Consider the following 288,358-nt stretch of genomic DNA (forward strand, 5'->3'; position numbering starts at 1 on the left):
TTCTCATATTGGAGATTTTTTTTATCTCAAAACCCTTGTTGATCAAGTCTGATTTAATGTCATCAAAGCTGGTGTTCGCCGGAAGGCCTCTGATGACGAATTTTAGAGATCTCTCACTGTCTAGTTGGTATGTGTGGTATTCCAGATTCTTTTCATTTAAATACTTAGTAGCCGTTCTATGATCTTTTTCAGAAAAGACATTTAATAATATATTTCTCGATGTTGGTTTGGCTACCGGAGGAAATTCGCACATCCCCCTAATTCTTTTGAAGTCATTAATCCAGTTTTCACCCCATTTGGTGATAACTATTTGGGGAATACCCGATTTCTTTCTTCTGTGGTTCACTTGCGTGAAGTAATCATTGTTGTGGTCACTGTCATGCTCTGATTCGTCAGAAAGTTCCCCATCCTCTTTAGCTACATCCGCAGGAACACCAGTATCCGTAGGGGGTCTTTGAGGACCAGGTTTGTTAATGAGCGCAGCCTTGGTAGCAAGCTGTGTTCTATCTTTGTCAAGCTGATGGGTCGCAGACACAATCTGTTTTTTGGAAGACTTAACCTGAGAGAGCTGGGTTGAGCTTGTCAGTTTATTCTTATTGTCATCTTTTTTAGAATTTTTAAGTTCCATCTGTCCTTTCCTCTCTGCTGCTTTTAGCTCAGCTGTAGAAAGTCCACTAGTACCAGGGACCGCAGCATCATGAGTAGGGATCTTTTTCTTTTTATTCTTCCCTTTTTTCTTTTTATTTGCTTTGAATGTCGCATTATCACCAACAAGGTCAGCGTTTACATCTTCACTGTTCATAAAATCAATAACAGATTCATTATCTAGATTTTTATCACAATAATTATTTTTCGCTTTCTTCCTAGATTTCTTATTTTTTCTAGTTATACTCGTTTTATTTTTTAACACACTATTTTGCATCTCCGATAAGGAGTCAGATTTATACTCAACATCACTTATGATATTATTGACATTAGCATCAGAATTTTTTGGAGTGCCCATCATGTCATCATCGTTCTCTGTAGCATTCATGGGATCAGAAGTACTCAAAGGAGCATAAACATTAGAAATTCTAATACCATAGGTTAAACAGTCCAAACCACAATCACTGCTCAGGGAATCAGAAGCATTAAGGTCATTAGATACATTGAGAACGTCCATGACAGAGTGGTCACCCCTTTTCACAGTAGCTAACCTGTCATTAGCGCACGTATTCTCGCTCAAGAAACAGTTTGAAGTAGCAGACTCATTTGGGGCTTTGCTATAGCCACTAATTCCCGAGTCAGCTGACAGTTGTGTACTATCAACACGAGTTTTCCCCTCCAAAATAACGTTACATTCAGTCTGGGAGTTAGAAACAATGTGAGAAAAAGTTTTATGAATTTTAGCATGATCAGCACCTCCAACGTTAGGAACGCAGTGCTTTAGAGCATTAGTGTGCGCAGTATCACGTTTATCATGTGCACAAGCATTACATTTCAACAAATATTTATTAGAAAGCACAGAATCATTAACAACATCAGTTTTATCGCGCAAAGTGATACCACCATTGAGAATAATTTCATTGGTTTGAGCATTACACTCTGAGAGACAATCAGTAGAGCAACCATACATATCAGTACCATTAGTAGTAAAGACACAATTTACATCCAAAATTTTTTTGTCATTCAGAGTGACACTATTATTAGGAACATCATCTAAAGTTCGAGCATCACACATTAAATTATAATCATTTGTGCCACTATATTTGTCAGAATTATCACCATTCGGAACACTATTTTCATCAAAAAATGTTGTGACATTTAAGGTGTTACCATCACTAATTACACCTTCTGATATATGAGCATTACACACTACATGACAATCCTTAGCATCACTATTTTTATCGGTGTCATTAACAGAAGAATTATCATGTTTATCCAAAGATTTAGTATCCTCCACAGAGGTACAACCGTTGGTAAATACTGAGGTTTGAGCATGACATACCAAATGGCAACCATTAGTATCACTATTTGAATTTGGTACAAAGGAAACACTATTTTCATCTAAAAAATTTTGACCTTCCTTAACACATTTTGCTTTATGTGTAGGCCTAACTTTTTTACTAATTACTGGCACTTTACCATCTGTTTCAAAGCGAAAGCTTTTTTTGAAAGCACTAGCCAGTTTATGTATACAATCAAAACCATCCAAATTGTTAAAAAATCTAACAGCTTCAATTACTAGTTTACGGCATATATCTCCATTCGATGGCTCTACCAGATACTCGACATACACTGAAATTACATCTAATAACTCTCTAATCACTTCACAGTCATCAACAAAACCATCATTGCCTGCATCATATTGAGCTCGAATCCAGGGAAAGAAACTTCCCGCAAAGGTTTCGAGATCTCTCCCTTTGTCATCGTGAGCATTTTCCGCAAGCCTTCGAAGCCCCAAAATTTGGGCCCTGTCAACGGGATTTCTATAGATACAGCAGAGTGGCATGACGCAGTCGAAAAAGTCTAGAACTTACCCCTGACGAGCCACATCTATGGTCAGGGCCAGGTTTTTACCCTGGGCAAGACCGTACGACCAAAACAAACCACGGGAAAAAGTTTCGGAAACTTGGAAAACAACCGATGTCCGTTGAAATATCAAGACCGTTGATCCGTATCGATACTCAAAAACTCGCAACTCTTAGGCGAAATCACACGTCATTATACTGACGATTCGAAATTACACTATTTCAGAGAGCAAAAACCGTTGCGACTAGTCGATCCGGAAGATTCAAAATTAACCTGAATTTTTTTTTTTTTTTTTTTTTTTTTTTTTTTTGACAAGCCAACGAGGTGGCTGAGAAAAAGTTGCCCATAGCAAATATGGATGTCATATATTTCAAAAATACAGCAACCCAATTAAAAGTGGTCGGCTGAAGTTGGTTTTCTGTGGTTCCCAACTTTGAGGCGCAAATGCAAGCCGATCTCCCCGTTAAAAAGTCTCGCCACAGGGAGCAACAGTCCTACAAACAGTACAAATATTCAGTCACTACACATCACTCACTTCACTTCTGAGATATAGATGGCAGCATTGAAAAATCATACACAACACTAGATACGCACTCAGACTGTTAGGTACACGCACTTACACTTCCGGTGCATCTCACTAGGTAGTAAATTGCCTATGGCAATAGACCTGAGTTGTGCTTGGTTTGGAAAAAAAAAACAATTAAAAACACAATCACAAAACTATAAACAATACATGCACGTGATAAAATATTATACAATGCCCATAAAGAATACTTATGGTTGTCTTATTCTAAGAATGGATAGCTTCTCGATTTACCCCAACACATTTATCGTATTTGTTTTTAAACTTGTCAATTGTGTTACAATTTAGTACCTCCGGGGGTAAGCTATTCCATTTATTAACAACCCTATTAGAGAAAAATTCACTTAGCTGACAATGTAGCTGACGACGAAGGAAAAACTTACTCCCTTAATCTGGTTTTTCCTAAACGATAACAAAGGTAACCAGTTTCGAAGATATGCCACTGATACTTCAACTGTACACAATGTAAATTCATTGCCCAAAACGAAAAGGGGTTAAAAGAGCCCAAATAAAACGAACTAGTACAGAAGGTAGACGTAATTACTTGTATATTTAACAGCCCTTGTACTAATATTAGTACTTATTGCACTACCAAAAAAAAACGGATATTGAAATTTTATATCGAAAATACGTTTTAAAAACACACACACACACACACACACACACACACACACACACACACACACACACACACACACACATATATATATATATACAGTGTGTTTCCCCTTTTAATATATATGCATTCTCGAATATATACACACCGAGATCAGCCATGGATTCAGTTTTCATCCAAGCTGTCCGCTTTGCTCAGAATGAATGGCTTGGAAAATCCTATACGGACTCGAAACTTTGCGATGAGTAAGCGCTTTTTTCCAACCTCACAAAATTTTTTGAATAAATATCGAAGAGTTTTCCGAAGCCTTCGTGTTTCAGCCTCGAATAAAACGTCAACGATTTGACGCGATATATTCCTCGGGGGGAAAAAATAGAAGAATCCCGTCAAGTTTTGGTTTTTTTATGAACGTCATTTCTGAAGAATTATTATCAGTCCCGGTGTCAAACGAAAAGTAACGAGATTATAATTCAATTAATTATAAACATCATGGCTTGGGACTCGAAACACTTTCATTCCAGGGTAGCCCTTGTACCAGACGCGGGGCCCGTTGAGAGAATAATTGTGGTCCGGGTGTGTCTCAACAATTTCGAAGCACTAAAAATATTGAAATAAAAGAAATGTAGAGAAATATCCATTGAAAAAATTGTGCATAATTAAATGTAAATGAACTCAAAAGTTGATGAAAATTCAGCACTGAAGGTAATTTTAAATTAATAAAAATTTTAGACACACTTGATAATAATTGAAAGAGGGATAGTGATAGTGATAGTGATAGGAACCGAGAGACACCCAGGCTCTGTCACACTCAGTGATATAAGCACATTGTCCCTGGGGACTCGGGTGCCTCCGGAGAAACCTAACCATTTATTGATCTTGAAAAAGATATATTACATACATGGGCAGGTGCCATTACGCTACTCGCCAGTAAACAAGTATAAAATTTGTAATCGAAAAATGGTTGAATTGAGATGAAAAATTCAGAATTCAGAAACAAATACAGAATCGATGAAAATTCAAAATTAACGGAAGAATAAAAATACAGAATCGATGAAAACAGAATTAACGGAACAATCAAATACAAAATCGATGAAAATTCAAAATTAACGGAACAAACAAATACAGAATTGATGAAAATTCAGAATAAACGAAATAAAAAATATTCTAGACCTGATGAGAATTAAAACCAATGAGAGAAATAGTTCTAGAATCGATGGAAATTTAGAACTTCACGGAAGGAAAAAAAATTCACAGTTTATGGAAGAAAGAATATTGAAGAAAATTCAGAATTAATTACTGCAAAAAAAAAAAAATTCAGATTTGTGGAAAGCCTCCAATAATCTACCGTGAATGTGGGGCCCTCACACCCCTAAAGGTTGCTCTGATGCATTCAATATATGCTATTTATTTGATATTGCTTACGAATGTTGTAACAAATGAAATCATTCTGGACCCGAAAATCTCTAGAGAACCGTGAAAAATCCGAAACGAATCACCTACAGTGGAGGAAACTCACTGGCATCGTTTATATCGACGACAACTGTTCCTCTCATCTGTCTCGTAGAAGTAGTCTTCTACCTCAAACCATCAGTTGTTGGTGTCTCTAATGGATTTCTCCTTAAGAGCCACTGACATTCCGGACGTTGCCAGACACAACAGAAGGATGACGACGAAGCGAAAAAAAGGGGGTGGAAAATAAGATAAAAGCACCAAGAAAAAACGTGACCAGCAATACGTATTTGTTTTCGGACATCAAGAACCATCCTTTACTAGTTTCCTCGCCCGTTTCTTTCTTATTGGCATCAACGATGCAATCCAGATCGCCATAAAAGAAGGAAATTCGTCATATATGATATACGAGATGAGAATTCGGATCTATAATAGATAAATATTTTCTCTTTCAAATCAATTGTGATCAACAATTTTTAAATTTTGTCTTTTGAACGATTGGTAGTGATCAGTGATATTAGTTGTTTACAATTACATATATGGCCCTACACAATTTTGTTCAAAAATAATTGATTTTGTTGTGTTCTTGTTTTTCACGCCATCTATCAAAAATCTATGGAACTAGTTACTGTGAAATGTTACTGAAATCCCTCTCATATTTGTTTTTTTATTCGCTTTATGCCGGTGACTATTTCTTGATATGAGTCCGGAGAGATAAAAATCTGCCGCGAAAACTTATCTAGATGTGTTGAATTTAAATAGTGGATGCCTCAATAATGAAAGTTATCCTTTCTACCAGGTGCAAGTATTATATACACACAAGTATATTGAAAATCTATTGAAGACAAGATTCTTATACGCACGCACTGATGCACTCTTTCATCCCGTCCTTGTGTTTTTTATTCTCATTAGTACATAGCCTGGCACGTATCACATGGCATGTACGTACTGCTCTTAACTAAAAGTCCCCTACCCCAAGCTCTCTCCTTGGCTTCCAGAATTTTCTCTGGCACGACCGCGCCATCCTGGACAACGAGCTAAATTCGCTAAGTGACAGAGCCTACTTCACCAAACACCAACTCTGGCAATACCGCTATATCGCAATTTACTATCCATAAATCAGATGGGTTGAAAATGAAGGTGCTATCTATCGATGGTCACATCCAGCTCGTTAGGGAAAATATCTTTTCTACTTTCCGGCAACCTTTACGGTGGAAGACGAGCATCTAACTACCACTCGGGCAGCGACAGAGCCTAGTCGTGCTTGGTCTGTTCTGTTCTGTACTTAACCATGTATGTACAGGGTGCTTAGCTAAATTATGCACCGTAAATTACTGGCGAACCGTAAATCTTAGAGACATAATTCAAATTAGGAAAAAGTATCCAAATAACGAGTAGATCTCAGATAAGTCATTCATATTGCAAGGGGCTGTATAGATATCAAAATAAAAAAAAATAACATTTTATACGGACACAATATGCTTACAAACCTAGTTGGAAAGTTACCACCTTCTCTCTCTTCAGGCCAACAAAGAAAATTCCTCGTTTCTAAGTGCAATATTTGCTGAGGTATTTGAATTCGAAAATCGGAGAAAAACTAGAAAAAACGGCAAATTTATTGCTGTCACCTCATTCAATGCCTCACTTGTGCTGTACTTTCTCAACTTTCGTCCAGTTATTTCAATTCAAATATCTCAGTGAATATTGCACTTAGAAACGCGGAACTTTTTTAACTCTTTTTTTTGTTGGCCTTGGAGAGACAGGGCAACTACTACTCTCTAATTAGGGGGGGGGGGGAGTTCAGCACAGGGTGTCCGTACAAAAGTTCATTTTTTATATTTTAATATCTATACAACTCTTTGCAATATGAATGACTTATATGTGGCCTACACGTGTTATCTGGATACTTTTTTTACAATTTGAGCTATGCTTCTAAGATGTACAGTTTGCCAATACTTTGCGGTATATGCAATTAGCTATGCATCCTATACAAACCCGGAAGAAACACTGTAATATATGTTTTACCCATTGTACTGGGTGCACCCGTAACTCTACCACTGAAATTAGAGTGCTAGCGTGATAGCACACGTCAAGACTAAATAAATAAATAAACTACTCTTATTGAGACGATGCGTGCATCACCAACATCTCTCCAGAAGTTGCCAAAAATGGTCACCTTGCTACTTCACAGGAAATTTTCATACATAGTGTGACATGGGAAAGACAATTTTTTCCTTCCACTCACAGAGAGAAAAAAACTCTCATAAGAATAGACTACTTTAGGCCCCTTTATTCTTTCTCTTTTGGAGGTATTGGCTTGAATTCCATAACATGTCACTTACAACCCTAGTTTCCTTGGAAAAATTGAATGTCTTGACATGCAGTATCGGCCCTCTTATTTTAGGGACGGTCTTCTATGACACCATGGTTTTATACAGATTTTTTTTTTTTTAACTAATTTGAAAAATGAAAGGAGGAAGATAGCTAGTGAGAGAAAAAAAGATTATTATTCGGAACACTTTTATCTTAGTACTGTTTGCGGAATGTAATAGACTGTTCCGATCCTCTTTTACTTTTCCCAGAAAAGTGAGAGTTACATTTCAATCAGACGGCGTTGCACTCCGACAGCAGTCTCCAACTTACAATGTATTACACCAAATTTGATGACAGATGATTCTCTCATTACAGACTAAATAATAACAAGGCAAAACGTCTTTGGAGAAATATAGGAATTAAATGAAATTTCAGGATATTCACTGCTATTGCAATCGATTCCAACAGATGACAAAAAAAAAAAAAAAAAAAAAACCATAGAGGATTGTGTCGAAACTTTTTGTACCGACGAATTACACGTGTTCAAGAAAGAAACAGAAATACAGGAATCTCTTGAAGCATCGCATATTTATAGGGGGGGGGGGGAAAGAAACCACAGGAAAGCCAATGTCTTCTCATTATTACCGGAAAGTATTGTTCATTGATTCCCAAGAAACAGCCAAGAATCGACCATTTGTACGTTTAATGTATTGCGTCTTCCCCCTCCCCCCTTCCACACACACACACACTAATGAGACCGGAATAGCTAGCGACAAAGCAACGGGATTACCCAAAGATTCGATACGATAATTATCTAATTTACTCTTCTAAAAGGAACAATCCAATTCCTCTGTAGCCACGAAATAAGAACGAAAATTACAGCATTAAATGCGTATAACTAGATTTTCATGTAAATTTAATTGATTCAAAGATGTTTAAATAAATAAAAATAGAGTATTTTCATTTCATTATTTCTCTTTTTTTAGTTGAAAATACTTATACCGATATGTATAATTTCCCTTTATAACTATTTTGAACTAAAAAAAAAAAATGAGGAAATATTCTAAATGAAATAATAATTAGCATCTTGAAAACTCAAAGAGATTATCATTATCACATAAAAGAAATCTCTTTGTTCTTAAACATTGAAGTAGAATTCAATATCAAAGACAATAAAAAAAATGCAAGTGTATGTATTTAATTCATTTATATCTCATAATATATTGTAATAATCCATCATTATTATTATTATTTTTATGCTTTTTGGCCCCAGGGGATTCGCATATCTAGAACAAAAGATTCTCGTTTTTTCTTTTGGAAATTGAAAGAAAAAAATAATAATAAAATTGAATATTTTGTTGGTTTAATTTTTATATTAGTTGGATGCAATTTTTTGTCAGAAATTTTCAGTTTAATATTAAGTTTGATTTCGTTTTTTTAAATACCTAAATAGGATGTGTATTTGAGGAAAATAGAGTTAATGAGTAATGTGTATGATTTTGAGTGTCTTCACATTTCACTTCAGGGTATATTTTCCTTCCATTTGTGTTTGGATTTCGGTTCCTTTCTAGTGTGTCTAAATTTCTTATAAGTTTATTTTCGGATAAATAATTTATCTGTTAATTTTTATTGAACTTTTTGCCATCTTCATTTACTATTTTTTCAAGACTGCTGCTTTGTGTGTGTGGTGTGTTTTTATTTCAATCCCTTTTAAGTGTTTCTAGATTTTTGGTACTATACTGACTGTTTTTTCAAAGTCTTTCAGTATTTAATGTATCAATCGGGAATTTTTTTTCAAGAACAGTCAAGTTTTTGATTTTGTTTCTCCTGCATTGAACTCCTTTATTTCTTCTGTTTGTTATTATCTTATACTTTTCTGAGCATTTTTCCTTTACTTAAGTTTATTATTTTTCTTTCTGTTGAATTGGTTTGTGTTCTCTACTATCTCATTTCGTTTCTTTCTCTTCTGTTTTGTTATTTTTTCTCTTTCGTCAGGATAATTTTTAGCCTCTCTGCCAGCTTCTATTTTCCTCTAATGAAATATTATTAGTGTCTTATTATTTTTAAAACCTTAAAGCTCTGTGTGGAAGTGACAGAGCTATTTACAAACATATCTCTGCCTAGACGAGGATTCCAACCCAGACATACGTAGCTGAATTCTAGCACGCTAAAAAACTTTTGTTTGTTCATTTTTTCTCTTTACCATTCATTTCTAAAAGTTCTTTGCTTTTATATTTTTACCTTTAATTCTGTTTTTTTCTTGCATTCCTATCTTGCTCCTCTCTTATGCCCTCATTCACCTTTATTTCATTTGTTCGTTTTCTGTCTCCCTCTCTTTCTGTTCTGCTTAATGTGATTATTTTCTCGTTTGTCTCACTGTTTTCTGTTCTCCTTCATTCACCCCCCTTTTTTTTCTTGGATTTTCTCATGAGATTTTCTTCACTTTCTGTTTTGCTTCATTCGATTCATTTTCTTTTGCCCCACTGCTTTTCTGTTCTGATTTGTTCGATTCATTTTCTTCTGTCTTACTGTTTTTCTGCTCTGCTTCAATCGACCAATCTTCTGCTTCATTCCCTATATTTGTTCCTATTATATCTATTTTCTGTTCTATCTAACTCTCTTTCCGTTCTGCTCCGATCGATTACTTTCTTCTTTTTTCTTTTTTTTACCCTTTGCCCTTGTTTTTGTTGTGCTTCATTTTATTATTATTCTCTCTATTCTGCTTCTTTCTATTATTTGTTCTGTCCTTTTTTATCATCTTTTCCCCTCCTCTGTTAACCTTACTGTCCCACTCTTTTTTCTGTTTGGATCAATTCGATTATTCTCCTTGCTATTTCTCAGGTTACCGTTCTGATTCTCAATTTATTAATCTTGTTTTCTGGCTCACTTTTTCTTTCCATTTCTATTTCATTATTCCCTCCTCGGCCACACTGTGTTTTTTTTTTTTGGTATTTTGTTCTTTTCTCTTTTGCCTTTTTCTATAGTTTACACTTCTGCCATCTCCTTTTTGCACTGTTTTATTTATTATTTACTCTATTCCAGTTTCTTTTCTATACGAAAAGTGCTTTCAACATTTCTCACGTTACTGTTCTGATTCGTTCGATTATTTTTACTCTTCTGCCTGACTTTTCTTTTGCTTCATTTAACTATTCTCTCCCTCTCCGCATTCATGTTTCAAACATTCCAATTTATTTATGTCATCCAACCGCTCTCGCTTCCTTCCTATTTATTCCCGTGTTATTTATTATATTTTTTGCTTACAGTATGATCAATTGCTACCACTGACTCTCTAAAATTAGAGTGATTCGAATATCGATCAATAAAAGTGCAATTTCCTCGTAACTGTTCATATTATCAATTAATATGACGTAACTACGTAAGGAAAAATATAACTGCCTGTATTTTATAACCATAGCCATCAAGCATCAACATTCCTGCGAGTTGAAAACTATAATAAAATTCACATGTCCTTTAAGACAATAATTTATATTTCATGCAAAATCCAGGATGCGTATAACAAAATTTCTCGTACTCACCTAATTAGTAATATTTATCAAATTTGTAAAAGTAATTTTTATCAAAAACTAAACTCAACCGAACAACAGCCAAATTTTTAGGATATCTTTTAATGAGACTATAGAAGAGAGATTTATGCAATAGGAATATAGTTCAACTTTTGACCACCAGGTGAAAAAGTGAAACGAAACGTTTAACGACATGAAGGCACGCTTATCCGCAGCAGAAACCAGACTACTTCACCAAACACCAACTCTGGCCATATCGCTATATTGCAATTTACTGCCATTAGTGAGTTTGGTTGGAAGTGAAGGTGCTGTCTACCGGTGGTCGCCTCGAGTTCGTTTGGGGAAATATCTTATCTATATCCGCCCTTGGATTCGAACCCGGTACCCTGACAACAAACTTCACGATGGTAGACGAGCCACCATGCCACTCGGGCACTGTGGCGGCCCAGTGGCGGAAGATGCTCCTTGACTGCAAGATAAGTGGGACGATCCAAAGGCTACAGATCTGCCCACAAGGTAACACCTCGGATCAAGACAATTAACAGCAACTGATCCAGAGAGGTCATTATGTTCGTAACGGGTCATCGGAGAGGGATTTACACGATAGAAAAAAAGTTCGATTTTTGACCATCAGGTGCAAAAATGGTGCTTTGTTTGCATTTTCAATTAAATACGTCCACCAGAAAGGACGCTACATTGGTCTATGTACATGGAATTATCTTGCGGGTAGATCTGTAGCTTCTTTGACGTTCCGCCAATTGAGGACCATCTCCCGCCAGTCTGTATTTTACACTGCCTTCGTATCATTGAGCTTTTAGTTTCATTTTTCCACCTAGCAGTAGAAAATTGAACTTTTTTTTAATTGCATAAATCTCTCTCCCAGGGCCTCATTAAGATATCCTGAAAATTTGACGGATGATAAAAAAAAGTCCAATTTTCGACTGCTAGCTGAAGAAAAACTACTCACAGAATACGAGAACTCCAATTATAAACACACTGCATATTGATCAAATGGTTCTTCTAATTTATTCTTCGCTTCTCATCTAGTCATTTATTAACGGAGTTATTTTTTCAAAGTACTTCGATAAAAAAAAAAAGTTAAAATAAACGAAGTGTTGGCTTACAAGAAGGATTAAATAAGGGATAAAAAAACCTCGGACTATTTTTCATTATTGTTCTGTCGCTCTCCGGGATAATTTCCCGGATTCCAGAGACGACTGTGGCCTTAAGATAAGACATTGCAAAGTAACCAGGTAAACAGCCAATAAGATTGCTTTTTTTTCTTCTCCTTCTTGATTCTGTCTTTACAATTTTTTTTTTGTTCAACAACCTGTATCATGGTTTCCATTAGCAGTTAGTAAGTGACTGCGGAAGAGTTTTAAGAGACTTCAAGAAGCGTTAAAAAAGGAAAAAATAATAATAATCTGTTGACATTAGTTCCCGCGATATTTCTAAGTTGAAAAGTATCGATCTTCCGGTGAGGGATAGGGTTTAAGGATCCCCGCCATTACCTATATTGATTATACGGTCTGAGGGGGGGGGAATCCTCACATTGAATATATTAGATATAATGGAATCGCCAATAAATGTTTTGCATAATCTTCCGTTGTGATAAGTTTTTCCATTGTTAAGTGACGATTCTTGCCTCGGGTCAAAAATCAACATAATTTTTATGGAATCGCCCGTACATAAACAATTTTTAAGTTTTATTCATTCTTAAATGGAAGCTTTCATAAAATTGCTATCTAACAAAATATCTAATTTAACCTTTTATCGCTATAAATATATAAATAATATCGTAATCCTTTGTGAGGCTAAGAGTTATAGTCGCGGTATATTGTGCTGTAGGTACGGCGCTAATCTCACGAGGAATTATCACGATCTGGAGATATTTCTCTTTTTTAATGCACTATAGATAGTAATATGTAATATATAGGGTGAACGTAACTTATTCTGCTAAACGAAAGATAGACGAGCCCATGTAGAACATCAAACACCTTACTGACTTTGACCGTTTCCTGACCGTTACACACACACACACACACACACACACACACACACACACACACACACACACACACACACACAATATATTATTGTTTTCACCCTTTCGGGACACTTTCTATCAAAACATGATTGTGTGTGTAGTTCATTCCAGTACCATTCTAAGTAAAAGTAACAAGAAAGGTAATCGGATACTTTAGGAATTTTTCCTGAATTTTCTCTTAAAATCTCTATGCAACTTGGAGAAAAATTCTTAATAACTAAGACGAAATATTACCAGGCAGAAGATTCAATATAAGGCTGATAATTTTGAATAATCAACGAATTTAACAATTTCAGAATCAACAAAAATTCTGGTTAATACCTTTTGATCGCTCAGTTCAGGAAACGTTTTACGAGAATTTTCCAAGCAAATCGCAATGTTTTGGTACCGTAATGTTCAAGAATATCTCTTGTATCTTGTCTTAGAATGCCATAGTCTGTTTATATCAAGAAAAGAACTAAAAACCAAAACCGTAACGATTTTTTTACGATAAATAAGAGTTATAAACTTACTTTGGGGGAATGAAGCTCGCAAGAGGTGGATAATAGAGAAGTTAAACGAAACGCATGGAGAAATTGGATCGAACCAGCACTAGCACAAAACGGTTATATAAGAATCAATGTCGTCGGATTGATTTTCGGGGGCATCGATACAATCTTTGGTTGGTCCAGCGTGATAAATCACCTCGCCGTGACCATTTTTCTCGGGGCCATTGATGGGATAAATATTGGCCGCTCGCGAGGAAATCGATATCGGGGATCAGTCCCGATATGTCCCGCTGCCGCTGCTTCCGATTTATTTGATTATCGGTCATGGCCACGTGCTCCGAGGAAATATTTTTGGCGCCTATATATCCACCAAAAGTAACTGGAGTCAGCCCTCGGGTTTACGAACTTAATTCGTTCCCGTTCGTAAACCGAATTGTGCGCATACTAAAATAGTTTTTCCTATAGGAATTAATGTGAAATGAATTAATCCGTTCATGAAAACGATGCCAGAGCAAATTTTTGTTTCGTGATATGAATCATATACAGGGTGTCATGTAGGTGCTAATGCGGCCTTTGTCTCATCAACAGTCTGTCATAGAGGTATAGAACCAAGTTAGAAAATGTTCAAAAGGCGTTAAAAAATAACTTTTACAAGTTTTGAGAGTGTAAACACGGTGTGTAACAAAATAAAAAAAAATCTAAATATGTATACTGTCCCCCTGCCTTCTATCTTCCAATTAGAAAGTTAGAGAGAAAGGAAATTAGAGGACAAGATGACCATATAAAAATTTAGATTTCTTATTTTGTGACGCAATGTATTTTGACTGTCAGACCTTGTATAGGATAATTTTTGAACGATTTTTGAGCATTTTTTTAAATTGTAATCATACCTCTACGACGGAAGGTTGATGAGATAAAAGCCGCATCAGCACTTATGGACAACCTGTATAATCTAAGCTTCTAAGTCCTCAACGTCTCCATTTGCAACACTATCTGACCACAAAATATTCTCCAAGCTTAGTAAATAAGAACTATGCAATGTAAGATGATGAAATAAAATAATGTTTTTAGAAATTATACTGACTGCTAGTTTTATGTCAGATATTATTGCGAAATATTTTTGAAAGAAATCTTTTTCTTCAGAGCTTCATGAAGTCTGAAATGGCTTGCTGATCCACGTTCTGGACAAGAGCAGCCGTATTTGGCATCGAAAAAAAATTTTGCTCTGATAAAATGCAACTCGTCAACCAAATTCTGTCCAAAAAAAATTGCAATCTCAAACTTCTGAACATGCCTTCTTCGGGATTTGGCCGTTTTGCGTGTTCGCAATCCAAGATTAGTTTTACAAATCGAATCATTTTTTGTTATTCGTAAGCCGAATTGTTCGCAAACTGAGACGTTCGTACACCGAGATTTTACTGTAACTCCTCTTACACAGTAGACCCTTTCGATATTCGACAAAACAGGACCAAAACTTTTTTTTCGCAAATGGAGAATGTTCGCTAATGGTACGATAAACACTTGAGCCTCGTTCATACGACTGTTGGGTTCGGTCGTAATTGGTTCCTAAACATTTTAATGTCAAAATTTATATGTTATGCATAATCACCAATCGTCTCTATATAAAGAAAGTTTGATTTAATTCTCCTACAATTACTCGTACATATCAGTTTTACCTGCGATTAGTATGATTCTCAAATAAAGTTGGAAAATCTGATAAATATGGAAATTTTATAAATTTCTTCTCTTCAAAACCAATTTAAACTATTAAACCAATTACGGTAAAACCTGTCTTTTATGACACCAATGGGACGAGAATAAATTCATCCGTAAAAGGGGAGGGGGTTGTGACCGTTAATCATGGGTTTGAAATGCATACTTTTTAATACAATGGGAAATTATTATTTGACCGTAAAAGGGAGAAGTGACAGCATCTAAGGGAATGACCGTTAACAGGGGTTTCACTGTGATTATTTTTACCCGTACATGATACATGCGATGCAAATATTTTGCAATAAAAATTAATATAAGTGTGAAGAAGATAAAAACATTCATAACCACATTTTCGGTGTTGTAGTGTTGGCTTTCTTCACGCATATCAACAAACAAAACCAACATCACCATCCTGGACCATAGTTATGTTCAAGTACTTAAAGTCTTAATTATTAAGACTTTAAGTACTTGTGTTAAAGCAATTATTACTCTAACACAACTATGGCGCAGGATGGTGTAATTAGCAACTGATCTCACCGATTTAACATATTTATTAAGGGGCTGTCCAAGTATTACGTCAGCAGATTTTTAACCATTTTTGACACCCCACCCCGCTCAAAATTTCGCCAGCTCTGCCCCCCCCTCCTAACGCATATTGGGACAGGATGCGTACGCGGGGGGGGGGGGGTTGTATGGGGGTGAGGTTCGTGCCCCTCACCCCAGACGATCAATTTTTTTTATGCAAAAAATATTTAAACAAAAGTAAAATTTTCGCACGAAAATACCTTTATATGTTATTATAATGAATTTCTGTTAATTTCAATGTTATTTGAAGGCTGTGATAAATAGGCAGTGAACTCCAAATTTATCATTAATAAATCCATCGCGACCCACCCTCTAAGCCATATATGCTAAACCCACGTCCCACGGACCAAATAATGCCTTCGTAGTTTTCTGCTGTGGCCCGTCACCTGAAACCTTATTTTGTAAAAATGAATTAAGCGGTACATTTACAAATCACTTAAATGATCCGCCGCACAATTTCAGAGCATTTAAGTGGCCCGTGGCGCATTCGCAGATCACTTAAGTGACCCAGTTCCAGAACACTTAAACGGTCCTGGCACATTTAGAGATCCTTTAAGTGGAAAAGTTTTAGAGCAGTTAAAGGACCCTCCCCAGTTCAGCAGCTCTACATCACTCAAGTTACCGCGACACATTCCCAGATTCCTTAAGTGAACCGCGGCATAATTACGGATGACTTTAGTAAAGCGTGGCACAGCTCCAGAGCACTTGAGCAGCCCGGACACATTTTTAGATCACTTAAAAGTTCCGTGAACATTTAGAAATCACTATAGTGGCTCCATAGAGGATTTATCAATAGGGGTAATATTAGTTCAGGTGGCTACAAAGGAAAGGTTTTTCTCGTTTTCTCTCATCAAAGATACCGTTAAGAATATTTCGTATTTTTATAAAGGGTGGTTGATGATGTATGCATCATTCAAACCTCCCCCCCACCCCCGTCATCAAAAGTCAGCAAATCGGGAACCATAATCGATGTTGACGTATTACCTGAATGGCCCCTAATGAGAGTTTGGGATTAAACGCAATCATAGTTGAATATGATGAATTCTCGGTTTTAACGAAAAAATTAAAATTATTGGGGAAAAAATATTGAGTTTCCCGGTCCGCTGTCGAGAGTGCCCGTAACTGGGAGCGAGAAACATTAAAGCCTTATTCCACGGGACCGAGGATCAGAAAATTGTTCGTAAGGAGAAGTTCCACAGTAACTCACTATATTTTAGTGCGAGGGTTCTTAACCTATGGGTCACGACCCAAACTTGGGTCGGAAAGGCTTCCAAGACGGGTCGCTCTCAAACCCACTAACAACTCTTGAGCTATAGATCAATGACTCAAACTTGATTCGCATTAAAAATGTTAAGAACTCCTGTTTTAGTGTGTGTGTGTGTGTGTGTGTGACCGGGAATTCCCCAATTCCTTTTTCTTTTACTGTTTCTAGAGGAAAAGGAAATACTATGTTTACTCAAAGACGGGATTTTTAGGATTTTTTAAGCCTTTTTCTTTTTAGTTCTTCACCATTTATTTTTCCCGAATCTCGTCAATTAAAAGGCAATTATTTTTTCGGCTCATCAAGCACGGGTTGTTACTGCGGCCATTTGTCAAGATTAGACGGCAGAAATGGAAATAAATTTTCACGGAGGGAAATTAATAACTTCCCCCCCCCCCAACACGATTTGTCAATGGGGAACGATCAAATGTCGGCACTAATGCTAATTAATCAGTCGTTTGACAACCGTAGTTAGTCCTTGGAAGTTTATTTCCAGCTAATCTCGTTGAGAGATGTATAGTTAGTTCCTTATAAGAAATTAATTCAATTCGTAACACCGCGTCCGAAATCCATCAATTTCAATTCAACTTTGGATTTGATTGTTTAGAAAATTGGGAATTTAAAATTGAGGCAGTTGAATTAAAAAGGATTTACTATTTAGTAAATAGCTAAGCATTGCTTAATGCGAGTCAATATCTTAATCAGTAAGAAGTCTGACAACACATGTGGCTTCATGTATTACGTCAGCAGAGTTTTAGCCGTTTTTGACCCCCCACGTCAGCAAAAATCAGCAAAGTTTTGACCCCCCCCCCTGTCAGCTTTGCCTCCGCCCCCCTAATGAATATTTGGGATCAGAGACGTACCCAGGAAGGGGCACAGACCACCTATGCCCTCCACCCCAGATAATCAAAAATTTATTTTTTTAAGCAAAAAAATATTAAAAATATATTTATGAGGAGAAAATAATATCGCTATAAATAATAATATACTAATATAAGGTCGCTGCACACTACTTTGGCGACCACGTCATGCCAGAGTAGTGTTTAGCGAGCTTAAGACTCATCACGCGTCATCATTCATTGAAGTGACTTGGTGAAGAATATACTCCGCCATGTAAAACTTCCGTTACGCAGTGAAATCTCGCTATAACGATAGTCGATATAATGATGAATTCCTCTGCAGCGTTACTTGATTTAACGGAAAGTTCCTCTACAACGTTACTCGATGTAACGATTACCTCTACAACGTTACTCGATATAACGATTACCTCTACAACGTTACTCGATATAACGATTACCTCTACAACGATATTATCTCAAATCTTATTTAGAATTCCTTTAGTCGCATGTTAAACTCCTCTTGATACAACGATAGCCTTTACTACAATAAATCCCTCTATAACGATATTTTTTTAAAGATATTTTTTGAAACCGTTACATCAATTTTTCTTAAATCTCGATCGGGGGAAAAAATCACTTTGAATATATTTTTGAACTCGTCTCCTGTTTTTGCTCTATCGAGGCTGTCTGATTACATCAGCGTTTTGCACCACCTGATCACCGAAAATTAGGGATGGGAGTCGATAAAAATTTTTTAAATTTTCTAATGGATTATAATAAAATATTGTTATATCAAGGTTTCACTGCGGTTATTAATGACTAGGTTTTGGGTTTCTAAGATTTGAATAAGAAATAATTTCCTCAATGGCTGATACAAATTATATACAGTAGACATTACTAAATTAGAATTTTGGATGATTCGAACTTTTACGAACTTCTTTTGAGTTTTCCATCTAGTTTAATGTTGAAATTTCTTGTTTAATTCGAATTTTTTAGATAATTCGAAGTATGAGTAAAAAAATCATGATTTTTGTATGAGCAAATTTCGTTAAGAAAAATTCTACAAGAAGAAAGACTCCGTTTTCCTCGATCAATTTGTTGAACAACAAATTTTTGAAGACTTTTAAAAGTTTCAAAATAATTCGTTTCCTCTTTTTTTTTTCTTGATAATATAATTTCCATTTCAACATTGTTCTGTCAATCATTAAATTGTAATTTGTATTCATTTTACGGATACATATTACGTTGAAAATTCGATTTTCTTTGCAGAGACTAATATAACCAAAAGTTCATTTGTATTTCTATACGATCTACTTATTTCACGTTTAAAAACGTGAAACGACTGATTTCACAGATTCAATAACAGATGGCGCTACCAGTAATACTATTATATTCTGAATTTCGCTTTTCCTTAATGCGATAACAGACGGCCTTTAATTGTGTAAATTATAACTTTTCGCCACTCTCTCAACAGAAGAAAAAAATGAATTTTACTTTACTAAAAAAAAAAGAAAAAGTACAACCCCCCCCCCCCAAAACAATGGAAAACATAAGACAGAATTTTGGAATCACTTTATTTCAATAATTTCTTTGTACAATCGATACAAGACTTAATTTTCTACAAAACGAAGGGGAAAAACACGACACTTTGGGGGGAATTAATGCGATATTCCGGAAATTCTGCGAGTGAAAAACTCACACAAACATTTTCGAAAAATAGGTATCACCAAAAAGGTGACGCCACACTACGTCCACAAGAAAAAAAATTAAATCTCTCTCTATTTATATATTTTATATATATATATTTATTTGTTACATTTCCGTCTCATATCGGACCACAAATTCACTTTTAGTTTCTTAATTTTTTGGTATCAAGTTCGAGTAAATCGGGAAAAGGGTTAAATCACTCCAGAATTTCCGGAATACGACAAACGAAAAAAGCTCACAAGAAGATACAAATATTTACACAAATTTTTAACGGCTCAAATACTGATTTCTTCATCAAAACACTCGACCAGGCACAACAACACACAAACACAATTTCCGATGACTAATTCGAATTGCCATTTGTCGTCGAATTCATCACCGATTGACTCGATATCTGTATATATACAGTCTAGAGAATGTCTTCGAAGTCAAGAGACCGCTAAATGCTATCTTGTGCCTGCTTTTGGATGTAAATTCTCTCGATAGAAAATTGAGAACGACTTGAGTCGGTCATCCTACGAGATCGGTCATCTAAGAATATATAATCGCGATTTTCAATTCATATAATGGTGAATACGAATTCACATCTCTCTCGGTGATCCGATCGATGAGTTATTCGACTTACATTTGCATATATGGTAAGGGAAAAAAAAACGATGCTGATGAAGTGTTGTTATATACGATCAATTGAAATAACGATATTAATGCATATTATTATTATTTATCAAATGGTGGCTATTGTCTACAAAAATACTAAAATTGTGCAAATATCCTGAAATGTGTGTGTGTTCAAATTTAAAAAGAAGTGCTCTCACGTTTGGGTCTTATACAATAATTATGTAGTAGCCAATGCCAATATGAACCATTAAGATATCCGACTACGTTCAAAACGTCATTTTGATAGTATCAATTTCTACTTTTATGAAAGTCCTATTTGTTTCATAATTCCAAAGTAGGCCTTGTTTTGTTTATGTGACGTTAGAACTGAAGTTATGTCTACTTTAGTGTTGTAATGTAGTGAGTAATTTCCGTGAATGAAAACGCATTTTATACGAAGATTGCAATTTTATGAAATATTATTTGAGTTTCAAACATGATTTCTGAAAATCTATAGATTTTATTATTACAAAAAGTTTAATACGATATTTTGCTATATATTTTCGAGGTTATGAACCAAAATCTAAGGTCTATCACGCGTATTCGTATAATTACATTTTTTTATAGACGATATGTAGAATGGAATTTTTTAAAAAATTCACACATACATTAACAGATTTGAGTGTAGCTTATGAGCATATCATACAATCCTTTAAATATTGGTTCATAATCTGCATCATCGCTAGCTGAATATACAGTGAAAATAAAATAAACTTCCGTTCGTAGAATTTTTTGCAATGTGTTTTGAATATCACGTGAATTTTTCTTAAAATTTGACATAAAAATGCCTTTTTTTCACGGAAAATGACACAGGTAATCAAACATTTATTATTGTTTTCAACATTTTGAAACACTTTCTATCGAAAATTTATTAGTAATGTTCACTCCAGCATCATTTTAAAGAAACGTGCTCTCGAACGTAGCTAGATAACTCTACGTATACTTCCATACGTCAAGTGTCAATCATATGCTACTGTTAATTCGTTTTAATAGATTCGGCATATTAACGATCAACCATATCTCTGTCAAGAGATACTCTAGACCAGTGGTTCGCAACCCCGGCGTTGATGGAACCCGGCTCTCGGGCATAGATGTCAACTAACCAATTCCCTGGACAGATCGTAAGAATCTCTTGAGAATATGTGATGATCACATTATCCTTAGAGGAAAGAAAAAACAGGGGCCTGTTTGAATTTATTCCACTGACATTTGGACGCAATATTACGTCCTTGACTGTAAAGTGGTTAATGGCTATTTTGAGCTTGTCAAACAAGGCAGTTCTCTGTGTTATTTGTAAGACCATGTGATACAAAATATATACAGTTTTGCGTTTAATATCACTGTTTCTTTGTTTCATATTTCTCCGATGACACTGGCACAATTTTTTTCCGTGAATGATTGATTATCCGAAAAATTAGTTATCTGAAAACCAACAGTCCTCAATTGTTAAGGATAATCGATGCTCTACTTTCCTTACATTTATATTTATGGTAAAAATAAAGTAATAACCTATTAGAGTAAATACCGTTTGAATTACGGTTTTTTAAGAGATTTCATTTTAATTTCCGCACTCTTTAATATATGTGTTATTCATCCATAATTCATTTCAAATTAAACTACAATTGAGACGGGCGAATACTTAAATTTTTTTCAGGAAATTTTCCGATGAAATATGCTACCAATTGATCATATCAACACTTCATTCAGACGTCGTTCTTCTTCCTTGAAATTTTTAGTTTATGATAAAATATAAGCGCTTCTTTTCTTTTTTTTTACCTCGGCCCGATTCATACAAATTCTCCGTTGACAATTCATCACACAATGCACTGGAATATTCCAGAGCCTGATCAAAAAAATAAACGGCCGCTCTAATTCAAATACAATTCCCGGACCCGGAAAATGGCATTTCCAGTACGGATAAAAGTGTTTATTGCATCATTATATTCTGACGTTCAATGTGACTCTTCAGAAAGAGCCGGAAAAACAAAAAACGGAAGATGTCACAAGTAATAAGTGATGTTAGGGTGTTTATACTGATTTTGTGAATCTTTTTCAAGAAGGATACGGTTGTATATGTATTTTCAGTACATGAAAAAATTCGAACATATAACTAGAGTTAATGGAGGTGAATAATAACCTCGGCATCCTATGAAATTAGCTGCATTGAGGGCGTTTGGCGAGATACGTTGTTAAGACAATAACTCAATTTAAACCTCTAATAATGTAAAAGATGGAGGAAAAAAGTGCAGAAAATTATTCTTTGGCCACTTTTCTTGTCGTAATCATAAATAATTTTCATTTCAGTTTTGGAATTCTTTCGTGAAATCGCGCCAATAGGTGCGCTGTATCACGCGTTCGAACCGAACGAACGAGTTCCGGTGGCCAGTACATGCTTCAATACTGGTCACTCCGTTGATGAAGACAATAATAGCTACTATTATTATTCAAAGATTTTTTTTTTATATTTTTTTTATCACAGTTCGGTCACGGGAGTCATTTTCAATGACTGCTGCGCGGCCTGAAGGATGGTGCTCTCTTCTTCCGCGCTGGTCTTTTGATACTGAGGTTCCTTGCGGCCGTGGCCCCACCTGGTTTTTAAGACACCGGCTACTTTGTCCCTGTACCTGAATCCCAACATGACGATCGCAGCCGCGGCGACGGCTGCCGCCACGACGACGCCGATGATGATTTGGCGGCGGGCGTCCAGGTCGTAGCAGTTCAAGTCGTCGGAAGATAGCGAAACGAGGACCTGGCCCTTCAGGGCCTTCGGTCCCGCGCAGGTCACCTGGGTGACGTCACTGGGTCCATCGACGTTGGTATAGTTTTTGGAGGTCAGGAGCTTCCAGAGCCATAGCATGCTGCAGTTGCACACGAAGGGATTGTCGCGCAGGTCCAGGTAGTGCAGTTCGTCCCAAGGCAGGAGCCCGTACCGCAGCGTCTGGAAAGCGTTGCCGCGCAAACTGATCTGTTTGACGTTGGGGAGATTGTCGAAGGCACCGTCTTCGATGTGCCTCAGGACCTTGTTGTGGTTGATGACGATCTTCTTGAGGTTGGTGTTGTCGGCGAACGCGTCTTTCTCGACGCGCTCGAGGAAAGGCGACCCGTTGATCTCGATCGTGTGGAGGTACTTAAGCCTCTGGAAAGAATTCGACTTGATGAAACGGAATTTGTTCTGGCCGATGTGCAATTCCTCGAGACGTATCACGTCGAAGAATTCCTTGGAAGGTATTTCTCGCAGCTCGTTGTCGTGAATCTTCAAGACCAGCAGCGAGCTGAGCCACTTGAACGCCCCATACTGAACGGACTGTATCGTGCAGCCGTCCAGCGACAGTTCGCCCAAACTGTTGAGCGACGAAAAGGCGTTTTCTGGAATGTCCACGAAAGGATTGAGTCCTATGTCTAACTTGAACAGATTAGACAGATGCTGGAATGCATTGCTAGGAATGGTTTTGAGTTTGTTGTCCCGGAAAAGAAGAGTCTTAAGGTTCTTCAGACCGTAGAACGCGTCATCTTCGACGTTCGACACGCCGTTCTGAGACAAGTCGAGCAGCTCCAAGTTTTCCAGGGCCGAGAAGACACCCGGTGCTATGACACTCAAGAAGTTCTCGTTCAACTGCAGAACTTTCAGGTTGATGAGGCCGGCGAAAGTGTTGTTGTGCAGCATCGATATCATATTACGGTTCAGCTGCAGAACGCGCAGTTTATTCAGGACGACGAAGCTCTCGTTTCCGAGCGAGACGAGTTGGTTGTGCGACACGTCCAGGAACTCCAGGTTCTGGTAGACGTTCAGAGAGGAAACGATCGCTTTTATGTGGTTGTTGCCCAGATGCAGTTCTAATAACCCGGGGTTGAGTGTGATCGGGACGACGTCCAGGTTTCCGGCGTCGCATATGACACGGAGGGTGACGTCGTTACACTCACAACGAATCGGGCAAAAAGCCGTCGACCTGCTCCATAGACAAACGAAGTAGAACAGAAGCACTACGATGCCGGGGGATCCACGAAGCTTCTGCATGGTTCTCGGATCCTATAAGAATAATAAAAAGTAAGAACAATTAGATATAAGTACATGTTCGTATCAAAAAAGAAGAAATAAACACTACACACAAGCGGAGTTCATGAATTATTCGAATTAAGTAGTAAATTATTATTCGAGAGAAATTTTGTGCTATATACCGCTCCGAGATATTCCTTGAGCATATTCGTGTTAAAACAGAAATACCTAGAGTAGATTGAATGCTTCCCTTAAATATCAAAGTACTTTTTCACTTTTGGTTTGAAAAAGTTGGAACATTTTGACTATGGATTTTATTCATGATTGGGGGTCATCCAGTAGACAAGTTTATAACATATATCACTAGTGAATCTTCACCAAGGCCAGTTGCACTTGCATATCGTCCATTCGGTTCATTTACATTTTAATGGCTCTTTTTGTTTAGCACAATGTTTCGATACGAGTAGCGTCGGGTAACATCATCAGATATCGTGGAACCACTAAAGCATCTTGCGAAGCTTCATGGGGGCATCACCAAATCATTTTGATGGAAATTTCGTTTTCCATCTCCAAGCAGAGTGTTTGGATTGTTAACCATTACAATTAGAAAGCGTAGACCAATGTTTCCGGTGATGAATTTCAAGTGAGCAAATTTCGCGGATCAGCATGAATGGGAGAAATAATTTGAAAACAGGCGAGAAAAAAAAAATAATAGGAGGAAACTTTCACCTCCAAGTGGCGCGAGAAACACCACTGAGCTGCGATTCCTGCTGCTACCTGTTAGTTAAAAATAAAACTACGTTTTTTCGTCGGATGAAATTGTCTTTTACTTTTCCACCAGTTTACAGCAAAAAATTAACAATATGTGGTATAATACTATGTATTGTTTATTTTTATGCAACACACTAGCCTAAATTTTATGCGCAAAAATATCGGTTGCTATGTTTTATATTTGCTGCAAAACCAATTTTTCGTTAGAATCGGAATTTCGACTAGTACCACTTACGCAGCATAAAAATAAATATATAATATCATATCCCATGTTATGTAGTTTCATCCAGTACACCAGTTTAAAATTACAACCAACTTCGATTGGAATAATTACAGTAAATATTTTTGATTTTATTTGATAGGTGGCAGCAGGAATCCTACCACAATCGCTTCTATATTTTGAGCATCATTTTAGCAGATTTTGCTGATTGTTAGCATTATTATGTCATCCACATTTTTTACTAAGGACTCCTTTGGCTTACTTGATCTGAAGTATGTCAGAAAGATAACTTGGGTTGCTTTAAACATTGACGAATAAATTCTAATTCTATTCGATATTTCATTCGCATACTTTTGTGGAGAAGAAAAATCTGCATAGATGTTGCTCAAAATAATGACAAGTAAAGGATGTATGCGCCGTTATACAGTGTTGTCTGCGGCAGTGTTTGGTTCTGAACCTGGGCCACATGACCCCGTGGTCCTGGAATATTCTCAGGGGGCGGTTGGAAATTAGATGAAAATCTGAGTCATGAAGAGTGGTGAAAGAGATGTGAAGAAATATATAAAGCTGTCAAGTGAAATGTGTTGGGATAAAATGTGACTATTTTCTAAATCCAACTGAGCTGTCCATAGAACCAGGGCCATCTTAGCTTATGTGGGTACGGCTCGGGGCCTCATATACATACAGGGACTACATGACGAGATCTGGTATGATGAGTTTATAGTGTATGTATGTAAATATGTAAGCTGGTTACTTGCAGGTAAGAATGGGTTCCTAGAACATCACTTTGCCAGGAGACCCATGATATTGAGACAATCAAGCCCACAAGAAGGAAGCTCACTGATCTCTAGCCCAGGGTAGGCGCGGACCCTGGGTGATGTGTCGGGAGGTGCAATTTATTGTGTAGGTTCGTCAGATAGTGTTGTATTTCACACAGATCGACTTTTATTTTTCTCATTTAATTCTACTCTTGGGAGGAATGATCACCCCCTCCCCCCGTTTTCGGACCCGCGTCTGCCCATGGCATGATTTTATTTATGAAAAGTGTTCATTATAAATTTCCATTTGACTGAATGCAGTTTAATAAATACAGGGTGAGCAAAAAGTCCGTAAAAACTTTAAATTGATAAAAACCGGAGAAATAACCGAAATAAAAAACGGTTTGCAGGGTTAGCATCGCTAGGTCACAGGAATTTTTTTGATAACACATTGTACGCGAGTCGCAAGTCCAGCAACAGGAGAGAGCGCAGCAGTCCCACGTGGTGAACTGGTTGTGTATTAGGAGCGCAAGTTCTTATAACCGTGCATTTGCATATTTCCACAGATGTCGCTCGTATCAGCGCCACCTATCGGCAGTTTTTTGGTTATTTTTTTTCCTGTCAAAAACATTTCCGTGGCCTAGCGATGCTAACCCTGCAAACCATTTTTTATTTCGGTTATTTTTATGGTTTTTATCAATTTTTAAATTTCTACGGTCTTTTCACACACCCTGTGGAAAGGGTCTCGGTCTTGGATGAGTGTAGAGGGACCCTGTATAAGACGGGAGCCAAGAAAAGACAATATAGTAAAAAAGGGTGGCATAGGCTGAAAAACGCTGGAAAACACTGGTCAACGGCATCTCGATAAACGAATCGAGGGCTTAATTTTTTTTCCATAGTGGACTTTCACATTTTCTGATGTCAATATCATTGCCCATCAATGTTTTTCTCACTTGAATTATAACAGAATTGATGCAACTTCACGAGTATGGCTGAATTTGAAATCGAAAAGGTCGTTTCTACTAAGAATTGTACAGTATATTGTAATAAATTTGATATTTTCGATTTGCCTACGCGCTAGTCTTTAGGGTGCAAAAACACAATTACACCATACAATTTCTAAGGCATTAGCCATCGCGTGCACGGAGTAAAACAAAAACGGGAACTTCATAAAGATATATTTAGTCTCCATCCAAGGTGTTTTATGGCTAAAGAAAACGGGCCGAAATACATATAAGTGAAATAAATATAAATTTTAGATAAACATATTAATTCTCAGGGTTTTTTCCTTACTCTCGCCATAAAACATTTTTATAACTCTCCCGAAACTCCACTAGATATATTACAACGTACAACGATGTTTCTTTGGTGACGACGACGGTGAAAAACTTGGCGCTTTTAGTTCTCAACCGATTCTTAGTTCCCGGGAGACAAACATAAAAAGTTACGTAGATAAAATAAAAACTTGGAGAGAGATGAGGATAAGAAATATGGACATGGCAATGTTGTAGAGATAGTTTTTATCGTCTATGTTATATGCGGAGATGGAATAACAGTTGGCGGAATTTTTTAGAGATTCACGTATGCGTTTGCAGGCGGAACATCAAGATTTCGTGTCAGAATTACTTCAGCTGCTATATTCTTTCATAATAGTTCAATGTTAGATCATAAAAGAATTGATGAATAATAATGCTAGATGGCACATAGAAAAAAATGAAAACGTGTTGGATCCACGAATATACTGGTCGTATTTTTCACCTACTTTCTGCAGTTAAGAATTAATATAGAGGAAAAATAGTCAACTCTTCTCTTAGAACAAACACGATTTATAAAACAGGGATATGCATTAATTAAGAAATTACCAGTAATTGCGGTTACTAATTTATTGAATTTTAACCCTGAATTATGTACGATGGTTAGATAATAAGTAAATATTTACAAAAAGCTATTAATCAAAGGCATAGGCGTGTAATTTGTAAATAATTGTATTTTTATACAAAATACAGGGTGAGAGAAAGGTCCTGAACACATTTTGAAAATTAATGACAAATCAACCAAATGACATAAAGAGACGCGGTTTGCACTGAAATACAAACAAAGTAAACATCATTATAACGAACTTTGTTTCTAACGGCCAGCTAAAAAAATTGTAAAAATTTTAGAATGTTTATCTGACGAATTTAAAACTGGTATTTAAGTATCCAAGAAAAAGTATTAACTAGTGTAAAAAGAATTTCCAAGCAAGCGATCGGTGTTTTGTTTTGCATAAGCATGGATACGCTGTATGACTCATACCACTCGCCAGCCAGAAAAAGTTGAGATTAATACAGTGTATACGTACATATTTTTTCAATTCAACCTATGTTGAAGGCTGATCTTTATTCCATAAAAAAATTCTACACCACTTACAGCTAACTACTGTACTTTATTGATGTACACCATGTAGCATTAAACGCTTATAGGAATTATTAGTTATAAATCGGACTTTCATTATAACGGACAACCTTCAGCGCCCCCCCCCCCTCCCCAAAAGTTCGTTACAACGAGGTTTTGTACTTATCATGGTCTGGAGGGTTTTTTTTTTTTTTTAAAGTGATCTGCAAATGTGTTACAAGTTCTTAAATGTGCCACTTGGTTCATTTTTACAAAATGAGGTTTGATGTCGCTGGTCACGTCATATGACTCTGAGGGTCATGGGTTGAGCATGTATATGTTACGGTAAAGGCCCGAAGAGTGGTAAAACCTAGATTTTACCAAGTCGAATTGGTAAAAGCCCGAAATACGCTGGAAAAAGTATACATTTCGGGCTTTTACCAAGCCCTTTGGTAATTTTAGTAACTTTCATGAAAATTAGTAAAAATGCGAATTTTCTAATTTTCTTAAGTTTGAAAGCTTTTCATTTATCAATCACAACGATCCTGATGCTAATTGAGATCATAATTAATTAACTAATTAGTCATTCAAATTAGTGAAAATTACTAAAAAATTGCGAATTTACTAATATACTACAGAATATGGTAACTAAAATAATTCACGAATAAACACATGGCAATATCGAAATGGGAATTTACTGCAGGAAAAATTTAAAAAAAGGCATTTTTACACAAAAAGAAAATAATAATTGAAAATAGGTAAAAAGAACGCATTTATGACATTTTCCCTGAACTTCGGGCTCTATTCATGATAAAGCATTTCTCTCAACTAAACATCGAAAAATATTTTGATTTCCTTCATCATTGATTACACAATTTGAAGCACATTCATAAAAAAAATAATAATAAAATAAATGAAATAAAAATTAAGAATGTGTCTGAACCCAGGGCATATGGGCACGGAAGAAGGGGGGTTTAGCCGTGAAAATTCTTGACAAAAGAGGTTACGTTTCAAGAAACGGGAACCACCACTTTGTAAGACGACTTTGAGATGTTGTTAATTTGAGAGAGGGATAAACACCAGCGTTTCCTCTACCTTTCTGAATCCAAGGACCGGCAAAATATCTTTAATAATTCGACGGACCTCTAACTTACAGCATTAGTGGCGTGACCCATGCGTCCCGTATTTTACGGGGCATTCCTGCGCTTTTGTCCGTTTCGATTTTGTACAATTGTCCCGTTGTTTTTCAACGAAGTTTATTCGAATTTTAAATCGTTACTTAAAATTGTGCATTAAGATAACTTTCACATATAAATTGGACTATGATAATTATGACTAAAAATATAAATACTCATCTGATATCTTATTTATTCTGTCAATGTGCAACATTTTTTTCCGTGAACTACATTTCAATTGCTGAGAGTCCCAGTGCAGTCCTTCACTATTCCACTGATTCATAATTTCAGCGATTTCAGTGTGATTTGGGGCCGTTCAAGTATTACGTAAGCAAATTTTTAGCCATTTTTGACCCCCCCCCCTTGTCAGCAAAAGTCAGCAAAACGATGAACCCCCCTCCCCCCTTGTCATCAAAAGTCAGCAAATGCGGAAACTCCAACCCCCCCCCCCCCATCGATGATGACGTAATACTTGAACGACCCCTTTGCTGCAGTCCTTTGTTTCCCGACTCTTCGGCAATTTCAGCATACTTGTCATAAATATAATTTTTTGTTTACAATTCGCTTCATATTTAATATTGCGGTTTCCAGTATTTTCTTCTATTAGATATGATTATCTTAGGTATGAAGGTCTGATTGTCATTTAAACCCATAAGAATACACTGATACATTCGACGCCACTTATTAGAATCACGTATAATGAAATAATTAGGGTATTGTTATCACTTTTGCAAAGAACGGAACTGACCAATATCATACATAAGATGGGAAAGAATTTGTTTATAGTTATCGGGACTTCGGTTTATGTTAATTTTAATTCATCCAAAGTTGTTTTTTGACCATTCTGAACGTTTTTTGATTTCTGTAAGTTATCGTTATCAAGGTGTAAAACGATATGTAGGAGGCTACAAGGAATTCTCCCCCCCCCCTCCCTTTGTTGACGTTTCCGTACTTAATGTCATAATCAGTCCGCAGTATTTGCTGCGATCGATGTACGTGTGGATTTGCTTTTGCAATGATCTTAGTGAAGGCAAATCAACGATGAAAAAAAAGCCCTTTCCTTCAGTTCTTGTTCAGTTTCCATCAGTGTTCGAGTGGCATGGTGGTAAGATGCTCGACTACCACTCTGAAGGTTTCTGTAACGGTCCTAGCCTCGAACCCGAAGAGAGGATATAGGTAAGATATTTTCCCTAACGAGCTTCAGGCGACCACCATTAGACAGCGCCTTCATTTTCAACCCATCTCATTAATGGCAGTACATTGCAATATGGTGATATGGCCGAAGGTGAATTGTTTGGTGAAGTAGTTTCCATCAGTTGATCAGATTCGAATTTCTTTTTCAGAGAGACTTTCTCAAAAGAATGAATGTATAGAACAAACCGTACATTCTAAAAAGTATCGTGATATAGGCTTACATTAGGCAGTTCCATTCTAACGCCTCACAATGGCTGAATAACAAAAATGCAGAGTTTTAGCTCAAAAGAAGAAAAAAAAGACCTTTTTTAGAATAGAATAAAAAAAAATGAAGCAAACATGTTGCAATTAATTATGTGGAAAAGCCAGAGTTGCCCGTATTACCAATACCCGCTTACACGTTCCGTTTGACAAAACGGGGTATATGGTCACCTTACTTGCAAACAGGAATTGATTCGGATGCAGTTATCGTTGAGTTATTGATATCAGGAATCCCAAGTTCTTATGTGATCACATCAAGTGGCGTGGACTGTGTCTCTCAATAAAAAACATTTTTCATTTAGTTAGAACTGAAATGATCATGTCCGCCTGCGGACCACCTGTATCATCGTACGGACAAACACTGCCGTACATTATTAGTCACGAGAGGAGCATGGATTAAATTCAATTCCTGTGCTTTGATTTCTGTTCTTAGAAAGTGAGTTACCAACTCAAAAAAAGGAGAGGCCACAATGGAAACCACCGACGACAACAGGCTTTCGCGGCCACCTGTAAAGGAAAAAAAAAATCATTTTTTCCTACTTCTTTTCTGTGACAGCACAATAGAGGGAACCCCCTTTTTTCCGCTTTCGGTCGTCAAGCCCATCTGCTGTTGAAATATTTTTCGCATAAGCCTCTCTTACCGAAAAACATCCAATTTTTCTCCACTTTCCGTGAAAGTAGACACTTTAAGGTAAGAAAAAAAAAATAAAATAGGAATTGTGAACGGCAAAAAAGTACGTGGTAGCAAAAAAAAAACTAGAGCAAACACACAGTTATTCGATATACCGAAGGATTTTTTTTCTTCTTCTTTTTTACTACATGATGTCGCTATTAAAAACGCACTTGATGGGTGGTGTAAACGCCACAGGCGTTCTCGTTGCCCTTGAGTCTTAAATGCAAGCGATATGACAGCACGGGGGCTTATTTTTATACTTTATTCCTCTGAAGGGTTTCGGTTTTCTGATGCGTCATCGTTTTATACGAGTTGAGTGAGTTGTTTTTTTTTGTTTTTTTGAAAATCCTTCAGCTACCGACACAAAAACGGCTTATCAGATGTCATCACTGCATCATCACGAAAGGAATACATTTTCGGCGTAGCACAAATATTTGGCTGAGCAATTGAACAAAACAGTTCTTTTTTCCCATAACACACGTTCACAGAAGTGTTTGAAACAAGATGCAAGCAATGCCAAATTTCCTCGGCATGAATTATAATAATTTCGCCCGTCATAATTTTTTCTAAGATTAGCAAATCATCATTTGCTTCAAATTGTTGGACCATCAAAACCACAATTAAAAAATAAGCTACCCCAGCTTTGGCACATTGTATCCTACTAAAAAAAAACAAAAAGAGTACCGTAACTTTGGCTCTCTTGGGGTGTTTTGTCCCAAAACGTTTTCACTTTCCGACAAAATGATTGCGGCCTAAAAGCTGATTGCTTCTGGCTCGCGCATAGTAACCTGTGATACCGCTAGACCGTAGCACTAGTTAAGCAGAATGAGTCTACCTTCAATAGAGTTCTAATATTCACCGCAAGGTTGCAGCAGTGCCGTTTTCATAATCTTGTTAAATACATGTGTTTTGTTGTCAAACTTTCGTCCATGCAAGGAATCCATTACGTGTTTTAATTGAGGTAAGCACGAAATTTTAAACCCAATATTACAATATTATTCTGATTGAGAATATATAAAATCATTTTTTTTAACTATCAAGGTTCTTTCAGTAAAATGCATTGCTCAAAAAATATTAATGGGAAATCTAAAGGCATGGGTTACTTTGTCCCAAAAAAAAGTGGGACAAAGTATCGGGAAATGTTTGTGCCAACACCGGAAACTGATTGGGAAAAACTGATTGGGGGAAAACTGACTGCAAAACCGACTGCAAAACCTTAAGGAAAATGCGGGATTGGAATCAACTCCACCAAAAACTGTGGAATACGCAATCTCTAAAGTACACTTCAGAAGAAGGAAATGTCATAGTAGTTGCTTGTGGAAGAAAAAATATTTTCCAGAACTAGGTCCATGAGTGTAACAAAAACTGGCACTGCTGTGGAGTGCATGGAGCCTACAAAAAGGCTCGGATGTGACCAACAGGAAAAACATACTTCTTTTTTTACAAATGGTCTAATAGCTCACAAGTGAATGAGAATTTGTTTTTCAATAATTTCAAAATTATTGAAAAGCGGACTTTTCCCTGTGAATATGGCACATCCAAGAATTGAACGTTGTTTTTGAACTTATAAAAGACTGATAAAAAGATTGTACTTAGGTACTGTACCTATTGTAGTACTTCTAATAACACTGATGTTGTTTCGTCTCTTTTCTATTTATTGATTTGCAATCATTTAGTTGTTTGTACAAATAAGTAGTAGCGTAAACTAAGAATAAATAAAGTGAATTTTTTTATTGATAAGTGAGAGTGCTTTTTCTTCAAAACCAGTGGACTCCATTGCTTCAAGCATGTTTTACAGTGCTTCAAAATAGGAATATTAGTTATGGGACAAGGTTACCCTAACTTAAGGGCAACTTTGGCCCAAAATTAATAAATTTCATGGAAAACATTAAATAAAGTAGGTTTGTTATATTACAGCTTTTTAGAAAAAGGTTTTGGTAATTTAAAATTACTTAATTACTTTTATAGTTCACTATTTTTTCATTGTTATATCCCAGCATAAGATTAAGAATTTTTTTTTATAAAAATGGGCCAAAGCAACCCGTGTTTACGGAAGTCAAAAAAGAGTTCTTGTTCGAGAGTGTAGTTTGTTCAATACCCCCAATGACAAAACTTAACCCTTTAAGCGGCTTTTAAAATATCATCGACCTGCATTATAACTGCCTCAGTGAAAATCAAGGAGAATATTTTACAGGTTTTGTGCAGGTGATAGTGATTCTATTATCCCTACTACTTCAAAAGTGATATAAAAAAACAACAACACCGAGTAAGAGAAATACTCCGGGCCTTTTCTATTATTTATATTGCTTGCATATTCTTATCCTGTCCCGAAGGGAAGCAAAAAAAAAAAAATCACCTCTCACCATCTATTACCAAAATTTTAAGGAAAGTGACTCCGCCCACTTCCTGATGGAGTCATTCTCTGACAGGTAAGAAGGGGTGGAAAAACATGTTCGTATAAAAAAATTGCTTTACAGAGATCTCAGCTCTGCCCAAATAAGAGCTCTGCAAAATAACTCCTGATTGCCAAGATACAAGGCGTTAAATTATGCGAGATATCTCGTCATTGTAGCTGTGAGGGTTAAGACACCTCCTGATGATGCCGACCATTAGTGCTTGGGAAACGTTGAGAGAGAAAAAAAAATCAACTTGTAAAATATAATAACCTTTCTTTCCTGTAAACTTTCTATTTACCACGGCCGCGGATACCTTCTTCAATCATTGTTATATTCGTTGCAGCCAAAATCAACAACGAACTGGCCGGCCCAGTTGACCCGGCCAATGTCCAAATTTTGGACTTTGGTCAGCCTCTATCTATCGATCCTTATGATTCTGGGCCATCGCCATGTTGGCGTATTCTTTTTTTTTTTTGCGTTATGGTTATTTATAATTATGGCTAGCTACGGCAGCCTTAACGATCAGAGGATTTGGAATACCGACATCTTATGGATCGATATATAGGGAAGTTTCAGGGATGAATATACAGGGGCCGGCAAAAGCCCGAAATTTAGATATTGGCCGGGTCAAGTGGGCCGGTTAGTTCGTGAACTGGCCGATTTCGGGCTTTGGCAGTATCATATTAATACTTAAAATTTGCTCTGCCAAAACCATCATTGCTCGGCTTTTTTTTATACATATTCTTGAATATTTAAAAATAAAAAATCCAACACAGAGGTCATCGTTAGCTTGGCTCAAGCAACAATGAATGGGGAAACATAAAAAATAGATAACAATAGATTCTGAAAATGAATGTTCTGTGTTATGTGACCAATGTAATTCTGATTTGAACCAGAATAGCTGTAATTAATAATGAATTTTCTAACGCCAAAAAAAATTGAAACTTGGTGATATATCTTCAAGGGAAAAACTTCTCAAAGAAAAAAAAATTGGCAGCAAAAGCTATTCTTAAAAAACAAAGAAATCACAAATTAAAAAGGTTAAAAAAAATCCCGGAAATACTCTCGCATCCCCCCATTCATGAGAAGAATAATGTGCTGTCGTAAACGGAGCGTAGGGTAGATCAATGTGTTTGCCGATTCTGCCGTCAAGAGCCTTTTGAAATATTACACCCCTGCATGGACAGTGAGCAACTACTACTAGCACTATCACTACTACGACTACTCCGCGCGCATCAACTGTAAGGAGCCAACGCAAACTAGAATGAATGAATGAATTAGCAGCGACAGGCTCTCAACAAACCCCAAACCGTAATTTACACACTTGGCATTAATCAAGAGCCCTCGACTCACTCACTCAACGTGAGCTTCCGGTTTCTCAGAGTTTTCACACTTCAATGAAAGGGTTAAACACAACACCAAAAATTTAACTCGACTCTGTAAGAAGTTCCTAGGGTGAAAGCCCTATGAATTATTATCCTGAGTTGAGAGGGCCACTCACTGGCCATGGAGATATCTTCCGGAGCCAGTGACATACATATTATTTCCATACGGCTCATTTCATACGAATAATTTACCAATAAGAGTGTGTTGATAGAAGGAAGGAAGCATTCGTGAATGTAATCTCTGCTAAACAGAATTTATGAATTATTTTACGAGCTGGGTTCACGCAAAGCTACTTCGAGCAAAGTCTGGAAGGCTGTGGCTCAAGCCCTCTAGTCAGTAGCGTAAGCAGAAGCAGGATTGTCTCAAGGGAAGGGGTCTCGTTTTACTGAGAGAAAAAAAAACACATTTTAATCTCGGCTCAGGCCCCCAAAGCAGAATGTTTTGCATTGTTCTGCAACGAGCCCTCAGCTGACTAGAAATTTTCTGCGGTAAAAATTCTCATTATAGTGTTCTCTAAACTTTTCTTAAAAAGCTTTCCGAGATTGTTCTGCACTGATTGATCTGCGGTGGCTGTTCGAACTTCAACCCTCCCACTTGCGTATGCCAGTTCAGACAGCATTATGGAAACAGTATGCTATATAATGATTATTACAAAACTGGGTGTCTAAATATATATGGTAGGTAGAAATGCATTGATTATTGAAATTTTAGTGTTTTAGTGAGGAGCAGTAAAAATTTTCGAACTGTAAAGAACATCTATATCAGTCGCCGAAATTCGACGCTGCAATCCAATCTGAAGTAAAAAATTGCAACACCTTCTATATTATGCAGGGTGAATCCGACCTTATTATGCGAAACGAAATGGGGTGGGGTGATAGACCAGCCCAACTGGATCATGAAACACCCCACCAACCCTGTTCTGTCTCAAAGCATTTTCGAGTTAAGGTGGATAATTGATTATGAAAAAAAAACGTCAAGTATAAAAAAACCAGGGTTTGTTTGTAAAATTTCTGAATGACCTGTAAACAAATCAAGCACACATTTGGAAAGAGCGGAAAAAATACTATAAGAGAGGTGACACTTAATTCCATCGTAATATCTGGTCTTAATGGCGAGCTACAACCTCTAAAAGATTGGCAAAGTTCAAAATCGAAAAATTTTAATCGCCAATTCTGCAAACACCTTTCTAGCTACAATCAGTCAAATTTGCAAAAAACTTGTCCATTCCACCAGCTTCCGAAAGAGCTTATTATAAACTATATAGATCACATCGCTGAAATCAGCGCTTGTCGAATTAGATATTCGACTAAAATTCGGAATTGTGTGGCGGTTACAGATTTTGGCGACGATTTTATTTTGCACAAAAAAATCCTATAAGGTGATACTACCTCTATCTACAGGATATACGTAGTATTCAATAGTGAGCTACAAGCGCCACTAAATACGGATCAAGAGGTTTTATGTGAAAAATCGAATTATCGCCAAAACCTACAAAAATTGCTTCGACGAACGCATATTTCAGTGATGTATTGCAAACAAAAGATTAAATTTCTTCTGAACTAGATGACAAATTTGGTTTATTCTAGGATCTTTCGAAAGTGGGGCGAATAAAGCTGGCTTGTCGGACAAGTTTTTTGGCAAATTTGGCCGATTGTAGGGTTTGTGGAATTGGCAATTAAAAATTTTGGTGACAATTCGATTTTGGACTTCTCTGATCTTTCGGCGTCTGTAGCTTGCCATTAGATCCACATATTTCAATAAAATTTGAGTGACCTTATAGGATTTTTTTTTTGCGCATCCAATTATGTGTTTAGTTTGCGTGTAGGTCTCGCACACTTCGAGGTGCGAATGAAAGCCGATCTCCCCATTAAAAAGTCTCACTATAGAGAGCAACAGGCCTACAACAGTAATATCATTACACTTCACTCATTGGTCGAAAAATAGGAAGCAGATGGCAGCACTATAACATGCATTACACAGAAACAAGCTTCACATTAGGTTCACAACACGGACACGCACATTCCAACATACACGAATTCGTTGGAAGTTCCGCAGAGGAATATGAATGAGATGCATGTATTGTTTAGGTAGTAGTGTAGGTGTCTCAGAAACTTCCCAAATCCGGGATTTTTCAGACTTCACACATTTTTTTCCCCATAATCGATTATCCACTATAACTCGAAAAGTGTTCGAGATAGGACAGGGTTGGGTTGTTTAATGATTCACTTGGCTCGTCTATCACTCCCCCCCCCCCTCGTTTGGTAGAATAAATAGGTCGGATTCACCCTGTATATTTGTTGCGATCCATGCCCGAAATCAAGCGTAACATATACATTATTTCCAGCAACCACGCATCGTTGTCAAAAGAAAGAATCGCTGATACATGACAATGCCTCAATCTGAATTACACACATGCATGGCGCGGAGAACTCGGTAGAACTGAGTTTCGAATTGAACCGGCAGGGAGCTGAGCAATGTCGCAATATGTAGCATCATATACATACAGTACAGTGGATACTACTGTAATATCATACATACAGTTACAGTAGGAAAAGAGGGAATCTCGCACCACTCCTTCATCGATAAAACTTACAATTAGCTTAGAAGTTCAGTTCGAAATTCCTTGGATCTTCAATAAACACACTGCGGATTGGATCACTAACCATTTTTCCTAACCCACCGGAGACTGAAGGTTCAGGTATTATATTTGCATGCTCGAAATTACAGGACAGTGTGGCACCATAGCTCTTAGGCTTAAAACTATCAAGTGATAAATAAATTCGTCACTCAGAGTACACATTCAAAGATATCCTGAATTTCTTAGAGAGTAATATATATATATATATATATATATAGAATTTTGTTTGCCTATATTATCTGCATCATTTTTCTTGAGAGGTTGGAAGAACGGTTTTTCAAAGAAAATTAAATAAAATTGATATATGAAACACGTTTAAAAAAAAAAAAAAACAAATCGTGTGTAGATGAAAGAGGAAGAATCGACGCATTATCATCCAAACAGTATATCCGATAGCACCCTTCCATTCCTGAAGATTTCATTACTCGTAATAAACGTAATGATTAGGAATTTGTGCATGTGTATTATAAGCCACAGCGGATTAAAGAATGACGCATTTCCCTCAAAGTAACGACATACGTTTTTGCAGACTATACGCAAGGTATTACAGAACATATTCGATAAATTCAATAATGCTCTGAAACGATCGAGTTATGTTAATAAGTTATTATCGGTCCCACGAAAAAAAAACATACATTGGTGACATGAAAAATACATCGCTGAAGGCTCGTTAAATCGGAATACCAAATTTGGTTTTAGATTAAAAACATTATTTTGTTTACTTCAACATATGAATATATATCAGAGGACCTACTCCTAGAATATTCCAGGAAAATCATAATTGGAGTCCTTCGCTAATTCAAATGCTGGTAAAAATTCAAGGACTAAGAAAGAAAGAGAGAAAAATTACTAATTAGCAAGAGCCATTTTTTTTTCTTTCCTGTTTTTAGAATTAAAAACAATTCTTCTTGTGAAACCTTATATTCTCAGCTGATTTTTCTTTTTACCTTCAGCTGCTAAATTTGTTTTTACGAAAATTGATCTTCTCTCTAAAAAGAAAGAAAAAGGTGAGCCTGAAGAGAGGACGCTAATAAATGAAACTCTAATAGTGACTTATTAGAATATTGCTATTAGGACTAACATGACCTAACATTTAAATAAAAACCTCGTTTGTCGTTTCGATTGAGCAAAAAAAAAGCAGTTGAAAAATCCGAGTAATAATTATCTCATGACTGCGTTCATGTAAGAATAAGTAAATTAGTTTGAGCCAAATAATTAAGCTAAGCACTATTGTAACCGTATATCTATTGCAACTCTGCCAATTAAATGCAGTAGTTCGATGAAGCCATGGTTGGGTTTCAGGGAATGGAGGGGGGGGGGGAATGATGACAATTTATGAGTCATCTCTAAGATGGCGAAAATTTTAGAGAAGATATATGGCTGGAAGTACATCTTTGCCTCGGGAGAGTAGTTACCAGCTATCTCTATAAGACTTACTGGATATAATTCACACATACAATTAATTATTTGTGATTCATATAGATATCGTGTGTTTTGAAACATCCACTGGTTACACAGGTTGGACGAGAAGTCCTGGGCATATTTTAAAAATCAATACCAAATCTACCAATTGACATAAAAAGGTGAGGTTCGCACTGAAGTAGCCTACTTATCGCGGCCCAGTTTTAATTTTTATGAATTGAAAAAAGTTAAAATTTCACTCACAGATGGCACTGTGGAACGAAAAACATGACTATACGAAAAACTATAACACATAAAATGCATAAAAAAAGTGAATAATTAATGTTCATGCTAAATTTGCGTTACATAAAAATATCACAAAAAAATTTGCGTAATGAACACCACCCGTTTCAGTCCTAGCAACATCTAAACGAAAAGTAAGGTTGATCATGTTGAAATGACACACATAGTGATTTTTCTAAAGTGAATAGTGGAATAATAACTGAATAATGCCATATAAATGATGCACTACTAAAGTGTCTGTGCTGCCGACTGGGCTTGCTCTTGCGCCAAATTTTGGCGTGAACTCATCTTGTACTGATTAAATATCTCTGATTGGTGTCTCTGGATTGTGTGAAATATTATAATGTTTGGGGAAGGGGGTTGAGTAGCATAACATCAGCTACTTACCCCTCCCTTTCATAGATTTTTACCCTTTATTCTTTCGACTGTGTTACTTTGTGTTTTACCTCAATGAGCACTCATTTGCAAAGATCTGTAAACAATCCTCTCCTGGCTCGTCATTCCCTACACATACATACACAACTCACATACATGCACAAACTTGTCTTTCCCCTTCACACACCATCCTTGGTGATCTGTAAGTCAGACAGCCTACGAAGGCTAGGCGAAGGAGACGGAACGTTCAATTCTGGTCTGGAACAGTAAAGCAATGTATTCAAGAAACAATGTCTCATTGAAACTAATATTCAACATACTTTGAATGTAGAGGTGCGACTTTTTCGCTGTCTCTTCGAGGGATATTTTACTTCAATGCTTTCCTCTCGGTCTCATGACTTCGATAACACACATTTGACCTGATCCAATACTGGCTGCGGAGGTGATTCCGACATTTTTTGCATATTTCGTCAATACTGAATCCTAAAAAAAGACAGAGAAGAAATAATTAAATAATCGCTCTACAAACTATAAAAATAATATCAAGCACATCAATATCGTTTTACGAAAAATGTAAGAAATGTATAAAAATTCTACGGTTGATTTTGAATGAGGAAAAAACTTTTTTTCCATGTTCTCTGAATGGTTTTAGGGGTATATTAATGCTGCTGATTTTAAAACTGGCGTTGGTTTTGCCGAATTGGCTCTAGTTTTTTTAGAGAATGCATACTTTCAACAATGTGATTTGTATGCAGCGTATGGTATTATACTACTGAAAAATTTAATCTTCACTTTCATCTCAAAAACTAGAGCCAATTTGACAAAATTAATGCCAGAATCAGCATCCCAAAATTACTGAAATACCTTTGCCAATGATTTACTGTATTTATTTGTAACGCAAAATTTCAGTGTGACTTGTATGCTGCTTATTTATTTATTTATTTATACAATAATGTTGGCCGAGGCCTAAACATGAGAATGAGGTTGATGATGACAGAAAAAAAGTATTATGGTATTATCATTGAAATTTAATTTTCATTTTGTCTGAAAACCTAGAGACAATTCAACAAAGCCAATGCCAGATGCGAAATCAGAGCCTTAAAATCATCTTAAAATCACTGAAATATCTTTGAGAACAAAATCAGCATTGAGTAGTGATATCAGCAAAAAATAAGACTTTTGCTGTGTTGGGTCGAATGTCCTAAGACAGAGAAATTAGGGGAAAAAAAATTAAATTTTCAAGCGGCTCTCAAAATAAAAAAATCGTCAATTAGTAAAATTTGCGGCTTCGGAAAATTTTTTTTATTTTAAACATTTCTGAATCCAAATTCGCTGAGAAACCGGTGATTTAAATTCTTAATTGTTACTACTTTCAGTTTTTTTCGAAGCCCTCAATTTTTTTTATTCAGCAAAAAAGGGATAAAAATCGGGAACATCAATTTCCATTGGATTGTTACTGTGTTAATGTATTTCGTTATAATAATTACAGATTTGATTAATTAACAATTTCTGGATTAGGGACTGAAGTTTACTCGTCTATAAAAAATAAAGGCACACATGCAACTGGACCCAGATATAACAAACTCCTGTTCAACGAATTTTTTTGGAAGTTCCTGTAAGCGTTTGTACTATATATATCCCGATTTAACGAATAAAAATGTCGGTCAAACTGCACTTATAGGCATAATATTGAAATAAAAATAATTCTATTTCCAGTCATGTTCTCATTACCACGAAAGGCTTAGATATTATCACGCGAACTTGATGCACTCAACGGTAGGTATCAAACATCTGGCAATAACCATTTTCGCGTATTTCTAATAATCATTTCTTCAACCGTGAAACATGTCTCGTTCCAAGTCTTCCAACACGTCAACGGGGATCACAAGGCGAAAAACATCGTAAAGATATAACGGCAAATTTCAGCATCGTTTCTCGAATTCCTAGGAAAATCCGCCCCCCCCCCCTAATTCGGCGAAATTCATTGCATAAATCTTGTACCTCGACACCAAAGCGAATTAATTAATACCCAACGATGCATCGCCGATTGTGTCCATTTCCCCTCCTCCTTCATATACATACGCAACAAGGAGGGAGAAAGAGAGAGTCCCATACACAGAGATAAACTAACTCTCTCTCTCTCTCATCAAACACACGCAAACAGCCCAAGGGCCAGAGCAGTAGCAGCAGCAGCAGATGGAAGACATACCAGGGACAGTGCGAGAGAAGATAGATGCACGCGTAACAGAAACAGGGCATCCAACATCGCACAGGAACGTGATTCCGGGACATATAACGGTAACACATCAACGTCGAGAACCATTAATTCGTTAATTGAATTATATTGCCAATAACCTCCTAGTGGTCTCGGCGTGCTCCTGGTAATGAGGAATGCGCGTCGCCCGTTCTCCTTGATCAATGACGAGCGAGTCTTGGGATCGGGTTCGCTGGTACAGAGACAGAGACTCGTGCACCTGTGGGAGAGAAATAGCAAATGGGTAGCGCGGGTAACAACACTGTTCCGGAATCGGCTATTTCATTTATCAGTGCCGTGCTCTGAGAGCAACGTGGCCATTTCATTCCGCCTCTTCCCGTCCATCTCCCTCACTTTGGTTACGCAAGACATACAAAACATTCTGTGTCTCCTACTGGGTTCGCGTCATTGGTCCTCACGGCATCTCTGGTAATGCTATAATCTGTTAGGAAACTGGGTTGTTTTCACGCGAAAACTAGAGAATGGTCGAAAAGCCTCAGGAAAAGGAGATCACGGGAGTAAATACAGTGTCATTGTTGCATCTGATTGGCTAATGTTCTGGATGATGTCACTGCTGGTTTTTTTTTCTTTACATTATACAGTAATACTCCGACTAACACTACCCTGAGTTACGCAATTTTCTGTGAAAAATGTAAGGTTCTTATATTCAAGCACAATCATGGGATTGCTGCTTAAACAGTGGGGCATTACATTGAGAGATAATCAAATAAGAATTGTTTTATTTATTACAACACTATATAGAGGGTGTCCCGTAAGTGCTAATGCGGCCTTTATCTCATAAACTGTTTGTCGTGCAGGTATGGTTTTAATTTAAAAAAATGCTCAAAATGTGTTCAAAAATTATGTTGTACCAGTTTTCAGAGTGAAAATACAGCGTGTAACAAAATAAAAAATTCAAATTTTTATACTGTTTCCCCCGTCTTCTAACTTCCAGTTAGAAAGTTGTTGCCCTGTCTCTCCTGAGGCCAACAAAAAAAATTCCACATTTTCAAAGGGCAATATTTACTGAGATATTTGAATTTAAAAAACGGAAACCTGAATTCCTGGAGCACTTGAATAATGCGGAACTCACACAGGGTTACTTCAGCAAGAATCAACAACCTGCGACATGCCCAAAGTTTCCATAAAACTGATTGAGAGTTCTTTTCCCACATCGGCATACCCAAAGGATTGTGAAACCCCCCCCCCCCCGCGCCCTCCAGAATTCAGCAGCCCTGATTTCTCCCTCTAGGGTTTTTTGAAGGACAGAGTGTACAAAACCAAACCTCACACATTACAAGATTTGAACAACAAAGTTTCTGCTGCGATCAGTTGCATCACCGAAGGTAGCAGGGCATGCAACGAGTCTACGAGGAAATAAAACATAGAGTGGCCACGTGCCTTCAAGAAAAAACAGCGCCCACTTTGAACAACTGCTCTGATCACAACTAATGACACTCAAACGCGCAATTCAGGGTCAGTTATATATCAAATACATAATTATAAGTACGGTATCTTTTGTAAAAAACCTCATTTTGTGAGGCCGGTTCTATATGAATCGCAAAATCAATTCCCGAACAACACAGAGAAGTATAGAACGATTCCGTGTATTAAATACAATAGATTGCAACGTGCTTGTGAAAACCACTTTGCTTGTAACAATAGAATTTTCTGTGATATTATCCGAATCATCACAAATTCAATGTGTTGTGGTAGCTCATAATAATAATTCTGATATTTATTCTCTCACTGCATCAATTTCCCCATTCGCAAACGGCAGAAATATCCACACAAAGACAAATTCCTGGCGCACTTCTCCACGCACGATAAAGCTGGGCAATCGCATTCCTCGGATGGCTACCGTAGCATTCCGGAACCGAACTTAACAAACGAGAGCTCATTCTTTTATGGCTCGTGACATTTCCATGAAAGTGTGCAAACAAAAACGAGAGAAAAATATATGTGATAGCACACACGTACACACTTACACTATGCTATTCTTTTATATCACAACGTACATTCCCACTTTTCTTTTTATCAGTGTCAGCAGCTGACGTCAGACCCGTGTTTATTCCCATTTCTGCCCCTTTCAAAGACTGGGGAATGACTCAGCAAATATTTTATAGACACGGGAGACTCGGATTAAGCCTGGATATCGGAGTTGTCTCAAATAGCGTAGCGATAATCTAGATGATGGCATATAAATCGGAGTCAATATTTATACGAGTATAATAAGATCTGATGATGAGACAAAATATCGTGCTACTGAAGATATAATTCGTGATATTTCTTTGTTTATTTTAACCCATAAAAATCGTTTTAGACGCCCGTTCAAAGTCTAGCTGGATACTACTGATAAGGTATTTAGATCAGCCGACTCAGCGGAATCAAGCCACAATAGCCTATTGAGAAAATTCTATTGATAATCGAGAGAAGAAGTAGTTGAAAAAATAAAAGAAAAATGGTGCAATGCTGCGGTATGCGACGGGAATCCCTTAAGCCGATTTTCAAAGAACATTAAATAGCCTTCCAGAGAGATTTCCTTTGAAAGAGACGATTTCGATAGATGTTCATGGTGAGACGATCAATATGTGCTTTATATTTCAGAAGATGTATGCTCAGATAAACAAATACACCCAAACTCGGTTATAACGACATAGAAGATTTTGGGAACTTTTGTCGTTATAACCGAGGTTGACGTTTTCAAGAGATTTTTTGACGGGAAATATTTGTCAGATTGTAATCAAAAACCAGCAGGAAATTGCAATTTTATTGTAGTTTGAGGGAACATATTCGATCGATCAAGAAAATACGGGACACACTCTAATTCTCCCCTAAACTATCACCACAATTATCGGCAAAATTATCAATTATTCCATATAAATAACTCTTGGTGAGAAACTCAGAGCTACAGCAAGTCTGCAGTCATTTAAAACGTAATTCACGGGGAAAAAAAAGTCATGGCAAATATGTCAGATTAGTGTTTTTATTTGTATTCATATTGATTAGAAATAACTAATAAATTATACAAATTATTTTCACCACTGATTTTAGTGAAGCTGATTAAAATAAGCTTTGTTTCAAAAGACAGGGCATTTTATAAACGAAAAGGTCAGGATGGACAAAATTGCTAAATGTTCCGTATGCGTGTCATAGTATCACCCTAATTATGATAAATAATGCAAAATTTCGCCGCAAAACGTGTCGTTACATCCTAATTCATCGTATTTTCATTGACGTTGATAGCAATGTGCCTTAACATTATTATCTATGGGAATCAGCTGGAAACACCAATTCTTCAACGGGTCGTTATAACCCAGTCCAACTGTAATAGAACTTCAAAAAAATTCTATGGAATTATCCGAAGACCAAAGAGTTGTATTAAATTATTTCGTGTGAGATGACATGTAAATTTTAATCCGAAGAAATCAATGGGTTTTTTTTTTCGAACCATGGGCATGAGCATAAAGAATAATCCTTGGGCTATAACGAAAGGTTTTATAAAAGCAGTGGAGTCTCAACGAGCGGGCCCAACTAGGCACAGCCCGCGGGAATCAACGGCGGGGTGGGGGGGGGGGGCTCGTGCTAATGAGATCAGGTTACAATTTTCGAGTCGTTATGTAATTTGGTAGGCAGGTAAGACTACTTCTAGCCAGGTGGGGGGGGGGGCGGCAGGAAACTCACTAATTCAGGGCCTATGAAGATCCCAAGACTGCCATGTGTCAAAACCTTGTGACGTAAGTCGCTATGCAACTCTAATTATTCAAAAAAGCATGAATGCTTTAAAAATATCATACGAAATAGTAGGAAAATCTAAAAATACTACTTGGATGAGAAATAAACCAACTTATTATTTTTACATCGTCATATTCTATTTTTTCGTAAAGGGCATCATGGCTTTCATCTTATTGGTAAAGGGAGTTCCTGACGTCCCATATATTCGCAATAAATATGCGGGACGCAAAAGTTAAGAACCCGTCTTATAGGATTGGATCATGACTTGTGAATAAAAGTGGCGTTCTTTATATTACCTCGTTGAAATTGAAGAAGCAGAAGGCATTTCTACAACAATAGGGATGGTCCGAGACAAGACAAGGTTTTTCCGAAATTCCATGCATTGACGCACTAAGCGTCCGTCCCAGCCTACAGTAGCTTCTTCGAGCGCCTTTCCCTACCTCATTACATTTCTCGAACTTGAAGCATCTCGTTGACTTACGTGTATCTGTCACGCATTCCCTTGAATAAGTCTTTCTAACCCTATATTCCAAAATGATTCCGATTTGCGTTTTTGCACCTTATTTCTCCTAGATTTTGTACTTTACAGTATTTTCTGAAACGACCCGTACGTGCGGCATACCTTCAGCTTTTTCCTACCAACCCCCCAAAGACAAAATGGTATACTCCTTGTCTGTAACACCCACCATAAACATGGCCATAATAAACGCAGACAATATACAGTTGATAAAAGTAAAAGCCAGGCGTGTAACTCCCTGGAGGGCACGTTTCACTGCAGATAATAAAAGGTTATTTCAAACAGATAACACCAAGGGTGGTAAATAAATTTAAGGGAAGAAGTTGGAACGCAAGATAAAAATAAATAAATAACACACACACACATAAGAAAATAAGGCATCGAGGCAAGCAGATGGTCTCTCTCGAGGGCAAAAGCTCTGGTAGCTTCTTAATACTCGTATCTTTCGCTGTGTATATGTTCTGCTTCTCTATTGCGTTCACACCAAGAAAATTTCCAAAGAATTCTCTCTCCCCCTCTATCACTATTGTGCTTCATAAATGGACTTCCAAGACGGTTCTCCTACTAGGGGGCATGTTGGCAAAACTTTGGGTGCCGGGATGAATGGCTTCACACACCGAAGATGATGCTCTCTCTTTCCGACGAGAAAAGAATGAGAAACATATCTTCACACATGAAGAACTGGGTCACCTCCAAGAAACTTGTCATCAACGAGAAAAGGGAAGATGGGGAGGGGGCATGAGAACATAAAACGCCCATTGCTACCAGTACAGTATTTCCATTGTTGAGAACTTGCCTTCAGGGGTGATTCTTCCGCACAACAAGTTATTAAGATTTTTTTGAGTACCATTAAAGATAAAATTCAAAAATCCTTGATTGAAGAAGACATGACTTTTCTCCAACTTTTTTTAAATGATTTCTTGAGAGGAGAAAAAAGACTTGATAGTAGATGTGAATTTTTCCATTAATACAAATACAACGCCACAACAGGCAAATTGCCCAACGAGGTGGCTGACTTAAGAACATAATGGATCCCCGAGCAATTTTTTGGAAGCCCTACCTACTACTGCTACACCCCCCCCCCCCCCGCGGAACCCCCAACGAATCGGTACATGCGGAAATGTGAGTGCACGTGTAGTGAAACCTGACGTGAAGTTTTTTGTTTCTCTGTAGTGCTTGTTATGTGTAGTGCTGCCATCTGCCACCAGTTTTTCTAACTATGAGTGAAGTGTTATGATTGCATGATTTATCGTTGTAGGACTGTTGCTCTCTGTGGCGAGACTTTTTTAACGGGGAGATCGGCTCGCATTTGCGCCTTGAAGTTGGGAACCACAGAAAACCAACTTCAGCCGACCACCACTGTGGGGTTCGAACCCAGATCCTCGCATCGCGAGTCCGTCACTATAACCATTCGACCACCACAGCGGCAAACGATTAACAATTCTTAACGATTAACTTATTGAACGATAAATTCCTGAATTAAATTTCAAAATTTTTAGTCACTTCAATACTGTCACAACCATGAAAGGGTGGGGGGGGGAGACAGCATAACTTAGTCACCATATGCAATCCTGGGCCATTTACGTTTAACCTTGCTGCACTGTTTGCATTTTCCATACACCCGACTCGTTTGTTTTCACTTTAATATTTGTTTATTGTTGAAAAAAAATTCAAAGACCTTCAAACCTTTGGAACAATTCTACACAAATCCAATATTTTCTAATTTAGTTATTAAAATTTTACTTTTAATTAATACGCTAATTAATTACAATTATGGAGATAACTCTCTCTTAGTGTAGGTATTAAAAACGCTCTGTGTACTACTACTAGACCATACATGCACCTCGTCGACATTCCTCTGCTGAACTTCTGACGAACTGGTACATGTTGTGAACCTAATGTGAAGTTTGCTACTGTGCAATGCTTATCATGTGTAGTGCTCTGCAAACTACCATTAATTTTTCTAACTATGAGTGGAGTGCAGTGATTGAATAATTGTACCGTTGTAGGCCCGCTGCTCTCTGTGTATGTGGCGAAACTTTTTTAAAGGGGAGGTCTCGGCTCGCATTCGCGCCTCGAAGTTTGCGAGTCCGTCACTGTGACCACTCGACAACGACAGCGGCACCGGTATACGTCTGCTTATACTACAAAAAGAAGAACGGTTTTCAACACACAAACGTTATACAGAAAGAAATCTGTATAACGTCAACCAGTTTTAACGTCACTTCGCTTATAACGTCAGTTTTTTGAAGATCAGTTGTTTCTGATAAATATCTCCTTATCTGGAAATAACAAAATGGCGTTTTAATGATGCTTTTTTTCTGAAGCGAATGTAAGTGGTTTGGGGGGGGGGGGAAGAGGATTAACAGTGAGGCAACCCTGTGATCCGACAGTTTAACCCTGTTTTTCTTTAATTTTCACAATATAAGTTTACTAGAAATCTATAAGACATGGAGCTTACTAGAAGTCCTGTCCAAAAACCGTGTTGCTAAATGTGTGGACAGCGATCACAATCTAAATTAAAAACTTTGTAATGAAAGGAAATCAGAAAAATTTCTATTTTATCATGAATATTTTTATACAGCGTTTTATCATAAATTGCGCTAATATTACCATATTTTAACGTGCACAAGGAACCCCTGTTTTGTCAAAAATAGGAGGATTTCTCATACATGGATAGTAGTGATTTCCAACGTGGGCGTTAACACCCCCCCCCCCCCGGGGGCGATGGAATGTTCCAGGGGACGGTAAAAGCTACGGGTAGGAAACATAGGATTCTGTGGGTTAGATTGCGATGGGTGAAAACAAATTCTGAATAAGGGGGCGACGGAACAAAAAAAGATGGGAAACCATGATGTATAATATTATACATGTATATCAGTTTCCCAATCTTTTTTGTCCCATCGGCTCCTTCTTGAGAATTTTTTTTCCTCCATCGCCCCCAACGCAATCTAATCCATAAAATCCTATGTTATACCCGTAACTTCTACCGCCCCCTTGGAACATTCCATCGCCCACGGCGAGGATCACTGATGTATATTAACAACTTTTTTCCCCTCCAAATTTGAAGATAAAAAAAAATCAGTGATTTTTCTGATACAAGTTAAAATAACGCACGTCATACATTCCATCTACATTTCATTTATTTAAAAACGAGTTCGTATTCAATCATAAACTCCGATTATATTCTACCAAAAATTAGCTCATTAACAATCGTAAATTTCGTTTGCATTCAATCATAATTCTGCAACGAAAAAAATTCAGTTTATAAACCCACCCTTTCCCTCACAATAAATTCGATTTATATTTTATCCTAAAATTCAATTTTATATTTTTGAATTTTTATTAAATATCTATTGATATAAATTACATTTATATCTCATAAGTTACATTTATACGTGTATTTCCTGGTATATATATAAATTCGATTTATATATATTTTCCATCTAAAAATACATTTATATTTCCGTGTATCTAAAGTTCGACTTATATATTAATCAAAAATGCGATTTTATTCAATCATGAATTCTCTTTATATTTCATCACAGCAAGCGGCAAAAATTCCCACCATACTTTCAACCGAAAATTCACGCATAAAATTCGTTTATAAACTATTCAACCAGAAAAAACTTTCATATAAAACATTATTTCTAATGTATTTCTATCGTAAATACCGTTTTAATATAATCAGCACGTATGCGCGTAAGTTTTGCCAAGCACAGTAAAAGGTAGAACACAATTTATACGATTACATACGGAGTAGAAATCATGTTAAGTGATATTATCATGAGAATGATATACAGTATATAAGTATGTTAAGGTAAATGTGAAAAATCGGTTATATTATAGATACATAATAACCGGTAATTATGCATACTTACCAATCATCTTGCGGGTGATTAGGCACAATAAAAAAATGTTGGTAAATTTGATAACTACTTGAAATTTATAGCCTTTATCTGTGATTATGCATAATATTTTAATTGGCGAATTGGATGAATATGAAAAAAAATTCTCAATGAGTCTAGCATGTGTAATGAATGTAGTCGGATCCCGATATAATGATAACAAATTTCACGACCATACCCTAATATAATGCAATACATGTATAAATTATCATGTATAGAAGGAATGGCCAACAAGCGGCGCAGTATGGCCATGGTATCCGGAGCGACCCGCGAAGCACATCGGGTCTTCAGGTATCGGCGTCGATGTCAGAGGGCAGTCTTGAGAGCATCATGTCACCCCCTCCTCGTCCGAAGTGAGTTTTCTGAGGCCCACCTCACTGGAAATGCTTTCCTACAAATTAACATGCTTAGTCTCGAAAACTTCAATCACATCTATTTTTGTGAGCCTCGCTTCCTCCAACCCGTGCCCGGATGGGCCCCAGACTGGCCTATGTCCAACGTGTATGTAGGTAAGATAAACTTCTACCGATGTATGCTATACATATACGCAAATCTCAACATTGCGATAATAGAATTTATGGCTCAGACAAAAACAATTTAAAACTCTACAAATTTTTACAGAAATAAGAGAACATCCGTGAATATTTCGCTGGACCGGAGCAAATGCTTATGCCCCGTTAAAACGGGGGATTATGGTCTACGCGTTAAAATTCATGGAGTGCATGTGGATCTAAAGTAGTCTTGATTGTGCCACGTCTTGAAAAAAAGTTGTCCACTCCTCATGTATATCGTATAATACGATTTATCATGCTTACCAACGATGCGACGCTTCGGTACTATGCATAATCGCCGGTAAAAGTGATAAATTTGTCAAACTTACCAAAATCTGCATGGCGATTATGCCCAATAACCGGCTACTATGCATATAATAACCGTATTATCACATTTACCGTAGCATATATATTACGTAAATAAATGATTCCAAACATCCGGAACAATCCACAATCAAGGAACTGATAGTCGAAATCATGAACATCCAAAACCCAAAATAATTATCATCGTTTGATTCGAAAACTAAATTATCTGATTGAAAATCAGGGGGAAGAATATAAAAACTAAATAACAAACTTTTATGGGTGAAAAAAATAATACCTCAGCATCCATTGCCTAATTAATTAGCTTCAATTATAATGAAAACTTCTCACTTGCTATTCATTAACGGCAATCTCTGCATCATCCTAATTAACAGACTTGTTTTTTTTTTGTTTTGGTTGTTTTTATTTCCTTTGTTTCCGATGGTGGAGTCATAAAAATAATGGAAGCTCGATGCGATTTCCGTTAAGTTCCAGAAACTTGGATAAAAATTTGTGTGGGATGAAAGAGAGCGAAAACATCTCAAACAAATTGAAAAAGACAAACTAAACAACTCTCAATTTTTTTTTAACAGCAATTAATTCATTGAATGCATTTTTTCCCCCCCAATCCAGTTTTTTTCCACTTTTTTTTTTGAATCATTATATAAATCCGTTTTTTCCCCCCTGAGAAAACGGTATGTACGTACTGTGTGACTAGACATTAATTAATGAAATCCATGTATAATTAATGCAGTTGTTAGAACGCCCACTCTGAAAAAGAAAAATTGATGCTTTAATCAGACCTGGTGAACTTTGACCACGTGGAATAATCAGCTCCAGGAAATACAAATGGATTCTTGACAAAAAAAAATATCCTTGACAATTCTATTCAGAAAATGTTCTGTTTTTCTGAATTAATGATTAACAAAATCCTTCCATTTGAAATGAAAAATTTTAACGTTTCTTCAATTTCGAAGGTAGTGATATTTACGTACTTCTAATTGAATCAATAGTTCTTAGCGGTTTCTGAATAGTTATATATTTTTTAAAGGTTTTATGATCTTTAAGAGATTTCTAGGTAGTAATGATTTTAACAGTGTTTGAAGTTGCACTGACTTTTAATAGCGTTCCAAAAGTGGCACTGATCTTTAGTACAGTCGAACCTTGCTAATTCGAGGTCCAGAGCTCCTGGAAAAATGTTCGAATTTTCTAAAATTCCTATTATCCAATTAATCTATCCTGGATCTGTGAAATTACTAAAATTTGCAACTTAATTATCGATTTTTATAGAAGATAATTATTGCCAATTATTAAAATTTTATCATCAGTTACGGAACTGCTTCGTAAGTTTTAATCACTTGTAATTACAATATAATTTATCTTAGCTGCTAGATTATTCCCCAGTTCTGGAATCGGCATCGGCATCGCTGCAGAATTTCTTGACAGTGTTCAAAGCCTGATTTACGGTAAGCAGTTTATAATCGTTGGCTAGGGAATTGTTTCCCGAATTTTTTTATGATCATCATTTTTATGTTATCAAAGAAATATGCTTTCATTTATGTATTACAATCTGCACTTTCCATACTCTTATTGACGACAAAAAGATACATATTTTGGATGTTACACCTTGATATATAGGTTTAAAATCACAATCGTTATTTAGAGGTACACATTCCCGATACACTCCAGCTGAACAAAGTTAAAATACACATTAAATTATCATGAGTAGAGAAAAACCACAATTTTCAAATTATTCTCATTTTTTTAGTCCTTATCTAAATTTTTTTTTTGTTTAACAACGTGATCGGGAAATGCAAAGCCTGATTTCTAAAAACCAAAACTGGCTTCCCCAAACTAAATTTGCTCATTTTCAAATATCATGATTTCTTTTCCCCCAACTTCTATCAAAAAAATTCGAATTGAACAAGAAATTTTAACATTAAATTAGGTAGAAAAATGAAAGAGGAGTTTGTAAAAAAGTTCCAATTATCCAAAATTCGAATTAACCAAGCTCTACTGTAGTTCCCGAACGGCAATGCTTTCTAAAACCGCTTGTCCTCGTTGTTCAGCTTTTTAACAATGGTTTTTGAACGTTTTCAGACAAAACTGGTTTATAGTATTTCTCCAGTAAGATATGATATTTATTCAAATAACAATGCTTTTCCTTTTCTACATATTCCTAGGCAAACGAAAGTTTTTAACAGGCGCCATATTTGTGTACGAGCTAACGCGCATGATTTAAAAAAATTTCCTGGCAACGATGGGTTTTCTAACAGTGTTAGCGACAACAATGGGTTAATTAGGTTTTTGATGCAACAATAGTTTTCGGATGCTTTCCCCTTCAACAATGGTTTTCTGACGGTTCTTTTTTTTCCGCTGCAACAATACTTTGAACCTTTTCCACAAGGCAACGAAGGTTCTTATACGCTTTTGCCGGAACACACACATGCCGGAACGTCATGTGTCAATTGTCTGTCATAAACTTGTTTGTTGTACGTAGTATGTATCTGTCTTCCATACATATAATATAACACACATATAATATAACATAGGGCCATATGTAATGGTACAATCAGCATTCGTATATACATATTTGCCGTGGAAATGTCCTCGGGTAATATTTAGGAGTAAAACTGGGAAATGCGTAAATTTTCATGTTATGTAAGTATTATGCTGAAGGTTTGCCTACTCTACATCTGCCGGACCTCTTAGACAAGACTCTTAGCAGGCCCTCGTGTATTGATTGATTCTTATGGTAAATTTACAGTACAAAAATTTAAGAACATATATTATCAATCCCCTGATAGCTCACACGCTACAGGTTGATAAGCTCCCTCTCCTACTAATGGAGGAGACATTAATTTGGTACAATACACACTATGTATTCGGAGTGTGCCATCTATCTATACATAAAGTACTAAAGTATTACCAATTTCTTACAGAACGGAACGGACCAAGCACGACCAGTCTCTGTCGCTTACGCGGTATAAGCTCATTGCCCTGGAGGGGCGCGGTCGCACCGTAGAAAATTCTGAGTTACAAGGAGGAAAAAAAATAAATAAATTGGGTCCCTATCATGCGATCAAAAGGACCTCTAGTCATGTATGTGCATTTATATACATTTACAAAAAACATCTGCGAAGTCAGACATACAACGAAGAGAATCAGATTACATAATGAGTTAGGCCCATTTCTGGGTACCTAGAGGACCTTTTAAGTAACATGTACTAGTATAAAAGATGGAATGCTCGAGTGGCGTGGTGGTAAGATGCTCGTTTACTACCGTGAAGGTTGCGGTCCAAGGTTCGAACCCGAGGGATGATATAAATAAGATATTTTTCCCTAACGAACTTGAGGCAGACAGCGCCTTCATTTCCAATCCATCTCAGTAATGGCAGTAAATAGCGATATGGCCGGTTAGTGTTTGTGGTGAAGTAGCTTGAAATATAGCACAAATGTGTGCGAGGTTGTACAAAACAAATAAGTAAATTTGAACATTTCCAGGTCTTTTTATATGCATATTTGTTCAACGCTCGAGTAAAATCCGTTGAACTAAACAATGCATTTAGTGCAACAGACACTTATCAAATAAAGCTATCACATCACTGACAGGCTGGAGGTGACCTCCTTGAGAAAAACTGAATTGGTCATAAAACCCAAGGTCACTATACTTGTAATTTTTTTCCACATTCAATGAATAGCTATATACAAGACTTATGTTTCTGGTTTCCCTCAAAAAAGGGGAAAGGAAAAGTCACTCATAAAACGAACTAATGAATTCAAAGAGATTTTAGTGCTCATCCGAAGGGGAAAAAAATAATGAGGCAATTCCGAAATCTCATTGTAGCTAAGAATCTGTAAGAAATAAATAGCAAAAAAAAAAGAAAAGAAAAGATACTACATATACTCGTTGTATGAATGTATGTTACACTGCACATTTACAGATCAAAACAACAAAAGAAAAAGAATGGGGGAATTATACAGATTCGCGATTCCCTGGAGAGCAATGGTCGGGAAATGTTACGCCATTACGTATGACACCAGTAATATGTTTGTTTTGGAAGTTGTTTTTTCCGGCTCCCTTTATCCCTAAAGTAGGAAATCTTCGATATAGCCCACAAATGTGTATTACGCGACTTGTTTTGGCAAAACGCCCTCATTTTTGAAGCTTCAAATAAAAGCAGACCACGAGAAATATAAAATCTGAACTTTTCTTTTTTGACGAAATTGTACTTTGTATTATTTTTTTTCTTACCCACAAAATGAATGATCAATGATACGGGACCAGCATATTATTCCGGTAACACCAACCGATGTGGTTACTATGCATTTCTTTTGGAGATAGGGGGGAATACCATGTTGAAGCGTTACATCCGTTGAACGAGTAGCACAAAAACGATATGACTACCGACAATCGCTAAACTAAATATAATTATATAATAATATAAGAAGCTTTTGAAAGATACTTGCATAAGAAGCTTTTGAAAGATACTTGCATAAGAAGCTTTTGAAAGATACTTGCATAAGAAGCTTTTGAAAGATACTTGCATAAGAAGCTTTTGAAAGATACTTGCATAAGAAGCTTTTGAAAGATACTTGCATAAGAAGCTTTTGAAAGATACTTGCATAAGAAGCTTTTGAAAGATACTTGCATAAGAAGCTTTTGAAAGATACTTGCATAAGAAGCTTTTGAAAGATACTTGCATAAGAAGCTTTTGAAAGATACTTGCATAAGAAGCTTTTGAAAGATACTTGCATAAGAAGCTTTTGAAAGATACTTGCATAAGAAGCTTTTGAAAGATACTTGCATAAGAAGCTTTTGAAAGATACTTGCATAAGAAGCTTTTGAAAGATACTTGCATAAGAAGCTTTGCCCCCAGGTACGGGTTTATTGCTCAAAGAGAAGTTATCCAGGCACCTTCCGACCTGGAGTTCTATTAAAGACGTTCCAAAGCAAGTTGCAAGTTTCGTTCATGGCGTACAAGTTTTTTCATGACTTATCAACACACCATACTGGTTTTTTGATATCTAATCGAAAGAACCTTTTATGACTTATAAGTACCTTTCAGGATCGTTCTATGAAAGTATTTTCCATGATTTTTCTATGCAAGAATTTTCCATGATTTTTTTATGCAAGTATTTTCCCTGATTTTTCTATGCAAGAATTTTCCATGATTTTTTTATGCAAGTATTTTCCCTGATTTTTCTATGCAAGAATTTTCCATGATTTTTTTATGCAAGTATTTTCCCTGATTTTTCTATGCAAGAATTTTCCATGATTTTTTTATGCAAGTATTTTCCCTGATTTTTCTATGCAAACATTTTACATGCTTTTTCTATGCAAGTATCTTTGATGACCTGAAAGTTTTTTTCAAAACATACAAGTTGCATTCAAGACCAACAAGATGCTTTTGAGACCTACAAGTTGCTTTCAAGACCTATACGAGTACCTTTCAAGACCTATGCGAGTACCTTTCAAGACCTATGCGAGTACCTTTAGAGACCTATGCGAGTACCTTTCAAGACCTATGCGAGTACCTTTCAAGACCTATGCGAGTACCTTTCAAGACCTATGCGAGTACCTTTCAAGACCTATGCGAGTACCTTTAGAGACCTATGCGAGTACCTTTCAAGACCTATGCGAGTACCTTTCAAGACCTATGCGAGTACCTTTCAAGACCTATGCGAGTACCTTTCAAGACATATGCGAGTACCTTTCAAGATCTGCAAGTTGCTTTCAAGATCTGCAAGTTGCTTTCAAGACCTTTTTATGCTAGTATCTTTCAAAAGCTTCTTATGCAAGTATCTTTCAAAAGCTTCTTATGCAAGTATCTTTCAAAAACTTCTTATGCAAGTATCTTTCAAAAGCTTCTTATGCAAGTATCTTTTAAGACGTTTCTACGCGAGTATCTTTCAAAAGCTTCTTATGCAAGTATCTTTTAAGACGTTTCTACGCGAGTATCTTTCAAGACCTTTTTGTACGACAGTAACTTTCAAGACCTTTTTGTACGACAGTAACTTTCAAGACCTTTTTGTACGACAGTAACTTTCAAGACCTTTTTGTACGACAGTAATTTTCAAGATATTTCAATGCGATTATCTTTCAAGACATCTCTATACGGGTACATTTCAAGACATTTCTATACGGGTATCTTTCAAGAACTTCCTGTGAAAGTATCTCTCAAGACCTTTCTGTGCGAGTAGCTTTCATGGCCTTCAAGATTCTTTCAAAGCCTTTCTATTCAAGATTCTTTCAAGACTTTTCTATGCAAGTTTCTTTCACGACTTTTCTATTTAAGTTCCCTGAATTTTAACGTACTTGCCTTGGAGATATCCTATCGCATGTTTCTTTCATCATCTTTCTAAGCTAGTAACTTTTAAGACCTCACACCCACTTGAAAATAATGCGCAAATAACTTGAAAAAATATATATATACAACCTTGCATATCTCTTTTTCCCAAACTTAAATCATGGGCCTTAAAGTTGACTTACTATTTAATAATTTAAAATGTCTCTTAATCATCTGCCTACATTGCTATCCTCAAACACATCGAACTAAAGCAATCAAGTGAAAATTTTTTTCACAGAAGATATCTTAGATATTGATGGAAATGAAATTATGGGTGTAAGTGGAAAATACACAACAATTCAATGGTAGGAAAGAACGTAATAAAAGCAGAAAAGTCAGCATTGAATGAATGTCTGTAGTGAAACGGCACGGACACGAAATAAAATTGAAGAAACGAACTTCCTTCAGATCTGAAGAATAGAAGTAATAGTACACGAAGTACATTCAACAAGACCATTTCCTCGGATGGGAACACCGGGAGCAAATAATTGAAGATCCCGAAATCTCGAAGCACATGTTCCATTAAAACGACCCATACACGGTGCCTTGTAAAGCCTTTAAGGCTGGACATCCTTTCCACGAGGATAAGGAAAAAGCCAAAATAATAAAAATAATAATAACAAAAAAAAATCTTGACTTCTCCCCAGAGGATAAAGTCAGTTATTTTTTTCCCCTCCATCTTATTCTCGATCTTTTGGGAGATCAACTCAAAATGGACTCTTGGGATGACCCGAAAGAAAAATGAAGGCCGCGTTTCTCGAAATGTTGCCAGTAGCCGTTGGGGGGGAAAACAAGTACTCCATTGAATCAAGTCTTCAAACTAAAGGGCGGAACGTAGTTACGGACCTGACAAGAATGAGGACGATGGGATATATATGAAAGGAGTATTAAAGAACAGGTATTTATGGAGGGGGGGGGTTAACAATACTGGTAAGGGCATGTGACGCCATTGAAAAATTCTGGTTTGTTAGCAGTTTCTCTCACCTTACATCTAAGGTAAGAAATACACCTTTTGAGAAGTGCGGGCCACATAAGTGCTTAAGAAATCAGTCACGGGAAGCAAGAATGATTTACGGTCGTCAAGCTTTCAAATAAAAAACGGGATTATTACATTTTTTAGGACTAGTCCCTATTACTGCAATGTAGTGACCAGCAGGAGCCGCGTGGCTGAAATTGGTATTCGGTGGCTTTTCAAATTCAAGGTTTCCGATCTCTCAGTCTCTCCGTAGACAGCAGACTACAACACGATACTGAAGGAACATAAAAATTCAAGAGAATTAACCACCTTTAATTCAAGGTATGGAAGTCAGGTGATAGCACCAGAAAGAACACGAAAAAAGCACAATTCTGACAACATAAATAAGTTGAGACCACACATACACTCAGAGCGCACATTCATGAACGAATTCATTAGAAATTAAGTAGAGAAATGAGAATACGAGGTGCGTGTACGGTTAAGCACAGTAGTAGTAGAAACCACAGTAGTCGCTGTGCGGTCGTGTGGGCATCGTGAGTCTCATCGTGAGGATCCAGGTTCCAACCCAGTTGGCGACAAGGTGGTGTTCGGCTTAAGTAGGATTTCTACGGTTTTCCAACTTGTAGGATCGGATTCGAACCAGTCAACCATTCAGAAAAGTCTCTCCGTACAATACAGGCAGGACTTTAACACAATACTCACATGATACGAAATTGAGGCACTTGCCATTTTCACTTCAAAATAAGGAAAAAATATGGCAGCACCAGCTAAACACGAAATGAGCATAACTCTGGCAACATAAATGCGCCAGGGCTATGCCTTTGCACACTCACACACACACACCCAACACGTTCGTGAATGTATCAGTTCGTTACAAATTTTCAAGAGGAATGTTCACGACGTGCATCTATGGTTAAGTAGCAGTGCAATCCGCGGCAAAACGTATTATTGAACATAAGGTAACATTCAAAGTGAAGCCTACTGCTGGGCAGATTGGTGTTTCTAAAATCAGTTTATAATACAGTAGAACCTCCCACAATGAACACTCGCCGTTGAATTATTTTACAATATATATATATATATATATATATATATATATATATATATATATATATATATATATATATATATATATATATAAGGCATTTTAACATTAAAATGTATAGAAAGCAATAGCGACCAGGTAAAACGTCGTATAAATGTGAAAGTCGTATAAACAAGGCCCACGGTATAGCGTACCTCTCATTAACGGACACTCCGTTAGCGGCCAAATTTTTGGTCCCATGAGTGTCTGTTATCGAAAGGTTCTACTGTAGATGGATTTGTAATCTTCAGTTATATATATGTAGTTTTACGAGAATAGCAAAAAATTGGAAAACTCTTTTAGAACAATTCATCAGTTGGAAAATCCCAACCGGTTAAAATATTATTTTTTAAACATAGTTTCTCATTCAGTAGGTTTGGGGTCACAGGGTCCATCAGGTGCTCCACGAGCCATGGAAAAGCTGCAACAACCAAATTGGACTTCGGAACACCTCTAGGAAAAAGTGAATTTTGTTGTGGGGAGAAACGGAAGATATAGTTCTCTGTGGTTGTTTGTTACGCCGAGTCGTTACTACAATGCCCTTTGTCTAACCCTGCCTTGGTTCTATAAGCCAATTTTGTAACTTGTCAAAATAGCTTGGTCAAAATGTCAAAGAAAGAAACAAAAAAAAACTGAGCAAAATGTATTTTTCCGGAAAGTTTACGCCACTGTCCACTTGGATGCTCACTGTTCTACCCTCTACCGACACGGAATATAAAGTACGCGGAAACTGCAACAAATCACCAAAGTCCAACACACCCCTGGATAGGAGGAAAGGAAGCCGTACGGTACCGAATACAAAAGATTCAGACACAGTAATATATTAGCTACGGAATTTATTGCATCTCTTCTTGTACAGAAATATGAGACAGTTCGATTCTTATTTTCTGGATCAAAGCACTTCCCGATATACTTCGAGATCGAGAAACAAAGTAGAGTTCTAGGGAAAGATGGCGAAGAAAGCGAGCTAAAGAGCACAAATAGAAAAGAAAAAAAAAAAAAAAAAACAAGCAAAAAATCGATACTTGGTACTACCTATGAGAAAGACGGACAGACAGAAATCCAAAGCCGGATAGAAAATATATATAAAAAAAGTCTAGAAATGCATTATAGACCTACGAAGAATCCGGAACGGAACTGGTCCGGATGAAAAGAGAAGAAAGTTACGGGAAAATAAGGAAATTCTAGAGAACGTTACGTTGTGAATACGAAACACTTTTACTTATCTTTTTTTTAAAGGGGAGTTGCACAAGGGAGGAAAAAAACCTATATAGTGTAGTGTGTGTGTATATAAGGGTCAGAAAAACCCTTTAAAATTTCTGTCCCGTTGAATTTCTTTCCCTCTTCCATTTCCTGCGAGCTCATTTCCGCAAATAAATATCTCAACTTAAGTCCTGAAATCTGTTTATATAAAAAAATATCTTAGTTTTCCAACTAGTTGAAGGGGGGGGGGGGGGATTTTTGCGATTGAAGACAATTTTCGAGACGCAATTTTTGAAAATCAATTTCGGCTGGTTTTATTGATGCTGATTTTATTTACAATTTTATCTTTCGTAATGAAAATATTTGTGAACGACCTGTTTTTTAAGGGAGGCATAAATCCTTATACGTACCTTTATCCTGGAATAACTCGCAAACCGTTAATCTTAGAAGTACACTTTCAATTGGGAAATGTATCTAAATAACGTGTATACCCCGGATACGTCATTCATATTGTAAGGGAATTTTATTTTGATTATAATTATCAAATGAAAAGAATTAAAAAAATTATTTGGTTATTCTGTCCTAAAAAACCCAATAAGACAGAAAAAGTTTTTGTCCATCTCTCCCGAGCAAAAAAAAAATCCCATGTTTTAAAGTGCAATATTCCCTGAGATATTTGAATACGAAGATCGCTGATAATAAAGGAAAAGAACAGCGTATGAAGCGTAGAATGAGCTTGTCCGCTAGAGAGTTTATGCAGTTCTTTCCTTTATTTTCAGCGATTTTTAAATTCAAATATCTCTGTGAATATCGTCACTTGAAAACATGGATTTTTTTTTTTGCTGGCCGCAAGTCACGGGGCAACAACTTTTTTCTCAATGGTTTTTTTAGGACAAGTTGACCAAATAAAAAGTTTTTTCTATTTCAATAACTATACACCCCCTTGCAGTATGAATGACGTATCTGAGGAATACACGTTATTTGGATATTTTTTTTGGAAGTGTGTGTTTTTTTGGAATCAACGGTTCGTGGGTTATTCCAGGATAAAGGGACTTTCCTTTGTGCCCTGTAAAATTTTCTGCATTCATTATATTTAGCTTTGCGTGTTTGTTGAACAGCTCTTGCCGACTTAAGACAGACCTACTATACTATGGGAGCAAAGAACAAATTATCACCAATAAACATCTAGCATAGTTATGATAATAAGCAGCATTTCTAGGGTATTTTTTCTTCCCTTTAAACTAAACAAGGCTCAATGGTACTGAACCGCGTCGGAGTTGATTGATTAAAAGAAGAAAAACGATTTATACAATAATCTGCGACACTATCATCAAGTCAGCCAAGTTTGCGGTGGAACACTTTTGGTATGAAATTCAATAGGAAGTAACATGTAAGAATAAGATTCCGACCGGTGTTTGGTATTGTGGGGTGGTCCTTTGACCGTTGTGTCCTTAAGTTACCGAATTGGAGTCTCCTCAATTTGAAGAGCGCAACCCACAAAACTATAACAATAAACCCGACCCGGCCGTTAAACATTTAAATTAATCTGAAATAACTGAACTTCGGAAATAATAGATCAAAACATCTAACGTATATAAAACATTTATTACATATTTATCACAATTACAGAATTAAAGCCTTAAAATATTCTATGTACTATGGACTACTTGCACAGGGAGTACGAGTTGCATCGACCTTCATTAAAGGGGATACACTATGTCACAGTTCCCAAACTTTTTGTTCCATCGCCCCTTCTTGATTTATTTTTTCATTCTCATCGCCCCCCCCCCCACAGAAGTCAACCCATAGGATCCTATACTAAATTCAAAGCTTCTATCGCCCCCTGGACTTTTGCATCGCCCCCGGGGCGGTATGGCCCACTTTGGGAAACACTGCACTTTATATCAAAAAGGTTGGGAAACACTGTTCTACAATGTCGCCGAGTTCCTCGAGATCAAACATAATTTCCATGGGCTTTTTTTTTTCCAGTACTAGTTATTTCTATTTATTTTTATTTCTGCTTTTCCTTTTTTGCAGCCACCTTGTTGGGCAATTTGCCTGTTGTAATTCCTAGTCTGGAGAATTAAAATCTCAAACTTACAATTGCACGATGGATTGAAACATTTTAAATATTCATATTTGCATCAGGGAATGCGGAAATATCACTTTCGGCATCCACCAATTCGATAGACTTTCCTCATAGGAATGTGTGGCTTAGTATAGAAAGTCGCACCTAATGAGGCGGGTTTGTGCTTTGGAGACTTCTTTCAATTTTCTGTATTCAAGTAATGAATCTTTCCATTTCAACAATGATGAACTCACAATGCTATTAGATCTGAGCACGGCACAAAAATTCTCTAACGACTACATCTTATTAGGTAATTAACATGAAAATTAAATCATTTACAATCTCGACTTCCAAAATATAGAAGGCAGATTACAGCAACAGCGAGAGTAGAGCGGAAAAAAACACAATTCTCACAACATAAATACGTTAAGGCACGTACACACACACACAGCAGTTCTCCTGCATGTACCGAATCATTTCACAGAGTAATGTGTACGAGGTGCATGTATGGTTAAGTAGTAGTAACAGGTAAATTTTAAGGTTTTTTACAAATATCACTAAGGTTCATTCAATATTCATGAAAATATTTCTGTTCGTAAGTCGGCAGAGAGGTAAAATTCAGTTGTTTTTTCCGTAGTGGAAATGTTTTAATCGCCCTGTATCGTTGGCATCTTCATATGCATCATCTCATGCATCTTTTCTTTTTTTTTTGTCACCTTGTTGAGAAATTTACCTGTTGGACCTTTAAATTTGTATACAGGGGGGTGGGCAAAAAGTCCGTTAAAACTTTAAAAATGAATAAAAACTGGAAAAAATAACCGAAATAATAAACGGTTTGCAGGGTTAGCATCGCTAGGTCACGGGAATGTTTTTAAGACAGGAAAAAAAATAGCTGATAGGTGGCGCTGGTACGAGCGACTCCAGTGGAAATATGCAAATGAGACGGTTGCAAGAACTTGCGCTCCTTATCCACAATCAGTTCACCGTTGTAAACCGTGTATGTGAACCTGCTGCACTCTTCCGTTGCTGGATTTGTGATTCACCTGCAATGTGCACGTCAGCCCCACCTATCGGCTGTTTCTTGAGTTTTTTTCCCCTGTCTTAAAAAACCCCCGTGATCTAGCGATGCTAACCCTGCAAACCGTTTTTTATTTCGATTATTTTTCCGGTTCTAAGGAATTTTTGATTTTCTACTCACTTTTTGCCCACCCTGTATGTATAATGGTATGGTTATCATTGAGAAGGGATTTTTGAAAACAAAATTTTCTTCTTTCAACTTGTTCAAATATTTATGAAGAAATACTTTTTCTCTTATAAAACATCGCTGCGCATTTTTTCCCCCTTGACCATCATAGAGACGTTTAATATTTTTCATAAAAGTTGACAGGAACGTTTATCATTGCCGGTGTAATGATGAACGCTCTCTTATATCACACACTACAACGTCAAACCCTTTTCCCTCGCCTCTAACTAAATCGCCCCCTGGAGACGGAAGCGGTGGCCTATTCTGTCTCGTCTCCGGAGACGAGCAATCCGTCTTAACACGGAAGAACAAGACAGGCTCAAGACAGAGCCATCATCAGGTACCGGTGATGGACGAAGCTAACGGTCTTTCCGAAACTAAATTATTCAATAGCATACTTCGGGAAAAGGCTCTTTCTTCTCTATTGGTTCTTCTATTGTTCCCAGTGCCAAGTCAGCACTACTCATTGTTGTCGCAACGAGTTCGGTTGAAGTTTTGTGATTACCTGACCATTTATACAGGGTCCTGTAAGTGCTAATGGCAGGTCTTTATCTCATCAATCGTCTTTCGCAGAAGTATGATTTCAATTTAAAAAAAAAATGCTCAAAAAAGCGTTCAAAAATTATCCTGTACCAGTTTTGAGAGTGAAAATAAATGTGTGTAACAAAATAGAGTAATTAATTTTTATACGGTCCCCCTGCGATCTAGCTTCCAACATAGATTAGAAATTCGTTACCGCCGTTTTTCGTGCTGCCATTTTCTTCCATATTTACACATTATAAATGAATTATAATGTGTTGTTAGTATCATGTTGCAAGTTAACCTGTTCTCTGAAGACAGACTTTTTCGAACGTTCAATGGATACCGACAGATCTTCCCCATCCGTCGATTCGGCATCTCTTCAACAACTTTTCTATCGTATATTTACTCACTTTAAAAGCAGAAGAGTGATTTCCCGAACAAAATACAGCTTCGCACGAACTTTTTCCCACGGATGAAATAAATCTACAGAAACAAGAACACAGAGCATACAAAATCAATTCAATGTTTATTCTGTTTGCGAAAGAGAAGCAATTCGGCTATTTCCCCCGGTCTCGCATCCGTTCAACCGTGTTCGAATCTAGAATAGAGTTCCCAGCAAAATTCGAGTCAACATCAAAGGCCAGACACAGAACCAAACTTCACCGGGAGCTCCTGTGCACACCCACCCGTGTTTATTCCCGGAACAAAACACAGGAAACTCTTCTTCCTATGGAAGGAAGTAAGAATTCTCCGGGTAGCTTTCAAGCACAGAATAGTAAGCAGATAACGCGCAGTCCAAACAACTAGAAAAGGTTTTCGGCGGTACCGGCTGCCTGCCCGCCGCATTAGAGTTCATTAAGGCTACCGTTTGATGCAAATGTCCCCAGAGTTTGAGAGCAGGTTGGAGAGAAAGCGAGAGAGAGATAGAGAGAGTTTTGTAGAAAGATCTGGTGGGATCCGAACGAAACAAGTCTCACAACTGCCGGATTATCACATTCTATTAGCCTTCGGTTTATTCCAGTTACGCCTCGTTGGTCAAACTAAATTTATTTTGGGATTGAAATTAGGCGAGCAAGTATAGCAGACATAGAGGAAAGAGGTCTCCCAGCATATATTTGTGGTACGAGGAAACGAGAAAAGAGTTTCTACGGCTAATACGGGATGAAATGCATTAATTGAGTTGGAAAGAGAGACACAGACCTGCATGCACAACGTGAACGCTTCGGGTAATTCCAGTTCATTTTGGCATTAGTTGGAATTGTTATGATGACTGGTGGACCATTCTCCGTAGACATTTTTGATAGTTTTGTTTCAAAACTTGCGGTAGTCTTCGAATACAGTGAAACCTCGCTATAACAATACTCGATAAAACGATAAATCCCTCTACAGCGATATATTTGTATTTTTAAAAATCGTATTTGGAATTGTCTATAGAAACTCATTGATATACAACGATGCATCTTTCTATAACATACATGCTCAATCGATGATTCGCGGGCCAAATGTGGTTCTCGTAGTCATCTTATGTGGCCCTCGACCTCAAACTTAATTTTGTAAAATTGAACTAAGCAGAGCATAATCAGATTCCTTAAGTAACCCCGCGGCACATTCTTGCCTCACTTAAGTGACCCACGGCACATTTTCAGATCATCTAATTGACCCGCAACACATTTCCAGACCATTTAAGTGACCCGCGGCACATTCACAGGTCACTTATGAGGCCCGCGACACGTTTTCAAACCAATGAAGTGGCCCACACTCTTCAAAAGGTTAAGCACCCTTTCTTGTTCTATGCAATACATTTTTTGCGGAGATTTCGAAACTGCTGCAACGATATATTTTTTTATACTACGATCAAAATCATCATCTATATATTTAAAACTCCAGTTTTTTTCCCTTCGAAGGTGTTTAATAGCATCGGAATTTTACTCAATAGTGTCAGTCGGGCTAATCGGGAACGATTTTTGGTTAGTTCGAACATAACATGAATAGAAACATGGAATTTTTTTCGATGGCATCACGAGAGACTTTGTAATTGGATTCTTGAGCACGCGGGTACAGTATGAAAATTTTTATTTTTTATTTTGGGACACACTGTATTTCCACTCTCAAAACTGCTACAGGGGAATTTTTGAACGCCTGTCGAACATTTTATAAATTGGAATCATACCTCTACGACGGACGGTTGATGAAAGATAAAGGCCTGGCTAGCACTTACCGGACACCCTGTATGGAATTTTTAAAAAAAATTATATATAATTGGTAATAACAATAAAAAAATGTTGTTTTCGAAATTCTTATTGATTTTATGCTCTGCGGAGAACGGTTTTTTTACTGTTACTTCGCTACTAGACGTAATTCGGTGGCCGCTCAATATTCATTGACTTATTTATCTTTTGAGTACGTGGAAAAGCTTATTCAGGCGCTTTTCAACGATAGATGTGTGTGTGTGTGTGTGTGCGAAAGTTATTGCGGATCAAAGTTATTTCAGCGATGTCGACATGTCTTATCTAAATTTGAACAGATAAGCTTTTTACGATGATGTTTGGGTCACGCACTGACTACCACGATTGATGGTTTCGGAAATGAGTTCATATTATAACATGAAATCGAAGGGCGGGGGGCCCATGGAGAAATTCTAAATGGTATATTTTCTAAAAAGAAAAGCCAAATCCGTACTAGAAGAAACCGATAAGCCATCAAATTCCGTCAGTCCATTGTAATGTAGACATTTTTCAAACACTGGATCAACCACGAAAAAATAGTTCATGACTTAAAAGTTTAAATTATAGTCCATGAGAAAAATAAATAAAATCTAATAGCAATGATAACAATAAACGACTGTCTTATTCTTCGTAATTCTAAATTTAAACTCCCGCTTTTAACTATATTGAAAGGATCTTTGGCATCTAAGAGTATTTACTATATATAATATAGTATACTACTATATTAGGATTATTATACAGAGCTAGTTTAATATAATTAACTACCTCTTTACAAGAAAAACATTGGTTATACGTAGCGATATGTATAAATGCTGATTTTTATAAAAGAAAAATTCGTCTCTTCCATTACAGGACTAAAACCCATTCACTCTCGTATGTCGGACGAGTGCACTACCATTACGCTATAAAAGCAGATAACATATGTCATCCTGGAGAGTATGCAGGGTGTCCTGTAAGGCCTAATGCAGCCTTTATTTCATCAACGGTTCGTGCCGTAGACAAATGGTTCCAACTTAAAAATACTCAAATTATATTCAAAAATCAAACTGTATCAGTTCCTAGAGTGAAAATATAGTGAGTCATAAAATGAAGAAAATTTATACGGCCCCTCTGCTATCTACCTTACAATTGAAAAGTTGTTTTATTGTCTCTGTCTTGGGACCACAAAATTAAATACTAAGTACATAAAATAACATAAATGCGTGAAAGAAGCGTTGTCCGATAGTTTATGTCGTCATTTCAAAATGTTTGATTTCAATTACCTCAGCGAATATTTCACTCAAGAACCTGGGATTTTTTTGTTAGTCTCAGTTAGTCTGTTTGAGGGACAGGACAACAACTTTCTAATTGGAAGTTAGAGGACGAGAAGACCGTTTAAAAATTTGTATTTGTTATTTTTTAACACGTATTTTTACTCTGCGAACCCGTACGGGGTGATTTTTGAACACATTTGGTGTATTTTTCAAACTGGAACCGTGCCTCTACGACGAACAATTGAAGAGATAAACCCCGCATAAGGACTTACAGGACAACCAGTATATGCTGAACGACACCGTGTGACGGACAGTGACAGCAAACAACTAAATTCGTAAATCACTTCCAGGTCACTAAATGGTCGCATATGTTTTCTGCATATCTTGTATCAACAAGCGTGTGGGGGGGGGGGGACATCTTTCTCTATGGTTAGCGACCTTGATGTCATTTACGAGCCATTAGCGTATTGCCGTCACTGTTCATTGCACGGGACCGTTTACTATATATATATATATATATATATATATATATATATATGCTCCAAGGAAGAAATATTCCAATATTCCATATGCTTCTGTGATGTAGTGGTAGTTCACTCTTCCACCATCCGATAAGGTGTAGGTTCGAGTCCATCTATATTCACAGAGAAAAATAGTTATCAATTATTAAAATTTCATCATTCAGTCATGAATCTGTTTCCCAAAATTCAATAATTTTGACAGTAATTATAATAATTGATCTTAGCTGCTATATTACTTCACTGTCCTGGAATCAGCATCACTGCATAATTTCTTGATCATGCTCAAAGCCTGTTTCACGGATACAGTTCATGATCATCCGTTAGGAAACTGTTTCCGAAACTTTGCTTATCATTCTTATGATATCACGGAAATATACTTTTATGAACATATTCCAATCTGAACTTTCCGATGCTTCCCATACTCATAATGATGACAAAAATGGTCAAATTTTGAATGTTACACCTTGATTTGTAGGTTGAGCAACATAATCGGTATCGAGTGGTACACATTCTCGATGCCCTCCAGTTAAAATGGGCATTAACTTATCAAAAAAAAAAGGCGTAGAAAAAAACTGAATTTCAAACTTTTATTATTCAACAAATTGATCGAAAAAAGCAAAAATGTAGCTTCTCGTAGAATTTTACCAAACAAATTTTCTCATACAGAAATCATGATTTTTTTCACCCAACTTCGAATTCAGTGGTGTTTGGTGAGAACACGATGTCTCCAAGAAATGGTTTTTTGATCTAAAAGTAAGTCTTGCTAATTATAACTAATTAGAAGTGAGATAAATGCAGAAATACGTGTGTACAGCTTAAAAACATGCTAATAAATGATATTTTCATCTGTATTTGTGTGTGTGCTTTAGTGCTTTATTTTTGATTTAAATGACAATGAAAATACTTATATCTCAAAAATGTGATTTTGGAGTTATCACGTTCTGACCAAACACCACAGAATCATCCAAGAAATTCGAAAAAAGTTCTAATTAAACAATGATTACACACATTTTAACACTGAATCAGACAGAAAACTCAAGGGGAGTTTGTAAAAGTTTGAATTATCCGAAATTCGAATTAACTAAGTTCTACTATACATCAAAAACCATTATTTAAGTAATAAGTGAGCCACTTTCAATAACCTTCCAAAAACCTTCTTCGTGTCTGTTTTCACGCTTAAACTTGATTTTCATACCAAAAAAAAAAAAAAAGAAGATAAATAAATAAGTAAACTTGAAGCTTTATTGAATATGTACCGTGTGAATATCACCTCCTGCTCACAAAAACGCAGGATTTTTCCCCCCACAATTCTTTCTGGGCCAACTTCTTAAGGTATTCGAGCTTAAAGTACAGATTCATACCGATATATGTCCTTTTTTTTTCTTCTTCTCCTTTCTATCCCTGTCGAGGAAAACGCCGATGAAGGAAATACCGTGAAAAACCATTAACTTCTGACCAAGCTTCAGGTTTTTAGAATTTCAAATCCTTAAAGAGTTACTCCGAGAGAGAGAGAGAGAAAAAGAAATATAGAAAGAAAAGGAAGGAGTAGGAAAATGGGAGTTGCAGGCTTCGAAAGAAATCCAGCAGACGAATGAAATTGAATTTTCTCGCGATAACGAATTCAGGGCGTGTGAAGACGACATTTTTTTCACTTTTTTTTTTTTTGCTATTTCCTATCCACCTTCTTGGGAATTTCTATCGAGAAAACTATATCGGGTGGGTCGCCTACTTTATTACAAGATCTATATATCCCGCCAGCATCGCGAGCACGACATACGATCTTTTCCTAAACTCGTGTCCCAAGGATTACACACGTCAATATATCTTCGTAAAAGCTGAGCCCCCACCAGACTCTATAGGATCGAGTATTAGCAAAATCCCGCGTCTGGCTTGGCTCACTATGGATAGAAATATATACATACATATACAGATAGCTCTCTGTGGCGTGGGTTGAATGTAGTTTAGCGTACGGATACCGTCGTGGAAAATAGAGAAAAACTGGATACATAAATGTATTATTTAGATCGGAATTTCAATACTCACTCAATACAAAGCAATATATGGGTCAGAGAGACCCATGGGTATAAAAGATAGGCAAATGCCACATCGGGTTTATTTCAGCACTTAACTTGGTATTTATACTTGACATTTACAACATTCTCTCATATTTCGGTAGTTTATTTACATTTTAGACAAGAGAGCACTGATACTCTGAAAAAAAGTTTTTTTCGTCAGTTGAATTTTCATTTATTATTATTTTTGGGTGTTTCTCATTCCATTTTTCGTCAATTTTATGGGGACAACAGATTTCTAATTTGTCTCTGTTTTGCTAGAGCACGAGTTGCATTCTCAAAGCAAAAGCGTTAAGATTAAACATTACTCTAGCTTGATGTTGTAGTCAAGAAATATCTACACAATATCTAGGATCTACCGAATGCCAGGCGAAAGACATTTTCACATGTTTTACAACATTGATCAGAAAATAAGCATGTTGAAAACATGAGCTTTTCAATCTCTAAACTGAAAATAATTTTCAGTTCACTGAAAATTATTTTCAGTAAACTGAGACACTAAGAAAAACTCAGACACTTTAAATGTCTTGGGTTTACTAGAGCTAAATATAAATATGCCACGGGTCACTTAGATGATCTGGGAAATATGCCACGGGTTACTTGAATGATCTGGGGAATATATCACGGGTGACATAATGGAATGTTCCGTGGGCACTACCGTAATTGACAATTTACTACCGAATGAGTTGTGCCGGAAGTGCGTGCAGGTACACCAAATGAGTATCTAATGTTGTGCATAAATTATTTTCAGTGTTGCCATCTATTTTACAAACAATGAATGAAATTGTACCGTTGTAGATCTGTTGCTCTCTGTGGCGAGACTGTTTTACAGGAAGATCGAATGACATTCGCGCTTAGACATTAGAAACCTAAGAAAACCAATTTCAGCCGATCATCAAATGTGCCGCCAGAGGGGAAGGGAGTTCGAACCCGGGTCCTTGCGATGCGAGTCCGTCACTATGACCACACGAACACACAGCAATCTGCCGCGGGCTACTTGAGTGATCTGGGAATTGTGCCGTGGATCACTCGAAAGATCTGTGAATATGCCGCTGGCCACTCAAGTGATCTGTAAATGTGGCGCTTCATTTTAACAAAATTAAGTTTGATGTCGCAGGCCACATCGGACTACCCTGCGGTTCATTTTGCCCGTGGGTCATGGGTTGAACATGTGTTTTCCAGAGGTTTTAGCCACAAACAACACCAAAACAAGTTATATATCACATATTACGTGTAATAAAAAAAAAAATTTTTTCTAAAAAAGAGGGGACGAGAGAGCATCTTCTCGCTCTCGAATTTTTCCCTTCATCCCTTTTTTCCCCCCTCACAAACCAATACTACACATGGAAGCAACAGAATTTCCAGAAAATCCTTACTGTCATAACAAAGACGATACGGATTCCCTATCACATAACAACACGAATACAGACAGAACAATAATAATAATAGTAAAAAGAGAGAAAATCCTTGGAAACGTGAGGGAAAAAATAGGAAAGGGATTTTTTCGAACGTGTTTTTTCTTCAGCTTCTGTGCGGTTACACGAATCTAGTAAAAAAAAAAAGAGGGCAATAGCCCTTGAAATATACGCCACGGAGACACCCTTGTAGCACCCCCGTTCCCTATACACCTGGGTGCATAGTACATCCCCATCTTTGTCCCTCTCTTCAAGTGATACACAGGAGAGAAAAGAGGCTATTGTGCCGGGAATTCACTACTGGTCCAAACAACCCCTGGGAAATCACAGTGGGTTCTCTTCTTTTTCTTGTGGTAGTTCAAATACGGGAGGCCAAAGATATATATATATATTTTTGTGTTGAGAGAGGAAGTGGGTCTATATCCTCTTGAGAAGAGATAGTCACTGGATTGTCTCTAACTGTCTGCACTTTCCGAAGTACAGTATTACGTACCTGCCACGTTATTTCTAGGAGACAACATTTAATTCACTGTGGAAAAACCACTGGGGACTTCCCTCAAAGGTTATGGTTAAGTGTTAAAAACTCCGGAGACCGCTTACGTAAATACCCAGAAAATTATTTAACTCTTCGCAGTAATTTGTCAAGTTGACTCGAATTGTTTTCCATTATTAAATAATGGAATGTTTGGAAATGGTGAACCAGGCTAACGGGGAAAACATTAAAAAAAAAGAAGAAAAAAAACCACGTCTTTGGACTGGAAAGGGGTTGACAGCGCCAACTGTTGTACATGAAAACATCAATAGCTTAAGAAAATCATTTGAATATCTGCGAAAATATTACTGTGAGCTGATTAACCCATGCTTAAAATGCTATTATGGAAACAGATGGCCCCTGTTGATGGTGTTGATGAAATTACGCGAATTTCATGAACGATGATCATGAAATTATGTAGTGTATTCACAATGAATTTCTGTTATTTTTTAATAAGCTACTTTGAGTGAGTAATTCTAATTAAGCTTTGTGTAGGTACACTCGGGTCCGCTATATCGGATAAACGGATACTCCGATCAAATGGATAAAATCTTCTCACCCCCCGCGCTTAATATGAAAATTTCACGATTTTTCTCCGCTTAATTGAACAACACTACGCTTCACACGTCAACTGCTCATACACATCGATCACTATGTGTATCATGTTTTTATTGAATGAAATATTTGAAATTAATGGAAAATATATGCTACAAAGTTGGGATTAAAAAAAAAAGGAAAACATTTTGAGAGAGTAGGTACTGGCCTATACTAAACGATCAACCTTGTCTGGCGCATGGGAATTATCAAGTTCAGAGTTCTCATGTTTTTGCAGACATTGCTGGAATGCCCACACTGCAAGTCCCCAACTTTGTATTCTTCCTCTACCGTACTCGTTGAGACAGCCCTCGCTTGGACTAATAACACTTTTTCCTCAAATTTAAGCTACGATAGCTTTGCGAATTTATTATTCATAAATGCACTACCTTCACTATAGGTAATACAGTATAACTATTTTCACTGTTTCGAGGTCTACTCGTTAGAGTATTACACGGAAAAAGCTAACGGGCCTCCAGCGCTAGGGTCCGGATATGAACTTTTATTATTGTCAATTTTACATTATAAATTTACTATAGTGACCTCGTGAAAAATCCTGGCCTGCAAAGACAACCCTGAGGACCAGTTCAATAATGAAATCACAGGCAGATGAACCAAGATGGATAATTTATTCTCACGAACTCGAAATCTCGAAACTTTTCCCGGTTCAAGAAGTCTTCGAGACCATTAGTAATGGCTTTGCTTATGGCAAACGAAGAAAATAAAGATACGAGAGGAATTTCTCCTCATGACTGTTTTCACAGGAGAGAGTAGAAAGGCTTCCTGGAAGTCATGGACCATCCCCCAGCCCCCTCTCTTCTAACATCCAGAAACGCATTTTTGATATTTCTGTAGCACACTAAAACTTTTTCTCCATCAGGTTCCCCCAGTCATGACACGGTTCCTCTTCCCCTACACATTTACACTAACGCCGTGTAAGAGTAGAGGTGGCAGCGTAGGGCGTCCAAAGTCCTTATTTTTCTCTTAAAAAGGCTCAAATGACTTTGCAGACACTTTTCCAAGTGAGAGGAGAACTGCCCGCCCGTCTCTCCCTTCCACCGATTCTCACGAGCGCTCTCTCATAAACTGCACCATTCCTTCGCACCACCACCAATCTGTTCCTCTGATTCCCTTTTCCCACCAACATAAAGACTTTCAGCGCCGGAAACTCACAGATGATGGATTGATGTTTTGACGGAATTTTTCCACGGAAAACGAATTTCACTTTTAGGCACCTCTCGCTCTCTTTATTTCTTTTACCTCCTTTTTTTTTTTCCTTGCTTTCTGGAAACGATTACTCTGTGAGACAGACGGACCATCCAGGCTTCGCTCGACATTGCTAACGGATGGATAGACAACACGGTTGGACACCGAGAAAACTCACTCTCGCTGCATAACTTCAAATTAACACCCGTGGAAAATGATTATCGTCACATTAACGTGAAACTGTAACCGCATTAAGAGTAAAGCTTCAGAAAATTTTTCCTAATCATATCTAACCAGTTTCTCTGATTAAGTAATAAATGGAAATACAAATTTTTAAGTCAAGAATATTAATCATTCAGGTTCTCTTCAGTATATTAAGTAGGTATTCCATAAATTCGTAAACATTTTAAAAATTCACCAAAGTGGAGAAAATAGTATATTTGAATGTGGTTTTGGCTAAAACTTTATTCGCGAGAAGAGAGATATTTTTTGGTCCAAAAAAGAATTAGTTCAAATTTTTCTCAATAGAAGGTCTACCGCACGGGGTGATTGGACCTGAACCTTTCTTCAATCTTTTTGTGTACGAAACTTCTGTAAATCTTGAACAGGCCATTCGTGGCTGAGGTGAAACAACTTCCCAACAGTGCTTCATCCACCAATGTCGGCATAACAATGAAACCTTAGGTAAGCACCAATAACAGGAAAGTTCAGAAAGAAGCTGTAAATTTTTAACCATGTATTTTATAGCATTTGTATATTTCCAGTGATTTTCTTCCATGCAGTGTCCTCTATCGACAAAAAAATTTAACTGTTTTAATTTTTTAAATAAAAAAATATCCCCCTTCGGGAGAATGACTTTTTCGCGAACCCATTCAAATGTACCAAAGCTCCTTTTTTGTGCGTGTTATTGTGAAAATGTACAAGCATGAAAACAAGAAAATACATTTCAATTTATGTTTAAAAAATCAAGTTTATTTTAAAAAAAACTAATGATTCCAAATAGATAAAAATACTTAAAGAATGAACCGTTTAATTAAAAACATTCTTTTTTTTTTTTCAAAATTTCTCATATCTGAAGCCACCCAGAATGATAAAAATGATTTTTACACGTGATCATGTGTTTTGAAAAGTTAGGTGAGAGCTGGGAGGGTGAGATCAGTTATACCAAAGAAATAGTGCAAATAATTTGCGAGCTACTTTTTGTTAGATTTGTTTAAAACTGAGCTGATCAAACCAGAAAATTTCTTAAACTTCTTTCTACCTCTATATTGCGTTTGAAGACCTTTTGTTTTGGCTCTTTCGCAGCTTTCCTCTTGAAGACTCTTATCTGGAATAAACTCAGACCTTTTTTGATAAGGGAGGTTCTTGGTACTGAATGCTTCAGATTCTTAAATTGCGGTTAACAAATAATAATAATAATCTGAATTAATACGTAATAAATTCAGATTATTCAATACAATACAATACAAATACAATGCCACAACAGGCAAATTGCCCAACGAGGTGGCTGACTTAAGAACATCATGGATCCCCGAGCCATTTTTTGGAGGCCCTACCTACTACTGCTACACCACACATGCACCCCCCCCCCCCCCGCGGAACCCCCAACGAATCGGTACATGCGGGAAAGTGCGTGTACGTGTAGTGAAACCTGACGTGAAGTTTTTTGTTTCTCTGTAATGCTTGTTATGTGTAGGACTGCCATCTGCCACCAGTTTTTCTAACTATGAGTGAAGTGTTATGATTGAATGATTTATCGTTGTAGGACTGTTGCTCTCTGTGGCGAGACTTTTTAACGGGGAGATCGGCTCGCATTTGCGCCTTGAAGTTGGGAACCACAGAAAACCAACTTCAGCCGACCAACACTGTGGGGTTCGAACCCGGATCCTCGCATCGCGAGTCCGTCACTATAACCACTCGACCACCACAGCGGCGAGTAATTCTCAGAGTAATAAGTACCACCTGATAAGTTGACGATTCCTGCCTGAATCGTTGTATCCATTTCTTCGGATTGGAAACGTTTGTCGGATAAGGACCCTTCCCGTGAACAAGATGACGTGGTTTGTGCCAGGTTTGGACCATATGAGAAGTGGAAAAAATTGCTCCAGGGCATTTCATCAGAGCTTGTGTTTTACTAAAAGCGTATAACTTCCATTTGTCGTCAAACAACAAAACTTTGCAGGCAGCATCTAACGACGAAGTTTCGTAGATCTTCGCCAATTTTCCAAATTTCCATTGTGCAGCATTATGAGAAGATAGTCCCAGGCAAACAACCCGCATCTGATTGAATTTGATTTGCCAGGCGTTTCGTTTATATCTGCGGTGCACATCTCGAGTAGTGACGGGTGCGAAAGCAATTTCATCGACTTTCATGAAGTATTTTATCGGGTAGATGTAGTTCCGATCTTATGGACATTGCAAATGATCACAGACTAGCACACTATGGGCTCACCACAACTTAGAATAACCTCCGCCGATATGGAGGAAACGCCCGGAAGTCAAATTTCATTGAACTTCACAGGCTCCTTAACCAAGAATTATTCAATCATCATGACACCAGCAGTGAAAAAATTTATTCTTTTATAAATACTCAGCATTGTTTATATTGTTGCCGATTTTGTCATAAATTCTCACGGGAAAACACCTAAAAGGGTTTTTCACCAGCATGCATTTCCAAACAGAGGAACAATTCAGTAGTATTCATATGCAGAGGCATATCCTATCACATAAGGATACAAAAACTTGTCTCATTCTAAAACAAATGGTTCGACATCAATGGCAATTATGCAGAAAAGTAGCCGAATTGAAATGTGGCAATGAAAAAGTATCTGTTTGGAATGTTGATTAGATATTTTATTATGAAATATTCCTCAATTTGAAAACATAACTGGCTAACATAGGTTCTCTTCGTATCTCCTCGCAACAAAATAATACCAATTGTGTACATACCTACTCATAAAGATAAGCTTCAGACTGTCAATATCGATATCACTGAGCATATCAGTTTTCCTCATTTTCTTGACCGGATACGGTCAGATTGTCGACGGGACAACGAGATTCGCTCATTATCGATCTACTACAAGAACAATAAAGCACACAGCACCAGAAAGCTAAGCTCCATCCCAAACTATACACAGATAAATACCAGTCTATCAGCGCCTACATATATAAACACACGTTATGACTTGCAATTCCAATGCAAACATAACGATTGGCAGACTCATTACACAGAAAGGTAGGAGAAGAAAAGCAATGGCGATACGGAATGGTTCGGGGTGGGAGCCGAGACGACGAGTGCCACCAATAAAAAGCTGTGATTGGAAATACGGGGCTTAGTCAAGGATGATCCATGGAAGAAGAAAGAATGAATAATAACAAAAAAAAAGCTATATATATATATATATATATATTCTTGGAACCCAAGGAGGGTAAATAATATCCCAAAACCCCAAAGCAAATAATCCTAGAGCTCAACTCCGGCTATGAAGTCTTTCATCAAATCGATAACACGGTCCAGAAACGCAATCACTGCAAATAGCCACCCTTCATACGGCCGACTACAGCTACGGAACGAACGGTCAGTGCATTTAGGCTCCGGAAACTGACCGGCAGGAGGGTGTACCGAAGAAGAAGAGAAAAACCAAAAGAAAAATTCCCACATCCAACAATAGGCAGAAATGATTGAAGGGGCAAAAAAAAAAGCGGGTGGGGGGGGGATGGATTAATCCTTGAAGGTGAAGAGAAGGAGAAGAAAAGGGAAAAAATATATAGGATTATTGCTTTATATGGCCAATGGGTTATAATACTACTGTACTTTTCCCCCACAACTTCTCGTGTCCGAGGAAAAATGCCGGTTAAGGAGAAATTGTGCAACTATAACAATCCGAGTGACCTAACGATGTATTTACTATAGTGCTCGTCGAGAGAGAGAGAGAGAAAAGAAACAGAGCAAAAATAATATAAAGAAAAGATGGATTGTTCTTCTGGTTCCATTGTGTCCTTTGGGAATCGTTGCTGACCACAGGTACACATGAGCACCGAATAAATATTTTTCTTCTCTTCTGTATGAGTAATGAAAATAAAGAAGAATGTACTGTCACATCAATACATGCCTTCTCATAGTTTTTTTTTTTTTTTCGTGATCGGCGTTCCAATATACTTCTTTGATACTAATGAGTGATGATACCGTCACCGAAACAGGGACTGAAGTCATCCTAATGATAGATATGCTTGCAGAAATTAATGTTGGTAGTACAAGTTTGCATCTGATGGTTATGGTATGAGTTTAGGCTTCTACATGAGAGAGAATAGCTCTTTCTTTCGTAGAATGAAAACGTTTGAGGAAAATATGACAAGCAAATGAATATTTTCAAAGAAATTCTAATATATAGGAAGTGCAGAGATTATGAAATAGTCGGGTAATATGGAATATCGGATATCCTCCGTCTTTATCTAGGTATAGCTGCCAACTGTAAGAGTGATAAATTTATATTTAATCGCCATAGACTTGAACTAGATTTCTTCATTTTTAACTCCCAATTCTATATTAATTCCTTCTCCCAACCAGATTACGGCCCGTCTCTCTGCCTCAATGAAGAGATAAGCAAATGGTCAAAGACGATTTGGGCTATGCTGGAAAATGCACGTGTATGTGCTGTGAATACAACATGAAGTTTGTTTCTGTGTAATGCTTGCTGTAGTGCTACCATCTGCTATCAGTTTTTCTATCAGTGAAGTGCAATGGTTATTATTTGCACCGCTGTAGGCCTGTTGTTATCTGTGGCAAGATTTTTTAAAGGGGAGATCGGCTTACATTAGCGCCATCACTGTGACACTGATGGGATTCCAACACAGGTACTTGTGGGACCGTCACTATGACCACTCGACCACTACAGCGACTATTCCGTATTACCCGTTAAATATCTGTTTTTTAATAAATATGTTTTTTTCTTACACATGATATTCATCTGTAAATACCATACATTTATCAATGTGCTGAAAAAAAATCCAAACTGTATAAAAATACAAATTTCACGTTTCAAACACTTCTTTCAAATTAAAATAGTAATAATGAAAAATACCCCCACTTCCTACACCTTTTTCAATTGGAACATGGATAAGAAGATAAAAACCTATTAGATAATTTATTTTAGGGTCTAAGTTCGATTCCACGTACTGTATTGTCAGGAAAAGTAATCTTAAATACAGCAAAAATAATAATTAAAAAAAAAATTGTTCTTCTGGTTCCTTTAGGAAGCTGGGCTGGAAGAGATCTCGGCAACGGAATAAGTTCAGTGGCAAAGTTCTGATGTTCATTCATTCATTGGTTCCTTTAGAAATCATAGCTGACCACAGATACATATGTGGACAGAATAATGATGAGTAAATACCTTTTTAGTAGCAAAACTACGTAACTAGATACTTATTCTCAGTTCGAAATCTTCAAACACAATGTAAATATAAATAACATTTTTTTGTTTTAGGAAACGAAATGCTGAATTTTTGAATTTAATATTTTCCTCCACCTATTTGCACAAAACATTTGACGCAGGCATTGCAAAAAAATTTCCATGTTAAAGAATATATTTGTATAACTTGATAATTCAATGAACCAATTCCACTAAATGCGGATACAGTGTTATACTTTCAGTCCCCAGGGGTAAGAAAGATCCGACTATTAATACCGCAAAAGCAAAATTGTATGGAAAAATGTGAAATAAATGCAATATTTTATTTCTGACATGCTTAGAATAAATTATTTACCTTTAAAATCTTCACAGATGGAAATACATAGTGGAGTGTGGGTGTTCAAAGTTAAAAAAAAAAATAGAGCTCAAAATCATATCTGCGAGCTATATCAATAAATTTCAGTGACATAAAATATTCAAATTTTCAAAAAGGATGATTAGTTAGAAAAAAGGTAATTTAGATCGACAACACGGTCAAGAATTTTTGTCCACCGTTTGGCAAGAATCGTGGAATTTTGTGAACAATTCACACAAATAAGGTATTAATTTTTTTTAAATTCACATACCGTATTTACATTTAATTCTTTTTAAAAAAATTTAACATTGTTATACGTAATAAATCAAACATTATATCGCTTTTTTTTAATAGTAATATCTATAATGCCCAGCGCTGCCCGGGTTTTCTTCAATTGCTGGGAGGATTGAAAGTAACAAACCATTATAAAGGGATAAACTATAATATATACTGGCAGCATTAAAGAAGTGACAAACCATAGCAAAGGCATATACTGTACATGTCTGAAACGCATTGCTAGGGAAACACGGTATCCAAAGTAAGCATTCCGAAAGTGATTGTTAAGGCTCAGGAACCATTGTTTCCCGACAGTTTTTCGCCAATTTTGAGCATTTGCCCTGCTCTGACGAACTTTTTAAGGTAGCCTATCGTTCAATCTTGTTTGGTACATATACAAACTGGCGACGATTGATTCAAAAGTGTAGATTTGTGTAGAGAACACACACACAGGAAATCAATTTTACTTATACATATCTCTACTGATATTTCCACTGATTTTCACAGAAACTGTGACTATACATTTCGTGGACGGAAATAGTTTTTCATCGAGTTAGTAACCCGGGTCCTGGACACATTTCAAAAATTTAAAAAAAAGCAATCGACATAAAAAGGTGCGGGTCCCACTAAAGTTTCCACTCATCATGGCCTAGAGTTTTTTGATGAATCAAAAAAAAAATCCCAAAACGCTCTCTCACAGATAGCACCGTATCACGAAAAACTCGACACATTACATAAAATGTACAACACAAACAGTACGTAATTAATGTTTATAACGATTTGCGCCTTTTTTTTACATGAAACTAACACACATTTCAATAAGAGCGCCGTTTGTAGCTCGGAGTACACCTGAACGGTTAAAAGGATGCTAATGTTGCGTTACAGTTGCAACGCAAGTCGTGATGAATATTAATTATGCACTGTCTGTGTTACACATAGGTTGACATTTTAGTAGTGAAAACTATTTATTTCCTAGAGATATATATATATAGCATACATACAGGGCTCTACGTTTTACAGTTTGTAAGTCACTAGGCAGCGACGAGAAGAATTAAATTTGTTTTTGCAAAACTAGCAAAACCGGAATTTTGCTAGTTTTGTAAAAATAAAATAAGAATATAAAACTCAGGGAAATGAATATGTCCTCAGATTTAATTGCAACTTTTCCTTAAAAAAAATCTGGGATTTTTTTTTTTTTTTTTTGCGCTTTTTTCCCCCCATATCGATCTATCTTATTCGGTCATAGATTGATTTCATGGTTCTCATCATGCAACTTCCTCATTTTGGATCCTTTTATCCTTCGTTTGATGATAAAGGTCGAAAAGGACAATCACTGCAGTTATAATTTTCCCTGTAGGGAATATTCATTACAAATTGTTCATCTTTTCCTTGAACCCGCCAACAGCGGTAGAGGAGAAATGGAGAAAGTCGATTGGCACACACTAAATATATGATTCAGTTACATAACTGTAATTCTTCTTTTGCTTCTTCCTTCTTTAAAACTGCCTAGCTGATTATCGATGGTTTCTACAGCTGACCTTTTTATGACTAAATATTTATAATTGTAATAAGTTCGTGGAATTCCATAAATTTTTGTGTATATAAGCTCTTTTTTTTCTCTTTTTTCTCTGAGGGTAGAAATTTGAAGGAAGAATAGAGATTTTTCGTGAGATATGGAAATTTTTATTAAGGATGAAAGTTTGAAATTTGCCAATGAGGATGTTAATTGTAGATTAAATTGGTTATTTTGGAATAGGAGTATTTCACAGAGGACACAAATTCGTGATCGGGGATAGAAATACTTCACAAAGGATAGAAATTTGAGATCGCTAGTAGAAACATTTTAGAAGATAGGAATTTGTGTGATCGGGGATAGAAATATTCTACGAAGAATATAGAAATGTTTTAATTTCTATAGGAGGGAAGAGATATACACGTAGCATGCCGTTGAGGATGGGGATTCCCTATTAATACAAATACAACGCCACAACAGGCAAAATGCACATAACAAATATGGATGTGATATATTTAAAAATACAGCAACTCAATCAAAAATGCAATTACAAACAATATATTAAAAGGAAAAAGAATGAAAATTTGTTAGAAATAAAAATATGTTTGTAATAGAAATTTTTTGTGCTTTGTGATAGAAATGTTGTCACTAGAAATGTTTTGCGATTTCGACACAGAAATTTTGTGAGTAGAAATTGTGATGCACTACTGTAAAGAAAAGATTCAATGCCGTGTACAGCACTACGAACATTACAGAAATATAAAAACATTTTTAATTTTTGATCGTCTTTGTTGTGGTGGGGAGGCCTGTGTCCTTCCGTGCGTATGACTCTGGTCCCAAATATGTTCACGTATGCAATTCGGATGGTGCTGCTACCAATCTTTCAATTAGGAAATTAATAACTTTCAGATTGAGTGAATATATTGAAGAGACTAGAGATCTGCTCTCTCTGGACTTTTCCGGAAAATAAGACTAGCTCACATTTAGGCCTTGAAGTTGGAAAATCGATCATTTCAAATCACCGTCAAACACACGCTCTATCTTTGGCTCGAATTCTATAGGGTAGGAAATACCGACAACGGACCAGGATCACAAGCAGTTCCAACTGTTAACTCCTCAGTAACAAGCAGTTAACTCCTCTGCGGGGATCTCAGTACGTGGTACGTCAGAGGCGGTGAAATTTTTTACCTCCTGTGATTATATTTTAAAATAATTACAGTAAAAATGTTATTGTATAGAGAGAGAGAGAGAGAGAGAAAGAGTAGACATTTTACTATAACATAACATTTTTATTTTTACGATTTTAAAATTAAAATTGAAAAATATATAAATAATTTTCATCAGAGCTGCACAAGTTCAAATTATTATTATTTAATTAAATTATCGTGAATAGGGCCTTGGCATTCAACTTTCTGAACCAGCTTGAACGGGTCAATCCTTTTGATAATCCAAGGCAGAGGAGAAAGCCAATGGCCAACAAAAGCCCATCATTCTCTACATTTTCATATAACATTGATTTTTTTCCGTCAAATTGTTGTAACGTTGAGATTTAAGTGCAAAAATTATAAGGTGAATGATAATCTTAAAGCATCCAAAACAATATGCGCTAAACCAGTTAATGGAGCTCATCTGATAAAATCTCATCTAAACTGGGTCTAATATCTTTGATTTGTCAAAGTCTCTGATTTGTTTTGTCTATAAGTCAAAATCTAACAGGAGGTCGATTTCAAGAAAAAAGATGATCCTGATTATTATTTAAAATGATATTCAATGCAAAATCTCAAATCATTTATTTTTTATTCCGGACTGCGAAGAGCTACCGAATAACTCATGTAGCCCACAATGGGTTACAGTCAATGAAGTGACCTAATTTATCATTTTAGAACATGAATACTCAACCCATGACCCACAAATTCGAATCTGATTTTTTAAAGAAGAAATAAGTCTCATTGTTCACAATATTATTGTTTGGTTAAATGGTGCTTGTCCACTTTGAAATTTTTTTTGCTGTGGAAACCAGTTCCAGATCACTTTAGCGAACTTGCACAGTTCCAGATCACGTAAGTGAAGGCGTGAGTGGCACTAGATGCTCGTCTACAGCCATGAAGTCTTTCTTTCTTTCTAGCACAACTCCGGTCCTATCACCATGGGCAAGTTACTGTCGATTGAGTAGTGTCGGAAGTGAGTATATATGTGTGTGGGTACCTAACAGTCTCAGTGTGTATCTAGTGTTGTGTGTGAATTTTTAGTGATGCCATCTATATTTCAAAATGTGAGTGAAGCGTAATAATTGAACATTTATACCGTTATAGACCCGTTGCTCTCTGTGGCGAGACTTCATAACGGGGAGGTCAGCTTGCATTACCGCTTCGAACTTGGAAACCACAGAAAAATAACTTCAGCCGACAACCAATGTGGCGCCGGTGGGGTCACCACGAGGGCTACAGTCAAGTTCGCCGGTTCGATTCTGGGGAAGGACATAGATAAGTTCTTCCCATATTGGACCTGTGGCGACCACCGATAGATGCCACCTCAGTAAGCTCTCGCCCCGGAAATCCCCTCTGCCAATCACGATGACAAAAGTGTAATATGACTTTCTCTAGAGAGAAAGATTTCTGACCCAACTCGATCGACAGTAAATTGCTGTGTAGTGATATGACCGGAGTTGGCGTGTGCACTCCACACGTTTACTAACAGAAGAGGTGGCACGAAAAGATTGAGCATCTTTGTTGAAGAGAAGAACATCAAAATATTAACTAAAATCAATTTTATTCATAATGAAAATGATGCTTCATTTTTTTAAATTTTATTTCTGGAACAATAAATTTCAGGCGGAAATAATAACCATATAATATAAAAACTCTAGCATCTAATAACGCCAACACACGAATCACATACATAGCGCCAGCTGAACGGTCATTAAAACGTGTTACCCCGAATCCGGGCTCCTGACAGAATTCCGAAAGCAGTTTATTCAATGAAGTCACAAGGGATCGATTACCCGACCGATTGAAAGCTTCGATTTATCGGTTTCTTCACCACCTGGAACACACACACACGTACGCACTCTAACGCCGTTCTTTTGTTTTACTCTTCGATTTATTTACCCTATTGGGAGAAAATGTTTACACTGGATGATAGCTCTTCACGGATTCTCTTCCTACATTTTTTTATATATTTTCCCTCTCTCTCTCTCTCTCAGCTCGGGCTTAGTGCTGATGGATTGCGGAGCTTTATACTCATAGCTCCGGAGCTAAAATTGATGATCGGTAAAGAGGATGGTAACGCGAAGCTCAAACTTACCCGAACCTCCACGCAAATCTATAGAGCTCTCCATAAGAACAACGAAAATTTCAGATACGGCGGAGACGAGGTGGCAGTGAAAAGCCTGCGATGAATTTGATAAATACATATTGGAAGAACAACCGAAGAATCGAGGCGGAGCGGCAATTTATCCTCTGGTTTTAGGAGAATAAACCCCGTCCCGATAAAGTCCCTCCGAACGATGAATTTTCGTTTCAATCTCGCTCTATAAACACGGTTTGACACGATCCCAAATTGCTTTGGTGTTTGGAATAGAACTAGAATGACACACATCTCCAATGGAAGGATCGAATCGGGTTAGAGATTACGTGTTTGGGTCTGCGCTGTTACGGACCCCCCAACCCTTCCTCTTCCAGAAAGTTTCGATTTGTTGCTCGCTTTTCGAACAAGAAAAATTCGAATGTATAACCCCAAGCTAACCTACTGAAGAATTGGTTACGGAGCGTAAACGGAATTCGCACAAAGGGAACGGCGGGCGAATCAACGTCGAAATGATCAAGTGCATGTAATTTGTCTGTTTTGGGAAAGCTGTCTTTATTAGTTTCATCGGCTTCCATGGTTTTCTTATTTTTCCGCCCTAAACCCATTTAACAGGAATGGCATTTCGCATAATAACGATACACAATGAATTTATGTTGAAGCGATATAATGATATCATCTACTTTGCAAATTGCTGCCCATGAATAACCGTATTTTCAATGACAATGTCAAATCTTAGCATGGTATAATTGTGTTTTGCTGTGACGATATCTCTACATTAAACATTTTCGCCGCACTGACAAAATACACCACAATGGTATGAAAATTTCATCATTACACTAAATTTGAAATTCAGATATGGCAACTTTTAATTTCTTGCAAAAACAGTTTTTTTGACTCTCATTTTTTCAACCGCAATACATGTCACGAAGCCCTGCATTTGTGCAGAATTTTGTATTTCTAGTTTCATCGTAAAAGTTAGTGCTCTCTATTATTTAAATAATATAGAGATTAGCGCTCTCTAAATTATTTTTGTTCGTCGTTTAGCCTATGGCTAAAAATAATAACAAAAATAATTCGATGTAGGCCTACTAGAGACAGCTTGGACAATACACGGCCCTAAGTCAAGGTTTCTTTTTTTATACTTCTTAACTGGTTACTTATTTTCTATAAACTCCAAATGTTTTATTCAATAAAAGTATTACGTAAATAATTATTAATATGTATTTACAGTTGTCGTGTGAATTCTATTGTTCTATTAAGCGGAGAAAAGATTTCGGAACTATCATATTAGGCGGAGAAATTTAACGTTGTCTCCATGAAAGATTACCGATTATTTTATCCGTATAAGCGGATAATATCGGTTTATGCGTTACACGATTAAGCGTGCCAAACTTTATCTAATGAACAAACCACTACCAAGTCCGCGAAATAAACTAGAAAAAAAAAAAAAAAAAACACACGTGTTTCTTTTTGGATAGACGAACTGAAAGGCAATGAAATAATAATAACAAAGTTTGCAAAGGTAATTTCATTTGCATTCGGGGAAGCATCTTCTATAAACTAAATTAAGGAATAATTTTTCTTTTTGCAACTAAAAAGAAATCCAAGTTTTATGACATGAATTTTGATGAAAACCGCATAATAGATAAAAATTTGTTTAAATTTCATGAAGTTTTACAGAGTCTAGTGACTTGATTCACTATCCTATTCACTATAGGAATTTTAACTCCTATGGGAGGGTACTGTGAATTAAAAAATAAATAAACATTTTTAAGCTGTTTAAAAATTGTAATACGCATTTTGTGCAAAAAATCATATCGAATAAAAAGAATTAATTAATTGCTACGATTTTTTTGCTGTTATTTATTGCAGATTAATTCATGTTATTCGTTTGCATGAAGAGAAAATTACATGATTCTGAATAGTCGATCCTCGTTCAAACGACCGTTCATTTTAGCGCCCCTTCCATCATAGCAACCGGTATAACAGGTCCCAAATATATTCCTATTACCACCATGTCGTATTTTATCCAATATAACGACTAATAAAAATCATTCGATCCATTACAACGACCAAACACAACACTCAGCGCCCGTTTTGTTTCAAGAGACGAAAAAAAAAAAGTATCTGTCGTTGAGTGTGTTTGACCTTCACTTCTGGTGCTTGGCGAAGAAAGGGTATAAAGCATAGATGAAGCGTTGTAACTTCTACAGAAAACCCGATGGTTAATAAGCGCCATCACTGGAAACCCTGCTTACCATATTCTGTCTTATTTTCCCAAATAATAACTCCCTCGTGTTCCGTTTTCTGTGGAACGAAGGGAGGTCGTTATAGCGAGCGTCGTCAGAAGACAAATCACTTTTGAAAGAATTCCTGTAATTCTTTCATTCATTTATTTATGCACGTGCAAAAATCACATTCAAATCGAGTAAAATCCAGTAAAGTAAAATAAATAAAAATCAAAACATCTACTCACGGAAGTCTCTGCTACTTCATAACATTCAGACAAAATCCTTGGGAACACATCCGAGACTATAAAGAATAAAAACAATTAAATGAGCGATCGATGTCATTAGAGTAAGCATCACAACTTCCATATCGTATTCGTCGAGAATAATTAGAATTCACAAAGGCAGAAAAAATTTCACCGTAATTTGGAATATTTTATCTCAAGCATCATTTACATGGACGGATACACGAAATACTGCTTACTACATGATAATAAAAGAAATAACTTAAACTTGGTTTCTACCGAAATGAAGCTTGTCACAATTAAATGCTCATAGCACCTCATCTTGCGATAAAATGGTAATTCGAGGATAAATTTGAATATTTGTATGTTATAAAGTACCATATTTTCATCACTTCGTCATAATGTAGATATAGTAGCGTGAAACGTTGGAGAATATATAATATATCGTATCGGTTAGACGACATGGAAAAATAACTGATTCTGAAATGGAAAATCTTTATTTCTTCCTGAGGTTTTTTTTTCGCGATTAAAATATACGTTCAAAAAGGAACATGAATAACGATAGAGAGAAAGTACGGATACGAGTCGAATAACTTATTTCATTCAAAGATTATCTCATCTACCGCCCAATATTTCTAGGATAAGCGTCTTTCGCGTAGACAGAAAGTGTCGGGCAATATAGTTGCAAAATGAAAGATGCTACAATTATTTTGTGCTTTTTTCGTCGCTATTTCTTTGGCTAGACCATATTAAATGTTTCTAGACACTCTTCCCAGACACATAATTCTATAGTCTCGTGTGACAAAAGTCTTCACCAAGTACCAGTTCCCTGGGAATTCTTATTTCATTTTGATAGTTCAGTTCAGTTTCTTACTAGGGACGTCCTAAACTGTTGGAGGGCCCGTCACCTCAAATATTTTTTGGGTGCCCCTTGTGCCAATATATTGAAACAAACAAAATTCCAGCTGAGGAAAGGACACGAAAAAGGGCAAAAAAGACTTAATTACAAGATTTTATACAAAGGCACACTAAAACAAAAAAGACATTAAAAATTCATAATTACTCAAAATTTAGAATTATTATAGGCATTAAAATTTAGAATTAGTATAACCATTAAAATTTAGAATTAGTATAACCATTAAAATTTAGAATTAGTATAACCATTAAAATTTAGAATTAGTATAACCATTAAAATTTAGAATTAGTATAACCATTAAAATTTAGAATTAGTATAACCATTAAAATTTAGAATTAGTATAACCATTAAAATTTAGAATTAATGAAAGAAATTATTTGAAAATGAATGAAAGAAATATTTTCAGAATTTACGAAAATTTAAAATATTAATGAAAATAAATTAATTTTATTTCATTTCAAAAAAAACAAGAAGGCATCCAGAATTATTCGAAATTGGTTAAAATTTTAAAATCAATTCAAAAAATAATTTCAGAATCAATTCAAAAAATAATTTCAGAATCAATTCAAAAAATAATTTCAGAATCAATTCAAAAAATAATTTCAGAATCAATTCAAAAAATAATTTCAGAATCAATGAAAGAGACAATTTCAGAATCAATGAAAGAGACAATTTCAGAATCAATGAAAGAGACAATTTCAGAATCAATGAAAGAGACAATTTCAGAATCAATGAAAGAGACAATTTCAGAATCAATGAAAGAGACAATTTCAGAATCAATGAAAGAGACAATTTCAGAATCAATGAAAGAGACAATTTCAGAATCAATGAAAGAGACAATTTCAGAATCAATTGAAGAAATAATTTCGGAATAAATGAAAAAAGAAATCAATTTTACAATGAATGCACGAAATAATTTCACAATGAAATATTGGCAGAAGAAATGCAAGAAATAACTCAAGGAAATTTAGAAACTCGGGATAATAAAAATTCCAAAATTCAAAGTCAACAATGGTATCTATCGTAATTTGCAACTCCTTTTTTTTTTTCAGAGTGCGTATCCCGCTGGCCTACGGACGTTGGGACTTGACTGTCTCTTTCATTAAAATGTATTTTTATAATTTGATTATATATCCCTCCCCCCTCTGTATAACTTATATTCTCAACTGAAATGAATTTATTTGCTAAAAAAAAAAGAAGCACAAAATACTTCAAAATATTCAGAATTGGCTCTAAATGAAAGCTAGTTGGTATCCGCTGATATACTATCATTGATATTAAAAATGTAAATACATTGAATATGGTGTGTACTCTCCCTCTTTCTCTCCCTCCCCCTTGATGTTTTTATAATGTTTTGACCTGCAGTGGTAAAAGCAGTCGTGTCTGGAATCTTCCGCCACGATAATTCGCAGATGGGCATTGACGAACGAGATATCACGTTCCTTAAAACGAAGAAAAAAGGAAAGAAAAAATGACCATCGCTCTTCCGGCAACAAAGTAAAGAAAACATGACTTTTTTTTCCTCTCTCCTAAGTACCCACACACATGCAAAAGAGAATGAAACTCTTCAAAATCCATCTTTGTGTTTCTCTGGCTATTTACAGCTTGATGCCAGAGACAAGTAGTAGTAGTGGCTGCACATTAGGGGAATGATATCTACCACGTTGCCTTTACCACTCACCACTGTTATCACTGTTTTGAGCGCATAAACTAAAAGGTCGGTTGCCAAGAAAATAGCGGAAACACTTCACATCTCTCAACCGAAGCAAATTTACTCTTTGAATGGTTCGCGCTTCATAAAACAACGAGGCTTCTCTTTCTACGAAAAAAAAACCAAGAACGCATCAAACTTTGAAGAAAAGAGAGAGAGAGAGACAAAAAAAAATGCTTCAAATAGTAAAAAACGCTGACAATATCAAGATTTTTTTTAAATCTCTTTAAGAAAAGAGGAAAAGGGAGGTGATACTGCTTCTTTTCGCGGTTTGAATTCCCATGAAACCTCACCCTTACAATTGGAAGAAACGATATGTTCTGAAACACACCTTATAGCAAAAAACGATTTTTAAATAACTCCATATTAACCAGTGCTTTAATTTTCGCTGTTATAACACTTCAATGCAAGGTGTGCCCATGTTCAACATTTTTTTTTTTGGGGGGGGGAGGGTGATCTGGTAATGTGCCGGTTTAAAAAAAATCAGCTTTGAGGTCACGGGCCGCATCAAGTGACTCCAGAGCCACATTTGGCCCACGACTAATGGGCTGAGCAAGAATGGTGTTAATGCATCGTGTAGCTGATAAGGTGCAATCAATCTTTAATCAATGATTCCACTCAATTGATATCAGCAAAAATGAAAAATAAAAAATTACCACCTTCTTCCGTTTCTTTTCCGTAGAAACTAACGATAAAACTCGATTACTAAATTTGGCAAAATAAAAGTCGCATACTCTCATACTTTGTTAGCTCCCATTAGTACGAATTACAGCAATAATTCGTTGCGAGAAAAGTTTTAGGAGGTTATCTCAAGACTTATTGCTCGCCAATTCAGCATCGTTGCTTCACAAAGATGCTTAATGGATTAGGGAAAGAAATGTATTACACTGTTATATCTTTAATAAGGTTTGTAGGCTCTCGCGATTCAACTGAAGTGTTAGGTGAACCGAGTGTTTGAGTTATGCCTAGTTCTTTAATAACTGCTTTTCAGAGTTCGAGTTCGATGCATCCCGGTATTGTCATCGCCATCTAAAGAGAAAACTTTAATTGGTCGATAAATATGGGCATTAACCATGCGGGGAGATTCAGCTTATTCACTGTTTCTCAAATTGTGCATCGCAGCTCATAGGGGCGTCGTGGAGATATTGATATGTGTGCCTATTTGTGCTTTGAAGTGCTTCTTCTCATGGGAAAATATCTACCAAACCAATCTTTGGAACCGCAGATAAAACACGAATTGAGCAAGAGAGCCGTGGGTGAAAAAAGTTTGAGAAACACTGTTAGCTGCTAACATAATTTTGTTGACTCTTAGTATTGCTCGCCGATAGCATTTAAAATCCAATCTCTCGTTTAAAAAAAAAACCACACATACACGCGTGCTACAGAGAGCAATTAGATCGCCAACATTTTAAAAATTCAGGAATGATACAAACAGCAAATAACATGCCAAGTTGTGATATTCTGAATTCGGGAGACCGGTACGGCAGTACGGCTTCATAGTGTACTAGCTATAATACCCGGCGCTGCCCAGGTTTTCTTGAATTGTTGGGAGGATTGAAAAAAATTACAAGCTATTATAAAGGATAAAACTATTATTCATAAAACTACTTCACCAAACACCAACTCTGCCCATATCGCTATATTGTAATTTACTGCCGTTATTGAGTTGGGTTGAAAATGAAGGTGCCATCTATCGGTGTATACATAATACTGGCATCATTAAAGAAGTGACAATACATTGTAAATGCATATGCATGTCTGAACCGCATTGCTAGGGAACCAAAATAAACATTCCGAAAGTGATTGTTGATGAGCAGGAACCATAGCTGGCCGACAGTTTTCTACCCTATTCTGGCATTTTCCCTACTCTGACAAACTTTTAAAGTAGCCTATCTTTAATCCTAGGCCTGTTTGGGTTATAATGAACTCCAAGGGACCAGAGAAATCACTTAGCTATGACGGCGTTAAAACGGGATTCGACTGCATATGCAAAATTTGGAGACAATAAAATTGTAGATTTGTATAGAGAACACGCACACATAAAACCAATTTTATATATATATATATAGATAACAACCATTCCTCAGAAATAAACTTCACATTAGGTTAACTGTACACACGCATGCCTGAATTCGTTTCGGAGGCTGAAGGAGGAAATAGAAAAAGTTTGTTGCTAGACGCTTGTATAGACCTCTAGGCCAATAATATTGCATATCAATCATTTTTGCCGTACCAAAGTCATTTTCTGCAATTGTTGGCAATTAGACCGGGACCTACGATTTAATGCCGATTTCGGACGGCAGATTTGTTTCTATACTCACCGAGAAGTTGAAGCGCTAACCTCTCGATGTGGGACTCCATGTTGTAGCAGTCTTTTACCGTCGTCACGTCGCCGACGATATTGCATAAATAAATAAATATGCTTCAGTATTGAAATGCAGAGAGTTTTCTTGTTTTTGTTTCTGAATGTTCGACACCATGTTTTTGACGGAAATAATAATGGGAAGCTAACTCTGCAACATAATTATGAAGCGGGATGTGTTCGGTCCTTGAATATTCAACTATAACATAGTATATACTATATCACTTTTTTTTTTCTTTTTGACCACTCATAATACTAAAACAACACTGCACTCATAACATTAAACAAAAAAGTACCGGTATTGCACAGTGTTTCATACCGGAAAAAGAAATCACTCTGGCATTCCAGAATCAGCAAAGTCGACTACCTCATCGATCAGCTGTACGAACAAAAAAAAAAAAAAGTTTCACTAAAATTTAGAAAATACTTGAAGCAGGATCAACAATTTCCTCAACAGGAAAAAGAACCCCCCCGCGGAATAATTTTACATTGAGAATAAAATTCTCATATATTATTTATATCTAAAAATATCTAACTTCAGCAATTCTAAAGAAACCCTCGGTTTCCGACGAGACCTGTACACGAAGTTTGACACAACGGGTTTTTTACGAAACGAGAATAAAGCAACGATTATTACAATAGCCTATCATTATAAAAAAAAACGACTAAAAACAAAGAAGCGCGACCATGAGCAGCAGACAGAAATATACATAAACAGAGGATACCGAGAAGAAGAAAATCCATTTTATTCCAAGCTTCCTCATTAAAAATTTAATATGCCATTAAAGCGCGCGTCTTATCATACTAAGAAAGAGAGAAAAGCAGCTCCTGCCCTGGAGAAAGAGAGAGAATCAGTCAGCGACGGAAATAACTCGCAGAAGAATTATTATTAAGTGCTTTAAACGACATCTTTTCAAGGACATCCGGAGAAAGACACACTCACATACTGAAATGGAAATGCTGGAGAATCGTTTCAGAAGAGAGAGAGAGAGAATAGTTTAAAAACAGTAAAAAATGACAAACGAAATGAAATTCCGCCCACACGGAGATGGTTGTTAATGGGTCGGAAAGTGTGGACCGTTTCAAGATAAAAGGAACAGATTCGCTCTCTCTTTCTCTCAAATCACGGACAATCGAAGTTTCGTGGTTTCGATGCCACTCCTCAGCATCAGGAGGACTGAGGAAATACCCCTTGATGAGGACAGTCTTGGGAACATTCTAACTGTATAATATGTGAATGATACAATGTGAATGAATATTTAATTTGGTATAAAGTGAGACACTTCGGGTCATTAATGTGATAAGACGTGGAAAAATATCTCTGCGACTGACTTCATGAAAGAGGGGTGTATTCCACAATGTAAATTACAATGTTAGTAGTTTTCAAAAGTATCTATAGGTTTGGTTTTTCAATGATCCTCATATTGTTGAATTCATTAACAGCGAAGAGCCACTGTGCGAAAGCGTTTTCTAACACTTTATTTAACTATGGAAATTAAAATTTGTGTAACAGTAATTCGACGTGATGTAGTTCTATCTAATGATACTCTAGAAGCGTTTTAATAGAGCAATGGGGAGAATTTCCGAAGCCCCGATAAAAACCAAAAATCCCTACAAAGCTTTTCATGTGGAATCACCGTTTGTAAAAGAGTTTTACCAGCAAATAATGTTTCGCCAAACACAACGTAGGCGAATACAAAGAGGGAGTCATACGGGATTTCCCCCCCCCCTAATTTTATAGTCAAAAATTATATTATTGTCAAAGGTGGAATTTGGGTTGGACATTCAACCCCCTCCCATGTTCACAATGCATACTCTCCGTGATTCGCCCCCTCCCCCGTTCGAGAAGCCTGTATCCGCCTTAGACCCTAAGTCATACTAATATTAGAAAGGAAATGAGAATAGAAATGGTTCTTTCACTCTCTCCATCGTGCATAAAAATTTAAGAGATTTTTCATAAAATACACACCCACACACACCAACTAACGGTGAGCATCTTAACTAAATGTTTCACTCTTAGATTTTCTTTCCCCTATTCCATGGGCGGATATACGGGGGGGGGGGTGTGGGGCGCCCCAGCGTCAAAGGTGGAGTCGACTGATCTAATGTATATACATATACATGAATTGACATCATCATCATCATCATCGTGCCCCCAGACTTCCAAGTCTATCACCGTCTATGTCCTATTCCATTAAGGCCGGGATTACACTATAAAAGTGTGATAAAAGATCTTTTACAAATTTTTTAAACCGATAAGTGCATCGGCTACATTCGAGCGAATGTAATCAATAAGCTTATTGGTTGTTGTTTTTTTTTTCAAGTTTTGTAAAAAGATCTTTTATCAAACTTTTATAGTGTAATACTGACTTACGACATCCCAATAGTATCATAACTTTCAGAAGAATCGCAGATCATTCAGATTATTCCAACTCATCGTTCGTTATCACTTTTGTTAACCACTACACACACATACTTTGTAGTTAATTCTGAAGTTATCTACATTTATAAAACTAACCCAAGACCCGCGGGTAGAATGTGGGGCTACAATACGCTGATGTGGCCCGCGCACAAATATAACCTGATTATCAACTGACTAAAAATGCGAGCTGGGAACGATTAGCATGAAACCTGAAACACGATCTATTGTAAGAATCCAACGATGTTACTGTTAACACTAGTTTTATTTACTCTTTCTTGTGATTTCAGTTAAGCAGTAAATATTGCAATTGGGACCTTCCTGGGAACAAAAACGGGTTTTTGCTGAATAGTAAATATCCAAGTCTATCGGAAAATGACGACACTGGGATTTTGATTAAACTATCATTATATGCTCTTTGAAAGTTTACAAAAAATCAAAAATACCAACTATTTCGTTTCATTATCACCTATAACCCGTTATACCAAGCTATCAAAGTAGCCCATGGCTACAGACGGAAAACACAATTGTTTATTTTAAGTCAATATCCAATGAAAAGTTATCAATTCTCGGAATTATGCCGCACAACTGAAAATGTTGAAGTACCCCTGGTTTAATAGAAAATATATTAATTTACCGACGATCTTTGAGACATTGGGAATGAAAACACCCTGTTTAAAAAACAGTTAACCATCAAAAATTTCGTACATCACAGAAACGAGAACTGAAAATCTAGATGTTTCAACCGAAAAATAAAACGGATTCTTTGATCGGATGAAGTCATTCGTGTTTAATACAAACCAGTAAGATTCCAACATTTCGACGTAAGCAATATTCAGAGAAATTTTTCAAGATTATAAAGTTAGTGACTTTTTGGAGTCACTCCGGGTAAACATTAAAAAAAAATTAATAAGACAATGAAAAATGCTGCGGCCTAAAGTTTATAGTTTAATTTTTGCCCCCAACAAAAGCTTATTCGTTAAGAGCTATAAAGCCCATTATTTAACAAACTGGCTTACGAAAAATCCTCCGGGGAAAAAAAAGCGGCTAACTGAACAAAAGGCCAAAAAAATGTATTTTATTTTTTTTTTCAGAAGAGAATCGAGGGAAGGTATTTAGTGAAAATTCAAATCTCTCAAAAAAAAACTCTTATCCAATCCGGGAGCATTGCCAGTCACACTCTCTACGGAACTTGCAGTGGTTTTAATGAGCAATTAATTCCTCTCTACAATCTTAATGACCGACGGTTCTGGAACCCCGCGGGAGGTTACCTCGAGTTTTCGACCCTGAAGATGACAGCTTCCGCACACGCTAATGAGCGGGAGTTGCGCGCACACACACACCATCCCCAGCGATTTCCTTGAACACAAAGAAATCGCTCCAAAAGAACAGAAAAGAATACACACACACTCACGCACACAATAGGGACGGTGTCCCAAAAGTTTAAATTGAACTTTCGAAAATAAAATTTAAAAAAAAACTCTCTCTTTTTTTGTTATCATTCTAAGATTTATCTTAAACTATGAGGAAAAGCTTTAATACCCGAAGATGGATTTCGTAATAATTGGAAAGCGATTTGTTCATTTCTTTTTTTCCATCTTTCTTTTTCTTTCGTCCAGTCTTCTTTCATCTTGGACACGGTTCGATATCTGGATTATTCTAGCATGAAAATGGGATCACAATTAAGAAGCTGGAATGCCTCCAGGACGCCGGGAGAAAAGAAATATTTATTTCCCCGAGATCGGTCCCTCGACGTAGAAAAAAAAAAAAAAAAAGCGCCACAATGCACCTTGCATTCGTTATTTCTTACATAAGCATCAATAGATTTCGATTCATTATTAAGAAAGTGAATACAAATGAGGTAGATGATGAATCCGCGTTGTTTTGGAAAATTTTTATTACGCAGTGCATATAGAATGGATTTCGCTTGAATCGCTATTGGTCGTTCCACTGAATCCATTCCTCAAAAAAAAAAAGACCGAGTGGTTCTAAGAATTATAACTATTCAGAGCCCTCAGCAGAAAGAACCAGTGCCTTTAAGTGTGCCAAACTTGGCATGTATTTCAGATCAAGGAGAAAAACATTTTTCCTGAGACCTATAGGGAGACATGGCAATGCGTATGCATACATTTATTCCATACCCATTTGCATATGCAGTGAAACCGACACTGTGCGGTCGTGTGAGCATTGTGCTGGACTCCCATCGCAAACATCCAGGTTCGAGCCCTCGTTGACGACACAGTGTTGGTCTCGGCTAAAGTAAGTTTTATTGCGGTTTTCCAACTTAGACAAACGAATGAGACCCGATCCCCAATGAAAAAGTCCTTCTGCAGGGAAAACTGGAAAGCCCACAACACATGATACTTACACAACGTGAAATTCAAGCATTTACCATATTTACTTCCAAATATGTAACACAGACGGCAGCACCAGCAAGAACACGAAACATGCGCAACTCTGACAACACAAATATGTTAGGGCCGTTCATATAAATACACTCACACAATACGTTCATGCGTGTACTGATTCATTAGAAATTCAGTAGAAGAATGTGCACGAGATGAATGTACGGTTGAATGATATATACAGACAGACATGTCTGCATATAACACTGCATTTCTCAAAGGGATGGATACTCAATATAAATCTCTCTAAAACGATATATTTTCACATCGTGTTTCGAATTGCCTAGGGTCTAATGTTAAACTCCTCTCGATATATATAAGGATATCTTTTACTACGATAAATATCTAACGATATATTTTGATGAGAATTAGCAACTTCCACAATGATATTTTTTATAATTCACTCAATGTCACCTTTAATATATATATTTTTTAAATTCCTCATCAATGTTTATTCTTCCCAAGGTGTTTATAACAGCATCGTTGCGTTGCATTATATATACCCCTCCGAAACTGTTAATGAAGTTGCCGTGAAGCTACTTTCTGTTTGTACACGCAGAGTTATGCGGGAAAGTATTTCTCAGGGTGAAAAATGTGCATGCCGTCGAAATATTTTAACTGAAAACAAAACGAATAGTATGGGAATCATTCTATATTCACGTTTAAAGCCAGTACTGCAAAATAGCGAAGTTTTATATTGAAACCATACAAAAATGTTAACTCCACACACCATTTATTCGCATCCTACTCGCATTGTATCAGACCCTCATAGTCTGAAATATACGTATTTCCTAATTTATCAGGAAATTATTACATATTTATAAATCATTTTCGTCTCGAATTACCGTATCACGTAATTTATTGCAATATGACAGTTAAAAACAATCATCAGCTTTTGCTCTGATATATTTTTGTATTTATTGTATTCTTCCCCCCCCCCCCCTCTTGTCCATTTCTGTAATTCACCAATTCTTGCCTGTTGAGACGTATGAGCGAATAATAACTAAATAAATGTTTTCAGTAATTTTTCGTCCTGGTTCTCATTGTAAAAGACTCTCAATATACATTCTTTAAATAGAAGAGAGTCCTATTCACTAGTTATTCAAAAATATCCTTGTAATTAAACTTAAGGGGAGACTTTGAGTGGCATTAACCATCATTCATATTTTTGAGAATTTCGATTATTAATTATATAGCTACTTTCTGAAACGGTCAATAGTAAACACGAATTACGAATCTAAATTTTGCATTCAAAAGTTTCGTATACTTTCGGCAACTTTGTTTTCGCATCGTGCAAGACCCATAAATATTGCAAAAAAAAATTTTTTTTTCCCTTTCCGAAAACTTCCGTACGACACACTTTGAATTTATTACGTCTTTCTCCACCCCACATTCTTTAGCGCATTCTGATTTCTGAGAAACGACTCTTAGATATATATATGTTAGCCCATTTGGAATGCAGACAGAGTTTACAGAAGAAGACGTAATCAATCAGAGCAAAGAACCCTTTAAATTCACAATTCATTGCCGCGACAACATCAATAACGCACTTCACTCGCCACAGTACAATGGAAATATTTGAATAAGGAGATAAATTTGAACGAAAGGAAAGAGAAAGATGGAAACACACACACATCCTCACGCACATGCATTGTGTGTGTATCTAAAGGAAGTTCGCTTTGAATTTGTTACTTTAAGATCGTTTTTCGTTATTTGTTTCGGAAAGAATATTTCAACACCATCTATGTTTTTCATTATATTTTGAGGCGAAATCGAGGGAAATGTGTTTTTTTTTTCAAGTACAGTGAAACCTCCCAACAAAACAACAACTTACGGGACTGAGAAAGAGTGGCTGTTATTAGGAGAAATTTAAGAACCCTCTCATGTAGTTACTGAATATTTGCTTACTTCTAAACCTCTTTCAAAGGTTATTTCTCCTGATGCATAGATAAACAATCACTCCCAAGCTACGATTTATATTCTATGCAAACTGAAAAATAATAAAGGAAACGAATTCTATCACAATAATCAATAGGGAAAAATGCAGACATACTTTTTCATAAAAGTTGAGGTTCAACATACTCGAATTTCATGACAGAGAAAAGAAACAAAAATCCTATGGAAAAATACTAGGATACGCATCCTTTTATCCGAAGGAGTTACATATCATTGGACGTTAGAAGCGATGCTCATTTTGTCTTTCTCTCTGCAATCGGCCGGGACTGCAATTCAATGCATTTCCCGAACTTGAAAGGCATTTCATCCAGTTTAGATCAGATGTGATGCCGAGCTTCGTTGGCCAAGCTAGAGAATACCTTTTTGAATGGCCTCAGATTAACATTCACTTTTTTTATCTTGGCGCTAATATTAACGTGAAAATAATTGGGGGAAAATCCAATCTAATTAGAGTCTGTGGATGATAAGCTTATTGGCCGTTGGCTTTTTCCCACCCTCCCCATTGGTTTATCGAAAAGATTAAACTGCTCATAGCAATATAGCTTTTAATAATGGAGAGTTTGTAATCCTGATCCTTGGTCGGTATTTCCGACAAGTCGTAATGTTTGAAATTATTATTATAGAGTTTACCCGTATTCACATTCATAAACTGTCACTTATTCACTCAAATTACCTTACTTTAAACAAACCTGTCGGATGCACAGATGGCGACCACGATTACTCATCATTAGTCACTAACAGGAAGAAAATTTTTCTTGGATATTCATTTGGCATACATTAAATTCAGTTTAAAACAGCAAATAAAAACGACGTGTTTTTTTTTTTTTCGTTTTCATTAAGCATCCATTAAGCATCATTAACAAATTATTTTGTTGTTAAAACGTGATTTTGACATGCCATTACAAGATAATTAACACGCTTTTTTAACTGATCCACATTCACGAGAAACAATCTCTCCCACAACCAATCAAGTCATATATATTGTACAGGCCGAAAAGCAGCAGCACCGTAGCAGCCGCCGACTGTTTTAAGAGCGATAAATGACTCGGACCATCATTCAAGTTCGAACTGGTGACATGGTAAAGAATACACGGACCACGGAAGCATGTCGAAATAACAAGTAGCCTCGATCAATCAGTATACATTATCCCATTCACAGGCGAATGCTGGTTAATTAGCAGATCGCTGGTTGTAGATAAGGTATAACGAAAAGGAAGGCCAGGGGAGAATGGCGAACTAGACCGAGAAAACTATCACTTCCCAAGTACAACAAAAGACTGGTGGTGGAATCGATTCTGTGTATTCATCCATTCCTCCCTTGAAATGTTACAAACTAGCCTGCGCTTCATTACCGACTGTATAAAACCTCGCTTAATTTAACTAATCAGCTGCAATGTTGATTGATTTTATGTCGGACAGGCGATAGGATACAGCGGTCCCACAAGAGGCAAGAAGATGTAAATAACTGCTAACAGCGGACGCGATCATTCACTGGAGTTTTCCCGAGTTTCAACTCGGAGGTATTATTCGCTTGTTCGCATAAACCGAACAAAAAAAGAGAGAGAGAAAAAAGGTGTCTTTGAAACATTAATCCGTTCTCACCAAACATAAAAGAACCATTTCTCAAGAGCCGAAAAATGGGGAAGAACATCCATCCCCTATTTCTAACAGTGGAATACTTTTGCCACCATTTGTTTCGATTTTGTAGGAATTAATCGTGATTTGTGAGCGCAAACTTTCACTACCGACTTCTTCAGATTTTTGTGGTTATATATTTTGCTTTTTATACACATCACTGACCATACCAAAAGAGATAAAACAGCTTTGAATGATGTTCAATCAAGTTTAAAAATATATATATAAAATGTGAAGAGCAAAGTTAAGAAAATGATTATTTATACTTTCAGTCAGAAGGAACGGAACTGTCACACACGCAAGAAAAGTCTTGAAGTATCTCTTAAATGCACATACACACAAAGGATTAATAAATTATGAAGAGGACAAAAGGTGAGGGGGGGGGGGCAGCCAAAATGGTTTGATAACAATTATTCATCCAAATCCAACTTGTCACAGGGTGATGGGGGAAATTTTTCAAACCATAAATTCATGCACATTGTCATGTTTTTCCCCCTGAACATGCAATAGGCTGCTCAACTTATTGTTTTCGCAACCTCCCAATTTTCTATATAGTTTAGTTCTAGCTCTCGCGCCCCTCCTCCCCTTCAAACTGGATATCAATTTGCTGTTGAATTTTAGATAACTGATACCTACTATAAATTTTGGATTACCTATATCAGTTATGTACGTTAAATCAAGTGTCACCCTAATCTATGTGAGTTACTTTTGATATTTAATATGCATTTGCATTTTACATATACATTTCACACATCAATATAATTATTATTTTCTTATTTTTAATTCAATAATCACCATTTTCATTAGTCTTTTTTTTTCTTTATTACTCTTTTCATCTAACTAAGACAGTTTGGCGAGGCAAAATGTATTATCAACGCTACTTGTAAGACACCGGTGTATTGTGATGTACGTTGCCTCTGAAAGATAAAGAATTTAAGATGCGCCTCCACCTCCAATGGAACGCCTTGTAATTACCAAAGAATGTGAGGCGGGAATGCATCTGATCCATACTTGTCTCTGCTTCGAACCTTATGCTATATCACGTCGCCTCGCCCAAGGGATGGCGCCCCACAGGTCGAGAATAACTAGCATGTATATGCATATAGAAACGTCCTCTCCACTTGTCGATACAAGATTCATCGAAAGACTGGTTATTTGTGGAGATGAAGATTACAAGGAAGAAAATTCATCACTGCCCCCCACGGGGACTCGAACCCCGGTCTCTACCATCTAAGCTATGGAAGCAGATAGAATATTTCAACCTTGGAGCGTATATATATGTTGAAAGGCACCGTACATGGACGGCGTCAACAATCAACTAATAGCTCAACAATCAACTAATGAATGACAAAGGCCAACCAGATGGCCATATGCATATAGAAAGCGGGAGACCGGGGTTCGAGCGGGGGCAGTGATGAATTTTCTTCCTTGTAATCTTCATCTCCACAAATAACCAGTCTTTCGATGAATCTTGTATAGCATGTATATATTGCTGGAAGAGTTATTTATGTTTGAATTATACTCAGAACAGTAATCACATTGTAAGAAATTCATTGTTCAATGTTCGAACAGCAATTGTTCATTTTTGAATTGTTAGAAAAGCAATTTTACAATTTCGAATTATTAGAAGAGCAATTGTCAATTGATACATTATTAATAAAAACCAATTTTTAATTTACATTTTTTAAGGAAATTAATTGTTGGTTTGCAATTGTTGAGTAATAAATGATCGATATGTATGTTGTTGAAAAAACAATAATTGCTTAATGCAGGGTTTGACTAATTGGAAAGAAAAAAAAAACATAAATACATAACATATACGTCGATTTTTTTTTCGAACCCCTGATTCGGGAGGGACTACGGCAAGATTTTCGGTAGCTTATTCCCACAGATTTTGTAATAAATTTATAGTAAAGAAAATTTAAAAAAAAAATATTTTTTTTGTTTTTATAAATCCGCGAGTCTTTCAGGCTAGAACGCTAAGGGTCCTTGTGTGGGATACAGCCATGTGTGGAACACTGATTCAGCTGATAAAAACAATTACGAAAAAAAAAATCTGGAAGACAATGACATTTTGTTCGAAAACAAAACTTTCCATAAAGAAGCGGATCACAGACCTTGCGTGACGTAATGAAAATTTGGCGCAGTCACTGACTACCCCAGTGATAAGTCGACACGTTCATCTTGAGTAATGATTCCACTGTGGTACTTTACTTCTTTTAAAAACTATGACCCCGAACAATCTCCCGTTTTCACACTCTCCCGTGCCACCAGAAATTACAATTACTTTTCCAAATTAGCCCGAGAATTTCAAGGTGGCGATCTCGCATTAGCGGTCATTAATTTTGTGCGCATCCTGCGTGTGATTTCAGTGGACTTCCCTTTTTTTCTTCTTTCCATGCAGTATGTCTCCAGCAATGCGTCATCAAATCGCTAAGTTCAGGAAAATAAAATGCGATGAGAAAAAAACACACATTAATGGAAAAAAGAAAGGGTTTTAATTTTTTTTTTCAATTTACGCCGTTTTATTATTCAAAAAAATAGCAGTATAATGTACTTTTTCCAAATTTTTTCAGCCTCACGCAAGTGCGTCTTCAATTATTAAAGCTGAAAGCATAAAAACAGATTATTTAAATTTCCAGGAAGTCAGAGAAAGCTAAATAAAAGACTGACGGGGAAAAAATAAATTATATTATATATTATTTTTGCCTTTTTTTCTTTATCTCCGTCGGATATCTTTGTTTCCTGGAATGTAGAAAGCTGCGTAACGTTATACTATATGGAAATTCATGGTGACGTTTCCCTCAGAGGAATTAGCCGAATTAATTAATTGATCCGTAGTGAATAAATTAATTTATTGTGAAATCTCATATGACAAGATATCCTGAGCTCGATTCTGAGAAAGATGAAAATGTGGTCTCTTTAACAGGATGTGAGAGTGGCGTTAAGAAATAAACCATGGTGACTGTGAAAAACTATCGATGAAAATCTATAAAATTAAATACCATGCTTTCCATTTTGATTGATCAAGAGAGAGAGAGAAAACATTAATAACCAAAATATATTTCGCGTTTATTTACATCATTGTACCTCGTTTTATTAGTACTTTTTCTTATTAGCTTAGGTTTGATACTGTCGTGAGCACGACTCAGAAAAAACTGCAGAAAATTTAATAAAGTGCCAAACAAACGTATATACATATATACAGCGTGTCCCGTGAGTACAAATTTGGACTTTATCTCAACAAACGTTTATCGCAGAGGTATGGTTATAATTTAAAAAAATGCTCAAAATGTGTTTGGAAATCACTCTGTACCAGTTTCGGGTTGCCCCCCTCCCCCCACGCCCTTTAATTTCCAATTGGAAATTTGTTACTTCCAAGGCAGGCCTAGAAAAAAAATTTCATGTTTCTTTCTGCAATAGTAACCGAGACATTTGAATTCAAAATCATAAAAAATTCTGGGAAATTCTCCTATTTATACTTTTTTTGCAGATTTTTGAATTTTTGAATCTCAGCAAATATTGTACTTAGAAACGTGAAGCTTTTTTTCCGCGTTATTAGAGACAGGACCACAACATTGTAATTAGGTTTTTAGGACAGGGTGATCAAATCAAAAAGTTTTTTTTTTATTGTGTGAGACAAAGTATTTTAACTCTGGGGACTGATACCGAGTGATTTCTGAATGCATTTTGACCATTTTTTAAATTGAAATCATGCCTCTACGAGGAACGGTTGATGAGAGACAAAGGCCACATTAGGACTGACAGGATACCCTCTATATTGTTGTGACGGCTGGAAAATCTAAATGATGAACAATTCACTAAACCTTTTTCCTAAATTTTGGAAAACGTTATACAAATTAACTTTTTCTGTTTAGTTTTTTTAGTAAAAAGGTCAAGAACCCCTATTCTAAAACAATGTTTTCTATAAATAACTTATAATCAATGTTTTCAACAATAGTTTGTGTATAGCTATTTCTGAAAATATTTTAAAGCCAAATTGTGTGTCCACAATTATCTATCTTCTTCAACAATGCGTTCAACAGCGATCCGTCAACAATGCTTCGGACAATTTATCAGGAGTCGACAGTTTTCTGTCAATACTGTCAAACCTGTGTATTTTCTCGACAATGATCCAAAAAAGTTTTTCCGATAATAATTTGAGAGCAATAGTTTTGGAATGTTTTCAATGGAATGTTTTGTTGAACAATGACTTTCAAACAAACAACAACGATCTGTTAAAAATGATTTTCAGAAATTCAACAGAAATTCGTCAACAATGTTTTTCGGAAAATCACAAACGATCTATCAACAATGTTTCCCAAAAATTAAACAACTGTCTGTTAACAATTTGTTTTCGAAAATTTGACAATGATTTTTAAAAAACGCTTTTCAACGATTTATCAACAATGTTTTCAACGATTTATCAACAATGTCTTCAACGATTTATCAACAATGTTTTCGATGATGGTGTGTCAACAAAGTTTCCTACCAATTATTTGCCAGAAATGTTTTTCGACAATGTTTCAAAAATTCAACAGGAATATCTTCAACAAATTCTACAAACCAATTCTATTTCAGATGATTTTTTCAAACAACGCTGTATTAACTGTTAACTGCTAACTATAGTATTCAAAAAATTCTTGCAAAGCATATTCAAACCTTTTTCCTTATTTCAACACGCTTTTAATTACTTATTCATTTTTCTGAATAAATGATTAATGTTTGCATAAAATCCTAAAATATAACAATAACATGAACAATAATAAATGTACTTCTTTCTCCATTGGTAAATTCGAATTCGTGCCACACAGGGAGGGCTTGAGAAATGCATCGGAAAAAAAATTGTAGATGTATGATAGATGAGAGGTGAAATATGTTTAATTACACAGACATAATTCAACCAACAACCAACTCAAAAGTACTCAGAAATTCATAGCGTAGTCAGTAGAAGTCAAACTGGTGATTAATGAAGACAGTACTCGATCAATCGGGCGCCTGCTCTTGAACACATACACATCATAAGAATTTCCCATCGAGTTTTATGTGTGTGTGCATGTATATGCATACCTGATAGGTACCGCGACGTGGCTCTTTGAGAATTCTAAAAGAGGTAAAAATTCTAAGTCATTATCAGGAATGTGTTCATTAGCATCGTGCCTCTTCCAACTTTAATTTGCCAAACTGTTTAATTAGTTGAAAATGTATATCTTTCTCTCGGGCACCCCCTTTCCCCCTGCCTTTGTCGTCCTTCCCAGCACTGAAACAGAGGAAAGACCTCATTTGCGTTTCGTGGAAACTATTTTCAAAAGTTCGCCGAATGATTTTACTCGAACACAGAGTTTTCCCAAAACTGGGGCTGAATTTTTGCGAAACGAAATCATTTCAAAGCGACGACACTTGAATGAGTTGGGGCGGACGATGAAACTTCAGACATCACGTTTCCATCGATGGGTTAGTTCTCTTCCTCGAAGAATACGAATCTCCTTTCTTTTATTCGAAATTGTGCTAATTTCGACGGTATGTTCGGAAATACTTATATTTCACTAATTATGTAGGGGCTGTGATATACTTGTAATAAACTGTCACATCCACACACACACACACAATACACCTTATTAATTTGTATGACGGGAGATGGCTTTCTCACAAATAGATGAGTCATCAGCAACGAAAACAAATGACTCTTATGTTGATTAAAGCTCTGAAAAACGAAACATATCTATTTTTTTTTCCTTTTCTCTAAAGTGAATAGCGAAGGCTCTTTTGATTATGTGCATTGTAAAGTTATCTGTGAAGGCATGTGTATCGTTATTATCGATATGCAGCAGGGTACATACATTTAAACTATACAAAAAATACGCATGCGGAGTGTCTCAAGAATGTCCGAAAGCAAAAAAAAAAAAAATTTTGCAGAGTTGGTTTCACAGGGTTCCCAACAAAACCTACCTCCTGATTTCTCTGAACAAAAAACTCCTGAAGAAAGAAATATTAATTCTTAGAGTTTCATTTTTTTACTTTCACAGAAAAGTTTCTCTTAAAATATTTGATCGCAAGACGTCACTCTCCATTATATGCACGAAGGCCCCCAACAACTGGCTGTCGCGAAGATGAATTTTGGAAAGAGAGAAAATTCAACTGCCCTTGCGGGGAATCGGAATCCTTTCACTCTCCGTACACACTTTCCGGAGAGTGTGTGAGAGTCCGACTTTCATAAGTCGCCATCTGGTTGCAGCGTCAGAAGTTGTGAGCTTGGCCTGCGTTAGGTCCGGCCGTCTATGTACGGCCCCTTTCAGTGCACCCGAGCTCCAAAGAAAGATCGAGGGAATCGTTGCCTGTGTAGTCTAGGGGTCTAGGGCAAGCACCCGGAGAGTGAAAGGACGTGGGTTCCATTCCCCACGGGAACCCCAAAGGCAGTTTAATTTTCACTCTTTCCAAAATTCATCTTCGCGACAGCCAGTTGTTGGAGTTTTCATTTGATCATTTCTCTGACCTTTCCAAATATTTTACACCTTCCCTGACTATTTTTTTACCATTTTTCAGTTCTCCGATCATTTTTTCTGACTTTCCAACTCGCTGAGACCATGTTTCAAATTCGAAGTTCACATGTTCACTTCATATCTAACCAATCGTAAACAAAGAGATAAAATTAAAAACACTCTAAGTGACTATATCACTATACAGAGAGGAGTCCCCCCAGGGATCAAATTTAGCCCCCTTACTTTTTATAATATTCATAAACGACTTATGTAAACTAAATATTCATGGTACTATGATTAATTACGCCGATGATTCCGTTCTTTTATATTCTTCCAACGATCTTAATACACTAACAACTAAAATAAATCAAGACCTGTGCTTAATCAGAAAGTGGTTCCTAGCCAATGACCCTAAATCTTTCAAAGACTAAAGTCATTCATTTCAACTTAATTTACTCTGAATGAACCTCGACTGCTCCTGCCAAACAATTCAGCAGGTACAAAATATCAAATGTCTAGGACTTAATATTAGTAGCAATCTAAAATGGAAACTTCATGCACTAGAAATAGCGAAAAAACTACGTTTTATTGTATATAAATTCTATTATCTGAAACAAAAGGTAACGGCAGAATTTCTGAGAGAAATTTACTATGCTTGGTTTTATTCAATTGTCAATTATGGTATCATCATCTGGGGTGGCGATTACAAGACAAATCTACAGCCTATTTGTTCTATTCAAAACAAATGTTTCAAAACTATTTACAGTGCTCGTTCTCAAATCTCAATTTATAGAAATTTAAATCTACTCCCCATAAGACATAACGCCATCTACCGAATCATACTCTACATATATCGTAATAAATCAATATGCACTCAAAGAGAGTCCATATCACTGAGAAGACCAAACGAAATTTATTGCATACCCTAATTTAGAAAAGAAATATTTCGCAAACATTTTTACTACCTTGCTCCTAAACTATTTAATGCTTTACCGTTGGTGATGCAGAATATATCTAGATTTGCATCATTTAAAAAATCACTTTTTGAATTTCTAATAACAATAGACGATATAGATGTATATTTTCAATTATAGAAGCGAATTATATTATTATCCATACACCTGTAGTTGCCTCATATCAATTGTTATTATATCAAAGGCTACTGTTATGTGAACATGTATTTCAGCATAATTATTACAAAAATTTAGTTAAAAATTCATTTCATTATTTAACTGTATTTTTTTTATTATAAGTTTTGTGTTATTTTTTGTTTCTTTCGTCTTTACCTTTAATTAGTTGCTCTGTACAGGCTCAGGCCTCTAGACAACAAACATTGAGATTTGACTGTTTCATGTATTATTTAACTTTGGAAACAAATAAAATATTTATTGATTTGGAAAAAAAAAAATAAAAGTGAAATATGAAAAAGATAAGAGTTGAAAAAATATATTCGCTTGATAGTAATTCTCTTGTAAAATTATAATTTTGGGGGAAATATAATAATCAAAATATTTCCACATTTCCTCAAACCACACCAGATCTTACTAGACTATTCTCAATCAAGAATTACAGAACTCGTAATTGTAACTATGATCCTATTTATCGATTCTACAAAATAATGTCATTGCTAATGTATTGTTCCTTAAAAATTTTATAAGTCATCAATTTAATATATAACATTTCATGTTTTAATTAAAATATTTCTGATATTTTCTGTTTCTTTATTGTCCATTTTTATTCGTTTATTTTATTCATTTTCTTTTTAACACCAATTTAATTCGTTTCGTTTTTTAGCCCATTGTGTTTTCCCCCGCCCGAACACTGAATTAATTATTTCTATACTTGAAATGGTTGATGGTGAATGTATATTATATATAAAGGATCGTTTTCTTCGTGTGTGTCAGTTACTTTTTGCTGTTTTGTCATAACTTTTCTCCAATTTTTGAATTGAAATATCTCTTAGCGAATAATACACTTAGAAACATGGAATCTTTTTTTGTTGGCCTAAGCAAAGCAGACACAGGGCTACAACGTTCTTATTGAAGCTAGTGGACAAAGGGATCGTAAAAAAATTGTTTTTTATTTTATGACACACTGTATTTTCACACTCAAAACTGGAACAGGGTAATTTTTTAACGCCTTTTTTGAGCATTTTTTTTAAATTGGAACCATACACCTACGACGAACGATTGATGGGATAAAGACCGTCTCCTCGCTATTGCTGGTTGCATAATCGCTTTCAGGGCAAACGTGACATTGAGAGAGATTGAACTTTTTTTTTTTATTCTTTCAAAATCACTCAACAGTCAACACATTTGTTTAGAGAGAGATTCGTCATCTTATCTCGAGACAAGGAGATATCATTCAACACAGCCGGACGCATGGGGGAAAATGCAAGTGATGGCAAAATCGATCTCCAAGAAGTTGGTATTCAAAACCAAATTCAGTTTAATTTATGACTATAAGCGAATGTTATTGAACAAACAAAAATCGCGTGCAGATTCATTTCCTTGGCATTCTTTCAATGATACTACAGTCGATTCCGCTTATTAACATCACGGATAATGTTATCACTTTTTCACGGACTAATATCATAGCATGGAAAAAAATTCGTTCATAGCTATCGGGACTTCGCATAATGCCATCAATTTTTTTTCAGTATATTTTTTCACATTATGAAGCTAAGGTTCAACAAAATTACCTTTTTTCCTGTAAGTTATCGTTATCAAGCTAATACAACTAAACCACACATGTACTTTGTCCATATTCTTCTGCGGAAGTTCTAACGAATTTGTAGATGTTGGAATGTACGTGTGGTGTTTCCGTGTAATGTTTGTTATGTGTAGTGCTGCCATCTGACATCGATTTTTCTAACTATGAGTGAAGTTTAATGATTTAATAATTGTACCGTTGTTGGCCTGTTGTGCTCTGTGGCGAGACTTCTTTAACGGGTAGATCAGATCGCATTTGCACCTTGAAGTTGGGAACCATCGTTATCAGGCTGCAAAATTAAGTAGGAGGATAAAACAGTGTTTCTTAACCACCGGGTCGTAGCCGTGTGGCAGGCACTGGCCTTAGTTCAACCAGGCCATGAGTAATTTATCTTCCATTTTTCTCCATTCATTTCCCATTAGTCATGTTTATATCCGGGCCTCTCTTCCACTCAAAAAATAATTCAACCAGGCCATGAGATTCTAATGGTTGAGAACCACTAGGCTAGAAGGCGTTCTCCCCCCCCCCCTCTTTTTTGACAAACATGCCTGTACTTAATGTCGTAATCACTCTGTGTTATTCGCCCATATCTACGTACGTGTGGAGCTGCTTTTGAATCACTAGCTGTAGCGAAGGCAAATATATGAAGGGAAAAAAGCCCTTTTCTTCAGTTCTTGATCAGTTTCTTTCAGTTGACTAGATTTAAATTTCTTTTTTCGAGAGAATTTCTCAAGGGATCTATGAAATGCACTGTGTGCATTAAAAAATATCGCAATTCCTGATATACATTAGACAGTTCCATTCTAACGCTTCACAATGGCTGAATAACAAAAATGCAGTATTTCTGCTCAAAGGTAAAAAAAAAGTCCCGTTTTAGAATAAGATAGAAAAAAATGGAACGGTTGAACATTTTGCAACCAATTGTGTGGGAAAGGAAAGCGGAGTTGTCGCGCTCCTCCAAACAGGATGTATGGTCACCGTACTTGCAAACGGGACTTTTTTCAGATATTCATAGCATTTGGTTATTGTTATCAGAAACCCCGGGTCCCGATGTGATCACATTGAGTGGCGTGGACTGTATTTCGAATACAACTTCTATCATAAATGCACATGAAATTGTGATAATTCCAGGATGACACGAAATTTTAAATCTCAAGCTTTTTCAATACAATATCATAGACTGGATTTAAGAAAATCAGTCAATGAATCTTTATAAACTCTAGAAGGAGACCATTTGACCATTTTCCCATGAAAATATAATTGTTTTTTCCTCTAGACTCTCTCTCTCTCTCTCTCTCTCTCTGCTCATTTTTTTCTAACTATTATCGTGTTATAGTTATTTATTTTCTGGCAAAACCATCTGTGTGAAACCTTAGCGGTAATCCATAACCGTTTGATTTATGTGTAATGTTCATTCAATAACTTCGTTAGGGATTTTTCTATATCGAATTTTCCCTTTTCCTTTCTACCAATATAAGAAGAAAATTCGAGTACGTTTTTCTCCTCCCCACATCACACTGAAGCAAAGTTATAGCTTAGTCTAGGAACGGTGAATTTTTTTGTTTAATATTGTCTAAAGGTAGAGGGAGATTGTGGATATACAAAAGGAGCTCCTGCTGGTGTTGGAGAAATGAAAAAAAGAGGGAGGGGGGGGGCGTGCTCCCTCGCCAACGAAGATTTGGCAGTAAGGAAAGTTACGTAATAGCCATAGGAAGGATGATTCCAGATGGTAAAGTTATTCCAGATTCCGAATCGGTCATTGCAAATCCATTTGGGGGAATCTCGCAGAGTTTCGGGTTTCCACAGCCTGGGAAGGGAATGCTCGATCGGCACGTTGGTGGTTGGAACTTAATCTTCATTGAATGAGAGAGGAAAAACGTCCAAACGAGAATCGATCATATCAATCCAAGTATCTTCTATTGAAAGATATTTGAAGATGATGGAAAGATGATGCAGCCACTAATAGTTTCGGTAGTGTTCGTCTAAGCACCTGCACAAGTAAATGCACGAGACTTGAATAAATACGCTGTTAGGTTCCATAATAATTTCTCAGCAACAATAATTTCCGGTACAGCCAACTTCCGACAGACCAGAGACATCATACGGCGGATCAGTAAGTGTTTCAATAACGGTGTTCCGTGGTGGTCTAGCGAATCTTTTCCACTAATTATTCAGAGAAAATTAAGTTGAACCATTCATTTAAAGGAACGAAATTTTTCATGAGATAAACATTTTATAATGGTTTGATATTGTATAACGTAAATTAATAACCCTTAATGTGTAGCTTAGTATATATACGAGGTGCATAGGCGTCAAGGGCGCATGTTATTTTACTGGCGAACAGTTGATCCCAGAAGTATACTTCCAGTTAGAAAAGGTATCCAAATAAGGTGTAGTACTCAGATATTGCATTCATGTTCAAAGGGTTGTATATTTATTTAAATAAATTAAAAAATTAACTTTTTATATACGGGCACCCTGTGCTCAAAAACCCAATTAAAAAGTTGTTGTCCTATTCATCCTGAGGCAAACAAAAAATTTCACGAGCCTAAGTGCAATATTCGCTAAGATATCCGAATTAAAAAGAACTGCTCCGGAACTGTATCGCGGGTCACTCAATGATCTGTAAATATGTCCCGAGTCACTCGAGTGATCTGGAAATGTGCCGCGGGTCACTTGGGTGATGTGGAACTGCACTGCAGGTCACTTGAATGATCTGTAAATGTGCCACTTAGCTCATTTTTACAAAATTAGTATCGAGGTCACGGACCACATCAGGTGACTTGGCGACATTTCGATCCGCGGGCCATGGGCTGAGCTTATACAGGGTGTCCCATCAAGACCACCCAAACTATGCACAGAGAGAGATTCCTCGCTTCGAACACATAAAAAAAACCTGTACGACCCATAGTTTTCGAGAAAAATGTGAAAGAAAAGTATGACGTCATATCCGGGGCAAGGAAAAAAAACTTTATTGGAAACATGAACACATCGGTATTTGCATATGTTTATTTAGGAAGATGTTCAAAATATCCACCGCGCATATCGAGGCAAGCATGCGCACGCCGTGGAAAAGTTTTTTGTTTCCTTGCACCGGATATGACGTCATACTTTTCTTTCACATTTTTCTCGAAAACTATGGGTCGAACAGGTACATTTCTTTGGGCATTTTTTATGCATTCCAAGCGAGGAATCTGGCTGTCCGGAGTTTGAGTGGTGGTCTTGATGGGACACCCTGTATATGGGCTAAAACAATCCTAACGTATAACAATGCTGGTAATCAGCAATTCATACCAATCACCATCAAAAATTTCACAACCAGAAAAATTCTCAAACCGAACACAATACGATGAAAAATATCAGCAGTGGTGTCACATCTATTTATTACGCATTATTAATTCCATTTATTTATTTTTTCGTACGCATGTGCATGGTCTACGTAAAGATTCATTGTCACTTTGAAGGAACTCTTTTCTTATTTGTTTTCCCGATTTTTTTTTCATTTATATATCTTTTTTTTTCATAAATACTTAATGACGCTAGAAAAGTTGAACTATTACTTTAGCTAAGTAAAGGCTTTTCAAAAAAGAGGAGAAGAAGGAAAAAAAATGGCTGATATCGCAAAATAAGAAGTCGTTCCACCGTATAGCAGAGATTATAATTTATTTCACCTTTTTTAAAACTTCATAATTTTTTTTTCTATTTTTTTCTATCCAGTGACAGCTAAAGTTCATGGAGGATATAATAGAAGGGGGAAAAAAATCAAGGGAAAGGAAAATCTCTTTTCTTTGCGGTCTTCAATTCAAATTAAGGTTGATTCTAGAAATAGGAATAAAAAGAAGGAAAGGGTATGTTTTTTAAAGAGTCAAATTCTTAAAAAGTATTTTTTTTTTAAATGCGGTCTTATTAAAAATCGAAAGGATTGGGGGAAAAAATGAGGGAATATGTAAAGGACTTTTTCTTTCGCCTTTCCCTATATTAAGAAGCAAATAAATCAAAGGGAGATTAAATTTTTTTTTTTGTCTTGCATGTAGGCGGGAAAAGGATAAAGAAATAGAATGTGGAATACATATTATGTGCGTCATTTATTTGTATTGATCTGCATATAAACGTTCCGTAGATCACTTTCAATTATGCATTCTTATAAGGTGACTAGCTGATACCCGGTAACGTTGCCCGCCCCGTAAAAAAATGTATATGCCTATATGTATAGCTTATTAATTATTTCTTAATCAAAAAATGTCTTCATCAAGTAAGAAAAAATTACTTTTATTTTTAAATATTTGAATCAAAAACTTCGGGCAATTGCTTGTGGATACACAATATTTTATGTTTGTCCATCTGGTGTGTAGATGCACAAATTTTTGGGATTACGAACATGTGAACAGGCGACGTAAAGCTGTCCGTGTGAAAAACAGAGCTCAAGTAGGTTGATACCTGCCACTGCTAACGACTTGCCTTGCGCTTTGTTGATTGTTATGGCAAAAGCTGAACGAATCGGGAACTGTAATCGCTTGAAAGTGAATGGCATTTCTTCAGTGATAATTGGGATACAGGGAATGAAGACTTCTAATTTGGCACAAATACAGTTAGAATCGTTGCTTCAATGACGCAATTGTGCAATTTCCTCACGCAGAGTCTCGGTGTCTCCAAACGTCTTAAAAGCATTATAAGTGCTCCGACTTTGAGGATCAAGTTGTGTGGTGGCACACCCGGAATATCCAAAGAGTTCAGAAATTCTGCAGGATACAGAACTGTCTGTGACAGTGTCAACCGATTTGTAAGATGTGGAGTCTCCCGGAATAATTTTTAGGATTTTTTCGTTGATCTTGTTCACACTGTTATTTTTCGGTGCCAGCATCGCTCTCTCACAAAGCCACTCATGGTTTCGCTGATTTTGTTGAATGTTTGAGAAGACTTTGTCTGTAAGTTCTTGAACTGGATTTAACAACTGTCAAAATCTATTTGGGAACGTAATCAGTCTAGTGCTTGGGTCTCCGGGAATTCTGCCATTGCCAAGTTTGACCAACTGATGTAAAAATGATAGCAGTGCTGCGTCATTTTGCAGTTGAACTCGCATGCTGGTGGATAATGATAATTTTTTAACTTCGTACCAGAGTGTTGATGATTTGAAGCAAGCATTGAGTTCATCATCTGGCGTTGAACATTTTGATTCCGTTTTGTCGTCGTAGTTGTTGTTCTCTGTTGTTACTGACGTCATATGTTCAGCTTGTGCGGCGAATATTATTCAAACGCCTTTAAGCATTTTTTAAATTGAAACTATACCTCTACGATGGGCTGTTGATGAGATAAAGGCCTCATTAGCACTTACAGGACACCCTGTATATAGGCTAGCAAAAAATCTTGGCAAGCAAAAATATCTGGCGCTTCCCAGGTTTTCTTGAATTACTGAGAGAATTGGAAAAGTGACAAACCATTATAAAGGAATAAACTGTTATAATGGCGGCATTAAAGGTGTGGCAAACCATTGTAAAGGCATATACACGTCTGAAACGCATAGTTGGGAACCACGGCAGCCAAAGTAAACGTTCCGAAAGTGATTGTTAAGACCCCAAAACCATTGTTGCCCGACAGTTTTTCACCCATTTCGGACATTTGCCCAGCTCTGGCGAACTTTTAAAGTAGCCTACGGTTCAATCTTGCGTACCTTGCCCGGTATGCAAGAGGGCATGGGTTCGAATCCCGATGGAGACAAGACGACTTTTCTTTCCGAGTTCACCTCAACATAATATCCGGAAAACAACTGTCTCCTTGATACAGCACTGTGTTGTCTCAAAAGGATACCCAAACATGGCCGTCCGAATAACCAACGCATGTGCAGACAGAAAAGAATTACAATAGAAAATCAATAGATTTTGTTTTTTGTTTTTTTTATTCTCCGGGAGAGATAATCCCCAATTTTTCCTTTTTTCTCGAATCTATGCTCCATTATTCTTCTTACATCACCGATCCAACTCAAAGGAATCATGATCAAAATTTTCCCCCAAAAAAAAATCCATCACTTTTGAATTGATTCTTAAAGTAGGTCACAACATGTCGAACATGATTTTTTTTTGTTATTCCGTCCATCCAATCTGTTTTCGAAACTTTTTTTTTTTTCAAAACCTTTTCATAAGTTATAAAACAGAATAAAACCGAGAGAGAGAGAAAAATCTTCGTTCTAGATTAAAACTCCTTTTTTTTTTTTCTCCTTCGCGTTCTCCATCATCATCTTCTCCATGTCCTACAATAAAATAAGAATAAAGAACGAAAAAGATGTCACGCGCTTGCCGCCACCAATTTAATACCCTTGTTCGTTTTTATATCTATATACTAAAAAAAAGAAAAAAGTCCAAAATATGGCGATGTCGTTGAAGGCAACATAGAAATGGAGGGCGGGGGGGGGCGGATTTAAAGTATACCCGGGGCCCCGTATCGCGCAAGACGACGCTAATGTCCAATTAATCACCGATGTAGGTGATGTACGCGCAGGATGAAACGTCTTCCACCTCGGAATAAATTGTCCATCACTAAATATGAACGAAGGAAGGAGGTGGTGGTAAGGTCCTAGTCATTACCTGATGTATCAAACTAGCTTTTTCCCTACCACGGGAGCGATCGGGGGAACGAGATGGGAGAGAACCGGGCAGAATAAAGATGATGGAGATTCTTACTCGGCAAAAGGCCATTTGCCCGTGTGACAAATTGACGGTTAACATCTACCAGGGCTTAAGTGCTGTTTCTGTCTCGGGAATATCGCTCTTTTCATAATGCCTATAAAACTGCTTAAGACGATTTGAAAATAAAAAAAAAACGGAAAAGTTGCCACGACCATTATGAATATTCCGTCGAGAGAAAGAGGGATGATGTGTTTTAGCGCTTATAAGTTAAACGACCGGATTTGGTTTGTAAAATTAGGTGCGTAATAGAAGTAATGAATAAGCAGGAGCTGATTCTACGACTCGAAGTCGCTTATTAGAAAATTTTCCGAGGGATTTCTGAGGCGAAGTTTTATAATGCGTTCATTTAAATGCTAATGACTGTGTGCAAGAGTTTTCAGAGAGTCGTTTCTCGTTTCCCCCCCCCCTCCCACTAATCAATCATGTTCGCGTGCGTCTTTTAATATGTCCCTTAGAGTATTAATTTCCCGAGTTAATGAATTGATTAACGCAATTTTAAAGTTTTCCCACAGGTGAGAATGCCACCGCGAGTTTGTAAAGATTCTTTTCAAGTTTGTGACATCGGAAGAAATTGTTTAGAAATATGTGTAGAGAAAAAAAAAACCTGATACACACACCCACATCTTGTATCACAAAAAAAACACTCTAAATGGCCGGCATAAAGAAACTCATTGGCATAGCATCATGGCATGATCAAATTATTTATGGTTGTAGAATTAATAAATTTCTGTGGTTAAAAACCAAAGTAAAAACACATTGGAAATCAATACATGTGAGTAGTGGTGTTTTGGTTCGTTCTAGCTGCGCCGCACCAAAAATTGTCCCATAAAGTCGTAAGTAGTTTGAAAATTTATAAAATTAGAGGATAATCTTGTATTCCGACGTGGTTTGTGCAAAAGTAAAAATTCATACGAAAATAGATATTTTTTTTTACGTCAAAGAAATTTCGTTCAAATTTTCGTCAATAGAAAGAGCTGCATGAAAGAAAATCAGGAAAGATTGGATCTGAAACTTTCTTCAATATTGCCCATGTCTCAGGCGTTTGTAAAGTTTCAGCCGTTGATTCGTGGCTGAATTAAAACAACTTCACCAATAGTGCTTCATCCACCAATGTCAGCATCTCACAAACTATGAAAAAACTAACTACTGAAAAAACTATGTAAGCGTCAGTAACAGGAAAACTCATATAAATGAGTTGTTAATTGTACACCTTGCGTTTCATATGACTTGCTTATTCCCAGTAATTATAGCTTTCGCGCAGTGCTCTGGGGCCGTTAAAGTATTACGTCATCATCGATGGGGGAGGAGGGTTTCCGATTTACTGACTTTTGATGACAAGGGGGGTTTGGATAATGCTTACGTCAGCAACCACCCTTTATGAAAATATGAGTTAGGATTCAGAGATTTAGGAAACAGAGCTGATGACGAATTTTGCTAACATGGGGGGGGGGGAAGGGGTCAAAAATGGCTAAAAATTTGCTTACGTAATACTTGAACGGCCCCCTCTCCATCGACAAAAATTTGCACTAATTTTTTTTTCACTACCTGAAAAAAAAAAATCTCCCCTTCGGGAAAATGACTGCAAAAACAGCATTATGTGTGTTTGTGTCAAAGACTTCCAAATCCACGCCAAAAAAAAAATCAGAGAGAAGTTACTATTCCTGTTCAGAATTTAATCTTTCACTCTAATATTCAGAATCGATAAGACATGAAAACAAATAATAAAGAATAGTCTTCCTCCCATCTTAATTTTATGACTTACAAATAAGGCATCAAGTGAACATTTTGTAAAAAGCCCCATTCATTCGGAATAATAATCAGCTCTATTTGCACAATCTCTCTGCAGGTGATATACTCTGAATGCAATTTATGCAATTTAAAATTTCTAGTTATGCCAAGTACGATGTTTCTACAAAAACATTACGATTAAAATGTTTTCAAGCTTTCATTTGGCTGTTATATCTGATGTACCTCGGCAGCGCTTTGGTCTTCTTGCATAGGGAACGCTTGTCGACCATACCCCAGTCCTACGATGATTCCTGAAATACCTTCACACTTTTGTCAAACGCGACGTATTGCCTCTTATAATTAAATATTGCCAGGTAATTAGAAAAATGTGCTGAACAAACGAAACAAACTTATTATTTTTTACAAATATGTATTAATTATACTTTAAATAGTATAACATTGTTTTGAGCGGTAATTGAAAAAAATTTGTTTTAACACAAGCTTCATTCGGAAACTAAATATTGCGCATCTTGTGGTGAGATATTTATAATTAAATGTGAAAAACATCGTTATTAAAACATTATTTGATATTATTTCACAACCGATGAGGTGAAATAACAACCATTAATTATGTGTGCTTTAACAAAACAATAGTTAGTGAACATTCTTTCAGTTTTTTCCAGTTTTTTCTAGTGTCCCGGAAGAAATCCGACCCTGCTACAAATACGCATGCACAGTGTCATAAGTTTGCCTAAAGCGCTTATATAGAAAGGAGGGTGCCTTGGCATCGTCCTCCATCTTTGAACGAAAAACTTGTTTTTCCTACACCAAGTGACGTCAGGCGCAGTGATTGACTATAACGATAAAACTGACGTCACACCTAAGCTCAAAGACGACGGGTCAGTCAGCCTAGGGTTTCAAGGAGCCCTGAATTTACCCTTTCAAATTGGTCGGAACAATGTGCGTCAGTTTCCATTATATGGAATTGATTATCGAATTTTTTTTTTCAGATTTGACAAGATTTTATGGCAACAATGACTTTTGTACTTGGTGTTTCATTAAACTGAAACTTTTCATAATATAACGTGACCTTGAAACAAAAAAGGCTTTCGTGGCAATCGTGTAAATTAGAATTAAGCTTAAAAGTTTTCGGGGTTTTTTGGCCGATGTGAAGTATATTTTCGGTCTTTCGACGTTTCGTTCGCACGAGTGGCGAACTTTTTCAAGAAATCTACGTGACGGCGGGAAAAAGGCTACTACTTACGCCTTCTCCCTGCTTGAGTCGCACTGCCTCGTCGGGTCATTTCAAATGATGAGGTTGAAACACAAGCATTATTCAGAGCCCTTAGGAACAACTTCGGCTAATGGGGAAAACAGACTCGATTCGGGCTCTGTCCCTTCCGGGATGTAAGCCTTTTGGGGAAAACAGGCCGGCTCAACGGACCAATCCCGAAGAGGCAGTGCGACTCAAGCAGGGAGAAAGCGTAAGCAGTAGCCTTTTGCCCGCCATTACGTAGATTTCTTGAAAAAGTTCGCCACTCGTGCGAACGAATCGTCGAAAGACGGAAAATGTACTTCACATCGGCCAAAAAACCCGAAAACTTTTAAGCTTAATTCTAATTTAACGCGACTTTGATTTAAAAATAGAACGTTTTTAAGACGTCCTCTTACTCCAGAAAACCGCCCCAAGAGAGGAGGGTGGGAAAATACACTAGAAACAACACTTTGATACGAACAAAACCGGGCCTTTGAGGAGGTGGCTTATTTTATAGGTTTACATTGTTTCTCTGGAGATATGGAAAGGAAACACATTCTCTCGCTTTGTATCTCCATTATACGTCCACCCCATACCTAGTTAAAATTAGCATTAAAAATTAACGAAGACACAGAGAGTTTGGAGATAGAGAGATAATCACAAGCCCACGAGACCCAAATCGCTCCAAACGCGATATCCACCTATGACTCATAAATTTAAACATAGCCATTAACTCGTTCCATATACGTTGTTGCCATTATCACAGAGATGAATGACCACCAATCAAAAATAACGAAGTTTGCCGCCCCCCCCCCAAACTCCAAAGTACACAGCGGCCCATGCACCTTTAATTACACCGCTCACCTCGTCATTTATCGGTCATGAACGCGCGTTTGTTGGGTGTGAACGCACACCCACGACGATAAACTATCCGCATCCACACAACGAGTCAACAACTAAACTAACCGAACCCACATGCTCTCCTATGCAGTGTATTTAAGATGGACAAGTGGACACACCTTCACCCTGATGGAACAGCCAGTTCCAAATGACAAAGATGGCCGTTTTTAATCTTCAAAAATGAAACATTCAATGACGCCGGAAAAGAAGATGTCTATCTTGTGAAATGCTATGATAATCAGTGGGTGTGAATGAGTTCAAAGAATCGAGTACCCAAGGAAGTTTTAACTGTTTTTGAGTATATAGAGGGGTGCTGCTGATTTCAAAACTGGTGTTACTTTTGCCGAATTGGCTCTAATTTTTGAGATAATGCATGCTCTCAATAGAGTTGGTCCGATTAATAGCATATCAACGATTCCAGCATATAATATCAAATTAAACAGGGAATCAGATTATGTGGGTGAGCAATTCAATTGTCATCCCACGAAGTTAGAAGAGTTTATATATTGAAAAATTATGAAGGACCAATATTAATAAAGCTACTTGAATAAACCAGACATAAAAAAAAAATGAAAAATATACTTAATTACAATGATCATATAAAATCACAATACCCACGACTTTTACTTTTCATCAGGAAAGTTAGCGCCTTCTATTGGCTTAACAGAGTACAAGAATGAAATAATTAAACGTACGTATTGAAGACAACTTGAATACTTGAAGCACATTACCTACTCCCAAATGTATTTATCTTAACCTAGTAACATATTGTCCTTTAATTACAAACGTCCCAGTCAGTAAAATCATTATGTGTATAGTGGTTGGTGTGTATTAACAGTTAACACGTGAAGCGTAATAATTTCTGGAGTGAGGAAGGTTTGAATTCGTCATACAGAGAGTGCCCCCTGGAATCGACTGACGGCTTTTCAAAATGAGGTAGCACAAGAAAACAGTGACAGATATTAAAGTAATTCTTGCTGAATATAAATGTGTGAAGTCAAGGAATTTCAGCTATATGGTCATTCATGTTGCAAGGGGATGGATGTTTTTTTTTATAGATATTATAAAATACAAAAAAATAACTTTTCATTCAGACACCCTGGCCCTAAAACACAATCGAAAAATTGTTGTCCTGCCTCTCCTGATTAGGGTGACCAGATGAAGTGCCGGCAAAATCGGGACAAATCCTGGAAATGGCTGTTAAAAACCGGGAGATATTCACACACACATTGATAATTTCCTGGAACATTCTCGAAACTTTTATTCGGTGGGAAAGTGTAGAATTTGAAATTAACAATGCATCACAAAAATATCACCACACTACTTCTACACTTAGGCGAGAAATCGAGTAAAACATAAGGTTGGAAGCCATGGTTGTCGGACGTCCCAGTATATTGTGACGTGTGTTGCGCTGTGGTGACATCTTGAAGTATTTCAAGAATGATGAGAATTCAAGCATCCACCATCTTCACATCAAAACAAGAAAGAAAGATGGCAGCACTACCAAGAAAACGAAAAATTAGCATAAATCTTATCAACATAAACATATTACAGGCCGCACATGAACTAATAACACACATTCTGACATATACCGGATCATTAGAAATTCCACAGAGGAATGCGAACGAGGTGCATGTACTGTTACGTAGTATTTCAGGAATGAATTTGCAGCTGCAATATTTGAGGGTAACACTCAATTTCTTATTAGAAATATAAAGGATTTGCGCGAAAATTAATCCAGATGAACATGTACATTGCATTGAAAGTAAATAAGGAGATAAGGTTCGAATGTATTGTCGGGTTTCGCTTATACTATATCCATATTTCTCTACGCCATCGTCCCGATGAAAAAAAAAGATACATCAAAGAATTTATCATATGACATTTCAGCACCGAAATTTTTCAAATTATATTCTAGCAACTCCTCATTCGGAAAATAAAACTATAAATTGGTGGGTTTTTTATCGAACCACAAAGGTCACTTCATAAGTCCAACCAGCGAATCTTCAGTTATAGGAATACATATCATATAAATGATATTTCTCACACCATATACATTCCACAAGTTCGGGGACAAACGGCTGCCAACGCATAAAGCGAGAAAGGACAGCAGAGAGCAACAGGACACACTCATCAGGGAGTCCGCATACGCCGCTGCATACTGATTGCAAAGGGGTATAAGGTAAAAATACAAAAACAAAGCGAGAAAAAAACCTCGAAAATTCCCCTAAGAAATAGACAGATAAAAAAAAAAAGAAGCCAAGAAAGAACAAATTATCCTTGGCAGCAGCGAAAAAGAAAAACACACAAGAAAGAAAGAAAAACGTTGCACGTGAACGAAAAAAAAACTTCAACGTGGGCGGACCAGCATCAGCAGGATTTCGCACGCGCCCGCATACAAATGCACTACGAGGGCTGGTTAGTTGTGGAAAGTAAATGCAAAATGAGACGTCAGAAGCACTGGCGTACAAAAAAAGAACAGCGCTTCGTTGGTGTGTTTCTCCCATATAGCAGATGGTGTACAAGGACACCCACTTTCTGAATTTTTTTATAATTAGGTATTTTTTCTTAAATGAAAAACGGAGGACACCCACCCACTAGTTGATGCTCTACCTGCCTGGAGCTGTTTGTTCACTTATCATACAAGAACCTCATAAACCAGAACAACCTCAGAGGAAAACGGCCATAAAGGAGGAAAAATATTGTCAAATAAACAAATAATGTACGTAACTTGCTGTTGATTTCATGACGCGATCCGCCGCACTTTTGTTCGCTTCGTACTTGACCCCTTTCAGGTCAAATGTCGGGGTTATGGTTGATCCCGCTTATAACGTTTTTTTTCTTCAAGAAACCGCAACCGAAAGCATTATAAGCGGGAAATGTCTATAGAAATTATTAGACATTTTTTCATCGACCTCAGCTTTTTTATGTAGTTGTTTTTTTCAAATAAATTAACAAACATTACGAAATACATAGAGATTTAATAGGAAGAAATTATTTATGTATTTATTATTATGTAATTATTATGTATTTGTTATTCCATTAAATATTTACGTGTATTATACGAGATATAGTTTGTTGGAAAAGAACAAGAAATAGAAGAATATAATTTTACATTTTGATTGATATACATACAATGCGTTTTTTCTTCATCAAAAAAACTCACCACATATGATATTGTTTGTGTTTTTCTTTCCTTTTGTCAAAGTTAAGCTGTAACAGACAAGTTTGCGTAAAATCTGCATAACATCACATGGCACATTTTCTTGTCCTTCCATAAAATGTCGAAAAGTTTGCAGTACTTTACACTAGAGCGCTACAAATTTAAGAATTTTAATTTTTTCCTCTGAACTTGGAGCTTTTCCATTTTAACTTTTAACTTTCTCTGAGACCTTTTGACTTTGAACTATGCTCGGTAAAATCTAACGCTATTGCTGTTTTATTTCCCGAAATTTCAAAGCATCATTTTTGGCCATTCTGGGAAGAATTAAATTCCGGGAAGTAGTCGGGAAATCAGCTTTTTTATTAATCTGAAAAGCCGCTTTCAAATGATACATGTTGCTAGCATCTGAAAATCTGTCAAGTTGTTTATGTTCTGTGTTCATGTCACTCTTTTGCTGCTTCATTTTTGTTTCGATAGATTCAGCAGTGGATGAGAAAAACCACCGCTTTATTCCTTTGTTTTAAGTACACGTCGCCTCACAAAACTATAAAAAGATAAATTTTTTGGAAGAAGTCATTTTTTGGAATCGATCTAGTGCGGCAAATTTGAATAAGACCGCACAAATGTAGAAAAAGTAACCCCCTTTTGAGAACTTTTTTCTAGTTCTTATCTGTTCTTCTTCTTCACACGCTCAATTGTGACTGCGCAGCTATACCTGCACAGTTGGTCTGAACAGGTATAACTGAGCGTGTCTAGGGACCATCAGTTGACCTGCACAAGCGATCTGAAGGGAGTGGTTTTTTCAGCCGGTATAACTACACAGTTATACCTGCGTGTGTAGGAGCCATCAGGTATATAACTGTGCAGTTTTTTCCCCTTTCATACTGATAACGAAGTTGAACAATGGTAACTGAGAAATTTGTTTTTCGGAGACCGATTTGCCTCGTGGAAGAAATTTTTTTTCTAATGGTGAAATTTTTCACGATATTTAGTCTTCCTATTCAGAGATATAACTTTGATCACCCTGGAGTATGTGGCCAGTGGTAAGGACAGTGTAAGCATACTATTGTTCGACAAAGTGAGGGAAAAAATGTTGAAATTATTATTGTGTCTTAACCCTTGCAAAAAAGAAAGAAACACACTTTTCAGTCTATCCTTCATGCGCAAGAAATAACTGGCACCAAAGAACCATAAAAGAAAAGCTCTGCACCTAATTTTCACAAAATGGTTAGCACACAAATAACCACCATTTTTTTTTTCACCTATGGAAAAAGGCGAAAAATTACACTGATTTCATGGGGGGGGGGGGGAAACCCCTCGTGAATTTGCCAAACTTTGTAAGGCGAATAGTAAATGCACGCGTTGTTTAGGGAAAATTTAACATTACAAATGTAGGAAAAAATTCACGAAAGTTAGTCGTATTAAGCGGAATCGACTGCATTCGTATGCATCAAATGAAAAGATTGTTTTAAACAGGGGCTCGTGGTCTTTTGTGTTCCCCGTACTCTTTATGCCGATATCACGAATGCCGGGGATCCATATTTTCCAATGACACGAAGACCCACGTACCCCTTCACAGAGTAATTAATATTCAGCAAAAAATAATTAAAAAACAATAAATTAATATACATTTCTAAATAACTTAATTGTTTTACTCCCCACCCCAGCTCTCGAACACCTCTGTAACTTCTTCAAGAACGTAATACCTGGTCAAGAATCACTGACATTGAAGCGAAAAACACCGATTGTTGATCAGTACTGAGGACATAAAACAGGGATGCACCAGATCCGGTGCGAGGACCACTTGTGGCCCACGAAGGGTTTTTATACAGCCCACGAAAGATGTTCTACAAAAAAAAAATGTACAGGGTATATTTTTTTATATGTATCGAATATCGTGCACACATCACGATAGGTACACCTGTTTGTGACGGTGACTACAAATGATACAAATGACTACTACTACTCAACCCTAAATGCACCTCATAAACATTCTTCTGCAGAATTTATTACGAATCAGCTGATGCCAGAATGTGTGTGTTGAGTTGTACGTGTGCCTTTTTTTTTCAGAGTTATGAGTGTTTAACATTTTATTCGGCTGCCATCTGTCTTCCATATTGTGAACTAAAAATGGAAAATTCCGAAAATTACGTGCTATGTAAGTATCGCGTCGAAGGTAGTCTTGCTCTCTGTGGAGTCACATCAAAAAACTGCTGGTAATCCGCTTGTATATATGGAATTTGTGATGGTGATGGGACACTTCTCTAACAGAACTTATGTATAGACTATGGCAATGTGTATGATGTAGAATATACTACCTTTTTATAATCCCGAGCACCGTTTCCTCCCATCGTTATGATATATATAACTTCAAGGGTTCCCTGGAAGGACATGAATGATATTTAAAAAAAATTCCTTGAGGCATAAAGATTACTTGAACGGTTACTCAGAATATGGGTGCCATTTCAAAGACTCGTGGATATGGTTTCCAAGAACACGGATATAAAAATTCTGAATAATGGTGTCAGTGACAAACTCACAAACACAAAATCGAGCACTGTTGGATGCTTCAGTGAGAACCTAACTAGCTAACCGAGCGCACTCATTAGATCACATCTCACAAGAGATTGCTAACCTAGTCCAATGGTAATAGTGAGTCAGAAAATTTGCTTCCAAATAACTCTACTCGGGGTAGAAACACAGGCTTCACCGCTGCCAGTCAAAGTATCTCCATCCACCTAGCACCAGATCGCAGCAGAGAACAGGCCAAGTTTGACCGAGACCAGGGTCCCCCCAATACTCTTTCAAACAGAATACTTCAGTGAGCACCACTTTGCTTGAGAGCCACAGGTTAAATATGCCTTTCAAATACGAGAACAGGAATACACGAAACAGCACATTCAACGAAGTTACATACAAATGACATCCGACAACGAAGTTGCAATCCAATTCCGAAGCCGTAATACGACGCTCTAGAAAAAGAAAATAGTTATTGAAAAATACACTGGTCCGCATATTATTTCCTAATCAATCCTCCGTGTAAATATTAACGAAATGAGTTGCTTGGAATGGGCAAGTGGCTAAATACGTGCCAGTCGAAAACTCTCACAGGATCCGAAACTCAAAGTGATCGCGTACGATTGGGTCTCCGGGAAGTCGAGCATCAAATTGCTATACGTAGAAAGGCAGGGCCATCATCTCACACGTCTGTACTATTAGTGCAGTCGTTAGCTCGGCGATGAGCTGCACAACTTTAACGGCACTTCGCTGAGAGTTAACAGCCAAAATTTAGTGTCTGGAGAGAGCGAAACGGGGGTTTTCGAACAGAGGCGAAGGCGGCTATTTAATTCCTTAATCAACGGAAATATCCTCCGGTTAATGGGGCACCTCCTACATCGTGGAAAATGCCTTCCGGAAATTCCGGCGAGAACATTTTCCCGTGTACCGCCACCGCCGCCTTTTACACAGGGGCCCTATTTGCCCCCTGGCGACCGAAACAACGTGTTTGTTCTTCCCGAAATTCCTTCGCATTTAAGTTCTGACTTGCCATAAACAAGTTCTAATCAAGCGTTACGGGAAACGTTACAACAAAACTCCTTCGTGCTGAAGCAGATGTCGCAAAAGACCATCTTATTATAGGAACAACCAAGCTTCTCTGTCGGAAAGCGGGAGGGTGAGCGAATAGCGTACATACAATTGGTATTAAAAGTACAAGGAATGAATGCGTCGAATCGTCGGGATTTACTTGGGAGTATAATTCTGTGTGAAGACGTCCACGATAAATGACGCAAAACAAACTTGTCGTGGCATCGTCCAAGAATAATGAGGTTGTATTCTTAGGACTTTAATCCAATCCAATGTCTGCGAACTATAAATCTTTGAAAACAATTAGAAAATTATACAAGAACTTGATCGGAGTAGAGCAGACACTTCAAGCAAGAAAGTTGATGGCCTCATCTTGGCAAGCAGAGTATATTACACTTGCTGGCGCACGAAAGTCGGGCGGGGGGGGGGCATATAAAGGTTCAACGCCACCAACCCTCTCTCTCGCCAGGGCTGAGATTTTTGTCTCACTTAGTGAAACTGGGCAAGAAAAGTTGTTGCATGTGGCCACGCGCGGGTATTTTGGTGCGAAAACTCAAGAACTCCCCCAATCAACATTCCAGAATCAATGGTACGGCACGACACAGGCAATGTCTCAAAATTTAACAAGTTTGTCATCTCCATCGATCTTCATCGGTAACCAAGCACCGCTGCTTGATAGCTCCATGAAGATAAGTTGAAGTTGATTATCTTCATCTAGGTCGACTGAACTGGACGACCAGCAAATTTTTCATGAAGAAATCATATTTATGTGCATCTTCATCGACATCTTAATCACCTAGACGACCAACTCACATTTGATGAAAGACTGACTCATCTTAATATATCCTAATCGAAGTCTCGCTGAACTGGAAGAATCAGCCTAATTCTTATGGAGGGAATTGGTCTTTATTCATCTTCACCGAGGTCTAACTGAACTGGATAACCAGACTGTTTCCTATAAGGTTTTGACACCTAGCCGATGCGAAGATGAATTCAGGAAAGAAAATTTAACTGCCGGATGAGCGCCCTAGACTAATAGACCACAAAGCCCAATAGACTACAAAGCTATCGAATCATCTCTCCTTATAGCTCGTGTGCGCTGAACGGGGCCGTACATGGACAGCAGACCTGACTCAGGCCAAAGCTCACAATATCTGACACTGCGACCAGATGGCGGCTTATCCGAAGATGACGTCACTCTCCGCTACTACAACGAAGTTGTCGACAGTTGGCTGATGCGAAGATAACTCCGGGAAAGAAACAATATCTTCGTTTTCACTGAAGTGAAACGAAGTGAAAGTGAACCTGTTAGTGAGCCTGCTTCCTATGAAAGACTGATCTGCACATCTTCATCGGGTTCCAACTGAACTGGATGACCAGCCTACTTATAAAGAACTAATCTTCATTTATCTTCGTCGAGGTCTAAGCGGGGCGACCAGCCAGCTTCTTATGAAGGATTCATCTTAATATGTCTTCACCGAGGTCTAACTGAACTGGATGATCAACCTGCTTCTTATGAAGGACTGATCTTCATACTTCTTTATCAATGACCGCTGCTTGCTAGGTCCTCGATGAAGATGATCATGTTCATGGAGGTCTAACTAAAACTGGACGACATGCCCTCTTTCCTTGCGAAGGACCTACCTTCACTTATTTCCCCGAACGCATAATGCCATGCTGATGTAATGAATACGTAACATCGATCATATATTATCAATGAAAATCATAAAATTTAGCTTTTGAAAAGTACGAGAGTATATTTTCTGCAGCCATCGTCGATATTTTTTTTAAATTTAATCGTAAATATTACAATAAAAATTGTCATGTTCAAATGCATAAAATAATTAATTTCCTTTACTGGTCCGAATGATTAAACCATAAAATATTTGCAGTTTGTTTGTGTTTCCAGCGATTCCAAAGGCCCAATAGATGGTTATTAAGCACAGCATCTGTTCCTCCATGAAGGTCATTTGTCAGGATCGAACAATCGAGATCAGATCGAAAAAGAATAAGTAAAGGGTCAAACAGAATAAAATAAAAAACGATCATCGAGGGAAATCGATTCAGGATGCCACAGCATCACCATTTAATGGCTCCCTTGACGTCAACTGAGGAATTCTATTATTAATCTATCTTCCCTCCCTTTAAAGCCTGGTATAAAAGACGGTCGAAGGACGGTGTCAAAAGGAACGTTGGCCCTCCTTTTTCCCCTTGAAAGCTCCATCCAATTTCTCACATTTTCCAGGATAACAACGGACGGCCCATTTTCTGACTCACGCAGCTGCCCCCGCAATTCTTCGACGGGGGTGCTCCTGGTGAACAATGCCGCCACGAAACTAGAGCGAACACACACACACTCTACGTCCCACTAAAACCCTGGAACTACATTCCTTCCTACCCCGTTAACCCCACACGAAAAAGGAGCGGTACTGGAAGAATCCAGCATTTCTCTCTCTCTCTCTCTCTCTCTCTCTCTTAGGAGATCTCGGCTAAGCTTCAGTTAAGAGAGGACTCCCATCATCAAAACTGGAAATGGGCGTCCACCACAAAGTTATGGTGCACGACAATGCCAGGATGAAAGAAGGGGTTGGTATTCGGTAAATAATGGATTTATCGTCGAAGTCCGGATAAATTGTGATTCCTGGAGAGTTTACCAGGTTTCCAAAGGTTTCACGAGGCATACGAGTTCCTATCGATTTTTCTTTCAGTAAAAGATGAGGTTCTGAGCAATTTTGGCAGTGCCAGGTTTTAACTGCTTTTACTATATTAAAATTACCAATTTGTGATAACCCGATGAAGATTTCTGAAGTGTATAGTCTAGCTTTTATTGCAATCAGTGTATTTTCAATGCTTTACAGAGCTATACGATAAGACTGACAGAAAAATTTCATCTTTGGCATTTTTTTAAATAAACAAATCACAAAAGCACTGACACACACCTACAAATGCAAACATGCGCATATGTACAAACATAAAAACGCATAAATACAAACACTTTGTGACCCCAAAGGACTTGGTAAGTCTCTCCAGCAGATATAAAGGAGGTTATAATCCCATATGGTTCAGGCAACAGCTTTTATAAAGATTAGGCATGTTATATTGTATTTTTATTTGTATATTTACGATTACGGTATACATTAAAATATTAGATTACTCAATATGAGAGTCATACGGTTATATAATTAAATTACTTATTATGAAGATCGGTACATTACGCGCCAATAATTTGATGTCATTATTATTCTTTTTTTTTTAATAAAAATTATACTTCTTGCTCTAATTCATAGCAATATTCATGAAGCCCATGGATGTCTATAGGATGCTTCAACGGCATTCGATGGTATGGCCTATTGGTACTAATAGGAATGTTTTATAAAAGCGTGATTTAAAGAAAATCTAATACTGATTGATCACATATGATTATAACAATTCCTAAATGTACAATCCGAAAAAAGTTTTTGAAACATGTCGAAGGAAAACTATACGGATCGATATTGAGTGCGTGATGTGCTTGTGAAACACAAGAAAAAATAATAGTTTTCCATTGTTCACAAAAAAAAAAAAAAAAATTCCGTGTGAGAGTCTATCTCACACGGAATATAGACTCGGATGTTTTATCGAATCCACTACAGCGGCAAAACATAGCAGCATCTCACTTTCATTTGTTTTGCTCCTTTCAAAATCATCTGTACGGAAAACCGTTCTCTAAAGTTTCTATCAAAAAAGTCACATAGACTTTTTCACCTCCAAACCAGCTAAATTCTATAAAGACGAAATTTTATGGCCGAAATCTGAATTTGTAAGATGAAAAATTGGATTGGACTGTCTACGTATTACAAAAAAAAACATACATTTGAGTGATGCTCTATAGGGCAGGATTTTTAATGGTCCTCCAAAACTGTCAGAAGGGGGCGGGGAGGAGTTATCATATATTAATTATTTAGTAAATTAAGTAAGGCATTAAAAAAATTTAATAACTATTTACAATGCATGGATTCTGTCCACTGTTTATTATGGAATTTGTGTATGGGTGAGATATGACTGTAATATCCAATTACTAAATAATACAATAACAAAAAGTTTAAATATAATCACGCCTAATACTCATCATCCATTAAATATCCAAATAAATGACTATATATCAAATGTCCGTAAAACTTATGTTCATAGAATATTATTCTTTCTATTCAGTGATACAGATTGGTTTAAAATAAGACAAATTCAAAGAAATATCAGAAATAACGGAACCCAATTTCAAATGATTCTTCCTCGTAAAACAATAATAAAAAAAAAACAGTTCATCTATTTAGGACCAAAAATTTACAATACCTTGGATTCACACATAAAAAATAAAAAATGCTTAAAAAATTTAAAAGTGTGATTAAAACATATGAGGAAAATACGAATATCATAAATATTATATAAAGTTTTTAAGCGAAACCAAGAATTAACACATACTTAAAAAACTGTGGGGGCAAACCAATATGTGTATGCACGTGTGCATGTGTTCACACATACGTGTATATATAAAACCATGTTTCCACGAGAAAAATTTTGGTGTTATTTTCATGGATCTGCCCTGAACTGACATAGGTCCTTTGGGAGATCATACCCTTGTGTTTTAGTTTGTGCGTAGTTTATGTGCTGTGTTATTTCTGTTATGTCGTTGTATGTAATTTATTTATACAAATAAAGGCCTTTATTTATACAAATAAAGGCCTTAAAAAAAAAAAGTTGCTCGTCTGGCCACCGAGATGGGATCTCACCGGCATTTCCACTTGAGTATAAGTTAACGCTGAAAATGCATAACAATTATTCTCATCTGGTAGAAATACAATTGTTCTAACTTGTTTCCTATGGACCCACATATTCGTACTTACTCTAATCTGTTTTGTCAAGTTAACAGTTTAACTTCTTTTTATTGATAACGTGATTCTTAAGTATTTCCAAGGAATCCGTATGATCCGTCCAGGGAATGTGTAAGTCGACATCCATGCCCGAATCGGGATTCGAACCCAGACCTGCACAGTCGGAGGCTAGTTCTTAACCACTCGACTACCACGCGACTTACCTATTTGGGATCTAACACACCATGGATTTCTCAATAAGAGAGGCCAACAGGGGCTCCGGCACTAGGGCCCAATATAAATTTAATTATTTTATATAACTTCATTTTCCTTTCACGCTATAGAGGCCTGGTAGAAATTCTGGCGTGGAGAGGGGGTTCTCTACCAAAACTATCGGCTTGGCGATCAAATCCCCTTTTAGTTTTTGTAAATCTATTCGATACTAAAACTATTCCCATCTGTCGGGAAAACAAAACAAAAGTACAGGTTCCGAGAGATAATTTCAGAAAATTTCCGAACCTCTGTTTACCAACGGAAGCAGAGACATTTTCATTCAACAAAAGGAATTCACAAGACATAAGAAACTCTCTCCTCAACCTTCAAAATGCACACTCTAAACAACGTTCACATTTTCTAAAACGGAAACATGACATCATCCATCGCGTACCAAATTATGTATTCTCCATTCATGCCCCAATGACAACATAACCATATAATCTCTCTAATTAGTGACTGAATCCATGCGCACTAACAAACTTGCAACGAAGGAACTTTCTTCAATTCCCAACCCAATGAATGACAAGCAAAAATAAGTCTCCATTTTAGTTCCCATTTAATATATAAATGGGAGAAGACGCCACTGGAAAATTCTTCTCTAGGACTCACCCCTCTCAAACTAACACTAACTCTGGAACACATTCCGATACTCTTTGGAAAAACGTTAAGACTGGGAAACGAGGAAGAAGACGATGGAGCACTAATTTAGTAGAAAATAATAATAATAAGGGGGAGAAAAAAAAAAGAGGGAAGTAAATCAAGAATATAATTTAATTATTTACGTCTTCCTCATACGGAATTCGTCTCTTCTCTATTCTTTTCCTATTTAATCGCCCAAAAGCTGCAACGGTCGGAGGAATGGATGGATGTTGGTTTGACGTGAATGGAGTTGAAAAGACGCCACATTAACTCAATGACTACAGAAAAGTGCTCATTAATTGCACTGGAGGTGGGGGGGGGGGAAGCGGGAAGAATGGACTGCTGATGCACGAGTGACAGTTCACCACCACCGCTACCGTGTTTCGAAAAAAATAAAACGTGCAGTTATTATAATGCACGCTTCTTCTCCGGAGAACAGACGCGGCCGAATCTTCACGTAAACGTGAGAAAGGCAGAATGGAAAGAAAAAAAAAAGAAACATAATCACTGATATTTATGTTTAATTATCTATGAATGGGTTTTTACTTGCAAAGCTAATTAGGTCGTAAGAGAGTATGATTCATTTTAAGTGTGTTTCTTCCTCCCGAACATTTTACGCCCTTGTGAAATATGTAAAGGTTATAATTACGTCCAAGATTGACAGTCAGACCATTATGCATCGCAACGAAACCTCGCTACAACGATATTCAATATAACGGTAAATCTCAAGCAGCCTGGAATTTAATCTTTTTTTTTTTTTTGACTGCAGCGCAACGGAAAAAAAATCAAAAAAGATGCGTTGACTTTACACATTTAGGGTGGATTCACATCTACACACACTCACCGTGTCGTGTCAAACACGGCAACCATTCTTTAACATAAAAAAATGTCTGTCTACGCCTGCGCAGCCATGATACGATAGACACGAATACGTTCATTGGTTTTATGTTAAAGTATGTTTGCCGTGTCTGACACGACACGGCCAGTGTCTGTAGATGTGAATCCACCCTAAATGTGTGGGGGCACCTACAAAGTGTGTTGCCACAAATCATGCGGAATTACCTTTAATCAAATTTTAAACTCCTCTGGGCTCAACGATATTTTTTCTATAACACATCCTTCTATAACAATTGAAGGAAACTGCTATATAGCAATACTCTGTGGACCAGAAGGGATAATGATTGTCATTATATACAGAAGGAACATTATCATCACGTATCGTGCTCCAGTTGGCATCTTTTCTGAGGTTCTGCTTGAGCATTTCCTGACTTTCCCTCACCACAGCTCAAAAATTTCTCTGATTTTTCCTGATCCAAACTCATAAAATTTCCCTGACTTTCACAGACCTCAAAAACTCAAAAAATTTCCTTGTGATCAAACTTTAAAACATTTCCCGGACCAAAACTTTAACAACTACATGACTTTCCGGACCAAAGCTCAAAAAAAAAATCCCTCATTTTCCTGAATATCCCTAACAAAAACACCGGAAGAAAGAAATGTAATTCAAAATCTTGACCTTTTCCAAATTTCGAATTTTTGTTTTTCAAAAGTTTTTGTTTTTTCTCCTTTACGGAATTTTTCTCTAAATTTTATTGAATATTTGAAAATTTCTTTGACTTTTCCCAAATATTCCACATATGCCAATGTCTAAAAAACTGTTCCTGTGAATGCTCAAATTATTCCGCCATATTACAGTTGTTTCTCTGCAATCTTCAAGACAATAAGGTATCGATGTGTTTGATTTATAAGGACACAATACGGATTCACATGCTAATGTTCCCATGTTCTGCCGAACTTTTTTTCCTGACTTTATATACCTGAATCTGCCAACGAATTTTTTTTTTAATGAAGCTTTATTACGTTTACTGGTATGAGTAATCCTGATAAGCTTAATCCGATTATTATATTCCTCCTTCTTAGGAGTATTTTTATCCCCGAATGTCATGGTTGCTATGAAAGATTGCACACCAACGACCCAGTATCAATATCGCTGGATGGGGTTTCAGGAGATTAAGTATCGTCACGATTACTCATTTTCTTTTTTTTTTACTCTTTCGGAAAAATGGTAACTCTTTTTTTTCTAGTTTTTAGATATGCTATCCCATAATCGAATAGAAAAGATATGCAAAAATTTAATTTGGTCCAAATTATTTCTCTTTCTCTTAAGGTGAACCATCTGATATCATCCATCAGTACTAGGGAAATCGGTCATTGATCACGTGACTCCTCCATCGCGAGGCCCGCGGAGTTACGAAATGAAATTGAATAAAAATTGGAAAATCGAGGGAGAGAAAAATTGAATTTTGCATACATTGTTGGTACACCAACCCCGTAAAATGATTATCCGTATTTTTCTTTGAATATCTCTGACGTGATTACAATTGTTAATTTGAAATATGATTCATGCCAAGTGCAAAGCATAAACTGCTCTGGATGGCATCAAATAATTTGAAAAAAAAGAACAGAAATGAAGGAAGATATAACATTATTTTCAACCCTAGAAGTGCAATGTATCAGACTATACAAAACTAGCTCTTTTTTTTCTTTTTTTTTTTTGCAGAACATTACTCTTATGAATTGTAAGTGGAAATGGTAACACTTTTTTCTACTTAAGTTCGATTTTATCTATCATACTCAGGGTCGCGGTGATTCATTTCCAGCATAAACCATCTTGTATGCATACCGAGTAGATAGACATTCATATCATCATATCTAAGAGCAAAAAGTTTCCAGACTTTTTATTTTGTGGACGTGTTCGAGGTGCCATTTGTTAATTATAGATGGTGGATACTAAATACAGTAGGAACTATGAAATAATATGAAGCGTTGCACACTCTACGCACCCAAATTCATTTTATGGATTGCATTGTTTTGTCGAAATTAGAAAAAAAACTGATTTTGTACTTTGAAATGTATATGACATTATGAATTGACAAAAAAACAAAAACAAATTATAATAGATTTGGGGCGTCCTAAAGCAATTTGCTTTGGGAAAATACCCCTGTTGTGCCTTTTACACTGCCCCTGTTACCTCCTGGTGAATTCTCCTGTCGGCTACCCGAGTCCGAATCGAGTAAAATTTTTCCTTTACTCATTGAAAATACAGTGGAAACCCCTCTTAACGGACACCACTGCGGTCAACCCTCTTTACGGCTACATAATAATTCTCCCTTGTATAATAAAAGTATTCATTTAAAACCCCTGATTAAGTCATCCCTCTTTTACGGTCGAATTTTTCTATCCCACCGGTGTCCGCAAAAAGGGGTTTTTAGTGTATTTCATCAAGAAATCCCAATCATCGCTCGAAAATTTCCATCCATATCTATATTTGTATTTTAAAATTTTATAGTTCACGGGTCAATTTTTCAGGTTCAAAACTGCAGGAAATATGGGAAACCTATCTGAAAGTGCTGGGGAGAATTTTCCAGAAACACCGATCCACAAGCAAAAAGATAAAAAGCAAATGGTATTGATGATTGAGTCAAGTCGGAGAGGTTCCACCCCCTCCAGAACCAACATTGACTTTAGTACTGTTCCTTCATATACAGTATGTGGACTTATATAGCAACAGAAAGAGAATGATTGGGATTTTTGTGTACATCCAAATTCGTATAAAAACAAATACAAAAATAATTTTTGAAAAAGAAAACATATTTTTCATAAAGTAGAGTAAAATTGCAGAGAGAAAAATCCCACCGATCGGGAGGCCAAACTGTCGCTGGCTATTTTGACGAATTTTTTTTTTTCCTATTCCAAAATTGAACATTTCTTCCTGATTTGACGCAATGGGGAAGGTAGGCCACCAGCTTGTGGCACCACTGAAGAAGGCCATTTAACCTATAATCATTGGATATACTGCTAAAAAGGGTAAAGATATCGCATGCGTCGGCCTGCTGTATCCAATGGCTATAAGTGAAAATGCCTTCTTCAGTGACGTCACAAGCTTCGTGCAGAAGCCTTTCTCTATAGGTGGAGGCTTTTCTCCATAGGAATGAGTTCAATTCACACTATGCATGCGACATCATTTTCCGGAGAGAGAATAAAACAGTACTTTTCTGGATGAATTTGAAATGGGTATAAATTTCTCCCAAATATAGTGGGGATTTTTCGCAATCACTGTCGAAATTCGGGAGACTTACGGATGTAATGTACATTGAGTGATACCCAAGCGATTATATATACGACGGGGTTCCGCTATTCCCTACCTATAATTCACAGAATTATAAGTCAAATATCATAATGAAGAAAAAAGGAAGATATTGAATTATTAATTTTTTGAAACAGAAATCATCCATTTACCGACATAACGTTTGAGCAAGTCATTCATGAACAGAAAAAGAGTTTTTCGAGACACGTCTGTCTACAGAAAAGTCTGTCACTTACCGCAAGTAATCCACCCATCTTTTCCAATCTAAATTAGTGAAGTTGCATCTGGGACATATCCAGTTTCCTAGGATCTGCAATAAAACAAATCGAACCTTTAGTATCCGAGAGTCAGCTTTGAGTGAGTGAAATTTTTATGGATCACTCAAACTGATGACAATATCGAACGATTGTTTGCGAGATCCTACTTTTATGCGAGTTTCATTTGGTGTCACTTACTTTCTGCAAATAAACATTTTCTTATTTATTGCGATAGCACTTGTAAACGGTTTCATAATAAATATTTATACGGATAGAAAGCGAAGCGTCCAATAAGAAAGGAGGTTCAATTTAATCAGATACGAAATTTATTTTACTAGTTTTTTTTATTTTTTCGTCCGCCATAAAGTTAGGGTCGATATGGCTGACTGAAAAATGCTGAAGTTAAGTCGTTCCCGATAGGCGACACCACAACGCAAATGGAAACGAATCTCAAATGCCGAGGTCTTCGAAAGGAACAGAATGGAATGAGGAATACCCTATTTTTTTCTTCCCTCACAAGTACTGGCAGCCATTTTCAAAATAAATATTGAAGACCCTTCCCTACCGATCAAGAGAAAGAGCAGCCACGGTGGCCGCCTATCGAACTCGTACATGGTCGATTGTAGAAGCAATATTCATTTCCCTTCGCTGAAGTGGCCCCAAGAGGCTGAAAGAAGAACATAACAAGTCCAAGAAAGAGTCGGCTAATTCGATTTGGAATGAGAAGAACTTCAACAATTCTTGTAAACCGATGAGAAAGACATGATAAGGAAACATTCGGGATTCAGAAAATGCGCGTAGGAGTATGAAGGGTTTTCTGGCTGGGGGAAAAAAAATAGATATCGAACATTAGACTTAAGAACTCTCCAAGGAATTAACGGGGGGAGAAAGTGAAATCCATTTGAATAGCAACTCGTATGAAACTCGACTGAAATTGAAAGCTGAATGTTCTGCTGAATATATTTTTTTTCCTACCCTTAGAAATCCATCGAAAAGTTCTGACCGAAGTATTCACTCACTTTCTAGGCTTATCAATATCTAAAATTCATATCGGGTCTTGTCTAAAATGAATGACAACATGCGAAAAGTTTTCAAAATCTCTAAGAAAACCTCCATCGAATAACCGACACTACGGCAGAACTCTTCTTGTGTACAGTGAAAATGTAACATAAGCCAGTGATGAGAGAAGTTTTTTGGAAGCGAGCTAAAAAAAAAAACAAGAAAAAAATTTTAGCGGGCTGGGCGTATTCGGACATCGATTAGTGATTGATTTTTATGATTAGAAATGAAGTGGCGGAATGTGTTGTACACATCGAATACTACAGCGGGGTTTCATTGCAAACAAGATACAACAGATCTTTTACAACTGTAAAAAAATACAAGTAAGTATATCTTAATAACTGGACGCATATTTATTGCATGCATATGTATTTCAATTTTTTTGCATATGCAATAGTTTTTCAATAAATTTCTATTTAAATTCTCACACTTATATTTTCAATAACAAAAAAAATAAAATAAAATAAAAAAATAGCCTCTTGAATGAATTTTTTTTGGTAGTACTAAAATTGAAAATTTCTGTACTAGTATTGCAAAATCTGCGGCTAGAGCTGGATACAGCCTCTAAGCGGGCAATAGTTTGTCCATCACTAACATTAAGTCATGCTTTTATATGTACAAGGAAGATATTTCAACGCACTGGTTCCCGTGAAAAACTTCGATAATTATGAGACTATTCAACGCAACTAAAATAACATAGATACAGTAAAACCCTCGTTTATACGTCTCTCAGGTATACGACTTTAATATTTATACGACGTTTGGTTTCGGTCGCAATTGGTTCCTACACATTTTGATGTTAAATTATTTCATTTTTTCGGCACAAAACTTCAATTATTCTACGTTTTACTTCGACTCAAATGCCAATTCTTCGACGAAGCGTCATTATATCCGTCATTTATATCAAATGCGCGTAATTATTGTAGACAGTAAAAAAAGCGTTGTGCTGAAACAGTTCTTGTTGCATAACTGTCACGGCGAAAAACATAAATTTTAAGGTGATTCTTTAAGCACTTAAAAATAGTCATTGAGCTGGCTGATAACCATTTATAGTGGACACTGAAGTGCTTTTATTTATTGTTGTTGCTGAGAATACGCAGATGCGGCGAGCCCCAAAGAAACGGGGTTGGGGGAATTCGCTCTTGCGAAAATACGTATTTTTTTCCCCTTCAACTTCGAATTATCCAGAACATTCGAGAAAAATACGAATTTAACAAGACATTTCAACATTCAATTGGACAGAAAACTCAAGAGCAGTTCGTAAAAGTTCTAATTATCCAAATTCCACATTAACCACGTTCAAATTGATCAATTTCCACTGTATTTGCGAATTTAGATCAAAACTTTTTTTAAATTCAAATTCGAATTAAAAAATTTATCACGAGCATGTTCCTAATGTTTTCTTAACTTGTACAAACACTCAAATCAAAATGTAATTTTTTTGGGGTTTTTTTTTTCATCAATGGGTAAAGGGAAAATTAATAATGCAAGAAAGTACGAAAGAAATATAACAAGTTATTCCGTTTATGAACTTATACTAGAATATGGATTAAGAATCCTCGTTGTTGAGCGGATTGAATCTGCCGTTAGCTCCGCGGATCAGACATTAATAATCAGAGAGAACATTTTCACGTACTGACTGAATGATATTACGTTCGGATATGTAAAAAGGAGTCGTTACATAACGTGATGATGAAACCTAACACGTAATACCCGAGCTGTTCGGTGATTCCCTCACGTAATTCCTTCCATCATGGCTGTCTGGGGGGTATGAGTAGTAGCCACATTCTGGAAATTCTTTTCACACTCTCTCTCTCTCTCTCTCTCTCCGAAAAATAGAAAACAAGAGAAAGCATGGGGAAACAAACATGAGAACGCATGCAAAAGCCAATAAACACGTCTACTCTCGCATTACGATAGCAAAATATAAATCGTAGGAATATCTCCCTCGTGTATCACTAATTCCTTTCCGCTCGCGTGGCAGTGGCGTACGTGATTCCGATGCTATGGAGTCTGTGCCAACTCTTTACGCCATCTCTCTCTTTGCCTGAGATACTTAACCCTTTCCTTTTCTCCACCTCCTCCTAACGGAACAACGATGTTTACAGCACACGCTAACAGGTCAAGGCTCCCGAAAACAGAAGTCGGCTATAAAGTTGCTGGAAAGAACCACGCGCTGACATCTTTATTATGATGCGGATTCCCGGCTGCGCCGATGAAGGAAAGAGCGTGCGAATTTGAATCACACCCCAAGATAAAACCTCTGACTGGGAATCAAATATAGAATCATTCGCAAGCTTTTATCACCTTTTAAAACAAGAGATAAGTAAGACGCGTGCGGGTAACACATGTCGAGACAGATATTCGAGATTGTTCTCATTGATATACCTAAAACTCTATCGCGATTCTCCTATTTCTGAAACATGCGCCAGGAAATCACGATATTTTATAGGGGTTCTTCAATTGATGATTTTAATTCTTTACATCGCTATGTTTTCCGTATAAATTTTCCCTGTATAATGTCGTTGATATTATACAGGGTGAACGGTTGAGTCCCGCATTTTACTCGCGAACCGTTTGTGCTAGAGGCATACTTCCAGCTATAAAAATTATCTGAATACCGTGTAGACTTCAAATACGGCATTCCATATTTCACAAGGAGTAGTATAGTTATTAAAATATAAAAACTAAGTTCTTACGGACACCCTGCCATCAAAAACACAATTAGAAAGTTATTGCTCGTTCTCTTTTGAGGCAAACAAGAAAATTCCACGTTTCTAAGTGCAATATTCGTCGCCGCCGTTTTTGCTCTTCTTCCCCAACTTTCTTCCGATTTTTGAAATCATATTTCTCAGCGAATATTGCACTTAGAAAAGTGGAATGTATTTTGTTGGTCTCAAGAGAGACAGGGCAACAACTTTCTAATTTGGTTTTTGAAAACAGGGTCTCCATATAATAAAAAATATTTTTATTTTAATACAACCCCTCGTAATATAAATGTCGTATCTAAGTTCTACACGCTATTCGATACTTTTTCTAATTGAAACTATGCCTCTATTATCAACGGTTCGCGAGTGAAATGCGGTCAAGGGACTTGCCGTTCTTCCTGCATAAAGCGGGAGGTGCAACAACTTCTTACTACGAAAGATGTTCCGGTAAAAAAGTATCAGCAGGAAAAATTTGACCCGATTTCTTGATAAAAATACGGGAAATCGAGATTCATATGGGACGTCACCAATTTCATCCCAACAGTTTTTCGATAGCAATAAAGTTGCCAATTACAGCCTGAAGTGGCCTGTCAGAGAATGTTCCTTCCAAAAAATTCATCAGTTCTATATTTTGGGTAAGGTACTTCATTAAATTTTTTAGAGCTCCAAAAATATCAAAGAAATCATAGAGAAGCTGTCGAGCATCAATGGCTTCTCGGCTTCAAAAATGACTTTCGAGAACTTGTTTCTCAACAATTCGGAAGTATTGTGTTTACTTATCTCTTTATTATAATCTGTGACTTCTTTGATGCAACAAGCATATATAAAGCACCGGCAACGTTGGGTGTTTCTGCTTAAAGTTACACAATTTTTTTCGGCACGGGGTAAATCAATGAGAGAATTTTTCCTTTGTTGTTTGGAAAATAACAATATCCCATAGAAGTCAAATACGAGAATGAAATATTGAGAAAGTAATTTTTATGGGGTTTTTTTCCAGCCGCCTCGTTGGTTTAGAGCCTGCTGTCTTCGTTTTTGTATCTGTATACACAAAAATATTGAATTTTTCAAGTTAAAATATTAATAATAAACTTCGTTATATGACATGAATGTCGCTCTCCACTTGTTAATACAAGATATACGGAAGACTGGATGTTGTGAAGATATTTATTATTTGAGATGTTAATTTTTTTAAGGAAGGAAAAAACTCATCTCTGCCTCTACCGGGAATCGAACCCGGGCCCGTCCGGCAATCGAAGGGCCCGGGTTCGATTCCCGGTAGAGGCAGAGATGAGTTTTTTCCTTCCTTAAAAAATTAACATCTCAAATAATAAATATCTTCACAACATCCAGTCTTCCGTATATCTTGTATAAACTTCGTTGTTTCAAAGAAAGTTATCCTTATATGATGCAGTTCGCGTGTTAAGCTGTTGGTAATTCATTTCAAAATCAACATAAGCTATTTCGTTCGCAAATATATCCCATGAACCACTAAGAAAAATTTCGAGTTTGCTCCCCCTAAACAGACGTACTCCGGAACTAAATATTCATGTACGTAAATTTCTGATTGCACACAAAACCGAAGCGCCACGTATGAAGACAATACACAGAATTTGTTTACTATGGTTCAAGCGCAACGGTCCCAAATTAGTGTAATCACATAACAAACACTAATTTGGTTCTAAAAAAAAATAGCGCCAGTCAATTAAGAATGACTAATTTATCCTGTATTTTAGATGGTATTGAAATCGTTACATATTCTCTCCCTAATTTTTTGGAAAAGTACTGGTTTTAGACGGGAAAAGTAGCTGGGAGAGAGAGAGAGAGCAAGACTGAGATAATCAAAGAAGGTATGTTGACAAGGATTTAATTAAATCTCATGCAATGCTTTGTTGGATCATTTAATCATTGGAAATTACGAAAAGCAAATCATAACACATATACAGATAGAGTAATAAAATTAAAGTTCACCCACACTTGGTATGAAGCGAAACGAGCAGAAAATTAATATAATTATTTTTAACTATTTCAGCTGTCTTATATTGAGGTGAAACGTGTCGTATCTACAGATTGTAAATGCTTGTACCCAGGAGCGTACGCAGGATTGATCTTCGGAGGGGACACAAAAGGCTTGGGGAAGGGAAGGGGAAGCACTTGAAAGCGAGAAATTTCGAGTTACCACCCTTCAAAAAATCGTTTAAATTAAAAGAAATTGGTTAATATAGCATAAAAAGTGTAGATTCTTTCGATATTTAAATTTTTTCTATGAAATATTAATTTTTTCCCCTAATTTTTAGTCGGCTTGGGGAGGGGCACGGGTTCCCTGGGCACCCTCTTGCGTAATCCTCCGCTTGTAACCCGCGTTACAGAAGTTAAGCACAAGATGCAAATTCGAAAGTATGGAGAAACTGTTCACGATTCGATCGTCCTCAAATGAAACTCGGATAGAAAAGTGATAGACAGAAATTAAAGAAATTGACAAATTGAAGAAAACTTTAGGTGGCATTCAATTTTCATAGAAGTCAAACATATTTTGTTTTCAAGTAGAGAAAATTTTTAAAAAATCTATTTTCTGTGATCTCTTTCCATGTTAGTAGTTATGCTTCACCGATCCGTTAGAACTTCCGCAAAAAAAAAAAAAAAATTAAGTAGCAGATATGCTTATGTAAATTCAGGAAATTTTAGGCACCAACACCAATACTTTGGTCACCATTCTGTCTCCTTGGATTTGTCAAGCCCGGGTAATGGTAAATGCAAGTATACAAATATTAAGTTATGTATCCGATGGTGATATACTACACAAAAATTTCGTAAATCCCGCATCATATGAAAACATCTGATAATGTTGCTTTAAAAAAATTATTTTAGAGAGCCTCTTGAAATAGGATTGGTTTTGTTGGATTGGCCTTGGAATGAAGAGAAGAAAACATTGGGAAGTGTTTCCACACTGTGCCGTGTTGAAGGGATGTTGAAAGCAGGCATTCCGTCAAGGATTGCTGTTTTCTTTGTTTGCAAGTTTCCCTATTATCCCAGAGGTTTAACGTTTCCGATAGCACAGTGTTTCTCAAAGTATGCGTCGCGGCTCCCAGGATCATCAATTTTTGTCATGAGCATCTCAACGAGCTTTGTAACTATTCATTTGCACATTATCTACCGAACTATTCTGGGAATACGCAAATAAATCATGAGAAGAGCAAGGCAGCAGCCAGTCACAAAAGTTTGAGAAACTGCCATAACCCATAAAGTGTGTCATAACGTGCCAAACGCAATTATAGCGAGTAGCAATCGTGGCACATTCAAAATGTCTCAGCAAAGAGAAACTCAATATATATATATATATATATATATATATCAGTAGAGGAGACAAAAGTTACATATCGAAGTATTGAAATACTTGATAGATCCCAATATTATTCCACCAGCAAGACCTAAAGGCAGACATTATGATTTTGGTCTTGCTGGTGAGACTGTATTAATAGGTGCATTTTGTGGTAGGACAAAGGCATACGTATTGAGTCCTTGAGCCATTTGTGAGTTCCTGTGTCGCCGCAATAGGCCTAAATCATCATTTGCTGATCAATAATTGTCAACAAAATGAAGTATCACTGATGTATGAGTGAAATAAAAGTAGAAAAATTTCTCGTTTGCGATAGATTGCGTACTTTCAAGCCTTTAAAAATATAAAAAATTTTCAAAACCGCATTGAAAATCAATGATCCACATGAATATGTATATTTGTGTCTGCTGTCCGAAGCTCTCTAAAAGTGCAAACTACAATATTCAACGGTTTGAATCACTTTTTAAAATCGTCTCCTAAAGGGTTATTCAAATAGTAAGTAAGTATAGCTTTGAACGATAATCATAAAAACTCATACTTGGAAGAAGATTATAAAGATTTTAATCAATTCGCATCACAAACGATTTAACATCGATGATGGAAGGGAAGGATAAGTTTTTCTCCATTGAACTTTACAAAAGAAAACCACTCATTATAAAACTTTCCGCAAAATCGTTTACTTCTAAATAATGATGGGTGTGGCGTTATTTTCCTCTCTCTCTCTCTCTCTCATCCGTCACATTAACTTAACGATCTCTTCCACATCAAGCATCAAGTCGATAATTTGAAAGGAGGAGAGAAAGGTAGGCTTAAAAGAGCCAAAAGCGTGCGCGAAACAACATTGATAACATAAGCGTTCGTTCCCTCATAGAGAAGATGAAAACCTATAATTACAACATTTCGATCAAACACAGGTGTCTTCGATGATGTTAACGAGAAAAGAAAGTTTCAAACGTAGAAGGGAAGATAAAGAAGAATTCATAATTAATAAATTTGATTTTAGAATGTACATACACAATGATAACAGAATTCTCCTCATCACTCTACAAGCCTGAGTTGCTTGAATGATGAAAGCGGAATCGTTCCTACAAGCAGTAGAAATGCACACCAGCTAGTACAGTACCACTTCCCACGTTGTTATTTGTCACGACACGTCACGTGACAAGCAGTCATCTTTCTTACGATCCGTGATCCACCAAAAACACGCGTGCTGTGTACGATTACGGTACCGTACAATATTAACCGTACGATGCCATAAAACCTAACGCTATATCCAATATTCTCCTCCCTCCTATAAAACAAAGAAAGATGATCACCTTTGAGAAAAATGATGAGTTTTGAATGCACCTAAATAATCTTAGATATCGGTTTATAAAACAAAATGAACCAGGAATCATATTAAAATATGTCTACGGAAAGCTCGTTTATTGTAAAATATATATATATATATATTAAGGTAAATGTATTATGTATAATAACCGATTATCAGTTATTATATGTAAATCGGTTATTATGCATACTTACCAATCGTCTTGGTAAGTTCTATAAATTTACCGCTTTTACAGGAAAATGTGCAATGCATGACAGGAAAAAGCGTCGTTGGTAAATTCGATAAATACTTGAAATTTATTGCCTTTATCTGTGATTATGCATAATACCCTAGTGTGATTGGTAAATTTGATGAATATGAAAAAATTCGAAATGAGCGATGAAGCGCGCGAGTGGCGCAGTAATAAGATGCTCGTCTTCCACTATGAAGGTTACCGTCAAGGTCCACAGATTCGAATACGGGCGTAGAATGTCAGAAACAAGTTCTTTACCTACCGATCCCGGGGTGAACGCTAATAGTTGGCGCCTTCATTTCCCACTCAACTCCACTGGTTGGAAGTTGCCGTATGACGATATATGATCGGAGTTGTTGTGCGGTAAAGTATTATGCGTGGTGAATATAGTCGGACCCCTCGGTATAATGATACAATACATGTTTGAATTATCATGTATATAATATAGTATAATTTATCATGTTTACCAACGGCGCGACGCTTGAATGTAATTCATAATCACCAGATTAATTTAGGGAAATTTATCAAATTTACCAACGACGTTTGGGTACTATGCATAATCACCGGTGAAAAGGTAAACTCAGGGAAATTTATAAAAACCAAAATGCTCAGCGGTTATGCATAATAACTGGTTATTATGTAGAATAGCCGGATTTATTACATTTATCGCAACACATATACAGAAAATCCCCTAAACTTTGTATAGTTCAAAAATTCATAAAATTTCATGAAATTTGATGATTTGAATGCGGTTTGCGGAAAAAGTTACTCTCACATAGAGAGATTTTTTTTTTGGCACAGAAAAAAAATTGGCTCGATTTTTTGTCGATAGAGGGTGATGAGGCCTTTGTCAGGAGTGAGTGGATATGGACATTTTTTTTTCCGTATCATTCTAGTGAAAATCTTCGAAGTTATTATCATTCTGGGTCAAGATGACCAGTAAATTGATGAAAAACTGTCATTTTCACTCCACTCTCATCGTCCCGGGCATGATGACTGGGAGACTCTCAAAAATAGAAGAACTTCGCCAGCAACGACGATAATGATCCTGACGAATATGCTGAGGTCGATCGACTATATGGGGAAATCCGTACATACTTTGCCGGATGAGCCGACCGAGACCATCATGAAAAACTCAAGCTCACTCAGGTACTGTGATGACGAGCATATGGAGTATCAGGATCTGACGAGTAAGCACAGCATCCAGAAAGCTGGCAATGAGATATTCGAGAATTTTTTTATACGACTCCTGTGACATCATCAAAAAGCGGAGCAATCCCAAATCAAAAAAGAAAAAGGCAAAGACCCAGAACATGAAACAGCAAATATCGGCTTTAACTTCTGGGAACAAGCCAATAGAGACACAGCAGATTCTCGATTCCGAAAAAAATGTGAGACCACCTCCCATCCACATCCAAAGTAAAGGGAAATGGAGACCCCCCCCCCCCCACTAATCTAAGGAACTGAACAAAGTTGCTCAAGTGTTTACAAAGAAAAATTGGTGAAGAACAAGGTGATCGTTCTCCCAGCCAATATAACTGATCGCATCGCGATCTCTAAGTACTGCCAGGACCAAGGCATTGGATTTCACTCATACCTGCTTCAAAGCGAGAGACTTGAAACATGTGTCATCAAGGGATTGGATCCCAGCTTTTCTACCCAAGATTTGATTCTTTCTTTGCAAGATCAAGGTTTCCAGGTTCTCACGGCCAATCAAATGCATAGACGAAACGACGGAGCCAAGCTGACTTTCTGGTGGATTGATATGCCAAGGTCCCCTAACTCTGGCAGGATCCTACTTCTAAAAGAACTTGACCACCTGAGCGTCAGGGTGGAAAATTCCGGAATAATCGGCAAAGATTCATCCAATGCTTCCGTTGTATGGCCTGGGGTTATCACAGCGCAGGTTGCCGAGAGCCTGAGCATTGCGTAAAGTGCATCAAAGAACATGGAAGTCGAGATTGTCCAAACGTGCCGAGAGAGGATCCCCCTGAGTGCGTGAACTGTAAAAAGTTCCACACTGCCAATTACATAAACTGCTCCTTCTGTACCTACTGTAGGTCTAATCAGAAGGCGGAAAGTAGAAGTTCAAGAGAACATGGCCTTGGCCATGAAAAAACTACCGGTCACTCCTAGGGCTATATTGAGCGAGCCTCTAGACCACAATCAGCTCGAGTCTCATCGGTGGTTAAAGCTACTCCTGAAAAAGATGGAAGCCAGGCAGATCCTGTAAACAAGCTTGTCGTAACCATCGAGAAATCTCTCCACAAAATCTTCTCGATGAGGCATTTCCAAGATCCAGAAGAGGTTGCACAGATACTGATTGAAAACATTAATGCACACGTTGACTCTCTCCAGCGAACCGTGTCATTAATTATGATGAAGTCAACTTTACCACCAAAGGGGTCTTTTTCTGCGGACAGTAACTACTCCAGTAGTTGCTTTGGAGTAAGAAATTCTGCTAAACATCATTAATCTACATATTTTTGAATTAAGACTTCCTCGACCAATAGGGAAGAAGTTCCGGTTCCAGCCAATGGTGCTTAGTGTTGTGACGCCACGTCGAACATTGTACGGTTTCGGCCGCGAAAAGCAAATTTCAACGGTAAAGTCTTTTTAAATGACATTGGCCCAGCTTGGCCTCTGAAAATTACTTAAAAATTCATTGTTTTTGTGGGTGGCCAATTTCAAGTAAAAATTTCCTACTAGAGCCTTTACTCCCCCGCTTGGACAATTCTCAAACAAGCACAATCTTGTCTTTTTCTTCACACGCCCTTCGTAGCAGTTGGTAAGTCGTCAGACAGCCCCAGAAGGCTAGGAAACGACAAAAGATTTTAATTAGGTAGGTGGGTAGGTATGGGGCACCCTGTATGTAACTAAAAAGGATAATGAAATTTCAAAGGATATTCACGCACGTGTGGATTTCTTCCTATCAATTTTTCCCTGACGGAAAATAATTTTTATAAATTTATATACAAAATCAGAATTTGTTTTTTTTTTCTCTGGTTTTCTTCTTGAATGAATAATATTAATTTACAGGCAACTAGCTATCCGGGTATATTTCAACATGCAAGCAGAGTCTTTCTAAATAAATTCATCTATTCATTTTCTGTATTCACTCCAACGATTTCTTCATTTCATAGAAATTATTCGAACCCTATTCAAATCAAGGTATTTTCAGCTTCATTAGCCAGTGCCCAAAAAATAATTAGTCTATAAAAAGTTAAAAGAACAAGGTATAACCTTCAAAACTCGTTGATTAATTTATCTATAAAAATGTGTAGTACATAGACTCGCACATCGATTTCCTCTTGAAAATTCTCAAGTGCTACAGCATCTGGTTATTCAGTATTTATGCATGTACGTATTTATTAGAAAACAAGCACTTTTTTTCCCTCTTTTTCTTCCCTCCTATCCACAAAACCTCAACCTAATTAGGTTCTCCTCTTTGAAGTTTCTTCCATAATATAAATCAATTCTGTATTTATTAACAAAATTAACTAACGAATCCATCGTATATTTTGGGATCCAATTAATTTAGTTTCCTAAGCGATAAAATTGATTCAAATGTTACTATCCTTTACGTGACTTGAATAATAATGATTTTCTTAGCTCTGAGAGAGAGAGAAAATAAATATTCGAACTATTTAATTGTTGATGTTTAAAAGGTTTTGTTTCATTCCGTGATGATAATCTCTCTTCCTGTTTAACTTTTTACCCCTTCACGTCAAAAATTCCGTATTCCAGTATATTCCGCTGTTTACGGATAACTTATTGTTGAGACGACATGGTTACGAATAATGTTCGCTCATCGTTAACCAGAGACGCAAAAACAGCTATTGTTACTAGGGGCTGGGAATCGATAAAAATTCTTAACTGGTTAATCAAAACATTTTAATCGATTAATCGAATTTTATTCGAATGTTTTCTAACACTTGTGATAACAAATTTATTGCGTAGCTTTTTTTTAATTAATTGATGCTACGAAAAATATATTCTACTCAATTTCATTCGCCTATTCGTTAGATTTAAACAAGTGTAGGAATTTCAGGTTACAAAATTAAGGCTGCCCACTTCAAGCAATTTGATATGCTGAACATAATTGCCTAAACCTGTGATTTCTTCATTTGGATCTTGTTGGTTTTTGAAGAAAAAACGGTCATTTTTGGTTATTATTCACTGATTTCGAAACTACTTTCGATACTGTTTTGCTTGTTTTCCTAGAAACTCCTCTGGAATAGTACGAGAGTACTGTGAGATGAGCTGATGTTTCCAAGAATTCGAAAAACTACTGTTCATAGTGGGGGACAGTAAAATTTTGGTAGTCTTTTTTTAAAACTCCTTTCACAGCTACACCTACACTCCCATCAAACTCAATTTAAAAGTGAAATCATCGGTTTTCATTGAATCTAATATGATCAAAATATTGATTCAAATATTTTTAAACATGGTCACTTATCCAAAATGTTTAGTATAAAACAGGATTTTTATGACATCTAATCGGTTTTTAAAAAAAAATCAAGTTAATTCACAAATTTTTAAAGAAATTTTCCATCGAATTGGTCGAGTCGATTAACTCAACTAGAATTTTTAACTGCGATTAACAATTGATCGATTAATCGATTAATTGGACCAGCCCTAGTTATTATATTTCATTTGCATGGCAAAATGTGCATCGCTAAGAAGCTATTCTGGTAGAGAGTAGGCCTACTTTGTGTTTTAAAAAAAATTTCACTGTTACAGCTATGCCTGATTCTTTTCTTCTAATTTTGTATTTTTGTAAGAAATGAAATTAATAAATTTTAAATTGAAAAAAACAAACCCCATTATAATAATTATATTTCATTTTGAAAGAACATGCTAACCTATTGACACGAGATTTTTAGTACAGTGGAAACCCCACTATAACGAACTCCAAGAGACCGGAAAAAGCACTTCGGTATGACGAAAAATTTCTTTATAAAGGAATTCCAAGTTTTTTGCATTGTTCCTGCGTAAATATATCTGGGGGGGACTAAAAAAGCGTTCGTTGAAACGAGATTTTTGCTATATCGGCATTCGTTAAAACATGATTGGGCTGTATTTTATTTACAAATGAATGAAATATATATTGACGTCTTTTTATATACAAAATTTGACTTCAAAAGGTCATCACCCCATTAAAATAAAATACTTATAATACATTTTAAAAAAATTCACACAAAGCAATATCACAGCAGGAAACATAATTAAATATTTCAACGTTTCCCAAAACAAACATTGGAATGACACCATACATATTTTTCATACGCATATTTCGCAATAAATTCATCAATAACTGTATCACGAAAAAAATCGAAATTCTAATACGAGCTCGCAACATTGACGTATCAGATCCTGATCGAGAGGGAGTCCGCCAGTACCTGGCGAGTAAATATCAGAAAGTAAGGAAGTCAACAGTCATGCTCACAAGCAGCTGCTGGAGCATCACGTGATCATCTGAATCATGGTGAATAAGATAAAAAAAAGAAAATGGCAGGAGAAAAAAAAAAAAGAGGATAAAAAACAAATATTCAAACGCACACACTCCTTGAAACCGACAGCATCGCGTCAGTTTGCATTAGGCAAGAGCAAACAATCCGTGCCGTCGCCCCGTCAGCAAGCAGTGTGTATGTATGCAATGCAAGGAAAAAGTCAACGTGATTCTGTTTCTTCCTCCCATGTGTCACCCACTTATTATTATACACGTACAACGAACAAATTGGCAGAGAAGCCAAAAAAAAAAATGTATTACACAACCTTTTCTCTCTTTGTCTTCAGACTTCGAAAGACTAGAAATTGATCAAATTACATCAGTGAAATCAGATCGGATTTTTATGAACGGAAATTCTTATTCAACTACGAAAAATAAAAACCTTCCAGTATTACAGTGTGGTAATATTACTCTTTAAGAGGGGAAAGAATACATTAAGGTGGCATAACTATGTGTGTGATGTAGCATGCATTCTACATCAGTTATGCCAGAATATCAGAATATTCTTTAAAATGTTTAGTACATGTATGATTTCCTCTATGATACGAATGGTGTTGGAATCGTATAATTCAATTTAAATAAAGTTGACTCAGGTAACGAATATACAAACTTGAAAAAAATTCAGTTTTGTAAATTGATAATAATTTATATTTTTGTTTGCAAAAAGAAATATTTTCGATACAAATGAGCTAAAGATCCACAAAAATGTGTGAGCGTGAAGCAAAACGTGCGAAAAAAAGTAGAGGAGTGTGTACTCATTTGTTAGGGTCATTTTGATCATTTGATAATTTTTGTCGCACCACGGTCATTTTCGGCACACGAGGGCTAATTTTTTTTTAGACCGGGACCTACAATTTATAGTCGATTCCGAACAGCAGGATTGTTTCTTATATTCATTGAGAGATTGGTGCGCTAACCCCTCGATGGGGGACTTCCTGTGGTAGCAATTTTTTCGGCGGTCATGTCGCTATTTCTGTTGTACCCCTTTGTCGGAAAGTTTTCGGACAAGGACGACCCGGGTATCGAACTCGAGACACCTCTAAACATCCTTTTGGTACTTCAGGCTAGTATGTTATCGACCTGGCCTACCGTGCCCTGTTAGGGTCGCTGTACTTTGACTGTATTTTTCTCTTTCATAGACTGTTTTTTCAATATTATTTCTTTATTTCATATACATATATATTTATTTATATTTTTTTTGTCCTAATTTTTTTACTCTTTTTTATTCCAGCCACCTTGTTGGGATATCTGATTATTGTGTGGCTTCAGATTTTGTATTTATACAAAAGCTCTTTGATTTCGGGCAAAACCGACAGAGATTGTCTCGTGAGACTGTTTAGCTTTGAGATGCGAGTTAGAATTGTAATTTAATTTAACACAATGTTTGAACGATTGCAGTGGACGTTTTTGGTGTATCTGACATCCCAAGATCAAAATTCTCAAAAATAAAAAAAAATACATTTGGTCCATTTTTAAGCTCAATTCTAGAGAACTTAGTCCCGCCCGAGTGGTGCAGTGGTAAGATGCTTGTCTTAAACCGTGAAGACTACCTTCTGGTTCGAACCGGTGCAAGAACGTAGAAAATTCTTTACCGAGTCTTGGGCGACAATCGGCAGATGATGCCTTCATTTCCCACCCAATTCCAATGGTAGCGAATTCCCGTACGGCGATATGACCGAAGTTAGTGAGCGGTAAATTTTCAGTAGTTCATTTGGTCCCTCGTGAATATGGAACCATAGGCTCATATTCCACCAACACAAGCAAATTTGAAATATACAAATACAACGCCACAACAGGCAAATTGCCCAACGAGGTGGCTAACTTAAGAACATCATGGATCCCCGAGCCCTACCTACTACTGCTACACCACACATACACCCCCCCCCCGCGGAAGCCCCCAACGAATCGGTACATGCGGGAATGTGCGTGTACGTGTAGTGCAACCTGACGTAAAGTTTGTTTCTGTGTAATGCTTGTTATGTGTAGTGCTGTCATCTGCCCCTAGTTTTTACTAACTATGAGTGAAGTGTTATGGTTGAATGATTTACCGTTGTAGGACTGTTGCTCTCTGTGGCGAGACTTTTTAACGGGGAGATCGGCTCGCATTTGCGCCTTGAAGTTGGGAACCACAGAAAACCAACTTCAGCCGACCACCACTGTGGGGTTCGAACCCGGATCCTCGCATCACGAGTCTGGCACTATAACCACTCGACCACCACAGCGGCAAATATAAAACAATAGGGGACAGTGATTAATTGTCGATAATATCTCACAAATCACTAATCTGTTTTTGTATTCGGATGCATTAAAAAATGCATTAGCTTCTTATCATTATCATCAGTGAATTTCACAGACACGTTAGTCTTTAATCGAACATCTGAGAATGAAAAAACCTTTTCCAAGAGAGGTAGAAAACCTTGCCCCGCATGCAATGTTTCAACTTAGGGGAAATTTTCGACTGAAGTCCTGACACCGTCACAGTAAATGGGGTACCAACAGATGGCACACATGACACGTCAGTTAAAAATGAAAGAATTAAGTCAAAAAATTAGCTTTAAAATTAACGAAAGAAAAAACTTATTTCTCAAATATTCATCACTAGCTGACTTTTTCATTGAGATTGTCATTGCTTTATTCATTCGGCAGTGGTGCTTCCTTGTACATCGCTTGTGCATAGATTTTACATGAAATAACATTATGACCCACATGCTATAACGCCAACGAAAACAAGCGGCGCTGAGTAAAAAAATAAACAATAGAAATCGATATATATTGGGACTCCCAGAGAACAACAGGAAATTCGGAGGATTCCGAATTTGAAGTAGCCAATTACGTGAGGAGACGCAAATACGCGTCTTCCAATTACCACCATATCCTCCCCCCTCTTCCAGAAAATTCTAGATTTATTTTTACATTTATACAGTATACATGACTTCGAAGTGAAGAAGATATATATTTTATATATATATACAACATCATTTCCTTCCTCTGGTCGATAGAATGGAGACTAGAACGGTAGTAAGGATATATATATGTCTAATACAGTAACAGAAGGGAAAACAGGAACTGTCCTATTAAACCCCATTAGATGTAGGCAGAAGAACCAAGAGAAAAAGCAATGTCATCTTCCTCTTCCCACTTCTACCATTGCACACAATACTACGGAGGAGAAGACTCAATAAGCATGTCGTGACTCTTGAGAGGAGACTCTTTGCAACAAGAAAAGTGGATGTAATACAATTACTGCCTCTAGAGAATAACGTTGGGCGAAAGGAATCGCTGGAACCAGAGATAGAGGGAGAGAGGGAAACAGGCTCCATAGAGTACTATAACATTATCTACATCACAATATAGAAATTCATAGAAACTACGTATCGATATCCGATGTACATATACGTATTCATGATTTATACACAAACTTTCTTACCTTTCAATCTATAGCATTATTATTACTTTTATAATTGACACAACTGTTAATACACATCAACCACTGTGGATATATTATTTCATTGGGTGAAATATTTAAAATTAATGACAAATATGTTGCTAAGTTAAAAAAATCTCGACTTGAGAGTAGGTACTGGCCTTGAAGTATCAAGGTTGCCTTCAATACGTACATTTAATTACAGTATTTTATTTTTGTTCTTTGTTGAGCGATAGATAGCGATAACTTCCACAATGAAAATTTAAAAAAAATCTTAAGTATTGCGATCACTGTAACTTAATAAAAATTTGATTTCATTTTTGATGTCTGATTAGCCCAGTACCATTAGTAATACAGTCGAATCCCGTTTTGACGAATACCGATATAGCGAAAATCTCGTTTCAACGAACGCTTTTCTGTAGTCCCCCAAATATGTTTACGCAGAACCAATGCAAAAACCTGGAATTCCTTTATAACGAAGTGATTTCTCCGGTCTCTTGAAGTTCGTTATAACGGGATTCGACTGTAATGATCCTTCTCCAGTGTTAAAAAAATACTATATAAACAGCAGTTGAATTGTTCCCTGTATAGTCGAATACCCCGCTTAAACGGATATTATGCGCTGGAGCCGTTGGCATCCGTTTATGCGAGGGCCGACTGTATATATTTTCCGAATTTCACGTGAAAATAAATACAAAATATGTGAATTACTTGCATGAGTTTATAAACCGGATATCATTGGGATTCAAGCACACAAAGCGTATTCCTACCGGCATTCGCCACAGATGCTCCGATCCGTCTTTCAGCTTTTTTGCGATCAGTGTAACAAATCAGTAAACAATGTAACAAATAAATAAATACGATTTAATGCGATTTTAGTTTGCACATAACAAAATATCTAACCTGGTACCGTCAGTAGATGAAAGTCGGTTTTACGCTTATATTAATTCCGTGAATCACTACAAATGGAAATGGATAACTTTTACTTGAAATATAGTGAAATATATACAGGGTGGGCATTCACGGTTTACAAACTAATCGCATTTAAAAAACCACATTTTTTTTAATTATTTATTTTTCGTTACTTAGAACTAAAACAATCTACAAAATAACATATAATAATTATTTACTTATTATTATATATATATATATATTTTTGTTTTAATTCCTATTTATTATTATTTTCTTCTTATTCCATTTTTCATAATGTGGTAGATAAAAGGTTGATATCATTGATTTTTTTTTTGAGATTTTGGCGGGATATAGGCGGTTTTCGGCTTTGATTACGATAAGTGCTGAATTTTACCATCACGTCAAGTATTTACAATCAGTGTTTCACGAAGCCTTTTTTTATACTTATAAAACCCGATATGACTGAAAATTCACTTAAAAAATATTCTAAACGCTAGACAGCCAAAAATCGATGACTAAATCTTTCTTTTCTTTTTGTGGAATCGCGGTCCCTATTCATACAGTAATCCAGATCGGCGTCCAGGCGGGCATTTTCCCACAACCTCACACGGGACGCGAACTAAAGGTAGGCGTTGTTGGATGTCTCGAGGTTCCCGTTGCCGAACGAAACTCGCCAGATAATTACACTGTTCTGCTACCAAAGTACACGCTTTATCGCCCGAAACCGTCATTAGAAGCCATCGCGACACACGTACACACCCACGAACGGTGAGATTAGTGGTCCAGGTAGTAGTTTTAAGCTCACACAAAGTAAGCTGTCTTTTTCGAGGAATAAGAATAGAGGAGCTCTTTCTCACCATAAAAAAAAATAATAATAAAAGAAAAGAAAGACTTTTCTAGAAGCCTATAAAGCGAAAATAAGGGATACCATTTACGGTTTTATGTGGCAGTATTACGCAGAGTCATCACTAGCTAAAATATCGACGTAAACATCGAGATAAGAAGAAATGAATATAGCAGCAATAAAAACGCGCAAGAATAAAAGATCTCACCGTGTAAAAATACAGTATTCATACTCCAGGCATACATTTATTTCACCATGAACAACTGCATAGAAAAGTATATTTTTCAATATCATCGTTACTAACTGAAAGCTTCCTTGCGAGGCACTCCTTACAGCCTCTATTAGAGCCGAGGCACTCTATTTAGAGTCAAATAGCTAAAGAGCAGAGCTGCTCCTCTAATTATTCAAGAACATACACTTCAAATATACTACTACTCTCAACGATATATACACCTCGTACACATTCCTCTACACCAGGCATCTCCAATCCGTAGCTCGCGAACAACACGATGCACCTGAAGTACTCAGAGTGTCCGATGCTTATGTCCAATTTTGTGCTCGCGAGCCGAGTATATAATGATTAAAGTTCCAATTAAACACTTTAGAGGAAATGCATTCAAAGATTGAAATCATCGTCATTTCATGCATTCGTTTGTTAAACTTGCCGTAAGGGTGCTCTTCTTTTGATGATGGGTACAGGCAGTGCTCGCGACTGGAAAGAAGTTGAAGACCTCTGATCTACAGGCCAGCATTTCTCAACCTATGGCACAAATTAGACATTCATACTTCGATTAACAATACCTAATCGAAGAAAATAACGAAACCGCAATAATAAATATGAATTAAATTGTAACCAAAAAATGAAATTTATGACAAATTTACTAAAATTGCTAAAGAGTCGAGAAATAAAGGACTGCAGCAAATCGCAATTAATCGCTGAAAATTATGAATCAGTTCAAAAGTGAAGGACTACTGGGACTCACAGTTAATTGAAATGCAGTTCAATAGGGGCCGTTCAAGTATTACGTAAGCAAATTTTTAGCCATTTTTGATCCCCTTCCCCCCCTTTGTCAGCAAAAGTCAGCAAAACGTTGACCCCCCCCCCTTGTCAGCAAAATTTCGTCATCAGCTCTGCCCCTCTGAATCCTAACTAATATTTTCATAGGGGGGGGGGGGTTGATGACGTAAGCATTCTCCAAACCCCCCTCCCCCCTTTTCATCAAAAGTCAGCAAATCGGAAACCCCCCCCCCCCATCGATGATGTCGTAATACTTGAACGGCCCCATAAACAAAAACGTTGAATATGGTAAAATATGTAAGATGAGTATTTACAATTTTAGTCATAATTACAGTCAAAACCCGTTAAAACGAACTCCAATAGACCGGAAAAATCACTTCGTTACAACGGAATTTCGTCATAAAGGAATTCCAGGTTTTTGCATTGTCCCTACGCAAACTTATCCGGGGGATTAGAAAAGTGTTCGTTAAAACGAGAATTTTTTTCGCTATAATGGTATTCGTTAAAACGGGATTCGACTGTTTTTATTTCTATATTTATTTATTTATTTTATCACACAACCCAGTAGGCAAGATTGCACTTACACTGATAAGATTCGAAACCAAAAACATAAAAGAACGTAAATCAAATAGCAAAACACATCATATAAGGTGTAAAGTGTATAAGTTTTCTTACTTAATAATTATCATTAATTCACTTGAATGAAGATCACAAAATCGATCCAGATTCATTGAAAAAAAAAACAGGGCAATTGTATGAAATCGGAACGGACAAAAGCATAGGAATTGGAATGTCCCGTAAAATGCGGGACGTATGCTCACGCTACTCACGCTGTAAGAGGTTCATCGAATTGTCTATGATATTTTACTGATCCTTAGATTCGGAACGGTTGAGAAACGCTGCTCTACAGAATTCCTAACAAATCACCACATGCTGGAATGTGCATTCGGAGTAAATGTGTGTTCTGAGTATACGTATTTTGTAATATGCATAGTAGAATCATACAAGGTAATTTTTTTTCGTACATCACAATATACGTATTTATGTTGCCGGAGTTATGCTTGTTTCGATTTCTTGCTGGTGCCACCATCTGGCCTCCACATTTTCAAGTAAAGATGATGAATTTTTGAATTTTCATGTTATGTAAGTATCGTGTTGTAGGTCTGGCTAATCTCTGCATAGAGACTTTTATGAATGGGAGATCGGCTCTCATTCACGCCTTGAAGTTGGAAATTCGCAGAAAACCAGATTCACCTGATCACCAATGTGCCGTCTACGGGATTCACACCTGAATTCTTACGATGGGAGTCCAGCACGATGTCAACACGGCCGCACAGCGATTACTGCAAATATATTGTAGAATGTAAAATATCACTTTTCAAAAGGAACAAAAAAATGGCTCGCAAACATTTGGCTCTCAAATTGGAACAAAAAAAAAATAAAGTGCCAGCCAAATTCGTTGGGAGCCAAGAATTGTTTTTGCTTAAGATGAATGGCTTTAAATAATGTTATTCTCGTGGTTTTTTTTCTGTGACTTGATGTCCCTTTCCCATGTTTAAAAAAATCAGAACCTTTTGCACAATTTTCAAACTCAAATTTAGCAACCGCTAGCCAGCATGGACACCTGACTCATGGGATTTGTCAAGCCCTGCCCATGGTCCGCAGACAACCGGTCATCCGTGGAGATGGGACAGTGGAGTCCGTGTTCCACAGAGTTGATAATTTAATTCCAACAAAATGAAAAATTATTCAGTAGTAGTTGCGCCTCTGATATAGTTATTGCTCTTATGGATTCAAATAAAAAATTATACCTTCATTGTTAGGGTGATCGTTGTTATCATCATCATCATCATCAAAACCTGTTGAAGACCACATTCTGTCTAGGGGACCGTGTTACAAAAATACGGGAAATGACGATCCTAAATACGGGATATCACTAATGCACACCAAAATATGCAGTTTTCGACTAATTGCTGAAGAAGGGGTGACGAAAGATTCGTTGAGAAAAATTCGGGGAATAGGTATCTTAAAACACGACAAAATACGAGACATTGCTAATTACGAACAAAAATGAAAATAAAAATTACTGATTGTTGCTGTAATTTCTAAAAAATTACCAATAGGAGGGAAATGGGAAGGGCGAATGCATTCAACCTGTGGTCCGTAGACCCCCAGGGTACCGCAAATTTCGCGCTGTGAAGTTGTAATTTATTACACTGCTATGAAGTCCGAATAGAATTTTTTTTTTATCTTATGGGAAGGGGGTTCGAAATTTACCTTCTAACACTACAAGATTTCCGCGGAGCATTCATCTTCACTACAGGGGGGTGCGCGACAACAAAAACGTTGGGAAACACTGGGCTAATGTACACCGCAGTAAACTGAAATCCACTTCACCGAAATAACTATGAACATTACAAGTACACAATCGGCCCCGATTAAATTACGGATAAACGGATACACTGCTTTAATGAATATAATAATCCGGCACCAAAATTTCTCTAATGGAGACAATGTTAAATTTCCGCACTTAACATGATAAATTTCAACGACTTTTCCCCGCGTAATTGAATACTAAGCTTCACGCGTCCACTATTAATACACATCATCCACGACACATATAACGTTTTTATTGAACGGAATTAACGGGAAATATGTTGGTAAGTTAATGTTTCAAAAAAAAAAATTACATTTGAGAGTATGTACTGGACTCCAGGTATTTAAGTTGTCTTAAATGCGTGGTTTATTCCAGAAGCTTCATTGATATTGATCCTTCATCAGTTTTCAATATACAAACTATACTAACGTTGTATAATGGCAATTAAATTGTTCCCCGCTTAATCGGATGTTACGTGCTGGAATCGTTGATATCCGAGTAAGCGGGGCGGACTGTATGTGATGAATAAATTTGTAGTTATAATTATCATAATATAATTTAGTGTTTATGGAAATTTTCGTCAGTCACGTTTTAGTAAAGCTGTCAAACTGAAATATTCTGCGCTGAAAAATAAAGGAAAAATATTGTGTAAAAGAATTGGAGCAACCAAATCCAAAGAATGCTGCTTAAAATGTGGATCATGTGGTCACACCACTCATGCAGTGAGTTTGTGGTCCCTCGAATTGTTTCAGATATTTCAGCGAGTTTTAAATTTTCTGTAATTTGATGGTGTTCACAAAACTTCCTATGGAAACTTGTCATAGAGTAAGAAAATTGAAGTTAACTAATGGGGAATACTTCATTCTTGGAAATGAGATCTGCAGGATAGAAAAATAAGTTTTTTTATCTTCTTCACACAAGTTAGATAAGATTGAGAACGAAAATACAGTACACAGTGTTTATTATCAACACTTTTTCCCTCGATGATGCCACTCACACAGATGGACATTTTGAGTACCCAGTAAATAGGAGGTTAGAAACGGGTGCGTTACTATGGAAACGATCTCAGTTTTTTAGTTTGGACGTGTGGCCAGAATCGAAAGAATAGACAAGGTAGTGACAATCTTGTGTCCCGGTGTCATTTCGTTTTCTTTTTTTTATTCGAAGGCATATACCTTCTACGGGATCTTCTCTTCTTCATCCTCAACAATGGAATGTTTTAGCTGATCGGTCGAGTGTATTGTATCTTCACCCACTGCACAGAAAGCAATGAAAATGATATTTCACACGGTATTTGAGTCACGAACAGAAATAACGTATTCTGCTTGTATTTACCGACATTTCCTACGTGGATAACATAGCGCTGCGTATCAGGACTTCTCGCCTTCATTTATTTATCAAAAAAAAAAGGAGCTTTTCTATCATTTTTGGAACAACAATATTTCACCCTGTAATTGGCAAGCATTGGAATATCCAGAGAAAATTTTTGAGGGATTAAATATCAGGCAAATGGGGTATTATTGAATGCTATTACATAGCAAAAACAAATTTACTGTCAATATTTAAGAAATTGCGGGACGTTGCTCTGCAGGGAATACGTTATATTTATGAGATTTACATAGATTAGAATGCCATTACTTAAAATACCATTAAAATATTTATAAATGAGTTATATTCATCGATAGAAGATTAGATTGCTTGCTGGGTCACATTCATAACTATGTCCCACAGTTTTGTCACCCTGTAGATCAGTGGGTGGTCCCAACCCCCACCAAAGCATCTTTGAAATCCGGATGTCACCACGTCCATTTGTCGGAGTAAACCCCCCCCCCCCCACATAAAACTTCATAACTTCCTTAAACGTAAGAACCAGTATTTTTTGCTTTTCCTCCCTAAATTTTAAAACCAAGAGTCTTTTCCCTTCCCATTTCTGTCTACTTTTAATTTGTAAAAAGCAGTGGTTCTTAATCGAAGATCCTGGAAAGACTTCAGGGGGTCCGTGAGCTTGGACGAGAAAACAATCAACTCATTCTTTTTACATTGCTATATGCAGAATATTATTTTTTCAAGGAGTTCGTGGCCTTCATTTCTTTTCATTTTATTGGCACATGAATGAATGAACGCCAGGGTATGTGCCACCGGACTTATCCCGTTGTCGAGATCTCCTCCAGCTCAGCTTCGTGGCAGAGTCTGGAACAAAGTGAGTGCACCTAACAGTCTGAGTGTATAGCTAGTGTTGTGTCTGATATTCCAGTGCTGCCATCTATACTTCAAATTGTGAGTGATCATTATCATATCTGAAGCCCCTCTATTACATGATCATATCCGGGCCCAGATATGATCATGTATATACTACCAGTGTGATGATTGAATATTTGTAATGTTGTAGGCCTGTTGCTCTCTGTGGCGAGGCTTTTTAACGGGGAGATCGGCTCGCATTCGCGCCTTAAAGTTGGGAATCACAGAAAACCAACTTGGGTTCGAACCCGGATCCTTGCGATGCGAGTCCGCCACTATGACCACTCAACCACCACAGCGGCTGAAGTGATGCCAACAGCACGCAATGTTCCCAGGTGGTCACCCGCGTAGTACCTCCAAGTACTGACTATTTCTCTGCGTTGGCCTCAGGAGAGACAGGGCAAAAAGTTTCTAATTGAGTTTTTGAGAACAGGATGCTCGTATAAAAGGTTGTTTTTGTTTGTTTTTTATTTTTTTTTTATGACTATACAGCCCCTTGCAACATGAATGACGTATCTGAAGTCTACACGCTATTTGGATAGCCATTTTCTAATTGAAAGTATGCCTCTAGAATAAAAGGTTTGCCAGTAAAATGCCTTCCTACAGTAGGGAATTTAGGCTGGGATTTTTTGTAGGCCCCAGTTCAAATTGTTAACGGGCCCATCTATTATGTATTTGCAGTGGTAAAAACAAAAAAATAATGAGAGAGACAGAGAATCATCTCGGGTCTCCGGGCTGGAGCTCTGTCAGATCCCTCCCCCCACCCACCTTTGTGATGGCCATCCGGGGACCTCATTGTATAGGGACTTCCACGATAAGCTCTCACAAAATGATCTATGGCAATAAATACTATTGGAGGTAGTGCCTAAGCCCTCTTTCATCTGCCCTCTTGAGACGTCAGTAGGGACTTTTTTTTTTGGATAAATATTTGTTTGAGTTACGTAGAACAGCCTCAACAAGGGTTCCGCGCGAAACTTGACGTTGGAAACCCCTGCTCTAGATCAGTGTTTCTCCCAAAGTGGACCGTGTCGCCCTTTGGGATCGATCGCTTTTGATCCGTGGTTCTGAACCTCATTCCCACTTTTTATAACAATTAATTGTTATAAAAAGTCTAAAGTCATAACATTGATTCAAAACTAATTTGTTGATGAAAATAAATACCATTAACACAAATATCACATCAAAGCAACAGAATTGAAATTACAAGTCAATTTTTAATAGCTAATTTGTTATTGCTCTTTCAAAATGTATTTTGAAATCGAGGTTTTTCTCTTTGAAACGGTGTGGGGTACCCACGTATCATAACTCACATTTCTGATTTCCGTCAGCAAAAGCTAAAAAAATATCTATTGTCCAGTCCAACATGCTCGGACATTTAAAACCCAATGCTTCTACCAACCCTTCCCCCTCCGCCGGATCATTCCATTGCTCCCCAAGGGGGGGGGGCATATTGTGTCCACTTTGGGAAACACTGCTCTAGGTTCTGGCACCATAGCGTCTATTCTCAAGAAATAATTTGTATCCTTAAATTGAATCGTACATCGCATTCAACGCTAGTACTATACAGAAACATTTAGAGCCAAATCCATCTGGAATTTGTATCTGCATAAAAGGTAAAATGAGGCATAGATTTCAAGCAAGGAGGAACACCCCCAATGTGTGAGTGCGATCACACAAATTTCCCCACTTTCTCCCATACAGCAGGGGACGACTTCATCAACTGCTTTTAGAGAGATCGCAGATGAGAAACCGCTGTCCCTCGTCGGTCGACGTAGAGGATCAGGTTCATTCACGTTTTGTTCTCATTCTATAGTTCCTTCATTAGGAACAATGCCCAGCAAATGAATGGTCTATGCGGGGTGGGGGCAGAAACGTAGAGTTAGAGTAGGAGGACTGTCACGGGCACTTGACAGCGACAACAAAAGCCGCGCCATTGGAAGTTCTATCCAGCTGCGCGAGAGAAAAGAGTACGGCGAGAGGGTATGGAAAAGTGGTGAGAGTAGTCTTTTCATTGAAAAAGAGTAGAGTAGAGTGTTTGGAGAAGGAGGCAAAATCAGTAGCATAAAAAAAAAGAGAGAGAAGTCAACATGGGTCAGGGTGATAGAAAAGAAGGGTTAAATACATCGACTTTAAATAATGGTGGCAACGTTAATGAACTTCCCAAAAGAAACCTTTTCAAATCCGGGAATTTATCCAGAAATTGCATTATTCGAGTTCCCTATTATATCAAAATTTGGATTTATTTAACCTGAAAAAAATACAGTTCGCAGCAGAACTTTTATTTTTTTTTTAGTTGGCACCGACTATTGATGCTAGTGGAATTGGTAACAGAGTGCAACCCTATGTTGTCGCGAAAAGAAATGTGTCTAATGCCTTATTAAACGAACATACAGATATAGTGGTTTCAATTTTAATTAATGAGTCTGTAAGTTTCGGTCACACAAATGTTTTTTAACATATCGGTACATAAAAAGTTTTTTTTTTTATTTGATTGTTACTAATAGGACTCAAGGAGCCCGTATCAAAATTGAAATTTTGTCATTTTTTAGGACATATTTTTTTCTCTGACTTTGAACTGCATCTAGGAAGATGGATGTCCCTTTTCTTTAAGATTAACGGTTAAGGAATTGGATATTTGAGAACGATATGAGTGCACACCTTGTATATACAACCGATTGACCCTTCTAAAACCATGTCAATTGTGCACTTGACTCGTAATACAACAACAGTACCTAACCCTGGGAATAATTTACTTATTTTCATGCGCATGGCGGTAAATCATGTAATGTATATCAGCATTTATCAAGCATTTTCCTTTTCGCGAGTCTGAAGCTAAGGTTGGACCAACCCTCCCCCCTTCCCCCGTAAGTGAACGTTATCAGATTGCAAGACTATGTAGGAGGCTAGAAGGTGATCTCTCCGCCCCCCCCCCCTTGTTGGCAATCATTTCAATACTTAACGTAGCAATCGGTACCTAAGTATTCGCTGTGATCCGTGTACGCGTGGAGCTGCTTTTGCAATGGTTTTCGTATAGTGAAAGCAAATCGTATGACAAAAAAAAGTTATTTGCTTCGGTTCTTGGTTCTTTGCTTAGTTTCTTTCAGTTTACCAGATTCAAATTTCTTTTTTCCGAGAGACGTTTTCAACGGACCTGTGAAACGTATTTTACATTGAATAACATTTCGTAATATGCAGTTCCATTTTAACGCCTCTCAAAGGCGAAAAAAATAACAAAACAGAATTCTAGCTAAAAGAGAAGAAAACAAAGTCCCAATTTAGAATAAAACTTAAAAAATGGAACGATTGAACATTTTGCGTATAATAATGTGGGAAAGGAAAACAGTTGTCCCGTTTACCTCACGTCCCGTTCGACCAAACTGGATGTATGGTACCCGTACTTGCAAACGAGAATTTTTCGGTTATATTTATACAAATACAAATACAACGCCACAACAGGCAAATTGCCCAACGAGGTGGCTGACTTAAGAACATCATGGATCCCCTATGAGAGAGAGAGAGAGAGAGAGAGATTCGGTCATTGTTATCAGGAACCCCGAGTCTCGATGTGAGTACAATAAGCAGCGTGTACTGTATTCGATCATCGACTGCATGGACATCATTATTGGACATCATCTGGAGCCACAAAGACTTCCACGTCAGTTAGAAGTCGTCGTGAATTCAGCAAGAATTTCCAAATAGAATGGGTAAAAAATAATTTTTAAATACGTAATGCAGTAGAGATTGTGCATTTTTGCGTTTATAACGTTGAGTTCTCCATCAACTTACCAATGGCGTGCAAACGTGAGGAATCTGAAAAGTTTGCTCTTCAGTTTGTGTCAAATAACGCTGGGGAAAATTGGAGATCTCACAGGAAAACAGGCAGATGGCCGGCTCAGCCCCCCTTCACCGGGAAGGCGTTACTGTGGTTGGGTTGTGGGCACGCCGGTTGAATTGAAAGAAGTGGGGAATATCCAGGATGCTCGTTATGTCCATAACCAAAAAAATAACCCAAAAGGGTCGAGACAAGGGTCATACGTCACTCTCTATCCGCGGATGCTACAACTACAAGGGTACTCGTTCTCATCACAAACACGCCAGCCAATTTTCCATCTGAAAATCGGTACCGATGAAGGAGGAAACTACCAAATGGGCAAGAGAGGAAACTAGTTGGGAAAAAGAAAAAAAAAAGAAGAAGCGTGCAGTAGACACCAGACCCCTTTTGAATAACAACAGCATAAATCAATGGAACTGCCCTCTAGGGGGCCACTGGAGAGGAACGGGATATAGGTTATGGATGGCCCTTTGGACTGGTCTCCAATGAGAGCAAGCTAGACAATTGTCTGTTATTATGGAAACGATGAGGGCCACAGGAGTAAACTGATAAAAGTTATTGTAGGCTCATCTTGACAAGTATAAATTTCTAATTCTCTAGACAACTAGGAGAGCCTTTCTCTAGTAATTTTAGTAATACATAAAGTACACATATATGTACGAAAGCAATCAGGACAAAACTATGCATAACAATAATCATTCAGCCTGGCAAAAAAAAAAACCCTAACAAATTATATTCATTTGCAAACCTAGTTATTTTTCACCGAGCTTTGAATGAAAAAGATTGGTTTTCTCTAGTATCCTATTATATTTTCTATAGCGTTAGAAAAACAATCATAAGATTGAGGAATGAATGAGATCCAAAGTATCAGCGCATGCCACCGTTTTCAACGATTTAAAGTTTAATTTACAAACTTGCTTAATTTTGACTTTAAATATAGAATGAAAATTATCATTAAACAATATAGAAATATTGTCAGCCCCGATTGAAAGGATGGAATTCCTCCGGCACCAAAATTTCTCCCATAGAGACAATGTAGAAATTCTCTGCTTTATTTGATAATTTCGACTTTTATCCTCCGCTTAATCAAATATTACGCTTCACACGTCAACTGTTATTAAACATCAACCAATATGCACATAATGTTTTTATTGAAGAGAACATTTGGAGTTGATGGAAAATATGTAATTAGGTATGATAAATACATTTGAAAGCAGATACTGGCTACCAAGTATTCAAGTTGTCTTTGATACGCGCATTTAATTATTTGTTTGTTCCTTGTTGAGCCAATAGAGGGCGCTAACTTTCCTAATGGAAAGGAAAAAATCTCACGTGATCATTTTAATTAAATATAATTTTCTTTGCATTTTTGATGTCTCATTTATTCGAGAAGTTTTATTAATGTTGATCGTTTTTCCGTCAGTTTTCAATATACAAACTATACTATCGTTGTAAAATGACAATTGAATAGTTCTCGGCTTAAGCGGATAGTGTGTGATGGAATCGTTGATATCCGATTAATCGGGGCCGACTGTATTTGTAGAAGTTGAACAATGTCTACAACAAAGGCCAGGCAATAAAATGGGTCTTTATTAGAGACTTTCCCTCCTTTAGTTTATATTTTAGTTCTCAGAATGCTGCAAGCGAGAACTCATAGAATATTATGTAATGCAGAAAACGTTTCACATAATTCTTTTAGGCCTTTTGCTGAGTCAGGGAAACCAGACATTGTCACTAATGAAAAAAGACATTTTATATTTCCAAGTACTGCCTACAAAATGTTGCACTAAAGTCCAGGGCCGCAGCAGTGCTAATCCGGGCCAGGGGCAGACTTTTCGTTCGAGCTCCCTTCCCCCCTGAAAGGGCTGTTATGCCAAATAAGTGTAAATTTTTTGAGGGGGCACCGCATATGGCTCGGGCAATGGGGCAATGACCCGGTTTCTCTAGCCTAGTTATGGGCCTTGGTGAATCCAAACAGTTCATGAAAATCAGATAGAATGGACATACCCGTACACTTGCGCGAAGTTCCTTGGGGCCCTACAAGCTTGCCACATTGATTTTAATTGCAATTAAATTTTATCACAACGTCTCTCATGACACAAGGAACCGCGAGATGCACCATAGCCCACTAAAGAATTATGAATAGAATGTCTAGTCGGCCTTGGATACGCCCTGTTGTACCCATTCGGGTTGCTGCTCGTCCAATCCAAAATATGTAGTTCTAGTTCATTTCCGAGAAAGAAAGATAAGCTACGTGCTCAAAACCCATTTGGCCTCGACCGCTGTTGAACACGGGTGTGCCAGCGGAGCCCTAGCGTAAGGACCCTGAGCATCAAATGCACACACCAATGCTTGAAAATGTCTTCCAATTTGAATGCTTCATTTTATTTAGTTACCTTATGTATTTGCAATTTGACTCAGTGCGTAATCACTGAAACATTTTTTTACAGAAGTTAGAAAGGGGACCCAGAAATATTTTTGGATGCCGGATCCTCGGATTCATTAGAACATCCCATGAGAATTATTGGGCTGGCAACTCTCATCTGGCAATGTACAATAAATAACATTTACTGTCATTGAATGTTTTAGGGGAAAACAAACCTTATCTAAAAAAGTGAACCCCATTGAGATCTGAACGGGTGCCGGCCCCAATTAGATCCCATTAGTACAGTGGCGTCGGAAGCCCAACCTGAGCACAGATTTTGATTTCTGAATGAATTCTTGGGGTGCGAGACCGTACAGTATTCTGTAAATGCTCGAGCACCCCCCCCCCCCCGGCTTCGATGTTATTCTATTAGGAGGCTTATTCCATATGTGTATATATATATATGAACCTGGTCGAAATCCAGGTGAAAGACATGTGAAAGCATACCCATAACCTTTAAATTGTTGGTCATGATCTTATAAATCAAGAGTATCAGTAAAAACTGACTTTTTACCAAAAAATGCTTTTCGCTCTCTGAAAAATTGTGGATAGAAATAGAGAGAAAAATAAGATATCATCCAATCAGCTGGCGTCATCTGACATAACTGCCGAGACTACGAACAACGCAGCGGGATACATACACACCTGCCGGGTTGTTAACAGAAGGCTGCGGTTGGAGATACAGTAACCTCAAAATTGAGGGTAGGAGAACCCCCCCTAAATACAACTCCACGGGGATTGAATAAGGTCCTCTCTTTTCTGGTCTGGAGAGTTCTATGTAGCAGAGCACTCCATCCACAAAAAAGTAACCACCTGGCAATATTAGATGAGGGCAGATACTATTATAAAGGCGGTAAAGTTATTTCAACGAAGGATCAGCTACGTTCAAAACCAGTTCCGAATACACTTGAAAAAAAAACCGACTCTCCCTCCAGCTATGCTACATGAACTCCACTTAAGTAAAAAAAAAAAAAAATTAAAGGTACCCCCCAATAGTGCCTCTTGAAAGACACAGAGGAATGGGCCCCTAATTTTCTTTCTTACTGTAACCACCACCATACTTCCACCAACAGAACACAACACATACGTTAGAAATTTTCAACCGGACGCAGTCAAAAATTCAGTATGAATTCATAAAATATTCATACAAATAACATAAGCTTTTATTTATATTATCAAAATTGTGAATAGATACAAAAGAAAAATTGATACATACATCATTTCAAGGAACTTTGGCAATTAAAAATGGGAATTATAAAAAATTAACCCCATTGTAATGTTGCGCGGACATTTTCTAGGACTAGGATCATCTACCGCTAAGATCATCGCTACATTCACTAGTAAAATGCAGCAAGGGGTATTCTGGAATCCCCCTGAATATATACAGTAAAACCTGCGTATAACGATACTGTCTACAACGATAAACCTGCCAATAACGATATTTTCATTGGGCCGGGTGAATTTCTCTCAATAGAAAATAGCGCAAATTTTCAAACTGTCTACAACGTTAACCTGTCATTAACAATATTTTTTCTAGGCCTCTACATTATCGTAGACTATAGACAGGTTTTACTGTATTATACAGGGTTCATGCGAACGTATTATCACTTTCTAAATTTAACCACTTTACGACCACGTACGTAATATTGCGTCCAAGTGCCAGTGGAATAAATTCAAAAACTTCTTTTTTTTCGACCAGGACCCGACTTTAAAGAGGGCATTCACCAAAGCAAACATCTGTCGCCACCAGAACTAGGGTCGTTCCCTCCTCACACGAGGACACTGAAGTCACATAGATATCAGAAGACTGTATTCAGACGATCCACCGAGTGTATTTCTATAGCGCTTTTTCAGAAGATGAAGAGGGAAGCTGAGTGAAAAAGAGGCTAGGGGTCGAGAGATTGGACTTGTAAACATTTTTTTTCTGTTCACGATAAACTTAAAAAAAAATTCAAAATGACAAAAAATTCATAATGCAATAAGTACAAGATGGCAGGGTCACCTTGGATAAAATAAGTAGGGAGGGCGAGAAAAACTATAGTCCAAAGAGGGCCATGCACGAAAAAAGGCTGAGGAACAAACACTGTACTAAATCATGCATCACACACAAACATGGAAAGGAAAGGGAAAAAAAACACGACTGCAAATACGTCTGCTACAAAATTATTTACATTAAGCGAAATCCAAAACCAAAAAAAAAATTCTATTTTGTAGCATTTCCATAGTCTCGGATGATATACATGTTGTAGAAACAGGACATGGATTTGCTAAGAATACCTTCATGTAAGAAATAAACTTGTTGAGCAATATTAATGCTGCCCAAGGTACTTCATTTTACCTTGTCTCTACTTTTTTTTTTTTTTTTTTTTTGGAGGGGATTTACGAATAAAGAAATCAGCTCTACGTTGGATTTTCGCATAGCTCTGATAGGAAGAAACCTTTCCTGCATACATATGCAAGTAAGGAACAGTAAAAGAAGATGATAGCGGGACTTTCCCGTTTCCATGCTGATAAGAAAAGGACAGATTGCTCGTAATTCCGGCCGTGATGTGCATGAGAACGAGAAGAAATGTTAACATTTTTTTTTTTCCACATCTTCCTGCTGCTCGAATAACATAAGCAAGAGCAACGAAAGCAAATATGTACCTGCTGCTACTAAGTAAGAATCTGTAGGCCTTGATTCTTCCTTTTTAATATCAAATACCCCAGAGCATTAAATGTGACAGGGTAAACTTGTTAGAATTAACAAGCACATATACTTCTTCGTTTAGGCAAAGAAAATAAGCACGCTTCATGTTTTTTTCGACGGATATTCCCGGTGGATACAATTCATGTACAATGTTGTTGGAGTCATAAAGAAATTACGAATTTAAGCGATTTCTGTCAAACGCTGTCATTTGTGTGTAAATACTGTAAGTACTCGTAGTAGTAGTGTCTGTAGGAGGATATATTAGCAAAACAGGGGAATATAGTTGCGTCGCAGAATAATAATTGATGGAACATAAAGATTTAAACTTTTATGCAATACCTAATCAAAAAAAAAACTTCTCTTAAAATTTGCGCCCTTTTTAATTACACTTGAAGATATTTGGAAGAAAATTTGCCGGGAAATCGATGACTATTGTTATTTTTTCATTATTATTATTATTTTCGTTCCTGACCTTCTGACTGTTTACCTCTCACATTTCTATTTTGCTATTATAAATACGAGATCCACGTTAAGACTTTTTCTGCCACCTATTGAATAAAAACAAAACTGTATGATATAATTCTCAAATGGAAAAAGGTTATTGATTCTAAATTATGTTGTTTTTTTTATCAGCCACCCCGTTGGGCATTTTGCCTGTTGTGGCGTTGTATTTGTATTTTATGATGCATACCGGTAAGAATTCTATGCGCCATAATGTCGGTCACTATTTTCATGTTTGCCGCAAAATCAATTCCTCTGCAGCAAAAATAAAAATACATAGTAACCGATATTTTGATGCATAAAATTTACACCGGTATGTAACATAAAAACAAAAAAAATAAATGTTTTTATGCCACATGTTGTTCATTTTCATGCTTCACATCGCTTTAAAATCAACAGCAATATTTTATTTCAAGAATTATAACAGGTAGTTTTGTTTTCATCCATCAGGGGTCCTAGCGTTCAAGCAATATCTATTTGTATTTCTCTTCATAAAAATATTATCTGTACGGGAAAAGTGAATCGAATTCCAGCTCGTTCACAAATTTACAAGTAGAGATGGGACGAATATTCGGTTGCTATTCGGTATTTGGCCCTTTCACCGAATATTTGATCCGGTCGAAGGTTGCGTAGGTATTCGGCCTAATATTTGTGTGAATCTAAGTACATCAATGTAATTTATAAAATGTTCGGATGCAGTGATGAATGCTCAGCTTTGCCATGGGGGAGGGGTACCCCCTTGGACAACATAATCGTAGTTCGATAAAAAATAATAACTCAAAAATTTAAGTTTAAAAAAAAATTTAATTCAAAGTTCATTAAAAACAGCACGTCAGTGACACTGGAACCTAGAGGGCTCAGGCCACATGAACCCCCTCCCACCTCCCTTGGAAGGAACGTTCCAAGGTCGCAGAGTCCCTTAATAATTCATGAATATTCAATGCAATTCAAACCTGCATACCCACCTTGTGGGACGTATATACGGACGACGTCTGGCAACCCTAGACGAGCCCCCCTCCCCCCATCCCCGTTTTCTGCGTATCAGAGCTCTTACGACGAAACATTCTTTTCGACACAAGTTCCGCGAGCTCGACCATGCACTATGCAAATGAGGCCGGGTCCGGACTGTTTTTAGCCCACAGCGTGAAGCGGTTTTGACGGAAAACAGGATTTTGTGAGTTTGGGCATCGAGTAGAGCCGACACCTTTTATAGCAAAAAAGCCTCCGTGCAAAGCTCGTGACGTCACTGAAGTCGCCCATTTCAACTTGAGAAATCCCTTATTATAGTGGCTATAATTTCACTCATAGTCATTGAATATACGGCAAAAAAAAAAAGATTTCGCATACGACAGTCTGCTATATCCTATGGCTACATGCAAAATGTGACGTAAAAGCTTCGAGCGAAGGCTTTCTGCTATGGCAGGTGTTGGTAGAGAGGCGAGATTAGACGACTTTACAGATTGCCTTCCGCACACAGACAAAACTGATCGGCTCCGAGTTCATCTTCTCTCGAACTCTCTCACATGCGTATACGAATTCATCGTTACGGTAAAGATCGATGCAATTTTATAAAAATAATAGAAAAAAAATGAGTAAAACATCACAAGAAACTCCAAAAAAGACCAGATTATTTTAATCCGATTTCCGTATTATTGAGTGTCTCTCCCGTAGCTTCGTTCTACTACGGACAATACGTAGAAGTTGGCAATTCTGTAATTGGGATTTTTGTCATGAATTAAAAATTTAGTGATTGTCGTATTTTAATGTGTATATGAGGAGCCTCGTTTATAAAGAACCCCATGATTTTTCGGTCTAAAAATTTGGAAAAAGTTGAAAAGATATATCAGTAATACTACCCATGTATAAGAAAACCCTCCTAATTTCGGGAACCCAATTTTTTGCCAAAAGTTAAGTTGTTCCTTATTCACGTTAAAATACGGTACATTTTATTGCATTGTATAAATATCTCCTCCTTGAACGAGTTAATGTCAGGCTGAATTGCTAGGATAAGGAAAACTCGATACTGAAAATAGAATTCTACTGCAATAAGGTAGAAGTGAGCATGAATTTCGCAAGCCAAGTTCACTATTGAAGGATGAGTAATTGATGATGAATTAATAAAGATGATTTAATATCTAGACAAGATTATTAAAAAGGTCAAAAAAAGGGCAAAGAACATTTAAAAGGAAAGATAAGAAAATAAGTGGTGCATATTTTCTGCATTATCAATTGGGAGTAAATAGTGATTGGCATTTTCTTAGATGTGTAAAATTGACAACAAGTGTTGGGGGAGAAAATTGATTCTTTAAGTGTAGTGTGTGTGCGTGTGCGTGTATTAAAATACAATATATATTCCATCGTAAATTTGATTTTCAGTATCATGGCAATAAAAATCTCTTTCAATTACCAGTTTTTTTAACATTTATTCAAATAATAAATTGCATAATTAAAATTCATTGTCCTACATTTAAAATTACTAATGATTTAATTTTCAATTAAAAACATACGCTTTATTTACAGTTGTGATGAATTTTAAGAAAATTGATATTCGGATGCCGAATTTTTGAATAAATTCAATGAACTAACATTGGACGAAAAATTGGAGACTGCATAGAAATGTAATACAAAAAGCTCCGACCTACATCCTTGAAAGAATGCAAATCCGCATGAAATATAGATAGACACATACACAAAATTCTGGAGAAGCAAAACGAGAAAATTTATTTAAAAGAAAAAAAAATTGAAGGGAAATTTATGCGGCCGGAGGGAATTTACACATCTTCGTAAATGTGTGTGTGTGAGAGAGAGAGAGAGAGAGAGAGAGAGAGAGAGTCATCCACTGCTAGACCCAAATGCGAAATCAATGTTATAGGGAATTCACATCAGGTAACATAGTAAGACGGAGGGGAGAGACTAAAAAGGAAAATAGAGTAAAAGAGAGATTTTTGCTGGGCTTGTCCGCAGTATACGATAATAAATTCATATATTTCTCCCTCAACCTTAAATAAAAATTAGCGTACACCTTCCCTTGGCGTTACGTTTTCGCCTGGAAACTTTGAATTACGGGGCGGTTCATTCCTTTTTATACCGTGGGTGTATACTCGCGTAGAGGGTACGGCTCTCCGTCTCTCTTTTCGCTGTCATAAAGATATGCTTCCGTGTTGAGGAAATGTGATGAATCATAAACGCAGGCCACCGCCATTACAGTTTTCTTTTTACGCAACAACGAGTATATAGCATACACAAATGTCCGCACACATACCGGGTACTATTTGTAAGTAACGAGATTCTGTGGATCGTCCTCGAAAATCCTACATAAAAATCTACTATGGTAACGCCCCTCCCCTTTTTTTCCTCTATTTATGCTAGATACCACAGCGAACGCTGTCGGCTCTCATTTGAAGTAATGCGAATAATCTTGATTTGGAAAATGACTTCCGTATGATATTTATGAGTACGATGTTCGTGGGTTTAATGCGATGGGTATGATAATTTCTTGGGACAGGATAGAAACTCAGATATCGATCTGAATATCTACGTATCAACTCATAACAGCCTAAACACTTACGAAACTATTAAACAGACATAGAAACCGAAGAAATTTTTTCTTTCAACAGTTTAGCACTTCTAGATTGCATTTCTGGACTTGGTCAGCAGCGTTGAAAATGTGACACCACCTGTACCTTTAACTTCTGTCCAAAGGTCGGTGAAGTACTTCTCTGCGATATCCGTCAAAAGACCTCACCTCAGCTTACCGGTCCAGAATGTGAAGAATAAGGCATTGCCCATACTTAAAATAAATGGCATCACCTGAACAAACAACAGAAGAAAGGCATCCTGACACAATAACTTCTTCGAAAGTGAAACGGTAATAAATTATCCTTCGGCGATAAACTGTGTTGTGGATGATAAATATGTTTGATTCCAAGATTTAACACCCCCTCCCCTTCTTCACTAATTTAGATTGATAAGTTTAGCAGTATAAGACTGAAATTATCGAAAAACCAGGTTGAATCAAGATGGCAAGTTAAAACTTATACATCACTCATATGTCTGTATGTCATTACATACAAATATAATTCAGTAAGTTCTAAGGAAGACAGCGTAATGGGAAAGGGGAGAGAGAGATATCGTGAGCCCATCTTTCAACACGCGTCCGACTCATACACTAGTAGCAACATATCATGCACAACACAAAGCGACGTGACCCACTAGCCATTTTAAATATTCACCCTTGTTCATACACATAAAGGTCACAATCATCGTATATAAACATCTGCCTGCCAGTTTTCAACCGAAAACTAGTTAAGACAAGCATATAGAAGGCGGAGGGAGTTTATGGCACGACTCGTCTCTCTCTCTCTCTCATTCCGTGTCGGCAGCCTCTAATCATATCGGTTCTAATCCCAATTCAAAGTCAGCTTTCGTCTAATTTCAGTAATAACCTCGGCGCTATCGAAGAGGACACGAGAAAGTCGTTCGTTATAAACAAGGGCAAGACGACGAGAGAAAGAGATGGAAAGCTGGTGGAAGTCGAATATGAAGCGAGGAAAACAACGGGATAACATCCGACGGCACTTCGACCGAAAAGATGAATAATTAGCTCGGCCTCCCTATCCCCCCCCCAAACCCCCCACCCATCTCCCCCTCCTACGTTTTCGCTAAGCGAAAAGCATCAGTATTCTCTTAAATCGCTAACGAAATTAATGAAGAGTCTCGCATCTCCAAGAAGATGGGGGAGGGGGGGGGCTGGGGGACAAGTAAGGAGCCAAGAAAGAACGAGCGACATCCAGTAACGAGAAACGAGATTTTCGAATCACGAGAATTTCGAGAGATGGAGGAAAGACTCGCCAAATACATATATATAACAGAGAAACTGGACAGTCAAGAAATATTCCTCTGAGAGTCAAGACGCTACTAACAACCATCACGTGATCAAAAGGATAGCGATCCCCCGTTTTATAAATATTTCAACTCTAGAATGGATTTATTTACTTTGAGAGAGAGAGAGAGAGAGAGACTCAACGAAAATGCCAGCATTCACAGAAATGCTCCTTGAATTACATGAAAGGAAGAATATAGAAGAGAATATAGAGCGCAACACATACTCTTCGTAATTTGATATAGCAAGCAGACTCCTTGATTAACAATACTCAAAAATGCACGTAGTAGATATTCTATCCGTGCTATTATTTGCACAACGTATCAAAAGTTTCGTTTACTTCGAATGGAATGAGGCTCTTCAGTCGATGAGATGAGCCTTTTGATGTTGATTTAATTGCATCATGCAATTCCAGACTTAATTTGAATCATATTTATAACTTTAATAAATTCTTTCGTGACCGAATAATACTGAGAATTTTACATAATTTCAGACTGTCAAACGTAGAAATTAACCGAGTATGAAATTAAAGGCTGAACCCGATTCAAAGTCGTAATCTCTACGCGATAGTTAAGTCGATTTAACTTATTATGTATGCGTCGTTTCCATATAACTGGAAAAGAACTATATATTACATAAGAACGTGTTTCAATAGAAATGAGATTTTGATTGTAATACTGCCTAAAAACCGGATACGCGGTAACAGTAAAAAGAAGTAATTTAACGCTTTCACTGACATTGACGAGATATCTCGCCTTCTAAGAAGCCTCTTATTATAAAGCAGTAACAAGCCCAGATATTTCTAGAGCTACTTTCTCAATATTTTTTTTTGTTTTGCTCATTCTCCCTTTACCTGGCACCTGCTAAAAATCGGACGAAAGCCTATTCCATCAAAAAAGTTTCTTCAGTTTAAGAGATTTTCAATTTTAAAGATTAAATATTGATTTTTTAACAGTACATAAGATACCCAAACGAAACAATGTCGGACTTGAGCACGCGTGAAAGGTCAGCTACGCCAAGCCACAAAATATTATGGCCTTAAAACAGGATTAAAATACGACTACGTATTTCATCTCATCATGACTCCAAATTAACGCCATATATACAAATACAAATACAACGCCAGAACAGGCAAAATGCCCAACGAGGTGGCTGAAAATACAAATACAAAGCCACAAAAAGCAAAATATTTTAAACATTTAAACAGAAAATCAGAATGGTTGATAAACAAACCATATTTCACATGTCCTTTGAACCCATGTATGCTTTATTAATAAACAAACATGAGCACAGGATGTGCACGGTGGATCACCCCTACGGAGAGGCGGGGGGCGGGGTACAAGGATTCTCCCAGAAAAGAGTTGCTAACCTTCAAAAGTCATTTTATCAGAAATTGATTAAGATAATGTTTCGTTTTGTATTATGTAGTTATATAATGTAATATATATATTTGTTTTTTTTTTTTCAAAAATATTTCTAATGCTTGATTGTTTTGGGAAAGGGCCCTCTATGCCTCTTCCTGCGCACGCCTCTGGCTAAGGTCGGGATTACACTATAAACTTTTCTAAAAATTATTTTATAAAATTCGAAATATTCAACAAATAAGATTATCGGTTTGGATGTAACCTATGAGTCCTATGAGTTTTATTGGTTGGATTTTTCAAGCTTTATAAAAGGAATTTTATAAAACTTTTATAGTGTAATCCCAGCCTAAGTAAACAGACAATTCTAAATCATAAGTTTCTACCTTGCCCTTCAGTCAAAACAGTGTTCCGGCATCTCAGAAGCTTTACAAATTTTCACTTTTGCGACGAGAATTAAAAAAAATATACACATCGGAGAAATATTCATGTTTAATTAGGTTCAGTAAAATAGTTTCATTACCATCGAGGGTGCCGCGTGAACTGGAACTTTAAAAACTTATTATGAACAGGCTCGAACAGGGCGATAAATTGTTTTTCGCACCAGGCCCTACTGAAGGTAGATGAGCTACGTACGCGCCAAGACTAACACTATCAGTGTTTTGCATTACAAAGAAGAGTGAAAAAGTTATGATAAAAGACCAAACTCGGTGGGGCAACAGCACTATACATTAAAGAGCATGAAATTCAATTATCATTAAACCGATCAACGAAAATAAATGTCCATACTCAGGCAACAATTTGGCACTCATCATTAATTCCATTTTGAAAGGAACCTAAATTCTCATGTAAATCTAAAAGAAGATAACAAAAGCGAATGCAAAACGGGAGACAGACACGACCCATTCCGGGAAAATCGGATAAAATGAAATAAGCCGATAAAAACCAAAAGAAACGATTTGGGGCCGAGGGGGAAATCAATCGTACACAATTACAATTTCAAGAACATCAATAACCAAAGTTAAGTTGTTGTATTGCAAAAATTGTTCTCGTGCAGTTAACTTTTATTAGTGATAAAACTCGTTTCCTATTCAGAAAAGAGAAATAGATTGCGTAGAGCGAGCGAAACGCTTCTCCAAATAGGAAATGGCCGGAATTTGTCTCGGGATCCCATAGTGAAAGAGAGGAATACGCCCCCCCCCCAAGCTATAGATTAACAATATGGACGATTGCCAAGGGGATAAACTGGATCGTGAAATAGAAAACGGTATTTTGAAAACAGGAGAAACTAAAAAAAAATATTAGAGATCAGTTAGGAAATGCACACACACGTATAACGCAAACGGAAGTCATAAATGCAAAAATCTAATGGGTAAACACATTTGTTAAAGCAGGTCAACGATTCTTTTGATGATCAGAAAGAAAAGAAGAAGAATTAATCCATGAAACCGAGAAATTTTATAAAAATGGTACCAAAGTCCATTAGAGAACTTATTTTTAAACATGAAACACAATCTTCTTTTTTTTTCTTCTTAAATTCGGTAAACAGATATTTTTGAATAAATAATTTGGCAATTATCTTCGCTTGACATGTGAGCAACGGATTAAATTTCAAGTTGGTTCGTATTGAACCATTGTGTTTTGATAATTCTCAAAAAATTAGGCGGCTATATAATGTTAACAAAAATAGTTTTACTCTATTGCTTGAAATATTTCGAAATTCTCTGAAATTTTAAAATGCCATTTTTGTTAAACCTTATTTTTCTAATCGTTTGTTTCCTATGATCACCGGTTTAAATATCTCTGCAATATATTAAAAACTACTGTGATCATTTATAAAAGAGACTCATTATTTGATTTCTGTGGAAAAATCACGTTTATCTGAAGACCGTTGAAGACCATTGTAGGGTAAATATCTTTGACAAACAATAATCGAGTAATTTCTTTCGAAAGTAATATTGTCGTGTGGTTACTTTTGAAGAAATTGCAGTTCTGCTCAGCGAAAAAAAAAAAAAAGGAAAGCATATACTGTTGAAGGCATTTTAAATTTTTTTTTCGGTTGAATACTGTAGTCAAGTGACGGTACTCAGTTGTTAAAAATATAGCCGAGTGATGGTTCTCTAGTATGTGGATATTAATGAAAAACATTTTATTGCTAAATTTTTTAAAAGTTTATAGCTAAACCATCACATATGTTTTCCGGATCGTTAGGCCATGGTTTAAGAAATTCATTTTCGACGTTTCGCCCATATCTGTGGTAGGCATCTCCAAAGTTTTAAATACGCGTAGGTCTTTGCGAAAAGCGACACAAAGGCCGTCATTCACAGAAACCAACGCCTATTTAAACCTCTGAAGATTTCTGCCACAGATGTAGGCGAAACGTCAGAAAGTTAATTAGGCCATGGCCTAAAAACCTCGAAAACGTATGTAATTAGTTGAATGCAGGCCGCGAAAGCTTCACATTATTGTTAAATTTTTTTTAAATTAATATTTGTAAACTACATAGTGTAGCAGTAACCTGAATACAGTTGTGAAACAATTTTTAAGCAGCTACTGTTGCAGTTAACTGAATACTGTTGGGGAACAATTGTATGTACATACTGTTGGGGAACAATTGTATGTACATACTGTTGCAAACAATTGTCACTCAGATACTGTTGCAAACAATTGTCACTCAGATACTGTTGCAAACAATTGTCACTCAGATACTGTTGCAAACAATTGCCACTCATATACTATTACAAACAATTGTCAAGTAGATAGTATTACAAACAATTGTCACGTAGATAGTACTGCAAACAATTGTCACGTAGATAGTATTGCAAACAATTGTCACGTAGATAGTATTGCAAACAATTGTCACGCAGATAGTATTGCAAACAATTGTCACGTAGATAGTATTGCAAACAATTGTCACGTAGATACTTTTGGAAACAATTGTCACGTAGATAGTATTGCAAACAATTGTCACGTAGATAGTATTGCAAACAATTGTCACGTAGATACTTTTGGAAACAATTGTCACGTAGATACTTTTGGAAACAATTGTCACGTAGATACTTTTGGAAACAATTGTCACGTAGATACTTTTGGAAACAATTGTCACGTAGATACTTTTGGAAACAATTGTCACGTAGATACTTTTGGAAACAATTGTCACGTAGATACTTTTGGAAACAATTGTCACGTAGATACTGTTTAAAAATGTCACGTAGATACTGTTTAAAAATGTCACGTAGATACTGTTTAAAAATGTCACGTAGATACTGTTTAAAAATGTCACGTAGATACTGTTTAAAAATGTCACGTAGATACTGTTTAAAAATGTCACGTAGATACTGTTTAAAAATGTCACGTAGATACTGTTTAAAAATGTCACGTAGATACTGTTTAAAAATGTCACGTAGATACTGTTTGAAAGAAATGTCACGTAGATACTGTTGGAAACAAATGTCACGTAGATACTGTTGGAAACAAATGTCACGTAGATACTGTTGGAAACAAATGTCACGTCGATACTGTTGGAAACAAATGTCACGTAGATACTGTTGGAAACAAATGTCACGTCGATACTGTTGGAAACAAATGTCACGTAGATACTGTTGGAAACAAATGTCACGTAGATACTGTTGGAAACAAATATCACGTGGTTACTGTTGGAAAGTATATACTGCATTGTCAAGTATATACTGTCGTAGTTAACTGAATATCGTTGGAAATAATTTGTCAAGTAGTCATCGTTGGAAGTAATTATAACGTAGATACTGTTACAAACAATTGTCACGTTTATAATGTTGAAATATCGTACATCACGTAGATAATTTTGGAAACAATTGTGTCAAATACACTGTGTTTCAGTTAACTGAATATTAGTATTATCAACATCTCTCTCTCTCTACAACAAATCTATTACAATATAAAATAAACAGGCACGGTTTTTGATGTACATATAGTATTCGTAATTATGTGCGAAAAATAGTGTATCGGGAAAATATGGTAATATGGGGTATTGATACGGACATCACCTCAATGAAATTGTGAATTAATTCTCTTTCATGACTTATTTTATATGGATACAGTATATCATTAAAACGATGCACGAAATGTAATAACCACGTTGTACTTTAAACCACAGTACTCGATTCATATTAATGGTTGCTTTTTAATTCAATCAACGTCACATCAATCTTCAAACAAAATGGATAAATATAATTATTCCGCGTAATATAGTATACTTTATAGAATTTCAACACATATATATCATTAATCACAAAAGATTAAAATCAAATTCACTGCGAATTATACGGAAGAAATCAAGTAATAATTGGATGATATTTTTTCTCAAGTTCTATACTTACAACATAATGTGTCTAGTACTATCCACAAAATAGTGGTTGAGTTTCAAGCTAGATTTATACCAATTTCACAAGGGCTATTATTATTCAAGTGAAAGGAGAAGAGAGGAAACACAAGAAGTAATTTACTCCAAGATTTTCACGAAAGAAGAAATTTTATAGCAGTTACCAAGAAAAACCATAAACTAATAAACGTTTTTCGGTATTAGATGGAGAAGGAAAATCAATGAAGGAGAAGAAAGCATTTGCCACGTAGATAGATACTGTCCGAAACAATAGTAACGTGATTACAACAGTTGCCAAGTAGACACTGTTGTAGTTGACTAAATATTGTTGAAAACAATTCTCAAGTAGATACTACTACAAAACCACATATGCACTTCATCCATATCCCTCTGTGGAACTTCTATTTGATACGTGTTGGAACGTGCGTGTACGTGTAGTGAACCTGAAGTGAAGTTTGTTCGGTGTTTAGTTCTATTTCATTCAACTGAATATTGATATCTATCAATGAGTACAACAAGAGCCTGTAACTATCAAATAAACACATACAGCATTCGATATTCGTATGGTAATGGTAATATAATACTAAGTATCGATGCAAGCATCATCCTTAATAAATTGTGCGCGTGGGAGAATTAATATTCCTTTTCACGAATGATTTAGTATGGGTACAGTATATCATTAAAAAGATGCTCGAACTGTAATAACCACGTTATAATTCAATCCACAGTACCCGATTCATATAGATGATTGCTTTTTAATTCAATGAACGTCACATAAATTTTCAAACAAAATGGAAAAATAATGCATCCGTAACATATCATAATTTATAAAATTTCAACACATATACGTCATTAATCACGAAAAGAATTCCACGAAAATCAAATTCACAGCGAATTACGCGGAAAAACTCAAACGGTAATTTGATGATATTTTTTTTTCCAAGTCCATACCTACAGCATAATGTGTCTAGCGCTATCCACAAAATAGTGGTAGCGTTTCAAGCTAGCTTCATACCAATTTCACAAGAGCTATTATTATTAAGTGAAAGGAGAAGAGAGGAAAGGAAAAAAAGTAATTTCCTCTCCAAGATTTCGGGAAAGAAAAGAAATTTTATAACAGTTATCAAGAGAAACCATGAATTATTAAAAGTCCTTTTGTATCAGACAGAAAAATCTTGAAAACAGATCTTTCACACCGAAAATCTTCACACGAAAAAAAATAAAATAAATAATATTAAAAAAAAAATCTTAGATTGGAACAGTGAAGATCAACGCGGAAAAGCTACACCCTGCAAGATCACAATAAAAAAAGAATCGAAAGGAAAAGTTCCAAAATGGGTGTAAGATAAGCAACGTATCCATTTTTCATGCCACCACGACCGATTACCCATAACCATGGTCTCTCTCACTCTTTCTTCTCTTTTTTTCCCTCGTACGGAGGAATAACGGCACTGAAAACACCACGCAATTACCAGCACCACCACGCCATATCGAATTCCTCAACACTTTACCCCAAAAAACCAGCACTGTAGAAAACGAGCATTTTGCTGCACGCATTCTATGGTGAAATGAAAAAAAAAAAATGGACGGATGGGAAACTGGCCAAATAAAGTGGACAAGTTTAAGGGGTGAAAGAGAACTTGTAGAAGAGATGGTGGCGGTGGTGCCTGGAATGTATTCTCTCCCATTCCTTTTCCATCCTCTTTCCATCTAATGAAGGGCAATCGTCGACAGCCCGAATCATTATGCCCATGACAAATTACGCTAGCACTGGTCGATATATAAGCTCTCTCTCTCTCTCTCTCTCTCCATCTCTTTGGGACTTGGACTATGTGGGAGAGCGTGAGCGATAGCAAATCCAAGAGGGAAAACGCATAAAAAATGCCATCGACAAAATAGAAGAAAAAAAAAATTGTCCATACAGTAAAACTGAACCAAACAAAAAAAAAAGTACTGTTGAAAAAAAAAAAATACTCTGGTGTCTTTCATTGGTTTTCGCGTATTTAAAAAACGATTGCACTGTTGTTACCCAAACGAGTCGATAAACACATTTTTCACAAAACTTTCCCCATTTTAGATCTTTTCTCTTTTTTCTTTTTTTTTGATAGTTTCTAGCAAAAAATAAAAACACAATTGGTTGCTTCTAAAAACTATTGGGAGAAAGTGTCAAGAATAAAAAGAAATGTTCTGAGTAAACAGAAAGTAAAAAAATATATTTTTATTACTTAAACAGAAAAACTTTCCATTTTTATTTCTATTCATATATTTTTTTATTATTAGGATTCCTATTACATGACACACAGAAATATATTTACCTCATATTTGTTTCTCTTAACCAGAGATAAAAAATAAACTTTTTTTTCCCTGTTCGTAGCAACCGTACTCTATTTCGAGATACTTTAATTGCAATCGAAATTGCTGTGACAAATTTTTTGAGAATCGCTGGCGCAATATTCGCGTTCCTTATAATATTATGACCCGAGTGTCTCGCGTTGGCAATCATCATGACAGTCACCGAACTACATGCGACCAAAGTTACATCGTCTAAAGGCGATTTTCAGCGTACAAGGAACTGGGCCATCCTGAAACTATTAGAGTAAAACTTCGAGATAAACCGTCACTCGTTCAACCGTAGGTTTCTATTATCCGCCATCGTGAAAAAAAACCCGGAAAAAACAGCCTCTCAGGTTATAAGGTCCGAAAAGATCAGACCATTGCTACGGTCTGTGCGAATGCCACCGGCAAACATAGATTACCCCTGCTTGTAATTGGTAAAAAAAAAACACGTGCTTTCAAAAATTTAAATATGAACGCATTGCCTGTGAACTATTATGCCCAAAAAAAGTTCTTGGATGGACCAAACATTTTTTTTTTTTTTCAGAATGGTTCCACAACGTTTTCGAGCCTCAAGTTAGAGCTCATGTGTCCGAAGCACCGCTGTTAATGGACAAAATACTCAGACACAACCCTCTTGAGAACGCAGAAGTGATGATGGCAAAATAACATGGCACTTTCTCCCAGCGAATACTCCACTCATCCAGCTTATGGACCAGGGCATAATTGAAGAATGAAGCGACGTTAAAGAAAAGCTTTTATCGAAGGCTTGCTTTCATTTGATGATGCCATGACTGTCAAAAAATTTTGGAAGTCATACAACATTTTCAGTACCGCCACTGCCTGGGGCGACCTTATATTGAAGTTTATATTGATCGTGTGTGTGTAAAATTAAATACAATATGTATGTATTATTCACTTTTAAAGAATTTTCATTCCAAGCCCGCAGTGAAATCACGTTACTGTACATATGTATTAAGAGATTTCTGTTATCTGTCTATTCGGTTATCCGCCACTGCCCTGGTCCGGACGATAACGGTTAATCGAAGTTTTACTGTATTTCAATAAAATAAAGAACTATCGAAAATTTAAATATAGCAAAGAAAAGATGCAAGAGATAAGTCCAATCTTGTAAGTTTTAATTAGTTAGTTTAATTTAGTTTTCATCATATTATCTAACGCTAACATCACAACGCTAATATCAACACGCGCGTGGGTATCCTAATTAATGCTTTCTTTCTAGCTTTTGAACTTTACTATAATTTCAACAGCTTTTTTCTGAAAAAGGCAGCAAAATTATTTTAGTGGGAAATGTTTAGTTCCTCTTATAGTTGTCACTCTAAAATTTTCATTCACCTACAAACCCAAGTTTTCAAGATATAGCGGTTTTTCTCTGTTGTCCTTTAACTTTTTTCCATAACCTTATTGATTAGTAACGTCATCTAATCCAATAACGTCACGGATATTCAAGCTAGCCATGCGGAAGCCATGTAGCTTTATAAATTGGTGAAGTGGGGGGTTGATATTTTCTCCTCAAAACTGACCCGTGTATAAGCCCCCCCCCCCCCTCCTAATTAAGGAACAAATCTTTCAACAAAAAATCTCGGCTTATACACTAGTACATACGGTACTTTTCTCTGAAATTGTTTGCGCACACCGGTTGGAAAAGGCTGCTCTTAAGAACGATGTTCGTTGTTTCTGTAGAGTAGAGTGGTCTATCACACTCACTTCGAATGCGAGAACACGGTGGCTCGATTCCGCGCAGAGGCAGTTGAATTTTCTTCTCTGAATCCAACTTCGCACCAGCCACGACATCTAAACCTTCGTACCTCTGTTCGTGTTTGAAATAATTTCTAACATCTGACATCAACTATTGAAATCTCTATACCATTTAGGCAGAAATGTATTTCAAAACCTTTGAATAATCAATTACCCTTACATATTAAAGACATTCAAATCCAGAGTACAACTATTCTTCATTTTATTCTAACGAATTACGCCTGTTAGAGCAAGCAATACAACATAGTGTATTGCATTATAATACGGGCGACGAAACTTCAACGGATATCTAAGGAAAATCCCCTTTTGTATGAATCCAAAATCGAAGTGATATAAATATTATTTTATATATATTTGAATTCGGGATGGAGAGCATCGATCTGTGATTGGGGGAGCCGGTCTATCTACATCAGTAAGCATGACTCGGAACAATTCTCAGTTTCCCCTGATGCATGTAATAGTGCAATTTATTCGAGAGAAAATATTTCCGATTTTAGTTGATCCGACGTATGTACCACCATCGAGAATTTTCGTGCCGAGAGACGGGAGGTTATTTATTCGGCACCAATCGTGGGAAGAAAAATCTTTTGCGCCGCCTTTTAAGTGATTCCTGAAACATTAAACTACAAGTTTTCACACACGCATTTCCGTTTAGAAGGGTAGCACATGTTCTTTTTTGTACTTCAATATATCCCCGTCTTCTGTCTACGTACGGCTGATTATCCCGAAACCTTCTCGGAATGTTTAATGCATCCCCCCCCCCCCCCGCAGAAACTTTTACATATTCAGCAAGCAGCCATACACGCGGAAAAATTCCAAGAAACGATATCAAATCGAACTTTTCTCAAAGAGACTTGTGTAAAGGAAATTCTTCCAAACTTCACATATCCCCGATATCGCTCATCCGAGTTGATAATCATGCTAAGTCATACAGCAGTGGCTTGAAACTTACCTTACAAGTTGTTAAATGAACTTTTTGAAATGGCAACCAAAATCAACACGTGTGAAATATGGGGCCGTTCAAGTATTACGCCAGCAAATTTTTAGTCATTTTGGACCCCCCCCCCCTCCCACACTCTTGTCAACACATTTTCGTCGGCTCTGCTTCCTATCTCCTAACGCATATTGGTGGAAACAGAGACGTCCCCGCGGGGGAGGGAGATATAGGGAGCACGTGCCTCCTCACCTAGAGGATAAGAAAGTTATTTTTTTAATGCAACATAATATTTAAAAAAAATTAAAATTTCGAAAGAAAATACCTTTATATATTATTATAATCAATTTCTGTTAATTCCAATGCTATTTCAAGGCTAAGAACTCGAAATTTCTCTTTAAGAAATTCATTGCGTGTTATCTCATTTAGCCGGCCCACTTAAACCGAATGTTTTTAACAATGAACTAAGCGGCACATTTACAAATCGCTTAAGTGACCCGTGGCACAATTCCAAAGTTTTAACCGGCCCGTGGCTCATTTTCACATCACTCAAGAAGGCCCGTGGCACAGTTCCAGAACACGCACATTCAGAGATCCCTTGAGTGACATGTGGCACAGTAGCACTTAAGAGGCCATCATTCAAGTATTACGTAAGCAGATTTTCAGATTTTTTTGACCTCCCGCCCCCCCCCCTTGTCAGCGAAAGTCAGCAAAACATTGACCCCCCCCCCCCCCCGTCAGCAAAATTTCGTCAGCAGCTTAGAATATTTCATATCTTCAAAAAGGGGTGGTTGATGACGTAAGCAACCTACAAACCCCCCCTCCTCCCTCGTCATCAAAAGTCAGCAAATCCGAAACCCCCTCCCCACCCCCCTTCGATGCTGACGTAATACTTTAATGACCCCTAAGCGACCTCCAGTGCGGTTCTACATCAATCAAGTTACCGTCGGCACATTCCCAGATTTTACTTAAGTGATCCGGGCATATCAAGATCCAGAGCACTCAAGCGTCCGGACACATTTAAAGGACACGTGGATCCGCGAAATTTTAGAGATCACAAAAGTGGCTCTGTAGGGCACTTATTAATAGGGAAAATGTTAGTTCATGTGCCCACAAACTAGCAAAAGGTTTTTCTTGTTTTTGGAGCACCGAGTAAGATGCCCTTAAGAATATTTTATATTTTTATAAAGGGTGATTGGTGACGTAAGCGTAAGCATCATCCAAACCCCACCACCCCCCCTCTTGTCATAAAAAGTTAACAAATTGGAAACCCCTCCACCGTTGCTCACGTTATACTTGAATGGCCCCCTAGGGAAACCATCGGAATTCATTAAGTTCGATTCTCATTCCACGGATTTTCGACAACTCGATGTCATTTTCATTCTGGCCTTCGTTTTGATGATGATTCTTTCCTGTGTAGCCCCTAAATTAAATAGTAGCCTCGTCCCTTTGCGTACAGAATTTAAAACCACTTTGTACTCATCAAATATATATTTCAGAGTTTATTTTAGTGTGAAGGAAATTTTGAAAAAATCATGTAGATTTCCAAGTTTCATTTATCTTGAAAAGTAAAGAGCATTCAGAGAGTATAAAAGTGGACGAGGTGACCTATCATTGTTTACTGATAAAAGAAGACTGTTGAAGAAAGCGATAAGGGATAGTAAAAAGCAAGTTGAATCTAGGTTGGCAGATAACATTGGCTCTGACCCAAAATCATTTTTTCGATACGTCAATAATGGATGTAAGGGGACAGTTGGCCCCCTCTCGATAGGAGGCTCAAAAGTAGAGAGCAATGTAGGCATGTGTAGTGCTTTCAATGACTTTTTCGCGTCGGTTTTTAATGGAGATAATGATATTCGATATACGGGTGTTGCATGGGGTAATAAAACGCTCAACGATATTCAAGTGGAAGACGTGGAGGTCCTAAATCTTCTAAGAAATGTATGTGCAAGCAAAGCACCAGGACCAGATGATATCTATCCCAGGGTTCTCAGGGAAGGTGCTAATGAATTGTTGGGGCCAGTCGCACAGATATACAGGAGTAGTGTTGCTGAGGGTATCGTCCCGAGAGATTGGAAACTGGCTAACGTTGTTCCGATATTTAAGAAGGGTAGTAGAGAAGTGGTGTCCAATTATCGTCCAGTGAGTTTGACGAGCTCCCTCTCGAAAATTTTGGAAATTATCATCAAAAGGCAGTTTGTGAAGTGGATAGACGAGAATAATGTATTGTCGGATAATCAGCATGGGTTCAGGAAGGGGAAGTCATGTGCAACTAACCTCCTTTGCTTCTATGATTACGTGACTAAGGCTTTGGGTAAGAGCAAAAATGTCGACGTTGTTTACCTTGATTTCCAGAAGGCATTCGATCGGGTCCAACATGGCAAATTCTTGAAGCGTTTACACGAGATTGGAATAGGGGGCAACTTGCTGAATTGGATAGAATCGTGGTTAAGAGATAGGTCGCAACGAGTTATGGTGAACGGGGAATTCTCTGGTTGGACAGACGTCACAAGTGGAGTTCCTCAGGGAAGTGTCCTTGGCCCCATACTTTTTTCACTTTTTATCGACAAACTCGATCAGGGTATCGATGGAATTACTAGCAAATTCGCAGATGATGTGAAGCTAATGGGGGTAATCGGGAATGAAAGCGATAGGGAGTTGCTCCAGACCAACTTAAACAAGATTGCAGCATGGGCAAATGAATGGAGCATGACGTTTAGCGTAGATAAGTGCATGGTCGCTCATTTTGGTTCGAACAACCCACGGTTCTCTTACGAGTTGAATGGTGTCACTATCCCGGATGCAACTAGAGTCACCGATTTGGGAATTCTCATTGACGAGCGACTTAAGTTTTCTGAACATTGTTCAGCGGTTGTCAAAAAATCGAATAGAATGCTTGGTCTCATTTTCAAAAAGGTCTCTTCGCGTTCTCCTAAAGTCATTCTTCCTCTTTTTCGAGGCTTAGTTCGTCCTGGACTGGAGTATGCTGTAAGGTTTTGGAGACCATACCTACAGAGGGACATAGACTTGGTTGAAGGGGTGCAGAGAAGAGCTACGCGTGTCCTTATTGGCACACAGGGCTTGAGTTATGAAGAAAGACTTCATTTTTTGAATATGTTTACATTGGATGAACGCAGGTGTCGAGGAGATATGATCGAAGTGTTCAAAATTTTCAATGGGATGGATAGGATGGACCATGAACTTTTAGTACACCGCCAATCGACTGCTTTTACAAGGGGACACCAGTATCGATTGGTGAGGGACAATGCAAGGTTATGGTGTCGCAGGGAATTTTTCTCCAATAGGGTTGTTAATAAATGGAATAGCTTACCCCCGGAGGTAGTAAATTGTAACACAATTGACACGTTTAAAAAGAAATACGATAAACATGTTGGGGTAAATCGAGAAGCTATCCATTCTTAGAATAAGACAACCATAAGTATTCTTTATGGGCATTGTATAATATTTTTTCATGTGTATATAGTGTTTGTAATTTGTGTTAATTGCATTTTTTAATTGGGTTGCTGTATTTTTGAAACATATGACAACCATATTTTTATGGGCATCTTTTTATCAGCCACCTCGTTGGGCATTTTGCCTGTTGTGGCGTTGTATTTGTATTTGTATTTGTATAAGTCTTTTGGCCCGAACACTATCGGTATTCATCCTTGTTGCGAGTATGATCAATATGCAAGCTATTTGAGTATTCTGTGATGAGTTTGATGATTGGCACAGAATGCTAGAATGAAAATTTCCGGTATGTATTTCAGTTATTTCTCAATCAATGTCGTAATTACATGCTTGGTGGCCAATTTTTTTCCCTCACCAGTCCCAGGTATAATTAAGGATTAACTCTATTCATTGACGTAAGGTAGGTAATTCAACGTTTCGGTAGATAAATTATTTACACGACTGAAGCCCTGTTCTACCAAATAAAAAGTAAGAAAGGCAATAAATAATAATTACGTTTTATCTCTCGAAGGTGAGCGGACACATTTTACATATTCAATGAAAAATGTTTTTCTATACGTTTTTCCTCGATATACTGTGGGATAAGGAAAGCCATGTCTCGCTAGCTTAACAAACGTTTCCTTGACTGAAAGTAATTTTCACTATCGCGGTGCTCTGTAGGTCTATGAGCGTTTTCTGAAAAGAAGCATAAAATCTGCGGCATTCACAGACACGACTAGACACGTTGGAAAGTATCCATGTCCATTATGCACGTAACAAACGTCTACGATGTTAACAGCCACTTAAGAGAATTAAGACACAGTTAATCACCAAGGCCGCCTTAACAGTGTCATAGGCTCTCTCAGCCCCCCCCCCCACCAACCCCGGGCAAAGTAACTTTTCTGAGAGAGAAAGGGCCCTTTCCCTACCTACGTAAAACACTTTCTTATCACTATACGAAATCGTGAACCCCGCCTTCTGTACTTGAGGCCACCAGGTCGTGCCCGGATGCGTCCACCTTTTACCGGCCAAATTAGGATTTCGATTGATTCTCTCCCTTAATTTTTTCCTTTCATATTCCTCTTCCTTGACTTCCGAGATATCAACCAGAAAATTGATGAAAATTTTTCTTGTATGTTCTCTGAACTTGCCCATGTCCATAGACATAAAAACAATATTAAAATAATAATAATAATAGTAGTAAATGTTAGTGTTCCTTAAAAATGAACAAAAATAATTTTTGTTTTGTAAATTAAGTTTTTAGTCTAACACATTCAAGAGATAAAAATCAAGTGCTTTCATGTACGAAAAATATAGTTTTTACTAATTAATAAAATCAATGTGTCCCCTAATTGGGAACGGATATGGAGTGTAACCGATAACACTCTTATTGGTTGCATTTTTTCAAGATTTATAAAATAACTTTTATCAAACGTTTATAATGTAATACTGCCCTTAAGCTGAGAATCGCTGTTCTAAACAATTGGAGTTGTAAATGAAAGACTCCAGCTCATTGGGTGTCACATAGTGCGGAGCCAACGAAAATGAGGTACAGAAAACGAAATAGAAATTACAGCGTAGAACGATCCGACGATGAAAGAGATTATTAGAACGAACAGGTCATGAGGTCATTATCACTGCTCAAATTACGGACATTACAGCGGAGTTTAATGACCACTAAAAAAGAACTGGGTCTTCCGGTTCAACTCAATGCGAAAATGAGCCCGAGCGGTTTTCGTCATGGGCCCATAAACAGACGTGACTCCAGTGTCAACAAATCAGCATAAACATAGCCTAAACAATAGCGTTCATAATCCCATTATAAAAACGGGAGAGAAAATAGAATTATAGAAGTATATTTGGCATCCAAGGGGTACACAAGAACATTAAACCTACCTAACATAACCGTAATAACAATAGGATGACATAGAAAAAAAAAAAATAATAATAACACGTGACCGTGATTAATGTTGTTCAGTCACCGTGTTTATCAAAATAGTACCAGGTCAGAGACAGAGAAGTATGATAGAAGAGAAAAAAAATGCGGCGGCTTCTTTTTTTCTTTTTCGGAGATTTATTTCTTTGCCAAATCCTCGTATTTTCTTCTTGGCTAGTCGAGCACCGCCAGTGATGACCTTTCGTTTGGTCGTCCATCATCACCACCACGGGGACAACCAACTATCAATTGAAGACATTCGGGATGGTTTCAATGGGTTAAACATGACAAAAATTAATCATTTCATACAAATGGAGAACTTCGAGTCAATAAATATGGTCTGTGTCAGAAATCACAATCCCGACTAACAAAGAGATGAAGGCATTTCAAAATAAATTTCATTGAAAAAAAAATACTTTTAATTGGCAACCGAATTCAAAAATGAGTGAAAAGCATGTGACGGCGCAGAATAAATGCAATGTTATTGCGATAAGAATATAATATTTTTTTTAGCAAATAAGCCGCACTTGAATGCAGCGAGTCGACAGAAGCCGAAAAGTTCAGTTGGTCTGTTGAAAATTCAATTTGAATAATAATAATAATAATAGTAATAATAGATTTGCAATATCAGTATTAATATAAGATGAATAATATTAATATTAATGCAAGATGGATAACTTGAAAACTGAAGAAATAGACGTTTACACACACACAATTATACAATAGGCTACATAAAGACACAGAAAGTAATTACAACACGACGCATATACGAACATACACATGCATGTTCCACTTCTATTGTGCCTAAGGGATCAGTGCGATCGGTCTAAGACAAACTATATGAAATATCTATGTTGGTGGCAAACGCATATATACAGCAGAGTGAATAGCATAACCTTAAAGATTGTTTTCACAATCAATCGCAAGCCAATTACAATTTCATTATAATTTTAGAATGGTTTCCGGATCTGATTAATATCGATTTAAAGTGTAGTAATTTTAAAATGTTTATTATTATTAATATAAGATGGATAATATTATTAATTTTTGATTAATAATACTGTTATTAATTTTCGTAAGTAAATAAAAATAAAGGAAGAAAAGAACATAAATGAAAACAATATATTATTCGATCGTGATTTTATTGTTTTACTCTACGTGGTTTTGAAATGCGAAAAATTAAGATTCCGCCAAAAACCGAAAAGTGAGGCTTACGTGCTGAAAATTCGATTTGCAAAAAAAAATATAATAAAAATGATTAAATAATATATAATGAATATTTAATTTCTTTTTCTAAAATTCAAATGAAAAATAAATATAATATAATATGAAAAATTACAATAAACCTAAATTTGAAAAAAAAAGTTAATAAACAAAAATAAGTGAACAAAATGAAACAAAATTAATAAATAATCAAAATAAAATTAAATAAAAATATTTTGATTGCAATTTGTAATTGTGTTCTTTTGTGTTTTTGAAATGCCAGAGATTATTAAGGTTGCGACTAAATTATCTGTTGAAAATAAAATCAATAAAAAAATTTGCTCTCATTATTTTATTTTGCACCGCCACGTCCTGTTGATAAGAGTTTCCAAATCTGTAAATTGAATATTTTTATGATATTTATGTTTAAACGTCGGGATTGTGGAAGGAATCATGACCAATCATCAACAGTCCTCTCTCCTTGTACACACAGCTGAAAACTCGATTATTAAAACAAAGAAAGCGCAGGACTCTCAGCGCGATGACTTTATAAATAAACCATTCCCTTATTGAATAACCAGAACTGACTATGATCCGCCACACACAAAACACGTACATCAAAGAAACTCATCATTCATGTGTTGAATCATAACAAATCTCGCCAGACTGTCACGGTGTTTACATTAATATCCTATGTCTAAACAAAACACTTATTTTACGTACATGTTGAATGCCAACCACAAATCATTCCTCAATATGGAGAACGCAAAGCTTCACATATAGTTTCCCGTCGGCCCATTCAAGCAGACATAATGTAAACACGCTCGCCTCTGGAACAGTCATTTCAAACTAGAAGCCATATGTCAGAAAATCATGTAAAAAGTATTTAAAAAAATTAATTTCTTTTTTAAAGGATGCGGTTACAGAAAACTGCAAACATCACAGAAGGATATCCGACACAACAGACTAGTAGATTAAGGCGAAGCGAATGCAAGAGCAACTAGTACCCGCCATGACGAATTTCATCTCCGGATAGCGCATTCATTATTTAAATTCGAACGCGCATTCACAAATATGCAAGGAAACAGGCGACGACCCCACTATGGCCACTCAAAAATCATTTTCCATCCATACGGGCTGGATACAGGCACGATCAATGGAAGAGAACACCGAGTTTTCCAAAGAAGAATGATTCTGATGCAAATGTCATCACTCAAGACTTGACAAAATAAATGCAGTTGGCTCCACTAAATCGGATAACGGATAAACGGATACCCCCTCTCAAACGGTTAAAATCCTTCGGCACCAAAATTTCTCCCATAGAGACAGTTTTAAAATTCCCAGCTAAATCAGTATTAGGCTACACACGCCAACTGTTACTATACATCATCCCCTATACACATATTGTTTTTAATGAATGAAACCTTTGTAATTGATGAAAATTATGTTGTCAAGTTGATATTAGAAAAAAATTCATTCATTTGAATTCATTCATTCATTCAAATATTCATTTTGAGAGTAGGTAGTGGCCTTCCAAGTTTTCATGTTGTCTTCAATGCATACACTTAATTATTTTATTTTTGTCGTCTGATGAGACAATAGATAACCCAAAATTTACTAATGAAAAGTTAAAATCTTAAGTATTGTGATTGTAATTAAATATAATTTTCATTTTATTTTGGTGTCTGATTTATTCGAGAAGTTTCATCAATACTGATCCATCCCAGTTTTCAATATAAAAACTATACTAACGTTGTAGAATGGAATTGAATTGTATCCCGCGTGATCGGATACCCCGCTTAATCGGATATTGTGTGCTGGAATCGTTGATATCCTATTAAGCGGGGTCGATTGTATATATTTACAGTAACCCCCTCCCTCCTCGACTGCCGTTACTCATTCGGTCGGAATATTTTGCATCACCGCAATATATGGCTGTTTATGTGATTTATGAAAAACCTAACTCTGGGTCCCGAAGGTTCCGTACAGCATGATGGATTACACACCCTATCGGTCCGGGATAGAGTTAGAAATCCACCGTTGGATGATTACCCTACCCGAGCAAAGTGTGAGGTCCTTCAAGTCAAGTCTCAAAGAAATGTATATCACAATTATTAGCATTAGAGAACCACAGAAGACTACCCTGTATGAAATACGTCGTATCGAAGGTATCGGATTCCAGATATCAAGTGGCTTCTTCCGAGCACCTTTTTTAACTAACCTCTATATTTGATGTATATTTTTCCGAACACTTGAGTTGAGAAAGATACGCACTTAGAGGACATTCATGAAATAGACTGCGCGTTCACCTGAACTCTAGAAGCATTTGATGTACCGTTTGCACGTGACTGAACACCGGAACTGTAGTAAACCGAACACCTTCGATATGGTGTGCATGTGTGTAGGGTATAACTCTTAAAAGAACCTAAGGGGATACATATATATAGAGAGAAAGATGATGGGGTGGGAGGAACTTGATCCAAGGATATCCCTTTCGGACCACTTTGAGCTCAGTCTCGAGTTACACGAGAAATGGGGTCGTTACCAACCGAAACAGAGTGGTATAAAAAGCGGTTAAGGGGCATTATATAGACGGGCTGGGGCACATTTCGAGCTTTTTTCCCCCTAACACCATCAAGCTTACGCAAGCCGACTGCTTTCCCAACCGTAAAAATGGAAATGAAGGGCTTTATTCAGAGGACGTCCTCTGTGAACTTTTATATTCCCTGGTAGAAAAGAGAGAAAATATATAGTGGAAGAGAAATACCAAACGCGTATATTATACTTTGCTCCCAGGGCACATACAGTGCTCTTCCACGAGAATAACAGTTTCAGTAGTGGAAACTCATAGAAGAAAGAGTAGATTCGACCCTCTGCGGGTTTGATGTGTCAGCAAGATGCATAAACTCGCAGGCACTCGAATTACAAAATGAGAACTTGTAGATGGATGAATAATATTTTTTGCAAATGCGATATCTTTTCTGAAGCTTTTTTTTTTCTCGAATTCATCGATTTTTAGCTTCAAGTTCGATCTCGTGGAGAAGCAAGATTATGCAGCAATATCTTTCACGAAATGATTTTTCAAAAAATTTACACCTTAACCATTAATATCCTGATTGTACTCTAAAGTCCCAGGTTAGGTAATTTGTTTTGAACTAATTGTTTTTTTGTCTTTAATTAGAACTAAAATGAACTACCAAATAATTTACCTGTTATAATTTTCTTCTTATCACAAAACCGGATATAAAGGGTTAATCTACGGGTCATCAAATACAAATACAAATAAATACAAATACAACGCCACAAAAGGCAAAATGCCCAACGAGGTAGCTGAGAAAAAGATGCCCATAAAAATATGGATGTCATAAAACACAATAAGTGCGTTTACTGTTCCCTGAAGCATTGACAAACTACAGTCAAATTCGGTTATAACGACATCAGAGATTTTACGAAATTTTATCGTTACAACTGAGAATAACGTTTTCAAGACCTTATAGGTATGTAAAATATAATCAGATGCAATCAAGTGTTGTATATGAAGTTGTTTTTTCAGTATGATAAGAATAACCATACTTTTGAGAGAAAAAAATAAGAGCGGGGAGGGGGCAACAGCTGGATCGCAAGATGATTTTGTGCGGCCCCCGACAAAGTTTTTTTTATTGAAATAGCAGACCTCCTAATTAATGAGCTACTTACATTCATTATTCTTGGAGGCAAAACTCTTTTACAATGTTCTCACCATATTACGTTTTCAATTACGCAAACTGTTAATAAAGTTTGTTATGGATATTTTTTTTCCGCCACTTAGTTGAGCAAGTTGGCTGTTGTGGTCTCTGTATTTGTAGCCGAATGCATGTTCGGTGTTCTGCTCACTGCCACGAAACATTTCCGAAATGGATGGCACCTCGTAATGGTACCTCGAAACTTCCATTGACTAAGCTACGGAGACCCAGATAATCCCGTAAGGCAAAAATGTGTCATATTTCTGTGGTCAGATTGCAAAATGTCAAAAGTCGATTTTCCCAAAATTGAGTTGTTCCATTCTGGAGTCTCATTCGTGAAAATTATGGAAGGTGACAAAATTTCGTCCATCTGTTTCGGTTCACGAGGAACCAGCGGATGCAAATTACAATAAATCAAAAAGCCAAAGTGTCACATTTTTGAAAAATATTGTTTACAAATTTGCCCTCGTGAAATTTTGAAAAAGGGACTCGTTACATTTCCCCATCTGAGCACGGATTTAATAGTTGTGCCGTTGACCAAGGGAGTTCCACACCCGAACACGATGATTATTTGTGCCGAAACGGAGATTTCATCTCTAAATTTCGGCATGGCAGGAAGGTTGCACCAGGCAGGCACTTCTTCAAATCGAATAACCGATAGTCTGGTCAAAGAAGGTAGCTCACATGATAAGAATTCGTGCACAGCAAATCCGATTCCGAGTAACTTTATGAACATCAGGTAATGGCATGCGCGCGCACCCTTTCATATCAACAGGTAGTTGGCTTGATTGTAGAATCTGGTCCATATGATCTTGGTATAATCACACTTCTATCCATTCTGGGCATCCTAGGAGAGGATGGTCATTGCGCGACACTTATGGACGAGGTGCATGTCTGTTTTAGTAGTCTTTTGGCACGATTTTTATCCAGGGAAAAATAAAAAAATTCCTTTCGAAGTCTACCGGTGAACCGATAAATAACATAGGTAAATCAATTCATCGTAGTATATTATTGTGTAGTGTATATCCCTTTCTGTGAAAGAGGTTTTGTCAGGGTGAAATTCAAGGATAAGGAAAATATGAAACTTAAAATAGAATCCTATTGTAATAAGGTGGAAGTGAGCATGAATTACACAAGTTCACTAACCCATGCGGTCATATAAGGTGCCGCTGTGGGAAAGGGGGGGATACCAAATCAAGATGAAGAAAAAAAAAATTCTTTGTAAAATCCAAGCTATGAATATAGTGGATGGAATAAATTTGCAGAAGAAACTGTAATTTTTGATGAATTGCATCTAACTGAAAACTCAACCAGAAAGACTTAAATAATTGAATAAGTGTCAGTATGAAGTGGCGAACAAAGCTCAGGGTAAATAGTTTAGTTGTCCGTATTTTTTCCATTACTTACGGGGTATGAGTTTTCCTGGTCATTTTACATGTGCGTCGAAAGGTGCAGCCCGCGAAGCTGAAGCTGACCACTATGAAGACCCTCGAACAGAAAGAAGTTGACTGCCCCTGAAATAGGGGATCGTAAATACGGGATATAACTGATTCTCGCCAAAAAAAAAAAGTTACTACATAATTTTCGGCAATATTGTCTTTGCTAATTATTGCGTGTAAATAATAGAGATGGGACAAATATTCGGCCGCTATTCGGCCCTTTTTTCGAGTATTCGGTTCGGCCGAATAACGGTTAGGTGTTCAGCCAAATATCTGCGTAAATCCAAGCGCAACAAACTAATTTTTAAAATTATATTAATTGGAATTTTTCTCATAAATTAAAAATTTACTGATTACATTTTATTGTGTGGTGTATATCCCTTTCTGTGAAAGAGGTTTTGTCTGGGTGAAATTCAATGATAAGGAAAACATGAAACTTAAAATGGAATCCTATTGTAATAAGGTGGAAGTGAGCATGAATTACACAAGTTCACTAGCTGAAGGATGTACCCAGACAAGAAATATATTGATTTACGAATCAACTTTATACCTGACTAACTTCACCTGACTTCCAAAAGAGATCATTGCGAGTATATGACCAGCACGAAGCAAGGAAACCTCTGATAAATTATCACTATGAAGAGCAAGCTAGAGATGTACTAGGGGGGGGGGGGGGCGTTAACGGCTCAGGCCAGAAAATTTCAGGAACGGTCGGTCGGTCGAGAAAATTTGAATAGGATGGGAGGAGGGAGGCAATAAATTCGTTGCTGGTGGGAACTGCTGATAAATGATAGCTTAAGGCAAGGGAGCTGCTTGTGAATGATGGCTAAATGAGGCATAGACGAAGGTTCAGTAATGCAAGGTAGCCAACGGCCAAATGACGGCCAAGAAAAGGAAAGCGAGCTGCTAAATTACTACCAAGTGAACCAAGAAATTCAACATCCATGGGTGAATGATGGCTATGTAAGGCAAGGGAATAAAGGCTTAATGATGGCTGAGTAAGATGAGGGAGTCCACAGTAAATCGGGAAAGTGAGAAAATTTAAAAACAGCGAAGAAGCTGCTGAATTACGACTGACTAGAGCAAGGGAGTCAAGTGGGATAAGAATTTTGAGAGCCATAGCGTAAATATAACAGTTTCCGTATGCCCCTTGTACTGGATGAATTCTTTCACTGGGTAGAGCTAGCCCCACCCGAGGCGTATCCAAGACTACAACAGACTAAACTAATGTTTCTATGTCGAGCGATGGTCATTTGATACCCACGACGGCTGATTGTATTCTCAGCTGCACCTTCGAAACTCGATACAGCAATCCAGATTGGAAACCAGAACCTTTATTACCATAGGTCAGCGCGTCAATCATTCGACCGTGGCGCTACCACATAACAGGATATGAACAATACATCGAACTACGTGTAAATAAACAACATCAAAGCGGAAATGACGAGGAGACATAAAAAAAGGAAATTGAAATTCAAATAAATAGCGTTATTGGAAATATTGTAAATTAAAAAAATTGATACTCGAAGTAATTGGGAAATAAATCTCAACCATTTCTGAATCATTTATAATTCCGGTCTACCGCCCTGCGGTGACTTATTATATTCATTCTCTTCAGGTGGCGTCGGAACCCATCATGTTCCATGTTACATCGTATGTTTGTAGCATATTCCCATTTTGTCCATAGTGATTGCTCTCAAACTCACGGCATCCGCGTCACGGAGATAAAGCGGCACCCTCATAAAAGCAATAATAACGAGGATGAACCTTATTTATAACCACAGAGTAGGTACATATCAATAACTCAGTCAGACAAAGCCAGAATATCAGGTTGCTTACGCCTCTGTGCATTCGGATGATGCTTTGTGCCCTTATACCCAATCACTCTTACTAGTTGGATCTGCCACGGCGCTGGGCTGGAAGAGATCTCGACAACGGAATGAGTCCAGTGGAAAACTTCAGGCGTTCATTCATTGTTACTTCTTGGATACATTTTTTCAGTTTGTACACACACAAGACCCGATCCTCAAATTTTTCGGCTCTGTGCTCATGCTTAAATAGCTCAAATATGTACGCAGGTCTGACGCTCTTTGGAGACACAAAACCATGCCCTTAAAGTTAAACTACTACATATAACGAAATAATGCAAGCAATTTCGAAACTTACACATCATTTAAAAAAAAACCCTTTCTTTTTAGTCACAAAGCAATCCCCTTATGTTCATAGCGATTATTAAATTCCTATCACAGCAATACTAGTATGAAGCCAAAAATGTGCACGTACCAAATTTCATTTCATAAAACAGAATTAAACATAAACAAGGGCATTGAAAACTAAGATACCATTGTTTCCGTCATCTCAAGTAAAAAGAAAACTTGAAAAAAAAAAAAAACATGAAAAATGTCCAATTACACGCAAAAAATAGAAAAGTTCGGTGAATCTAAAATTCATCGAAACAAACAACTCCTACGAAAGGATGGATTTTCTTCTCTCCACAGACATCATTTCCACGCAAAAACCACAATCGTTATAACTGACATAGAATAAAATAATTTAAATTCCAAATGACTGGATATTACTGGGAAATAGATGCATAAATAAAATAAAATAGCATCAAGATAATAATAACATAGAGATATACATATAAGTAACCAAACGGCAAATATTGATTTCACGGCTGCCTGAACATAATTCATTTTGATCTGCCAGTGGCGGAGGTTCGTATCCCGTCATTTTCTCTTTTCTTATTCTTTTTTTTACCTCATATATATATATATATATATATATATATATATATATATATATATATATATATATATATATATATATATATATATATATATATATATATATATATATATATATATATATATATATATATATATATATATATATATATATTATTTCTTTCCTCTTTCCTTCAATTTCTTTGCTGCGAAAATTGTGGTGGAAATGTTTCCCCCCAAAAAATGAAAAAAGTCCTCCGTTCTTCAAAGCGAAAAAAGGAAGTGGAAAAAAGAAAAGCGTAGACTGTATTGAGAAGCCGATTTTAAAATTAAAAATTAAAAATGAAAAAATAAATAAAATGAGAAGACAAAAAGAGTGGAAAAATAGTTTTCTTTTCCTTCTTTTGTGTGGCTTCTTGAAAATAAAAAAGAAAGGATTTTTAAAAAGAGATTTCCTTGTCTTATTTTCTTATTTTCTGAAGTCTTGTGTATATATATATATATATACACACACAAGTATGCTTTTCTTTCTAGAGCAGCAACTTCAAAATACGAATTTTCGCAGATGTTATTATGTAGGAAAATTGGGAGATTTTTCGGAATTTTTGTTATTTTTTTTTTTTTTTTAGGGTCAGATTGTGTTCGCGTGTAAAGTCCTTTTAAACAAGAAAAGTTTGGAATTTATTGTAAAGCTCCTTAGAGACGCGTATGAAAGTTGTGTCTTTTATGTCGTGTTTCTTTTTTTCAAATATAAGAGCAATTTGCTGCGAAATTCTTGATTAAAGTTATGGAACAAAAGTAATATTTTTAAAATTACTTATAAGTTAACTATGGTGTCGAACCGTATCGCTCGTAAAAAGGAGTCGTCGGACGTCCTGCGAAGATCTTAGCTAACGAAATTCGCTGAAACAAAGAATAGTAATTTGTTCACTTCTTAATATCGGCGTAGTTACACTTTGTCATCATGCCCAAGTAAAATAATCGTCATAAATATCCCCACTATTATTGAGAGAAAGCATAGGTCAAAAATTAACTTTACTCAGAAGATAGAGGAAAATACATAGTTTGTTTGAAATTGCTTCCCAGTTCTGTGATTAAATTTTCCTTTTCTTTTTTAAAGAGAAAGTGCTTTCTGATAACAAATTTAGGAAAAAAGTTCAGGCAAGAGCATTTGCAAGACCTTGTACGACGTGCATTTGTAGCACACACACAACCATGCCTCGGCGGGTCCAATGTGGCCTCGCGCTGCTACTACCTGATTACTCCAGTGCCACCCTAACAAAGGAATCGCCCATACCACACACTCTGTGATAGCGGGCACATCATTGAGACACTTTTTGAATCAATTGGTATAGGGTCTTAAGTATTTCACTACCTATTAGCAGATACTCTGGTTTAGCGAAAGAGGATATCGGTCCTATCGGAATCTGTTATCGATATGTTTTACTATATTACTATTGATTGATAACATATGGGAATTCGGAAACCGAGAATTTTGTGAAATTTTCGAAATTCACGAAACTTTTCACTATGATATCCAATTGGGAATATCTCACCAACCGGTTTCGTCGGTCGACTGTAAAAAATTAGCATTCAATTAGCTTGTAAACTGTTACTAAATCGCTCAAGTGGCCCACCACCAAGCCCCGCATAAATTGTCTGTGTTTATCAAAATGTCGAACATACTTGATCAGCATAGACATCCATCCATATCAAGATCTCAAGCTCATATGCACAAAAAAACCGAAGTCAAGAGCTGATCATTAATAATTTAGTTAGATCGTCAGTCAACAAGAATTTACAATGATGTTATGGAATCCTGAACTTCAAGTTATAAAAACATAATCAGTGACAAGGTTTTTAAAGATAAAAGTTTGTCATTCATTAGCGATAGTTTCGCCTCTCCGCGACTAATAATTCAAGAACTCTTTCGAATACTAAATTAACTCTTATATCACGTCATCGGCTGTTTTAAAGGTTCCTAATCCCAAACGGAAGTCACGCTCCTGCTGATTAGATCTAAAAATATAATTCTCTCTAGCTCAGAACACAAGAGAAATAAAACATGAACTCATGGCTAATGACACCGCATCGAAACTGAAAACATTTATCTTCAAGTATAAGTACATACTGAATTATTAAAATATATTACGTGTTACGGTAAATGCTACAAATCAGTTATTACGCATGCTTACCAATTCTTGTTAAGTTTGATAAATTTATTACTTTTACCCTTCGAATGTGCATAATACCCACACACCAGAACTAATGATAAATTTTATATAAATGCTAAAAAATATAATTTTTGCATGAGATTATGCATAATCTCCAAGTACCGTTTCGTTGATAAATTTGATAAATACTGAAAAAATTACCACTTTTATTATTCATAATAACCAAGTGTCGTTGGTGAATTTGATAAACATGAAAAAAATTCCAAATGAGGCCAGTACGTGTGATGAATATAGGTGGACCCCGATATAATGATAATAAATTTTACGATCGTACCCCGATATAATGACAAAATGCATGCATGAATTATCATGGAGAGTATGTCATATAGTACGATTTATCATGTTTACTAACGACGCCATGCTTGGGTATTATGCATAATCGCCGTTGATAAGTTTATGGAAATTCATTGAGATTATGCTTAATATAATTGGACTTATCACATTTACTGTAACATATATACCATATATATATATATCTTCTTCAGCAAAAAAATCCCTAGTAAATATAAAAATAACTTTCGACATCTTAAAAACATTCTCTTCTTATCTCAGAAAAATACACAAAACCTAGGTTATAAAAAAAAATTGTTACCCTATTTATTTATTTTTTTTTTTCATTCTTGATTCCAAGCCATAAAATTTTTGAGTTCAACGGCGTATCTAAAAAAGAAAATCGACTACTACACTGTGGTAGGATATATAACAGAAGAGTAGAACACAGAGAATTTCTTTTGGGGCGAAATAGCCGGACTGGGGCATAAACTATTGGTAAAAGTCGCCCCGTGTTTCTTCTTATATTTTTCGAATCACAAGAGGCCACCTGAGATCCTCTTGCAAGCCAATGGCCATGTGTCTGTGTATACGTGTGTATGTCACTTTTGAAACAAAAACTCTAAATAATAACAAAAAAAACAACAACAATACCTAAAAACAAACAGAACTTTCACGGTTCGTTTCGAAAGTTATCGTTCGACTCTTTTGTTATTTATTTATTTATAGATCGTAAAGACCAAAAAGAAACTCTTTTATTTTTAGCTTCATTGCGGAACAAACACAAACCATAACCAGTATAAAATTTAATAGTTTTTAGTGTGATACGAATTTTGAGTTGCTTGATGTCAAGGTTTAAAATATGATGCGGATTCACATCACGATAAGTCTTATCACGATGCGGTCAGTTAATATTGTTATCATCTACGTGTATCATGGGGAAAAATGATATACGTTCTCTAACACGAGATTTTATTTTTGAAATGACGCAAATTGAAAAGAAACAATAACAGTACGGAACAATTTTCAATCTCCACTTGACAAATTTTTACATATAAGACGTCAGAGAGAGAGAATCACTATCAATATACTTTTCAAATTATTATATTCATGTTGCGTAAGGGAAAGATAAAATGCATTACTTGTAAGGTGTTGTTGAGATATATGAGTGCTTCATAAAATAATTTTTAAACATCAACATGTAAATTTATTTCTTCATCGGCAGCTTTGTTGATTTTTCTACTTATTTTTCCCCTTACACGTACGTTAAAATATAACTCAAAAAACCGTTATAAAATTAACTGGAATCAGCGATTATATCAGACTAAAAGAAAGAGAGAGCATTCTTTAAAATCTTAATTATCAAGAGAGAGAGAGAGAGAGAACATTCTTTGAAGCCATGATTATAAAGAGCGTTGTTCAAAATCTTGTTATTAAGAGCATTGTTCAAAATCTTGTTATTAAGAGCATTGTTCAAAATCTTGTTATTAAGAGCATTGTTCAAAATCTTGTTATTAAGAGCATTGTTCAAAATCTTGTTATTAAGAGCATTGTTCAAAATCTTGTTATTAAGAGCATTGTTCAAAATCTTGTTATTAAGAGCATTGTTCAAAATCTTGTTATTAAGAGCATTGTTCAAAATCTTGTTATTAAGAGCATTGTTCAAAATCTTGTTATTAAGAGCATTGTTCAAAATCTTGTTATTAAGAGCATTGTTCAAAATCTCATAATCAAGCGAGAATTTTTTTATTTCATATCATCAAGAGCATTATTCAAAATTTTGTTACCAAGAGAATTGTTTGAAATCTTGTTATCGGGTGCTTTGTTCAAAATCTTGTTTTCAAGAGAGAGCATTGTTTAAAATCTCGAAAACCCAAACAGCATAGTTAAAAATATTGTTATCAAGAGAATTGCTCAAAACGTTTCAACCAATACCAGTGTTCAATAACATTGTTATCAAGAGCACTTTTTAGAATAATTTTCTGCCGGGAAATATGAAATGGGCATCATTTTCAGAGAACGGGTGGCGAAAATCCTAGTTACGGCCCTGTTCAGAGGCCACTGTTACCGATATAAAAAAACCTGAATTACGGTTGTTATCAATAGCATTATTTAAAATTGTTGTTTCTGACAACATTGATAATTATACTATATTGTTGTTATATATTATCATTATTATTGATCAATTACGTTTTTTTTGTATTTTTAATAACTTATCATTTCCGGCAGCGAGAACTCGAAAGAATTTTTTTAACAAAACTATTTCTCAGAAACCATTTTTATCAATAAAATTAGTTGTGTTCATGGAACTGTTATGACAGAAGGCATTTATGTTACTTTTGGCACGCCAGTCGAAATTACGGTTAAACATTTGAAAAAGGAAATTATAATGGATTTCTCCAAACAAAAGATCAATCGATGCATCAAAAAAAATCATGCAATAAATTCATTCCCAAACCATCTTCCATATTAATGCACATGTACATTCACAAACACCACTCAACATTAAAAGTCATATCCCGGAAATTTCCAAGGTGCAAAAGAAAAAACAAAGAAATTAAAGAACATTTTTCTGCACAATCCTTGCCAGACAGAGAGAATCGGAATTCAATTAATTAATTGACGAGATTCATTATAATGAAAAATCATACGTATTTGTCCGTCTTCCCCTTCCCTCGCCATAATAATTCTTCATATTAGAAAATTACTTGAAAATTCATTTATTCGGTATCTAATTCGCCGACAACAACCTTCACGGATAATGAAACTAATTCGGTAATGACTAACCAAATTATTCAAAATATGCACAAAAAAAAAAATATTTAAGAGTAAAAACAAAGAAAATAAGAGATTCGTGATCCATTTCCATTTTTTTTTACTGCCTTTCTTATTTTTAAAGGATGAGAAATGCATTCCGACGTGAACTTCTTCCATCATCCTCATCCATTCCTCTTTTCCTTCCGCATTGACAAAAGACTGTAAATTTAAGATTTTAATTATTTTTCCACCAAGAAAATATCAAACGTCTCTCGGAAATTGTTATTTCTCAAACGAATAGAAAATTCTTCCCCCGGATGGCGTTTGTAATAAGAACAAAAAAAAAAAAGTTAAATGAAATTTTCTTCCCGAAAATGTATTTAAATACTTTTTGCCACAAACAAAAAGCGGAGGAAAAAATCATCGAAAATTCAACATTGTGTAAATTCTTCATACCGTTCCTTCTTCCCCCCCACCCAGAATATTTCAAACATTCTTACGTCATACGGAACGTCATTAAACCATTTTTTTCGGCTTTAAAATAAACACTTCCAGCGGAGTTATACATTAATAATATTATCTATAAAATTTACATATTTAATAACTGCTCGAGAAAAACGTTAAAACACTTTGAAAATGATGAGCGGAATAACCATTATATAACACATATTTTTTTCGATTTTTTTTTCCCAACGGTCTTTGAAACAGACAAAATGAATTTTGAACATTTGTAAACACCCGTTTTCGCTAATGGTCTATGTTCTTTTACGAAGGAAAAAAAAAGAGAAAGAAGTTTTATCTTCGTTTGTCATTTATATGCAAATAGAATTTCTACTTTTCTTACTTCATGAGTCGGAGGAGATGGTGTTAATTTAGGCACGTTTTGAACAGAAACACCGAATTCGTGCCTTCAGATCTCATTGGGGAGAAGGGAGAAAAAAAAGGCTTTTTCAAGTAAATTCCAATGTAATGTGGGATTAATTTAAATTATTTAGAGTACTTTCCTTGAAATTCACACAACGCAACTTTTTCCTGCAAGATGTGTTGTTGAACACGAAGTAACCATCAAACTACAGGAGTCTCAACTACATCGTTTCTCATTTAACATTCACCCGTTTTGAAGACTGAAGAAGCCACTGGGATGCACGCAAACAATCTCGCAACTGATAGAGCACTGTTTTTCTTTTACCAACTCCTGACTGTTACAGTGGTAAGATGGTCGTTAACCACCATGAAGGCTACTGTCAGGTCCACAATTTCAATCTCGCTTAAGAACATAGATAATGAGTTCATTCCCAACTGAACCTGAGGTGGACACCAACAGGTGACGCCTACACTTCGGGCCGAACTCTATCGGTAGTAAATTGCTGCATGATGATATGGCCGGAATTGGCATAAAACAGTTGTTTTTTTCCCCTTCTTCAACATGGAGGGTCCGCGAGTTGCAAAGGGTTCTCTGGATCATTTTCATTTATTACCATAGCACTACCATACTGAATGACACGTGTTTTGTGCTATGAAATTGCATTTTTATTTGTTTATTTTGAACAAAATTTTTTATGATGTGTGAATTGTATTTTAAAAAAAACGCTTTTCTGGATTTTATGAGAGGGAGGCGTCGAAATTGACCTTTTGAAACTACAGGGTTTCCACGGTGCATCTTCCGCCGAGAACTTCACTACAGGAGGGGGATCGCGACATCGAAAAGGTTGGAAAACACTGCTGTAGTGGACCATCTTTAGAAAACCATTTATCTGCACTACAGGCAGTGTCAGTTCTCATATCCCCCCGATACAACAACAACAGCTGTCGGAATGAACATAAATTAACCTTATTTTTTGTCTCACTTCGGACTCGTGTTTTTTTATACAGGGTGCATAGCTAACTCCTCGAACCGTTGATCCTAGAAGCGTATTTCCAATCAGCAAAAGTATTCAAATAACGGACCTCAGATATGTGATTGATATTGCAAGAGGTTGCATAGTTATTGAAAGTTTAAAAAAAAAGACTTTTATATGGACACCCTGCATTGAAAAACTCAATTGGAAAGTTGTCGCCCTGTCTCTCCTGAGGCCAACAAAAGAAGTTCCACATTTCCATGTGCAATATTCACTGATATATTTGAATTCAAAACATGGAGAAAAATTGACAAACTAGGGTGGTTCTGCATATTTACGGTAATGAAACATTTTTACTTGAAAAATAAAATGGTGGGAGAAGGTTCATTAACAGTCACATTATCATTAGTAATACGAGGGGGAACTTAAAAAAAATAAAAAAAATTTAAGTAATGAGAAACCTTGGATGCGGCTTACGAAAAAGTTATTCTAATTAAGAAGGCTTTTTTTGGCGTAAAAAACTAAACTGATTCAATTATTGTTTTCTGTCAGTAGAGGGCGCTGAAGACTGATTGGAACCTTTCTTCAATCTCTTTTGGGTCCGAAACGCTCGTAAAGCTTCAGGCAGAGATTCGTGTGTGTTGCTGAGGTAAAACAACTTCACCAATAGTGAGTGCTTTATCTAGCAATGTCAACACCACAATGAAAACCTTATGCAAGCTCCAGTAAAAAAAAAAGGCACTGTGTGTTAATTGTATACTCTGCAATTAGTACTGCATATTTCCAGTGATTTTCTTGCATGCAGTACCCCCCCCCCCCCCATCGACAAAAATTCACTCGTATTCGAAAGGTGTGAAAAAACAACATTAGTTCATAATTAACAGAGTAAACGACTTCACTCCGACTTCGAAAATGTTTATGAAAATCAAAATAAGATAAGGAAGTGATGAAAATTGTTGGATCGTAAAGATGGAGTCACACACATCTCGCAAAGACGGTAACAATCAACTTCACCAAGCCGTGTTGACTAAGTAGAAAAAATATATCTTATCATGCAATGATTGAATAAAGATATCAGGATATCAAAAACGATAAGACGTGCTGTAAAATACAATTCCCTTATGAATGAGTCATCCTCAAAATAGTAGTTAATCTTTCAAGATCACGAAGAAATATTGTACATAAATCAGGGGGAAAAGTCTCAGTTATCGTATTTTCGACGTAGAATTCTTCTTACATGGTTTATATCAGAAGAAAGAAATGTTTCTTGACTCAAGTATTTACACGAAACCTATTTGATCTATTATGAAGGTTTTTTTTATAGTTGTCCTATAGGAGAAAAAAGTCTTATCTACTTTCACAGTTTCGGCCGAAAGAAAGAATGGTATATAGAGCGCCAGAAAGTAGAAGGAAAAGGAAAGATTACGGAACACGGGCACTCTCTTCACAAAGCGTGGACCGTTCCACAGATGAAATTTACGGTCCTCAAACAAGAAAACATCTCGCGTCCAGTACGTATAAGAAAAGCCAAAAAAAAAAAAAGAATTCTCAACTGGCAACGTGATGTTATTTATCAAGTTCTGGGAATTCTCTTTCCCACACACACACATATACACAGAGTGTATGTATGTAGTTTGTGCGAATTTCGCCGGCAGCTGATAACCAGACAGAAAAGTGTGTTTGTTGTAGGTACGTACGTTTGCGAAATTCTCAGCGAATCCGGGAGTTATCATTTTCTGGAAGTAACAATGTTCTGTTGTTTTGGAATCCGAGCGAAATTTCAAAGGAAGAATCCAGCAAAAATGAAACTTTTGAATGAAAGTCATTCATTCAGGAAACTCGAAAGATGCGTTATGCAGAAACATCGGCATATTCATAATGACTAGCGACCGTTCACGGTACCTTCAAGCATAAAACTTCATTGCGACAGCCGTGAATGAGAAAATACATATTCAAAAGTACTAGACGAACACTGAGGTTATTTTATACCAAGTTCTCTTCGTGGATGGGTATAAATGTGGTGGCATTACAATATTGTTTTGGTTTGTTGTTTATCAGTATAGTACGACTTCGATTATCCAAGCCGATCAACGGAGGTTCGGGTCATCCGAGATGTTTTGATGCTTTTCACATATTGATTTCGCAAAAGTAGGTTCTGTTGTCGTTAGTGTAAGAAACGCTTTGAGGTGCAACACATTAGTTCAACTAAACCCTCATCGTATAACAAAAGCTTTATGTGGTAACGTGAACGTACTGTTTCTCCAAACAAGATGCAGTAATATTCGAAATGTTGTCAAAAAAACTTTTGCCAGCCGCGGCTCCCCAGAATAGTCACAGAACAACCAACCTAACGCATGCACAAGCACATATCAATGCCACCATCTTACCCAAACGACCCTGGCAAAGGTTGGCGATGCCACTGAGAGCCTCGATACACACTTTGAGAATCACTGCTTGATCATACCTTAATACTATGAGAACACTGCTAGAGAACCATACTTGATAAAGAAAAGTAAATAATTATTGACATTTGGGTTCTAGGATAAGGTGTCCAGATCGTGCGACTGAGAAACTGGAATCAAATCCTGATAAAAACCGGAACATCTCGAGAAAAAAAATTTCAGAAGGCATTATAGTGTCGAATTGTAAGACAAAATAGTAATTGCCTAAAATCCTGGACCCTATGTGCGGCTTTGTTCAGTGTTGTTCTTTTTTTTTTCTCATTGCACACCGCTGAAACTATAGTAAAAATTTGCGAGAATCGGCATAAATAGAGGGAATAATTTGCGAGCAGGTGAGAAAAAAGTTTCCAAACCTTATGTAACCGATTATATTCATATTTATACTTCACTATTGTAAATACGAGAAACTACTTTAAGTTAGGATTTTTTCTCTGTCACCTATTGAATAAAACTTCATTATTTGTTATAATTCTTAAAATAAAACCGTTGTGTTGGTTTAAAATCGGTATGTGGAATGAAAATGAACAACACGAGGAATAAAAATAATTTATTTTTATCATAAAGATGAATAATATATGGTTAAGTAACGTTTAGTTAGTTAACGTTTTAGTTAGTTAGTAAGTTTCCTTCTTCCTCACAGTTAACTTTACTTGAAAAATTATAATGTAGTTTCTATTTGATAGATGACAATAAAGATCCGATATTTTTGTGTAAAATAAAAATGCATATCAAAATACATATTTGTATGCATATAATTATACTACAATTTCAGAATAAATAGAAGAATCTTTATCCCTTTCGGACATTTAACATATTGTAAAATCTTTTCATGTTTTTATGCGAACTATGAAATATTTTCTTCTCTTTCCATCAATATCATCAAGATATTATATACTATTTTGCTGGAAGTGAGCTTCCGTTTTCCGTATAGCCCAGTTTCTGAAATGACGGTGCACGACCGCACCAGGCTGCTAAATATTAGGACCGTGAAAATTGATCAAAATACGTTGGCTTTTATACATTTACATTATAGCTGCTAAAAAAAGCATCTTTGTGCAATTTCACTCATGTGTGTGTGGGAACACTTGCATCATCGTCGAAAAAAGAATTTAAAAACAAAAATGGAAGTATTCAAATTATTTTTTTATATATGCTCGAATTGAGAGAGTAGTCGAAAAAAACACATGCCCGGTTGAAATTTTTACATGCCCCACGCATGTCGGACAATAGATTTGTTTAGCCTTAGTGTATTTGAGGAGCGTTTATATGATGTTATTACAATTCATGAAATGATCATGACTGTCACACGCTTCTTGAATCCCCTGCATTTACATGCTCATCGTGAAATTTTCTCTGACTGGCCTTTCTAATAATTCACAATTCGTCAATATCTTTCACAGGTAGTCAGCCGGTTCTTCCCATTGAGAAGAACGTATCGTATAGATAAGATTCTAAACGGATCTACCGCTACAACCGATAAAACCTCGTAAGAGGGGGGGGGGGGATAGCAACACGTTTATCTGTACGTTTCAGATAGAAGGAGAAGCACGTGCAGTTGTTAAACGACCTCAACTCAGTCTTATCAGAAGCCGCTAAAGGAATATGTTTTTTTTTTTTTACCGCAGAGGTTAAAGGTGCGGCATCTCACAAAACAGGAGGAAAAAGCCACTAACTGTCCAAAATATTCATGTGAGAGTGTTTTTCAATTACGGGGTTAGAAGAAGAATAAACCGCATTCACATTTACATAAGATAATGAGAAACTATTTGTGTGTGCACTGTGATGAATCTATTTAAAGTTATTAATAAATAAGCATATGTCAGGGAATAAAACTTAAAATATTCATTTGAAATATATTCATATTTGAAAAATGTGGGAGAAACATGTGATCGACTCTTTGGTAAAATTTGAAACAGGGCGATGGTGATGCCGATATGGGGGAAAGTTTAAAAAGGACGCAATCAAAATGAAATTAGAGACATCGTTGGTGCTTTGATTCCCGTTGCCGCTACTTCACACCATCATCATCATCATCCACTGCACCCCTCTTTCAGGAAAGTTAATGAATTTTTAATCATCACATCACTTTTGAAAAGCGTACTTCAAAAGTCTCTCTGGAGGAGGAAAAGCGGGGAAGGGAACCCTCCTCACCGCATTTGGCCGTGAGAAGATTGAATTCTAGTCGAAATGTCATTTAGCAAATGTTTATTGATTAAGCACTTTGGAAAATTAATGGGCAGGCTCTACTTCATAAGTGTCGAAGTGTTGAAAAGTCACAACAAAAATGACATGAAACTTCACGAAAGATTGTTCATTTAAGCATGCAGTTCACTCGAGATTGTGCATTTGGAATGTTGCGCGAAATCTAACACATACCGCCGACTCTGCTTAATCGGGCAAAATATATACTTCGCTGATACGGATAAAACACTCAAAAACCAAAATTTCTCCCATATACCCTGTATATAATGTTAAAGTTCCCAACTTTGGATTCAAATTTCAACAACTTTTCAACTCTTAATTGAATGTTACGATTCACCTGAAAACTGTAAATATATATATTAACCACTATGTAAATAATATTTTTATTAGATTATACATTTGTAAATTACATCAAATATATTTACAATTAAGACATATAAGAAACCTAGGCTTGTGTGGGGGGGAGGCTCGGGTTGTGAAATTGTATAAGCTTTCTTCAGTATGTTTAATTTTCGTACTCCGTTAAACCAATAGTGGACACCAACTTTTTCCACAAAAGGGGTCATTCAAGTATTACGTCAGCATCGGTGAGGGGAGGGGGTTTCGGATTTGCTGACTTTTGATGACAAGGGAGGAGGGGGGTTTGAAGGTTGCTTACGTCATCAACCACCCCTTTTTGAAGATATGAAATATTCTAAGCTGCTGACGAAATTTTGCTGACAGGGGGGGTCAAAAATGGCTGAAAATCTGCTTACGTAACACTTCAAAGGCCCCAAACTAAAAATCAAGAAATATGCACAGAAGCCATGCTTCTTATGCAATGTATTAAAATTACAAAGAAAAGAAAAAAGAATGCGAAAGAAATGAAAGGATTTGAGTTTTTCCAACAAATTAAAAGTTTTGGATGCAATAAAAAAAACTAAAAACTGAAATTTGCCAAAGAGCATGAAATTTCTCAAGCTCAGGTGTCAGGTATCAGAAAAATTCTGATGAAATTAAACAAAACCGGGGAGAGAACGGATGCTTCATCAGAAGAGGAAAATAAAATTTCGACGGGGTGTGGATTAGTTTGTGTTGTAATGGCTTCATGCTCAATGAGTAAAAAATGCGCTAATTAACGCCACGATCAAGCAAAAAAGCAAAGGAAATCACTAAAGATTTGGAACATTTTTCTGCTTCAAAAATATGACTGCACAGATGGCAGCAAAGAAACAATATGATGTTTAAGGCTTTGTAAACTATATAAAGCATTTTACAAACTATAATAACGGCTTGAAACGGCATTTAAATCGTTTCCCGCATAATCATATACCCCGCTTAACCGAATATTATGTGCTGAAGAACCATTAAAAATCGTTTGATTGATGCCGACAGTAACTCTCAGCTGGTCTTCAGATTCCAAGTCTAAGCCACACACCGGTACACTGATCCTATACAAAGCTCATGGCCATTCAATATCATCCTCTCCTCAATCGCTTAGTTTCAGAACAGATGAGATATTGCCGATACCATTTCAGGAGAACATTTTTGTTTTTTGTATAAATACATAACTTCCTAAGAAGAAAGGAAGAAGAAAGCCCATAAGTAAATATACTACCCATTCCATAATAAGGCCCTCCCCATATACATATACAGGAAGACAAATATTTACCCTGAACTATCAACCTCACTAAACAAACCCTTTAGGGCATCCGCCTTTTGAAATATGTCAATGGCAGTTTGTTCAAAAACGATGGAGTGAGACCAGCACAAAGTCAAATACCGAATTTCGGATTTCACTTTTTTCTCCTTCCGCCAAATGTTCTTACCCCGGAGCCAAAGAAAAACAGAATAACCGATAGATCAATATACACCTAAAGATACGATTCTATAACATATATTTACGCACCCACTGCACATTCGAACATGTTTTTATTTGACTTTTGATTCCTTCTGTGACAGTAGTAGCTTTAAAACGTCAACTCACCAATAATCACTCTGAGACAAATTATTCAAATTATAATTTTGTTTGATTCATTTGTACCTCCCCTTTTCCAGAAAAAAATCTCTGTATTATTTACAGCTTGTAAAGAAAATTATAGATACTTTATAATCCAGAGGCAAACATATATTACAATGTCTTTCAAGAATATTTGCCACGCTAAACCCATCATTATCCAAAAATAAAAATAAAATACAGTTTATTGATTGTATCAGCAGATTGTATGCAGTGTTATGTTCTTCAACCGTATTATGACTGTGGATCGGTGGAAACGATTGGACAATTTCGTCCACCAACGGAAATAGGAGAAATAATTCGCGGACTTTCAAAAAAATGCATGAAATGAGAAATCATGTGAGGACCGGTATAAATGAGAGCGGGCCGAGAAGGAACAACAAATAAGAAAAAAAGGAATTGAGGACCGGCATAAAGTGAAAAAAATATGCGAAATAATTTGAGAACCGGCAAAACATAATACATAAAAACCATAAAAAAAAAAACGAGAAATTATTTGAGGCCTGTCCAAAAAATGTATAAATACGAGAAATAATTTGACGATCAGAAAAAAATAAATGAGAATGAGAGAGATGATCATTTGCATACCCGCAAAAAAAAAAGTTAATGGGAAAAATAATTTACAGACCCGCAAATGATAAATAAATGTGAGAAATAATTTTCGGACGGGTAAAAAATACACGAAAACCATAAAAAACGATAAATTATTTGAGACCTGGCAAAAAATACATAAGACCCATAAAAAAATCGAGAAACATTTGAGGAACAGCAAAAAAATGCATAAATACGTAAATAATTTGACGACCACAAAAAAAAATACATGAATTGTAGCAAAAAAATTGAGGACCGACAGTAAATATATATGAATATTAGGAATAATTTGGTACCGGCAATAAATATATATGAGTATGAGAAATAACTTGTGGACCGGAAAGAAAATGTATAAAAATGAGAAATAAACAGGAGAAATAATTCGCATAGCGTTCGAAGGCAAAGACAGGAATAAAAATCAACATAACATACAATAGAACCTCTAGATGACGGACACCCTTGGAACCGAAAATCTCGTCCGCTAACGGAGAGTGTCCGTTAAAACCACATTGAAGCCCGTTGACATACTAATTCAAAAATGTCCGGTAACGGCGTATGGCCGCTAACGGGGAGTGTCCGTTACGGGAGGTTCTACTGTACAAACTGCATTCCATTTATTAAATCCAAAATTATGTAGCAGCTACATGAATTGGGAAAAATGTTTTGCGTACCAGCGATTGAAGAACACTGTTATATTGAACATTTAGTTAACTTGAACGGCCACCAGGGGGGCGATAACTCATACTTGAAGGAGCACCACTCTAACTGAAGAACTTCGATTCACAAATCATAAAATTATAATAAATCAAAAGAACTGGCTAAACCATAAACTAAGCTACACATAGCTTCCAACCATTTTATATCAAAGAAGACTAATCCGACTTAGCTGGTTGCTCTAGAATGGGAACCTAATCCATGTTATCGAACTCGTAACCTAAGGAAGATGAAAGATCGGTGATTTCACCACATTTATAATAATGAGCGTCGTAGGATCCTACATCATTTAGATGAAGCATGGTCATTATATTACAAGTCGATACTATTCGTAGGTCAACCAAGAAGATTTTCCAGTGATCTTTAAAGTTCTGGAATATCCTAAAGATGTATTAATTTAATGGAAATGAATGAGAAGAGACATTGCCATGAGGAATCTCTTTTAGCACTGTCCCCATGTTATAAGGAAATATGTGGGCGAGCTCAAATGGCAATCATAACATAATCACAATTTGCAAACCAGCTGAATATGAGAAAATCCCTGTGACCTAGCAAACGAGATTTGGACATTCCCATTCAGTATCAATTCATGTCTTGATTGTTTTCTTGTTTGAAACCACATTCAGAATCATTGGCCTTGACCCATTTACTCTTCAGATCAAATAACACACAAAAGGCATGATGATACTTTTATGGGATATATACTCTATGATATCAGGCGAAGGCCCAGAATGAGAACCTAGAGAACGTTTATACGCGCATAAGCTTTGAGTGGGGAAAACTATTATTTCTAGTCTAGACGAAGCTTTTTTAAAAATTATCATCAATTGCACGACTTGAAATACGTCACGAGATTTCATACAGCCCACAGCTATTCTTCTCTTTTATTGAGACTGACCTTTGTACAGCTGACCGTATTCAGACTTTCTTGCTTGGGAATTATGTCATCCATAACAACAAACGATTCCCCTTCAAGACATTATTCGAGGGTAATTACTTATGCATTGCCAGGCAAATAACGTTTGAGAGAGAGAGAAAGAAAAATAAATACATATAAATCGCGGTGAAACAAAAACAGGAAAATTCAGCTGCTTGCTTAAAATAGTTTGAAACAAATTATGTAGAAGGTGATGAAAATTCGGAAATGGAATCGAAGAAATATCGATTTCAAATAAGGAAAGTTTTTAAACAGGATTATTCACATATGAGTTTATAGAGACGGATTTGGATGAAGTTCGAAAAATCTAAGACAGAAAGGGAGGCTAGATCGGTTACGATTCTTTAAGCTGTGATACCAACAATGACTTATGAATGAGGTTGATTTAACAATAGTTTTTGAACAATCTTTTGATAACAATTAGGCTTTCCGTACAATGAGACACGGTTGAAAAAAAAAATCTAAACAATGTTACGGGAACAATACCTACTCAATGACAATTCTCATAATGACATTTATTCGCCAATTTTCCTAGTAAGAATATCTCCTCATCAGTGCTCTAAGTAAATTTAACAATGCCCTAAATAATAACATCTACTTAATAATACTCTCAGTAACAATATATTCAATTTGGTAAAAATTTCAAAATTACAACTGTTTAAGCATGTTTCATAATGATGTAATCATAAATCTCTCCTATACCAACAATAACTATGGACTAGGTAGAAGTAACAATGTTTCCTAAACAATCGTTGCAAAACACTGAACAGTGAAAAAGCTTTAGGAACACTGATACGGTAAAAAATATTTTGTTAAAACAACGGTAAAATAAACTTTCTTAACAATGTTATGTGTACAAGCAATACCTACTCAATAATATAATCCCTGAGTAACAATATTTACTCAATAATCCTCTTAGTAACAATGCCTATTTAATAACGCTGTCATCATCAATATTCAATTTACAAAAAATACCCAAAATAACAATCGTTCAAGTAAGATTATGGTCAATAATGCATAATACCCACAAACATACAAAACACGTCTTGCTGTCTGAAACACCTCACAAAAATGAACTTTCTTACTTATCAATTCGTTTTACAATATCATTAGAGCTTATAAACCACATAGAATCCATCCACCAAATGAACCACAATACGATATGATTATTAGAATAAGAGAAAGTTAACACAAGGAAAAATAATGAAAAACTTTTTTTTTTGCAACACTACCAAACTACCAAATACGGAGGTCGATTGGAACGGTATCATAGAAAAATGTTATTATACTTATAACATTCGTAATTCTTTACAATCTACAGACACACCACACCTAATTTTACCCATTACTATAAGTACTATTAGAATCCGTTAAAATATCGATTGCAAAATATGAGCAATAAAAACAATAATTCTTCAAATTGTAATATTCAACCATGTAATAACCCACAACCCTATATATATATAACAGTTATAACAACTCAATAATTGTTATTCACCCACAGTTTCTCAATAATGATTTTCGATAAGAAAATAATTCAATAGTTTCAGCCATTCATAAGTAGAAACAAGGGCAATAGTTATACGCTATTAGGAGAAAAATAATAACGAATGAATATAAAGAGGCGAATAATAATAATTTCCATCCTCTTAATTATACGTTTGTTCACAGATGCTATAACCCTGCGCGAAGCAAGAACATCCAATACGAACAATTTATTTAGTATCTCATTTGAATAAACATGACATTTCTTGTTTCCTCCGAATTTTTTTTTTTTCCCTCTTCCTTTTTCCCCAATCGTCGTCGAAAACTGCAGCGATAGGAATTATTAAAATCGACATTTTTTTTTTTTTCATTACGGAATCAATTGCGTAAGCGAGGAAAAAAATAAAAACCTGATTCCTACGTAAGCGGTAAGCCTACAGGTTGCACACACCGCGTAATAAATAACGCTCATTATTTCTAACACCAGCCACCTGACTTATAACTCGCATTATGTCCTCAAAGCTCGTAAAACGCATACATCAGACTGAGACCTACCGATTAAAGTCTTATAATAGTGATGGATAAAAAAAATTCATGTACATGACCTTGACAAAGTCTAAAATTACTAAAAAAAATAATTTTCAATGATAGGTATTTAAAAATTTCTCTAGAATTCTTCATTCAGAGACATTTTGATATAAAACTAGAAATTCCCACTATTCTACGAGGGATGGGGCTTGAAATATGAGTATAATTAGTCTTATTTCTTATCATTATTTATTAAACCAGACGCTATATGAAATTCGATCGACATGAATGTGTATTTAACCGTCTATGGTTCACCCAAATAGAAACCTATTTGGAAAAAAAAAACTGGATCTAAATTGGTCCAGTTAGCATATTTTCAATTGATTAATTGCAACAATTTAATTAATTGCAGAGTATTTTAATTTGCTAAAATGGTTAATTAAGAGTCTCCTTTATTTTATTGTTGTCTATAAATAGCTAAAATCTCGTTCATTGAATCTGAATAGTTGTTTCCATGAACATTATTTCCGATTCTCTCTGTTTCATGCGATTTCATAAAAATGTCAATATGTAAAATTGAAGCAGCTCTCAAAAAATTACAAATTCAAACAATCAACTTTGTCTAGATGAAAAAATAATGTACTAAAATAGCCGTATTTTGTACTGAAATGGCGCTAAAATATGTGCTTTTTAAGATACCAAAAAAGTGAGAAAATAAATCTATATAATGAGGGTTTTTTTTCATCCTTTAAAATATTTACCATGTAGGTATGATCAAATATGCACTTATCGTCAAATATACGAGGGACCATAGAGAGTTTTCTGGATCCGGAAGAATTATTTATACAAATAAAAATAAATACAAATACAACGCCACAACAGGCAAAATGCCCGACGAGGTGGGCTGAGAAAAAGATGCCCATAAAAATAATATGTTTATAAAAGTATAAGCATATAAATAATGTTTATAAAAGATTCGTCTACAAGCTCTGCTTCGACCCTGCTTCTACTCCGACTGGGATTTCAAACATTTCCATGTTAACTCTATTTCATAGAAAAATATTCCAGCAATGAGAATTCTTATATCTTGATTCCGAATATCAAAATAAATTGTAAAAATCTCCAATTTGAACGTTACGCTTAAACTTGTTAATCACTTTCGCACCATCACAAAAACTTCAGTTAATGATCATTATACTTCTAAAATACTAACTTAATTCATATGATTTCTTAGATTATGAGATAAAAAATATTTAATTCGAAAATATAAATAATAATTATACAATACTTTTATTTATCAATCACTATAAATCAAAACAACTATGTGAAAAAAATTCGACATGAACATGCATTTAAATGGCTTCCTAAAACATAATTTTCAATAAAACTTTTCTCTCTAACTTCTTCATTCATCGAGATAAATTCAAAAGAATTAAAGTATTTTTACCACATGAAAGTCTATTAAAACTTCATGCTTCTACTTAGACTTGAAACACTCAAGTCAATTTAATAACATATTTTAGTATTACAAAATTCCATATTTATTGTTAGCACTGAAGTAAGTCCCGGAGTAAGACACTTTCGTGTTTTCATATCAATACAAATAACTCCGACTGGGATTTGAAATACACACATTCCCATGTTTCAAGTATATTTCATCAAAAACTATTTTGGAATCATGATAGAACGAGTTTAATCCTAAAAAAAAATATTAATTCTCCCGTACCTATATTTTTGAATTATACATTTTTTTTTATCAATGTAAGCAAGCCCAAGCATGAAAAATATCGATATGAAAATTTTAATGTTTTCCAGAAACAAGAATTGTTTATAGAGGGGTTGTCTAGAATTCCTCTTCAGCCAAACATGAATTTAAAACTGAATATGCAAAAGCGAACATAGTTATATATCTTTTGGTAAAGCATGTTGGGGTAAATCGAGAAGTTTTCCATTCTTAGAATAAGACAACTATATTTATTTTTATTGACACACTGTATTATATTTTATCATGAATATATAGTATTTAGTTTTTATGATTGCATTTTTAATTGGATGCTGTATTTGATAAATATATGACATCCATATTTGTTATGGGTGCCTTTTTCCTCAGCCACCTCGTTGGGCATTTTGTTTGCTGTGGCCTTGTATTTGTATCATATAAAAACTAATTCATAAAACTTTTGTGATTCTAAGGGAGGTTTCAAATATCCTAATTACTTTTACTTCACATTGAGAAATATATAATAAAGTTTTTGTTGACGCGAATCCTAATATCAAAATAAATTATAACAATTAATGGACTCGAACCCTTAACGTGTCATTCGTTTTCGTGCTGTCTGAAACCACAAAAACCTCAAAGAATTATCCCATACTTCTAAGAAACAATATTAATTACCATATAGATAAGGAAACGTCCTAGTTTAATTCGAAAAGAGACAAATAAAAATTCTCGCATATTGTTATTTTTTTTCCAACACTATCAATGAAACCAAGCATGATCAAATTCGACATAGCAATTTAAATGTCTGGCGCAAGCATGTATCAGAAAATTCAAATAACTACTCACGTGATAATCCTCGACACAAATGTCCGAAAGTTCAAATTCCTTATTAATAACGGAATAACAATAATAACAAAATGATATAATAACAATCCACGGATCTACTTGTAGAGGTTGTTGCAAGTTCCCAAGTCACACGTATAATAAACACACGGATTTCTACTAACTTCTACAACGACAAAAAAAAAAGGTTAAAACTTCGGTTTCCTTCACATAAAATACAATATTCGGATGATATAATAATTAATTTCTATAATATCTCTAATTATTCTCATTAAAAATCTAAATAATGAAGTGTTCCAAGCTAAAACAAGATGTTCAATTCTAATCTCGTATAAACACGAACACCTGACGGGCACAACACGTTACGGTTCAAATACGCAGATGTGAGTGAGTGAGTGAGAGCAAACCGGTTTTCTTCAAAAACTCATGACCTGTGTCTATAGAAAACATCAACCCGAAAAGACGCCAAGAGCGCGAATAAAATAGGCGCCAAATGCCTCTCCGCCGCCTTGTTACAATACTGGAAGAAAGCCAATTTTTTCGCTTTTTTTGGAGAAGATGGAAAATAACAAAAAAAAAGAAAAGTTTTTCTATTAAGAACAATTTTTATTTTTGTGTGTGTGCGAAATCGTAGAGAAATGAACGGTTTCGAGCTAATGAAATGTAGCGTTGTCAGCAATTTTTACTCTTTTGTTCATTTCTCCCCCCCCCCCCCATTCCGAAAAAGAAATAATTTTCGATAGTAGGAGAAATGAATGGCACGAGAGAGAAATTCTACTTTTTATTAAGAAAAATTAACTATCCGTATCGGAGATTTTGTGGGATACCGAATATTGGTGGTGGCTTAATGACCACATTCTTCACAAACATTTTATATAGGTTTTCATCAAATCAACATCATTCCAGGGTGGTCAGAAAGTCTGTAAAGCCTTTAAAAATTCGAGACCTAAGTATTGTCCATATATGGGGGGGGGGTGATGTTTGGGATAGAGGAAATACTATTTACAAAGATTGTCAAGGAAAAAGTTCGTTATAGTGAGAATTTTTCCCGCAATAATGTATATGCAAGTTGTCGTTATAACAGACTTCTGCTGTATGTTATGAATATGCTTATGTGTATGAATGCTTATACACGAGTATTGGTATTACAAATCCCATGAGATAGGCTCCCCAATTGTTTTTTCTCTCCATGTGACTTGAAATTTTCTCCAGCACGACCACTCCCACGGAGCAATGAACTTATATGGAGTAAGCGACAGAGCCTGGTCATGCTCGGTCCGTTCTGTTCTGTATATTATGATAGTCTTACTTTTGATTCTGCCCCAGGCCAGAGCTCCAAGAAATACCAGGCGGACCTATACCCATCTATGAAGGGGTAGTATTATCGATATAGCCATAATATATAAGGGGCCATTCAAGAATTACGTAAGCAGATTTTCAGCTATTTTTGACTTCCTTCCCCCACCCCCTTGTCAGCTAAAGTCAGCAAAACACTGACCCTCCCTTTCCCCCACTGTCAGCAAAATTTCGTCAGCAGCTTACAATATTTCATATCATTAAAAAAAGAGGATTGATGACGTAAGCAACCTTCAAACCCCCTCCCCCCCCCCCTTGTCATCAAAAGTCAGAAAATCCGAAACCCCCCTCCCCTCATCGATGCTGACGTAATACTTGAATGACCCCTAATGCATACAGCAGAACTTGTTTATTTCCAATTTGTCAAAATTCGAACTCTTACGAACTCCTCTCAAGTTTTCTATCTAATTTAATCACTTTACGATCAAGAACGTAATATTGCGTCCAAACGCCAGTGTAATCAATTAAAACAGTCTCTCTGTTCTCTTTCCTCTCTCTTCATCACCGCGAAATTTTGTTGCAACCCTATGAAAAAAAGTAGTTATTTTTCCTCTGTAATGTATCCTTCTACTTAATACATTGTACATATGTACATACATTTTCAAACTATACATATCAAGGTGTACCATTCAAAATCATTAAGAGTATTGACATTATCGGAGAGTTAAGATTTTTTGTAATACGTTAATGAAAGTATGTGTCGTTGATATCATAAGAATGATAAGTAAAATGTGGGAAAAACAGTTTCATGACGGATGATCAAGAACCGTTTCCGTAAATCAGGTTTTGAACATAGACAAAAAATTCTGCAGTGATGCTAATTCCAGAACTGTGGAATCATCTAATTTTTAGCTGGTTTTCGGACCCTTAATAACTTGATTTTTAGTTATTTTCTATTCTTCGATAATTATGCTTTTATTTTAGTGCTTTTATTAAGCATATTTAGCACCTTTTTTGTCTGCCTATTTTGACCATTTTTAGCAACTATAGGCTTCTATACTTCCGGGCTCCGCACATCACATACATTTTACTAATATACATTTTATTAAGATCTCAAAAACATGATTTTTTCTTTAATGCCCTGGTATTAAAGATTCACTTTTTGAACTGCCTGTTTTCAGAAGACCGTATGTTGACCCTCTTAAAGAGGTTTTGCTGTATATTCTGGAAGGGAAAAAAACCAAATATATATATTATACCGACTATTCGTTCAGATATGGAATAAAATAGCCCGGTTATCATTTCAAGAGAAATGTTCGGCTTTCGATGCTTGTATATGAAAAGTTTATTATTTATTTATTTATTTTTGGACGGGACATCATGTTAAAAATTCAATATCTGTTTTCGTAACCGACATCAGGTCGCCTTTTCCACAAGAACTTCCATTACTCCGCTGTTTGCCGATATGTTTATTATTATTATTATTATTTTATTTGTTATTTCTATTCTTCGGGATTCCAAACTATTTCAACGTTGCTGCTGCTGTAAAGATCGTCTTCTATACCGAATAATACGATTTATGTTTTTACCGTATACATACAGTATATATATGTGGTTGTATTTTTTTTCTCTTGGATGGTAGGAATGCATTATATTCAAGGATAAATATGCAGCGATGATGTGTATAACCAAAAAACAATTTGGGTATTTATCTGGAATGTAAAGTGCATATGCAATTTGTAATGTAGTTTGCATGACTATTGTTGGAAACGGCGGCCCTAAACATCAAAATATGCATCGATATTTTCCCAGCAGAAATGTCCTTATCCGACAGTAAATTCTTCAGTTTCAACATTTGAAATCAGAAATATTTGTTTCTTGGTATTTAGCTAGAAATTAAATCACGGATCATCTATTAAATTATCTATTAATCAGTTACAAGTTTCAGTAATGCATTTAATTATTGAATGTATTTCTCAATTGAGTCAAACTAGGTTATAACGGCCTGTTTTGTAAGGGATTCCTTGGCTATAACGTCAGTAATTTGCGGTCACGTCTGATTCCCCCTTAAAGCAGTGATGGACACAATTTTTTTTGGAACGGGCCAAAAAATAAAGAGAAAAATTTCGCTGGTCGGACTTACCGTATTTTGGCATTGATTCATAATTGGAATTTTCATGCTTAGAAATGAAGTGACGGGAGATGTTGTATTCTTTGAAGACGGCCGCAGTTTTTCATTTCAAAAGAAACAATGGTTTATTCCTTTAGAACCGTGAAAGTAAATAAATAAGTATTTCTTAATAATATTGTGTCCATTTATTAGGGCATGTTTGTTTTTTTCGGATAGAACCTCTAAATGGTCCGTAGTTTGCCCATCACCACTTTAAAAAGTAACGTTACTGAACCTTACTTATAACGACGACGAAAATGCAATACCTTGGATATAATAACTCATTTTCCATCGCTTTTTCTTCCGTTTCTGCGGTGTTTACACAAGAAATTCCCAGAATTAGAGCTTACCACGTTGATGCCTAATGTTGAGAAAGATGATACATCACATGTTTGACTTTCTAAATTTCCTCAAAATTTTGATAGCCTCTGATGATATTTTTCGTTAAAAAAGGTCTTGAAAACATCAACCTCAGTTATAACGACTAAAATTCTCGGAATCTTCGATGTCATTATAATTGAGTTTGACATGGTAATTCTTCACTGATAGAATCGAAAATGATTATCTAAGTCCATCTAGCCCCCTTCATCCATTATGGCAGTAGGCTTATTTAGTGATATCCTGTATTTAGTTTCGCAATTTCCCGTATTTTCCTAGATGAAGTATGGTGAATTTATGTATGAGGGTACAATTTATACTTTGAGCCTATATGGATATTAGTAATTTAAATATTACAGCAATTGAATAAATTTTCATTCAGTTAGAATCAAAATTATCAAGTCCGTGTGCGGACCATCTAATGCCATCGTCGAGCTGGTCCGCGGAACTAGGTTGAGAAAAACACTGATATATACCATTCCATAACTTCAAAATATACCATTTGAAATTAGAAAATAAGCTTAACCATTTCAGATCCTGGTGTCACAAATGTGTGGGTTGCATTTTCTTACAGTAAAAAAATTTTTTTTTTGCTTGTTTGTAGAGTTTATTCTCTTCTTAGGGGGAGATAGTTAAATTTGAAGGATTGTGTTTGTTTTGAGTTAGAAATCTGGTGAATATGAACACTTTAGTCTTTCATCAGAGGGCAGCACTTGAAGTTGAACTTTCAGGATATTTTAAGATAACTTCTAGGAGACGTGCCTCTGAGAAAAGTGGGATTTATTCCGTAACATTTAGCAATAAAATTCTGAAAAAATTCCGAATGTGAAGATGAATATACCCTGCATCGCCTTTCTGAAAAATTTTGAACGAAGAGAATTATTTCTTGCAAACTCTAAAAAATTTCCTGGCATATTTGTTTTTAATGAATTTTTTGAGCATCACAAAATAATGCAAAAAAATTCCGAAAATTGAAAAAAAAAATGAATAGTTTCGGTTCTGAAAAGGTGAAATATATAGACTTTCCACCATTTCGAAATGCGAAATTGAATTAAACTCAAAATTACTAGACTGATAATTTTGAAATAATTTTCAGCTAACTAGAAACGTTTTAAAAAAATTTATCAACTTGAACTTTTTCTTCAACTTAAATCGGCTGTAGAAATACAAACATTTTAAATTATTCAAATATGGAAAATAAAAATGCTAATGGAAAAAAACAAAACTTCATTTAAGAGTTGTAAAAAATCTATTGAAAGCTGCAGAAAAAAATTTGACGTAAAATCATCTGAATGGCAAACTCCTCGGAGGTAGCTGTTGTACTTTTATGAAGTACTTCGTAAAACATTGCGGTTACGGTCGAAAACGATGACCTGACGTAAACCGATTGAAAAGGACAAGGAGGGCAAAATAAAGAGAAAAAAAAAACTACTTTTCATCACCGTCCGCTTCAGTGAATATTACTCCGAACACTGCATCTGCGTCATCCTTTTTATTAGATACATTGTGAATGGACCGGGACAGAATAAAAAGGAGAAAAGAAAATTCAAAACGAAATGAACTTGGGCCATCGTGTGCTCTCCTTATACCAATACAATAGCTTAGCCTTTTTCCTGTCCTCTCTCTTTCACTCTATCAGTTTATGTCCCAATGATTTTGGCTTAAAAAGCTTTCGGAGTGAATATACATATATAAAAAAAGATTGCGTTACCAGGGCAGAAAAGTCTCTGGACCGTGTGTGGTGGTCGTGGGATGAAATGAAACACAATGAGAAATTTAAATGTTTGAGGTTCCCCCTTCGGGAGGTTGAATTAATTCCCCTCGTAATCGATAGTCAGCAGCAAGAGAGAGGGCGAGGATATTTTAATTCAATGGCAGATGTTGAACAGTATTTTTATTATAACACATGGGGAAAAGGAAAAAAAAAAAAATTATGCGAGGACGAAAATTTCCCTTATAATACCCTCTACATAATTCCTTAAAAAGAAGGGTGTTTGCCTGGATAATATTCAGGGTTTTTTTTTCGCCTCTATAAAGTCATATATATATATATTTTTTTCATTTTTTGTGTGGCAGTGGTGGTGGTGATGATGATCATGATCATGATGATATCAAATTTACATCACCTCATGGTTCGTGCTTACATGATTGATTAAGTTAATATCGAACGATAGTGAAGCTGTTGCGCATGGAACGTGTTGCTCGGAATTTACCAGCTATATAAATGCATTCTATCTTTCAAACCGATCACAACCCAGGTCTATCGCCATGGGCAATTTACTACCGAATGAGTCGAGACGGAAGTGTGTGTCTGTATCTAACAGTCTGAAAAGACGAGGTTTTGAGGTTGCTTACATAAAAGCTTTTTATGAACAATTAGTGAATGACACAAAATCAACGCCCTCCATTCCATTGCATGCCATATTTTCATTTTGATAAAAAAAACGAAAAAGCATCTGAATGATATTCGAAGGAGGTCAAGATGGGCATATGACGTCACTAAAAACAGATGGCAACAACTATGACGTCGAAACTGAGAATAAAAGTACCGAAGTCAAGAAAACAAGTCTGACCACCACAGACGCTCCCTCAGTCGGACTACATTTTTACACCTTTATAACGGCAACCCCTGACTGCCGAAACATATGTCGGTGCATTCTAATAGGACGTTTGTCTTTATCACGTTGTTAATATATTTGGTCCTCTATAATTCCGGATAAATCTATTGATTCTGGTTAGTCTAAGTGTGGTATCCAGTGTCTCTCTCTCTCTCTCTCTCTCTCTCTCTCTCTCTCTATGTGTATATTTAAAACTATGAGTGAATTGTAACGATTGAATATTTACACCGTTATAAGTATGGTGCTATCATACCGCACAAGAACTCCGATCATATATCGCCACACGGCAATTTCTAACTTCAAGATGGATGGTGTAGTTTTACAACTACAGACCACAGAGAGCAGAACCAGGAGTTTTGCATGAGGCCCACTCCAGCACGGCATAAATCCACAACTGCAGAATAGGACCTCGTAACAATTTGACCTCGTGGTTACAATTTTCGAAAAAGTGCAGTAGGACATCGAATATCCAAGCCTCGATTTACCGAGTTTCTTGTTTTCCGAAAAGTAAAAACAAATAAAATATGTATAAATTGATCTAAAAATGAAGTGCAATAAAATGACAAGTGAAATGCCTTGAAATTGCAACAAACTGCTTCACGGAAGAATTATTAACACACATTAGATTGTCTACGCAGAGGCATTTTCTTTTTTTCGTTCAAAGGAGATAGACAAATAATAAGTATATAGAAAACTCTGAACTAGACGAATACCTAAAACCTATTGCTCGTAAGCACCATGGTGCCCATGAAGTGTGTACTTATTGTGTGTATATACTGCTCTAAAGCATTATTAACAGTGATCGATAATAAAATGCATTAAAAGATTATCTTTCAAAGTACGGCATGTACAGCCAAAAGTCTGTATCCATTTAGGAGTTTGAATATTTTTTGTTGAATTTCTAGAAAAATACTGAACGAATTGCTCTGAAGTTTCAATCATATATACCCAATGTTGGTATTCACAATTCACAGTGAACATTTAGTCACAAGTGCATTTAGGAGAGCGGTAAAAAATGAAATTTAAAAATTTTTTTTGATCAACCCTGTATCAGAAAAAAAGATCAAATGACTAGTAACTTCAACAAAATATTGTACTAAAATGTGTGCAATACGTCTGTGCATTTTCGCGAGAATAAAAAGTACATTCACGAAAATATAAATGTTTTGTATAAAAATTCCAATATCCATCACAGGTGTTTTGCTTATACTTATACTGTATAACAAATTTTTCGCCCCATTTTTTTTTTACGAAATTTACAGAAAAAATGATGCAAGGGACAGATTTTATAGGAACTTAAAATGTGATAAATCAATATTCAATGAGATATGACATATTAATTGCGCATGCGTAAGAAGTATCTTTTTTTTTTTCATAATTTGATTGCCAGATACATAGTGCAAAAACTATGTAAAAACTGTAGCTGAATGTCCTAAAAATTCAGAAAGATATTGGTGATATTAGTGAGTAGTAATTTCGAAACTTACTGGAAGTTCTTAATGATAAGGGTTTTTAAAGAAATTGGTATTTATTGTTATTTCATTATCGACTTCGGTATGTTCATTTCGACATCAGACACGCGTATTATGCTGAAACACTTCTCTTACATAGCATATCAGACACTCGTCTTCGTTCATTCGCATAATGACGGGGGACTATTCTCGAAATAATCAAATAACCAATAATACCAATTTGTCAAAAAATTCCAATCATTCAGTTACTTTCAGCAAGTTCAAAATTACTACTGTTCACTGTTTCACCGATATCTTTCTGAATTTTCATCACATTCAGCTGGAATTCCCTTATGAATTGCACTAAACAGAGTGATTCAAAACTCAACGTACAAACTTTTAAGAGAGGTAGAAAACACAAAAACAAAACAGAATCACAAATAAACCGAATTACATTTTTTTTGTGCATAACTCTGGATGCAAAAGAACTTTGAACACTTATTGTGAAACTTAACGTGTATACGTATTGTCTTCGTGTAAAGTATCACTAAATAAAGTTTTTTCCACCCATTATTGACGTGTCATTTCTGCATCTTTCGTTTATCTTCCTTCCTTGATCAGGCTGGGGTTTCCGATCATATATTCCTATGTGATTTTGGTTTGTTTTTGTGTTTTCTACCTCCCCTAAAAGTTTGTACGTTGAGTTTTGAATTACCCTGTATATCTCGCAATCAAATTATGAAAAGTATTAGTTTTTATATATTTTCCACCGCTTGCACAATTAATAATCATTCACTAAAAATACCCATATCTTATTGAATTATGATTCGTAGCATTTTAAATTTCTATAACTTATGTCTCGTATCATTTTTTCTGTGAATCTCGTAAAAATTGATTGACAACTCTGCATGTTATAAGCAAACCAAAAATGCGATGAGAAAATGGAATGTTTAAAGAAAACTTTCGTAGCTTCGCAAATGTATGTGCTATTCCCACGAAAAAGCACAGAAGTATTATACGAAGTTATTAAAATATTTTACCAAAGTTATATACAAGTCATTTAATGTTTTTTTTCTGATAAAAGTGTTGATCAAGAAACATTTTTTTAAATTTAATTTTTTATCGGTCCTCTAAATGCACGCGTTATTAAATTTTCACTGGAAATGGTGAGTATTCACATAAGGCATATTTCACCGAAATTTCTGAGAGATTTGTTCTATCTTTTTTCGAAATTCGAGAAAATGTTTAAACTCCTGAGTCTATATAGTGTATGTAATCTGTGAAATTTACTATAAACTATAAGTACCTACGTTTTGCACTGCAAACAATTTCACACATTCGATACTCGATTTCACGAACCTTCAATTTACGAACCGCATTTTTTTACGAAACCTTGTGGTCTCAAAGAATCTTTTAATCGTCTTTCACATTTACGAACTAATTTTTCCTGTCCGTACTGGTTCGTAAAAACGAGCGAGGAATGCACTGTATTCGTTTGATATTTTTGAGAACTTTTACCACGAGCAAATTGCACAGTTATCACTAATAACTTTTCTGTAAACGAAAGTTTCATCATTTACGGGTTTTTCATTTTATCGCGAAATTTTGCAAAGTCCGTACTGTCTAAGGCATCGGTTATCCGTGTTAGGGCCGGTTCACATTGCCTCGCATAATCGGGATTCTACTGCATGCAAATTCGTAGGCAGGTACTTACATACGTGAATCCCTAGTAAGTAGAAATGCACTTACTCTCGGCAGGGGAAAAATAAACAAAAAGCATGTGAAAATGTACAAAAATAAAAATGATTATACAAAAGATAAATAAACAAAATATATACTAAAATAAATAAACAAAATATATACTAAAATAAATAAACAAAATATATACTAAAGTAAATAAACAAAATATATACTAAAATAAATTAACTAAGAAGAAGCTTTATTTCCTTTCAAGAGTTGCTTATGCTGCTACCATACCGAGAAAAAAATATATAACTGTGTTTATCTTCGAGGTTGGTTGGTTCGCCGCTGTGGTGGTCGAGTGGTTATAGTGCCGGACTCGTGATGCGAGGATCCGGGTTCGAACCCCACAGCGGTGGTCGGCTGAAGTTGGTTTTCTGTGGTTCCCAACTTCAAGGCGCAAATGCGAGCCGATCTCCCCGTTAAAAAGTCTCGCCACAGAGAGCAACAGTCCTACAACGGTAAATCATTCAACCATAACACTTCACTCATAGTTAGTAAAACTGGGGGCAGATGACAGCACTACACATAACAAGCATTACACAGAAACAAACTTTACGTCAGGTTGCACTACACGTACACGCACATTCCCGCATATACCGATTCGTTGGGGGGTTCCGCGGGGGGGGGGGGTGCATGTGTGGTGTAGCAGTAGTAGGTAGGGGATCCATGATGTTCTTAAGTCAGCCGCCTCGTTGGGCAATTTGCCTGTTGTGGCGTTGTATTTGTATTTGTATTTGCACAGGGTTTTCCCATATACTCCCACACTCACGTGTGTGTGTGTGCTGTCGTGACTTATATTTATATTGCACACATTCCATTCGAGAAGAATTTGGGGTTAGGGTTGCACCAGAGAACATTTCTGTGGAAAATAAAAGTTACATATAATATATATGTTTATCTTGTTACAAAATTCAGCTTCTGTCACCTCTCGTACAATCTCGACCGACGAAAATATGAAGGAATATTTCAAGAGTCCCGTTACTTTTGTTACGTTCGACTAGCATGCAAGTCGCCAAGTAATTCCATTGTGTAGGATATTTCGTCGCCAATACACCAGTATCCTCGTTCGAGGAGCTCCATAGAAATACAGATTTTCGATCTTCTAGATACGTGGTCTCCTATCAATCGCCAGACTTCAGTATCTCCGTGTGAGGAAGCAGGAAGCCCTTAATTTGCAGAACGACCTAAACAGTTTACTCTTTTCCTTGAATGTAGCAATGTGCAGGGCGATTATAATAAAGGTTCCCGTACTCTGAGTAGTTTTTCTCAAAAACGCCTTATCCGAATACGGCAAACTTTTTAGGCTATCTTAATGGTACCATGAGAGACAGATTTCTGAAATTAAAAAAAAAATTCGACCACCAGGTGAAAAGTGGTGCCTTTTTATTTCATTTTGCATTTTGCCGTGGTCCATATAGCGTTTATACCAAGTTTCAATGGAACACGTCCTCCAGAACGGGCGCTATATAGGTCCGAGTAGTTTCAGTATACTGACAGTGTTTAGACAAATATAGCATCCGCTAGTATGCTGCCACCATCCCGACCTATATAGCTCCCGTTCTGGAGGACGTATTCCATTGAAACAAGGTATATACGCGATTATGATATGGTCCATGGGAATAAGGAAAATTGAATAAAAAGCGCCACTTTCTTCCACCTAGTGGTCGAAAATTGATTTTTTTTTTTAATTTCATAAATCTCTCTCCCGTGGCCACATTAAGATATAATAAAAATTTGGATAAGCAGTTTTTGTGATAAACTACTCAGAGTACGGGAACTTGGATTATAATGACCCTGTATTTACATAATAAATTATGATTTCCACGAACGTAAAAGCGTAAATGTTAACGTCCCTTTTTTTCCAAGTACAACCTGAATTAGTTTCTTAATGGTAAGTTTATTTAAAATTAATATATATTTGGTTCAATGCGCCATGGTATCTGTCATGGACGGAGATACGGGGGTGGGGCATGGGGGGGGACAATACCCCCTCCCGCAGTGTCACAGGTGAAACCGACAAATCGAATGTATATTTATATATATGAATTGACATCATCATCATCATGCCCCTTCCAGCAATCATCGTGTCCACCCCCCCCCCAGACTTTCAAGTCTATCTCCGCCTATGGTATCTGTACGCATAACCTTGCAAGATTTTTAGAACATAACCATTTTCAATGTCACTGAAAATTATTTTGGGTGGATTAGATATTACCCGAGATGCTATATAGTATGTGTATTTTATGAAACAAAAAAAAAACGCTGCAGCTTACGTATATTGTGACAAATGTTTGTGCAGGTGTATTTCGTGACTATGCCCATTGTTTTACATACGCCACACCTTTGACAAGCTGGGAAACGCACTTTACTAATAGGAATGGGAAAAAAGAACAGCATGGCAGTGATATAGTTTTTTATTTCGGTTTATAAGGAAGAAAATATAAAGAACTCTATTCATATTTATGGATATTAAAAGAGAAATGCTGCAACGTGTTGTGTAGTCGAGCATAAAGAGCATATAACCAGCAGTGTTTGAGCCAGTTATGATGAACTGGAAGATGATAGCCCGTGGGCAGTGAGTGTGACCCCATGACGGCTTCGGACATGTTTGTGGGTTTATATATTTCTATTTATTCATTTACTTTTGCAGTAGTTGCGTTTTTTCTATACATTAAAAAAATTCTCTACAGTTTTTTTTTTAATAACTGCCAAAAGAATCCTTTGCAGCGAATTTTTGAGAGCAAAAATAATATTTGCTGAAAGAAGTTTTTCTTTAAACTTTAAAGGATTTCTTTTTCTATTTGTATAAAAGAATATTTTTTTTAGAAAAATGTGAAAGATGGGAATTTTTTAGTAGCGACATCTTGGTGGATTGACCTAGCTAGGTACAGTGTGACCCGAGTCACACAGGGGATCAAAAAATGATTGGAGATTTTTTTTTTTACTTTATATATGTCACTGCCAAAGAGAGTGCGAAGTGTGGCAAATTTGCGAATTGGGCGAGAGTTTTGATGAAGTCAGATTTTCAGAAAGGATTCGTGATTTGGTGAAGTGGCCGGAGATTCCTGGCCAAAGTTCGATGTGCTGATGGAAAACGGTCCGGTAGGTGTTATATTCATTTTTTTTTCACCACCAACGTCAACCGTGTGATGCATGGCTATATATTGCATCTGTATCGGATTAGCTCCATGCGACGAGAGAAAAAAGTGAAATTTGAGAGAAAAACTATATAAAAATAATTATATAAATATAGTTTTTTTCTGCCAAATTTTAGAGAAAAAAAATGATTACAACATCGCGACTGCGGTCTCACGGGTTGTCATAACTAACATGGATTATCACGAAAAAACACGCCAACTTGACGATGATCCTAAATCATGTCTTCCGTTATCGGACTTTGGCCAGAGAGAAAAACTGCGACCACTTAACGAACAAGCTGGCCAGTGCCCGAAATTTGGATATTGGCCGGGGAAATTTACATCGAAATTGGTCAATTCACAATCTGGCCGGCCACTTCGCGAACTGGCCAATTTCGAGCTTTGGCAGCAACATATATACCGTCAAATTCGATCATAACGACATAGAAGATTCTGTGGAATTTTGTGATTATATATAGCCAAGGTTTCTTTATAACAGTAGTTGATGTTTCCGAGACCTTTCGAAAAGAAAGTCTTACTAGAAACATAAAGTTGTTATTTCACAATGAGATTGGTCGTATTTTATCGAGAAAATACGGGATATTGACGTCATAAATACGGGACGCAACCAATTGCAATTTTCGACTGCACTTCTGATTATTGGTTGTAAATGATCTTTGGCAAGAACCAAGTGCTAGAGCATGTCTGCAGTGAATTAAAATATATTTGGTTATATATGGTTAATTACCATGGCTCAATTTATAATTATCAATGTTTATAAATTATAAATCAATTTGATGAGATCTAGTTCTAGTAATTTCATGGGAAGACGCGATGAAAACGGATGCAAAAGTTTAAAAAAATTGGTCTTTATATTCGAAGTAAATTCGTTTTCATTCATGTTTTAAATAAGGTTCATTAATAATATTAATTATGGGAATCAACTGGAACCCCCAATTTGTTACTTTATACCCAAAGTGTTGTTATGCAACTTAGGTCGTTGTAACAGAGTTTGACTGATTTCATTTTTTACGAGCGAATGTCTGCTGCGGTGGATCACAGTGACGGACATCGAACCCCACCTTCACCGCAGTGGTGGTCCGCTGAAGTTGGTTAAATTAATTTTTTTTTGTTTCCGACTTCTATGAGCGAATGCGAGCTGATCTCTCCGTTATAAAAGTCTCGCAGAGAGCAACAGGCCTATTACGGCACAAATATTGAATCATTGCAATCACACTCGAATAGAAATATAGATGGCACCACTGAAAAATCAGACACAATAGTCGGCACGCACTCAGCGTGCACTTCCAGCACAACTGACTCGGTAGTAAGTTGCCCGTGTTGATAGAATCAGCGTTATGCACGATTTGAAAAAAAGAAAAAAAAGTGTTTGTGGGGGGGTATGTAAAATATATTTTTTATGCAAATTCAAATAGAGCCCAAAACGTCCTAGAACTCATTAATATAGACACCGCATTATTCTCAACACTAGAATTATCACCCTGTACAAGAGCATTTCTCACTACTCTATTTCTGGTGTGTTTTTAACCACACTAAGACATCCAACAACATCTTATACGGCCTTGCAACCTGAAACTCCAACAATTCCCACACCATTCATAACACTAGAATGATCACCATCCAAAAGCAAGAGAAAATTCCAATTTCCACTCGCATAAAAACACTCAAAACGGGAATTTCGCGGCGCCCCCCTTTCTATTATCCAAATCACAAAGAAAACGCCTAAAGGCTTTTGTACCAAAACCGAATATCCCGGAGATTCTATATAATCTCTTTATTACTTCAGAACAAAGACCACGCGGAGGATGAGAAGAACAAGGCGAACGCTTGATGGATGTATGTATACGAACGAACCTACTAATAAGATGTAATTAAAACTTTTAGGTAAGACTATTTTATTCTTCAATGCACTCCCCTCAGCGAGAGTTGAAATTAATTTGAACATACTGAGCAAATTTTTGTCTTTACCCGTGTATAGCTGAGCACACACTTACCCCCCTAATGTATCTTCTACCTCCATGGTATATATTCTTTTAATGGTAGACTTACCTCGAAAGACAAGAGGAGTCGGGGAGAGCAGACTTACCCAAATAACATCCTTTCTGTTCTGAAGAACCTATTCTCTTGTACCGTATAATACTGAAGGGAGGAGGAGAAAAATTACAGAGAAACGTTTTCCTACTGCAAATAGTAGGAAAGAGACTAAAAATGTGTGTGTGTATTTTTTTTTCTCGTCTTTTCTGGCTGCTTCGGTCCACAAAAGCGAAAGATATTTTCACTCGTTGCTCCAATTTCGTAATTGCATTTGAAATTCAGATTAGTCCTTTCCCATGTTTTCGTCTACCCCATTCCCCCCTTATCCTTTAAATGAACATTTACGCACTTTTACACTTGCTACCGAAATTTACAGTTCATTATTTGGATTAACATCATCTCTCTCTCTCTCTGGCTGTGTCCTCCTTTTCTTTCAAACAAAATAATCGTAAATGTTGGATACTTTTTGGTGAGAAAATGGTAGACGTGGAAAAACGGCGTCGCTCTTAGTGTTTCGGTAAAATAGTGGAGAAGAGGAACTTTGTTTCTAAAGAAGAGGGGGGAAAAAATTCAAAGAAAAATATTCTACTATTACCCGCTTTCTATGGTTTTCCTGCTGGACGCATTACGTTTATTCCTGTTGAAGTGGAAATTTTTCCATGGCAGGTGGCAGTTACAGTACATTTTCACATTAGGCGTTTGTTTCCGTGGATTGAAATAGTTTTGTTTCCTTTCCTTTTGAACAAATTTCAGAAATTGTTTATTCAATTGCTCGGAATTTTTCATAAGGTGGAATTTCAAGAATATAATCTATACAGTGTAATTTTCAATTGGATTAATGTCTGGTAATATAATTTCGAGTATGGATATTTCGAATTTATTCAGAGAATGATTTCCCGTGGGATATCGGAACCCTACTCTCTTGAGAAAATGCTCTAAGTTGTGATTTCAAGCTGGTCGTTCTTCGAAACTAAAAATCATTGAGAAATTTCACTCGGGTGTAAATACTTGTAAGAATACGAATTCGAATCAAAAACCGAAACCGGTTAAAAAATTTATACGCTTCTCCACAATGAAAAAAAACGCAGAAAAAATTATTCATTTTATTATGAAATTCCTCCCGCAACATTTATGAATAACTCGCCAAGGTATCGATTAAAGCTCCTGATTTTTGCCGCTACCCACACGTCTTTTCTCGAAAGTTTTGAGACGTGACTGTTTTAGCAGGTGAATGTTGTAAAATAAAAACATTTTAATCACTGATATCTCGGCAAATGTTCACTCTAATGTCACGGGGTTAATCTAGCTAAGTGCAGGATGTCTCCTAAATTCGTGAATACTTCAAAGCAGGACAGTAACTAGGATTTTTGCCACCCGGGGCAAACATTTGATCCTTTGGTCCAGCTAACATCCAAGCTTTGATCCAGCTAACATTTATTTTACCCGACCCACAACTTTAAAATTCCATAATTCTATAACGGTGTTCTTTGTTCTCACCTAAAACTGTGACGTTCCCTAAATTTCTCCACCCAGAGCAGTTATCGCCCCCGCTCCTCTAATTCCAGCCCTGCTTTCAAGTCATTAAAAATTGAAGTAATTCATATACTGGAATGCGGTTTGAGAAAAATTGTTCTCATACAAAAATGAATTTTTGCTTGGTACATAAAAAAATTAGTTCAAATCTTTGTCGATAGTGTGCATTGCACGAAAACGAATCATGAAAATATGCTAATCAGACTCCTATAAAATGCGAGGTGTACGAATAATAGCTCATTCCTTAATTTCATTGTCACTGGCGCTTACATAAATTCTTCGTTGTGATGTTGATGGTGGACCAAGTACTATTGAAGTTGTTTTACCTCAGCTATACGAATCGCCGGCTGAGGCTTTACGAATGTTTCGGACTCAGAAGAGATTGAAGAAAATTTCGTGTACAATTACTGCTATAAAAATTTCGCGCAGTGTCCTCTATCAACAAAATTTTAACAATTTTTTTCCGTACCTCAAAAAATCTCCCCTTTGTGAGAATTTTCTTGCAAGCCTTATTCAAATATGCCAATTCCTCTAATCTGTATATTAAGGAATTTTTAATCAATATTACTTTCTGGAACACTCTTTTCTTCTAGAAAAGAATCAAATTTTTAAATGTAGAGAAATTTTTAATATTAATATTTTTTTGAATACGCCATTATAATTATTATTTTATGGTAATAAAACTAATCATGATAGAATTTGCCCTCTTTTTAATGAGTTTTTTTCTTCCAAATTCCATTTCGATTTCGCAATCGAATGTTGAATCGAATCCGAACACCCGAGAAAAATATCCCTGTGTACAGTTAATGTCTGCTATCACTTTTCTCTGTTTATCTTTTTTTCGTTTTATAGCTACCCGATTTGATCACTAAAGAAAGTGTTCACGTGATGTGATCACCTCCCTAAACCACCCCAAGTTTTGTCCGTATAAAAGATTGATTTCACAGCGGTCCGAGGTTCATAAACAAGCGGATTAAGCAACTCTTTCTCTCAGTCACTTATTACTGCGAGACCTAAATCAAAGATTCAGATGCTCGCTTCGCCGCCGTAGGTCATTATTACGGATGATCAAGCCTCCGGGACGTCACTGAAGAGTTCCACAATATGCGCCAAACTGATAAATGGCAATAATCGGATGAGCTCTTCGGTTCCCTGAAAGAAGATAAGGATAGTAAGGATAGTGTTGTAGAAGTTTCTAGCATGGAATATACCGATACTCGATTTTCTCAGTTATCCCACTTGAGGATGCGGAGGAGGATGACTGGATAATAACAGAAATGGGGCTGTGGAAATTCAAAAGATTCCCTACTTCCCTTCCTCAACTTATAGAATCCTTGGGAAAATCTCTTCAGACATGATGGCAGTCAGCGACATGAGAGATATCGCCCATTCATAAATTACTGGTGGAAATGGCGCTCCTGTTACGAGGGATATTTGCGAAAGATGCGAGAAATATTGCCCGAGAACGTGATTCCTGCTTTTAATGCTAAGAGCGACCTGGAGCTTTGAATATATTTGCAGGAGGTATAACGGAAATTTTCATTTGATATTTGTATATTTCTGGTGCGTGCATCTACAAGATACCGTTGTAATACGGAGAGAGAAAGGTCATAAAATTCTGATGCACTTGTATATATGGTAATGATAACAATTCGACGTTATGGTTAAGTGCTTAAATGTGTGGTCGGTCATATCCAGTGATTCTAGCGATGGAGAATTTGTGGATTCCAATATCTACCTTATACACTGTATCTTCGGTGTGAATATGCAAACAATACAACATATATTTACCAGTCTCCCCGTCATTTAATAGGTATATTCACTCGAAGTTATGCGTGAAATGATTCGCATATGTAACTGAATATCATCAGATCGAATAAACTAAACACATTCCTGTGGTATTTACAACTCTTGTGCTATACACATATATTTCCCGGCTTCATATTAAGTAAACAATATTAACGGGTGTCACGACCTCTAGGGCTTCAAAAAGTCAATTTATCAAAAATTACTTTTCAAAAATTATTTGCGTGAGATGAGCATCACATGCAAAAAAAAATTCATGTCATTAAAGGCCGTATTCACCGACATGTTTCAAACTGTAGTCAAAATTTTTGGATGAGAGATCAACATAGATTGTATGCAGACATGACATTTTTTCGGCCTGAAATATATTGAGAATTTGAATTTTCTGGATGTTAATGCCGAAACTGATATTTGGAAAAAAAAAAGCGATTTGTCTCCTGCGGGAATCGAACCCGAGTCCCCCTTGCATACCGGGCAAGTGCACTAACCAATACACCAGAAACACACTTTTCCATTCCTTTTAACACGCACTAGTAGCGTGAAGCGCTGAGTGGAGTCGTAGCAGACTCCCTTAACTACATCAATTTTCGCCCCAGTTGGCGTTTTGTATGCAGAAATGGTATTTTTTCGGCCTGAAATATAGTGAGAATTTGAATTTTCTGGGTGTTAATGCCAGAAAATTCAAATTCTCAGTACAACAGATTGGTTAAAAACCTGAATTTAACCAATCCGTCTCTCTTATCAAAAAATTGTGACTAGTTTAAAACATGGATACCGCGCTAAGTGGATTGGTTCTATCAAAATAAAAGATGGGTGATGGTGTGGAAGTATTCAAGAAATAAACTCAAAACCTGTTTTTTCATATCGAATTTCTCAAGATTCTGCATATCATAAGAAAAATTAAAAACACATACCACAATGCTAAAGTTCTGTAGAAATGCTTATGTGAAATGTGTTAGGAGTAAAATGAACTTCCGACTTTGCAATTGGTCGATGGGAGAAGTATTTTTTCGAAAATGTTGAACTCAGATATTTGAAATTCACCTGTTTTCTTTTTCTTTTTTTTTAAATTGTTTACACATTACCTAATTATTTTACAAATGATGTTAGTAGTCCATATTTCAAGTTTTTCTAAACTCTAGCAATTCCCTGATTGTTGCTATTTTTTATACCACATAGCTTAACCGTCAAATTCGTTGCACATTAGAAAATCCTAAATCCTAAATATGACATAGTGGCCTGTGGGTTCCGACTGAAATTGGCAATCAGTGCATACCCCTGAGTCATTTCTTAGCCATCCTGGACTAGTAGTGCTATTTTCGCCATGGTTGTATATGTTTTATTTTTAAACTACTTAGAGTTTAATATTACCCATATTGGGTTATTAATCTAGGGGGAAAAGAAAGCTTAAGTAGGCTGGAGGAGAAATAGAAAGCAGAAAGTGTCACTCAACAGGGCAGTGACAGAATGTCACTTCATCAGCCTGTTAGGACGTCATTAAGTTATAATTAATGCTATTCTTTTAACATTAATCATTCATCATAATGCATATATTACCTACTCTCATTTTTATCTTCAGCGTCAACTATAGATCATATTAATAAATGCGATTATATGTTATTAAATGCAGTTAATTATGATTATTTGATTAAATATATATTATCTACAAATTTGATATTTTGCAGTTGGTCTAATTATTTAAACTATATATAGTTGCTTATATACACTTTTCACAATCCCGGTACCTCCGGTCTTTTCATAACCAGAAAGTTTTTGGGTCTGGAAAAAGCTGATATCTGATCTTTTGGGTAAGTGGATATTTCCCTAAGATGTTGGTATTCTGACTCTTCAAGAGTTTGGAAGAGATTATTAGCCAGCTTTTGAGCAAAGGCGTGTAGGGTGGGCATTCCTATATCGTTTCCTTATACCTCTATTCCTGATGAACCAATTGGCTCCCAGCATAGCTCTTATTGTTTTGTTTTGATATTGTTCTAATTTAACCATGTGTTGATTGCTCGAGTAGAGCCACACTGGTGCAGCATATAAAAGTATGGATCTGATAGCCATTTTGTATACATTTAATTTGTTCTTGATTGTCAATGTTGATCTGCTTGCAAGTATGCGTTTTAAAGTGTGTTTTGCTACGTCTGCTCTTCGTATTACATAAATGCGTTGTTGCACAAATGTCAATCGTTTGTCAATTATTATTCCCAGGTATTTAGTACTTATAACAGGTTCAATGAATTTCCCCCCAACCACTATTCCGGCATCTGGGGGTAGATCTAGTTTTCCTGTGATCCACATAAATACTGTCTTGTCTGCATTAAGTTTAACTCTGCTGTTTTCGCACCATGTTTCGACTTGATCAATTAATTCTTGTAAATTACTTAATGCCTTCTGTGGTTTTCTATCTGTACAAATTATCATTGAATCGTCTGCGTACAGCGCAGTGATACCCTTAATTGCCACTGGAAAATCATTCATGTGATAATTGTGGAGGCAAGGTCCTATAACACTGCCTTGCACTATAGATGATCTAATTCGTCTAGTTGTAGATATTGTGTCATTGATTTTTACATAAAAAGTTCTTGCCGCAAAATAATGACATTAGAAAAGAAATTATATTCAAAATTTTCCTTTTAACAAATCGATCAATCACTTGACACGAAAATTTTTGCATTTGATTTGCAATTAAGTAAATTTAAATCATTACTTATTGAGGTCATAACTTGAAAAAATTTACTTTTTGAAGCCATAGAGATTATAACACTCCTATAGTAAAACCTATGTTGTTAGTTTCTCATGAGATGGCAGCACCTCAAAACACGAAACAGTTGACTACACACGCGCATCTTAACTCTGTCAGGTTTTGCTACGTACACATACAACGGAACTCTCATTTTCTTGAGTAAATAGGCTTAATATTGGTATGATACACTCATATTGTGGGATGATTGTAAGGTAAATCAAAGGATGTGTTATCTCTCGCATTCCCAAAATAGGATACATTTATATACATTTTAACCTTTGAAGACCGGACACACCCCGCTTTTCATCTCGGAGAGATATTGAAGCGTTCCCGAAGGATGGGTGTATCCGGAAAGTTTTATTAAAAACAACATGATCACCTCAGACGAAGGCAGCAAAAAATAAAATAAATTACATAAAAATTGATCGTAAACCTGAAGCCATATAACAAATAAATAAAATCTAGACAATCAACGCCAATGGGCAATCAAATACATTTTAACCGAACAAGATGTTTGTTTACCAAATGTTATTAGCTAAGTAAGAGAGAGAGAGAGAGAGATTATCAGCATTCTTTCTTTTTCTTTCAATAAATCTCACTGGGCACGCATTATTTTAAAGATTCTGTAACTTTTTCTCAAGTCTTTAAACAGAGAAATGGACATTCATTCTTGCGAAAATCATGGAAATTATATTAATGGCATTTACAACCTGGCAGATACAACAACAGTAACAACAAATACAGAAGTAGCAATTAATTCAAAATCTTGGAAAAAATGGAATGAAAATTACTTTTTTTACTCTTTTTCTCTCTGGTATTTTAAGGGAACTCGCACATTTGCTGTGAATGCGATTGGAACTACCGTATCATAACGTGTATAAGGAACCCCTGACTTTTGGAACTAAAATTGGGAAAAAAAGTTGAAAAGATATATCTATAACACTATCCATGTTTAGGAAACCCCTCCTTTGTTTAGGACCCAATTTTTAGTAAAAAGGGATTCTTTATAAACCATAAATTATCGACAAATGTTTTTGTATGTATAGTGTTTATAGTAAATTTTGATCGTCTTATACTGCTAGCATTTGATTTTACTATCAGTAGTTTTTCAGCCTTAAAACTGTAGTGTCAAAATTATCCCACCTGTGAGTGGGTGGGTCTTCAAGTTTCGAAAATGTCAGGGTCAAGTACGAAATAACCTCTTTTAGTGAACACCCTCCGCAGATGCGGTCACCCCTCTTTAACGGACGAATACTTTTGTCCGGCCGGTGTTCACAAATGAGAGGTTTACTGTATTTTTTGTGATGAAGATCTCTTTATTTAACGCAACCATATAAAAACTTTTACTTCGATGTTTACAGAAACAGTTGAAAACTGTTTTTTGGGAGACTTCATCCTCACTAAATCGAGATACTTTGGAGTTTGGCTTTTACTAGCAATTGATCGAGACTCTGACCTCCAGTTACTTCAATCCTCCGGGAAGATTCAAAATCTCTTAAGTGGAGGGAACCCGGGTAATTCAGATTCACTGTATTACTTGCTTTAATTATAAAAATGATAAATTTTACTGATGTTCATTTTTTCCTCAATCGCATAGCAAAATAAAATATGAATAAGTGCAATGTTTATTGAATATCATATTTATATATCGTTCCTTTGAACGAAAACTAAACGGTCTCTCTCTCTATTGTGGATAATACTATAATTGAAAGCATAACAGTCTGTACTGCCATCTACCAGAAAAAGGCAGGAAAATGTCTTCTTAGATTTCTCTCGCGTGGTAAACAATGTCATATGATTAATCGTCAAATCAAATACATTCGGTCCAGCTTCTGGTTAGATTCACGTCTACAGACATCACGGTAAACATTTTTTAACTTAAAAATGTTTTGTCTGCGACTGGGCAGCCAACATACGATATGAATGCGTTCATTGGTTTTATATTAAAGAATGTTTGCCGTGGCTGACACGACACTGTGAGGGTCTGTAAACGTGAATCAACCCATTAAACGAATCTCAACAATTCCGGCACATAATATCTGATTATGATGTAGAACAACTAGACTTTATATTAAAAAAATATATACGTTGTATATATAATTATCATATTATTCGAGCAGAAATGCACCAGAGAAGAGAAATTATAAATAGTTGTAAGTATATATAATAACATACCAATATCAGCGTTAGACAGCTGAGACAGCTGGAATATATAGTGTGCCTGTATACACAGGGTGAGCAAAAAGTCCGTATAAACTTTAAAAATTCATAAAAACTGGAAAAATAACCGAAATAAAAAACGGTTTGCATCGCTAAAAAGGTCACAGAATTTTTTTAAGACAGAAAAAACCCACAAATAGCTGATAGGTGGCGCTGACGTATATTGTCATTGACTAGTGTCAATGACAATATACGCACATAACAAACAGAACGCTTTTAAGTGTCCCACATGACCACCACCACAGGGGATAACACATTGCAGGTGAGTCACAAATCCAGCAACGGCAGAGTTCAGCAGGCCAAAAAATTCCCGTGACCTAGCAATGCTAAACCTGCAAACCGCTTTTTATTTCCGTTATTTTTATGGTTTTTATTCCTTTTTAAAGTTTCTACGGATTTTTTGCCCACCCTGTATATAACGAAATGAATTCGAAAAGCAAATTAGTCCAATGCTGAGAGAGAAAATCAGCAGAAATGAAAAAAATTTCAAATTGAAAATATAAGTATCATATTATAATGTTTTTATATTCTCGGAGTTTCTTCAAACTCTTTGGCGATTTCCCCGTTTTTGCCTAATCATGGAGATGTTGATTGATGCATTTTTGTCTTTTCAGCATAAAACCATTGCAATAGCAATTAGTCGACGCCGTCGAAATTAGCTTCTCTCTTCCGTTTTCTGATCAAGAGTTTCTGGTTTTTCCGCAAATATTCTTCAATTCCATCCATATTTTTTGCGATGTCGATACCCGAGAGCTTGGGAAATTCCATGTTCTTTGGAAATTTCAATATGACGTTTTTATTTATTATTTTTATTGCATTCAAAACTTTCGATCTGTTTCACAAACAAAAATTCTGACATTACAGGGTACCAATTGTGGATTTTTCATAAATTTTAACTTTCTACATATTTTACTTAATTTCTGAATGCTTCATTCAATAAATACATTATGTACATAGTGGTTGATATGTATTTGCAGTTGTCGTGTGAATTCCAATATTCGATTATAAGCAGGGAAATGTTTCAGAAATTATCACATAAGAGAGAACTTTAAAGTTGTCTCTGCGGGAAAAATTTTTGTTCTAGAGGACATTATCAATATAAGCAGATTATCCGATTAAGTTGGGCTGACTGTACAGGTCAAAATAAAATCTTTTTGAAATTGTGAGACAGGAGAAAACAATTGAAATAGAAGAGAAATATATATTAAATGTTCAAAGAATTTCAAATACATGAAAACGCTGAAATTCTGTGAGCATCATTAGTGTACTGTACTTGAGTTCAAAAACTGCTCAAGTTTGATATAAATCAGAAACTCAAATAAAATTAATCGTGTTGAGGAAAAACAACATGAAATTCTATCATGTTTCTCCAGAGAGAGAGAAAATTTTTTGCACTTACAGTTCAAAACATTACGTGCGTAAGAAATGTACACACACAGAATTGTCAATTCTCACGTCTAATACTTGAGAAGATGAGATCAAAAGTGTACAAAATTCGCTATCGCACACACACACATCCATTTTTTAGCTCATGACTACAGCTATGATTTCTATGACTTTGCACATTTTTTTATGCATTTTGCTTGTTTAGCTGTTTTTACGCGATATATAATTTTTCCATGATTTTCAGTAATTTTAGGCTATTTTTCCCATGAGCTTCAGAACCTGCAGCATATTTTCATATTTTACTCTGCATATTTCAGCATACCAAAGAAGAGGGACCCCCCCCCCCCCCAAGCTCTTTCTTCCTTTGCTTTATTTTCCCATAATTGACGATTTTAGCAGTAATTGGCAATTTTCTTACATTTGACAGCGTTTTTGGGAATGATTAGCGATTTTTCAACGATATTAGCTATTTTAGTTGTATACCTTTGGCATCATATTTGACAATGATTGGCGATTTCCTGTAATTTCCCATATTTTTCTCAAAGAAATATGGTCAGCCTATTTATAAAAGCGTATTTTGACGTTTTTTAGAGCATATATTTAGTTTTCTTAGGGCATAAATGCATTTTTATGGGGTGTATTCTATCAATATTTTAGGTCATGATAATCCTAGCCCAACTAATGATATTTTCCCCTCGTGTCCAGTTAATCATTGGAGCGCCTGAGGGTGTCGTGGTAGAAAGATGCTCGTCTACCACCGTGAAGGTTACTGTTAGATCCCAGGTACGAACCGGGGGGGGGGGGGTAATGTAGATAACAAGATATTTTCGCTAACGAGCTTGAGGTGACCACAGATAGATGGCGGCTTCATTTCCAATCCAGCTCGACAATATATTGCAATAGAGCAGCAATACAGGAAGAGTTGGTGTTTGATGAAGTAGTAGTCAATCATTAGAAGTTACTTAGAGAAACATTTACGAGAAGTATGTGTATTTCATTGTCAGTATTAGTAATTAATTATCCATATGCAAAGTAATATTTCAACCTGACTTTTAATTTCAAAGTTACGTGAAACATTATTCGATTCCAAAAACCGAAATGCATTTTCCCTCAACAATAAATTTGAATTGATTCCTTTTTTTTTTTGAACGCAATAAATATTTTTTTTGAAAAATTGAAAAAAGAAAAGTATGCAAATGAGAGTCTGGTTTCAGTGTTGTAGGTAATACCAAGTCACATTTCCTTTTCCACGAACAAGAAAGGACAGAACTACACACAATCTTCTCGAGAAAACCGTTTCGGCGAGAATTTATTACCAACGATATCCGAATTTTCCTTCCAGCTTTTGAAAACGATGTCTTTTCCATCATGTAACTTGGAATTTGTGTGAGTTTCACCAACCTAACTCCTTCTTCTCTCTCTCTCTCTCTCTTCCCTATACTTCTCCTCCTTAAGATTTCCCAACCATTATCTGATGGCAGCAGGGACTTTGTAGAGAAAGATTCTGGTAGTGTTTGCGTGATGAGTTAGTTAGTTATTCCGGTCGATGGCGGCATGGTGGTAGTAGTGTTAGCAGTCACTGCATTGCACTGCATATCCATCCATGTATGCATGGTTGTGTGTGTGTGTCCTTCTTTTCTTCTCCCTCCCGAGGACGGCAAAATTCCATTAATAAGAAGAAGTTACGGTTATTTCACTGTCGCTTTAAGACGATAGTCCAAACGCCGTGGCTTGTTCACGTCAAGAAAAGACTCTTTTCGGAGAGAAGGGTTTTAATGCCTGCGGAGATATGAAGTGCTTTTGCGACTTGTGTATGATCAATCCGTTACAAAATTTATTACGCATGCGTTTCCAAGTTTTATGGGCTTTATTCAAAATTGATTCCTATTTTTCCCCCCTTTAAAAAAAATATGTTCAATATTTTCTTCGAAGTTGTATTTTATCCGGTTTAACGACTTTTTCGGGATTGTGATGGCATATTGAAAAACGTAATATATTTTTCCTTTATTAATGCTTTCCGAATTCTGGTACAATAGTTTATGTATTCAGCTGAAATTCATAAGTTTCAAACTCGTATATCCTTTTAAATATATTTTTTTACTAAAATTATCCTTGGAATATATAAATTTTTGGATATTTTGTGTGCTTTATCTCCAGAAATACTTCTATTGCGTCGTTTGTAAAGTTCTGAGTTATTTCTTGTTTCTATTACTTGTACTTTTTACTTCTTTTTATTACCATTTTAGAAATATATGATATCCATATTTATCCATATTTGTTATGGGCATCTTTTCCCCAGACAACTCGTTGGGCATTTTGCATGTTGTGGCCTTGTATTTGTGTATTTGCTGATAATTTTTTAATATTTTATTCAGTTTTACAATTAAATGAAAATTTCCCTTCTGGACATTCTTCGTGATACATACACATTCTGTGTATTATTTTGCAACTCATAATATAATGGAAAATATCTGGACCTTACAGTGAATGGTTCAAAATAGTGGAAATGACAATTTAACTGATTTTGCAAACTAACAATTTGAATTATAATCAAGTTGATAATGACAAAAATAGATTAATTAATAAACTATTTTTGAAGATATGACCACAGTTATAATAGAAAAGTAACGTAAATTTTTAAGAAAAGAAAATTTTAAGAAAAGAAAAGTTTTTCCTCTTTTTTTTTCATGAGATTTCTCATGGGTACTTTTAAGATTTAACCTTTACATAACAAACCCTTACTAAAAAGTAGCTTGATTCTCAGAGTGCCTGCAATGGTGGATGTGCTTGATGTGCAAGTCGGATGTGCTTGGTGGATGTGCAAGTCGGATGTGCAAGTCGGATGTGCTTGGTGGATGTGCAAGTCGGATGTGCTTGGTGGATGTGCAAGTCGGATGTGCTTGAGTGCCCATAGTTTTCAGTGTTCTACAGCAGGGAGTTGAGCACCCCCCCCCCCCCCAAGTATATGCTCAGAAATCAAAATCGCTCGCATAAAGTTAAATACAAGTCCTCATAGGTCTAAAATGCTTCTGAACGCCTACATCAGATTCCATCTAATACCACGACTACGTTTTACAGCACATTTCTAGAAAATGGTACTGGAGTAAACTTTAATAACATTTTTTTTTGATAGGATTTGTCTTAAAATGATAGAAAAAAATAGTAAATTTTGGACTATCTATGCCATTTTTTTATGGGAAAGTCATTTTTATGCCTAATTTTAAGCAAAATTCATGCAATATTCCAAACACGATTGCAAAACATTCTACGAATGGAAGGTTTTGCTGTTTTCACAGTACATTCACCTAATGATGTTGTAAGTTATGAACTAAAATTTAAAGGATTGTATGATGCTCTCGAAAGTTACACTCAAATTTGTATATGTACGTGTGAATTTTTTGTGATTTCATTCTAAATTTCGTCTATAAAACACTGTAATTGCACAAATATATGTGATTGACCTTCGATTTTAGTTCACAACCTCGGCAATATATAGCAGAATATCATATTAAAATTTCATATTGGTGCAATGAATATAATTTTAGAAGTCGTGTTTCAAACTCAAGTAAAATTTCAAAAATATCATTCTTCGTAAAACACGTTTAATGTTTTATATCATGGATTACTTGTATGTTAAAACGCAACGTTAAAGTGGACGTAACTTTGGTTCTGAAGGCCATATAAACAAAACCAGGCCTGTTTTGTAATTACAATTAATAGGGTTTCCAGAAAAAAATATATATAACAATTGATATTTTCTTCCAAAATGATGCTTTCAACGTTGTCGGATACCTTAACTATTACTAGAACCAATATACCGTAATACAAAAGAATTTTTTTTAATGTAATTTCTCTCCAGGATTTTTCCAAGAAAGCATTTTTATTTAAAATGGTTTTTCCTCTTTTTCTATTAAGTAATAATGTCAAACTCTTGGTATCCAGCTGGTTAAGTTCTAATGAAACACCGAAAAAATCAAGTTAAAAAAGAAAACCCCCATGAATTTCGAAGATAAGAAAATAATAATAAATAGAAGAACCGATTTCTTCTCATCGAAATCCTGCGATTGTTGCTCGCCACAAAAAAAATTACAAAAGGAGAAAAAAAAAGGATTCTTTGATCCTCCTTTTGCATGAGATTACAAAGTCCTGGAGATTTTTTTTTTTTATTTGCGTTGAAAAAACAGGAGATCTAAGAAAAATAAGAAAAAAAAATATTGAGACATTTTTTTTTTGTCCAGTTGAAAAGATCCCATCGATCAATCACAGGTTGCTTAAAAACTTCCACTTTTTTTCTATCCCTTCTATCCCGGATTTGTTTTTTTTTTCTCCTGGAAATTCCAGAAAAATTTGAAGGGAAAAAAATGTTATCAGTCTTATTGCGCTCAGAGTTTATTAAATATATCAGAGAGAGATGTTTTTTTATAAATTAAATTCTAAAATGCAGATTTTCCGCTGGATTATATTTTGACTTCAAGTCTGACTCGGAAAATCGTTTTTTCATCGATGGTGGTGTTATGGTGATAATTCTTAAGGAGTTTCCATAAAGCCAGGTTTTCCTAGAAGCAGGTTTCTGCAGCGCGTGCAGCGTGAAAACTCTGATTGGCAAAAATAACCTGACTTTCCAGTTTTTAACCAATCAACGTTTTTACGCTGCACACTGCGCAGATATTCTACTCCTAGGAAAACCCGGCTTTACGCTCAAAGATTTGAGACGTCAGCGCGTTCCAGACCTCCTGGTGCATAGGTTAAGGTATAATAGAACACAAGTAGATGAGCACAAAATCATCATGCAACCCATACCCGGAAACCAAGTGGTAAAGTGCAAAAAGGGTGATACGTGTTGTATCATGAAATGATGAGGAGAAAAGATAGGCAGAGACCAGAATGAAAGAGCACCAATCAACTTAATGTGTTCCATACCCTTTAACATGGTGAAAAACTATGCTGTAATAGAAATATCATTGAAAATACTGTTTCACCATTGATTTATATCAAATGTTTTGAACGTGTTCTTGATTGTATGTGCTATCCTATGTCGGTATAAAGTTTTGCATATTTTGGATACTTAATGTTTTGTAAATTTTCAAAAAAAGCATGCGTTAAAAAAAAGGTGGCGCGCGTGATAAATTATAATATATATATACATATACCATGACATCAATGTAACTGAATGAAAATTGATACGAAATATAAAGTTTTAAAAGTTAAATTCAAAAATTAAATAAAATATAAATATAAAATGAATCAACTTAATCTTAAAAGTAAGAATGAGTCAATAAAATCTCAAACTTCCGCTTCATTTCATGAACTGAACAGTTTCCTTTATATTTTGAATCAGTTTTTATTCAATTACATTGATGTCATTGATTATCATGCGTGGAAGCCGTTTTTAGTGTATGGTTTTTTTTTTGAAAATTTACAAAAAATTAAGTATCCAAGATATGTAAAACTTTCTACCAGCATAAGGATAGCACATACAATCCAGAACATGAGTAAAAAAATTGCAATAAATCAATAGTTAATTAGATCTGTATAATAAATTAAGAGAACTAATAAATGTTCCGATAAATAATAAAAGAATACAGTGCCACCAGTGAATTATTGACACCGAGACAGAATTACATGTACAGAATTTATAAATTTATCATCAAAAACACGAAGAATGGTTAGTAAAAAATGAAAATAGAACCTCGAATAGATATAAAAATATCAAGTGCCTAAAAGTAACAAAACATCATTACAAAAAAGGTTTTGTTACACCGCACCAAAAATAATGAACTTCATCCACTCTAGTAATTACACAAACACTAATAAAAATTGCAGATTACAATATCTTTAATATGATAAAAAACACAGATATTAATGCAGTACTTTGAAATAAATTATTGCACCAATGCATATATTATGTACTCGTATATATATGAATATATATATATAAATATAAAATGAATAAACAACAACAGCTCTTTTCTTGATTAGATGAATTTTATTATTATTATTATATACATATATATATATATATATATACCCTCGGGGCTACATTGGGCATGTAATATACTGTATGATGTGTGTGTGTTTTGTGTCGTTGTCTTTGTGCAACGTATATATGTTTGTATTTGTATATTATATTTGTATCTTGTAATTTTTTGTTTGTTTAAATAAATAAAATTAAAAAAACAATAGTATTTTTAATGATATTTTTCTATTAGAATAGTGCTTCGCAAAGTGTGGGTCGTTACCCCCGGGGAGTCGTGAGAGGTTCTCTAAAACAGATACGTCCAAAAGTTAGAAATTTATTTTAATTTTTCACAACGTAAATCACAATATGCCAAAAAAAATGTCTTTACTCAGCCACGTTTTTATTTACCACTTTATTTACCACGTATCATCTAACGTAATTTTATCAAATTCTTCTTGTAATAAAAACATCAAGCTAATTATTGTACAGGGTGAACTAGAATCATCAGATTTCAAAACCATGTATTTTTGAAAATTATAAATACATAATGATAAGTAATATGTTAATATAAAAGATGAAATGTCTACGTATAATGAACAATATCATCAATCAATAACAATTGAACAATATCATTAATGATCGATTTCAAGCGAAGAATCATTCTGAAATTGTATGATTCTTTCTGCTTCACACGTGCTGTATGCACGAACATGCACCTCCCTACACTTCAATTTCATAACAAAATAGCACTGAAATTTAAATAGTCGAGAAAAAAAAATGATTCTTTCATTCAGATTACGCAATTGAACCGAGAGAAAAATACTTTCGAGACAGCACATTTACAGCACACAAAAATCGAAAATTTCCCGGAAAACAACGACACATGGTCTACATAAATTTAGTTGGGTTGAGGATTCGAAGTTACATTTTTTCTCGAAAGGGGTTTCGAGGATCAAAAGTTTGGGAATCACTGCATTAGGGCTTAGTTTTTCACAATGTTAAAAAGTATGAGACCCCCTTTACACTTGAACAATGGGAATTTTGAACTACCATGGGGGGAAAAAATCAACATAAATAGTTTTTCGATAATAAATTATTTTCTCTACCGAAACATCTTAAAGCAGTACCTATTCAGTCTGTTTGACTTGCTTTTGAATTACGTATACAGTCGAATCCCGTTATAACGAACTCCAAGATACCGTAGAAATCACTTAGTTATAACGAGATTTTGTGTTGTAAAAAAATACAAGATATTTTTAATGTTCTTATGTAAACTTATATAGGGGATAATAATAAAAGTGTTCGTTAAAACGCGATTTCCGCTATGACAGTATTGGTTAAAACGGGATTTGAATGCAGTTTGTGAAAAAATTTATTCTCACGAAGGGTATGTGTTGTTTTTCTTTACAGAAATAAATTTTGTTCACATTTTTATCGATAGAGGTCGTTTCACGAAAGAAAATGACTGGAAAGGGGTCATTCAAGTATTACGTCATCATCGAGGGGGGAGGGGTTTCGGATTTGCTGACTTTTGATGACAAGGGGGGGGGGAGGCAGGGTTTGAAGTTTGCTTACGTCATCAACCACCCATTTTTGAAGATATGAAATATTCTAAGCTGCTGACGAAATTTTTCTGACAAGGGAGGGAGGGGGGTCAGTGTTTTGCTGACAAGGGGGGGGGGTTCAAAAATGGCTAAAAATCTGCTTACGTAATACTTGAATGACCCCGAATATGCAAATCACAATCCTATAAAATGCAGTGTGCACGAATAAATAGTTCATTTCAGAATTTTCAAGTTACTACTGGCGCTAATATATGGTTTACATTGGTGGATGAAGTAGATGTTAACATTGGTGAAGCTGTGCTACCTTAGCCACGAATCGCTCACTGTAGCTTTTGAAACGTTTCGGACACCGAAGCGATTGACGAAAGGTTCAGGTCTGGAATTCTGGGCTTTGCATTCGCTCAGCGCCCTCTCTCGATAAAAACATCAACTAAATATTTATTCTTTTATAGAAAAAATTCCTCTTCTTGAAAATAACTGTTTCTTCGCAAACCGCATTCAAACGTTCCGATTCTTTCAATTTCTATGAAACTTTACAGAAATTTATGGGACATCGTATTACACGCAGTATATAATCAATAATAATCATTTTCAAACATCATCTTCCATAATACTTTGCGAAGCGTCTTATAAATTACTCGGAAATTGATTAACTCCAAATATAACTACTCGTGATGTATTGGCTAATATATAAGCCAATCGATTCAAGGCAAGTCAAGGAGGAAACAGTCGTCTAACAAAGTTAACATGGCTATACATATATATATATATATATATGTATGTACGACAGTGTGTATTGCTTGTAATATATATTACGGCTGAACTAATAGTAGCCATGTACCACGAGGAAGGATGTATTTGCTGACCCTGACTCGGTGGATGGTTGATTGAGATTAATGGCTCCGAATGTCACTGCCATGTGAGGCGTCATATTATGTGTCAGATGAAAGAAACGCCTACTTATCAAATATCCCATAAAGAAATGAAGCATCTTCTAGAAGAACATTCGTTAACACTCTGTGATACTTCCATTATATCATTATTTTTATTCCTATTTTTTTAGCACTTCATAAATTTTGGCAAAACCTTGATTTATGTACGTAATATAACATTATTTACATTTTCTTGCCAAGGTAAAATGCATTTATACAAAAGAATGTTTTTGCCAGTGTGTAAATTTATTTACTAAGCTGTTTTCCACGAATGCGACGTTAAAAATACGTTCTACACCATACATGCTCAACCCTTGGCCCGGGCTGAATATGGCCCTGGACCTCAAAACCAATTTCACAAAAATGAACTAATCGGCATATTTTTAGATAATTCAAGTAATTTTCGGGGAGCAATTTTGCAGAAAACTTGAATGGTCCACAGCATATTTTCCGATCATTTAATTAAATGACCCACAACATAATTTCGTATTATTTAACCACATTACGATCAAATGACGTAATATTGCGTCCAAACGCCAGTTGGAATGAATTCAAACAAGCTCGCTCTGTTTTCTTTCCTCTCTCCTGGTCATCCCGAAGCTTTGTTGCAACCTCACAATTTTTTTTTCTTTTTGGTTTTTTTTGTATATACCCTGATATAGTGATTTTTTTCCCTTACATAATGATGTATCTTTCTTATAAGAGTGAAAGAGAACAATTAGGGTGAGGGTGAAAAGAAATCTAACTATGTACTTACATTCTTATCATCTTATCTATTATACTGCCTTACTCGTTTATTTGTTTTTTCCTTCCGTTTTTCTTCTAGGTTAGGACAAGTTTACTATATTTATTGTCGATTCGTCAAATACAGAGCATCCGAATTTCTTGCCAATTCGCTTGTAAGCGAAGGGGTTAAATGACCTACAGTACATTTTCAAAGAACTTAACTAACCTGCGGCAAAGTTCTAGTATACTTAAGGGGCCGGCAGTGGATTTTAAAATCGCTCAAGTGTCCCGCGCCACATTCCAAAATAATTCTAGTGACCCGCGATATATTGACAGATCAGTGCGGTACAGTTCTAAAGTTTTCAAGCGACGTGTGACATATTTATAAATGGACATTAAATCATCCAAAAATGAATAGAGGAAAACAATATTCAAAAATTTTGTCTTTAAAGATTAGTTTAACAACTTGGTCGAATAAAACAGTCTGACTTTTAGAATTTTCCAAAGTAAATTTGCTCGTACAAATATCATACTTTTTTCCGCTCCAGCTTAAAATTATCCAAAACAAAAAAGAATCGAATTAAACAAGAAATTTTAACATTGAATTAGGTAGAAAATATTTGCATTAACCGGGTATAAATTTTTACCCCTCCAAGTTATCGTTCACTCCTCCCCTTATGTCAGAAACATGTATGTACAAATTAGAGATGGGAAGAATATTCCGCTGGTATTCGGCCCTATTGCCGAATATTCGGTTCGGCCGAATAGTGTTTAAGTATTCAGCCAAATACTGTGTAAATCTTAGCACAAAAAACTAAATTAAAAAATTGTATTAATTGAAATTTTTCGCCCAAATTAAGAATTTACTGGTCATATATTGTTGTGTGGTGTATACCCTTCCCCGTTCTGTTCAAGAGGTTATGTCCGGGTGAATTTCTAGAATAAGAGTAAAACATGAAACTCAAAATAGAATTCTTCCACAATAAAATGTGGTGTGGTAATCTTAAGTGATCAACGGCACAGTTTAAAATTGCCCAAGTCGCCCGTGCCACATTTTCAGATCACTCAAGTGATCCGCGGCCTATTTACAGATCACCGAAGAGACCCGCGGCACAATTCTAGAACACTTAGATGGTCGGCAGCATATTTTCAAACCACTCAAGCATTCAGCGGTACATTCCAAGATCATTTGATGACCCGCAGAACATTTATATATCATCACGGAATATTTCAAGATCACCCAAGCGGCTCGTGGGACATTTTCAGATTCTTTAAGTGCCACGCGCCGTATTTAAAGATAATTTTAGTGACTCGTGGAACATCTGTATGTCACTTAAGTAACCGAACAGTACTGGCTGGTTACTTAAGTGTCCCGCGAAAAGTTTTCAAATCAGTGAAGAGACCCAAACTCTTTAAAAAAATGTTTATACCCTTGTTCTAGAGCTAGACCATCGTAATTTAAATGTATAGAGGCTTAAACTTATGTTGTAAGTAAACTAACTCTGACGAAATTATATTACCAAAAATTTAACGGGAAAGTTAAAATTATGTGATACGAATTTCTCTACTCCTTTATATACATAGAAATTCCCCATAAAAATCACTTAATGTTCCCGAAAGGCTTTATTCCCTCGAGGGATTCTCCAAAATCGCTTAACTGAAAAATGGAAATGGTCTGGGAAAGTAGAAAAATGGTTTCCAAATGAAATAGATAACGTAGGAGATTATTTCTGTGAGACCAAAAAGTTATTAACATTTTTTATTTTATTTCGTCTTCAATAACCGACGTGGGACATATGTACGCCGAAATCGTGGGATTCTTTAAGGGCCCCGATCCATTTCGAAAATTGTCGTGGACTAAGTCTATCTTTTGAATATCATAGACAGACAAGAGATGATTATATTCCACCTACAACTAGTTGATGGCTCCCAACATCCTCATCTTTTCTGGCTTGGAAACAATCCAAATGGTTTTCGAAAAGTCACTGAAGCAACTCAGTTCTTTTTTAGTGCCGTAGAGAATTATGTTCGACGAATTCTCCGTGTAATCTCATGTACAAAAATTTTTTCATCATTTTTTTGCCTTTCTATAGATTAGTCTCCAACAACATATTCCCGATGAGTGCCACCTGTGAATACTCACCACCATTATTTAGATTGAATGTCTAGAACTTGAGTGTACGGTAGGCTCGTTTATGCATATAGAGTAGGGATGCGAAACCTCCGGCCCGCGGGCAAATGCGGCTCTGCCAAGAAGTTTGATTCCGCCACACAAAATGTGTTCCAGTAAAAAATCGACACACGCAACACGGTAAAAGTCCAGGCTGTGTTCATATTTTCTTCGCAAAAATACTGCTCTACCGCACACCAACTCCTGTCATATATTGTCATACAGCAATTTCCAACCAGTGGATTTGGGTGCGAAATGATAAATGGAAGACGAGCATCTCACCACTGCGCATAAAAATATTGGATTACAATCCATCGCAAAACAGAAAAAAAATCGTTTAAGCCGAGTAAAGTAGTCGATTGCAGCTAAAAATATTGTCAAAGGTATTAATTTAAAAATATGGGAATAATTTCAATTGATTTCCTAAACCCAACTAAGCCTTGGTGAAAATAGGAGGGAAGGACATTTTAGAAAATGTTGGAATGACCAAATTTACGGGAATATCCCGCAAATTTATAGTAGGGAACAGTGTCAACATTTTTGAAATAAAATATTTCAAGATTTATTGAAAGAAATAATTTCAAGATTTTTAGAAATAATTTATTTATTTCTAAGTAAGTAATTTAGTATATTACTAAATTTCTAAAAATATTATATATCTTTCCATCTGTAAGAATTTTGGAAATAAATAGACGGTGGGGAGGGGGGGGGGGCGTATATGGCCTCAAGTTGGGAACCACTGTTCTAGACTTATTTGTCCAAATTTTCCAAAATAATTTTCTCCTACGGTGCTATACGATACCTTATAAGTTTTACCATTTTCTTAGATAGCTTCTGTGTACTGCAGATATTTTATCACCCGGTTTCGGCTAGGGGGGAAAATTGTTCCACTCTGAAGTCCCGTTTACATAGAAAATGTAAAAAATGGGTTTAAGCCCTGTTTTAAGGTTTATATTTGGGTCGGTGGGTTCAGTTCGTCCCGCAAAAGATGATATGAAAAAGGAGAGGTTACACTTCCCAAAAGTATCCCCAACAAAGAAGGGACTATTCCTGCTCCCCGGGTCTTTTCCTACGAGGGAAAAAAAAGTCGTCGAACGAGTGCAAAAATATCTACAGGTTGTCCCATAAAAATTCGCAGATAGTTTAAAAAATCATACAAATTTTAATGCGGTTTACGAAAAAAATATTCTCACGAAGAGGGATTTTTTTTTATTGCTGAAACAAATTAGTTCAAATTTCTGTCAATAGAGAATGCTGCACGAAACCAAATTACTGGAATTTGGGAAAATTGAGTCCTATAAAATTCAGGGTGTACGATTAACAATTCAGTTCTAAAATTTCCCTTTTACTAGCGCCCACACAAGGTTTTCATAGTGATGTTGACCATTGGTGGAAAAAGCGCTAATTGATGAAGTTGTTTTTACCTCAGCCATGAATCGCCAGCTGAAGCTTACCGAACGTTTTAGACACAGAGGAAATAGTTCAGGGAAATAGTTCAATAGAAAGAAAAGTTCAGGGATGGAATTCTGTGATTTGCTTTCGTGCAGCGCCCCGTATCAACAAAAAATTCAAACTACATTATATTTCTGTACCAAAAAAATATTTCTCTTCGTGGGTATAACTTTTTGGCAAACCTCATTCACTAATTTCAGTTCCTTCAATTTTTATAAATTTTTAAACTATTTACGAATTTATGTGACACCCTGTACTTCTATATGAGCAGTGGAGCACTTACCCATTGTCTTTTCTAATTATGAAATCTCAAATTAAAACTATGTAGCCAAACGCACTTTTAATTAATTTAGTGCTTGTTATGCGCATGTCTCCTGAAGTAAAAACCAGTAGAGGGTGTTTTCTTTTAGAGATTGCACAAAAGCACTTGAGTAAAAGCAAATACACTTTTTTCTGACGGATTCGTTGCAATAAGTACGACCATTCGATGGGTGAAGGGTATTGTAATGTGGTAGCCTTCCTCATGGTGCAACCTGGTTAACACAAGTTCTACCACTAGTCATTTATTTATTTATGCAATATTATTGGCCTTTCAAAGGCATATACAAGAGGGCGCGGTGGATTTATACATAGATGTTACATTTGAAAAGATCGGAGATCGTGGAGGAGTTAACAATAGTGGAGGGGAGCTTGTTCCATTCAACTATGGTATTCGGAATGAAACTGTATTTATAACAGTCTGTAGTAAATACAGTTAGTCATTATACCACCTGATGATTGTGTGGCACAGTGAAACCTTTATGGTCCTTGCACCAATAAAAAACAAACTCCAATTCAATCCGAAGGTGCATATGCACCCTCGAATGGCTGATAGTACATATCGCAGCAAATCCGTCGGAAAAATATTATACTTATTTGTTTTTGCTGAAGGTGCTGTTGAGCACCGCAACTAGATGCTTGGTCACCCGGGACAAGCGCGCATTTTGACGCCCCCATGTAATGTTGAAGGAAAGGTTTCAGAATGAAATTTGCGCCCCCTCGAGTCTAGTGCCCGGGACACGAGACCCGCCTGCTCCCTTACTTTGTGGCCCTGGTTGAGCACTCCCTAAAAACACTCTACCGCCTTTGCTATTACTATTCGACCGCACATTCCGTTACCAAAAATATTTGTTTAGGCGTTTTATGTCTCTCTTTGTTACATTTTCACTTCCATGGTACACTTTTATTCTGGACTACTTTTGGAATCCCCTAATTGATATTTATGTGAAAAATTTTACCCAAAAAATTGCGTTAACAACTCCAATCATTTCTACAGATATCTCGATTCCTCCTTCTATCCTGTGTGTGTTTGTTAGCCGTATCTTAACAATTCTAATAACAACGCCTACATATCAGCCCTTTTGCAGGCTCGCTGTAATTTTATACTGGGTTGCAGCCGTTTTAACCACTACTGCCCCCCCCCCCCCGTGACGGGCGATGTCTCACAGATTTTTCACAATTCTTTTCCACCTACCCTATATTGATCTCCTTACGCGATCACTTTTTCGATACTTCTTGCCCTTCCCTTTTCGATTTAATAATTTTCTTAAATACCCAGCCGGGTCAGGTTTGCGATTTTACCAATTCTGTAAAAATACTCATTGGCAATTCTCACATGCAAATTATACTTATTTTATTGTTTTAATTGCATAGGCCTATATATTTGATGATTTGATGTTCTCGCCAATGTCTTCAACGTCTATATTTCTCAACTAACCCCCGTTTTTCCGTTGTTTAATGTAATTCTGTGTTTCTTTTGCTCACGGGCTTCGGCCTAAAGCAGAAATAAATGAAGTAGTAATCATATTTGTTTCTGGCAGTCTATAAAAACAACCCTCCACCACGTTTGCTATAGCGATTCAACCGCACATTCTACGACCAAAAATGCTTGTTTAGGTGTCCTTTATCATCTCTCTTAATTTTTTCCCCACGAATTTCGAATCTCCCTGTGTATCTTTTGTTTTAAATTTTTCAAAAAATTCATCTTTTTTCCCCACAATTCTTGGGAATTAAATTATCTGAGGAAAAAAAATATCGGTTTCAAGTAAGGTCTTAGGTCTTTAGATGTGACCAAAGAATTTTCGGAACGAATATCCACTGTAAAAATATCAATGTTATCTCAAGGACCCCGTGTGTTCTGGTAATTGTACCCCGAGGCCTAATTATACGAGAAACTGATGCACAAACACTCACTCCATCCTCTCGACGGTATTCTTTGAACCTTAACAAGATCGTGGATGTCAAAGAAGAAATAATTCAATTAATTTATACAAGCTCAAATTTAGCGGCATAATGAAGCTTTTGTTCGTGTTTTTTTTGTACTTTTATGTAACGCTAATTATTTTATACATACATACACGTAATATAGATTGTCAATCCGGAGACTTCAGTTTAAAACTGGTGATTGGAAAATCTGGTAGTGCCACAGAGAAATTGACAAAAAAAATTTTCGGACGTTTCAAGCTTGAAAATAAATATTTATTGAGAAAGAAAGAAGTTTCAACCTCCTAGGAAGAAAACGATCAGTACACACATCACGGTAAAAACCCTGGCTGACCATATTCCCTTCATAAAAATACGGGAAACATAGCATATCGCCAATTATCACCGCAAGACAACTGTCAAATGCAAATTTAGTTACCATTTATAGCCAAAAAAAAACCCTGTCAAAGTCTAGTGAAGTTGCTAACTATACAAAAAAAACTGTCAAAGTCAAGTAAGTTGCCAACTGCAGCCAGGAAAATTGTCTAAGGCAAGTAAGGTAGTTACTTACACCCAAGATAATTGTCTAAGGCAAATAAAGTTGCCAATCACTGCCAAAAATATTGTCAAAGTCATTGATTTATGTCATGAGAATAATCTCATTTCCTAATTTCAAAAAATGCAAGTGAGTCTATTTGAAAATAAAGAATAAAACGGGTCATTTTATGATGAAATTGGGATGACCAAAATAACGTACATATCCCATAAAATACGGGTCACATGGTCTCCATATATATATATATACAAGTTTTTGTCCGCGGACTGAAAGAGTTCTGCATACCTGACTTCAAATACAAATACAAATACAACGCCACAACAGGCAAAATGCCCAACGAGGTGGCTGAAAACCTATAATCCTATCTCGCCGCACAGTAACATACTACATACTTCACATGCATACTGTTATAAATGTTGACCGTATGGTTATAACTTAAACCAACTAGGCTGAAAGAACAATACAAAAATTATATTAGTAATACAATTTATAAAAATTGAGATTCCATATAACAAATTTCGTTGCTAAAAAAATGAATCGTTAAATGTATTTCTTTTTACTACATTTTATTGGTATATATTGCAGATGTTTAATTCAAATACCCAGATTAACCCGCAAGTTGCCATCATCGTCTATATATGAAGAGCGCAGTAGCCTTCTCAATCATCCTATGATGAATTTATATTGAAATTCTTCACTTGGCATATAGATAGCGAAAAAATATCAATTCGTTGATTTTTGTAGTTGTTTTCCCTCTTTTTTGTTTTCCTTTCACTATATTTCCCTATTCTCTGACAGGATTGGTTGTACTGATCCCCCTCTTCTCGATTTTGTCGATCTGTGCATCATCTGAATTTGATTTTCATCTGTTTTTCTCAAAATAAAACGGGAAGAAACAACTGATTTTTTGAATGCGAAGAGACAGAAGTACATGGTGATCGAGAAGTCAGTTAACATTTGAAAATTCAATAATTCACGGAATAATGCAATAAAGTATTAATTGGGTAGATTTTTATTGATTTATCTATTTTTTCAAATCAGTCAGAACTTCTAGACCACCTAGTTTATTGTATACCAAAGATATTAAATACAATGCAAATACTGTACACTAAACATACATTTCAATGTCGCAGTAAATTTTTTACAGTTAGAAACATATGTTCATGATCTCAACTATGAATTCAGTTGCCTGAACATGATAATAAAAACCTATCTCAAAAGAAAGAGTATGGAAAAATGTTCCTTTCTATAAGCAAAAAAAATCCAATTCATAATTTTTTTCCCACATTTTGAAAAATATTTCTTCAAACGCTCGATCATAATTGAGATCGAAGCTTTTCCAAGTCCAAGTAACAAAGTTATCTACCCCAATCACCGTAAAAGCTGATTTCGTCTCCACGGAACTTATATACGGGACACACTCTCTCTGGAACAAGTGCGTAGGTGTTTTGTTTTTTGTTTCGTTCTGATACTACAGTAGAAGTAAATCTATTTGAAGCAGAATATTTCGTTAGCAATTCCATTATCTATCAATGATTATACGTCTTACATTTTTCTTTCTATTTGACTGTATTTATGTACAGGAGTCTGAGTATTTTTCTATGTCTATACATCAAAAAATAATAAACGTCGTTATTATATATTTAAACCTATTTTCTTCTCTATCTATGGGAAAGTCAATAAACGTCAAATCCTATTTCCTACAGATTTTCGACGAATAAAGATATATTTTTGCTACCACATGCTTTTATTTTTTTTGCAAAAAATACATTTTAAGATAGTCTTTATACTCAATTTGAATTCAGAAATCTAAAAGTGTTCTCCGTTTAGCCCGCGGGTGCCTAATCCTTTGGACTTAAAGGGGGAAAAATTTCCTTGTCGAAAAATAGGGATCAAAACTATTTTGGACCACACTTAAAATGCGGAATGTTCTAAAAAGGGCACCCCTGATTTTGAAATTACATAACTTTGAAACAGTGACAGATAGAAAGAAGGAATGGTACGTTTGATGGAAAGACTAGGATTTTAAATATACCAGTTTGCAAAATTAATTACAATTTTAACTAGCAGCTGTCTACAGTCGTTTCAGTTTATGAATACTTTCTGTGGAACCATTTGGGGGTCATTTTTTACATCAAGAATCCTCAAACATGATATCAGCTCGAAATGGGCATATACATTCATTGCAGTAGCGACATTATACGAAAGTGGATTTGAACTCCACTTTCACTTGTGATTTGTCATTGCTAGGCAAGGTGTCTCAAAAAAGGGAAAAAAATCGAACCGAGCTCTTATCCTTTCCTATAACGAAAAAACATACTTAGATGCAACCGAAAAATATAGTGTGTATTTATATACAGGGTGATTATAAATTCATGCGACAAACTTAAATAGGTGATATAAGACTCATAAACAAGCATTATTTCTGTTATGGAATGTGCGGTCGAATCGCCATAGAAAAAGCGGTAGCGGAGTGTTTTTAGAAAATGCACAACAACACTTTACCAAAAGCAAATAGCATACTTTTCTGACGGATTTGCTGCAATAAGTGCAATCAACCATTCGAAAGTACAGGGTATTGTAATGTGGTAGGCATTATATGGTGCTACCTATTTAACTCAAGTATTATACCGCTTGATTGTTGTTTGGTGCAGCATAACCATAAGCATGACAGGGAGTTAGTTTTTTATTGGTGCATAAAAAATTTAACTCCAATCTAATCTGAATGTGCATGTGCACCCTTGAATGGTTATTAGCAAATATTGTGGCAAATCCGTCGGAAAAAAATATTATATTTGTCTTTGGCATTGTTGAGCACTCTCTTGGAAACACCCTCTACCACGTTGGCTATTGCAATTCGACCGCACATTCTATGATCAAAAATGCTTGTTTAGACTTCTTATATCATTTCTTAAAGCTTGTCCCATCAATTTAGATTCACTCTGAACATATATACCATATATACAGAGTATGTATTGGTATATATATATATATATATATATGTTGGCGCCCGAATGGTGCAGTAGATAACAGAAAATGTTAGAGCTTCTCTCTTTCTTGTCTTTTTATTATTATTATTTTAGGTGTAGGGGTGGGGGAGTATTTATCATCTTAACAATCAGAAAGAAAAAATACTCTTTTTGAAAATGGGTGGCAATTTCTAAGTGGTTTAGCGATTTCTATTGTGGGAGCTATGATTGGATCAGGAAAATTTTAAAAACCGATTATAAAAGGTTGAAAACGGTACATCGTTTCTCGAAAAGTGGCAGATTCAAGGGAATTTCAAACTTTCAGTTCCTTGCACAGGTAAATGTTATGGTAATATGCAGTATGTTATTTGAAAATATCCACCTGTTTTAGTGTACAATGTCCGGCAAAATTGTCAAAAATAGGTCAATCATTGAGAAAGAAATTTGCGATTATTTTATAGAAAGATATCAAAATATTGATACAGGTGATAATTATATATTATCACAAAATCTCTCTCATTGATTTATAAATTATTTTTTCAATAATTCTAAAATTATTTGTTTCTGCAATTTTGAATTTTCATCAATTCTGTAATAATTATTTTTCATTTATTCCAGAAAATTAGTTGTTTTATTCATTCCAGAATCATTTCTGCCATTTTTTCCAGAATTATTTATTTCATTTATTCTTGAACTATTTCATTCATTTATTCCAAAATCATTTCTTGAACTAATTGTTCTTCAATGTTTCCAACCATTTCCCAAAAATAATCGGCGGACCACGAGGGCCAAATGTGACCCGCGAGCCATACGTTGAAGACGTTTGCTGTACCGTATGCATCCTAAACTTATATATTATATAAGGTATATCCTCTATATTATACCCCCGTATATTATACGTATATCCTCTGAAACCAACTAAAGGTCACTGGTTGTAACTAGTCCTCATTTAAAAAGACAAAATGACCAGAATGAATATACCAAACAGATCATATCAGAAAAGAGTTTCCATCAGGGAGCATGATCAACTAATATCAACTATCATTAAATTCAAAGCGTATAATTTTTTTGCGTGTCCGTCTGTGGTGAATATTTGTATTATAATGTGACTGTCATATGAGAGTTTTGGCTTAAAATAGAAAAAAAAAAAAGCAGAAATATCCTTCCGTGAAATTTGAAATTCAGATCATTTGAATTCCCTTTCGGTCCATTATTGAAATACATTCGTTGCTTTTGTAGTTTTATATGCTGTGTAATATTCTTCTGGAGCTCATCTCTTATTCATGAATTGCCTTCTTCCTTCGTCCAGTGCACATTCTATGACTTATTCTCCCATGTTTGAAGAGAAAAGAAAAATGATAATATATAATTTTTTTTTATTTATAGGAGAAAATAGTTTGAAAGATGGAGAGAAAGAGAGAAAAAATAGAAAGATCATGTGAAATATATAAGGAAAAAATAAGCCGGAATATAAGTAAAATATTTCGCTCGTATGGTCGTCCTTGATGGCAGTTATGCGAAATAGCTTGGAAAATCTGAAAACAAAAACTATACGTACATATATGTAGTCATATTTCTCTTTTATGTTTACTTATTTTACCCTTTCTTCTTCTTCTTCATGTCACTTATATCACGAAGTACAAGTTGTTGTTATAGCTGTTCCGATCGGATTTATAGTTTTGGTGTATTTTTTATTATACATATATCACTGTAATGGAAACTGCTTAGTCTGCATACGGTGATTCCCATGTCCTGTGGTTTTTAAGACTAATTACAAGTAAGCTGTTGATACCGAATGCTTAAAATTGGATTATTCTTCCATTATTCGTGCGTAAAACTGAATTACCACCACATGACCATTACCATTCTTTCGATTGGAATCCTTCGATAAATCCTTACGTTTTTAGTTACACTTTCGTTTATTAAACAGAGTTATCATAAAATAATATTTCCAATATACGAACCCCTGGCAGCAGCAGAATTCAACGAATGCGAATTTAATTCGAGGTATGGGTGATTTCAGTGTATGCGCTCAAGAATGAGAAGAGAAACAAACATCTAGTTTCTAGCGGTTACGGCAACGAAATTTCGGAAAAATTCATATAGCAACTCTGAATTTTATGCATTGTGAAGTGAGTGATCGGCGCAATAAAAACCGTAAATAGCGTTAGAACTGTACAAGTAACATGATAAACGCCGGCGATTGAAGCAAACAAAAACCAGCCAAAGCAGACTACATTTCTGCCGCAGGAAGAGGCCCACCGAGGGGTTAGTGCATAAACCTCTTGGTGAGATATTCATACTTTGTCTGCGCCCTGTGCGCTGGCAGTTATAGTGCTACAGGTACGGTTCTAATGCAAGTCATGATGTTTCACCACGTCAATCACTTAGCAATATGAGTGAATGTGACCTTTCAAATTTCTCAAAATTTTTTTGCTTTAACCGCAACCACGAGAGCTAGGTTTTTGTTTTCCTTCTCATTCTTGAGCGCATACTTTGAAACACCTAGCATTCTAAATCTCGAATTTCATTTGCATTTGTTGATTTTTGCGGCCGCTAGGGGGCTCGTATATCAGCAAAGTTAGTTCATGACCACCCTGAGTCAGGATGAGGTGTTAGGTACACTCACATCATCATCATCATCAACAACCATTTTCAATCCACTGCTAGATGAAGGTCTCCTCGAAATTTTTCCATTTTGCTCTGTGTGATGCTTTAGCCATCCAGTTGACTTCAACCACTTTTCTGATATCGTCAATCCATCTTGCGTGAGGACGCCTTCTCGGACTTTTAACACCACGCGGGGTGGTACCGTTCTAGAATACTTGTGGTCCATCTGTTGTCCTGTCTTCTTGCAAAAAATATGCCCATTTACATTTCAAACGTTTAATTCTTTCCATGATATCATGTACCTTTGTGTGGTTCCTTATCGAATGATTCGTTTTCTGTCTCTTCTTGTGATGCCAAGCATACATCTTTCCATGCTCCTTTGTGTTGTCTGTAGCCTTTGTATCGTCTTACTTGTGAGTGTCCATGTTTCAGCTCCATAAGTCAGTGCTGATAGCACACACTGGTTAAAAAATTTTCTTTTCAGGTATAATGGCATGTGAATCTTCAGAATTACACAGTTTTTGTCGAAAGTGCTCCACCCGATCTTGATCCTTTTGTTTATTTCATTAATAATTCCGTTGTTCATGGAAATTTCTTCTCCCAGATACACATAACTTCCTGCTTCTTCTATCTCTGTGCTGTTGAGCAAGATAGTCTTCTTCAACGTAAAAGAGTTGAACATAACTTTTGTCGTTTACAGATTCATTTTCAAAACTCCCTGCGTAACTTCAGTTAAATCTAAGGGTCAATTGCACCGGTCAAACTGCTTAGTTTAGAGATATAGAAGAAGTTTTAAACCAGCAGCGTGCAATACGAATTAACACCTATTTTCCAGCGCGATTCATTGGTCTTTCCCATGCGTCTAAGGTATGATCGAACCTGTATGTGTTATCTAAGGAAAGGTTTTTTTTTAATCTCCAAATGCGATTTCAGAGCATGGTTTGTTAATGTATTGGACGTCATTTAATGCATTTATAACGGCTAAAAAATATTCATAGTAATATATTCAACGTAAAGTAGATGAAATATTTCTCAAACAATGGGATTGGACTTCAGAATGCCCGTTGGCAAGAATTTCGATTTTGTCGTTGAAAGAAAAGGAAGAAAACGTCGGGATATAATTTTTTTGTGTGTGTGTGTGTGCTAGTAAACAGTCTTATCGACAAAAATATTTTTGTTACGATTTGGTTTTCACTATGCACTTCGTTTTGCTCTGTCTTGGCGAGACAAGCCAATTTTATATCACGGTAAAATAGTGCCAAGAATGCTAGATGAAAAAAATTTTATGCGTGGTTACAAAACTAGTTGTTAGGCTAGTTTCACTTATGAGTAAGCTTGGGGTCTTCAACATTTCTCGAGTTACGAACACTGCCTATGACGATCATCAAAAGAACAAGCACACCTTACAGCAACTTTGACATACTTATGTCTGAAATCTGCATTAATTGTAATACTTTAATGCAATTTTTACATATCCATTGATCAAGTGCTCGTAAGCACGAAATCAGACACGAGCATTGAGCACTATTGATACTTCAAGGAGCACCAAGGGGTTCGCGAGCAGCAGGTTGAAGATGCCTGATATAAGCGTATGTATCTGCCATGTTGTTCCTCAATTTCATTACATTAGCCTTCATCAGCAGAGAATCTGGACGTCCAGAATACGTCTTTGAATTGGAACATTTTAGAGCTGAATAGCATAGCATTTTTGCATTTGTTTGAAAACATTTTGTGAAGAAAATAAGTATAATAACTGTAGAGTAGCATTAAAAGAAAACTTTGCACAAATAACAGTAACCAGTGTCACTATGAGGTCTAAAAGATGTCATGTCAACCTGGTAGTTCAAGAGATACTGCCCCCTCCCCCATGCCAAAGACATTGATGTGCAAATTTTTGGGTTTATAAGCTGTTGGATCACTTATTTTGCTATTTAAGTTTGCTAATGTGCAAATGTATCTCTCCTCATTGAAACATATTGTTATCGCCATGTGTGTTAGATGAATGAAATAAAACAGATGAATTATTAGGGTACAGTAAACACATTCAACCGTCACTTCATAAATTTTTGAAATTTGTACACTCATGTTTCTGGCAAAAAGGGGACGATATTCAATTTATTGTCATCAAAGACTCACAATAATACGATCCAACCCCGAATTAATTAATAACGGTTGAAACAACCGCATTGCAGCCGTAACTTTAAATTGGTATACCATTTGTCACTATATTAGACCATTGGCTGACAGAAGCTCGAAATTTATTGAGTCAAGTAGAATCGAATAGTTCCGTCCTGAAGTACGAGATAATGCCCAAGATATATATCCCGTTTTGATGACTCAGCTGCGCATGTAATACCACAGACTTAAACTTCAGACAAGTTTCCCACGTAAATATTCTTGAAAGAATGTTACTCCTGGCTGGTATCCAACCATCTTGGTTGAATACACACACACACTCTCTCTATTTCAAAATAAGCTCCGGCATTAATTACAAAGAGGATATTCATTCTCCTTCCGTTCCGATTCTTAATTGATAAATCCGGTAATTAGGAAAATTTTGATGCATTTTTCCCCGCCATCCCTATGCAAACATCTCGGACTAATTCACCACCATTAATAGCACTCGACATTAAGCGGAATTACTAAGGAAAATTGTGCATTCGAAACAAGCTTTATTACACGTTTTCGAGCTTAGGTGGCACGGAATTGAAAATATCGTTTCAGAATTACCCAATTAAGAGGAATTCCGTTCGAATGATGCTCTCGATCAAATAATTAATTATGGATGTGGGTGAATATTATATGCATTTGTGGCTTCGGACAAAATATTTCGAGGTTCATTTCGCCGGCGAATAACATTCTTTTTATGTTTGTTTGTTGTGGAAAATAAGAAGAGTCCGAAAGAAAACACGGGTTTTTATTTTCACAAGTTTGAGTAAAAACTCATTTCCTTGGATTGTAAAGTGATACTTGATGACTTCACTATAAAAACGGTTAGTAGCTTTACTTTGATGTTTAGAGGAAAAAAATGTTTAAGTATATATTTATATATATATATTTTTTTTTTTTAGTTCGAAGACGTTGGATCATAAAATTCAGGTAGTAAAGCGGTTTATAGCGTGATCCGACTTCTCTCTGTTCCGTGAAGTACCAACTTGGGTATTACCGACTGAGTTTTATCAAGTTCCCCTTTTAAGGGAAGTGAAACTGACTTCTTTTAGTCGAGTAACGATACAGAAATTTATACAGAGTTATTTTGAAATTACTTTTACCTTATGAGATACGGGGAAAAAAAGCAACATAAATTAGAAGAAAAGAAATTACTGTTTTAGGTGCCGCTTTTTTTTTTCGTGGAAACAGAGATTAGTAAGTTAAAAATACGAAAATTTATTTTTAGCTTACACGACGCTTATACTCATTGATTTCGTGTTGTAATCTTACTCGCAAAAAATATGTTATTCGATTAGGTCTTCCTTAACGCATCGCAAGCGGGAAAACTCGTCTCACTATAATTCAGCTGCTTCAGCGTTTTCCTAAGGCCATTCTTCCGCTTTTTCCGAGGCTTGGTTCGTCTTGCATTGGAATATCCCGTAAGCGGTGTTTTTGAAAGTGTGTGTCTCGCGGCTTCTAGGGCCGTGTCCAATCTTTGACGAGGGCGTCGCGGTAAGCTGGAGATATATATATATATATATATATATATATATATATATGCCTTGAAGCGGTACTTTCATGTAGGAAAATATCTACCTTTACTATATATATATATATATATTCTGGGGAGACACAGATTAACCATGAATTGGCTCAGGAAGCCACGAGTGATAAAAGTTTGAGTACCACTGCCATAAGGTTTTGGAAACCATGCCTACAGAGGGACATAGACATGATTCAGGGACTGCAGAGAAGAGCAATGTGTCCTTTTGTTGGCTTACGAAAGGTACACAATGCTCGAGCTGTAAAGAAAGACTTGATTTCTTGAAGATGTTTACATTGGGGGAATGCAGGTGTCGGGGGAAATATGATCAGTCTTTAGAGTTTTCAACGGAATGGATAGGATGGGCCATGAGTTATTGATGCACCATCAATCAACTGCCTTAACAAAGGGACAACTCAAGATTGCGATGTCGCTTACCTCCGGGGGTCATGAATTCCAACGCAATTGACACGTTTAAAAACAAATACGAAGCTTATAATGAAAGAAATCGAGAAGCTGTACATACTTATTAAATAAGGCAACCATAATTGTTTATATTATTATTATTATTTTTTTATGGGAGTGTATTATATCGTCGGTGTTCAAGCAGACCAGACAGTCATCAAGACCAGTTTCGAGATTTTGTGAATTTAAACTTTTGAGGTGTTATAAAAAAATAGCAAAAATCATGTTAAAGATTTCTAACTTCTACAGTAGATTCACTGAAGTTTAGATGTTCGTGGTTCATTACTGTCATTTTATCTTGAAATAATTAATTGGAAATTTTAATTAGGCACAGTGGTCCGTCAAAAAACTTTTGTGGGTCTAGTGACTTTTGCTTGAACTAGTTTTCTTTTGTGATGCTCTTATATTGGGTTACTATATTTTAATTATATTTGGCATTCATGTTTTATGCTGACGTCTTTATTCGGCCACCTCGTCCGGCAGTTTGCCTGTTGTTGCCTTTGCATTTGTGTAATGAACTCCATTCTTCAACTGGGGTAATATGCCGAGTGTAACAACTATATTTCATTCATGTGCAGTATTACACTACAAACGTATTATAAAAGTTCTATCATAAAACTTGACAAATGTAACCAAGAAGCTTATCAGTTACATTCGAGTGAATACGATAATAATTAAATAATGAAAACAAAAAATCTAAATTTTATGGTTTTTCACCACATTTTGAATTTCTTTTTTTTTAATTAGAACCATGCCTCTATGACGAACGTTTGATGAGGTAAAGCACGAATTAGGACTCACAGGACACCCTGTATAAGTAACCCAAGGACATAACTGGGTTAGTAGTTCAAGATCTCTGTGGTATATATACAGGGGTTGGACAAAATAATAGTAACACCTGTGAAATGAGACAAAATCTTTATTAATAGGCTGTTGCCCCTCCTTTCCATTAATTACATCTTGTATCCGTCGTGGGATGGACAAATACAAGTCATGCACAACAGTTACAGGGATACGTAGCACTCCTCCTGCAAAAAGGCCACTAATTCAGAACGTGTCTTTGGAGGTGGAAACCTACTGCACATTTTGGCCTGCAAAATACCCCGCAAAGGTTCAATTATATTAAGATAAGGGGACCGAGCGGGCCACACGAGATGTTGCAGTTCATCATGGTGTTCATCAAGTCAGTCTCCGACAATTCCAGCAGTGTGAACGGGCGAAAATTCACCCGTCGAGAATCAGGGAACAAATATTGCACCATTGGATGAAGATGGTCAGATGGTCGCTGCATTAACCCGCCCATCCAGGACAACAAGTAGAACGAGACCACGGTGATACATTTAAACACGTCACGTCCGTTAATCTGGAATAATGTCAACGACGATTCGTCTGACCAGATGACATTCTCCCATTGTTGTGTCCAATTCTTATATTCATGACACCATGTTCGTCGTTTCAAGGCATTGCATGGTGTCACCAATGATTTTGGAATAGTCGCTCTATCGTGTATGTTTGCTGCATGCAGTTCACGGCGGATATTTTTTGTCGATACACCTTCTCCTGTAGACGTGTGTTCATCTCAGATGTTATCTGGGATGCTGTTAAGCATCTTGTGCTTTCGCAACAATCCGCTTCAAAACTCTTCAGCGGTCTATCAACCATCTTCGACTTTCGGCCACTGTTATGCTTGGTAGATGATGTCTTTCCTTGTTTGCTATAGGCTGTCATTACCATCGACACGGTACTTCTTCCGACACCAACAAGGGTGGCCGTTTTCATTACTGTGCCCCCGGCAAGACGGGCTCCAACAATCATGCCTCTTTTGAAATCTGTGAGGTCAGCCATAACGAAGTTTTAACGCCCCAATATACATCTCATCCGAACGCTATCACTGCTATGACTAGACTGATATGTGCACATTCTCGTCCGCAAGGTGGCACTCTTCCACACTAGAGGGCGGGGGTATAAGACAGGTTCCCTCGAGTGTTGTTTTTTTCACAGGTGTCCATATTATTTTGTCCAATCCCTGTATGTATTTTTTTGTGTGTAAAGAGTATAGAACTGCCATAATTCTTGCTCAAAACTCACAATTATGTACTTTTACGACTTTTACCTGATGACTGTCTTCTCATCACGTCTTCGGTTACGGCTATAGTTTTTTTTAGATGGTTTCTTTCTATCAAGCATTATACTACGTGTTATAAATGTAACGGTGTTTTAATGATTCCTCCTGCACACGCACACACACACACACAATAAGGAACAGAAAGGAAAGTTGCGGCACAGGCTGCTGCAGAAAATTTTACCGCTTTTTTTGTTCTACGGCGATTTTTAACGAGACCGTTTATTGCATGATATTACTGCAGCTTGCAATAGAGGTGTATTCCCTTTACCCCGCAAGAGGTCACATCATTTATCGGCAATAGCTCTCAATAAGAACAGATGTTTGGGCAATTCAGGAAGAGCTGTGAAGCAATTTTCTTCCCGAAAATCTGGCCATTATGTGCATCTGCTACACATGCCGGATAGACGTCGGGCCTTTCCCCTCCCCCTCCTCACTACTGAAAGTTTTCAAAAATTATATGCTATATTTAAGAAACTTTCTCTCGCCGTAAAACATATAATGATCTTTGAAAACTTTCGAACCGAATACTTCTAACATGTTATGTCATTGACGTTCATATCGTGGTACTCACATTATTTTATTTCTAATCCTTAATATCGAAACGTTCAATACAAGTATAAAACAGAAAATAAATCCCCCTATGAAAGATACTTTTCACAATTCCCATGTTAATGGCTTTACCGCATGGCAGTAAATTGATCACACACATTCCCTCTCAAAAATATAGTTTCACATTGTGCATACGGGATCATAAACTTAAAAAAAACTCTATACAGAAACATCAAACTGCTAAATCCCAATTTATAATGGGTTTCAAACTTTAAGATCACGGGAAACTTCCCTGAGCCAAGAGAAATATTTTTGTGTAGAAAAAGGTGTGTGTGTAGGTGGATGGGTGGGTCCTCTTTCTCCACTTATTACATAAATTTTATATGTCTTATACAAGTGTAAAGGACATATTTTCTCTTCATATGTATCGCCATCTGGTGGTCTCGATGACATTTACGAGTGATTAGGTTTGTTACCATTGTCCATCGCCCGGTACCGCCATTTATATATATGCTCCAGGAAAAATATTTTCATCTCTCTCCATAGATAGCTTAGTAGTAGAACACTCGTCCGGTATTCCAGAGACCGGGTTTCCGTAGAGGCGGAGATGGGTTTTTCTTTCCAAAATCCAGCATCTCTATATATAGCTAGTTTTCCGTATATTTTGTGAGAAATATTTTACTCTTCACTAAAAATCTTTCGTTTTCTAAAGCTGGTTAGTATAGTCTGAGATATTCACAATTTAAGTTTTTTTTTGTGAAGAAAACTTTCGCGTTTTATGACATCAACGAATTCATGAGAGTTGATAAGTAGGAAAAATCCCAAGATAAAATGATCAAAGGACAAGCATCAGCATGTTCTGAAGCATTTTACACCAGTCATAACAACATTCCAGTGCCATTGACATGGCATACTAGATGTAAATATTAGATACAAAAGTATAGGACAAATTATAAGATCAAACTTATGTCTAATTTGAACAATTTTTGTCAAACCAATAAAATATTTTTCTGATAAAAGAAGAAAAAATATAGTCTGTGCTAGGTTTAATGGCGGCTGTTCGGTAATTGTAGCAATTTACCTCATTTTGTAGTCAAATCAGCCCTGATTTGTTTTACAAATATCAAGCAACAAGGACAAATTGACTGCGACATTGGTGAATATTGGTGAATGGGCTTTGGATTCGATCCTTTACTGACTCGGCAAATGTATACTCTGTACTGTTTGTATATTCATCACAAATATTATTTGAGCCCAATTTCAATTGTAAAACATCAATCGAATCAAAAAGTATGCACAACAAAATTACTTCCAATACGAAAGAGTTGAACAATCAGAGAGAAATAGCTATGCTTTTTCCTCAAATCACAACACATCAAAGAAAGAGACTATCTGGATATTAATGCTGAAGCGAATTTTATAAAAACAAATTAGTTGTTTCGTTCGGGAATGTAATATTGCTCCTCTTGTAATCTGCGCAACTGTACTAACCAATAATTCTTTATAACGCATACAGTTGCTTGTTGTGCTGAATAGAGACATAGTAGCCTCGCTTAACTCACAAGGACAGGATCCAAAGGTGTCATCTTCAAAAAGTTTCGACAAAAATTACAACTAATTTAATATTTTTAATTTACATTTAGATATGCACAAAAACGTATTAATATCAGGTGGAATTATTATGAATCACTAAAAAAAATTGCAGATCTTGAACTCCAATAGAGGCCAAGAATGAAATTAAAAATACCGCAACCCTAAAGTCGTGGAGCGACGTCATTCAAGCAACACAAGATTAGATACAGCTTAAACAGAGAAAGGGGGAGAAAAAGAGAAACAACAAGAGTTTCCAGGGAAAAAAACTGGAGGAAAGAGGGAAAAGAAGTTTTTATAGATATCGCCAAGAAGCGCGAGAGATGATGAGTAGCCAACTATTAGCATTTTTAAAATTTTTTGTAGCTTTAGTAATTGCATTCCGCCGCTAATGGCGTTCTTTTTATGTGTTTCTGGGTCAGATTTATATACTTAATTTTTTTCATAATTTTGAGAGGATGACACCTTTGGATCCTTTCCTTATCAGCGATAGTTGGTCACAGTAGAGGGAGATATGCAAAAGTGGAAGTAAAGGTATATATAGAAATATCTGAATGGGGTTCGTAAAACACAAACAGGACCCTTTTACGCAGAAAACATAGTAGCTTCAAACCAAACAGTTCAAAAGATTCTTAGAATCCAAATATTTTATAATCTTCCGGAATCTGTGACTCGAATTTATCGGCATATGAGCTCCAGCCGCATAAGTGTTTTTCGCCCTTCACACACGAGGAAGATTTAATTTAATTAGATTGTAGTTGAATATGCTACCACCCCAGCGATGGACCTGAGGTGTGCTAAGTACGAAAGAAAGAAAGAAATGGCTTAGTTCGTCCTGGACTGGAGTATGTCATAAGGTTTTAGAGACCATACCTACAGACGGACATAGACTTGGTTGAGGGGATGCAAAGAAGAGCTACGCATACTCTTGTTGGCACAGAAGGCTTGAGCTATGTTTTTTAAGCTTTCTTGAATATGTTTACATTGGAGGAACGCTGGTGTTCGGGAGGATATGATCAAAGTGTTTGAAATTTTCAACGCGATGGATAACATGAGTTAGTGATACACCGTCCATCAATTGTCTCAACTGTTTAGTAAGGAACAATTCCAGGTTGTGAATAAATTATGGTTGTTATGTCTAGGGTTGTCAATAAATGAAACAGCTTACCTCCGGGGGTCTTGAATTTCAACACAACTGATGCGTTTAAAAAGAAATGCAATAGACATAGTGGAATAAATCGAGAATCTATCCATACTTAGATAAGGCAATCGTAATCTTTTTATGGGCAGTGTATATAACATAATATATGTTATTAATTATTATTTTTATTTGGTGATATATGTCTTTATATTAGGATGCTGTATTTTTGTTATATTTGACATCCACATTAAAAATTATGGACATCTTTTTTTCAGCCACCGTGTTGGGCAATTTTCCTGTCGCGGCCTTTGATTTTGTATTTGTAATATGAGCGACACAAAATTATCTCAATCTTTCGTCATACGCCGAGCTCCATGAACTCAAGCACATTCTTTGATTCCCTTTTTGGAATACCTCTTCATATACGTAGAAACTATATAGAAAGATCCGTATCAAGGCATGTGTACTCGTATACACGCTTCTTCTTTTTAAACGGCGTTTCATCAAAGAAAAAAAAATATATATGAGAACTTGTTTCCGGCAGAAAGCAAAAGTTTTTAACAACCTGAATGACTTAGAAGGCACTTAACGAAAATGTTCAAGAAAAGGAGAAAATAACTCTATATATAAAAGCAGAACAAAAAAAAAAAAAAAAACTAAAAAAAACCTTTCGCAGTTAACAATTGGTAAGTGAATCGATTCCTTTTTCTGAGTCGTGAAATGAAAATATATAAAATGAAGAAAAGAACTCTTAAGTGGAAAAGCAAAATAAAGAAGTCTTGAATGTGTGTATGTATATATATATATATATATATAAACAAAACTAATCCACAGTCAATTTTCTAGCTTTTGAAAGTTCTTCAAGTGTGTGGTTGTGTGTCTGCAAAGTCAATTTTCTGTTTGTTTTCGATTTGTTTATTTTATTTATTTGACTTTTTTTTTTAAAAATCTTCTTTATTTTATTTTGGTCTCACGGTTTATTTTTCAATTTAGAAGAAACCGTAAATTCAGTTTTTGATCTCGAGTCAAGATTGTCTTTTACAACTACTTGCAATTTACTGGATAAAAGTTTGCGCAGCGCGCCGGGAGCACCCCATTTACAGTAGGTAGAATAAAGATCGGGTAAAATTGTGAAAACAAGGTCCGGAAATGTTTGTCATTCTTTCAATATGTTTTGATTTATTTCTTTCGAAGAACTCTTGTATGAGTAAATAATATGTTTTATTTTTGTTTTTCAAGGGTGCACGTACACTTGTGGTGCAATGAAGTACTCTTAGGGAAGCAAGCCGGAAAATTTTTAATGATACTTCTAATTGAAAAGAAGTATAGTCATAGGAAATACAGCCACTCATTATTTGAATAAGTAGAATCATTTGAGTGATTTCCCTTTCGGAAAAACAAAACTTTATGAATTGCCATATCCGACCCGCAAATGAAAAGTACACATTCAATCATTTTACTGACTAATCACTTTCAAATATGGATGATAGATGGCGAACCTACACCATTTCTCCAACATTTGTATCCTTGTTGAATTTACCACAACTCGGCATCGCTTACGGCTGTTTAAAGTACCAACGCCATGGCATAGGAAAAAGATATAATTTGGATGAAAGTTTCATACCAACAAAAACTTTGATCTATAAACATGTTTTTGGAAGTTTCAGGAAATTTGGAATTTGAAAAAAAAATTCCGCTCATTCATGATTGCGCAATATTCAAGTAAAATCTTTGATTCTTCGCCTCCAACTCCCCTGTTGGAATTGATCATAACAAAAACTGCATTTCCACATTTTTTTTTACACAAAAATTATTGTGATACCCATTAATACAAACCTTTGATCTAATGACTAATATTAGATGGTACATTTTCCTTTTTCCGGCACGAAATACACTGAGAAATTGAATTTTCTGTACGTTATGCAGAAACGAATATTTGGAAAGAAAAGTGATTTGTATCCTCCGGGAATCGAACCCATTTTTAATATTATTTATCTCTAATGATTTTAATACATACGAATTTACAAACAGGAATTGAAAAATTTCTAGAAAAGAAAAACAATGTGTGGTAAGTGGGTTGTCATACACATACGATATCTATGACGGCCCTTCATCCACGCCCGCACCCACGGGGTGGAGCTAACAGGGCTCTAGGCCTAAGGCCTGGGAGAGAGAGAGAGACACATCATTTTTTTTCATGTTATAAGTTCACTATAGAACCTCCCGTGAGAAATTTGCTTGGGGGGGGGGAGAGTGGACGCCAAAGATTACAGTCCAGGGATCATGCCTTAGATGTGGGGGGACCATGTTTTTACCAAGGCTTTCGATTGTTACACAATTAACTTTAACACAATAAACTTGTTGAATAAATTCGATCACAATTACAAATTTTCACGGTGAAGACTAAGAAACACCGTTTAAAATTTTCACGACCTCTTATTTATGTTATGTGGGTACGTATGAAACAATACTCAAAACTATATTTAGAGAACAAACACTAAAGAGATGGCTTTAATTTTTAAAATTGAGAGCTAAATAAAAAGACATAAAACATAATATATAACAGCATCTCAAATAAGCGGCAAAATTAGAAATGCCTAGAACGGCGAGAGCCTGAAGTCCGTCTCAGCCAAGATTGGCCCGGGCAACCGCCGTCTTATAAATACGCCCCCGAATTTCATCTGACAAAAAGTCATCAAAATCTTTCTTGGACAAAAAGGTAAAGTAAATTTATTAACATTTCAGAGCAATAAAAATCAATTGCAGTCACCAGGAAATGAAATGAAAAATCTCGTTGTGACATGTATAAATCGGTATGAAAATGTGATTCGATGAATATAATCAATCGAAAAAAATCCGAGGAAGCACTAATTATTTTGAATTTGTCCATTCATAGTTTGATTAAAATTTTCTAATTGAATCGTTAATATTATTTTACAGTTTGCACCAGTCACCTCCGTCAAGCTATCATTTTTGCATCCTTCATTCAAACTTTTTACGCGCAACAGTTTCGATGGAGCACACCCTGTTTCATTGATTAACATGTAATCTGGTTGAAAAGACAGTGTAAAAAAAAAAACAATCGCGCAGCAAATACTATGCACTGTATGCACCTTCCCTTAAAAAAATTGACTTGATAGTGCAGGAGAACAAATTACCACATTGTGGCAAAACAAAAGTGTTGATTTTTGGGAAAGCAATTTTTCGAATAGATCTAGTTTTGCTAGCGTTTTACAAATTTTGTGATAAATTTGCCAACATGGTGGAGTGAATGTAACACCTAATAACAAGGTTAATATCACTGTACACTAAGAGGAAAAAGCACCAATCGTGAAAGAAAATAACAGATCAGTTTTGTTTTGCCGTTACAAAAATCGCACGTCACAAAAATTCAAAACGTTATAACGCATTACATATTCGTCAGATTCCAAAACGTAAAACATTTTTGAGTATTAATTTTTCAACATGAAGTCACGTGTGTCACCATATGACAGTATTCCACAAAAAATCCGTCAAATATTTCTTGGTGTTTTAAAAATTAACTGCCAAAAATCGTATCAAAATACGATATTGCATGATATTTTCAAAAATTTAGAGGAAGTGACGACTAATAATTTCACTTGAAAACAATCAAAAACCAAAACAAACTGGAAAATCATTTGAGATAAAATATATAATATAAAGTAGAATGTAATTTGTTCTGACAGTAAAAATAAAACAAAATTTAAAACAATTTTCATACTCCAAAAAAAAAAAATATTTTTGGTTGTTAACATTATTTTTTTGACAAAAACAAACTCGCAAAAATGTTTTATATTTATCTTGAATTTGAATGATTTACAAACAGGGATTTCTGGAAACGAATAAATTTGTAATTCGTGTACGGTACTATTAGCTAAAAAATAAATAAAAAATGCATGACAATTTTTAACGAAAAATTGATCAAATCCTTCTCTCTTGGTGTTTTAAAAATTTAAAATCATAAATTCGAATCAAAATATGAGATTGTATTACATCTTAAGAAAATTTTGAGGAAATAAAACTAATTTAATATTTTTTTTAATAATAAACAAACCCTAAAACATACTAGAACAGCGGTTCTCAATCGGTACTCCGCGGAGCCCTTGGAGCTCCATGTGCACTTCTCAGGGGCACCGCGGTGACTCGAGGAAAATAAAATAAATCACGAGTAAATTTGATAGATAAATAAAAAAAGTGGCCTACAGGGTTTCACCATAAAAATTATACATTGAAAAGCGATCCGCAAGTCAGAAGAGGTTGAGAACCGCCGAACTAGATCTAGAGATAGGTGGCTTTTTCTCAGCCCAAAATATCTAGGAAACAGATATTTTCTGGATATTATGCTGAGGTGAACTCAGAAAGAAAAGTCATCTTGTCTCCATCGGGATTCGAACCCAATCTCTCTTGCATATACTACTAGCATGATGCTAGAAAGCCTGGGTTCGGGTCATGACGGAGACAAGATGACTTTGCTTTTCGAGTTCACCTCAGCATAATATCCAGAAAATATCTGTTTCCTTGAAACTAGAAGACCGTTTGAATGGCAGAGATAAAGGAGATAAGGTAAAAAAGAATGCAATTTCTTACTGCTAATGAAAAAAATTAAACCAAACAGACTTTTATAATAAAATAATTGTATACACCAAAATAATCATGATTAATAAAAAAAATCTTTTGGTACAAATTTTTTCTCTAACAATTTATATATATGTATTTTTTAGGAATGCGAATGATTTGCAAACATGTATTTAAAATATTTCTAAATTTCTAGAACAGAATGAAATTGTGATTCATACATATACCGTACTACGGCTTTCAGGTTAAAAAATTTTTTAAAAACTTGACATATTTGACGATTTCATAAAAAAATCCAATAAATACTTCTTGATATTGAAAAAATTAAATGCCATAAGTTTATATCAAAATACGCGATTCTTACGAAAATTTGGAGGAAATAATAATTGAATAATTTTGTTTAAAAACAATCAAAACCAACTAAAAAATTCACATAAATGTCAGAAATAAAGTAGATAAAATATACTAAAATGCTATTTTTCTGATAGTATAAACAATGGAACAAAATTTTGTACAATTTTTACTCACCAAAATTATTATGACACATTAATGCAGCATTTGATAGAATAAAATTTTCTAATGTTTTTTATACTTTTCTTGAATGCAAATGATTTATAGACAGGTACTAAAAAAATAAATTGGTAATTCGTACACGGTACTATTGAACAGATTTCAGCGAAAATTAAAAAAAAATAAATTAATAATGCATGACCATTTCGACAAAAATAATAATGAAATTCATATTATAAAAAATTAATCACCCCATAACATCTTATCAAAATATCAGATTGCATTATATCTTTTGAAAATTTAGAGGAAGTAATTATTGGATAGTTTCCTTTAAAAACAATCTAAATGCAAAATAACATAGAAAATCATTTTAATGCCTAAGGTAAAGAAAATAACATGAAATGAATTTAATTTTTCTGAGGGAAAAAAACCAAACAAAATGTTATACAATTTTTTAATACACCAAAATAATGAAGATAGTAAAGAAAACATTTTAATACAAATTTCCACTAACAATTGTTTTTTCTTGAATGAGAATGTATTATTGAAAATTATTTATATTATAATTTTTTTTTTTTCTTGAAAGAATGTATTAAATCTTCCGAAATTTAGATGAAGTAACATGTTTAAAAACACAATGAAAATGCAAAACAAACTAGAAATCTATTTGAATGTAAGAGACAAATGAATAACGTGAAATGAAATGCAATTTTTCTAGGTGCAAAAAACATTATGCAATTTTCTACAAACCAAAATTATTGGGATTCATTAATGTAATATATTTTGATTTAAAAAAATTCTCCTAGTAACGTGAACATTCGTCTTCAAACATAAATTCAAAAATTTTAAGAAAGTAATAAAGTTTTTATTCCCAATTAGTAGTCTTCGGATAGCAAACCCAATTGGAAAATACATAACAATTTCATGAAAAATCCCTCAAACGATTCTTGGTGAAAATCAAAAGGTCATAAATGCTTATTCAAAATATGAAATTGTTTCATATCTTGAGAAAATTTGAAGTAAATAATTAATAATTGAATAATTTTGTTTCAAAATAATCAAAATTCAAAACAAAACTAGAAAGTCATTTGCATGGCAGAGAAAATCCCTTAAATTCTCACAGTAAAATCCCGAAAATTTCGTTAGTAGGGAAACAGGAAAAAGACGTACTGCACAGCTAAAAAGTATTTCCAACGGGGATTAACCCGATTAAAACTAAACTAATATATTTGGAGATGCATTTAAATCCGTTGGGAAATCAACGAAACGTTTCGAATCAAAAGGTGAATGAATATTTTTAATTAATTCTTGATTAAATTTGATCTTATTAAAGCATTTAATTAGTTAATTCTGGAGGATTTCCCTTTAAACTCTCTCGTTTTCTTTTCGATCGGGAGTAGAGAAAACTCACAATTACAATTATAATTAGAAAAGTCCGATTCGCAGCTATTTATTCATTCATTTGACAAGAATTTTTCTTACTCAGTATCAAGCTTTGGTTTAATTACCATTTAGTAAAATCAAGTTTCTTATCTTTGGAAATGTGGGAAAAAAGAAAAGAATATTCAATGATTACTTAATATATTGGGGGTGATTAAAGACTTTTAAAATTAATGAGGATTAATATTATTGTGGTTTAATCTAATGGTTATCGGATTTATTTCAGAGAAATTTAATTTTGTTATCATCGTTATTTTCGTGAATCATTCGATTCAGGTAGACATGTATATTCATTTGTTTTATTAATTTTTAGTTCATTATTTTATTTCTAATCATTTATTTACTTGATTATATGATTTATTTTATCGTTTAATTGATATAAATTTCTTTAGTTTTCTGTTCGAAATCGCATTTCAATCCATTTTAAGTGTCAAATTTCCATCCGTTTCAAGTTTAAATTTTTGATAAGTATTAATTTTAAATTGGATATAAAATTTTTATTAAAATATGTTCGAAATTTGAATTTTTGACTTTTTAATTTGGAAGTTTTCGTCACAATTTTTATTTAAACATTTCAAAATTCTTTTTTTTAATTTCTGTTAGTTGGTTTAAATGTGATAAATTAAGATCTGATTATTTTTTTATTACAATATTGTTTTCCCGGTGCAGTTTTTAAAATAGAAATTAGTTAAAAATATTTTTATTTGAATAATTATTATATTCAGATTTTTATTATATTAAAATCTGTAATCAATAAATGAATTACATAGCTACGTGAAAGAAACGAAAAAATTATATATCAGTTATATAAGCATCTTACAACATGTTTATAATGTTCTCGTTTTGGAATTAATCAACTTGTCCTTAATTTAAAGATGAACATTTTTTCAACTAAAATTAAATTTGTGTAATTCTATTTTAAAAAATTGTTTCAATTTGCAAAGAAATATGAATGATATTTGTACTTGGGGCCGTTCAAGTATTACGTAAGCAAATTTTTGAGCCACTTTTGACCCCCCCCCCTCCCGTCAGCAAAATTTCGTCAGCAGCTCTGCCCCTCTGAATCCTAACGCATATTGGTGGGATCAGAGACGTACACGGGAGGGGGCTTAGGGGCCTCTCGTGCCCCCCCCCCTTCCCCGATCAAACATTTTTTTATTTAATGCAAAAAAAATATTCTTTAATTGAAATTTCTGAAGAAAATACCTTTATATGTTATTATGATTAATTTCTGTTTATTTCAATGTTATTTGAAGGCTATGAACTCAAAATTTATCTTTAATAAATTCATTGCGACCCCCCTCTAAGCCATATAATGATAAATTGCATATAGGCAATTGCATTTGGCTCGCGGACCAAATATGACCTTGGGGGTTATCTGATGCGGCCTGCCCTCCTCAAACCTGATTTCGCAAAAATGAAATAAGTGGCACATTTTTACAATTCCAGAGCATTTAAGCGGCCCGTGGCACATTTTCAGATCACTTAAATGACCCGGGACATAGTTCCAGAACCCTTAAGCGTGACACATTTAGAGATCGCTTGAGTGACATGTGACGTAGTTTTAGAGTACTTAAGTGCCCCCCCCCCCAGTGCGGTTCTACATTACTCATGTTACCAGCGGTACATTCTCAGATTATTTAAGTGATCCGCGGCATATAATTACGGATCACTTGAGTGATGCGTGCCACAGTTCCAGAGCACTTAAGCGGCCCGGAAACATTTCCAGAGCACTTGAAGGATCCCCATGAAACATTTAGAGATCATTAAAGTGGTTCTGTAGGGGACTTATCAATAGGGGGATTTCACTTCAAGTGCCCACAAACTATCGAAACATTTTCTCGTTTTTGGCGCACCGAGTAATTAGACGTCATTAAAAATATTTCATATTTTCATAAAGGGTGGTTGGTGACGTAAGCATTATCCAACCCCCCCCCCCGTCATCAAAAGCAAATCGGAAACCCTTCCCCCCCCCCTATTGATGCTGACGTCATACTTGAATGATGGCCCCTTACACAAAAAAATTCCCATCCACATTTTGTACTTTAACACCAATAATTCAAACGATATTAAAGTTTTCAATTAATTTTGTTGAAATCAAATATTGTCAACTTTAAACAGAGATCGAACGAAATGGATTATGATTACGTACTTGAAACATTTGCATTTGTAAATCATTAAGCATTTATTGATAACTAATTACCGATTCTATCCACCAAAAGTATCAATTATTCATGACGATATATGTAATTTCCCAAGACTAATACTCTCTTTTCTCTCATGTTGTATTTATATTCAATCTTTTAAACACAAAGAAATCTAAACAGCGATGGATACGGTATCTCTCAACGAAAACTGATAAATATTTATAACCAATCATCCTAATATCTCTCAAACAAACTGCTTGATCCCTCTCTCTTTTCAATTGCAATTATTCAAACATAGGGTATATTTGATGCCAAACGGCTTCAATGTATAAAATGAGCGTTACGGAAATATTATCATTGATAATAACACATTCGTTCACACTCAATAACGTGAACGCATTAATGTTATTGTGGATTAAAAATAATTCCTACAACCGAAAAAGACCGAAATATACAGTGAAATTCGATTATAACAATATTGAATATTTCTCGAAATTTTGTCGTTAGAACCGAGGTGTCGTTACTATCGAGATTTCCCTATAAAACTCTTTTTTGACGGAAAATATAATCAGAGACAATCAAATACTGAGCATGTGAAGTTTTTATTTCTTTATGGTTGGGGTGACCATATTAGATAAAGAAAATCGGGAAAATTTTGATAAGTAATACGGGGCATCGATGATTCTCACCAAAGATAGTGCCAAATGTCTGCAAAATTGTCAAATATTGTTTATAGGCTACAAGTTATAGGTTATAAATATCCATTTGCGGGATAGAGAGCTACAGCAAGTCTGGTACAATATGTTTCGCGAGAAAAAACTGAACTTGGCAAATATATGAGATGAATGTTTAGTCGTATTCATTATAACACAATTCCTAAATTCTGCGGGAAGGGCAAAATATGGAAATGTTTTGTTTCATGTCAATCAACACGTCGCAGCTTCAAACATGTAATCTGTTCTTTTTTAGGTATAAATGTAACAACAGACACATTCCCTGGATTTTAGGAATTTTTTGGATAAACATCATTGGAACGGAAATAAAAGTGTAAAAAACTTTTGTTTTATCCGAGGTGGTTGCTTTTCATCTTCGTTA

The 288,358-nt window shown here is 36.1% G+C and overlaps 1 protein-coding gene across 2 annotated transcripts; it reads right to left on the minus strand.

The window, feature by feature from the left end:
* Nucleotides 1–22,053: 22,053 nt before the first annotated feature.
* LOC149089836 (uncharacterized) lies at nt 22,054–223,673 on the minus strand. 2 transcript variants are annotated; one of them, XM_089250598.1, is made up of 5 exons: nt 223,288–223,673; nt 138,126–138,199; nt 88,078–88,133; nt 40,532–40,694; nt 22,054–24,320 (listed from the first exon to the last, which is right to left on the minus strand). In XM_089250598.1, the coding sequence occupies exon 5, from the start codon at nt 24,306–24,308 to the stop codon at nt 22,767–22,769; it is 1,542 nt and encodes a 513-aa protein (XP_089106724.1). In that variant the 5' UTR covers nt 24,309–24,320; nt 40,532–40,694; nt 88,078–88,133; nt 138,126–138,199; nt 223,288–223,673; the 3' UTR covers nt 22,054–22,766. The 2 variants fall into 2 exon arrangements, with proteins under 2 accessions (XP_089106724.1, XP_089106804.1); XM_089250678.1 differs by lacking the exon at nt 138,126–138,199 and having other exon boundaries at nt 22,622–24,320.
* Nucleotides 223,674–288,358: the final 64,685 nt, after the last annotated feature.

The sequence above is a fragment of the Pholcus phalangioides genome, unplaced genomic scaffold (assembly GCF_987345545.1).
Source record: "Pholcus phalangioides strain wild (caught in Gottingen) unplaced genomic scaffold, Ppha-v1.0 ptg000001l_1, whole genome shotgun sequence".
In the NCBI taxonomy this organism is placed as follows: domain Eukaryota; kingdom Metazoa; phylum Arthropoda; class Arachnida; order Araneae; family Pholcidae; genus Pholcus; species Pholcus phalangioides.

Excerpts from the sequence above, each read along its gene's own strand:
- LOC149089836 (XM_089250598.1), bottom strand. The coding sequence starts at position 24,308 with ATGCAGAAGCTTCGTGGATCCCCCGGCATCGTAGTGCTTCTGTTCTAC.